General features: G+C 46.6%; 4 protein-coding genes and 2 long non-coding RNA genes across 10 annotated transcripts; 2 read left to right on the top strand and 4 right to left on the bottom strand.

Moving 5' to 3' along the window:
• Positions 1–55,058: 55,058 nt before the first annotated feature.
• Positions 55,059–56,094, bottom strand: LOC120396495. Its single transcript, XR_005593182.1, has 3 exons — positions 55,965–56,094; positions 55,314–55,520; positions 55,059–55,220 (listed from the first exon to the last, which is right to left on the bottom strand). It is a non-coding gene; the product is annotated as an uncharacterized LOC120396495 (long non-coding RNA).
• Positions 56,095–76,074: 19,980 nt separating this feature from the next.
• Positions 76,075–157,774, bottom strand: KAT6A (lysine acetyltransferase 6A). Of its 2 annotated transcripts, none has more exons than XM_039524300.1 (18): positions 157,684–157,774; positions 155,977–156,025; positions 155,092–155,861; positions 120,650–120,758; positions 118,051–118,166; positions 117,767–117,848; positions 116,786–116,921; positions 113,164–113,480; positions 110,865–110,983; positions 102,641–102,756; positions 101,038–101,179; positions 100,414–100,575; positions 99,233–99,326; positions 96,956–97,187; positions 94,362–94,557; positions 92,542–93,231; positions 91,117–91,417; positions 76,075–81,246 (listed from the first exon to the last, which is right to left on the bottom strand). In XM_039524300.1, the coding sequence occupies exons 3-18, from the start codon at positions 155,692–155,694 to the stop codon at positions 78,647–78,649; spliced, it is 6,015 nt and encodes a 2,004-aa protein (XP_039380234.1). In that variant the 5' UTR covers positions 155,695–155,861; positions 155,977–156,025; positions 157,684–157,774; the 3' UTR covers positions 76,075–78,646. The 2 variants fall into 2 exon arrangements, with proteins under 2 accessions (XP_039380234.1, XP_039380235.1); XM_039524301.1 differs by lacking the exon at positions 157,684–157,774 and adding an exon at positions 156,695–156,773.
• A 16,544-nt stretch (positions 157,775–174,318) lies between these two features.
• LOC120397301 (paraneoplastic antigen Ma1 homolog) lies at positions 174,319–175,782 on the bottom strand. Its single transcript, XM_039523000.1, has one exon. It carries the CDS (start codon positions 175,780–175,782, stop codon positions 174,319–174,321), a length of 1,464 nt encoding a protein of 487 aa, XP_039378934.1.
• A 1,760-nt stretch (positions 175,783–177,542) lies between these two features.
• On the top strand, positions 177,543–179,509 carry LOC120397805. Its single transcript, XR_005594013.1, has 3 exons — positions 177,543–177,589; positions 178,041–178,118; positions 179,399–179,509. It is a non-coding gene; the product is annotated as an uncharacterized LOC120397805 (long non-coding RNA).
• Positions 179,510–193,488: 13,979 nt separating this feature from the next.
• On the top strand, positions 193,489–210,145 carry AP3M2 (adaptor related protein complex 3 subunit mu 2). 3 transcript variants are annotated; one of them, XM_039524325.1, is made up of 9 exons: positions 193,489–193,682; positions 194,659–195,007; positions 200,144–200,315; positions 200,854–200,991; positions 201,617–201,702; positions 202,640–202,773; positions 203,672–203,879; positions 205,192–205,336; positions 205,828–207,587. In XM_039524325.1, the coding sequence occupies exons 2-9, from the start codon at positions 194,735–194,737 to the stop codon at positions 205,926–205,928; spliced, it is 1,257 nt and encodes a 418-aa protein (XP_039380259.1). In that variant the 5' UTR covers positions 193,489–193,682; positions 194,659–194,734; the 3' UTR covers positions 205,929–207,587. The 3 variants fall into 3 exon arrangements, with proteins under 3 accessions (XP_039380259.1, XP_039380258.1, XP_039380257.1); XM_039524324.1 differs by lacking the exon at positions 193,489–193,682 and adding an exon at positions 209,953–210,145 and having other exon boundaries at positions 205,828–205,944; XM_039524323.1 differs by lacking the exon at positions 193,489–193,682 and having other exon boundaries at positions 205,828–205,944; positions 206,999–207,587.
• A 5,756-nt stretch (positions 210,146–215,901) lies between these two features.
• PLAT (plasminogen activator, tissue type) lies at positions 215,902–236,935 on the bottom strand. 2 transcript variants are annotated; one of them, XM_039522457.1, is made up of 14 exons: positions 236,802–236,935; positions 229,094–229,184; positions 228,048–228,087; positions 227,475–227,606; positions 224,776–224,889; positions 224,195–224,369; positions 222,759–222,850; positions 222,312–222,483; positions 221,856–221,941; positions 221,269–221,464; positions 220,096–220,232; positions 219,880–220,020; positions 217,957–218,102; positions 215,902–217,084 (listed from the first exon to the last, which is right to left on the bottom strand). In XM_039522457.1, exons 2-14 carry the CDS (start codon positions 229,154–229,156, stop codon positions 216,926–216,928), a joined length of 1,653 nt encoding a protein of 550 aa, XP_039378391.1. In that variant the 5' UTR covers positions 229,157–229,184; positions 236,802–236,935; the 3' UTR covers positions 215,902–216,925. The 2 variants fall into 2 exon arrangements, with proteins under 2 accessions (XP_039378391.1, XP_039378392.1); XM_039522458.1 differs by lacking the exon at positions 227,475–227,606.
• Between the last annotated feature and the right edge of the window lie 428 nt (positions 236,936–237,363).

Genomic DNA, 237,363 nt, shown 5'->3' on the forward strand with positions numbered 1-237,363 from the left:
AACTCACTTCTACTCACAGGGCAGATCCAGCTCCAGCCTTCCCCCCTGGAGATCCCTGCATGCAGGGAGATGGGGAGTGAGCCCGAAGCCATTTGGAGCAGGGTCTCTCCACCTGCTCTACTGGGAAGTCACAACAGCTCATGAGAACAGACCCCTTGGAAACAGCCCCTCCAGACGGTCTGTGCTCCAATACCATGACAACGGGTGCACTATGAATACTGACAGGGGAGCGTTTACTTGGCACTCCAGGCTGGAAGACCAGATTCTGCTCTCCATTAAAGGGTGCCAGTGGCTTTGTTCACCCTGCTCAGGTGCCCAGTGATTAATTAGCTGGTGTTTGCAAAGCGAATGCAGGACAGCGCAGTGCTCCATTTCTGTTTTTAGCTCCCATTCATCAGGAACCCATGTGCTGACTGCAGACCTGTGGTGATCTGGATGCCTTGGGGCCATGCCAGCAGATGCCTCAGAACCTGAGGTGACTACACATGGGCAGGTCATCGAGCACAAATGTGACTATGGGGTGCTCACACAGCAATGGCTGAGCCAGCTGCACCCACCTGGATGCTTGCAAGTCAGTTAAGCACATCCCTGGGAAAGCACTCATTGCAGCAAGTGCTCTGGGATGTGCTCAGATGCAGGCATGAAAAATGGAGCCTGCCAAATGCTTTACATGATAGAGAGATGCGTGTTGACCCCAGCAGGGGCTGTGCTCCAAGTTACAGCAGTGGCAGCAAAGCTGAGGCCTTATCAGAAAAAGTTCCTTGAAAAAAAAAATCCCCTTTGCACATGTGCATGTGCCTGCTGCGCCCGCAAGGCCCTGATGGAAACACTGGCAGAGCCTTCACTCTAGCAGTAGGTGCCTGTAACGGGTCGGACTCACCCCTGCGGCGCCTCCTGCTGGTGACTCCGGGGAATTAGCTCAGTTTCCAGCACGGAGCACCCTCTGCAGGCCAGTGATCCGCCTGTTCCCTGGCCCCGAGTCCCTCCCTGGACCCCGGTGCCCTTTTACATGGGGTGCTGCCCCCTGGCAGTAACCCCTTTCTCTCAGGGTCTCCCCTCTCAGGGAACCCCCACTCTCTATCCCCACCTTGCCTCAGTGTGTGGCCACTGCCAGTCATTGTCTAGCCCCACATCCTGGGGCAGACTGCAGTATCAGCCTACTCATCACTGGCAAGGAGGGTTTGGACCTGCTGCTTTGGCCTACCCCTGGGCTGCCCTCTGCAACCCCCAGTACCTGTTAGCCCTTCACTAGGCCGCAGCCTGGGGTTTTCCAGGCCGGAGCTCCCCAGCTCCTCTGCCTTTCCCCAGCCCTGCTCCACTCAGGTACCCGGTCTAGCTCCCTGCAGCCAGGCCCATCTCCCTCTAAATGCAGAGAGAGACTGTCTAGCTTCTGGCTTCCCTGGCCTTCTTATAAGGCCCTGTGGTTCAGTTCGGGGCATGGCCCCAGCTGCAGCCACTTCCCCAATCAGCCCAGCCTAAAGGCTGCTTTCTCCAGCCTCAGCCCCTTCCCAGGGCTGTTTTTAACCCCTTCAGGGCAGAAGCGGGGACCACCCTGTTACAGTGCCACAATGCAGCACACAGATTCCTAGAGCCAGAGTGCAATTCTCAGGCAGCTTGTGCATGTGCCACCCTGGTGTAGGTATGCAGTCGGCTCAGGAGCTCCAGTTCCTCCACAGTAGTTGGGTTTATTCCCTTCCCCTCTTCTGCTTTGAGCTGCAAACTCAGCTGATGGGAGGGGGAGAGTAAACAAGACTTATTTTCATTGGAGGGGGAGCGTAAACAACAAGGTATTTTGTCCTCTTTAATGTCCCACTCTAGTCTGTCTGGTGTTGAGGGGCCTTCTTTGTGGGGCAGGACAGAGCACCATCTGTTGAGAGACCAGCATTTCACACTCCTTAATCCCTCTCTCCTGCCCAGTGATTTACACAGCTACCAAGGCTCGCAATGCAAATGCTCAGATATTACCATACAATGTGAGATACAGATGCTATGAGATCTATGCAGGCAGCTACTCACCAGCATTTCATAAAGTGTAAACACTAAACACATTCTTATAATCCTAACACCTATCATAACAATCCCAACGTGCAAGTGAGCCAGACTTGTTCCATCAATGGATTTGTCAGTGTTCAGCTGGGGCACGGGGACCTTGGCTTGAGCTGGCACCTGGCCTGCCAGCATCACATCATCTTCTGTGTTCTTGTCTAGCCAGAACAGATGCCACAGTGCTTGAAATGCTGACTCGTGGACCATCTTCATCCAGCCGCCCTGCATCAGTAACACCAGTGGAAATGAACTGTTGCTAGCAAGGGCAGGACATGTTTGCACGGTTTTCCTGGTGCCGAATATCTCCCTGTTTTGGGCCCCCTTTCAGATTTTTATTCCTCTCTTCATTCACAGCTAATCCTGCTCCACTGACCAGTTCCAATTTCTCCAGAGATTAGCCAGGAGTCCTTTGCAGACACTGTACAGACTCTGGCAGGAGCATGCTGTTTGCAGACTCTCGTGTAGACAGAGAGGAGAGAGACAGAAAGGGCTATAAAAACCCTTTGTGTTCATTAACTTTCCAGCGTCAAATGAGCAGAAGACATTGCCCAGCTCTGCTACCCAGGAGAGGTTATTGGGTGGAAGATGCTCTGCCAGACGCTGGCCTGGGGACAGGGGAAATGCATGAGAACCAGCAAGCAAACCTTCAGGGAATGCGGTTCTAGGGAGCCTGTTGTGCTCTGGGAGGCCAGAACGAGGGACCTGAAATTAAACCACTTGCCTGCTCCATAACAGAACACACTTGCAGCTCTGAATCACAGTCCTGCGGAGTCCCTTCTGATGCACAGCACTGTCACCTTCACCACACAGCTGCCGACACCAGTGCAGGCTGGTGACCCTAATCCCTTCCATGGCGTCTAGTGTCCTACATCCCATGTCAATCAGTTCAGTGACAATCCCCACACTGTGACAAAAGTGCAGGAATGTCTACTGTGTGTGAATGGGCCTGTCCCTCAGAACCAAGCCTTCCCTGGTATTCCATTCACATTCCTTTTCTTCCATGAATGATTGGAGTACATTGATCCTGCACTGACAGGTGCTGCTAGCTAGCTAGCCATCCAGCTGTTACTGAACTGTGGATCTGTGCAGAGTCCTGTCCAAGCATTCAGGGTCAGCCCTTTTCCCCCCCAAAGGTCCTTCACCTGCATTTCTGAGTTGTTTGGTGGGAGGAAAAGCAAGAGAGAGTATAAAGAGCAAAGGGAGAGGCGACTGAGCATTCAGGACAGGCTTGGTGGGGGAGTCCAGCTTTATCGGTGGCCACTGGCTCTTCTGTCTACACATAGAACTTTGTAGGGTACAGATTCCTTCGAATACATAACTAGGTGCTGCTCCATGCTACACCAACCCCATAGTGGCCACTCCAACGGAGATTGAAGCATGTTCTCAATTATCGATGCACAGTGTGTAATTTCTGAGCTGACCGGTTGTGTGCAATGAGCGTTAGAAGAGCAGAGGAAACGATGGGATGCAGAGTGCCAGGAAGAGCGCTGCAGTCATAGCACGCTCCCAGCCCCAGGTGATGCATTGTCTTGTAAGTTAATGTTGGGCTGCTGAAAGGTGTTTGCTAGAAAGCCTAGGAGCTGAAGACCACTACGTATGCCGGGACAGATACAGAGCAGGCAGCAACATCATGGGCTTCACCCCCTCCTGCAACAGCCTCCCCCCGGGCCTGAGCCAACCACCTCTGGGGGGCGAGGCAGTTTGGGCTCTGTGCTCACTCTGCCAATAGGGATAATGGCAGTGCGGTCAGCTGTCCACTAGGCGCTAGAGCAGGCTCACCAAACTCTTTAGACAGACAACTAACTGCACAGGGGACTGAACGGTCACTGCACACACACCAGACTGTAACTGGGAGCTGAGGGGAGCGGCTCCGCCCCCCCCCCCAAGCCAGGCACTCTCTCTCAGGCCATGCATTTCTTTTTAATGGGAAACACATGCACCCAGCTATCATTGTTCATTCTATTTGTGGGTTCTCCCTCTCCCCCACCCTGGTCTGCCCGGTCCATCGTGACTGTCAGCTCTTCGGGGCAGTGACAGCTGCTGCTCAGTGTCTACACAGTGCTGGCACGAGTGGGGGGGCCTTGCTGCTGGTTGGCCCTAAGCCCCTACCCTAACAAACCTTTACATTACGGCAGGTGCCAAAGGCCCTGGCAGACCCCGGGCTCCATGGCAGTGGGTACTAAGAGGGGAGAGGCAGCAGGAGGCAGGCTGGAGCTGGGAGGCACTCCCCATGCTCACTTCAGAGAGGAGTGCGGAGCCTAGAGATAGGTGCAGGGCACAATACCCTCCCTAGGAGCCTGCAATCTCTCTGGAGTTTGTTCCTAGCACACTTGGCCACCTGCTTTAAAATGCTAGAGAAGTTGAATGTATCCCGTTCATTTTCAAACTCTGGAAAGTCCATGGTTCCTGCCTGGCGGTAGATGCTGCTGCTCCTAAGCTAGGGAGCAGTATCACCAGTTTATGCAATGCTGCATTTTTTTCTGCATAACTGCATGTCATGAATGTAGATCAGAGTCTGAAGGCTGGTGGCATCTGGGAGAGATATGGGGCCACTCCAAAACACCGAGAGCAGCCCCATGCAGACCACCCTTCCACAAGGCCAGGGCTATGGCCGAATGTGGCTAGCTCTGTGGGCAAGCACAGGGGGTGAATGGCAATGAACCTAAGAAACCTGCCACTAGCAGCCTTTCTCCACACAGACCAGTTAAAAGCTCACTTTTAAACCAAGTCACTTTTAAACCACTGCTGAAAGGGCCCCAGAGACAGGCACATACACACAGCTGGGGCTAACCCACCTGCCTCTAAGGAACACACCGCCAGCCATGCAAACATATCACCTCACACCATCCCTTTTAGCCTGCTTATTGCCTGGCCACTACCCCTGCATGCTGGATCCTCTCCTCTTCCCCTTTGCTGTGCCCTTTGAGAACATGAGCTCCTCAGGGCTGGGGCCAGGCCTTTATCTGGGGTTGGTACAGCACCTGGCATATTATGGCTGCCACCAGAAACCACTAACGAGAGTCAGAAGAGCAACTTTTCTGGTGCTGCAGAGAGGCCCACAGAGGACAGGCCATCTCTTGGGTGTGATTTCCTTGGTGAGGGAACTCATTCCTTAGCAGGGCACCAGCTAGAGACTGGGTCACCAGAATGGGAGCCTGGGTTTTTCTGCTCGCCCAGGAAGTCATTTGCTGCATGATAAAGCACCGTGGCTGTACTGGGCAGAGTCACTGCTGCCTGCAGTTCCTTCAGGCCCAGTGAGCAGCCCGAAGCAGGGAACACCCAGCCTGCATAACACAGACTCCTCTCAGAATCCTTCATCCCTTCGGAATTCTCTTAAAGGCCCACAGCTAGGGCACAGCAGTGAACGGGACGCTCTGGGCCCTGACCAGAAAATAGCTGCGGTGACTGTGTGGTATCTTAATGGCGACAAGCGGATGGATTTGTAGTAGTCTCTGGAGCAAGCTGTGGGCATGAGCGCAGTGAGGGTCACTGCCGCTTAGCACCACCAGCCCACAAGAGCTTTCCTTGGGCTGCAAAAATGGGAAAGCAGCACAAATTGGGTCCTTCACAGGGCCACTGGCAGGCTGGAACTTCCCTGAGAAAGCCAAGTGCTTCACCCCCTGGCTCCACGCCCACTGGGGCTTGGTGCAGGATTGGGAGGCAACTCGAATTCCGTCATTTAAATCTTTCATCCACCCCATTAAGAACTGAACTTCTGCCCAGAGCCAGTGCCACGTAACCTCCCACCTAGCCATCCCCAGAACCAGCCCCGTTCAGCCTCGCACCCTGTCCACCTTGGAGTGTGCCCCAGAACCAACCCCAGGCAGCTTGGAACCCGTCCTGCCTCCGCTTTTATGTGCAGTGATTGGAGGAGACATTTGCAGACTCCTAGGGCCAAATCCTGCCATCAGCTGTACTCCTGCCATCCTGTGAAAATCACTAGGCACCTAGTGGTAACGGGTGATAGGCTCTGTCATTTTGCACCCTCCCGGCTCTCTCTTCTCACCAGTCAGCTCTGTGGTTCAGCACATTTAATAAATTAATCCCTAATTGTTTTTGTTGCTATTTGTAGATGAAGCAGGCTCTCAGCTCCCAGTGGAACCGTTCTCCTTGCTACATTAATTGCATTCCCATTTTCATCACGCTTCCTAAGACTTCCCATTGATCCCTCATCCCTGTATTACACCTCACCTCACCTCACTCACTAGCATGGGAGCTGCAACAAGCTCCATCTCTGCACTCCTTCCTGCCCTCACCGCAGATGGGCTACGGCTGCATGTGGCTATCTCTGTGGGCAAGCACAAGGGGTGAATGGCAATGAGCCTTAGAAACCTTCCATCAGCAGCTTCTCTCCACAGAGAAAAGTAAAAACTCCAGTGCTGTGGGTTCTGGGGAAGGCTACCGTCTGCACAGGAGAGCAATCCCATCCAGGGAGCCAGGTCTGAGAAGGGTTTAAATCTTTCACAATAGGAGTGTCCCAATAAAGCTGGGGGTCTGAGCCTGGAAAGCAGTCCCCATTCCCTTCAACCACCCAACAAAGTCAGTGCTGGTGGGAGGGAGTTTCTCGTCAGGGGATTCACTAACACTGAGGGCCTGTCTACACTGCAGTGAGACCCCTGCGGGCGGCTGGCCCTGGCCAGCTGACTCGCGCTAAGGGGCTGTTTAATTGCAGTATAGATGTTTGGGCTCTGGCTGCAGTCTGAGCTATGGGACCCTCCCCCCACACAGGACCCTAGAGCCTGGGCTCCAGCCTTCTACACAGCAATTAATCAGCCCCTTAGCCTGAGTCAGCTGGCCTGGGCCAACCGCAGGCTTTTACTTGCAGTGTAGACATGTCCTAAGAGGCCTCATCTGTCTACTTCCAGACTCTAAACCCCATGGGTGTGGGTGTGTGAATCTTTCACTAAGCTTCTATACCATGCCTCTATCTCTGGTGACTGAGCATCTGGAGTTCTCCTTACAGAGCCCCTCGAGGAGCGTTCACAAAGGAAAGCCATTTACAATGCACACAACAAGATGTCCTTTATGGAAGGTCAAACTTGTGGCAGGAAACAGAAGTTCAAGTATCAGAGGGGTAGCCGTGTTAGTCTGGATCTGTAAAAGCAACAAAGAATCCTGTGGCACCTTATAGACTAACAGACGTTTTGCAGCATGAGCTTTCGTGGGTGAATACCCACTTCTTCGGATGCAAGTGGTGGAAATTTCCAGGGGCAGGTTTATATATGCAAGCAAGAAGCAAGCTAGAGATAACGAGGTTAGTTCAATCAGGGAGGATGAGGCCCTGTTCTAGCAGTTGAGGTGTGAAAACCAAGGGAGGAGAAACTGGTTCTGTAATTGGCAAGCCATTCACAGTCTTTGTTTAATCCTGAGCTGATGGTGTCAAATTTGCAGATGAACTGGAGCTCAGCAGTTTCTCTTTGAAGTTCAAGAAAACTCACAAGTAGTACCAGTTATCATTTCCGGTTTACACTGTCCCCTCTGCCCCCAGGGGCCTCCAGACACTCCGCAAACTAGGATCCAAATCTGGGCTAGAAAAACATGCAGTTCCCTTAATTCAGCCATGGTCATCTGATGCTAGGATATGGCCATATTACACACACACGGGCCATACAACTTCCCACAAATTAATTTCTTCCCCCACTGAAATGCAGACACATCTGGGCTGGAACACTGCAGTCGTTCTGCCACCATTATACCGTACTACAGTTTTAGGTAGGAAGTGAGAAGAATACTGTATTCCAATTGCAACTGCAGGGGGAATATAGGGCAGTAGAAAGCAGTTACCAGGTTAGGATTTGGTCAGGACCCCAGCAATCAGAGCCTGGCTTTTGTGACAGGAGCGAGAAGGAAAAGGTGACCTGCAAAGATAACTTTTTCTTTAGCTACAAAGAGTTTTTTAAAGCTGCAAAGTTCTGTCCCTGAGTTTCTCTTCAGAGACTTTGAAGAAAACCTTCAACGGTGCTCAGATATAGTCCTGAAAGAATGCAAGGCTCCTTCCTCTGACCACGCTGTTATCATCTGTGTACTGTAACTAGAGCAGAGAAATCTGGGCACCAGTCGCTTTACTGTTTGTTGCCTGGTGCCAATATTCAAGACACCATCCTCAGCTGTTCTTTTTCTTTCACTTAAGGGAATGGGGAGGCCATGCGGCAAAGAGCTCTTAAACACACTGCCTTGGGGAAGAGTAAATGCCTTCCTTTAACAGCTTGCTATGGTATTTAGGGGAAGCCATGTGTTTTGCTGCACTGACGGGAACTGGTACGATAATGCAGCAGCTTTCTGTATTTACATAAGAACATAAGAATGGCCCTAATGGGTCAGACCAAAGGTCCATCTAGCCCAGTAGCCTGTCTGCCGACAGTGGCCAGTGCCAGGTGCCCCAGAGGGAATGAACAGAACAGGGAATCATCCAGTGATCCATCCCCTGTCGCCCATTCCCAGCTTCTGGCAGACAGAGGCTAGGGACACCATTCCTGCCCATCCTTGCTAATAGCCATTGATGGACCTATCCTCCATGAACTTATCTAGGTCTTTTTTGAACCCTGTTATGCTCTTGGTGCAACCACAGCTGTGCAGATCTGAATCTCTCGGAAGGTGATTGCACTTTTCCCATCAGGCATTTGCAATGGATCCTGGGTGTTGGGTAAGTTTGTGTCAGGTGACTGCAATGTGAGTGTATTCACCATGCCCCGGTACATCAACAGCTAATTGTTCCCTGCACTGTATTACCTCTTTAATCCTGTCTGGTGATAATCCCTGTTTTCCATTCACCCGCCTGTGGCTTCAGGGAGCAGCCGGCACCTCAGGTTTTGGCCACCAGGCTGTTACTGTTACTGTAAGAAACACGCATATTGTTTTAAAGCTGAGTCAGTAGCTGAAGCTGAATAATTTAAATCCTTAGCAATTCCATTACTGCTGCCTAGCCCTGGATACAGAAAAGTACTCGGCTTGGGGTGCAGAGGGAGCTGGGATGGAAAACAGTGCAGCAGTCATGCAGGCAGGGATGAGAAGATCAGCAATACCCTGCAGTGCTGCATACAGCCCCTTAAAACAGAGCAGGAGGCAGGTCCTCTGCAGTTTGGAATAAGGTTCTGCAAGCCTTGTCTAGCCACCTGCTTTGCTGCTGCATTGGTTAGTTGTGGGAGGTGCTGAGACCCCATAGCTCCAAGGGACCTCAATGGGTGTGGCCGCAGCTCTGCCCTTCTGACAACCAGCCCCTCCGCTTTCAAAGAGCCACCCAAGGCAGACTGCTCACAACGCGCACGGGACACCTGGCCTGGTCCATGTCGGTCGGTTAGCTCTGCGTTAGAGCAGGCAGGCCAGTAGTCTGACGAACACACACACACAGGTGAGGCTATAGCTCTTACTACCCACCCTTCTGGTCTCTCTCCTTTATGGAGAGAAAGCACCATGCAACAAGTGCCTCGGCCAAACCAGGCCAATTTCCAGCTCCCAGAAACATGGGGCAGACCCCACCTTCCTGGAAAAAGCCTGAGCCAATTTTACTCACCCCAGCAAGTGAGGGGCACTTTCCTCCAGGACCTGGAAACCTCTCCCCCTCTCCCTTTACCTAACAAACCCTTCTGCTGCTTTTGCTCCTGAGGGCATTCTGTGCCAACAAATTACAAATTCTGTGCACAATATTTTAAAATTCTGCAAAATTCTGAAAGTTTTGTCAATACATAAGTGCAGAGGTTCCAGCATGGCAGTGGGGAGCACAGGCCACGGGCTGCATGAAGGTGGGAGATCACCCTGTAGCCTCCCCAGTATCCTCATCCCCTACCCTGGGAACACGGACTCAGTGGTGAGGCTGCACCAGACCCTGACACAGCACAAGGCCTGGGCCTGCCCCAGAAACACCCTAGGGCCCTGCCGCTCTCTGCCAGTCACACCAGGTGTGGGGCAGGCAGGCTCAACAAGGCAGGATCCAAGTGTGGAGGATCCAAGTGTGGAGGGGCTCAGTGTGGGGGGACCTAGGTGTGGGGTGAGAGGATTCTGTGTGGGACAATCTGGGTGCAGGCAGCTCAGTGAGGGGTCTAGGTGTGGGGGGATCTGGAGGCACAGAGGCTTGTTGGAGGGGTGTTCCAAGTGCAGGGGCAACTGGACTCTGCAGGGGCTTCCAGGTGAAAGTGGTTGGGGCTCAGCAGAGGGGCCTGGGGGGCCTCACCAGGGGGTGCTGAGTGACTGGGGCTTGGGTGTCCGGTTTGGTCTCTACGCAAAAGAATTAATGGACACAAGTCTGACATCAGGAATCACAACATTCAAAAACCAGTAGGAGAACACTTTAACCTTTCTGGTCATTCAATGACAGACCTGCAGGTGGCAATTTTGCAATAGAAAAGCTTAAAAAACAGACTCCAACGAGAAACTGCTGAGCTGGAATTGATATGCAAACTAGATACAAATTCATTTCAGCATGAGCTTTCGTGAGCTACAGCTCACTTCTTCGGATGCTGTAGCTCACGGAAGCTCACGCTGAAATAAATTTGTTAGTCTCTAAGGTGCCACAAGTTCTCCTGTTCTTTTTGTGGATACAGACTAACACGGCTGCTACTCTGAAACTAGATACAATCACCTTAGGTTTAAATAGGGACTGGGAATGGCTGAGCCATTACAAACATTGAATCTATCTCCCCTTGTAAGTATTCTCACACTTCTTATCCAACTGTCTGTACTGGGCTATCTTGATTATCACGTCAAAAGTTGTTGTTTTTTCCCTTACTTAATTGGCCTCTCAGAGTTGGTAGGGCAACTCCCACCTTTTCATGCTCTCTGTATGTGTATATAGATCTCCTCACTATATGTTCCACTCCAGGCGTCCGATGAAGTGGGCTGTAGCCCACGAAAGCTCATGCTCAAATAAATGTGTTAGTCTCTAAGGTGCCACAAGTACTCCTGTTCTTTTAGCTAGAAAGTTGCCTCCCTCAGGCTGAACACTCTCATTACAGCAGAGCTGGCCCAGTGCAAAGCAGAGGGTAAAAGACCTAGCATGGCACAGCGAGATCTGGGGCTCACCATTCACCAGGAGTTAGCTCAGAGTGGAACTGCAGGGTTACCAGTTTCCTGCTGTATTTGGAATAGCAGAGAGCCACGGTAACTGTACAGTCATTATCAGCAAATGCTGCCCTAATGGCTCTTACCGTACCAGATCTGACTATGCTGTGAAGAGTTCCCCAACTGGATATTTTTTCTTTACAGCAGTGGGAGTAGAGAAGGCCTCTCTGTGAGAATAAGGCAGGGGAAAAGGTAGAAACAGCCCTTCCTAGAAATGGGCCAACCAGGTGCTTTGGGACTTCGGAGCTGATAGCAATTAGCTGGGACAATGCACAAGCAGCTGGGAGAGACATGCTGCACAGACAGAGGCATAACGAGATTGTGACATGAACTCACATGGGTCTGCACTGACTGATGTCCTGCAGCTAGACATAAAGAGCATCCCTCAGCTACTCAGTGGCAGGGACAGCCATGGAAAGACAAGAGAAATTTGAACAAAGTTTGAGAAATCAATCAGCTTGCACTCAGGTTTACAGCAAACTCTGTATGCAGTAACACAGCCTTAGAACATGAAAGCCAGACTTTTCAACTGTACATATAATGAGTCACCAGATCACACTTGAAAGCCAGAAACACATTACAAAACCATACAGTAGATAAAGCTATTAAAGAGCAGTAACAACTGAGAAACTTAAAACTGCAGGGCCAGAGAGTCTGAGCCAATTGCAAAAACCTTTCCAAATCAATCAATTCCAACACTGGCAGAAGTTTTCAGTTACACAAACAGGAGAGTTCCCTGTCCTTCCTCTTGGCAAGGATCCCAACAGGGAAAAATCCAGAGACGCGGAACCCCCTAGCCCCTGAATAGATTTCTTCTATCATTCAAATCTAACTAGAAGGTGCCTCACAGGCAATATTTAGATTATAAAGCCTCCAGATGCCTACTTTGTGGGGGTACAGCACCCAGCTCAAGGGGTTGTGTTCTGGGTTGGGGTCCCAAGGCTCTATCATAACACACACAACACTAATGCACATGAACCGATGGAATTACATGACATTTGACAGAGCTGAACGTGGAGCAATTTCAGTGATAAATTGAATCCTTGCCATTCACAAACCCTTCCTTACAGCAAGCACCAAGAGAATAATGTCCCCTCAGGTACAAGAAAGATCTAGGGCCTGACCCTGCAAATCACTGTTCACTCAAGCATCACTGATTCACACAAACAGTCCCACTGACTGCAGTGAGTAAGAGCTGCCCTTACTTCCAGGAGTAAGGGTTTGAAGGGGCAAAGAGGTGACATCTCTCCAAGCCAAAGGCTAACATGTAACCATCTCCCATTCTCTGCTGCTGCTGTTTTCTCTCCCTCCACTGGCTTGGAGAGCAGTCACCTCCTTAACTCCTCTAAAATCTCAGTACATTAGTAAATGATGTATAATAAAAAAGAACTGCAATAAATCAGACAGACGTACAGACAACTACATTTCCATGTCTATGGACAACATGCTACTAGGAGGGAACGTGCCTAGCACAATGTACTCCTGATCTTAGGTAAGTCTCCAGGCACTCCTGTAATACACACAATACATGAATGATGATAATGAAACACAAACACCACTTGGCCGGGCTAAGCAAAGAGGAGATTCATGCCTTTTAAATAGCTTTAAATGCTACCGTGATATCAAGGATTTCTCCAGAACTTGACTGGAGTGAGAGAGGCCATCATCTCACCCCACTTGTGTGCCCCGGAGAGTGTCTAGGATGGTTAAAAATAATCCCAGCTGAAATACATATGATGGTATTCTTGCAGAGCCAGTCAGGAGCAGCTGGGGCTTTAGGTAGGGTGACCAGACAGCAAATGTGAAAAATTGGGACAGGGATAGGGGGTAATAGGAGCCTATATAAGAAAAAGACCCAAAAATCGGGACATCTGGTCACCCTAGCTTTAGGAGAGGGAATGTGGTGAGGCCAGTCCCCATTAGAGTCTGGCTGACAAAGTCTATAGAAAAGGGACAGGCCTCAGTGTGAAATTGACTGATACCAAATACACATGGATTGGGGGCCTGAAGTTTGAATTGTTTTTTAATTATTATTTTTTAAATCTTTTGACCTGTATGTTTGGCTTCATTTGGGGACAGTGGGCTCCTCACCAGCACCTGGCTGCTAATCCATCATGGCACGTTATACCAATTGGATTGGCTCATATCTCCAGGGACAAAGGAGTTCTCCTAGAACTGAGCAAATAATTCACAACACCCTACTTCCCAGCACATCGCTCCTTTTTGTGCCTGTTCATGAACCAATCACAAGCAGATGGTGAAGTTTTCAAACACATGAAATATTCTATGTTCTCTGTGAATTTCTCTAGCGGATAGTTCTTGGTCTCGGAATTGTACGTACACAGCACATTGAGAATAAGCGCTGCATTGGCTTGTTTGCTATTCTTTTCATTCCCTGACTGGATGACTTAGCTAATGAAAACTGTCAATTTTACCACTGCACATACCATCTGGGTCACATGCATTTTGTGCAAGTAAAGCTCAAGCACTCACATGTTCACAGAATGTAAACACAAAAGGGGCGCAAACCCAGCTGCTGCTGAGTTGAATGAATATTCACGGATAAGCATTTATGCTGCTAGCTAGCTCTAGATTCGCCCCTGAATGGAGAAGGCAATTTTTGTACTTGTAGAGGAGTGCCCATTGGATTACTCCATTCCCCTCTTCCATCCCCCCAGGGCAGGGGGCAGCCCACCCCCAGGTTTAACACCCACTGTTGTTTCCCGGCTAGAGGCCAGGCTGGTCAGAGAGCCGAGTGGCACCTGTCTCAGTCTGAGTCTCTTCTGAAAAATCCCAGCTCTGGGAACTTGCAGAGCTTGGCACTGTGCCCAGCAGCATGGGCCAAGGGCAAACTGCTTCTTAATTACTGCTTACAGTGCAGGTTTATGCTTTCACTTGGGCAGCCACCGGTCTGAGAGACATGCTGAGCCCCTCATCAGCCTGCAGTTAATCGATCCCAGCTATTGATCCTGGTTGGATCCATTGGTCCTGTTGTAACTGGAGAGATTGCAGCTGCACCTGGGTGCTCAGGCAGCACGCCTGCCTGGGGAGCTCAAGATGAACGGAAGGCCGGCACCTTGCTCTTGGTGGCCAGGAATGCTGTATGCCGGTGTGCAGAGCAGACTGGGAATCCTGAGGGTGCAGAAGGAACACGAGACGCCACCGGCTCCTGCTCCTCGCGCACTCCTGCAGGAAGGAGAGTGGGAACTCTCCACAGGAGCAATGGGAGAACCAGGGTTCAGGACTAGTCCCACAGGTGGGCTCAAGCCCTTCCTAATATGCCCTTTACTCTCCGCACAGCCTCCTGGATTCTCTAGGCCTAAAACATGCCAGGATGGCAGGCCCTTTATTGGGTCACATGGGCTCAGACAGCTGGAGAGAAGCCATCTTTATAAATTTGGTTCTGCTTTGCATTTTGTCAAACCCTTTCCCACCTAGGCCTGCGTCAGGGAGCAGGCTGTCAAAGACCGATCCTCTCCACAGGGCTTTGCCACCTGGGCTGGCCAATCCCCACCCACAGAGGGAAATACTTTCTCACACGGCCTATAATTTAGCAAGCAGAAATCACTGCCACCAGATAACTCAGGGCAAGATTCACCAGGCTTGAGACTGTACATGTACATGGATAACAGAAACACCCGGAGTTGTGACAGTAAATATTAAATGGATAAATGCTTTCAGTGTAAAATATTCCAGGATTCTTTTGCCTTTATTATGCAATGCTATTCTAATTTTTACAACATTGTCAGAGGCCACAAAACCAGGTGACAGTGAGGGGGCATCAGCTGCTCCTCTGTGACATTTTTCACATGAGCTCCCAGGGCGAGTGTTTAGAAAGGGCTACAAACCCTCTTATGGCAAGGTATGCACCCCCTCTACGCACTGGAGATTAGGGAAGAAATGGCCACTGAGGGCAGGTTAGCCCATCACTGCCCCTGCTGCAGTTAGTGCTGGTCACTGTCAGACACAGGCTAAGTGGAGCCCTGGTCTGATCCCCTCCAGAAACTTCTATGCTCCTATTGAGTTCAGGGGGTGAAATCTACTCCACTCCCATCCTGCAAAGCCCCAGAGTCGGGCACTGGGTATGTGGATTGCTCAACATGGAGTCAGTGAGCAGGGCTGCTGTGCAGCCCCCTCCTCTGCTATTCCAGGCTATTAGCTGGAAAGAGGCTGCAGCTGCTCCAAGCTAGCCGTATCCCCATCATGTCCTTCCAGGACAGCCCATGCAGGGCTGCTGCGGAGACCCTCTCCACTGTGCACAGCCCCCCGAGTTCCTCCCATGGCAGTGATGCAGAAGCCTAGCCAGGGTCTCAATCATGAACCCAGGCTAAAATCACTCTCTCCCCCTACCCACCCGAATGCCTTCCTCTTGCTACCACCCTTCTGTCCCGCCTGCTCCTCAGTCCTCTTCCCTCCAACCATCCGTGCGTGCCAAGGCTCTGTCACTGGGAAGCGGGATTAGCTCTGTTGGGTAAAGCTGCTCCCTGGAGGAGCGTTGTGGCGTGGTCCCTCCTGAGACCATAGCTCTGCCTTTCCACCGCTCGCAGCCACAGAGAACAGCGTTCAAAGAAAGCCAGAGTTCGCATTTCCTGCAGGAGTACAGAGGGGTGCCACACTTGCTCTCTGCTATAGGAATTGTTTAATGTCTGAGGAAGGGCTCAGATATCAATATCAGGGCAGGAACGTTCACACCAGAAATTCAATTAATTCTAATCTATATTCAAACCACGACATCTGCTGCAGCTTATTCAGCTCTTCACTTCTCTGAACGGATGTGACAAGTGGCTGGGCAGACGTAAGAAAATGATGATCTGCAGGAAACATTCTGGAATTGCACGAGCCGCCCAGCCCTTCGGAGGCAGTGCTGTCAAGTGGCTGGAGCGCCGTGCTGCGCTGGGCATTGGAGGGCAGCTGACCACAGAATTTCCATTCTAGTAAAACTTTGAGGAAAATAGTCATAAGGAATTTCCATTTTCTGATTAGCTGTAGTTGACCCGCCCCTCAGGCAGTCCCTGAGGCCATCTGCACACAGCAATACAAACTGGGTGAATGCCACTAACATCAGAGGAGAACAAATTCCACAACAAACACTGCCCGGGATAGCCACCAAAACAATGAAGTGCCAGGGAAATCCATTTCTCACTGAGACACGCTCCTTGGGGCTTTATTCAAGGAGACTCCTGGAGATCATTATGTAATATTTATACTGCAGTCACTCACAGAGCAGGACAGGGCCCTATTGTTCTCGGTGAGACACAAGCAAAGAGACAGCCCCTGCACCTAAGAGTTCCCAGTCTTGCCTTCTCTTACACCAGTCTCCCTCCACTCATTAAAGACCAACTCCACACACCACCCAAAACCCCTCATCTTACACCCAAAGGGGCATGTTTGAGGGACTGCATGCCAACAAGCCGGCACATACATGCAGCGCCGCTGGCACAAGCATCAGTGCTTTGTAACTAATCATAGGTTCTGTTGTCTAGATTGAAAGTCTAGTATCTCCTGCCCAGTGCTGTGCTGCAATATGGCCAAATGTAAAGTCATACACCTAGGAACAGAGTCTGTAGGCCCTGCTTATAGGATGGAGGACTCTACCCAGGGACTCTGAAAGAGATTTGGGGGATTGTGGTGGATAATCAGCTGAACATGAGCTCCCAGGGCGACACCGTAGCAAAAGGACTAATGTGATCCTTGATGTATAAACAGGGGAATATTGAGCAGGAGTAGATAGTTATGTTATGTCTGTATTTGGCACTGGTGCAACTGCTACTGGAATACTGTGTCCAGTTCTGGTGTCCTCAGTTCAGGAAGGATGTTGATAAACAGGAAAGGGTTCAAAAAAGAGCCACGAGAATGATTAAGGGGTTGGGAAATATACCTTACAGTGATAGGCTCAAGCTCAATCTCTTTAGTTTACAAAGAGAAAGTTAAAGGGTGACTTGATCATAGTCTATAAATACCTACATGGAGAGCACAACTTTGAAAAGCATTTCTAGTGCTTCAGCTTAACAGACAAAGTTATAGCAAGATCCCATGCCTGGAAGTTGAAGCTAGACGAATTCAGACTAGAAAGAAGATGCAAATTTTTAACAGTTAAGGTAATTTATCACTGGAACGATTCACTAAGGGTCATGGTGGAGCCTCCATCGCTTGCAGTTTTAAAATCAAAATTGGATGTTTTTTCAAAAAGCTCTGCTCAAGTTCAAATGGAAATGAATTCACGGCAGTCTTATGGTCCATGTTATACAAGAAGTCTGGCTAGATGATCACAGTGATCTCATCTGGCTTTATAATCTGTGTCTATTCATCCCTTCCTTGGCAGCTACATCCAAAAAGAAGGGCAGTCACTGGAGAAGATGTTTCCACGTCAAACAACTGGATTCTTGTGCTGGGTCACACCTGCAGCAGTGGAGCAATGAAGGGGTATGGGCTGGGCTCAGGCTTGTGATTGAGGTGAATGGCCTGCTCCACTTCAGGAAAAGACCAAGTGCCATGTTTAAAATGACATTGTCTAGGTAGGATGACTGAAGAGCCATTTTCATCTCACACATACGAGGGGTCCATTCCTCCAACCACAGAGTTAGCGAGACATGCAGGTGCTGGTTCTCCCCTGCCTTGCATCTTATGGTATCACACACCCCTGTGCAACACCATTGCCTTCAAATGCTGCCCTTCATTACACCGGTGTCACCCCCGCACCTACAAGTAGCTCAGCCCAGAATTAGACTCTGCAACTGGAACTCAGTCAGCATTTCGGCCAATGATGCAACCCCTCTGCAGTTGTATGGTGTGGACAATACTACCAGGAGACATGGGCTGTTTAGCAGACAGGCCACTGCAGATGTTGCACAGGGCAGCTCGGAGTAGGGCGGTGTTATTGCTACAGTCGCTCTGCAGTGGAGAACCAAACTTACAAATTAAAAACAAAAAAGGGCAAAACAAGGTAATTACTATAGATGGAAAACTGAAGGCCTGTTGACTGAAGCTTAGAGTAGAAACCTACATCTCGGTAGGGTTCTTGTGGGAGCACAAAAGCCAGACCCCGTCACCCCATGGTCTTTAGAGAGAAATTCCTACCTGAACTGCCATTCCTTCAATACCACGGAAGACTCTGTTTCTATCAATTAGATACAAAAGGAGTATGTGAAAAAATTTATGGTTACGAAGTCAAGCACTGAAAAGTAACAAATTGCCAGAATGAAGGTTGCCCATGCAACCACCTTGTGTGTGCGCATTATGAAATAATACTGTCTTTAATTACATGATCACACACTTCACCCCCTCCACCCCCCTGCAGTCCACACAGGATCCCGGTGCTCACTGAATGGATAGCTATTCAGTATTTCTTTTTATCCTCCTCACTCAGCGTGCAGTCCTAGGCCTTATTTCCAGTACCATCCAAACCCTGCACCGACTACCAATTTATTAACTTCGTTGTGGGCTTTCCATGGCGCTCTCACCAGAGAATCTGAGTATTCACAAACATTAACAGATGTATCTTCACAATACCTCTGTGGGGTTAGAGGGCATTATCACCATTTTATAGGCAGGGAACTGAGACCCAGAGAGATTATGGCCAAAATTGTCAGAAGTGTCAGATAATTTTGGGTGCCTAACGTGAAACACCTGGAACATCAGGCCCTAGAGAACTTAGCACTTTATATCGTCAAAACCAGGGGCGGATGGAACAATTTGCATAGTGTGCGTGCTGAGAGCCATTGATCCCAACAGTAAACCCTGTGTATGATGAAACCCCTTCAAGCCTGGGGGTGTGGCAGCACCTCCAGCTCCAGCACCTATTTTCAAAGCCCAGCTCCCCTTTCCCTCCATTGTAGTTGTGAGTTCACCGCAATTCTGCAAATCTGGCACCAGGTGTCTCTAGACAGATAACCAGAAAACAAGGCCTATGCAATTAGTGGCCAGTTACAAACATTTTGGTTTAACTCTGTGGCAGAGGCAGGGATGGAATCCAGGTCCCCAGGACAGCTTTCAGCTGCCGTAGCCACGATACCACCCTTATTCTTCCTGCAATCTCCTGCCTCATTCACAACATGCTTCCATCCTTCTGAAACAACCAAGACAGGGCTTCTGGGATGACAGCCTCCTTTACCACCAGGGGCGGCTCCAGGCACCAGCACGCCAAGCGCATGCTTGGGGCAGCAAGCCACGGGGGGCGCTCTGCCGGCGCCGCGAGGGCGGCAGGCAGGCTGCCTTCGGCGGCATGCCTGCAGAGGGTCCGCTGGTCCCACAGCTTCGGCGGGCCTCCCACAGGCTGCCGCCGAATTCGCGGGACCGGGGACCTCCTGCAGGCAAGCCGCCGAAGGCAGCCTGCCTGCCATGCTTGGGGCGGCAAAATACCTAGAGCCGCCCCTGTTTACCACACAACCCAGAGACAGCATGGGGAGCACTGAGAACACTCCTGGCATTTCAGTGCCCAACATCCCAGCAGTGCCTGCCAGGAGGAGAAACAATTGCAGAGAAAGTCCCGATCAGCTCCTGTACCCTCTCAATGGTGCATGCTCACTGCCTCTATGGGGATGGCATATACTCTGTCTGCTTCGTAGGAGCTGGGTGGGGATGGAGCATGCTCAAGGCAGAAAGATGCTTTGCAGAATAATGCTGCCAGCCTCACAAACCTCTATAAAGCATGTGTGAATTGCAGTTCTGCAGAGGCTTGTAATTGGGTACATTTTCATGGGGGTGGCAAAAGGCAAATTCCTGACACAAGGGCAAAACCTGTCCTATGTCGAGTCCCTTCTCCAAAGCATGAAGATGCTAGAGCTCCTCAATGAAATGGCTGAGAGAATGTTTTTAAAACATGGGCAAAACAATGTATTTTCCCCAATTCTCATTCTTGGAAACGGCCAAACTTTTAGTTAAAATGAAAAAAAAAAATTAAAAAATCAGCCTGAGGCAGACAGGCAGAGTGGGACGTTTCAGCCCAGACCGTTAACATTGGACATATATATGCAACAGAACACACGACTCCTAGAGGGCCCCTCGGAAGATGGCAGCTGAGTGACACGGGGAGCAAAAGGCTCACTTCCCCTGTGAGGACTCCTCCTCGGCAAAGGACAGAGCCAACCTCATTAACTAAGCAGAACTGATCTCGCGCCTAGTGTCAATGGTTTGACAGCCTCACTCTATCCAGCCGTGCAGAAGAGAAGAGACAGGCAAACACCTGCATTTTCTGGGACAATCTGTGGAGCACCGGGCAGAGAAGGTGCAGGCTCGGACTCCTAAGCAGAGCCTCAGCCTCCGGACTTCGACGGACGAAAGCATGCTCTGACCTTTCCTTTTGCTGTCATTCTGGCTCTGACTATTCTGAGGCTGCGTTATTTAGCAGGAGCATCCCCAGATTTGCTCTTTGGATGGTTGTTTTTACTCTGAGATGTATTGAAATTTAGGCACAATGCAGCCCAACCTGAGGAAACCTACCGGGGGGGCAGGGTACAAAACCATTCTGTTTTCTCATGCTCTCCCATGTATCATTACACCACTTACTACGCAAGTAACTGAGCTTTGAGGCCTGGGCTCTGGGGTGCCATGGGATGTTACAGCTGGTGGGATTTTAGGATCAATCCCACAGATCTGTTGAATTAGATGCTTTGCAATCTGCAGGAGCAGGTCTCCCCTGTGCCCTTACAGACAATGCAGCAAGCCTCTGTGGAAGGAGTGTCCCATGTGCTGGAGTGTTTTGTATTGCAAAGGGTGAAGCTGCTGAAGGATTAGAGCACCTGGCTTTAGGCACCTCTCTGCTAAGAAACTGACGTGACAAATGCTGGTTCCCAGGCAGGCCTGACCTGTAACTGGGTAGCCAGTGGCTGTGCCATCCCTCACAGCACAGCACACACAGGTGCACAAGAGCAGGTGCTTTCTTATTTTGGTAACATAAACCCAAAGGAGATGGTGCTGTTCCCAGTTAGTAAATGTCAGCTTTGGGACAATTCTCTGGCCTCTCGGTTCTGCACAGGCCTCACTCCTATAAGGCCTGATCCAAAACACACTGAGGAAGGAAGATTCCCACTTGCTGCCCTGTGGTAGCTGCAGAATAGAACTTAGCAAAGAGCAGCCACCTGTCTCCAGGAGTGGGGAAACCTGTCCGAAATCCCGAGTGCACATGTGTACACAGGGAGACGAATGCTTCCTCCTAGAAGCAGATCCACCCCAAGCACTGATGGTTGTGCACAGCTTCCAGGCTGAATTAACTTTCCCATTGAATGCTGATTTTCCTTTAGCCAGCTCTCCTACCCCTGGCCTGTGTATCACATGGTATAAACATTACAGCAAGAGCCCAGCCCTGTGTTACCAAATTCCACTTCAGTAGACACTAACCTGAGCCCTTCTCCCATTACTGCAATGTTCTGGAGGAAAAAGTAGCTCTGATATGGAGAAAATCTACTTTAGAACTGATTAAATCCTACGCGTTCCAAGGCAGGGTAATTAATGAATGATCTGAGAGAGATGTGCACATTTCTGCTGTATGCCCACAGTCCTGCTCTCACTGAGCAGCATTTAGGATGATTTCATCTTGTGGTAGCTTTTCCTAAGATCTAATTCAATTACTTAAGATGCCTCCGGATGTGAGCAGCAGAGTCCCAGAAACACTCGCTCAGACTCTACTTTGGGAAGTGAGCACAAAGCTCTGCTGACCCAGCTGAGCTAATGGAAGCCTCACTATTGTTCTAAAATGGAAGGAGATCGACTATTTTATTTCACCCTAGCTGACAACTTTTCACTGAGCACCTGCAGCACCAGTGCTCTTCTCTGGCCTCAGGAACAAGACTAGAATGCATTCACTCTGGAACCAGAGCCTCTTCTGGAACTTGCCCCGTAACACACTACCAGCTACTGAGCAAGGGGGCAGGGGGCCATGTACTGCAAGAAATGGAACCTGACACTGCCCACTGCAAAATGCCACCCCCAACTGCTCCCATGCCACATGCAACCACTATCCGAACTGGCATGAAATGGACAGAGGCTAGACTGAAATCTCTCCTTTGAAGCTGCCGCTTACGCACCCAGATTTTAGCATTTCTGGTTTAAAAAGGAGTGGCACTCCCCCACTGCCATCCCCATGCTGTGCTGTGAGCTGACAGGCACCTCGGTTAGGGACTTGTGCCAGGCAGCACCTGTGCCACTTCCCTGCACGACTCTTGCAGCTCAACTGCCAGTTAGTCACATGTTAACTCTTGCTCAGACCCTTGAAAACAAAGCTCTTGGACTCTCAGCCAGAGGGTTTTTTTCCTGCTGCACTCTGAACGAGTGCCCGGCTGCAGCAGCAGGAAGACATCAGTGGAACAGCAGGGGCAGCGATCGCACTTTGCTTCTTTATCTCCCCAGGCCAAAAACAAATGGTGAATTTAGGGTAAGGGGCAAAGGTCAGAGGCGCACCGATGGAGGAGGAACCCCTAACAGGCCCAGAGCAGCCCCAGGAGAAGAAGCGTGTTCCTGGAGGCAGGGGTCCTGAGTGCATTCTGGCAAGGACCAGAGTTCACAGAAAGGCATCAAGGCCGCGGAGCTCAGAGCTGTGATAGGAGCAAAAGAGGGAAGACGTCCAACCAGCCATGTGCTTATCCAGTCCCCAGCCCTGTGTCACACACAACACCCTTTAAAAACCATCATTCCCTGCACCTCAGTAAACAAACAGACCCTCTCGGAGCCCAGCCCCCTGAGGCTCCTAGCCCCCTGAGGCTCAGAACCATTGCGTCCAGCTCATCTGGAAGTCAATGATGCCTTGTAAAGGGAAGCATTTCTCTCCCCATTTTTATTCTGGACTCAGTTTAGGGCAAACCAGGGGTACACAAAGGTCTTCCAGGGGGTACATCAACTCATCTAGATATTTGCCTAGTTTTACAACAGGCTGCATAAAAGGCACTAGCGCAGTCAGTACAAACTATAATTTCCTATAGACAAAAGGAGAAAGTAAGCCATTTCTCAGTAATAGTGTACATTGACACGTCGGTATTTTTATGTCTGATTTTGTAAACAAGTAGTTTTTAAGTGAAGTGAAACTTGGGGGCCATAAGACAAAGCAGACTCCTGAAAGGGGTACTAATGTGGAAAGGTTGAGAACCACTGGGTTAGGGGAGTGGACAGGCCAGGCACTGTACTTAATATTCACTAGTCTGTGCATTTCACAGATGGGAAAACTGAAGGGCACCAAGGAAAAGAGACTGGCCCAGCAGAAAGTCAGAGGCGGAACTGGGACTAGAGGCCAGGCGTCCTGACCCCCTGCCTCCTGCTCTAACCTCTAAAGAAGGCTTGAACAGAACGCTGGTAAAGATTAGAATAGAAGCTGTCTCCCTCGTCTATTCTTGCTTCAGTGCAGGGGCAGGGTTGGTGTGTAGCAGGAACAAATGAGGCTTCCAGCAGAGAGCAATGAAGGACCCAGCAGGGCTCTGATTAAGTCACATTGCATACAGTGGCTGGGTTCTGGTCTCCTCTGTGTCTCAAGCAACTCCATTGCTACTAAAACCAGTTTGTGCACTGTCACCATTGGGACTACATGGGAGTAAAGGAGGAGCGAGATTTGGACCACTGATTTCAAACCAAAACCTTCCATCCCTGCCTACTGCCTCGCTTGCTATGTCTCTGACGTGCACTGCGTCTGCGTCTCCTGCCCTCCTGCCCTGCACCATCTGGCCCAAGTCTGTGAGGTGAAAAATGTTCTGTTTTCCAAGCAAATGCTGCAATATGCTGCAGCCTGGATTTGCCGAGAACTTGACTTTCCCAGAAGCTGGAGGTTATTGAACCTGCAGGATTGGGCCTTTCACAGGAGACTCCGCTGTTGAAAAACATCCTCAATAGCATAGAAAGGTCTGCAGCCCAGGCTGCTGTGGGGACTGCTCCAGCTGTTGTGGACTCCAAGACCTTCTTGATGTTAGGTACCAGGCCAGGCACATTCCCAGAGGCAGGCACTGTAGGCACCCTGAGTCATTGCTGTAGGTAACACCGCACTGCTGCTTCCAGGGGCAATCTGCGTCTCTCTGTGCCATTATAGAGCTCTGTGTGCCCCTGGCTGAGCCTCACCCTGGAGAGAGAAGAGCACAAGGGGGAACTAGAGAAGCAGAACCAGTAAGTGAAACGCCTCTGCAGCCCCAGAACAGGCTCAGCAGAGACTGAGCAGCTACAGCTCAGAAAGGGCTGGCAGGGCAGGAAGAGAACGTAAATGTCAAGCGAAGGCTCTTCAGGGAAACTGGGCTGCAGGTGAAAAGCAGAGCAGCTGCAACCAGGGGCCAGACCCCCAAACAACAGAAAGGGAGGGGCATCCCCATGGGAGCAGGGAACCAGAAAAATTCCTTACAGGCATAGAAGCCCCAGGAAGGTGAACATGAATGTGTAGAGGACTAGAGGCACCCAGCTAGGGCAATGGGGTGGATGGTTCCCATCACCCCTCCAGAAAGCTTTCGCTGGACCACACACCAGCTGGTGAGGCTGTTCTGAGCAACTCAGTGTTGCACTGAGACATGCCAGCGAGAGCCAGAAGCACCAGGGATGTTCCCTTACGCAGCATGGGAGAGGAGGCAAGCGACACACCGAGACCATCACTCCACACTGGGAGGCTTGTATGGAGCAGCGTCCAGAGGTAGTGACGGCAGTCTCCATGGGAGATGTCCTGTGGGCTCAGCGGGGACCTGCGGTCAGAGGAGGGAGCTCTGCTCCCCAACTCGGAGCTAACTCCTGCCGGAGTCTGGGAAAGGCAGAAGGAAGGAGGGGAAAGAGCTGATCGGCAGGTGTGAAAACGTGGACAAGGAGAAGCAGCCCGCGGAAAGGCCTGTGCCCCGAGAGCTGCAATCAGCAGCCAGGCTCAAGCATGTCTCTTGCTGTGTAGAAAACACAGCAAGAGACATGTCTACAAGCAAAACCCAGGGGCATATCTACACTGTGGGCACCAGAGCAGCACCATGCAGCTATGGTGCTGTAGCACCAGAGCGTAGATGCTTCCTGCAGCGATGGAAGGGGTTTTCCAACTCCCCGAGCGGCTGGTCTCAAAATGCCCCGATTAGGTCTCCTGGCCCTCTCTCCGCTCATGCCAACCTATCCCAGTGAGAAGCCCCAGACCAGGCTCATGGCACTAGGTTCCATGCAGCCAGCACCACAGATTAGGCATGTAATTCAGCATCAGAATCCACAATATTTCTGGGTACCCACCACTGGCAGCAATAGCAGGAGCCCTAGTATAGAGAGAACTCCAGGGGGCGCTGGGATTTTACACACACTGTTGTCCAGGTCTTCATGACACAGTGGTTAATATTCCAGCAGCTGCCGACACCTTCTCTCTACTACCGCTTCCTCCATTATGAACCTTAGTGTAGACCAGACCAAAGAGAAACTCCAGAAGAGGCAGAGAGGAGAATAACGCTGCAAAAACAAGAGGGGAGCTGAGAAGGGAAGAAGAGGGCCAGGGAAAAGAGAGACATAGCCAGTCCCCTCTGGGGAAATGGAAAAAGGCAACAGTCTATATCTGCTAAGGCTGGGAGTTTCAGAGGAGCTGACAGAGTAAGGCACAGAAGTTGGTTTTGTAAATGAGCACCTAAATGCTTCCTCATCCTTTGCAATTCCAGTCTGCAGGAAGCCAGAAATCAAGTTATTTGATTTTTGATAATTTTTAAATGGATATTTGAGTAAACTAAGAATTTGTGCCTCCTGTTTAATATTGATCTGGTCAGTACAGGACCCAGGCGGGCAAAAAGTCTTTATTTGTCTGAATTGAATGCCTGGTCTCTATAAAATAAAGTTTTATATGAATTTGGACCCAGAAATACTTCTCTACAGAAGCAGGGGAAGTTAGTATCTTGTGCACACAGTGTCAGTGACGAGCCAGAGCAGATGGGTTTGTAATTAATTCAAGTTATTTACAGAAACTTCTATCATGGTAACTACCCCGTAACTCCTGTGAACAACAGTAAGACACACGGTACCTGGTGGTACTGCTGTATCTCCCGACAGCCATAAATGATTTCTGACACCAACCGGCCAACAGATGTAACTGACGGCTGATTACAAGAAACACAGGGAAACAGGAGCTGAACAAGCAGCACACCAGTGCTCTCCCAAAGAGCGCATCCCACTCAGACTCAGGGGGCCGCTAAGCAGCTCACCACAGCTATCCCAGGGGAAAGGTGGACAGGGTTTCTGATTAGGTCAGGTCTGTGTGCATATTCCCATATCCCCTTGGAGGTGATTAGCTATGGGTGCCAGGAGCACCCACAAGATTTCTTGCTAGGGCATATTGAACTCCCAGTGGCAGTTACAACAGAGAAGAGTGAGGGTCTGGAGTTGGTCCAAGCAAACACAGAGTTTCAACTAGCTGGAGGTAACAGTAACATCCGTATTGCCAGGAACAGGCATATCGGTATCTCTGCTGTAGTAATGCTAACGTATGGCATGTGCACAGCACCTGTCGCCCCAGGACCTCAAAGGGCTTCACACAGAAAGCAATTAAAGGCTCTGTCCTTGCATAGGGTGCCCTGCCCCCAGGTGGGAGCAGCCATGGGAGGAGGGGGAGCCCCAGAGCACATCTCATGATGACAGAGCTCTCCATGCACCAGACACTGTTGAGTGTGCAGTGCCTACCGGCAGAAGGCACCATTGCAACACAGCATAGCAGGGATGCTGGCAAAGGGGTTGCGTGGGGAAGGCGGCCACCCTGCCCCAAGGAGCCAGGCCTACAAAATCCTGCTTGAGAAATATGAAAGTCCTGGGATCTGCTGTCGCTGCCATGGCAACACCAGAGTGGGGATTTGCCAGCCTTTGATGTGATGATCCGTTTAAAGCGTGTCAAATGGCACTGAAGGCTGGCAGCCATGAGGATGCACCTGCCCTTCCGGCTGACAGGGGTGGTCCCCCACAGCAGCAAATACCTACCCATAGGCAGGCCCCTCCCTGCCTACCCGAGCAGGCTGTTGCACAGAGCACTCTGGGGCCTGCACTCCAGCGCACCCCCCGGCGGGTTAATATGGAACACCTGACAAGCTGGGCTTGCAGGCTAACTGGGGTTATTACTAACAAATCTCCCATTACGTGATTCAGAAATGATGAAATGGCGTTACTTCAAATTCACACTGCGACCACTGTGCCGCCCCGGGAGTGGGGCTCCACCAGGGCACCTGCTCCAGAGGAGTCAATGCAAGCCAAGCGGGGCACCAGCGCAGGCAGTGGAAATGCCAGCAATGCCAGGCAGCACGTGGTGTGGACCTGCCTCCGTCTCCCATTGCAGCAGGGAGGAGGAGGAAGGATCCCAAGTGACAAAGAGGCTCTGAGAGCCCCAGGAAAAGCAGGCAGTTTGATCTCTCCAAAGAGCGAGAGAGCTCTAGAGAGAGCCCCTGTGCTATGTGAACACCTTCGAGCTTAAAAGGCCTGCACAACTGCCTGCCTTCAAAGCCAAATTTTCATGTAGCGTTTAACTCCAGGATTCCCCAAGGCTCTGTGTGAAACTGAAGCTGTCAGCACCAAGAAACAATAGCAGACATTGATCCATGCACCACTCCCACCCCTCCCCACTCTAACAGGCTGGGTTAGGCTGGAACGATCCATACAGCCTGTGTCAGGGGGGCAAGGAGGGGAAATTATTTATTTATTTCAATTTTTAAAATGTTCCTAAGCAAGATCTTTATTCTAAATGCAGCCAAAATTAGCTTCAGAACATGAGCCACGGAAACCTGAAATGCAGCAAGAGAAAACTCACATGTACTAACCTCTGCCATGTCTATCGCCACGTTCATCCACACAGTCCAAAGACTCAGCCCCCTTACAAAGCACGCGCTAAGGATCATTTACCCCGTGCTTGAACTAAAGCAGCCACCTCTGGGCTAAGAAGAAATAGCCTTCAAACAGCCCACAGAAACACCACACAGCAATTCAATAAGCCAGTCTCCAGTGAAAACTCCAGAGGGAATGAAGGAGGCAGAGTACAATTACCTGAGGTGGAGTTTGGGCAAAGCAGCAGAGTTAAAAGAGGAAAGCATCACAGGAGCTCTGATAACCCCATGGGCAGGGCTTTGCTTTCAAAGCTCATCCACGCAGCCATAAATCACATTTTAAGCCAAACCTTTTGAGTGTGTCTTTCAATGTTTCTGAACAGGAAGGTAATGCCCTTTAACTGAGGACAGGGAAGGGACTGAGCAGCCTTGTGATGCAATAAAGGCCGTGGATGTTTATACCTGCTAATAGAATTAACTTACCAATCGAACCCAGTCACTCAACCTTTGCATTCCTCTGAATTCCCTTTAAAGGAAAAGGGGAAGCCAATTGCTCAGCTCAGGGCTGGGAAGCACATCTCACTAGGATGTGCACATTGAGAAGCGGAGAGGGAAATAACAAGTTTAGTTACTACTGGCATTACTGAGCCTTCTGCTGATCGTGCTTCATGCTTTGAAACAAGACACTACTGGGAATGCTTCTGCAAAGGAAAGGAGACTAAGGGCTTGTCTATGCCTACAGCATTACAGCGGCACCGGTGCAACAGCAGCACTTATTGAAGACACCACCAACACTGATGGCAGAGCTTCTCGCTTCGGCTACAGTGGGGATTGGGTCAGTAGAACTATGTCGCTGAGCGATGTTGCTATACCTACATAAGTTGGTAGTGGAGACCAAGCCTGGGTCTTCTGCTGCTATGTCATAGGGTTCAGAATCCGAACATCTTGCGGTTTGCAGACACACCTCTTCAGTTATCACAGAATTCATTTCCCAAATGTTTGATCAGGTTTGCAGTAGTGGTGTAATGAATACATAGGTTATGGCTGGACAGACAGTCTTGTAACCCTGGTTCTCCAAGTTGTAATGTTATAGCATGTGTGAAATATACTCACTGAACAGTGAACCTTGGATAAGCCATAATCTGAGCACCCTTACAGGGAGAGTTTTACACATCCAGGCTCCTGCAAACACTTCAAACATTTTAATGTATTCTACATTTTCCACAGTCCTAAATGATACCAGTTATGAGGATCTGAGCCCTTCCATTCAGAACCTGCTCCACAGTTAAAATATGACCATGTGCTCAGTGTCGATTTCCCTTTCTTTAATTTCTTCCCTTTACCCCGTGATAGCCCTTAGGATAAACCTAAATAATTCCTATCCCTCCTCTCTATACCTTCCAGTACACAGCCTCCATAAACGTACACATAAACTGCATATACATGAGTATATAGTTTACACAGCCTTCATAAACACACAAGTTTATATTATATATACACATTTCGGACACCTGTTTTTGAAAATCTTGACCAAAAGTACACATCCATACTTAGGCATGTACCTAACTGCTCTAAAGTTCTGCAGTGACCCAGCAGCTCCCATTGACATCAATGGTTTTCATATCTACTGTATCCATGTTTTCATTTAAGCATAAACATGCCGGATGGATATGTTTTGGGAATTTTTGTTTCCCGTGTAATCACTAAGCAAACAGAATTATATCCCAATAACCCTCTGCTGGCTAGGAGTGATGATGTGCAGGAAGCAGCCGCTGGCTAGAAAGGGGCAGGGAGTTAATGGCAGTGGCTATAGCTGTAAGCAAGAGGACAAAAAGCACATTACCCACTTCAGGCTTCTCCCATGTCTGCACAGGAGCATTACATTGAAAACTCAGGAAGGAGCCTTGAAGCGCTCTCCTCCACCAGATATCCCCCCTTTTCCCTGTATGATCTATCAGGAGTGGCTAGTTTAACAAACTATAGACTTATGCCTTAGTACAGGGCACCCAAACTTTGCCCAACCCAGGGCAACATCATCAATTTATTGACAGCCCATGACCTGCACAGAATTTCCAGATTGCATCTGACCACCTTGGAAACACCGCTGAGGTTCAGGGAGATTAGAGCTCCATCCTAGCACACGATGCTCCTTGCTGAGCTAGAGACCCAGCCCTGCCAGACGACGAGCTCCTTCACTGACTTCCGTGAGAACGCTCAGTGCCTCCCACCAGGCACTGGGCAGTTTTCAGGCTCAGGCACTGACCCCGTCAGTGTCATATACAGAGAGCAGTGCGCCACACGTGGCCTACTCTATGTGGAACTCCTGGCCCAGGCCTGCTGCAAAACTCCCATTGATCTCGCCATGGCCGCAGGATGTTTGTGGTAAAGCACCAGCCCTTCTCTCTGCACACTCGACAGTGCACAGACTGCTGGGAGCAGCATGAGACACGTGTGGAACCAGGCAGCTGCCAGCCCCAGGTGGCAAGAGGAGAGCGAGTCTGCTCCGAAGGAACGTGCATTGCACGTGTCTAGTGCCTCCAGCATAAGGCAAAGGGAATGTCAATTACACTGGCAGCTTCTGAGCACTCCGCAGCTGCCCTCAGACTGGCATCGCCCAGGTCTGGACTCAGGTGCTTGGAGCAATGCTAGATTGTGGCTGCCCAGAGCATGACTCTGCTTTGACCGAGATTCTGTCTCTCTGATTCACATGCTTGAGCTGCCTTACCCTGTTCTCTTTTAGAGGTAGGTTATTTTGCTGTCATAGCTGCTGCTCAAGCTAGCTTGTCCCTTCAGCTCCTGTCCAGTCCTCTCTCTCCAGGATGAGTGTAGTGCTAGCAAACAATACCAAGCATCCTCCCTGAAATCCTCTATTACCCATAGAACAGGTAGCAGCACAGGGAGTAGCAGAATCAGTTCCCTCACTCTGTCCCATGTACTTCTGACCTAAGATCCCTTGGCAGGTGCTGGTAGAAAGATGGTGAGAACACCTGCCACCATGTTGCTGTGCTAACAGCACTCGCTGGGGGGAATCCTTGTTCATTCCATGTTCCAGGAATGGAAAAAAAGCAGGTAACCATATTAAAGTCAAACGTCTTGGCAATAAGGTGGGTTGCTCCCTTGCTTACATGCCTTTGAACTTGCCCTTCCCTATCAAGTCGCTGCTGTCTTGAAGGCACTGATTTGGTACATTTGAGAAGCGTACTCTTGCTGTTCATGGGGATAAGTCCCAGGTGTATCTGGGTACCAGTGCCCAGCAGGCATTTTACACCTTCCCTCATCCTGCGATACTGCAGCTGCTCTTCCTGCAATCTCAGTGCTGCAGAAGTCTGAAAGTGGTGGTAACAATCTGCATTTTCCACCAGCCCACACAGAAAACAGCTCACTCTGTTGACCACCACGTTGTTGCTTTATGGGAATGCTGTGTTATGGGCCAGCCTGGAGAGGAGTCCAATCAGCTTGTGGAGAAAGCAGCCACACCGGGCATCAGTGAGAAGTTATGGCTTGAACCACCAAGCCAGTGTCACCGCTGGCCGGACTGAGCCTACCAGGAAGAATCTGAAAGGCGTGCTTAGGGGATTATGGTCCATGAGCCAAATCCAGTCCTGATGCAGGCAGCATGACTCCTACTTGTTCTCTTGAGCCACTTACTCCAGAGCTACATTAAGACCCACATCAAAGATGCTAACACAGAGACAGCTCAGTATGGAGGGCTGGGAAGCAGAGCACAGTCTGGCCAATATCTCCACTGGATCTAAGCAAAGGCCTGCTTACATTGGGCATTTGGGCTACCCCTCATCAGCTACACAGGATGACCTTCCAGCATCAGCAGCACGGAAAGGCAGGAGCTCAGACTAGTGCTTGCTGCAGCTCCTGTTCTGCAAGGATACCCTCTACGGAACCAGGAGAGTTCAGTCTCTGTGGCCAATGAAGCATCTGGCCTATGTGTGGCAATTAGTGCCAGTTGTTTGGATGCTGGTGCCGTGGTCACTGGTACGAGGCAGGAGAGGGGATTCTTGTCTGTGCGACAGCCTACATGGAGCCCCTCTTCCTTATGGTCTGGCAGGTTGGGCAGTGACGCTGCAGTTCACTCACTTATTTCTCTTTAACACATCCCCATCTGTAAGAACATCTCTCCATGATTTTGACAGGCTTCGTAGCCATCCAAACTCTGCAGCCCACCCGTACAGCCCCAAACTTACCTATCCACTATAGAAAACATTCCTCTAACCCCCTTTGTCTCCGAGGGAAATCCTGGGAAGATGAGCCTTGCAAAAGAGACTGATGGGCAGAAAGACTAGCTCTGTCACTTGGGAGCTCTCTCTAGAGTGGCACTAAGGTGACCAGACAGCAAGTGTGAAAAATCGGGACGGGGGTGGGGGGTAATAGGCGCCTATAAAAGAGAGAGACTCAAATATCAGGATTGTCCTTATAAAATCGGGACATCTGGTCACTCTAAGTGGCACCCTGCCACTGGCCCCACCCAGTTAAACTGGAGTACTTTGCCTTACCATGAGGTTAATCAGGCAGAGACAAGAATGAGCAGACGGGGAGAAACTGAATGACGGAGTTCTGCAAGCTCAGCTAACAGTACTGTTCAAGTTTTGCACCCCAACTAAATCCATGGAACTCACTGCAGAAGGATATTACTGAGGTAAATAATATAGCATGAACCTAGAAAGGGCTTAGATGTGTATAAGCACAAGACTCTGCAATGCCCTTAGCCTGAATACAGCCAGAGCTCTCAGTCACCAGGCGGCAGGCACCACTGATCCCCAGCGAGGCTGAGAAAGTACACTCCCCATACACTCATAAATAGATGGGTTATAGGGTTTCCCAGCTCTCTTCAGAAGCATCTGACAAAAACTACTGATAGAAGCACGACACGGCCCAGGCCAGCCCATTAGTCTGCCCCATCATTGTAATCCCCATGTCAGATCTGCAAGAGGAAGCGCATCTCAGTTGTAGGAATTTGCCTCATGTTGGAAGCTGTTCTCACTGTCTTAGCCTGGTGGCAAATTGTGTTTCTAAACATCATTTCCCCCAACCAGTTTAGTCTCTCTCAGGTGTCCAAAAGACTAGTCATTTCTGAGACTTTGGATCTTGAGTAATTCAGAAACAGCTTCATTTGACACACTGTTGTAAAGGACAACAGGACCAAATGGGAACTAGCGCATTTTCAGGGCTCTGCATTTTAAACGTCTGTGTGATGCTGGCAGAGCAGGTGCCAGCTCATGACAAGGCCCCTAGGCCTCACTGAACACTGACACATGCATAGCTGGAAGCCAGTCTGGCTCACGTGTGTGTTAGTATTGTTAAAATAGGGATCACAGTTAGAGAGATGTGTTCACTATTTGGACTTTAGGAAATCTTTGAGAGTCGCTGCTGGCATCACTCACGCTTATAATTTCTGTGCTCCATGTGATAAAGTGTTTAAGTGTTTGCGATGAAACTGGCAATCCCCACAGTCAGGAGAGAAGCATTGCCAAGTTTGGAATCCTACTTTACCACAAGAGCTGTCATTTCCTGCCCAACAAAAGAAGGCCTATAGACTGCTGACAAACCATTGTGCAACATAAATGGACAAAAGACTTTGCTGATTGTTTTCCCCACGCCCCGAAGATGCTCGTCCATCACAGCTTGAACTCTGGGGGAAAGGAATAAAAATCCCTGTCAAGAAGAAATTGTCATCACTATGCTGCTTGGAATCTGGAGAGGGAAGTACTTCTAAGCATAAGCAAGGGATCCCCAGACGCTTAACTTGGGTTAGCCCTAAAGACACATACAGCTTGCTCATCACAGCAGCTTCTGTTGTTGTTTAGAACCTTAGACTGTCACTCACTGGTGTGTGTACGTTTACTTGCTTTAACCTTGTAAATAACTGGTTTCCTTTTCTTAGTTAGGGAATCTTTAGTTATTACAGGATTGGCTACAAACACTGTCTTTGGTGTGTGATCTGAATGAAGTGCGATTGACCTGGGGTAAGTGACTGGTTCTTTGGGAGTTACCGGAACAGCACGGTGATTTTGGTGTAACGGACCATCTGTCAAAAAGGCAGGCTCACCTGGGTGGAAAGAGAGTGCCCAAGGGGCCTGTCTGTAACGCCATGTTAAGGCTGTTCTAGTGCGCGAGGAGTTCACACTTGACTGGTGAAATCTAATTAAAGAACAACAGCCAGTTTGAAGTTTGTGCCCTTGTTTGTAACAGTCTGCCCTGACGCTGGCACCCATGTGCATGAGCCACACCAGACAGCCTGGCAAGCTGAGTCAGTCAAGTTTTATATGTGGCCACAGCAGCCCTCCAAGAACGTATTTCTATGTAAACACCAATATTGCCATAAGAACAGGCCATGCTGCAGAGCAATAGGCTGCCTGTTCCAGTAGCACGGCCAAGGGTTAGCTCGGAAAGCAGTAACACAGTCACTCCAAGAGTGCCTCACTAGAGCTTTACTTGATCGTTCAGAAGGAGCCAGCATCATCTCGCAGGTGAACAACACACTTTAAAAACTGTCCAGCGCCCCCTGCGTTAGCACAATGGACTCCAAGGGCTCCATCCTACCAGGCAAATAACAGGACTCAGAGCCACACACTAGCAAGGGAAGGACCCAGTGCACCTCATGAACCACCAATCCTCCTTCCCCTCCCTTCCCCTTCCCAGCACAGCACACTGGCTCGAGGCCATCACTGGACAGACTGCAGCACTTCTGAAGAAGGACAGCTTGCTGCAGGCTGTTTGTTTTAAATGGCAATGCATGTGGGCTCAGACTATTATCCTCAACCTCTGAAGAGCGCACTGCTATTAGCAGAGCCCTCCAGGTCTGCCTCTTCTAGGCCAAGATGTCAGGAGTCCTAGTGTGGTGATAGGAGGTGTCAGCCAGTCTGGGAGCTAGGGCGACCCACAGGGCCTGCGTGTCTACACAACTTCCCTGAAGTGAGAATGCAGAGGGGACCCCACCCTAGTGAATCACCTAGATAGCTGGCCATGCCTGGGGCCACATCCCATAGAAGGACACATTGAATCCAGGCATCTGTTCTGCTGGGCTGAAGGCCTCAAATACCATGGAACACCCAGATACCATGGGATAAATGTGGTATAAGAACCTAGAGATACTAATCACAAACCTCTCTGATGTCCAGAGCCATTAGTGACACGTGCATGGCAGAGGGAAGCTGTGCTGCCTCACAGCATGTATGTCACACAAAGTTCTTAGGGAAGAACGATATATTTTCTTTATAGATCTCCACCATGTCCTTAGCTCACCCCACCATGCCTGCTGACAGATTTGCACTGGAATTTATCCTATTCTTCATTGCTTATTCTAATCTGCAGGTGCTAAGAAAGATGCATTGTGCTCCTACCCAGACGCAGCTGCATGAAAGAAATAAAATGACCCCTGGATACACAAATTATCTGAAAAACACCTCAGGGTCCCATTCTTCTGGATGAGAGCCACTGAATAGATGCAAGATTATTTCTTCTTATTATTATATTGTAAGAACTGCAGAGCAGTGGGCAACCTAACACAGCCCATACAGCAATATGCAAGCACAGGAGGTTTCAGCCTTCTGCACTCTGCATTTCCCGGCTAGCATGCTTGTGCAACCCCTCCCCCGCCAGGTCCTGTGCAAGGCCTGTCACCACACTGCAGCAAAGGACAGAACCTGCATGCCCACTCACTGCCTTGCTGCAGTACCTTTCTGCTGAAACAGGAGCCTTTTCAATGACCTGGACACATGCGTGCGCACACACACGCTCACTCTCTCTCTCTCCCCCCCACCCCAATCTCTCTGTATAAATATAGAAACCTTGGCTGTCTAAAGGTTCCCCTGCTGCTATGTTCTCTCCCTCCACCTCCCCAGACTCTTTGCTCAATACCTGGTGTTTTGGTTCATTGTCGATTGTATTTCACTAACAATCCCAGGAACTGGACTGTTCGGAAACCCCAAATTTACTAGGCCGTTCCCCTACTCTCCCAGCCTCTGCATATTTATGCCACTCAGCATAAATGGGTCTTGCGTGCATATTTCTGCCACTCAGCAAAATCCACCAGCATCCTGGCCCCTGAATGGAAAGGGAGTTAGAATTCTGCTGCTCCCAGCTGCATTATGGCTGAAAACACTATGTGGCTTAGCGGCAGAACAGGAGCGTGAATCTGCACAAGGTTCTGGAGCTTTGTGCAGTCCCATTATACTGAGGTGTTTGTCAGACACTCCCCAGGCCCCAGGATGCCGTGAGCTCCATGGCGAGCACTGAAGCGCTGCAGCTCTGTGCCCACGTGAGCTTCTCACATCAATGATCTTACCCAGGGCAGGACGTTATGAGGGTCTTGTCAAGAGCTGCAGGCAAGGGCTGCTGCCTAGATGTAAATGGGGCAGTGAGCCCAGAAGCCTGTCTAATAACTGACCCATTCCAGCACCAAGCTCTCTGTGGGGCTCCAGGCTGGCAGAGCGGGTCGGTTTCTGAAGAACCTTGACATACTTAGGCAATTAAACCAAAGTAGCATAATTCAAACAAAACTTCTAATTTTAGCATTCTGTAAATGCTTCCTCTGAGCTGTACTCCGGCTGCCGTGTCTCTGCAGCAGCAGCAGTGTCCTGCAGCCAGCTTTCTATGGCAAACGCAGAGCCCTGCACACGCACACATGGGTCCTTCAGAGCACAGCATTTCCCTTTGTCCTCCTTGCAGCATGAGACACCAGGGTCTGCAGGTAGGGCTGAGCCGATATCCTGGCCCTGCTGACTGGTGTGCAGGATAGGGGCAAGCACCTGGCTGGGACGGGTGCTGCCCAGGGACCAGGAGTTACTCCGCAATCAGATTCCTGAACTCTGCAAGGTTTTAGACATTTCCCCCTTCGCTGTCCAATCCCCTCATCTCTGGCAGGCTCACCAGGCGCATACTGGAGCCCAGTATTACCTGAATAATTGAACAGCCTGCATAGCAGCACTGCAGATTGGCATCACTACCCCTCCTTGGGCCCCCTCCTCCCAAACACTGGCTAAGTCCCGCAGGGTGGGGGTCAGATGTGAGCCAACATCCCTCCCAGCCAGACCACCTAGTTTCTGCTCTGGCTTTACCCACCAGCAGGTTCCTCTCTCCCCTCACACCATCCTGTGCACTCTGGCTCACTGCTGACTGGAAATGTTAGGATGAAAAGGACAAAGGAGCAGGCTCCTAGTTCGTTACTGCTCTCAAATGCCTGGCGAGCGAAGCACGGGACAAGCTGCTCTCCACTCAGAACAGACCTCAGCATTTGCAGACAACTGGTTACAAGGAGAGAGACTGTTGGGGACTTTAACCCCGACAGCGAAATTCGTTGTCAGTCAGGTTGGCATAACTGGTTTTGTGCTACATCTTTATTCAGGCCTAACAAGACCGAGCTCCTGAGTAAAACAGCCCTTATACATGTAGTTTGTATTGTGAGAGAGGTGATGGCTCCAGTGGGCACTTCCCAGGCACCACCCGTGCTCTGAAAAGCAGGGAAAGGATGGAGGAGAAAGCAGGCAAACAGCAGTGAGGTTTTTGCTACTACAGAATTGTCCAGAAGCTGTGTTAATCTTCTGAACAAACGGAGTCTCTGAAAGGGGCCAGTGTCCCATGCGCAGTGCAATATTCACAGCACCACGCACGTGTCCTGAATACCTACGAGCCTCCTTAACCAACGGCTGCTGAGGAGGACCGAGCGTGGTCTAGTTTCTGCACTGCTCTCCCGTCCTGCAATCCCGTTCTTGGCCATCCACCCCCCACCCCCGTACTTAACGCAGTCACTGGATATAATAAAGACCTTGGGAGCACAGATGCTTCCATTATAACCAGCATTGCCGCCTAATGGAAATGGCCAGAGGGTGACTGTGAACAGCAGTGTGTGAAATCGGACAAAGAGTTTAGCTGAGGGTGAGTTTGAATGAGTCTCCTCCTGCAAGCCCTGCGTGCCAGAGAGAGAGCTGGAGACCAGCTGGCTTGGGGAAGCAGGGACCCTTTATAGGCCCCAGCCTGCAGTGGAAGGTAATAAAACCGGGCACCGATGCTAGCTTTACTTCTGACAGAGTCTCCATTTGTACAGGACTCGGCAGATAAACTGCATCACGGCAAGTCGTCATTCCCCACAGAACACAGAGCCCCTTCGCGCCCCAGCCCAGCCTGAAACGCAGACTACATATTTACTGAGCCTCCCCAGTCAGAGGGGCTGACTCTTCCTGCTGTGCACCAGCCTACGTCATCCTCAGGAACCCTGATGGGACTCGCTTCATCCGGCAGTGTGAGAGAGGAGCCTGGAGTGTTACCATCACCTTGCATTACTCCTTTGCGTGCCCTGTCCACCTGAGACAAGGGCTCACTTCTCCCCGCAGCCCCTCCACCTCGGTGTAGCAGCAAGCTCATCCCGCTGCAGCACACTCATACACATGCACTACGGCTCACACCCCCTCACCCCTGTTCACCAACACTCCCGTGGTTGAAGTGACAGTCAGTCACCTACAGCCAAGTGCTCACCATTCCAGGGACGGCGTGGTGCTAGCAGCAGGTTGCACTGCTTGGTGCTGGTGCTCACACCTAGGTTAGCCAGAGATGATTAAGGATTTCTTAACACAGCCCCTTAGTTCGCAAAGTCCTTTTGAGAATCCAGCTAATGCCTGCGCTCTATCCAAGCTTACCCATGATCCCTACTCTGCACAGGGTCTGAGCAGGATCTGGTCTGGCAGGTTTTGGACTCTGTGCTAGCCCGTGCTGCATCTCCCCCAGCCCCGCCTCTCCACAGCAGGGTCGTGGCAGACACCTCATCCTGCCCTCAGAGGTTACCAGGTCCCTCTGTGATACAGAGCTTGCCACGTCCCCGACACTCATCACGTCGCATTCACACAGAGCTGACACCAGGAGCCTTTCTGGGAATGCACCAAGCCCAGAGCACCCAGCTCAGTCCCCTCTTCGCATCACACTAGCAGGTGCCCATCACAGAACTACCCCTTTCCACAGCCATGGCCGCTGGTGCTGCCTCAGAAGTTATGGTATCAACCCCGCCCTGAGCCTAGGCTGCACCTAGCACCTCCCAGGCCCATGCCTAGCTCTCACTGAGGTTGTCTTAAGAAGCAGCCCCCAGCCCTGCCCTCCCTGGGGCAGCCAGCTGGTCCCTCTCCCCTTCCAGCTTGCTCTCAGAAGCCAGGCTGCTCTCAAGTGCATGCCAGGAAGGCCTCAACCTCAGCTGCAGGCACATGCTGATCCTTGTGCCAAAGGAGGCAGCCGAACCCAAGAGCCAAGGTGGGGAGAACCAGCAAAGGGGAGGTGAAGTGCTGGGCCTTGGTGCAGCCCTTGACCCACTGCCTTCTCCAGCACCTTATCCTCCTGGGTGCTTGCTAGTTTCTAATTCCTAAGGAAACAAGGACTGTAGCCCTTAGTCTTGTATTTGCTGCCAGCAGAGCAATCACGGGAGCAGTGCTGCTCCCCAGGTGGAAATCACTTTCCTCCAGGGATGGAGGCAGAAGCTGCTTAATTCACCAGGTAACCGTAGACCAGGGCCAAGAACAGCCGTACTAGGTCTTTGTCTGGAGCATCTGCAGCTGAGCAGCCACACAGTAGTGAGTGAATGCCATCGGTGCCCCAGAGTGGCTGAATACTGAGCCACATCCACTCCCTCCTCACGCCACTGCTTATCCCACTTGGCTCCTGCTCGCCTAGGCTTGGATCACTCCATGTGCCCTGCTTTGCCCCCCCCCCCAATACTGTAGTTTAAACCCTTTAAAAAGAAATGCTACTTAAAACAAACCCACGACTCTTGCAGTTACCTGCCAGGACCGGAACGTTCACTCTGCTGCAGGTGACTGGCCTCACTAGCACCTGCAGCACAAAGACACCTTGACCTGTTTGGGAAACATCGTGCCACAGCACTGCCACGGGTGGAGCAAAGTCTAGTGCCTCCTGGGCACCGGCTGCTTCCAGATGGAGAAATACAGAGCCCTGAGCACAGGTCTCGGCAGGGAAAAGCCTTTTCACAGCAACCGTCAGAGAAGGAAGGATGAAGCAAAAAGTAAATATCCAGCCAGTCGGTTACTTCCACCCTCCACAAAGGCAGCTTAGGGAACAGTGGCTCCTTCGTTCACTGGCTGCCACAGTGCTTCTTGCACTGTCTTCTGATGCCTCCACTACAGACACAAGTCAGAGCGAGGAGACTGGGAAGACAGGCCACTGTTTGGATCCAGTGTGGCAGCTCCTGTTCACCTGAGGAACATACAGCCCTTGTCAGGTCGTAGACATGTCAAGAACCTGCAACCCCGGCAGCAGCCGGAGACTGACCTGGGCGATGCTCAGTCCGCTGAGGCCTGCAGAGCCTGGGGCAGGTCGTCCTTCCTGTCCCCGGCTCAGAGTCAGGCTGATTGTTCTCCTATGGGGCCGAGCACGGAGGAGTTTGACTGGCAGCTGGACCGAGGGGAAGGGCAGGGTGGGAGGAAACAGGAGAAAGTGTAAGAAGTTCAGTTCTTTGGACTATATGCTGTGCATGTCACTCTTGTCTAACCTCAAGTGGCGGGGCACATCCTGTCCTCTGTGCCTGTACAGCGCCTAGCACACAGGAGCCTGTAATACAATGAATGACAACAATACCGCTACACTCCCCTCTGCCCTCCCGAGTGCCCTCTGCCTCCGGTGGGGCATTTCACAGAGAACAGAAAATCTCTCCTACCTCTCCAGTGCATAAGCAGAGTTAAACGCCAGAGTTGGCATCTGTCCTCACAGCCACCATGCAGCTGCAGTTCACAAGAAAGAGGCCCTGTGCATGGAGGGAGTGTTGTGGTTTTGCAGGGCCAGGCACAGGGACTACAGAGCTGGGTCCCAGTCTGAGCCCTGGCTCTGCACTGGGGGAGTGCTCCTGAATAGTATGTTTGTTGTGTGGTGGTGGTGGGGGTTGCTGGCAGGAAACCCAGGGCCCTGGCACACTGCTACATTATCATCTCAGAGAAGCCTCTCCTGACCTCACCTGCCTCACCATCTGCAGCATTCGATGGTGTCCCATTGGTGCCAGGCCAGAACGAGTGCAGGAAGGAGTTTAGCTGATGGGAATCTGCAGATCTCAGCCATGGCCCCATGGCAGGAGCAGAGGAGAAGGAAGCAAAGCAGCTGCACTCTCTGAAACACCAGGGAATGCAGCCCCGCCAACCATCACAGCCCCAAACCTGCGAATAAGGTCTCCTTCATGGCAGGATCTGCTGCCACTCAGCGCAAGAACCCAGCCCAGGGGCCGTCTTCACTAGGCCCAACATCCACTGAGGGACACGTAAACTGTCGAAGGCCCAGCCGCGCTCTGGGACAGCAGGGTGTGTTCTGAGCAGGCTGCAGCCCCAGCTTGGCCATTCCCTCCGGCTTTGGCCACTGCAGTTGTTTCCTCCACGGCTTTCTCAGCCCCAGCACACGCTGACTGGGAGATGTCAATCCAGGCACACACAGGAACAGGTCCAATGTCATTTTATTGGCAGAGCTCCAGCTGCCAGCTTCACGCTCCAGCAGCTCGTGCACTCATCAAGTGATCCTGTCGGGGTGTCTGGCTTCTCCTTCAGGCTGTCCGATGGCCTGAAAGCACACCCCCCTCTGCAGCTTCTTACTTATGCAAAGAATGAGCACCTCTCTGCCTCCCCCGTGGCCTCACAGCTCTGAACTACTGCCTACACCCCTGGCCTCGCCCCAACTTATCTCTCACACCGTTTGACCCCACGGGGCTTTAACAGCGACACTACACAAGAGGAAAACCATCAGCCCCGTCTCTCTCCCCTCTGCCCTTTTCACTTCATTCATCGAAGACTGGGCTCTGTGTGACGAACTGGGACTGTTCTTAATGTGGTCTTTGAATGCTGAGTGGGGAGTGTTGGCCTGGGAGGACAGTCTGCATTGGGAGATGGGAGACTGGCCTTGAGGGAGGATACCTGAGCATGTAACGTGAGAACCCAGGAAGGGGTTAGAGGCCAGGTGACACCTTTGCCCGGGAAACTGAACAAAGGCTGAGTGGGAGGCTGGGGGGAGATTTCAGCTTGGAAGCTGGCTGAGGAAATGGAGGGGAGCCCCAACAGGGCTCAGGCCTCTCAATGGGGCTGTGGCCTCTCTGGGGCCCCAGATGGACCTAACTAAAGGGGGTCCTGTTGTCTGTACCGGCAAGACCTGTTTTGGACTGTTCTCCTGTCATCTAAATAATCCTCTGTTTTACTGGCTGGCTAAGAGTCATGTCTGACTGCGAAGTGGCGGTGCAGGACCCAGTGGCTTCCCCAGGACCCCACCTGGGCGGACTTGCTGTGGGAAGCCCACGGAGGGGCACATGCTGAACGCTCCAAGGAGAGACCCAGGAGGTGAAGCCATGTGAGCTTCTTGCCCTGAAGACAGTCTGCTCTGAGGGAGAGGAGGTTCCCCAAAGTCCTGACTGGCTTTGTGGGGAGCAGTTCCAGAGCATCACCCAGGGACTCCGTGACACTCTGTTCCTTCCCATAGTCTCATCTTTGGTTGTCGAAGAGGCTTCTCCTGCCACATGGAACAGACTCTCTCTCTCTGCCAATTTCAGATCCCAGCTGATAATCTCTCGTCCCCCTTTTCTGCTGCGTCCCTCTTTGTTTCTCCTGCTGTGATTTCTTCCAGGCTGTAACTGCATCAGCCAGCTCTTGAGAGCATTTATTGCTGCAGCCTGGACAAAAGACATGACACAAAAATATGGGGGCCAGCGTAGTGTGTGCTCAGAAGGCGGCCGCAGGCCCCCAAGCTGCACTGCTTGTCTCCAGGAAAAAGAAAAGTAGGAGCATGGGTGCTGTAGAATTTTGGGCAGTGAGCTTCTTTGGGGGCTTTATTAGTAGTAGCTTGACCTTTGCATCTAGAGCCACACTGAGACCCCATTGGACTGGGGGCTGTACAAATCCCTGGTCACAGAGAGACTCTCCCTGCACTGAAGAATTTACCATCTAAGTAGATAAGACAAAGGGCTTGGCTACACTTGAGAGTTACAGCGCTGGTGGTGGCTTTACAGCGCTGTAACTTACTCCCTGTCCACACTGGCAAGGCACATACAGCGCTGTATCTCCCTGGCTACAGCGCTGGCTGTACTCCACCTCGGCCTGGGGAATAATGACTATAGCGCTGCTCTTGCTGCGCTGGGGTGCCAGTGTAAACAGTGATTAATCTTACTATGCTGTAACTGACCTACAGAACCTTCCCATAATGCTTTTTAAGTAAAGATAACACTCTTTGTTTTGTTGTCAACTCGGGGCTCCCGGAGCTGCTTATCTAAAAAACAAACACAGCTACTGTTTGCTCCAGCAGAGGCAGGGAGGGGGGATCCCCTAGTGTTTGCTTGAGGAGAGAAGCAGCCCTGAATGGGGGGGGTCGTTTTGGAGCAGCTGCTTATCTGGTCTGAAGGCTATTTGCATTTAGTGAATGAGAGAGGGGTGAGGGAAGGGGTTGAAACTTTTAAAATGATTGAAGGTTGGTGCTGTGTATCTTAAAGCCTTAGAACTTTTTTTTTTTTTTTTTGCTTTACAGCATCATTTTATTTTGCTATTGCAAACAGCTACAGAACAGGGTTATGAAAGAATAAATAAGTTAAAGCACTGACTTGCAAGGCAGGGAGCTGACACAGTGTAAGCTCCAAAAATCCACTCTCTCTCTCCCCCACGCTCCCTGTCACACTCCACCCCACCCCCCTCTTTTGAAAAGCACATTGCAGCCACTTGAATGCTGGGATAGCTGCCCATAATGCACCACTCCCAACACCGCTGCAAATGCTGCAAATGTGGCCACACTGCAGCACTGGTAGCTGTCAGTGTGGCCACACTGCAGCGCTTTCCCTACACAGCTGTACAAAGACAGCTGTAACTCCCAGCGCTGTACAGCTGCAAGTGTAGCCAAACCCAAAGAGCGGGAGGAGAAACAGAGGCAGAGAGGAGAAGTGACTGGCCCAAGGTCACACAGCAGGGTAGTGGCCAATGGAGGAACAGAACCCAGGACAATGTCCTATCCATTGGCCCATGCTGCCTCCCTTTATGTTCTAAGGGTGGTGTATCTAGCAGCGATTCCTGGGAATTGCCCGTTTCAAAACAGGCAGAAGAATCTCAGATACAAAGGAGGAATCGTTTGTGTTAACTATCAACTCCTCACTAACTGGGGGCAAACTTGAAAGCAAACGGGAGAGACGGGGCTGAGGGAATTGCAGGGACAGGATCTTAAACAGAAACTAGGCCAAGCAGGGCAAAATGCAGCCAGATGTTACTGAAGTTCCACGGACTTCAAGAGAGCTGTGGGTGCTCAGCACCTCTAAAAAGCAGTCCACTTAGTTTTAGGCACCCACATTGTTAAGCCTCTCTCTAGTTGGAAAAGAAGGTGGGTTGTGTTGCAGAAAGACTCACAGAGGAACAGGTGATAAAATCAGGGTTTGTATAAGGAGTAAATGACAAAATTCCTTTCTGGAGCCCTTGGTCAGGAGCATATTTTACTGCCTGGTATCAGAGTGTATGCAGCATACTGGCCAGTAATGGCTAACCAAATCTTTGTTTCCCACTTTAAGAAAAAAAATTGAGTCAGTTCCACGTTCGGAGAGATTTCAGAATTCCCTCAGCTCCCTCTGCTTGACCTCAATAACCTTGTTGAGCACTTACTGTTACTTTACTGGTAAAGAAAGGCTCACAAGGGGGACCTAGGAGTCAAAAAGGATCGCTCTTAAATATAGTGATTAAAACAATAATATTTTCTTTGATCTTGTACATTTTATGTAGACACTTTGATCAGAATTTTTGTCTCTGAGGGTGTCATTTCTTTTTCTAGCTACATTTTCTGTGGCTACTGAGCAGAAAGTCATCTTTGAAACATTTTGGCAGCACTAAATTCTCTGTAGACTTATTTTAACATAGTAAGGGGAATAGATATGGTAACATGTCAACTTCAAACAAATAAAAATTCACTCTGAACATACTGGGTGAATGAAGAAGGTCTTTTACGGTCACCTCCTAATAATGGAGATCATTTAAATGTTGATAAAGATTCTCTGGGAAATTCTGTTTTTCCTGATTTCTCTTAGTACAGGGGTTTTCTGCACGTTATTGCCATTGCTGCCCATACTTTGAAGTGCTATGATTATTATTTATTTTATAACACTCAGACCGGCACCAGGTGCTTCACGGAAACTGCATCAAGGGCAGGTTCCTGCCCCAAGGAGCTTACAGGCCCAGCAGCACAATTACTCTCTGTCTTCAGACAAAGCCGCTTCTTTTTGCTCTTTGGATTGAGGCCTCGGCTCCCTCCCCTCAGCAATATGGGACTCTGGTGCCAGCAGCATCAGGAACTTTTAATGGGGAGAACAATTTGTTGAAAATATATATGGAATATTTTAAAAACGAGTCTCAGTCCAAGAAACCCAGAACCATTTATCCATCGGCATGAGGTGCAGGCGAAGCTGGCCCTCCGCCTCCCTGTCATGTGTTTGATCACATCACAGCTCATTCACAGAGACACACGGTAGATAAAGGGCTGACATGCACATCTGGGTCCCAATCTGATTGGAAGAGTTAGTGCAGGAGTCATATTACATCATTTGTACCTTTTCACGCACCTAGTTTGCTGAGCACCACATCACCTCTGGGGTGCGCTTGAAAAGGGGGCCTGCTCCATTTGTTCTCTTTTTGACATACAGCCACAATAATAAGCCATGCTTGATAACAGTCTGTCGGTACTACGGGTATGGACTCAACCCACAGAGATACCAGACTCTGACTCACCAACCATCTCAAAACATTACGTCGATTCCACTCTTACAAATGGGTGATTTAAAACGGGCTGCCTTTGGGTCGTGAGCTATCTCCCACGAGTCACTGGCAGAGGCAGGAGATCTACAAGAGCTATCCCGTATCTCCTAAATGCTGTGGTGATTCCATATTTAGAGCTGTTTACCTCTCACGGCATCTCTCCCCGCTGGACACAGTGAAAATGCAATGAAGGGAAGGGGTCTTTCCATTCACCTCTATCATGGCCCACTCAGAACCCTTGAAAATCACCTGTAGAACCGAGTGCATAGCTGAGAACACAAATCTGCCTGTTAACCCCTTGCCCCATGGCGATAGCTGCCCAAATTCAGAGAACACCCACACGGCCCAGCCACCAGAATCTGACAGACATTTATCTCGATATTCCAGCCCTCCCAATGAGTTTTTCAAATACAGAATTGTCGGAATTCTGGAGCTGGGGTACAATGACAGGAGCAACAGAAAGCTGTCCCAGCGCGCCTGATCAATCAGTGCTTGGTGACTTCTCCAATGGCGATTGATATTTAACTGGTATCTTCCCTTGCTCACAGTCTCTCTCTGTCACACCTGTCTGTCAGCAAAGCTGGCAGAAAAGCCACTGGCACATTGGCTGGACATCAGCATGCCTTGTGGTTCAACACGTCAGCTAAATGTGTGAATGGAACAGGGTGCTTGGAAATCCAGCTCCTCAGAGCCATACTCAGACTCCCAGGAAGATACCAACCTAAATCCCAAGTCACCAGCTCTGGAATCACCCTCTCAGAGCAGCCCAGCTGTTTAGCAGACAGCTCAGCTAAAACCTCTGCTCAGTGCACAGCTGTGGTCAGGGTGTATACAGAATGGGACAGAGAATAATAGTGAGAATGTTAGAATGCCATTGTATAAATCCCTGGTACACCCTCCACAGGAATCACATGCTCAGAAATAGTCACCCTAACTCCAAAAGGATGTGCGAGGAGAGGAGAGGAGAGGAGGGAGGTAATCCAGGCGGGGTGACAACATTATTAGAGTTCTGGAGAGACTTTGGCATGAGAAGAAATTGAAAACATTGGTGGGGCTTTTGGCTTATTGAGGAGATGAATGAGGGCGTGACACAAGAGAGGTACCCAAAATGATGAATGGGATAGAGCAGATCAGTTGGGCACGCCTAGTCGCCCTCTCTCATAATACAAAAAGCAAGGAGATAGACAATGAAACTGAAAGGAAACAAATGTACTGAGAAAAGGAAAAGCTTTTTTCAGACAATGCATGATTGGCTTGTGGAACTCATTGCCACTGGATATCAGTGAGGCCAAGACCTTAGCAGGATTCAAACAGGATTAGACACTCATATGGCTAATGAAAATATTCACCAATACATCAGAGAAGGTAAAGAAATTCTAAAGGATTTAAAACCCTCCTGGCTCCAGAGCTTAAAGTAACTTCTGAGAGGGGCTCGGAAGAAACTTCTCCATGGGACATCTGCACCTTCCTCTGAAGTATCAGATGCTTGTCGCTGTCAGAACAAGATACTGAAATAGACAAACTATCGGTCTGCTCCACTTTGTCCATTCCTGTGTTTCCAGTTTGGCCTCTCAATCACTAATGCTAACATTAATAACCATCAAAGAATCCTGTGGCACCTTATAGACTAACAGACGTTTTGCAGCATGAGCTTTCGTGGGTGAATACCCACTTCTTCGGATGCAAAAGTGGACGAAGTGGGTATTCACCCACGAAAGCTCATGTTGCAAAACGTCTGTTAGTCTATGAGGTGCCACAGGATTCTTTGCTGCTTTTACAGATCCAGACTAACACGGCTACCCCTCTGACAATTAATAACCATGTGTGTATCGGGTAGCCAGAGACTAAGGCACCACTGCTAGGCCCTGTACAAACACAGAACAAGACAATCCCCACCCCAAAGAGCTTATAACGCCAGAGACAAGTGGATACAGAGACGAGTGAGCAAAAGGACTTCAAGAGATGATACTGGTCAGCATAACTGGCCCTGGTCACAGGACATCCAGTTGTCAACTGTTTTGTAGGCAAGGCTGCAGAAGTGAGTTTGAAGGAGGGCAATGAGGTGGCCTTGCAGAGAGATAGGCTGGAATCCAAGACTCCCAGAAAGCCCAGTACAGACTCAAAAGGCAGGAACCTGACACCCAGACAGACACTGAGAAAACCCCAAGCACAAACCAGAAACCCAGAATGACCCCAGGAGCCTCCAGCCCAGCTCCACTGGGCTGGAACAGGACCTGTGTCTCTGTTCACACTGCTGCTACAAGAGGCACAGTCCTAGTGATGGGGCTGATGGAGGTTGTAACAACTGTTATATCAGAATCACTTGGCTCCAATTCTCATTTGCACCAAGGCCCCTCTCACAGCCCTCCGGCAACATAAACTGCACTGCCATCATGCCATAGAGACCTTGCTGTAAATGAGACTCAGGCCTCCTGTCTATGCACCAAGCAGTTATCACTTAAAAGGGCACAGTACCAGGGAGACACCTCCCCACCAACCATAGGGCCCTTGGGTCTCCAGACTGCAAAGATCACGTCTGCTATAAAAGCCTCCATTGACCTCCTAAAAGCTAAGTGCTCCCAGCAGAGAGACAGCTGCCCAGGGCTGCCATTCACTGCTTGGCAGATGGACTTGCATTAAGTCCTGCACAGAGAACATCCTTGCACCTGGCCTGGTCTCCAAGGAGACCTAGTGAAGGTAACCAGGGAAGCCATTCAGAGGCCTAGCACAGGACTGTAATCACAGATCCGCAGGCCAAGCAGTTCCCACCTGCCCGACAGGCATGCACTAGAACTACTGCCTACGGAGGGGTACCTGGAGAGCCCTTTAGCTGCCTGGGCAATGCCAGCTGCTGCAGGGAGCCTCTCCCATGATGCTCCAGTACCAGGACTCTGCTGCTTACTCAGAGGGGACCCTGCTTGCTGCTTCCCGGGCTGCTCAGGTCTCAAGCAGCCCATTACAAGGCTCTTTTGGAGCCATAGGATCTGGCTTGCCCATGGAGCAGAGCTCCTCTGCCTACACCTTGCTTGTGTTTATCTAGCAACCTGCTCCAGCTCCTCACCCCACTCCCACAGCCTCTCCCTGCAGCCGGGGAGCTCGTCTCTCTCACAGGGAACTAACGACAAGGGTGCTTTGCCCTCGGCTAGCACCTGAGGAGCCGCAGGCATTTTACCGACCTGAGCAGCCCCTGCTGAAACCGTCAGGCAGGGCCAAGCAACTTGCCCCATTACAATGGGCAGTGCACGGGGGAAGCGCACCGTTTGCCCAAAGCCACAAGTGAGTCAGTGGCAGATGCAGAAGCAGAACCCAGGAGTCCCAATTCCCAGCTCCCTGCGCTAGCCCCTAGGCAACACCATGCTGGTCATACAGAGTGGGATGGAGGCTGCCCAGCTGGGAGGCCTTTGAAGTCAAGCAGCAGCGCAGCGGAGAGCAGGTTAGCCCAGGCTGCCCCTTTCATCTCAGCAGGATAACGGTCAGGAACTGTTGCCTTTCTGGGAGCAGCTATTGACAAGCTGCCAGCTGTGGCTCCTCACAAGGGGGGCACAGGGACGTCTCTGAGCCCCGACCTCACACGGCACAGGAACTCTTCCTGGGATTCCCCGCCTCGGTTTACCTCTCTCCTCACTGCTGCTTTCTGCGGTTGTGCAGTGCGGCCACCCCAAGGCCCTGCTTTAAAAGCCCTGTGCGGCCCCCGAAGTATCCCATTTAAATACACTTCCAAGGGGCAGCACAGTGCTCGGGCCACATTCCCTCTCCCGCAAGAGGCAGGCAGCAAGCAGATTCAAACAGGCAACTTTTCAAAGAGAAGCTGCATCCAGGCACATCTCCAGGGCTCCTGGGAGTGCCTGGTGGAGGCAAAGCTTAGATAGTCTGCACTGATCTATGGCCCCATACACCCCATTGTGCCTGAGGCCAGCGGGTGATGGACTCTTGGTGTGGGATTCCCCCTCCCTCCCCTCGGGTGATGCAAGAAGGAACCCAGCCATACGTGTCACCATCCCTCTCCATCCTTTTCTCCTGGTTTTAGCCATGGGCCCCTTTTGTTTCTGTCTGCTTGCAGAATGCTGGCAGGTTATACATACGTCTCCAACCCTCTCTGTTCTGCCAACAGACAGCAGTTTTCAGGCGCCTGCATGAAGCTACAAGCCAGAGTTTCTGCCCTGGAGAGCAAATCTATCACTGGCAGATCATGAAAGCCTTGACTTGGAATGAGACTGAGTGTAAACCCCCTGAATTCTCAGGGCAAACAGCAAATACCTGCCCTTGAAAGTTGTCAGCAGCCAAGACACAGAGCAACACAGGGATCTGTGCAGAGAGCTGCCTACCCCAGCCCCACTCACCTTTTTCTTCCGATCCCGGGAGCGATTCCTGCGCTTGCGGTTGGATTCTTCCTTCTCCTTTTGCTCCTGCAGAGCCTGAGCCTCGATATCTTTAATCTTCTTCAGCTGCTTGGCTGCCTGAGCCATGGTGGGTCACGGCTGGAATCCTCCCCAGCGCTCACACCGGCCCTTCCTGCCGGACACCCTCCACTCCCGGACAGAGAAAGTCCCTTCACCTGGCTGGAATGCTGACGACCCAGATGAGAGCAGCACCAGTAATGACGGGAAGGTGAAGAGCAGACTGCAAGCCCCAAAGGGCAGCTGATGCCTCCAGCTAGTTGCTAGATGAAGTCCAGGGCACCTTTATGAAGCATTAATAATCCTAAATCCAGCTGTTCCAGAGGTTCTGTGCACCATTGCAGCAGAGCCTGACTGTACTGGTACATCATTCAGAGTCCTTCTTGTGGGACAGGAAACCTGGCTGGTGCTGTGCTCTCTCCCCCTCACTGTCTCTCCTGCAGCACAAGGGGAGATGCAGACAGCTGGCTACAGGAAAGAAAATAACTCTCGGCAATTAATGCATGATGACAATAGAAAGGCAGTGAGAAGAGGAGGCTGGTGCGTTTCATCTTGACTCCTCGGCTCCCTGGAGCAGTGCATTGCGAGCACTAACATGCATATAGCCAGTCGATGGCTTTACCACTGCAATGCTGCTGATGCAGGCACATTTTCCCATCTCTCCCATTCTCTCCCTCTCAGTCACTCTCTGTGCAGCAGCAGCATTGCTCACTCTCTAGGTTAGATTCTAGCTCTTTTCAAGGAGAGTGATGGGGAAATCACTGCACACACTCAGGAGACAGGCAGCATCTCTGCCTGGAAAACAGAGGAGTCTGCAAGGAACGTGCCAAGTACCGGAGCAGAGTGCGGCTCAGCAGCATCCTTGAGCGGCAAGGGGAGGGGAGGGATCTTGGCAGTGAATGGAAGAGAGAAACCATGGTTTCTATCTGCCTTTGGTTACACAGCCTCAGAAAAGTAAACCACAGTCCCCGGCTGGCTCCTGCCCTGCCAGGTGCCACCCAGCAGAGCATGAGCCCTGGCAATGAGTGCCGCTGGGAACTTTCCAGGATCCCCAGTGAGCACCAAATGGGTCAGCCCCCTTCACACCATTCATTGATTCCAAGGCCAGGAAGGACCATTGTGACCAGCGAGTTTGACCTCCCGCACAACGCAGGCCAGAGAACTGCCCCATAATAATTCCTGCAGCAGACCTTTGAGATAAACATCCACTCGTGACTTCAAAATGATCAGTGAGGGAGAATCCACCGCAGCTCTTGGGAAAATGTTCCGTGTGAAAGTTTCACCTCTGTTCGCCTGCCAAAGCTCACAGCTGCGAGCATCCCCATGCAGGGAGCTGGGTCCCCAAACCAATCAGCTCCAGGGCTGCCCAGAGGGGGGGGGCAAGTGGGGCAATTTGCTCCAGGCCCCGCAGGGGCCCCCACAAGAGTTTTTCGGGGCCCCTGGAGTGGGGTCCTTCAGTCACTCCAGGGGCCCCGGAAAATTCTCGTGGGGCCTGGGCCCCCAGAGCTGCTTCTGCTCCAGGTCTTCAGCGGCAGAGGGTCCTTCCGCCCCGGGGCAGAAGGACCCCCCGCTGCCGAATTATCGCTAAAGCGGGACCCGCCGCTGAAAAGCTGGGTCTTCGGCAGTAATTTGGCAGCTGGGGGCCCCTGCCGCGGGTCTTCGGGGCACTTCGGCGGTGGGTCCCGGAGCGGAAGGACCCCCCGCCGTCGAATTACCGCCGAAGCGGGGGCCCCCCGCTGCCGAAGACCCCAGGCCCCCTGAATCCTCTGGGTGGCCCCGATCAGCCCCAGGACCTGGGAGCCCCTTAACTCAAGGCCTTGTAAACTCTTCCACAGTCTGGACTCACTTCTTAACAGAGAAAGTGTCTCACGGACACCTCTGCTCCCAGTCACCTGTCACTCCTCCACTCAAAGCTTCCCCATCAGCTCCCCCTTGCTTCTCTACCGGTTCCACCATTGCCAGCTCCCCCTTCCTCTATCTCCCCATCCACCATGTGCCACCCACCCTACTTCTGGCCTCTGCACCCCACCGCCTGGCCCCCCCCACTACCACCTCTCCTCCTGTTCCCGTCTGCCTGCCTGCCCTCTGTTTGCTATCACGCGGGTCATGGAAGAGTTGATGGAATGGAAAGATGCATAGCTAGTTTTCCAGATGGTCTCTGCACTGCATGGGTATCTAGAGTGCACCCACTGACCTCCCAAAGTCCTGCCCCAGCCTGCACAAGGATCAGTGTAAAGCCTGGGACAGACCTTTTGGGGCAGCCTCTTGGGTTAGGAACATGGCGGCGACCTTGCGATTAAACCGGGGGCCAGCTTCTATCTTCGTCCATCCAGTAGAGGCTTTTCAGGGACCCTGCTCATTAACCAAGGTAAAAGTGACAAATTAACCCTTCCTGGAACAGATCCTTCGCTGCAACTCCTGGACTCGAGTCCCTTTATCCAGTAGGCCTGGGCTGCACTCTTCAGAAGCAGCTCCCCATCCTGGCTGCTCCCCATGCAGTTGATGCCTGTTTGCATGCCCCCTCCCCATGCTCTGGGATGCAGAGGGGCACAGTGGAATGCTCCGAGCCACTGGGTCTGCATGTACTGCGCTGAGAGAGGAGGGATCAGGCCCTGCAGTCCCTGCACCTGTCTCCTCATTACACTTGGGCACTTCACAGACAAATGACAGGCCCCAGCCCAACCAGGAAACCTCATCCCTGGAGTCCACTGCCACCAGAGCCAGGGAAAATCCACTGTTCCCCAGGCTAACCCTCCCTCCAACCTGGGTGCTGCCTGGCTCCTTTCCCTACCGTCAGGGCACGGGTCACGTGTCCGCAACCTCACAGCCACTGCCCCTGGAATAGGGTTACCAGATAGCAACTGTGAACAAATGGGACGGGGGTGGGGGGTAATAGGCGCCTATGTAAGAAAAAGCCCCCAAAACAGGACTGTCCCTTTAAAAACAGGAAATCTGGTCACCCTACCCTGGTGCAGTCCTGGCCTCTGCAAGCCAGGAACCCATTCACCAAGGTGGGTAGAGTGGAGCCTTCATAGCACCAGTGAAATCACCGTGCAGAGCTCAAGCTCAGAAAGGGGAAGCATCTGCATGTGACTGTAGCTACTAGCAGCTGCAAGAGCAGGATGCTGCAAAGGATGATTTAGGAGCCTTCTGAAGAAGGCAAAGCAGAGCTGATCAATCCCAGACTGATTCACAGCCTCCGTGTGTGCTGCAAATGGGCTCTGGCACTGTCCTTGCAATAGCAGCGGCCGCTTCCTGATAACTGTTTTAATGAGAGAGAAAGTGAAATTGCCGCTGCAACAGTCACCATCCCCTAGGCCCTGCAGTGTGAAGCTGGAGCAGCAGCTGCACCATTTAGCTGCATTCTCACTTGCTCCCATCTCCTGCAGCAGCTGCCGTTAGCCTATACAGAGCCCAGGACAGGACTCCCTGAGCAGCCAGATGTTAGCAGCGTGGCTGCAAGAGGACAAATGGCCCCAGTGAGGCACCTGCAAAGCTGAATTCCACAGTCCCTCTCCCCATCAAACGCAAACTGCAATTCGGAGGGTTGCATTGGTTACAGAACAATCCCACAATGCATCATTCCACAACAACAGAAAGAGAAAGTCACCGGAGGCCAGTTCAGGTGAAAAACCTCTGAATGCCGGCACTGGGAGCTGGGCTCTTTGCACGTTCAGAGGTGGCCGGGTGACTCGGAGCAGTGGGGGGTTGTGACTGGACAAGGACAGAAATAGAATTCTGGAGACTCAGCAGGCGTCAGGGCTCAAACTGCTGAGGTCAGAAGCCTGAAACTCAAGATTTGTTCTCTGTAGCGCTTGCCCTAGGTTTTTCCTTAACTGGCAAATAGCCAGCGAATGATGAACGAGGCAGCAGCAGGCAGGCCGCACACACTCATGGCCTCTCCTGGGGCTGGCTCATTATGCACACTCATCACATCCCAACAGCTGCAGAACTGGCTCCCCTGTCTTGTGATGTGCTCCCTGGGCTGCTCCAGAGGAAACGCCCAATGAAGAAGAGCGCCCTTGCCCCTTAACTTGGGACAGAATGGGAAGGAGGCCCCCAGCTCCAGACATGGGCTGCAGGCTCTGTACAATCGTGAGAATGGGATCAAAGCAAAGCCGGGCTCAGCTTGATGCTCCTGCCACAGCGAGATGGCCGAGCCACAGAGAAAGTTGCAGCAGGAGAGCTGAGAACAACCCTGGTCACAAGCCGTTTGCTGAGACTGAAAATGTCCCGAAACACTTTTTATGTTTGCGTTTTGTAAGTCTGCTGGCCCCTGGCTGGCTCTTGCACCTCGTCCCTGGGGCACCAGAACTGTCTTGCTCCCTCAGTCTGTGTCACAAGAGATGTTTGTATGGGAAAGCCACCCTGCTCCTCAGCCAGTCCACTGCTCTGCTCCCCGCTCAGCAGTCACACCACGCTCGCTGCAGGATCCAGAACACTCACGGCATTGCAATTAGTGCTATAGCAACCCAGCATGACCCGAGAGGTGCTGAGCACCTGGAGCTCCCTTACACCTTCCCAGCCCTAGGGCTCAGCTCCGGTAAACCTGCCTCTCTTCTCTGTCCCACCAGAACTCCAGCTCTTGACTCCCTGCCCCTTCATATTGCCCCCATCCCACCACCCACCTGCCTCTCTGCCAATTGGCCTGTTAGAGACAGCTCTTAGCCTCCCTCTCTTCCTGTTCTTGGCATCCTACTGCCTGCCTAAGGTGCCAGCCACCTTCTCCCAGCACAGCCCACAGCTTCTTCTCCAGCCCTGTTCTTCCCACTCCCCCTGCTGCATTCAGTGCTGACAGGTCTCCTCCCCAATTCCCATGACTCCAGGAGCTCCTGATTCTCACCCCCACCATGCTGTCTTCTTCCTGAGGGGCTCCCCACCTCCACTCACTCAGAGCTCCTTCCCTCTTCACTCTCTGCCCTGGCAGCTTTATGCATGCCTCGGGCACCAGCAACTGGCTCCGTGTAGCGAACATCAAACCCTGCCTCTCAGACCAGCCTGAGACGAGTGGGGCTGTTCGGTGCATCGATGTGACAGAGGTACAGAGAATAGGCACTGGGCTAGGGAAGATCTCATGATAGACAAACAACAGGGACAACGCTAATGCACTTAACACTGAACTTCAAAGGTAACACATTTAAAACAGATTAAAGGAAGCATTTTAAACTCAGCAGTTACTCTGTGGAACTCATTGCCACAAAATACCATGGAGGCCCAGAGCTCTCTGTAGGTTCAAGAGCCAATTGGATGTTCATATGGACAATGCGATCACCCTGGGGGGACATAACAGGATATTTTATAGAACAGGTTAAAAAGCCTCTTGCTTCAGAGCAGGATTAAATCGCGTAGTGACATGGGCTACTGACCGTATGGGCAGGTTCCACCAGCATTCAGAGTGTGGGGCATCTTGCACCTGCTCCTGTCCACGGTTAGAGACAAGACCGGCCTGGATGCATCCCTGGTCTGACTGGGATAGCAGCTCCTATATTTGTGTGCACCTCTGCCCTTCTTCCAGTTTTTCACTTGCAGAGGCTGCCGGCCACCTCTTCCTTCGAGGCTCAGCTTCCATCACACTGTCCAAAGGAGAATAAAACATTAACCAAAACAGAAAACAGGAAAGAATTAAACAAATTAAAAGAGAGTTAAAATAGAGCCAGGCAAGGGGAGCCCCCCCCACACACACACATAAGGGGCTAACACACGGGTACACATGGGATGAGCCTATAAGCTAATATGAGATAACGTACTGAAAGGCAAAGGATAATAAAAATAAATGGGAAAAACAGGCATGAAAAGGGGAGAAAGAAGCACTGGAGCAGCTGGAAGCCTGACTGAGGAGGTACAGGAATACAGCCGCAGCTCGCAGGGCACCACCCCGCACCCTGGCAGCTGAGCAAGAGGCACAGGTTAGGGAGCTGTCCCCTGACCAGCAGTGTCATCAGAACCCTGCCTACTTCTGTCAATGGGCTGAAGCCTTGGGCACGCCCAAGCATGTGACTGCACAAACCACTGCGTACATCTACACTGCAGAAAGAAGGGTGCTCATAACTTGGGTCATAAATGGCAGTGAAGACACAGCAGCTCAGCTTTTACTTTGGGTTAGCCCCTTGAGTTCAACCCCAGGCCCCAGTAGGCCTTAACTGGAGCCCCTAACTCAAGTCAAAAGCTGAGCTGCTGTGTCTTCCTTGATACCTTAACCTGAGATAGCTAAGCTGAGTTGGGAACACACCTTTTTTTGCAGGGAGACATATCCACGGCAGGGTTTCCATCCACTGTGCATTTCAACCATGCTGTCCTTGCCTTTGTCCTGGGGTCAGCCATGTTGCAGCCAGTGCCCTCCCCCAGCTGCAGTGGTAGGGTGCACTTGGATCAGCGATTACCACCGGCCAAGCCATTGCTAGCAAAAGAGTGAAGCAGCTAGAGCATCTCATTAGCTCCCTGTCTGGATCCTGATAGTCCCTGCTGGGAAGGAGAAAGAGACTCAGGGGCCCTGCTGGGAGCTTTTCAACAGCACTGATTAACCTGAATATGAAAGAGGAGGTGCCACATGTGAGGAAGCATTATAGAAATCTTCCTGGGTGTGTACCATGGGGACAGGCCTGGTGTTAGAGGAAGCATGTGGGGGAGAGTTAGAATGCTGGAGCAGAAGTTGTGAGATCAGGTTTCTCGGCTCTTGACTGCGCTGTGTGATCTGGGCTAACTCACTTTCCCCGTTCTGTGCCTCAGTTTCCCATCTGTGAACTGGTAACAGCACTGGTCCACCCCACAGAGGTGGCAGGGAGAGGGGGATTGGAAACATATTTATTAGATGTTTGTAAAGTGCTTTGGGCTTGCTCCTCACAGGGGCAAGGTTAGCAAAGAGTGACGTAGTTATGGTTAATTATTGTCCCAGAAGGACCCCTTGAGGCTGCTGAGCTCACGCGGATTACTCTAATGCAAGGCGGATGACCACTGGCTGTGAGAGGAGTCTTGTTTCTTACCAGCCCCAAGATCTCTGACACCCAAAGCCCCAACCAGGAACATCATCAACTAATTTGAGGGGAGGAAAATCAATCTGTCCAGATTCACCTCAGCAAACCAGGCACAAGCAAGAGAGGGCAGATTCCTCTGGTGGCACTTGACTGTAAAAGCCATTAGCATTGCACGGTTCCTTATGAAGGTCTGTGTGACCCACACTAGGAAACCAGGGGCTTGCACACTACAGCAGCCAGCCATTTGCTTATGAGCATTCAGAGATGTGGCCTGCAGGGTGACGCTGGATCAGCCGAGCGCCTGTCATTTCCCATAGGAGAGAGACCAGGTGGGTGAGGCAATATCATGCATTGCACCCACCTCTGCTGGTGGGCGAGAGGAGCTTTCGCACTGCACAGCGCTTTCCTTCAGACGCCTACTCCCCTGGGGGAGCCAGAGAGAGAGCAGTCGAACCAGCCGCCGGAGGAGCCCATGCTCTCAGAACCATGATGTCAGTGGAACTGTTAACTGCACCCAACAGCGACCTAGCCTGGGGGATTGGGAGCAGCAGCCTGGGCACATGCGGTGCGGAAGAGAGAGGTAACAGGGATCAACATGCTCGCTGGTGCTGATGGAATGAGGGAGGGGGGCAGGGCACAAGGGGGCATGTGAGGTCAGTTGCTAAGATCTGACCTTGCAGATGTGCCGTCTGTCTGGCCAGCATATTTAAATTGTAGGTTCCTCCAGGCTGGAGCCATGTCTCCCTGTGCATTAGTGCCATGTGGTGCCTGATTGAGCCTGCTGGAATAAAAATGACAAACCACCCCTGCTCCCGGCCTGCCCCAAAAGCAGGTGTCAAGACTCCTATGGAGCCAAGCCTGGGCTGGCATCTAGTGAGGCCCCAGGTAGAGACAGAGAGTGCACCCGCCGATGGCAGTGCACAGACTCTGGCACTGGCCCTGCCCTATTGGGGGATTCTGAGAAGGTGCAGCTGGCTCTCCCTGATCTGGCTGGCTCTACAGGCCATGGTGCCTCCTGCGCCTTGGGCAGACTCACCTCATGAGCCCCAGGAGGCTTCACTCCCTGGGCACAGAGACAGCTGTTGTGCCTGGTCCTTGTGTGGCATGCGCAAAATGTGAGCGAGGGGGGCTTCTCATGCTCCTGCAAAGACCTCCTGCCCCTGGGGCCTGGCCCAGTTGGGCCCCTCCCCCAAAGGATTCCCCCCACCTCCACCTAGCCCAGTCAGGCTCCTCCCCAAAGAGACCCACTCTGCAGCTGAGCCCAGGACCAGACTCAAACCCTTCCCCCCCAGAGTCCCCACAGGGGGGCACAGACCCAGTCAGGCCCTTCACTGTTAAATTAAGAGGAGAAATATCTCAAGGCCCAGCGTCCCCCTTGCATGCTGGTTTGTCAGCGCTGAGGACAGAATATTGACCTCATACCCCTGCTGGATCGCAGCTGTAGGTATAGGGACTATGGGGCCATCTAGGCAGCCTGTCTCCCTCCCTGAGCCTCACCTGCTCTGGGGGCAGGGACCGTGTCCTTCCCTTGTGCGACGTGCCCGGCCTTGCATGCGAGAGCAGAGACACTGTCCCAACAGTGCAGCACTGGCTTCGTTCCTCCCTCCACGTTCTCTGTGATCCTAAGCATTCCCCGACACAAGCACAAGCCCCTGGGGGGGGGGGCGCTCACTGTGGTAACCTGCTCACCTCGGGGCACAGGATCCGTGGTCCCACACAGCCACGAGACCTCCTTGCCAACCCCCTCCTGGCGCTGGCTAAGGTGGCCGGCCATTGCGCAGGAGAGAGGCTGGACATGGAGGTGCTCTGCGACTGTGGGCCCATTTCGCTGCTCCCTTTGCTCACGTGTCTGGGCCGAGCGCCTCTAGGCCACGGCCACTGGCTCCCTAGACACCTTGCAGCAGCAGTGGGCGCAGCCGGGGTTCTCTGCTCACTGTCCCCATCGGGGACCTGACCTCATGCCCGTCCCTCTTCTTCCTCTGTTGTCCCTTGAACTCGCTTGAGCTGTGGGTCCAGTAGCTCCTCCTGTTTAGCTGGGGGAGGGGCCCTGAGATGTGGGCGGGCTTGTGCCCCCCCACCCCGCCCCCAGATGTCAATGGGGCCTTGCTCAGTGTCAGAAAACATACTGTGAAGCTAAGAGGCTGCAAAGTGGCAGGCAACAGGTGACGGGCGACACTTTCTGTCCCACCTGCCCTGTTCTCCTGTGGCCAGACAGTCCTGCTCCCACGGGGAGTAGCTGGGCTTGGAAACGGGCCATCAGGTGTTCCCTCACACAAGCCCCAGAAGGAAAGCGAGGCTCAGCCCACACTAGAGATGCCTGTATCCACCGGCGAAGCCACTGTGGCTTGGAACAGCCATTCTGCTGGGGAACCGGCCCCTTGCGGGCACAGTGGCCTGGAGCTCCAGGTGAGGAATTCGGCCGCGTGTTCACAGCTTAGCCCCTCTCAGGTAGAGCTGAGCAGGGTTTCAAGTATGCACACCTGCAGCGCTCTGGGGCCAACGGGCCCACGCACGCACCCCGCCCCTCCCAGCGCTCTGAGTCCAACGGGCCATGCATGCCCCCTCCGCCTCCCCAACGCTCTGGGTCCACACATGCGACCCTGCCCCGGTGCTCCGAATCCCAACAGGCCTGCACACCCCCCCACCCAGCGCTACAGGTCCAACGGGCCTGTGTATGTGCGCATCTCCACAATACTCTGGGTCCAACGGGCCCACGCACATGCCCCCCCAATGCTCCAGGTCCAGCAGGCCTGTGCACACACGTGCCTGCAGTGCTCCAGGTCCAACGGCCCACACATGCATGTCCCCACAGCACTCTGGGCCCACACACAGTCCCTCAGGGCTCCAGGTTCGACAAGCCCATGCATGTACCCCCACAGTGCTCTGGGTCCAACCGACCTGTGCTGTAGATCTTGGAGGCCAGTGATACATTTGCTGATGGCTCTTTTGGGTCACAGACACTGAAGTGTGTTTCTGGAACATCAGGTTTGCATTTTCACACCAAGACTCAAGTGTTTGTTGTTAGGTGTATCTCTCCATGTCACTGGACAGGGCATTTCCAGACTCTGATGTTGAGGGTTTATGAAATGCAACACCCCAGACACAAAGTAGTGGATAACTGAAATTGGGTTTCTTTTGTGCTCCGGCCTTCTGGTCTAGGAGAAGTGGGCCACAGGGGCTGCTGTATATGAGGGAAAAGAAACCTCCGCAGACCTTACTTCAACAGCATGGCAAGGATTGAGGAGTGAAAGGGGGTAGGACTTGCAAAGTGTGCTTCCTAGGAGTTCTGTTTGTCAGTCAGCTCACCCTCCTCTGCCCTGCCCTGCCCCAGTGATTCCTCTGCTCAGAAGGTATTTAGACCGATGAAAAGCAGGGTGGAGAAAGAACTTAGGCAGTGGATGGCTCATAGCTTTTTGCTGCTTGCTGTGACACAGAGACCCTTGGCAAAGGACCCTGTTCTTTACAAACAACTCTCACCTCATAAAGAATACCATGTAAGTATATCTACTGAAAGCTAATCACTTGTCAAGCTTGACAATCATTGTGAGATGTATGTACAGGTAATATCTCAGGAATAATGTATTTACACTGAGAGTACGCTACATGGATTTGGAAGTAAAAGTAAAGATTAGTCAGCAGGAGGTCTCAATAATGGGACATTCAGGCAACGGGAGTTGTCACTCGGCCCTGTCAGGCCTGTGATGCAGAGCAGGGCACAGTTGTTTGGCCTGGGACACTACAAAAACTTTGAATGGGAAACCAACAGAGGCAACAACATACAGTCAAAACCACATAAAGTAAAAAATAAACTGTACAACAGGACAGTTGTTTGTCTCATCTATAATCAAAACCAAAGACTGTTTTCAGGGTAACACTGTGGGGAATGATGCTGCGCCCAGTCACAGAGGAGACCCTGGCAAGAGCAGGGGAGCATTCATGAATGCTTGGATCCTAGTTAGTCTGAACCCAGCCAGCTCTTCAAGAGACTGAACTTGTGGTGAAAAAGATCTTCTCCATTAGACAAGAAAAGTAACCATCAATAAGTGTCCACCCAGGTTTGCATGTTAGATTTTCTTTTGTATAATAACCATTTGCTTCCACCACTCTCACTCTTCTAGTCAGTCATTTTTCTTTCTTAAATAACCCTATTTTTGCTGTATCATAAGTGCTCACAGAGTGCTGTGGAGTTTACGGTAGAATTGGTAAGTTGGGGTACACTGCACTTTTGGGTGCAGAGGATCTGGAAATGTTGTGAGCAGCAGTGCCAGGGGTTGGATACCACAGGCAGGGAGCTCAAGGATCAGGACGCACCTACTGTTAACCTACAAGGCATAAGAGGAGATTGTTTCAGTGGCCAAAGGGCTGGCAGTGTCTGGAAGTTGGTACCCAGCCAGTACAAGAATGAATCTCTCTTGCTGGAGATAGGAGGTAACAGTTCTCACCATCCTGGGTACCCTGAGACCCATCACACCTGTTTCCTAGTGAGCAGAGGTAAGAGCAGGCTAAAGTGCAGGCTGGAGGGAGGGGAATTTAGAGAAATGAGGCAAATGGGCTTCTCTCCCTGGCCCAAACACACAGTGTGCAAAAATAGCAACCTGTGGGTGGCAGTAGGAAATTGTTATTTTACAGGAACATTTTGGGCTCTAATTCAGAATAAAAAACTTTTAACGTTTCCCCCCCAAAATACAAAGTTTTAGGATTTGTATTGCAGTGGCACCTAGGGACCCTTATCAGAGGTCACCAGGATCTCAGTGTGCCAGGCCCGGGACAAAGACAAGACAATGGTGTAAGCAGCTCCACTCACTGCTGTAGCACTTCTGTGCCCTATGCTAAACCTCTCTCTAGCTACATCTTCTGTGGCCCAGCCCTTCATCCAGGTCTCCCTTTTTGTTCAGTCCCCTTTTGGAGTAACGATTCCAACTAAGTATCAGAGGGGTAGCTAATGCTCCAAAACGTCTGTTAGTCTATAAGGTGCCACAAGACTCTTTGCTGATTCCAACTAAAGAATCCACACCAACGTCCAAACAGATCCTTCTGCCCCTGGGAGCTACATGGAAAGTCCCTGCTCTTCATCACTACTCCCAGGGTCTGTAGCATTCCTTCTTTGCTCCTTCTGCTCAGCACTCCCTCCATGCTTCTGACAGCCTCTATCCCAGAGCCTCCCACAGGAGCCTAACCTACTCCCTGTGGTTCTCTCCAGCCTGCCTCAGCACCGGCCCTTCTCAGAGAACAGAAACTCACCTTGTCCTACCCTCCTGGGTCTCCCCCTCACAGAGTTCTCGCCTCTCTATGTAGTTCTTTCTGACCCTTTCACAGCTGGGATCTGTAACTGTAACTGAGTGCAAATCAGGATCAACAGGGTTTAGCTGCAGGGTCACAGGCAAGGCTGAGCGCATCTCCCCTTAAAGAGCCAGCCAGCCTGGGATGGATGGCCTCGAATAGATACAGTCAGACAAGGGAGTACAAAGAAACACAGACAAAAATGAGAAAGCCCAACGTGTGCTGCCACATACACTGATCTCTTCTGTGGACAAGAGCTCCTCTATTGGAAGAGGGAGAGGAGGAGGAAATTGTGCTTTGTGTGTTCAAGGTGCTGTGCAAATATTTAATTATTTTTTCAACTTGTGAGAGGGAAGCTGTAGCCTTAGCCCTGCCCTACCCGGGAGGGAGCTAGCTCATCCAATTAAATTGTTAGGGTGCCCTGTGTCAGGGCAAGAGGCTTTTACAGTCTACAGCTCAATTTCAAGCTGTTATTTTTAGCCTAAATTATTCTGGCTGACATGTTCTGAAGATAAAAGATGCTGCAGGCCAAACCTTAGCTGCTGTAGGCTTAGCCGGCCTCGATCTGTCTGCATTGCCCAATTACTGCAGTGGCAGGACCTTGGTGAGGAGCTCTCTCCCTGAGTTGGGAACCTAATTAAGATGGTTCTATTCTTTTTAGCCTTTCCATAATTATCTCACTGATGAGATTTGAGAGCTGTCAGCCCCCTTTAAGATCAATCTTCCTTTCTATTAGCCTCTTTCAGAGCCACACTATTGATATCCTGGGTGGAAGTTCATACATTGCTGCAGGGTTGCACTGCAGCTCCTCCCTGCATATTGAAAGAGTTGGGTGGTGATGGTTTTGGTCCATGTACCAACGTGATTGAGAGAAAACCTGCTGACATCAAAGACCACCCACAGAGTGCACGTTTTAAACGCTCAGCAATACATAGACTGCAGTGGCAGCTGATCAGGCCAATGCTGCAAGATACTTACAGTCTTTTACTTTACAGAGTAAAGACTTTACAGAGTCTTTTACAGAGTCCCCACAGGGGGGCACAGACCCAGTCAGGCCCTTCACTGTTAAATTAAGAGGAGAAATATCTCAAGGCCCAGCGTCCCCCTTGCATGCTGGTTTGTCAGCGCTGAGGACAGAATATTGACCTCATACCCCTGCTGGATCGCAGCTGTAGGTATAGGGACTATGGGGCCATCTAGGCAGCCTGTCTCCCTCCCTGAGCCTCACCTGCTCTGGGGGCAGGGACCGTGTCCTTCCCTTGTGCGACGTGCCCGGCCTTGCATGCGAGAGCAGAGACACTGTCCCAACAGTGCAGCACTGGCTTCGTTCCTCCCTCCACGTTCTCTGTGATCCTAAGCATTCCCCGACACAAGCACAAGCCCCTGGGGGGGGGGGCGCTCACTGTGGTAACCTGCTCACCTCGGGGCACAGGATCCGTGGTCCCACACAGCCACGAGACCTCCTTGCCAACCCCCTCCTGGCGCTGGCTAAGGTGGCCGGCCATTGCGCAGGAGAGAGGCTGGACATGGAGGTGCTCTGCGACTGTGGGCCCATTTCGCTGCTCCCTTTGCTCACGTGTCTGGGCCGAGCGCCTCTAGGCCACGGCCACTGGCTCCCTAGACACCTTGCAGCAGCAGTGGGCGCAGCCGGGGTTCTCTGCTCACTGTCCCCATCGGGGACCTGACCTCATGCCCGTCCCTCTTCTTCCTCTGTTGTCCCTTGAACTCGCTTGAGCTGTGGGTCCAGTAGCTCCTCCTGTTTAGCTGGGGGAGGGGCCCTGAGATGTGGGCGGGCTTGTGCCCCCCCACCCCGCCCCCAGATGTCAATGGGGCCTTGCTCAGTGTCAGAAAACATACTGTGAAGCTAAGAGGCTGCAAAGTGGCAGGCAACAGGTGACGGGCGACACTTTCTGTCCCACCTGCCCTGTTCTCCTGCGGCCAGACAGTCCTGCTCCCACGGGGAGTAGCTGGGCTTGGAAACGTTCCCTCACACAAGCCCCAGAAGGAAAGCGAGGCTCAGCCCACACTAGAGATGCCTGTATCCACCGGCGAAGCCACTGTGGCTTGGAACAGCCATTCTGCTGGGGAACCGGCCCCTTGCGGGCACAGTGGCCTGGAGCTCCAGGTGAGGAATTCGGCCGCGTGTTCACAGCTTAGCCCCTCTCAGGTAGAGCTGAGCAGGGTTTCAAGTATGCACACCTGCAGCGCTCTGGGGCCAACGGGCCCACGCACGCACCCCGCCCCTCCCAGCGCTCTGAGTCCAACGGGCCATGCATGCCCCCTCCGCCTCCCCAACGCGCGGGGGCCACACGAGCGACCCTGCCCCGGTGCTCCGAATCCCAACAGGCCTGCACACCCCCCCACCCAGCGCTACAGGTCCAACGGGCCTGTGTATGTGCGCATCTCCACAATACTCTGGGTCCAACGGGCCCACGCACATGCCCCCCCAATGCTCCAGGTCCAGCAGGCCTGTGCACACACGTGCCTGCAGTGCTCCAGGTCCAACGGCCCACACATGCATGTCCCCACAGCACTCTGGGCCCACACACAGTCCCTCAGGGCTCCAGGTTCGACAAGCCCATGCATGTACCCCCACAGTGCTCTGGGTCCAACCGACCTGTGCTGTAGATCTTGGAGGCCAGTGATACATTTGCTGATGGCTCTTTTGGGTCACAGACACTGAAGTGTGTTTCTGGAACATCAGGTTTGCATTTTCACACCAAGACTCAAGTGTTTGTTGTTAGGTGTATCTCTCCATGTCACTGGACAGGGCATTTCCAGACTCTGATGTTGAGGGTTTATGAAATGCAACACCCCAGACACAAAGTAGTGGATAACTGAAATTGGGTTTCTTTTGTGCTCCGGCCTTCTGGTCTAGGAGAAGTGGGCCACAGGGGCTGCTGTATATGAGGGAAAAGAAACCTCCGCAGACCTTACTTCAACAGCATGGCAAGGATTGAGGAGTGAAAGGGGGTAGGACTTGCAAAGTGTGCTTCCTAGGAGTTCTGTTTGTCAGTCAGCTCACCCTCCTCTGCCCTGCCCTGCCCCAGTGATTCCTCTGCTCAGAAGGTATTTAGACCGATGAAAAGCAGGGTGGAGAAAGAACTTAGGCAGTGGATGGCTCATAGCTTTTTGCTGCTTGCTGTGACACAGAGACCCCTTGGCAAAGGACCCCCTGTTCTTTACAAACAACTCTCACCTCATAAAGAATACCATGTAAGTATATCTACTGAAAGCTAATCACTTGTCAAGCTTGACAATCATTGTGAGATGTATGTACAGGTAATATCTCAGGAATAATGTATTTACACTGAGAGTACGCTACATGGATTTGGAAGTAAAAAGTAAAGATTAGTCAGCAGGAGGTCTCAATAATGGGACATTCAGGCAACGGGAGTTGTCACTCGGCCCTGTCAGGCCTGTGATGCAGAGCAGGGCACAGTTGTTTGGCCTGGGACACTACAAAAACTTTGAATGGGAAACCAACAGAGGCAACAACATACAGTCAAAACCACATAAAGTAAAAAATAAACTGTACAACAGGACAGTTGTTTGTCTCATCTATAATCAAAACCAAAGACTGTTTTCAGGGTAACACTGTGGGGAATGATGCTGCGCCCAGTCACAGAGGAGACCCTGGCAAGAGCAGGGGAGCATTCATGAATGCTTGGATCCTAGTTAGTCTGAACCCAGCCAGCTCTTCAAGAGACTGAACTTGTGGTGAAAAAGATCTTCTCCATTAGACAAGAAAAGTAACCATCAATAAGTGTCCACCCAGGTTTGCATGTTAGATTTTCTTTTGTATAATAACCATTTGCTTCCACCACTCTCACTCTTCTAGTCAGTCATTTTTCTTTCTTAAATAACCCTATTTTTGCTGTATCATAAGTGCTCACAGAGTGCTGTGGAGTTTACGGTAGAATTGGTAAGTTGGGGTACACTGCACTTTTGGGTGCAGAGGATCTGGAAATGTTGTGAGCAGCAGTGCCGGGGTTGGATACCACAGGCAGGGAGCTCAAGGATCAGGATGCACCTACTGTTAACCTACAAGGCATAAGAGGAGATTGTTTCAGTGGCCAAAGGGCTGGCAGTGTCTGGAAGTTGGTACCCAGCCAGTACAAGAATGAATCTCTCTTGCTGGAGATAGGAGGTAACAGTTCTCACCATCCTGGGTACCCTGAGACCCATCACACCTGTTTCCTAGTGAGCAGAGGTAAGAGCAGGCTAAAGTGCAGGCTGGAGGGAGGGCAATTTAGAGAAATGAGGCAAATGGGCTTCTCTCCCTGGCCCAAACACACAGTGTGCAAAAATAGCAACCTGTGGGTGGCAGTAGGAAATTGTTATTTTACAGGAACATTTTGGGCTCTAATTCAGAATAAAAAACTTTTAACGTTTCCCCCCCCAAAATACAAAGTTTTAGGATTTGTATTGCAGTGGCACCTAGGGACCCTTATCAGAGGTCACCAGGATCTCAGTGTGCCAGGCCCGGAACAAAGACAAGACAATGGTGTAAGCAGCTCCACTCACTGCTGTAGCACTTCTGTGCCCTATGCTAAACCTCTCTCTAGCTACATCTTCTGTGGCCCAGCCCTTCATCCAGGTCTCCCTTTTTGTTCAGTCCCCTTTTGGAGTAACGATTCCAACTAAGTATCAGAGGGGTAGCTAATGCTCCAAAACGTCTGTTAGTCTATAAGGTGCCACAAGACTCTTTGCTGATTCCAACTAAAGAATCCACACCAACGTCCAAACAGATCCTTCTGCCCCTGGGGAGCTACATGGAAATTCCCTGCTCTTCATCACTACTCCCAGGGACTGTAGCATTCCTTCTTTGCTCCTTCTGCTCAGCACTGCCTCCATGCTTCTGACAGCCTCTATCCCAGAGCCTCCCACAGGAGCCTAACCTACTCCCTGTGGTTCTCTCCAGCCTGCCTCAGCACCGGCCCTTCTCAGAGAACAGAAACTCACCTTGTCCTACCCTCCTGGGTCTCCCCCTCACAGAGTTCTCGCCCCTCTCTATGTAGTTCTTTCTGACCCTTTCACAGCTGGGATCTGTAACTGTAACTGAGTGCAAATCAGGATCAACAGGGTTTAGCTGCAGGGTCACAGGCAAGGCTGAGCGCATCTCCCCTTAAAGAGCCAGCCAGCCTGGGATGGATGGCCTCGAATAGATACAGTCAGACAAGGGAGTACAAAGAAACACAGACAAAAATGAGAAAGCCCAACGTGTGCTGCCACATACACTGATCTCTTCTGTGGACAAGAGCTCCTCTATTGGAAGAGGGAGAGGAGGAGGAAATTGTGCTTTGTGTGTTCAAGGTGCTGTGCAAATATTTAATTATTTTTTCAACTTGTGAGAGGGAAGCTGTAGCCTTAGCCCTGCCCTACCCGGGAGGGAGCTAGCTCATCCAATTAAATTGTTAGGGTGCCCTGTGTCAGGGCAAGAGGCTTTTACAGTCTACAGCTCAATTTCAAGCTGTTATTTTTAGCCTAAATTATTCTGGCTGACATGTTCTGAAGATAAAAGATGCTGCAGGCCAAACCTTAGCTGCTGTAGGCTTAGCCGGCCTCGATCTGTCTGCATTGCCCAATTACTGCAGTGGCAGGACCTTGGTGAGGAGCTCTCTCCCTGAGTTGGGAACCTAATTAAGATGGTTCTATTCTTTTTAGCCTTTCCATAATTATCTCACTGATGAGATTTGAGAGCTGTCAGCCCCCTTTAAGATCATTCTTCCTTTCTATTAGCCTCTTTCAGAGCCACACTATTGATATCCTGGGTGGAAGTTCATACATTGCTGCAGGATTGCACTGCAGCTCCTCCCTGCATATTGAAAGAGTTGGGTGGTGATGGTTTTGGTCCATGTATCAACGTGATTGAGAGAAAACCTGCTGACATCAAAGACCACCCACAGAGTGCACGTTTTAAACGCTCAGCAATACATAGACTGCAGTGGCAGCTGATCAGGCCAATGCTGCAAGATACTTACAGTCTTTTACTTTATTGCTGTCCAGTTTCAGCTCCAGTGCAGCTCTGGGTCCTGTGTGCAGTTCTGAAAAGCCTCCTTGATCTTCCTCTCACTGAAAGGTTTGATAATAGTTTGTACAATAAGATTCTATGATAGAATCATAGAAATGTGGGATTGGAAGGTACCTCAGTAGGTCATCTAGGCCAGTCCCCTGCACTGAGGCAGGACTAAGTGTTATCTAGACCATCCCTGACAGGTGTTTGTCTAACCTGCTCTTAAAAATCCCCAATGATGGAAATTCCACAGCATCCCTACAACACAGCAATTTGTTCCAGTGCTTAGCCACCCTGTTAGTTAGGAAGTTTTTCCTAACGTCTCACCTAAATCTCCCTAGCTGCAATTTAAGCCCATTGCTTCTTGTCCTGTGCTCAGAGATTAGAGATCAATTAATTACTCTCCTCTCTGTAACAATCTTTTATGTACTTGAAGACTTATCATGTTCTCCCCTTAGTCTTCTCTCCTTCAAACTAAACAAACCCCGTTTTTTCAATCTTTCCACATAGGTCATTTTCTAGACCTTTAATAATGTTTGTTGCTTTCCTGTTGACATTCTCCAATTTGTCCACATCTTTCCTGAAGTATGGTGCCCAGAACTGGACACAATACTCCAGCTGAGGCCTCATCAGTGCTGTGTCGAGTGGAAGAATTATTTCTCATGTCTTGCTTCCAACATTCCTGCCAATACATCCCAGAATGATGTTCGCTTTTTTTGCAGCAGGTTTATATTGTTGATTCATATTTAGTTTGTGATTCACTAGACCCTCACATCCCTTGATGCAGTACGCCTTCCTAGACAGTCATTTCCCATTTTGTATTTGTGCAGCTGATTATTCCTTCCCAAGTGTAGTATTTTGCATTTGTCCTTATTGAATTTCCTCCTGTTTATTTCAGACCAGTTCTCCAGTTTAAGATAATTTTGAATTCTAATCCTGTCCTCCAAAGGCTTGCAACCCCTCCCAGTTTGATATTGTCCACACACTTTATAGGTGTAATCTCTATGCCATTATCCAAATAACGTATGAAGATATTGAATAAAATTGGACCCAGGCCAGATCCTTGTGGGACCCATTCACTATGCCCTTCCAGCTTGACTGTGAACCATTGGTAACTACTCTATGAATATGGTTTTCCAACCTACTTTATAGTAGGTTCATCTAGGGTATATTTCCCTAGTTTGCTTATGAGGTCCTGTTAGACTAGATAATACTTAGGCCTGCCATGAGTGCAGGGGACTGGACTAGATGATCTCTCGAGGTTTCTTCCAGTCCTACGATATGATAGGATTCCATTAAGACAATATCAAAAGCCTTGGGAAGCCTCCAGTCCTTGCTCCCAGGATCACCCACTCCCATGCCCCTGAATGTGGTAATCATCAAGTTAACAAGAAGCAGCCCCCTCAACTGAGGGTCCATTATAACAACAGATTGACAGAGTCAGAAGGGTACCCAGAAATCACCTACTACAGGACAGGCCCAACAAAGAAAGTAACAGAACGTCACTAGCCGTCACCTACAGCCCCCAACTAAAACCTCTCCAGCACATCATCAAGGATCTACAACCTATCCTGAAGGACGATCCCTCACTCTCACAGACCTTGGGAGACAGGTCAGTCCTTGCTTACAGACAGGCCCCCAACCTGAAGCAAATACTCACCAGCAACTACACACCATACAACAAAAACACCAACCCAGGAACCAAACCCTGGTGCCAACTCTGTTCGCATATCTATTCAAGGGGCACCATCATAGGACCTAACCACATCAGCCACACCATCAGGGGCTCGTTCACCTGCACATCTACCAATGCGATATATGCCATCATGTGCTGGCAATGCCCCTCTGCCATGTACATTGGCCAAACTGGACAGTCTCTACGCAAAAGAATAAATGGACACAAATCTGACATCAGGAATCATAACATTAAAAAACCAGTAGAACACCACTTTGGTCTCCCTGGTCACTCAATAACAGACCTAAAAGTGGCAATTCTTCAACAAAAAAACTTCAAAAACAGACTCCAACATGAAACTGCAGAACTGAAATTAATTTGCAAACTGGATACCATCAAATTAGGCCTAAATAAAGACTGGGAGTGGATGGGTCATTACGAAACCTAATTTCCGTCATACTAATTTCCTCCTACTGTTACTCACACCTTCTTGTCAACTGTTTGAAATGGGCCACTCTCATTACCACTACAAAAGTGATTTTTCCTCTCTTGGTATCCTACTGTTAACTGAATTATCTCATTAGACTGACCTCACACTTGGTAAGGTAACTCCCATCTTTTTGTGTATTTATACCTGCTCCTGTATTTTCCACTCCATGCATCTGATGAAGTAGGCTGTAGCCAGTGGTGAGCTGCAGCCAGTTCGCACCGGTTCGCGCGAACCGGTTATTAAATTTAGAAGCCCCTTTAGAACCGGTTGTTCCTGGAGGAACAACTAGTTCCAAAAGGGCTTTTAAATTTAACTAAAGCCCTAGGAGCTCCCTACCCTTCCCCCCCTGGCCCCAGCTCACCTCATTCCACCTCCTCTTCTGAAGTTCCTCCGGCTTCTCCTCCCCCTCCCCAGCTTCCCGCGAATCAGCTATTCGCGCGGGAAGCCTGGGAGGGCTGAGAAGGAAGCAGCAGCTTCCACAAGGTGAGCTGGGGCCGGGGATGCCAGCGGGAGAAGGGCTCCAGGCGCCGCGCCGCCCGGTGAGGTCGCGGCTGGACTCTGGGGCTGGGCGGCGCAGCTCCTGCCCCCCGGGTCCAGCTGCGACCTCGCCGGGTGGCGCAGCTCGGCTCCTGCCTGGCCCCTGGGTCCGGCCCCGACCTCGGCCAGGCGGTGCGGCTCCTGCCCGGCCCCGGATCCGGCCCCGACTTCGGCCGGGCGGGGTGGCGCGGCTCGGCTCCTGCCCCAGCCCTCGGTCTGGCCGCGATCGCTGCCGGGCGGCGCGGCTCGGCTCCTGCCCCGGCCCCCGGGTCCGGCCGGGTGGTGCGGCTCGGCTCCTGCCCGGCCCCGGGTCCGGCCGGGCGACGCGGCTCGGCTCCTGCCCCAGGTCCCAGCCCCAGCCCAGCTGGGCCCCCACCTCCAGGCAGCATGGTAAGGGAGCAGGGAGGGCGTGTTGGATAGAGGGCAGAGGAGTTGGGGGGGTGGATTAGTGTCGGAGCGGTCAGAGGGCAGGGAACAGGGGGATTGAATGGGGGCAAGGGTCCCGGGGGGGCAGTCAGAAAGGAGCAGGGGTTGGATGGGGAGGTGGGGGGCAGTTAGGGGTAAGGATTCCAGGGACAGTCAGGGGACAGAGAGAAGGGGTGGTTGGATGGGGTAAGGGTCCCCGGGTGTCATCAGGAATGAGAGAAGGGGTTGGATGGGGTGGCAAGGGGCAGTCAGGGGACAGGGAAGGGGGGTGGATAGGACATGGGTCCCGGGGTGGGGGCTGTCAAGGAACATGGGGGGGTTGGATGGGGCAGGAGTCCCTGGGGGGGCATGACCCCTCATGGGGTGAGGAGGAGGGAACCGGTTGTTAATATTTTGGCAGCTCATCACTGGCTGTAGCCCATAAAAGCTTATGCCCAAATAAATTTGTTAGTCTCTAAGGTGCCACAAGGACTCCTCATTGTTTTTATTATAACAACTGACACTGCTGTTTATAGAAAGAAGCCACTGCAGCCTATTGGAGCAAAGAATGCCCTTTTAAAACATTTCGAAGTAGGAGTTATTGTTATCAGCTCATTAACTCTGGAAATACAAATTTCTATAATCCAATACAAAGATATCTATAAACACTTATTTTTGTATTGGGGGGCCACAAAGCTGGAGGGGAAGTTGTTACAAACTATTATGTCAAATACAGAGATTTGCTTTTCTTTTTAGAATTGATTGAACCACCTGGAGAACTGGGAAAATACAGAAGCAGCTGAATTTAAATTCACCATTAGCAGTGACTCTACTCATTCCTGACCTGTTTCTGATTAAGTACTGAACGGATCTCATAAAATGAGGTGAGAGGTGTTATGTACCAGTGCATGTAGTAATACACCTAGACACAAGGAAAGTAGGGAAGGACTTGGAATGTCTTTACGCTTATTGTTTTTTGTTACAAACTTGTTACTTAAAAGTAACTGCACATCTGACTTGCAAAAAGTGATGACTTTACAAAGGAGACGCCAATCTTGGCGATTTTAATTTAAAATACCCACAGCAATTGGACCATGTTTTGGCTTAATCACTCATCATATTTAATTATTATAGGAAAAGCCATTGAGAGTCGCTGGAGGGCAGATAAGTGTCCTCAATGGATAATTATTTTATTTTTACATTTTACATTGTAAAATGAATTTAAAATGAATGATGGCTTTGAAAATTGATAAATAAAAGAGCTCCCAGGCAGAGTTATTTGCAAACAACCGTTCAACCCAAAGCACATTTTAATGGTCAAATTATAAACCCTGTGAATTCACATGATGCTTGGTACACAGTGCAAAAACATGCAACCAAATAAACAAACATTTTTTAAAACAGTCTTATGTGCTTCTCTCAAAAGGTCCTGAACCAGTTTTGTTTAAAAAATGGGGCTGAGACAAAGACCAAGAAGTTTTCTATAAGGAATATTTTTTGAGAAAGTGATGAAAGACAGAAAAGATTGCTTTATAATATAATGGCTTTTTCAACCTGAACGCTTGGGACACTAAATATATAGCTGTATAGGCGCACACACAGTATCAGTAGAAATCCTGACAGCCATTAGCGATTACATTACTGGAGCACCTTGATAAGTACAAGCAGTTACTGAAAGCTGCAATGAGAACCTTTAACTCAGGTTACCCTGTTTCTCTCAAATCTACTTCATGTTTGACTAACCTAAAAACAGTCGGAAAAAAATTGGACAAATCTGTGTCCTGTAAGATTAATTTTTAATCTAGGTCTTTATTAATTTGTATTTTACAATCATTGTAACAAGTTTAAGGAGACAATCTGTGACTTCAGGGGCTAGCAACAATGCCCCACCCTATGTAATTCAGTGTTTGTTCTTATCAGATCTTCGCAGATACTGGAAAGTTTTATTTGAACAGTTTGAATAAAACTCACAAAATCACTTTACTGACCCTCCAAGTCCTTTTTGTTAATGTTCCACAAATATTCACAGAAGGTTTGTTTTGTTTTGTTTTGGGTTGTGGAAAAATCATTCAAATACTTCTGCAAATGTGTCTGTGGAAAGGTTGGGGGTGGAAGTGTCTGAACTTTCAGATTTCCCTACTTCCTATTTATGAAAAATTGGCATCCAATTAGGGCACAGAATCCATAAATCATGCCATACGTGACCAATCACACAAGTAATTAATAGCAGAGCACTGCAGTACTGTAAATAGCAACAACTCATCAGAAATCTGTTCACATAGGATGCTCCAACAATTTGGAGTAATGAATAAAAAGTTTGTGGATAAAATTAACAAACATAAAAAGAGGCCTAAATTAATAAAATTATTATCTACAAAATTTGCACCTGGGTGAAATTTTCATTATAATCACAAAGACAGTTATTGATACTTTGCCTCCATCTAGAGCAGGGGTCTCAAACTCAGTTTATCTTAGGGCCAGTACCAGTCCTCAAATCCTCCCAGCGGGCCAATAATGTCACTCATGCTACCCAGAACCCGCTCCCACCTGCCTAAGTCTCTGGGAGGGAGTTGGGTGGTGGAGGAGGTCTGGGGTAGGGGATTGTAGTGCAGGCTCTGGGAGGGAGTTTGGATGCAGAAGGGTTGAGAGGTTGGGCTCTGGGAGGGAGTTTGGGTTTGGATGCAGAAGGGGTGAGAGGTTGGGCTCTGGGAGGGAGTTTGGGTTGGAGAGGGGGTCTGGTGTGCAGGCTCTGGGAGGGAGTTTGGGTGCTGGGTGCAGGCTCTGGGCTGGGGCAGAAGGTGGGGGTGCAGAAGGGGGTGGGGTTGCAGGCTTTGGGAGGGAGTTTGGGGGTGGGAGGGGATGTGGGTGAAGAGGAAGGGGATGCAGGCTCTGGGAGGGAGTTTGGGGCTGGGGTGTGTGGGGATGGGGTTGGGGCTCTGGGAGGTGGGGGCAGGAGTTTGGGGGTGGGAAGGGATATGTGGGGAGGATGGGGTGCAGTCTCTGGGAGGGGGTTGGGGGGTGAGGTGCTTGCCTGGGGCTCCAAGGCAGGCCGGGGGACCTCCATGCACTTCTGCCCCCAAGCACACACCCCCCTGCAGCTTCCCATTGGACGCAGGGACCCTCAGGGTGGGGGCAGCATGCAGAGGCACAGCCCCGCCCCAGGGCCGCAGGGAGGGGCCGGCAGCCACTTTAGCGAGCAAGCAGGAAGCCACTCAGCTCTGCTGCACTGCCAGTGGTGGGTGGGGCCCCGGGCCATTTTAAATCACCTGGGGGATGCGTGGGGGAGGGGAACACCTGGGGGGTGGCAGGCAGGGCCAAGGGAGAGACCCGGCCCCAAAATTGCTGGAGCCCCACGGGCCACATTGGGGAGGCTACCAGGCCGCAGATAGCCCCTGAGCTGGGCATTTGAGACCCCTGATATAGTGCTTTAAAAGCTCCTTAGGTCTGCAGGATGCTCATGCCCAGAGCTCTTCTTATATGGCCAACAAATCTAGTAATAGGCAAGCAGGGACAGACACTTGTTGAAGGCTCAGCACTCTTGGACTGATCTAATTCTGTCTTAATGTTTTAGGGTCTTTGTGCACAGCATATATACAGTGCCAGTGATTGCTTGGACAGGATTTCTGGTTTTCATATTCAAATTATGGTCTGTTTTTAATCACCAAAGGAAACTTGGAACTTAATGAAAAGCTTGGATCACAGGTATTAAATTATTTCTCTCTATACTGAGACTATTTTTCTTTTTTCCTCTTTTCTTTAAGCACAAACACCTCAAGATAATTTTACCATTGAAAACTGATTCTTGACCTCATTTTTAAACCCATTATATGCAAGCTTGTTTGCATCCTCAACAAAATCTGCTTGTTCTTACAAAACCCCAGCAAAGCTCTGAGTTTAAAATCAACAGTACCCAGGGAGCTGAGAGGGGAGAGTCAGTCAAGAACCAGGGACTATTACCAGTAATTGAATGTTGCAGTTACGAGCCAGCTCAGGCCAGAAACTAGGTTCCTACTGATAAAAATTAGTGTAACTTGTTAACTTTTAGTAATGGTCTGAAAATCCCAGAGCCACCATTATAGTGGAGGTACCTTCCCCATCTTTCCAGAGTTTACCAAGGTCTCACGGCAGTGCTGACCAGAGACAGAAAGCATTTCCCAAGCTGTAAAAAGGTCTAAACACAAAGTACAAAAACTGGCAAAGTGTCAGTCAAGAGGTTGTTCTCTCCAGATAACCTTCCTAAAGAGGGAGCACGAGGTCCGGTCTGCACAAGAGTCATATTAAATACACTTGTAAAAACACGGTCAAGTGGCAGGAGTATGGTCTTGTGGGTAAGACACCGTAGGGTGATCAGAGAGCTAGTGTGAAAAATTGGGACATTCAGAGCTCTGTCTTATATAGGCACCGATTACTCCCCACCCCTCTCCTGATTTTTCATGGTCACCCTACTCCAAATCATCCCTTCGGGCAGGAAGAAAGAAGCTGACGATTTAGTCAAATGATTTTCTAGAGCAGGCCTTACACTCTTGAGAGAAAGGTTCAGTTTTCTTTGGTGTGCAGCTTCTACTCAGAGGAGGTAACATTATGGGCAGAGATTGTTCTTGGATTTAGGTGCACAGTCTCCCTAAGGTACTGTACCTCTTCGGATCAACATACAAGAGGGAATTAAATCTACAGACCCCTGGCAACAGTTAAAGGATTACCGTAAATTCTCAAATGCTCTGGAGGAAGAAAAATTGCACATGCACAACAGACATCCAAAATGGCTCAACATAATTTATTTTTTTATGTTAAAATGTACAGAGTTCTTTTGAAAGTACTTGCTAGAAAGGGAAAAAAAAGTGATATTACATACAAGGAGAGGAAGGGAGGCCAGCCGGCCAGGAGCGCATGACATGGAGAATTACAAAGGCATCTAGGCCCCCCTTCCCCTTAGCTTACAAGTCACCATGAACAAAGTACAAAGAGGTTACAAAACAGGAAAAGCAAATATAAACAGACAGGAATAGACTTAGCTTCATTTGTACATGCGGCTTTTAGAGGCATCTGGAGCTCTATTCACACACTCTAGAGATCTCTTTAAAGAGAATTTTTATCTTTCTTAAAATAGTTTTTAATATTCTACAACAAAGATAAAAAATTTTAAAGATGGAATGAAATGAAAAAGCTCTTATTTTAAAAGGCATCAAAGTCACTAACAGTGATTTTTTTAAATTTCTTTTAGAAGATTACCCAAGTTATCTTGCTAAAAATACATTTTTTTTTAAACAGAAGTGAAAAAATGGTAGGTACCAATATTACTTGTGTTGGATAATTTCTTTTTATAATATAGAAAAGAACTTTTTTTTTCTACAATAGTTCTACAGTCACAAAGGCTTGTGGAAAAGGGAGCTGCCCAATTGATTAAAAAAACATACAAAAACCAAACCAAACATAACAGCAAACAAACTAAATTCACAGCCCTCATTTCAACAGTTTCTCCTCCTGTCTTTATCCCTCTCTCTCCCTGCTCCCCCGCCCTCCCTCCCGCAACCACGAAGCAATGACACAGCTGAAGATCTAGGAAGGAGAGGGCAGCACAGTGCGCTTTCTACATGGATGAGTTAAAACCGGAATAGTATATACAGAGAAACGGGATTCTACACAGCCTTGCACATGCTCAAAACAAAGAAATAAGGAGTGGAAGTCCTTGGAATTCTGCCTTTTTATATTTGGCAGTTATTGAAGAAAGGTCCGTTTTAGTGCATCTGAAGAAACCTCAAATCTTCATTTGGATGTTTTTTTGTTTTGTTTACAACTAATTGTTTTTATTATTGTCTGTATGTCTACAGAATATACAATAAAAGAGAGAGTTTTACACTAAAGGGTAAATAATGGCCCTTCTTTGTATATTTGCTGGCATGCCAACAGGTGCAGTCACTCTCTTTTATGATACACAGTTGAGTAGCAGAAAGAGAATAGGAAGTGGGAATAGTGTGGAACAAGCACACTACAAAATCCTGCTGACTAGGTCCCACTGCTGTTGCTGACTGTCCCACTCCCATTTCCTTCCTTGAGAGGAGCTGAAATTCCCTTCACTTCCCACACACAGACTCAAAGGTGATGAATTTCTTAGGCAATGATCTCAAAAGAAACTGGGAAAGCAGGAATGTGCCTGTTTTAACACCATGACTCCACTGGAAGAAGGACACACCCAGCAGTTTCCCCCCACATGCAGAGGAATGGAATAGTGACAAAGACTCTGTAGGTTTCTTGTCAAGTCACTTAAACGTACGCTTCATCTTCCAAGATTATGTGAGTAAAGGAACATAGAGGCAGATCACTGGCAATGGCTGCTCTTGAGCTCAGTCAGACTCCAAGGCTCAGAACCAAGACCCTTAGCATTTCAAAGCAGATACTAAAAACGAGTTTGGGATCTCAGAGTTATGGCTGATTTGCAGGTTGTCAAAACAAGACCCTGTAGCCATTTTCTTCTCTTTCTGATGCACAGTAACCATCTCTTATCCTTCTAGTGGTTGCGTTAGGGTTCCATACAGTTCCCCTTTGAGATGCTAATGCTAGTTCAAACTGACAGTGTGTGTGTGCTGGAGAACATTTTAAAGTGACATTATACTTTGAGAATGAAACATACAGACTGTATTTCAATTAATTAATCTATGAAGACATCAGCGTGAGAAGAATTTATGTTTACATATAATTCCAAATTGTACTGAGGGGTGAGAGGGTCAGAAAGGGTTAAGAGGAGAAATTTTCCTGCCTCATTGGAATAGAGTTAGTTTGTCCTCCATGTCCTGTTCTGAGTCTCCCATAAGTGCCTCCTGCTGGACTTAAGTAGGAAATGCAAGGTGGGGACTAGAGGGATGGGTTTTGTTGCTCTTTGAGATGTCTGACATTTTAATGACTGCAGCATTGGGAGCTGCACACAGAGGGACATACGGGAGGAAGAGGAAGGGGTGGGGAACATACACTTGAAAGAAAATTTAAAAAGATGATTCACTGTTAAAGATATTCTGTCTGTGTGGTCAGCAAAGTAAGGCTCTTTTTAAATTATGAAAAGATTTTTGTGCACGTTTTCCCCCTAAAACCATTTTAAAACGACTTCAGCTGTAAAATGTTTCAGGATTCTGAAGGAAACAAAAACCCAAAATGAACGAACGAAAAAAGAATAAAGACCAGGCTTCCTAAAAAATAAAATAAACCAAAGAAAAACCCTCTAAATCTACAGCAATATTTTTAACTGGAAAAAGGTCCATTTTCTCTGGTTCGTCAGTATAAAAGGTTCCTTTATTTATATATATTTAAGTTTTTAGGTTGCAAGTTCATCTCGCTCATCTTCTCATGTACGGTCCGTTGAGCGACTGCTTGGGCACCCCAGCAGCATTCATGTAACTGTGATGGGAGGGGCCAGTATACATCATGTTTCCATGAGGGTTTGGCTGCATAGGCTGCTGGGTATAGGCCTGGCTCCCCATCATTCCCATCTGCATCTGCATAGGATACTGTGCTGTCTGGTTCATGTACGCAGGATTACTATGGTAACTGCTGTTCATCATGGGCTGTGTCATTCTGTAGCTGTTCATGGCATTCAGGGTGTTCATATTCATGGAATTGACATTGTAGGGGGGAGTTGGCATCAAGTTAACCCCCATGTTCATACCTCGCTGAACAGCTAGTGCACGAGGGCCAGCCTGCATGGCAACTGCCGGTGGGCTGCGGCCATAGAGCTGCTGCTGGTGTGCAGTTGCAGAGGGCAGTGGTGCTGATTTAGAACGAATGGAAATATGCCCCTTAACGGGCATTTGCCCCTGCAACCTTTGTGTGTGGGGGATACCAATGTTGGTAGCAGACATGTTACACTGAAGCAGAGGTGATGTGAGGTTCATGGTGGTGGATGCCAAGTTTGGTGGGGGTGTCATGGTGGCTTGTGCTTGCGGTGTCCCAGCTAATGGATGAGATGGAGCTAGCTGAGCCAATCCTGTGTTGGACAGAGAAACACTGGTTGCATAGGACGTCACAGCAGGAGAATGGCTATAAGGCATGGCATGAGGGTCCATAATGGTGTTTGTCAGCTGCTGCAACTTGGCTAAACTGAATGTGGCTGATGGCTGAGAGTAGCTCCCAGCACCAAAATCTCCTGGAATCCTCTCATAGATACTTATGTTGCCAGTGCCTCCTGATTCAGGTATTTCCATGATCATAGGTGCTGGGGTGAAACTATTATTCATGCTACACTGAGACAGTGGAGGTTGCTGCTGGGGTGGAGGTGGGGGTTGAGGCTGCTGTGACTGAGGCTGCTGCTGTTGCTGCTGCTGCGGCTGTGTTGCTGGTTGCTGGTTGCTTGGAGGCCTTTCTACCACACAGCTCTGAGGGGACTTAATGTTGCAGTTTGCAGCAGGCTGGACAGTGCTCTGTTGCATCATGCTGCAGCTGTTGCCAATGTTTGCCATTTGCTGAGTGACAACACAACTGTTCTGAGTTAGGCTACTAGAGGAGGACAATCCCCCATAAGAGCAGCTGCTCTGGGAAGAGTTATTTCCACAAATGCTGCCTCCCATAGTGGAGTCATAACTGCTGGGGTTTTCGTAGTTCTCTGTGGTGCTCTCAATGCTGCCAAGGTCACTGAAGCCACTATCCACCACCTGCTGAGAGTGGTCTGATACAGAAGGCACATCCATCATGGGGCTGGTCTCCATGTTCTGCATAGAAGGTGCGGACAGGGATCCTTGTTCAGGGCTTATCTGGGTGTAACCACTCTCCAGAGCAGGCACGTTGGGACTGCTGACAGAACGCACAGATTGGCTAGGATGGGACTGAACAGAGGATATTGGACTGTTGTGTTCTGAGGCATGGCAATCTTCAACCATTGATATTTGAGGGTCCTCATCAGCTTGAGTGTAACTCTGCAGAGTCTGACAAGCTGCAAGAGTTTCCTCACAGTCCTGGTATGCTACATCATGTTCATTACTTTCCTCCTGCGTCAAGGACTGGACTGCTTGAACAGTTTCTAGATCTAGTTCACTATGAGGAATCTCTTCCTCTTCTTTTAATTCAATTAACCTTTCTTTAGTATTTTGCTCTTCTTCATGATCGTCTTCAGAGCCAGGGACATGTTCTGAGCCCACTGATGTCTCATGGGAAGCCTGCTCTTCCTCAGAATCTGCCTCTGCTTCATTTTTGCCCTTTACTTCTTCTCTACTGCTCTGTATACTTGTTTCTAAAAAAGACTCCTGAACATCAGGCTCCTCCTTTACTTCTTCTCTAATTGGCAGTTCATCCAATTCTTTCTTCTTTGCAGATTCCAGATGACCATCATCTTCATCATCTGCATCATGGTCTTCATTTTGGTTTATAACTACTGCAACCTCATCCTCTTCTTCCTCGTGGTCATGCTCAGGTTCTTCTAATTCTTGCTGTTCTTCTTCTGATTGCCTTTGCTCTTCTAATACCCGTGGCTTCTCCTCTACTTCTTCCTCTACCTCAGGCTCCTTAACATCTACTGCTGGACTGCTGCTGCTGTCCATAGGAGAAACTGCTCTCACTTCACTGCTGGTTGTATCTTCCTCTTCTCCCTCTCCCACCTCCTCTGTTTCCATTTGCACATCTTCCTCCTTCTTTTCCTCAGCGAGGGGCTGCTCTTCTTTCTTCTCAAGAGGCTCTTCTTTCTCCTGCATTTTGGGTTTACGCCCTGGTTTTGAATTAGTTACCATGGCATCAACTCCCTCATCCTGAGCAGATACTGGCACCTTTTCCCGGTTCAGTTTAAACCCTGGTTTTCTACCAGGTCTTTTCTTCCAGTGGATTGGTTTGCGACTTTTGCCTTTTGGCCATCCCTTTTTCTTTTTCATGGGTGTGGAAGTATCTGGCTCAAATGGAGAAACCTTTGCTTCACATTTTCTGAGCACAGATACTGGCTTCAAGGTAGGGGTGCCTGGAAACACAAAACAAAAATATCGCTTAAACTTTTCATAATTACTTGAATGTTTCCTTCTCCCTGCCTTCAAAGGAATCCTCCGCCCATTTCAAAGTCCCAAGCATTCCACCCCATTTATTAATTCAATGTTTATGAACAATAAAACGGAACAGATAATTTTTAACCCTTTCCCTCATTGCAATATTTGCTCATTAATAACACATGAAATGAACTGCATTTGCAAAGAACATATTTTTACAGTTTTGAGCCTTTAATATATAATCCAAATTCAGTGACATACTATACGTTGGAAGAACTAGAAAGGACCACCATAACTTTGCAAGTACAATTAATGTAATGTGTTTTAATAGGAAAATATTCCACTTAAGCAAGATACTTCCCACACCTATGAACATACATTGCACATGTGTTTACATTTGGTTCTGTTATTCAGAAGAGATCTAAGATCCAGAACTATTTCCCTTTCCAGTCATTGCTGAAATTGATTAAAAATCAAAGTAATTATATAGATCCAGTAGAACACCAGAGTTACGAATTCACCAGTCAACCACACACCTCATTTGGAACCGGAAGTCAGCAATCAGGCAGCAGAGACAAAAAAAGCAAATACTATACCGTACAGTACCGTGTTAAACATAAAGTACTAAAAAAAAATAAAGGGAAAATCTAAAAAAAAAGATTTGACAAGGTAAGGAAATTGTTTCTGTGCTTGTTTTATTTAAATTAAGATGGTTAAAAAAAGCAGCATTTTTCTTCTGCAAAATAAAATGTAAAAGCTGTATTAAGTCAATGTTCAGTTGTAAACTTTTGAAAAAACAACCATAACATTTTTTCTGAGTTACAAACAACCTCCATTCCCAAGGTGTTCATAACTCTGAGATTCTACTGTAATTTAATTTGGCAGCTGAAGAACACTTAGTTTCTGCATAAATAATAAAAGGAAGCCACATTTTTCTCTCTTTTGTCTATTTTTTGATGGATCAATTTTCACATTTAAGCTACTTTCCAAATGTTATTATAGATTCATAGATATAAGGCCAGAAAGGACCATTGTGATCATCTAGTCTGACCACTGGTATAGCACAGGCCCTAGGACTTCCTTGAATTAATTCCTGTTTGAACTAGAGCATTTCTCTTACAAAAATATCCAATCCTGATTTAAAGTTTTGAGTGATGAAGAATCCAACACAGCCCTTGATAAATTGTTCCAACAGTTACAAATTTGCACCTTATTTCTAGTTTGAATGTATCAAGCTTCAACTTCCAGCTCCTGGATCGCATTATACCTTTCTCTGCTAGACTGAAGAGCCCTCTATTTCTGCTCCCCATGTTGGTACTTATAAATTGTGATCAAGTCACTCTTAACCTTCTCTTTATTAACTTAAACAGACTAAGCTCCTTGAATCTCACTATGAGGCATGTTTTCCAATCCTTTAATAATTCTTGTCTAACCAATCACCGTATTTGAGGTCGGGAAGGAATTTTTCCCCAGGTCAGATTGGCGGAGACCTTGGGGTTTTTTTGCCTGCCTCTGCAGCATGGGGCACGAGTCACTTGAAGGTTTTAACTAGAGTAAATGGTGAATTATCTGTAACTTTAAGTCTTTAAACCATGATTTGAGGACTTCAGTAACTCAGCCAGAGGTTAGGGGTCTAATACAGGAGTGGGTGGGTGAGGTTCTGTGGCCTGCAATGTGCAGGTAGTCACACTAGATGATCACGATGATCCCTTCTGACATTAAAGTCTATAAATCTTGTGGACATCAGACCTGGACATAATACACCAGTAGTGGTTGCAGTACCAAATACAGAGGTAATGTAACCTGCCTACTCCTACTCAAGACTCCCCTGTCTATACATACCAGGATCACATTAGCTCTTTTCGCCACAGCATCACACTGGGAGCTCATGTTCAGGTGCTTATCTACCATGAGCCCGAAGTACTTTTCAGTCACTGCTTTCCACGACAGACTTCCTCATGCTGGAAGTATGGCCTACATTTTTTGTTCCTAGAGTGTAATTTTGGCTGTATTAGCACACATATTGTTAGCTTAAATCCAGCTAACCCAGAGATCTAGATTGCTCTGTATCAGTAGCCTGTACTCTTCATCGTTTATCACAGACATTCTTGCTCTTTATGGGCCTGTTCCTACAAGATGCTGAGCACTGTCAAGTAGAGTTTGTGAAGTCAAGGGGAAGTTGGAAGTTTTTGATACTTCTCTTAGTCTCTCAGCACCGTGTAGGACTCAGTCCAACCCGCAGTAAATCATTGAAAAATTATTAGTTCCTATATGTTTTCATACTTTGAGTTTAAACCAATGGAGTCACCCTAAACAATTTCTCTCTCTCTCTTTAGTGTTAAATACTTCAAAATTATTTGAAAGGTGTTGTCCTACTTCCCATTCAATTGACATTTAGTCATGCTGCCCCATTTGGTTCTTTAAAAAACCAGTTACTAACCTTCCATAACTGTTGTTCTTCGAGATGTGTTGTTCATGTCCATTCCATGTTAGGTGTGTGTGCTTGCCACATGCACTGGTGCCAGAAGTTTTACCTGTAGTGGTATCCATAGGGGACTGGCTCCGATGCCCTCAGGAATGGCGTGCATATGTGCCGACTGAAGGGGCGCCGCTGGCTCCCCCCTTTCTCAGTTCCTTCTTGCCGAAACTCCGACAGAGGGGAAGGAGGGCGGGTCATGGAATGGACATGAGCAACACATCTCGAAGAACAACAGTCACAGTGATGAGTAACTGTTTTTTCTTCTTCAAGTGCTTGCTCATGTCCATTCCATGTTAAGTGACTCCAAAGCAGTATCTGTGGAGGTGGGTAGGAGTTCATAGATGTGTTGATTGCAACACAGCTCTGCCAAAGCCAGTGTCATCTCTGGCCTGCTGGGTGATGGTGTAGTGGGTTGTGAAGGTGTGCACCAAATACTACGTTGAGGCCCTGCAGATATCCTTGATAGGGACTTATGCTAGGAAGGCTGCTGACGATGCCTGAGCTCTCACTGAATGTGCCGTCACTATCGATGGAGGTACAACCTGCGCCAAATTGTAGCAAGTACAGATGCAGGTAGTAATCCAAGACGAAAGCCTTTAAGACGACACTGGGAGGCCTTTCATCCTGCCAGCCACCGTGACAGAGTTGAGTTGATCTATGGAAGGGGTTGGTATGCTCTAAGTAGAAAGTCAGAGCCTGCCTGACATCTAGAGCATGCAAACGCCTCTCCTCGTTGGACGTGTGAGGCTTTGGGCAGAACATCGGGAGGAAAATGTCCTGGTTAACATGAAAAGGCAACACCACCTTTGGAAGGAAAGTAGGATGGGGACCCAACTGAACCTTGTTCTTGTAGAACACCGTGTATAGGGGCTCTGAGGTGAGGGCTTTAATCTCGGAGACTCACCTCGCTGAAGTGATAGCCACAAGGAAAGCAATCTTCCACGGCAGATGTGCAAGAGAACAGGAGGCTAGAGGTTCGAAGAGAGGGCCAGTGAGCATAGAAAGGACTAGGTTGAGGTCCCATTGGTGCACCAGGTCCTGGACTGGTGGAAAAAGCCTTTCAAGGCCCTTAAGAAACCTGATCGTCATTTCATGTGAGAATACCGATCTGCCCCAGATGTGGGGATGGAAAGCCGAAATGGCTGCCAGGTGCACCTTGACCGAGGAGAAGGCCTTGATGTTTTAGGTGAAGCAGATAGTTCAGAATGGACTGCAGAGAAGACTGGGTCAGGGAGATCCTTTGCTCCGATGCCCAGCAGGAGAAGCACTTCCACTTTACCAGGTAAGTCACTCTAGTGAAGAGTTTTCTACTCTCCAACAGAATGTACTGGACTTGACTAGAGCAGGCCTGCTCCTTTGGGTTCAGCCACACAGCATCCACACTGTGAGGTGGAGAGAGGCAAGGTTCGGATGCAGCAACCTCCCGTGATCCTAACAGTAGGTCTGAGCAGTTGGGAAGCATTCATGGGGACTATGTTGCCAAATCCATGAGCATGCTGAACCAATGCTGGGGCGATCATGATGACTTTGGCCCGGTCCCTCTTGATTGTCAGGAGGGTCCTGCTGAGAAGCGGGATTGGTGGGAAGGTGTACATCAGGTCAGGAGGAAAGCGTCTGAGAGCGATCTGCTGTCAAGCCCTTGAAGGGAGCAGAACTGGTGGGACTTCCTGTTCCACCTGGTGGCAAACAGGTCCACTTGGGGAGTTCCCCAGCTCTGTAAGATCATTCTAATGACCTCCGAGTGGAGGGACCACTCATGGTGAGAAAAAAACAACATGCTAAGGTGACCAGCCAGCATGTTTCGGACACCAGGAGATGTAGAGCCTTGATTTATATGGGGTGCCAGATACAGAAATCCCACAGCAGGAGGGCTTCTTGACAGAGGACCGAGCTCCTCCTTGCCTGTTGACATAAAACATGGAGGCTATATTGTTCATCAACACCTGTACCACCTGATGGGATAACTGCGGAAGGAACAATTTGCAAGTCAAACGGATGGCCCTGAACTCCCTGACACTGATGTGCAATACCAGCTCTTCCTGGGATCACAGCCTCTGGGTCTTTAGTGATCCAAATTGGCTTCCCACGTGTCCAACACTAGCACCATTGTGGGTTTTGGGGTCACGAAGGGTACTCCTTCGGGCATGTTTACTGGATTGGACCACCATTCCAGAGCAGTAAGTACTCATTGTGGAACTGTGAGGACTCTGTCCAGGTGGTGCCTGGCTGGGGTGTAAACTGACACCAGCCACATCTGGAGGGGTCTGAGATGTAGTCATGCATGTCGAATTAAATACATGCATGCCACTGTGTGCCCTAGCAACCTGATGCATACCCTGGCCATGGTGATTGTGTGATTGGTGAGCTGGGTGATTAGGCCTGATATTGCCTTGAATCTGGGTTCCAGGAGAAAGGCCCTGGCTCAGATAGAGTCCAGAACTGCCCCAATGAAATCTATTCTCTGCACTGGAACCAATGTGGATTTTTGTTCGTTTATCAATAGACCCAATGCTCAGCAAGTGACTTGGATCAACTCGATGCTGCGATGAACTTGTACCCTCGAACGACTCTTGATGAGCCAACTGTCGAGGTAAGGGTAGATTTGAATGCCCTGGTGCCTCAGATAAGCTGCGACCACCCATGCATTTTGTGACCACCATTGGCGCTGTAGCCAGGCCAAATGGAAACACTACAAACTGGTAGCGAGTTCGCCCCACTACAAACCGCAGGAACCTTCTGTGTCCATGGAAAACTGAAATATGAAAATACGCGTCCTTCAAGTCGAGGGCAGTGTATCAGTCTCCAGGATCCACAGAGGGGATAATGGAGGCCAAGGAGACCATACAGAAGTTCAACTTTTTGAGGTATTTGTTGAGGCCTTGCAGGTCCAATATGGGACACAGACCCCTTTTGGCCTTCGGTATCAGAAAGTACTAAAAGTAGAAACTTTTCCCTCTTAGATGCATGGGGTCTTCCTCTACAGCCCCTACTCGCAGGAGGGCTTGCACCTCTTGAGTGAAAAGTTGCTTGTGAGAAGAGTCCCTGAAGAGGGATGAGGTTGCCGTTAGGCGCACCTGCAAAATACCCGCTTGCTTCCAGGCTGGTAGTGGGGCAGAGCCCAAGTGGGAGGAAGGAGCTAATTGTTGGCCTTGATGGCGCTTGTAGCCCTTGCCCTTCTTACAGTAGGGCTCTGGTCAGGCCTGACCACTTGGTCTTTGAGGCTGCTGCGGTTTAAGCCTCTTTCTAGCAGAGGCCGGTGTATAGAGACCAAGGGAACGTAGAGTAGACCATGAATCCTTAAGCCCATGTAACCATGTCTGTTTGTTCTGCAAATAGGGCTAGGCCATCGAAAGGGAGGTCCTGAATTGATTGTTGAGCCTCCGTCGACAGCTGTAGTGATGGACCTGGCCGCTGAGTTCACAGTGTCAGAGGGGGCCTGAAGGGAGGACTTTGCCACATTTCTCCCTTCATCTAAAATGGCCAGGAACTCCTGCTTGGAGTCCTCTGCAGTGAGTCTGTGAAGTTGGCCACAGGCTACCACACATCAAAATCATATCTACTAAGGCCTGATGGTTTGCCACTCGTAATAGAGGCTGGCAGATGAATAAACTTTTCTGCCAAATAAGTCTAGCCTCTTGCCATCTTTGTTTTTGGGAGTTGCCCCAGGTTGTCCCTGCCTGTCTCTCTCGTTGGCCGCAGAGACCACTAGAGTGTTCGGATCCGGGTGGGAATATAAATACTCAAAGCCCTTCGCAAGGACTTAATACTTCCTCTCTGCCCGTTTGGAGATAGGCGGGAGAGAGGACAGGGTCTGCCATAAAGCTTTCACCAGCTTTACTACTCCTTTGTGGATTGGGAATTCAACCCTAGACAGGGCCACCAGGGCCAAAATCTCAAATAAAGTATCAGAGGGTTCTGCCAGCTCCAATGCTTCCCATCCCAGGTTTGCGACCACCTGCTTTAGCAGCTCCTGGTGTGCTTTGGCATTGTCCTGTGGCACTGTTTGGGACGGTCCTGCCACTGCCTTGTCGGCGAGGGTGGGAGGAGGGGCTGGCTCAGCGTCCCCCGCACTGCATGGGTGGCCTCCACCAAGGTCAGAGGATGCTCCTGGGCACCTTGCTCAGACCCTTCTTCTGAGTCCGGAGGGGGGGTGGGAGACTGCCGCTGACCTCCTCTCTGGATGCCCCCAACACTGAACGCTGCATCTGGGTTTAAATAAATAAATATATGGAGATATTCCTATCTCATAGAGCTAGAAGGGACCTTGAAAGATCATTGAGTCCAGTTCCCTGCCTTCACTAGCAGGACCAAGTACTGTCCCTGACAGATTCCATCCCTCCCATCCCTAACTGGCCCCCTCAAGGATTGAACTCACAACCCTGGGTTTAGCAGGCCAATGCTCATACTACTGAGCTATTCCTCCCCCACAATGCCACAGGTTCCAAAAGTGCCATGAGGTAGGCCACTGGCCCTGGGGCCATGCACTGGCTGGTAGCCCTGGTGGAACCCTCCCAGATATGGCTGGGTGTGCCTGGCTTGAGGAACCTGCCATCTCTTCAGCCTCCGAGCCTGAGGAAGAAAGTTCCTCCCTTGGGGACCACGGTGGCACTGATGCCACGTCCATGTCCCCTCCGCACCTACCATCCCGGCGTCTGCGGCTGGGGGAGAAGTGCTGGGGCTCAGGGTCCCAGTGCTGCCTGTTCAGGGACCGGTGGCGGAGCTCGGCGGATCGGCAACGGTACACCAGTGATCGACGCCTAGTGCTCTGGGAACGACACCAGGAGTCTGGCTATCGACAACTGGGCAACAGAAAACGAAGTCTCGACTCCGGAGATTGGTGCAGCAAGTCTGGTGATCTGCGTCTCAGCTCCAAGGACCACTCACGTGGTTCTGGGGATTGGCGTTGTGGTCCTGATGATCTCCGTTGCCCCGAGGAGCAGGTGGGACCGGTGCCATGATCCTGGGGACCAGTGGCATGCTTCGGCTCTGCATCGACTGTTCGGCGAGTGATGCCACACCTCGGGGGACCAATGCCAATAGTCCGGCAAATGGTGCCACGTTATGGGCAGGTTGGAAGAGCATCCCCGGGAATTGCTGCTTCGACGCCGATGGAGACCGTTGGCCAGGCCTCAATGCCAGCTTCCCTCTGGAGATGACGACGTTTTGACAGGGCATTGGTGGCACCAGCAAAGACATGATGTCTTTTGCAGCCTGAAAGGCTTCTGGCCTCAATAGAATCTCCTGGTGGCGGGGACATCTGCCACTACCTGGGGTGGCTGGTGGGTCCCTAGGAAGGCTGGATAGCCTGGCCAGCGATGCAGGTGCCTGGCTGAGCTCCAGAGATGTGCTGCCCCGCATGGGCCTATGCTCCTCTCCGGACTTTCCCTTCCCAGTACAGGAAGTTGAGGAGCGCCATCTCCTGGGGTGCTTTCTCTGCTTTTTGGCAGGTACCGGGGACTGGCGCCGGCAGCGCACTTCGCACGAATGCCACGGTGCTTGGTGAGGAGTCCAATCTTGGCGGCTCAGAGACCAGTGTGAGGGCCAACTCCATGAGGAGCGCTCTTAGTCTTATGTTCCACTCCATTTTAGTTCTTGGCTTGAAACTTTTGCTGATGCGACACTTTTTGCTAATGTGAGTTTCCCCCAAACGCATCAAACAGCTTTGATGAGGGTCATTGACCAGCACAGGCTTTTTGCAGTGATCACAAGGCTTGAAGCCCGGGGACCAGGGCATGTCCCATCCCTGAGCTAAGTCCCTTAGGGGATTATCTAACTTATCTACAGTATTATTTAGCTAACTATTAAGAGAACAATGAAAACTACTTATCTAAGAATTATTTACACAATGAGTGATAGGAAAAAAAAAACACTTCCCAAAGCAAGGAGACCCTCCAGCACCATCACTGGTGGTAAGAAGGAGCTGAGGGAGGGGGGAGCCGCGGCACCCCTCATACTGGCGCATATGCGCACCACTCCAGAAGGCGCCAGAGCCAGTCCCCTACAGATAACACTGAGGGAAAAACTTCTTGCACCGGTGCAAGTGATGAGCACACACCCCTAACATGGAATGGACATGAGCAACTGCTCTAAGAAGAACTTAAATTTTCCATAACTAGGAGACATGCTAAAATTGAGAGAAGAAAAAGGTAGGTCAAACTTCAGGGAAAACCTGGAAATGTTATGTATTAGTTTATATAATAGTTTCCCAGGGAAAGTACTGGAAGTCTCATAGCTTAAAATGGACCAGATAGATCTTTTCTCATCTCTAATTTCTACCATCACAAAACAATGTTCAAGCTGTAAAATGAATTCCCTAAAACATATGTGATGTGCAACATGCTCAAGTTATTTTTTTCAATCTTAACTATTGCACATTATGACATTTTGTTATTCTTTCTGCCCAATCCATGTTTCATTAACACTTTTTTCGCATTTAATTTTAATGTAAGTGGGGATTAACACCATAGGAACACAATGGTGATTGGTGCTATATAAATAGCAAAGATAGACAGAATTACATCATTACCTCTTCAGCATTTAAGTACCTTTAGGAATGATTCTCCTCAGCTAATGAGAAGCCAGTTGAGTACTATGAATTACTTAGGAAGTTCCAGTAAGAATCATTGAAGGTGGCATGAGAACAGCAAACATCTCTTTCTTATGGTCCTTTATTTTTATTTGGCTGTTTGCCCTCATACAATGTAGGCAATCAAAGAGTCCCCACAGGGTATATGCAATGTATTAGGCAATAATGGAGCATATAACGACTGTGAATTAGGTTATTAGTGAAATACTTGAATGAGAGATGCTATGTCTATAGTGTTACAGCACACTAAATGCCACAGTTCAGACCAAATTTATTTTTCTTGTCTGTATTAAAGGTTTAGGACCAGAGCACTTTGGGGAAGGATTAGAAATTGAGGGCAAGTATACCCAATATAAATGAGGAATAGATCCCCAATAAACCCTTTACTGTCCATTCCTCCCACTTTATTTAGTCACTGTAAGGGGATGCTGAGTAAGACGTCCCTGGGATTTGCTTTGCTTTTATTTCTCTAAGTAACACCTTTGCGTAACCATTACTGCAGCCACATATATTTCCTTCACTAAGGAACTGGAACAGATGAAATGTGAAGATGACCTGTTATCCTCTTCACATACTGAGATGATACTTAAATATAAAAATAAATTTTTCATATGAGTTATAAATATCAGAGGTTGGTTTGATTGGTAATCTGTGCCTAGTTAGATATTTTGTCTGGAAATTACAGGGCAGTGTATACCACTTCCTGAGGGATTAAGGCTATCACTCACTCAACACCCTTAATTATATCAAGGTGCCAATTCACAGCTTGCTCATGAAACATACCGTTAGTGTCATCAGACTCCTCTTCATCTTTGGACTTCCTCTTAGAGGAGGGTCTGCGCCTGAGGGTATCCTGGGGGGGTAAGTGGCGAAAGTAGCCCCGGGTGAACAGTTCACTCTCATCCTCTTCCTCTTCCTCCTCGATCTCAAAGGTAGGCTCTAATCGGGGCATTGGTCTCTCAGAGTCCGAGTCCTCAAAAGGTTCATCCAGTACCTCTGTGGTCTCAGAGATTGTTTCAGTGACAACACTGCTGTTGTGGTGCTTGCGCTTACGGACTCGCCTCTTCCGATGGAGAATTGGTTTCTGGGTGAAGGGGGGGAAAAGGCATTTGATCACATACAGCAAAAATAAACCACTGAAAAATGGAAAAAACAAACTTCTGAATTCAACAGTCTGCATGGGCTCAGGATAGCCTCCCCTCCAGAATCTAGACACTACTGAAACCATGGCCCAGATTCTGCCCTCAGTGATTCAGGTGAACATACAGAGGAATACTACTACTGCCCTGCTCTTGTATAGCAATTTTGTCAGTAGATCTCAAAGCACTTTGCAAAAGAGATCAGAGTCATTATCATCATTTTACAGATGGGGAAACTGAGGCACAGAGCAGTGATATTAGTTGCCCAAGCTTACCCTATAGGCTAGTGGCAGAAATGGGGCTAGAACCCAGCTATTCTGAGTTCCAGTCCAGTGTTTTATTCACTCGGCCACACTTCTATGAAGGTAACTGGATTTACACCAGTGTAACAGTTTGTAAGAGCTGAGGATCAACAATCCATCCATGACCTGCTATATAACTGTTCGGCAGGTTTAGTGTCCAACAGGATCACAGCTAACTAACATCATTTCAGCACATATGTATGTGAATTAAAACCAGCTACACAGATCATGCAGAAAAGAGGATTTCTACTTTTTGTTTGCAGCATCCTGCCACTAAACACAAGGTTTTCTTGGTCATGTTTATAGAATTCGTATCTCCAAAGTCAGGCATGGTGAAGCCCTCACACTGCAATTTATTTTAAACTTGCTGATTAGTTAACATTGTTTTGTGAAGCTTCTTTTCCAATGAATGCTATTTCCATGTTTACTGCATTGTATATGACATGACATAGATGTATTTTATAACAGAAGGGAGTGAAAAATAAAAAGCCTAGGGGAACATGGGAAAGCTTAACTTCGTGATACAGTAGAAAGTGTCTACTAAAAGAGTTGGCAAAAGTGTTCTCCACACATTGCCTTCTCTACACATTCGAGAAACAAGGACAGTCCCTCAGATTATTTGAAAAGAGGCAGATCTGTTGCTATATTGTAACTTGTGTAGCTTTAAACCAAGTCTCTTCAGCAATGGACCCCAATATGATACCAGTCCAGGGAGAACACGTACTGCAGCATGCAGCCAGAGATGAAGGAGCACAAGAAGCACGTACCTTTCGTTTTAATGTTGGCTTGGTGAGAACAGGTGGAGAGTTTGAACGAGGACTCACAGGCTCATCCTCCTCCTCTTCGCTACTCTCACTAAAGCACCTCAGGAGAGTCCTATCCCCATCACTATAGCGCCGGGGTAATCTGTCACACTCCTCTGTGAATCTGCATTTCAGGGGCTCAGTGCTGTTCTTTAGCTGTCCCCTCCACATTTCCATGCCTTCGCTATATCGCCTCCGGGGGGCTGATGACTTTTCAGCTTTGCTATACTGTCCCTGAGGGACTGCAGACTTTTCCTCATCTTCACCATAGCGCCCCCGTATGGCTGGAGATTTCTCCTCACATTCTCCACATCGCCCCTGAGAGACTGCTGACTTCTCCTCGCATTCACCACATCGCCCCCGCGAGGCTGCTGACTTCTCCTCGCATTCACTACATCGCCCACTGGGGACTGCTGACTTCTCCTCCATGAGCAGTTTCTGTTCCTTCTCACTAAAGGGCTCCTGCAGCTTTTTGCCTTTTCGGCTCCATCGGCCTCTCCGTGATGTCTGGCTGTTTGCAGGAAGACTATCCAGGGGAAGAACTTGTTTATTTGGCCGTGTAGAATTGTCTGGAATTATGTTTGGCTTTTTTTCACTCCCTGTAGGAGAATAAGGCTCTTGTTCCTTCTTCTCCCACAATACAGATTTTACTACCTGAATTAAATAAAAACAAATAAATTTCACATATTTTATTTAAATTATGTTTCCATCCTGAACCCCATCCTAAAAAAGCTCTTGACAAGACAAAGCACAGTACTGGAAACTGAAGGACTCAGAACAAAGTATCAGGGATGACTCCTGGGAACTGCAGAATGGCAAATGGATAGCTCTCAAAGGGCAGCAAAGGGGTTCCAAAATCCCACTTTGATAATGTTCTCCCACAAGCAGCCTGACAGCTTATTTCTACCACCAGTGGCCATTAATTTACTGATACCTGCTGGAATGAAAATATAATAATCTTACACCAAAGCCAAGTATCTGTTAAACCTTGGAGGAAGTGGGATGTAAAAGCCCTTTTTCCAGCTATTTGCATATGGTCAAAGACAACAGAAGTAATTTTCTATAGCAATGTAGAGTCAAGTGCATTTCACGGTTTAAATGCTATAGCAGTGTGCAATCAGCTTGTCAACAAGAGTAAGGTAATCTACTTGGGTCACTCCTCAATGCTGTTACTGACGTGACAAAGTGCATTGCTTGAGGATATGATAGCCTCCTAGTTTCCCATTGCTTTATGGGCAATGATATAAGGGCAGAGTTACACTGCTTTGGTGCTCTTCACTGTGTATTTTCATACTGCTAACGTCTTCTGCATTTTTAAGTGTAAACTTAACTTTGAATATCTAGGTTCTCTAATGTTTTTGAAAAACCAAATATTATTTAAGGAAAAAAAAATCCATAGGAAAATTTCTAAATTACAACAACCTTGGTTCCATTTTTACAGGGTGTGGTCTGGGCATTTCTGTAGGTTAAAAAAATTAGTAATTGTTTAGTGACAGCAGTCCCTTTGTAATTTCCAACCACACTGCACCAGGATGGGCTCTACTTCCCTCCAGACTATGCCCCCTTTGGATTTCACTTTTCTGGTTTCTGATCTGAAAATAGACAAGCAACCTAACCAAAATTCTGATGTCTTCTACCATTAAATAAAACCCCATAGCTTCCCATTTAAACTTCTAGACTGGAAACAAAACACCTGTATTGTCTGGGGAAGTACAAGAGCTGACTGAGTAGGACTGAAATGGCTATGGTCTATATAAAGAGAAGAGATTCACTCTTACACTGACCTCTCTTTCCTTCTGCTGCTGCTCTTCATTTTCTCCTTCCTCAGTCTCTTCCTCTTCATCCTCAGAGACAACAGTGTTGGAAACTATAACAGGTGTCCAACGCAGACATTCTGGATCTACATCTACAGGCCGGAGATTCACCTGGAGCTTTGCCATATGATCCTGGATAAGTTTCTCCCGACGAACAATAACAAATCTGGGAATAGAGAAAAATCCTTCAGTCTGCCATAGGAGTGGTGCACACTGTAGACACAGAGAAACTGATGCAAAGCAAGATATGATAGAAGGACTCTCTACCCTCAATCAATGCCCATCATGTCAGGAGTCAGGAAGGAAAGGTAGCAGAGGACAGTCTGACAGGACAATATTCTATCATCTGAGATATCCTAAGACTGGGAGGGAGGGCACCTTCAGTCTTTAGAGCAGTGGTTCTCAACTTATTTATCGTTGTGGGCCGCTATGCTGAGAACCACAGTGCCCCCCAGCTAACTCCCCTGCCCACCTAACACCCTATGCTCAGAGCCCTCTGCCCAGAGACCCCTCCACAGAGTAGGGCCAAGAGTGGAGAGCTGGTCGTGCGGCAGCAACCCTGACCCCAGACCCTGCTGCGTGGGGCCAGGGGGCAGTTGGCTGCCTAGACCCCAGAGCCCACCCCGCGGCAGGATTGCCTGGAGTTCATCTTGCAGTAGGGTTGCCCAGAGCCCGCCCTGAGGCAGGGCAGCATGGAACATGGACCTCGCTGCACAGCAGGGCAGCTGGGAGCTGGCAGCCCGGAGTATTTAGCACACACCTGAGTTGGGCTGCAGCTATGTGCTAATTGGGCCACACGTTCAGAACTGCTGCTTTAGAGAGACAGCACGCATGTCTTTCCATTCCTTGCCACTGGTAACAAGCATATTGTTAGCTACAGAGCAAACTGCAAGTTGAACATTACAACCTCATTTGATTTTAGGGGTAAATAGTGAGGTGGCAAAGTTTGCAGATGATACAAAATTACTCAAAATAGTCAAGTCCAAAGCTGACTGCAAAGAGTTACAAAGGGATCTCACAAAATTGGGTGACTGGACAACAAAATGGCAGGTGAAATTCAATGGTGATAAGTACAAAGGAATTCACTTTAGAAAACATAATCCCAACTATACACACAAAATTATGGGGGTCTAAGTTAGCTGTTTCCACTCAGGAAAGAGATCTTGGAGTCACAGATAGTCCTCTGAAAACATCTGCTCAATGTGCAGCAACAAAAAGAAAAGCTAACAAAATGTTAGGAACCATTAGGAAAGGGATAGATAATAAGACACAAAATATCATATGATATTATATAAATCCATGGTATGCCCACACCTTGAATACTACTTGCAGTTCTTGTTGCCCCATCTCAAAAAATATATATTATAATTGGAAAAAGTAAAGAGAAGGGCAACAATGATTAGGAATATGGAACAGCATCCATAGGAAGAGAGACTAAGATGACTTGGACTGTTAATCTTAGAAAAGAGACAACTGAGCTAAGATATGATAGAGGTCTGTAAAATCATGAATGGTGAGGAAAAAGTAAATAAGGAAGTGCTATTTATCCCTTCACTTAACACAAAAAGCAGGGGTCATCCAATGAAATTAATAGTCAGCAGGTTTAAAACAAAGAAAAGGATGTACATCACACAACGCACAGTCAACCTATGGAACTTGTTGCCAGGGGATGTTGTGAAGGCTAAAAAAAAAAAAATTAGATAAGTTTATGGAAGATAGGTGCATCAATGGCTATTAGCCAAGATGGTCAGGGATGCAACTCCATGCTCTGGGTGTCCCAAAGCCTCTGACTGCCAGAAGTTGGAACTGGATGACTAGATGGATCACTTGATAATTGCCCTGTTCTGTTCATTACCTCTAAAGCATCTGACACTGGCCACTGTTGGAAGACAGGATACTGGGCTAGATGGACCATTGGTCTGACCCAGTATAACCATTCTTATGTTCTTAGATGAGGGTATTAAGACTGTGGGATTGGGTGTATGTAAACTGGGGGAGAGGCAGCCTAAAATGAAGGGAAGGAAAGGTTAAGAGAGAGAGACACTCTTTACTTAGGGTACATATCAAAGACTTAATGCTACTCAAGAACACAGTCAAAAGGCTAAGTCCCAACGACAAAAATATGCTTTAACTGTGTTCAGGGACATCAGTGTTATAACCTGAGCAGCTGACCTGGTCACTTTTATAATGTAAACAAGACCTTTGTTGCAGGACAAAGAGTACCTTTGCTCATGTGATTTTGAATGACACTATACCATACCACCTCCCCAAAGAAATAGGAAAAGTAAAAAAAAACACCACATCACTGCTACTGTGTAAGAGCTGATGGTATTTTACTTGGCTTTGATGTTCAGATTATATATTTGCCCTTCTCAACATTCACCCTGATTATTGGCATATTACTGTGTGATATGTCCTGCTAGTGCTGTCTGAGCAGTCAGAGCTGGCCCCTGGGGAGCAGGAGAGATGTTACACCACCCAAGTCTATGAATGTGATCCCTCCCCCAACTCTATACAGCTCTATCTGGATCCCAGCTGGGAAGCAGTGGGATTGCTATACTCACTGGTCCTTGCGGAAGTCAAGCATTCGCAGGTGATGCAGAGTGGAAGTGATGTCTTGAGGGCAGATTCCAGTGAGTTTGCTTAATTTTTTGATGCTGATTTGCTTGTCATTTTGATGATAAAGGCACTCCAATATTACACTTTTCCAATAAGCCATGTACGAGAGACGGCCCAGATCAGACAATGGCTTCTCCGGGGACCCTGCTTGGCCCTCACGCTTTGATAGCAGATAGCCTAAGGAAACACAAAGCAACTTCTCACAAATACTGGCATACATAGATACCAACTATTACATCCTACCCCAGTGCCAACATTATAGAGAAGTTTGTACAGTGGCATTATTCCAAAAAAGACATGGAAAGTGTTTGAAAACCAAGACTATATCCTGCATCTACAGGAGACACCGAATAATCTGTCAGATCTCTTCCATCTCTAACCTCCATTATTCTATAATGCATTCAGAGTTTTATAAACTGCATCCTGCTTTGATTACAGATTAGGGGAGGGAGATAGCTCAGTGGTTTGAGCACTGGCCTGCTAAACCCAGGGTTGTGAGTTCAATCCTTGAGGGGGCCACTTAGGGATCTGGGGCAAAATCAGTACTTGGTCCTGCTAGTGAAGGCAGGGGGCTGGACTTGATGAGCTTTCAGGGTCCCTTCCAGTTCTATGAGATAGGTGTATCTCCATATATTTATTTATGAGCTATTACCACTAGATGGCACAATCTGCCTATTTTGAACCTAAAGAGACAATATGGGTGTTATCTTTTATTGGACTAACTTCTGTTGGTGAGAGACACAAGCTTTTGAGCTTACATTGAACTCTTCTTCAGATCAAGAAGAAGAATATAATGAGAAAGTGCCTTGGAACTGGTCTCTGGATATTGAGCATGCAGTTAAAGTGCAGAAAGCCTTCTAAATATCCTTTTCAAATTTATTTTATAGTACACTAATATAGTAATTACAAAACAGTGAACTGTTACTCTACTGTTTTTAATCATTAATGAAAGACAAGAGGGAAAAGAAATATTTCATAACTGACTTCAGCCTAAAACAGTAGCAACCTTCTCCTCAGAGCACACCCAAATATTTTTGTGCTTGTGAAATTGAATATTCAGGCACAAAACTTGATTAAAATGATGACTGAGGATTTCAAGGGGAAGCACGTATTCCCACCACTTGGCTGAACTAAAAAAACCCAAACCTTTTCTTAAAAATATTATGTTGGGAAACTTCAGTTAGAGCCCTGAGCGTCTCATATTCTGGTACTGACCTAGAGAGCTCTAATGGGCCTACGACTGCCTGTCTTCCTGTGATATACTGCCATAGTTGTGATCAGAGGAGGCGAGGATGCTAGATATAACAAAGGCAAGTCATTCCCTACAGAGCCAGGGGCTCCCACTCCTAGTCTGAAATAACCCAGATTTGTTGACTTTCAGGGCATTTTGTATGGCCCATGTGTTTCACCTGGTCCTTGAAGAGACTTAGCACTGGTCTACTCAGGGAAATTTATTGGCAGAACTATTCCAGTATAGTTGTACAACTATAACAACCTGTGCGGACACTAATTCCAGAACAAGAGTGTCGATACAGGGAGTTAGCTCAGTAGAACTAGAGTGGTATAACTATACCAGTATCATCGTGCTGGTAAGTGCAGACAAGCTGACAGTGGAGACTGAGGTACTGACCAATGTAATGGGATGTTATTGTTTGTATTTAGAGACGCTGGTCAGTAAGAGGAGCTGACTGAAATTTGTTTTTGAGTTCATAATTTTCTATAATTGACAGAATGCTCAGAGCCTGTGTGTAGGTGGGTTTGATTACTCTAAATCAAAAGATAAAATAAACTATTATTAGCACCTGCTTGAGAAACTATAAGTCACTTAGTTTAGCTGCTGACAATTTCCACAAGCAATGTAGTTTTAGGGTTTACTTTATTTCGGAAAAAACTACTAAAGTAGGGTAAGCTTTTGCCAGAAATTCTGAACTGAGCATCTCTACAGCTTTTGGCATAAGGCACTTATGTGGTAAACATGGGAATCAGAGGGAGAATGATGTATTTGTTTTCAGCATTTAGCTTTCCACCAGTTTAAAGAGCAGATCCCAGAAGCCTGAATGTTTTTTGTGTTCTCAGAACAGAGCTAATTCTGGAGAAGGTATTTCACCCAAGAAAGTTCCTGGATACCTGTACATCTTCCCCATCTAGTCCCGTCTAAAAATATGAAAGGCCAGACAAATATGAAAAGGTGAAAAAAACATGAATGTGAAAGTGATCCTTACTGAAGTCAATGAGGAATCTGCCATAGCCCTTACGCTGGTACTGGGGAAGAATCATTATACAGGAAACATTGTACTTCTGTTGGCAGTGCTTCTCCTGATAGAGAAAAGAGAAAGAAACTTGAAAAACAATGGTTTAGTGAGATAGAAAAGAAGCTGCTGTGTGAGAGCTAGTAATTAATCCTGAACTAAAGACTAAGAATGAAAGCCCCAGTCACAGCTCCTTGGGGACAGCAATGCGCATCAGCAAAGCACAGTCCCCAATGAGTTAAGATGGAACAGTACCAAGTCATTGTCATTACTACTGAAACAACCACCCCAGGAGGGTGAAAAGACTGAGACAGTGACATCTGCTACCTTCTTCAACTTAGAAACAAAGATAAAAATGACGGTCAGTGTAGGAATTTAAGTCCCCACCAGTCACTCAAAAGCACCAAAATGGAGGTGCTAAACACATTGAGATAGATTCTAACATCCAAGTAACATTGGTGTAAATCTAGAGTAACCCAAGATTCACACCACTGTAACTGAAATCAAAATCCAAGTCACTGTGTGCTGGTCTAGAAGTTGAAAGATGACCATTGATTACAGCCACTGGGGTTTTTTTGTTTGGTTTTTGCTTTGTTGCTCTGAAGGCTAGGATTGCAAGCAAAACAACTACTGCTGGGACAAAGAGACTTGAAAATGTAGCTATTTGAAATCTTATGTTTGGCTTCCTATGCTTGGCTTCTATATGGGGAACACTAAGATATTTTCAGCATCAGTGGAGTCTCCGCATTCCCAGCATACAAAATAAAAAATTTGAAATGAGGTTCAAATTGCAGACCAAGAAAAGACTTTATCTGCCGAGGAAGAGCTTAGATAGCTGTATGTGGGTAACAATGTTTACTTCACAAGCCGTTCTACCTATCACCATCAAGGGAATAGGAAGTCATTTAAAAACTTCTCCCTTTGAGCTGCTAAGTGCTGTACTAGTTCCTTTGAGGATATGCTCTGTTCAACAATATTAAGAGGAAATTTGGCTTTATTAGTTGCTACATGTCCCTGAATTCTTCATACAAAGTCTAAGGCCAGGACTGCCACAACTAACGAAAGATGCTTTGACAACACTATATCTCAAACTGACCCAGAACAGGTCCAGCTCCAAGTCCGAATCCAAAATTACTCCATGCTAAAATACTTACTTTTGAGAAATAGCCTACAAGGTGACAGCCCTTGACATCATTCTGTGTCAGCACATAGAAAAGAAATGGCTCCACATCATAATAGAGTGTCTTATGGTCCAGGAAGAGTTTTGCCAGCAAGCACAGGTTCTGGCAGTAAATGGTACTGACATTGCCATCAACCTTACAGAAATAGAGAACAAATGAAGTCATTACACTTATCACCATACAATTATCTGATTCTGTTGGATATCTCGATTTATTCTAACCCTCAAACATTAAAGAAAGGATTTCCAGATAATGCATAGTGGCTCAGATGATTCTCAAAGTGGTAGGGTACACTTTGGGGGCACTGATCACTCTGTTATATTAATATATCAGCTTGAAGGATAAATTAAACCCCATTTATGGTTTTTAACATATTTTGAGGTTACTGATCTACTCATGAACTTAGCACTATGACACTCAGGGCTATCACTCACTTCTTCATTCTTTATAGAGCTGAATGATTTAAGGACAAAGAGAGGGCAAGATTTTTAAGGGAATATGAAACCCACATGATCTATATGAATGTTTTAAAGGCATCAGTGTCACATTTTAAATGACACAGGAAAGCAGCAGTTATCACTCATTTTCCTAACTTACCTCAAAGACTGAAATATTGTTCTTTCTGTAAATTTCATTGGCTGGAGGATGAAACCAGCCACATTTCTTCATGTGCTGCTGAAGGATAGTTCTACTTTTCATATACTTTAGACAGAATTCACAAAGGTACAATTTAGGCAGCCTGTAAGTAAAGGTAAAGAAAATCAAAATCTATAAATACACTGTATGCTTTTGCTTATTAACTATAACAAAAGTACTAAATTCCTCAGTCCTGCTAATACAGAACTTGAGGGAAAATAAAATGATAAAAGCAGTCTCACTAACCGAACAACTTAACCAAATATCTGTTTCAGCCAAAAATATAAAATATACCTCAAGCCACCCCATTTCCTTATTCTATAATGAATACACATTTTACATATATTCAGTGTTCCACATACTGAAAGTATGAAACAGTATCCAATAGAAGTGGTGAAGGTCCCATTGTGTGTGTCAGCTAAAACTCTGGAGAAATACTGTACTATAAGTTCAGCATCAGGGGGTGGGTGGGTGGGTGAGGAGTGCTAGATGAGGGCTTTGTAATTTTCTTTCCTTTCAATCTCTAATTTCTATGAAGCCTTTCTCTGGTCAAGTCATTCACTTTGGTGGGGTCGATGGTGAGCCTGCTATTATTGACTTGACTCCAATTACTCTCTCCAGCTACAGTGTTAATTACAGTTATTTTAACTAATCCCACAGCATTTGGAAGATTAAGAATGATTTTTTATAGTGATCCCCGAGCCGTATGACTGGGTGAGAGAGGGTGTTTTGTGGTTTCAATCTTTCCCCTCTACGGTCCTATTTAAAGCTGGTCCACATTCTGAACTGACTTTTTTTCTGAAGGTTGGACAGCTTGTGGTTTAGACAGTTTGCAAAGTTTTCACCGAATAGAAAACAATATAAAAGCAACCAAATAAATTTTACTGTCTCCTACATGGTAGTCTCCTTGGTCAGGAAACAGAGAGATTTACCATATTTGTGTTTGATAAATGTGAGGTATTATGCTGATAACTGTAAATAAATATCTGGAAACAAAAATAATTTAGCTACAGTTCATACAGTGTAATTTTAAACAAATTATTCTTAACAACTTTTCTGCTTATTTCTTTTCCATCTCCTTCAAGAATACATACTGCTATTTCGCAGCTCTAAATCAGATTATTTCAAAGTTCACCTCAGCACAAACTTTAACAGTTTATATTGTAATGTATGCTAAAACTAAAGAACTGATGAGACCTCAAACTCAGCTTCTCCAGTCATCTACATGTTTAGTAACAATGTATTGTCAGATCACTTAGCTTGGGAGTGCTCTCTCCCCTGGGAACACAGCATCTCAACTCTCTGCATATCCATCTTGTGATACCTTTCAAAAGCATTTCTAATACTTGCAGTATATAGGGATGTGAGAGAATTTCTCAATTTTTTGATTAAGCCTAAACAGACCCCAAGACACTCATTTCATTATTTATCATAAACCTCATAAATTTAAATACTCTTTATGTGCTAAAATTCCAGTTCACCAGCCTGGGATTTCTGCACCTGCCAGAGTAACTATCACACAATTTGTAAACACCAATGACGGTGAAGAGTTTGCACACTGTACCTTGAGTATTCCTGTGGGTATGGGGAGGAGTACCAGGTGTGGATTTCATACTTCCCAAACTCGATAACCGAAGGGCAGCGGACTTGTGGATCGGGGGGCCCTGTCACCCCTACTTTCTGTTCAAGAAAAAATATTTTTGTAAATTAGCAAATCAAATACTTATCAGTTTCAGGAATACTGTGGTGATGGGGGAGGGGAGAAATATGTTTATATCCATCTAGTCTGTCTTCCTCTACATGGCTCCATAGAGAAACAGGAAGATGCTGACATCCGCTTTTAAAGCCAGCAGCAATACCACTTACTCTTTATGTATGGCACCCAATCCAGAGACGGGAGAGCTAGCAAACATCTTCATGCCAATCAGATGCATTTAATATTACCCACATTTGCTGCAGGTCACAGCCCCAGATATAGCCAGCACCCAACAAACACTCTTATAAATCACTCAATCTAATCTTCTTTCAGTCTAGGTGCTCCTGTGTCCCCATCACCGCAATATCTAAGCAGAGAAATAGATAACTGCTGATGGTGTTCGGACATACACATACATATATCCAGTGATAATGTATACCCACCAGGGCCGGCTCCAGGCACCAGCCGAGCAAGCTGGTGCTTGGGGCGGCAGATTCCAAGGGGCAGCATTCTGTCCAATCTTTTTTTTTTTTTTTTGCGCTTCGCCGCTTCCGCTGCCCCTGCAGGTTTTTTTCTTTTTGGTTTGCTGCTCCTGCCGCCCTGTAGGGGGCGGCGGTGCGGAGGAGGGGAGCTGCTGGGAGTGGTGCCAGGTCTCCAGCAAGCTCAGCACGGCAGCCCGCCCACCGGAGCGGCGTGGAGCCCTCCCAGCAGGCGGCGCGGCAGGAGGGGCCGCATGGCGAGCGCCCCGCTTAAGGAAGCCCTGGCCGCCCCCTTCTCTCTCCACCGCCCCCGCCACTAGCTGGGGTGTGCACACTGCTGCCCGGGGTCTGCAGGGCTGGGAGTCCCCCTGCACCCGCGCGCCCGTTGCCCCGCAGGTATTTTTTTTCTTTTTGTTTTTCCTTCCCTTTGCTGTTCCGGCTGGCTGGCAGGCAGGTTTGTTTCGTGCCCCGCCCCCCTTCACTGCTCCAGCCGGCAGGCAGATTTCCTGGAATTCCCACCCCTCGCTTTGCTGCTCCGGCCAGGCAGCAGGTTGGTTTCCCTCCCAGCCCCCCGCCCCCTTTGCTGCTCCAGCCAGACGGCAGGTTGGTTTCCTGCCCCCTCACCCCCTTTGCTGGTCCAGCCGGGCGGCAGGTTGGTTCCCCCCCCAGGTTGCTGCGCCAGCCAGGCGGCAGGTTGGTTCCCCCCACCCCTTTGCTGTTCCGGCTGCTGTGCAGGTTTTGTTTTTTTTTTTTTTGCTTGGGGTGGCAAAAAAGCCAGAGCCGGCCCTGATACCCACACACGCCACATGAACTGCTGAGAGTTACAACAGTGGCAAACAAATCTCTATTTAGGGTGTGGTCACTGGTTTAGGATGTTACCCAAACTCCTATTCACTGTTCCTTGTGTGAGTTTGCTGGCAAACATTCTCCAGGATATAAGCCTTGGAATCCGGGAATTGCACACCCTCTCAATTTTTTTCAACTTGTCAGTCCATGGCCACATTACTTCAAAAGGCTCCAACACTCACATGGTTAAAATCCAAAGGTTTTCAGTGACTTTGCATTGTCACATGTCTCAGCCTGGACTGCACAGCTATTAATAAATGAGACCTCTTACCAGTAGGTTGTCAGATATTAATGTGAAGAGTGTCAGTGAAATGCCTATAAATAAATGTCTTCCAGTAGAATGAAATAGCTAAAAAGATCCTTGGCAATTGGGTTATGGCATGAGATGCTACCATCCCAAATCCAGATTTTTCCATTTAGTATAACTCTATCTGTTAAGGACTAATGCAGAAGGAGGGAAGCTCAGATTATTATTCATTCAGCTCCCCTAGGCATACACATTTGAACAAAATACCTCAAGATACAGAAAAGAGCAAAAGCCTCCTGTCCTAGAGTTTTATCTAAAAGAACCACATGGGTTAATCAGTAATGGAGGTACTCGGTTCATATTTCCTTCCATTCTTACCGAGGCTAAGTTTTTTTAGAGGCTGACCAAAAAAATTTCAAAAATTATAGTTTAGTATCTGTGTATGTCAAAAGTTCCACTACTTGAAAAAAATGCCTTTTCCCCTCAGCTTATTGATTCCATAGGCCCTTCCCTTTTAGGAAAAGCCCTGGGGGGTTGTCCCTAATAGGAAGGGAGCTAAATGAAGGAGTGACTTTACCTTCCTTTGGACAGTAAAAAGATTTTACTGAAAGACAAAAAAACCTGCGCTAGCTGGATTAAAACAACCTTTGGTGCTAAAAGCTAACACTAGTGCTAGGCTAGTATTTGGATCCCATGGTGAAATGAAAGTGCAATCACCCAACACATTTCAGAATGGGCTATATGCAACATGAGAATTACACCTGTTGACAAAAGCTAATTTATGAAGAAAGGAATAGGGAGCTTTTTATATCTATGTAAATCCAGTGAAGAATCTCCAACACTATTCTGATAAGAATCTCTATTCTTGCCTAGTCAAACACTACTGCATACTCTTCCTTCATTGCTCCTGAGAGCAACAATGCAGAGTTGGCAGTCAGTCCCAACACAATCATCCCAGGCATCGCCAGGCAGATTACAAGGAAGAAGAACAAAGAGTAATGTGCACCTGTGGCAATGTCTCCTGCGTCTGTGCCCTCGCATCAGCAATCAACCTCTCCTCCAAATGAATGCCCAGTGTAAATGTGGAGACCCAGCTCCAGTACAGCTGCTTGCACATTGCAGTAGTCAGGAGAAAGCTCCCACCAAGAGACGTACTGAACAACTCGCAGGCTTGCTGTGGTCTGCCCCTACACTACTTCCGACTCACACACTTACAGATTCAGTCTCTTCCCTGTGCTATTTTATTCAGCTTCTGCATTTCCGTTTGCTCAGGTGCAACATTTAGCTCAGCTCTACACAGGCACTTGCATCAACTGTATCTCAACCACTGTTTAACCCAATCCCTGCCAAAACCAATACACAAGCTACTTCACTTTAAAATTACATTTGCCTTCACCAGATTATTTGCAATATCAAATACATTACATCTAGTTTGTTTTTCCAAAACTTGTTCCTTTTCTGGCCAGCAACTGTTTGACAATGGCATCTATTTACTAAATTTCTGTCCAAACTCCTGGAAGATTAGTTTCAGATTTTCATTTACTTTTCTAAGTCAAAATTCTCTAACTGAAAAAGCTAGTCATTATGGCACTTTATTATGGGGTTGGATTTTTTGTTGTTTTTTTTTAAATCACCCATGTAATAGTATCAGAAACAAGCAATTCTGTACAGTGCTGCTGCATTTGTGCTGGGATCTGAAGGGTTAATGGCTCTCATATTAGTTTGGTTTATCTCACTGCTGTGGTTTAGTGCAGACTTATCACAACTCATTATTCATTAACGCTCTTTGTATATAGTGACTATATTTAGGTTGGGTTCATTCCAATTACTATGGAATAACAGAAGATAAACAAACAGAAGCCCAAATATCTGGAGTAAGAGGAACAACCTGCATAGGGATAGTTATACTTAAGGAAAGAGCAAAACTTGTAGTTTTAGAAGGAACAGATCATTCAAGACTGTGAAAACTATAAAAATGGACAGAATAACACAGAGGCTCACAGCCAGATGGTGATTTTATATAGGCTAATGCAATTTTTATATAGGAAAACAGAGTTCGGAGAGCTGGCAATTTGTCAAGGAGATAATATTGCAAGCACAAGTACAAACTATCCCCATGCAAAGGAAAGCTAGAAAGAATAGTAAGAAGCCAATATGGCTCCATTAGGAGCTTTTTAATGACCTGAAAATCAAAAGGGAATCCTACAAAAAGTAGAAACATGGATGAACTGTGAAGGAAGAGCACAAAAGAATAACAAAAGTATGTAGAGACAAAATCAGAAAGATTAAAGCACAAAATGAGTTATACCTAAACAAGAGAGATAAAAGGCAATATGAAGAGGTTCTTTAAATACATTAAGATCAGGAGAAAGACAAAGGAAAGTACAGATCCTCTGCTTAACAGGGAAGGAGAGCTAATAACCTATGACATTAGGAAGGCTGAGGTGTTTACTGTCTATTTTGCTTCAGTCTTCACTAAAAACGTGAATGATGACCACATACTTAACACAATCAATATTAACAACAGCGGGAAGGAACAAAAGCCAAAGTAGGAAAACAACAGGTTAAATAATATTTAGATAAGATAGATATATTCAAGTCGGTAGGGCCTGATAAAATTCATCATAGGATACTTAAGGAACTAGCTGAAGCAACTTTAGAACTGTTCAAGAATCCATGGAGGATGGCTAAGAGGATGGGAGAAGGGAAAACATAGTACGTATCTTTAAAAAGGGGAACAAAGAGGACCCAGGGAATTATATAACAGTCAGCATAACTTTGATAACTGGAAAGATACTGGAACAAATTATTAAACAATCAATTTGTAAGCACCTGGAGGATAACAAGGTTATAAGGAATAGCCAGCATAGACTTGGCTAGAGCAAATTATGTCAAATCAACTTAATTTCCTTCTTTGACAAGGTTACTGGCCCACTGAATAGCAGGGAAAGCAGTAGATGTGATACATCTTGATTTTAGTAAGGTTTTTGACACAGTCCTACGTGACATTCTCATAAGCAAACTAGGGAAATGTAGTCTAGATGAAATTACTATAAAGTGGGTACACAACTGGTTTAAAGACTGTACTGAAAAAGTAGTTAACTATTCACTGTCAAACTGGGAGGGTGTATTTAGTGGAGTCCCACCACAAGGGTAAGTCCTGGGTCCAGTATTATTCAATCTATTAATTAATTACTGGGATAATGGAATGGAGAGTATGCTTATAACATTTTCAGATAAGATGGGAGGGGTTGCAAGCAGTTTGAAAGATAGGATTAGAATTCAAAACAACCTTGACAAATTGGAGAATTGATTTGAAATCAACAGGATGAAATTCAATACAGACAAGTTCGAAGTACTTCACTTAGGAAGGAAAAATCATATGCACAACTACAAAATGGGGAATAACTGGCATGACAGTACTACTGAAAAGGATCAGGGGGTTACAGTGAATATAAGTTAATGTGATGCAGTTGTGAAAAAGGCTAATATTTTGGGAAGCATTAACAGGAATAAACATAAGACACAGGAGGTAATTGTCCTGCTCTATTTGGCACTGGTGGGGGCTCAGTTGGAGTACTGGGTCCAATACCAGGCACCACACTTTAGGAAAGATATGGACAAACTGGAGAGAGTCCAGAGGAGAGCAACAAAAGCTATAAAAGGCTTAGAAAACCTGACCTATAAGGAAAGGTTAAAAAATATTAGGCATATTTATTCTTGAGAAAAGACGACTGAGGTGGACCTGATAACAGTCTATGGGTACGTTAAGGGCTGTTATAAGAGAGTGGGGATCAATTGTTCTCCATGTCCACTGAAGGTAGGGCAAGAACTAATGGGCTGAATCTGCAGCGAGGGTGATTTAGGTTAGATATTAGGCAAAACTTTCTAACTGTAAGGGTAGTTAATCTCTGGAACAGGTTTCCAAAAAAGGTTGCAGAATCCCCATCACTGGAGGGTTTTTAAGAACAAGTTGGACAAACACCTGTCAGGGATGGTGTAGGTGTACTTGGCTCTGCCTCAGTGCAAGGGCCTAGATTTGTTGACTTCTCAAGGTCCCTTTCGGCCCTACAGTTCTATGATTCTATCATCACTCTGGGCCAGAAATAGAGGAGTTACTTAAAGAATACCATTCTAAGTAGGCTAGAGGCTCCATACAATACACTTCCTACTATTTAGGCTCCGAATTGCTACTATTTAGGCAGTCCAAATATACAACAGCTCCTATCAGCCAATCCTGCTCTACTCTGACCCTTCTAATGCAACACCCTTCAAGGCTCTCCACAGCTCTATTGTTACCTACTGCTCATCTTGTTCTCCAGTATTCTTATGTTCTTGTCCTATGATCTGTCAATTCAGTGCATTTTTAGTTCCCTCAAACATGAAACAAAAAATATAAACATCAAGAGATGTATGTATCAAAAGCATTTTATAATCTTTTACTGCAGCTCTCACCTTTCCTATTTTGTTTGCTGCCTCCATCTGACCTTTGTCTAACAGACTGTAAGCTACTCGTGGCAAGGATCTGTCCTTTCAGTTTACCTGTAAAATGCTATGCATGCCTAATGATTAAGGCTGTGAGTCTGTCACGGAGGTCACAGATTCCGTGATTTTCTGGGACCTCCAGGACTGCTGCAGCAGCCGGTGTGGCTTGGGCAGCCCCTGGGCCAGATGCACAGCCACTGCTGGGGCAGTCTCGGGCCATGATCCCTGAGCAACAGCAGGAGTTTGGCTGTGGGAGGGGGCTCAGGGCTGGGTCAGTGGATTGGGGCACAGGAGGGGATGAGGGCTCCAGGCAGCGCTTACGTCGGGGGGGTTCCCCAGAAGCTGTGACATGTCCCTCGGCTCCTAGGCAGAGGGGCGGCACCTTGTGCTGCCTCCGCCCACAGGTGCCATCCCCGCAGCACTCCCAGGAACCATGGCCAATGGGAGCTGTGGAGCCGGCACTCAGGGCGGGGGCAATGTGCTGAGGCCCCCGGCCATGCCTCCACCTCAGAGCCAAGGGGCATGTCGCCGCTTCCAGGAAGCCGTGCGGAGCCAGGTAGGGAGCCTGCCCTCCCTGCCAACCCTTCTCCATCCCTCCCCCCCCCAATAGCAGTACCCCGGGCCGCTCCCCCCAAGAGTACTTAAGATTTAGTCAGGGGTATATAGTACTACTCATGGACAGGTCACGGGCTATAAATTTTTGTTTACTGCCCGTGACCTGTCCATGACTTTTACTAAAAATACCCATGACTAAAACATAGCCTTACTAATGATGCTATAGGAATAACTGCACTACATTCAGTTACGGACAAACTGCATATATGGACAGAGATACTGAACTAATCAGATGGGGCAGGGCAGTGCCAGACAGATACAACCCCCCAAAGCACTTAAGTACAAATTTTGTATTTCCTTAGGCCCAGATCTCTGAAACTTTGCGAAGAATGATTAAGGGGACATGCAGGAAAAAAATACAACTAAAATGTTCACAGATATTCCACACAAAGATAGTTTTACAGAATAAAACAGACATTGCTTATATTTTTTATCAGTTTCTCACTCACTCTGCATGGGATCTTTCTCAGTTTGACCAAAAATACCTAAAAATATAATTGGAGAGACAAGGTGGGTGAGGTAATATCTTTTATTGGACCAACTTCTGTTGGTGAGAGGAACAAGCTTTTGAGCTTACACAAACTTTTTTTCAGAAGCTCTAAGCACGAAAGCGTGGCTCTCTCACTAACAAAAGTCGGTCCAATAAAAGACATTATCTCATCCACCTTGTCTCTCTCATATCCTGAGACCAACATGGCTACAACTACACTACAACAATAAAAATGTAATGATTTTTAAGTCCAATATCTCAAAATCTTCCAAAGACAGAAGCTATGATGATCTCTCCTTTTCAATGCCAAAATATTTCAGATTCCTGCACTGCAAGATCTGAAATATCAGATTTTATCAAAAATGTGGTCACTGGACTACAGCTGAATCCTGATCATGTTGGGCTTCAGGCAGAGACTTTTTTGTTTTGTTTTGTTTTCTGTGGGTGGTTTTTTTTTTATTTGTTTGTTTTGGGGGGAGTGTTTGAGTGGAAGGGAGGGTTTCCTTCTTTGGGGAAGAGAACATTTACCTTGCAGGTGATCGTTGGGTTTGTTTTTTGTTTTTGTTTTTTTAAATGATTGCTGGATCTTAGAATTTTAGAATAAGTCTCAAGGGATGTGCATTAGTGACTGGACAGAGGGCATGTAAGATGGTGAAAGGTGAATGATAAACAATAGTATAACTATAACATACATTATTTTAGAACATAAACCTCTTCTTCTCATGAATTTTTTGTGGTTTGTGAAGCTAATCAGCCACAGCTTTCATCCTCCTTGAATCAACTACTCATTACTATACATTCTCTCAGAAAGGGGGATGGGGGCAATTAGCTGCTCTGACAGACTGATTCAGCAGTAGGAGTTCTTTTTCTCTCTGTTTTTATTTGTAGCACAGGTTTAAGATTTCCCAGACACTAATAATTTGACTTTACCTGCAGCGCTTGCTCCTGAATATCTCGAAACAACTCCATATCTTTTTCGGTCATGACATCCTGGCCCCCAAGAAGCCGCTCCTCATTTTCCTGTTTTCCATCCCAGCCATCCTGATTGTCTGTGAATAAGAGAGAAATTTCTCACTGATCATTAGCAAAGCTATAAGTGCATTCTTTTCCTCTAGTAAGAAGAGACTCAACTGCATTTAGGCTATGTCTACACTAGCACTTTTGTCAGTAAAACTTATGTCGCTCAGGGGTGTGAAAAAAAGACACCCCTGACCAACATAAGTTACACTGACAGAAGCACTGACGTGGACAGAGCTAAGTTGGCAGGAAACGCTCTCCCGCTGATATAGTTACCGCCGCTCGTTGGGGGTGGTTTAATTATGCAGACCAAAGAGCTCTCTCCGGTTGGCTTAGGGCGGCTACATGGGAGACCTTACAGTGGCACAGCTGCAGCGGTACAGCTGTGCTGCTGTACAGCTGTGCTGCTGTAAGGTTTCTAGTGTAGACATAGCCTTAGTGTCTTTGCCATGTTTCTGATGGGTATGTTTTTGTTTGAGACCATACTTCCCCCCCCATGACTGTTCTGTGAATTTTGCTTAAATTTACTTTGACAAAAATGTATCCATATTAATAATTATTACTAAAGAGAGATTTCCTGCATGGCATTGCTGAATATTATCTACTGGTTGTACAAGGGTAGTTAAAGTAATCAATGACTAAGTGATTAATCATCTTATTGGTTTCTGGTGCTTTGGAAAAGGGGATATTACTTGACATATAATACAGGAAATTACACAAGACTGAAAAGAGCATAAAAACTGTCACTTGATTTGCAATCCAGACTGCATTCTTTAGCTGAAAAAAGTGCTTGAAACTTGGAGACAGAGTGAGGGGAGTTAATGTCCTCCACAGTGCCATCTAGTGGCATGTAATAATGTATCCAGGACTGCTCAAAGCAGGATCTCACATTCCAGAACAGTACAGACCTTCTACAGGTGGCCTATGCCACACAAAAGAAACTCACAAGGGTTCTTTCTATCATACAGGTTTGTTTTTAGTTGCTCCATTTCATACTTCCACCTTCCTATTTATAAGAAAACTTCTATTAAGTTAGTCCCTGCCTCCGAATCACTCACTCTTCCCAAACAATATTTGACATTACTTTACAGATTTCTCAGGCCACCCTTAGCCCCTTCCTTTTGGACTGGAACTGTATCTATCTATTTAAATACTTCTTTGCTTATATATATAGGAAGCCAAGGTCTCCAGCTCACTTCCATTCTCCAGCCTGCTGTTCTATCATGACATCTACACAGTGTTGTTGTAGCTGTGTTGGCCCCAGGATATTAGAGACAGAAGGCGGGTAAGGTAATATATTTTATTGGACCAACCCCTGTGGGTGAGAGAGGCAAGCTTTCAAGCTTATACAGAGCTCTTCTTTAGGTTTGGGAAATGTACTCGGTGTCACAGCTAAATACAAGGTGGAACAGATTGTTTAGCATAAGCAAGTATCAGGGGGGTAGCCGTGTTAGTCTGTATCCACAAAAACAACAAGGAGTCCGGTGGCACCTTAAAGACTAACAGATAATCTGTTAGTCTTTAAGGTGCCACCGGACTCCTTGTTGTTTTTTTAGCATAAGCAGTTAACAAACACACCACAGGACCATACAAGGTGAAGTGGCCCATTAATACCTCTCCAATCATAGGAGGGAAAGGAAAACAAAAACAAAAAGCAAACAAAAAAACTCGGGGAACCCGCGTAACACCTTCAAAAGACAAGCCTGGGAGCTTAAATTCATAACATTGCTAGATACTAAAAATAATGGACTGAACAGAGACACTGGGTTTATGGTTTACTACAACAATGTATAATCCACTTAACCCCCGCTCCCCACTTCCTCCCCGTCCCCTCTATGACTGGAAAGGTGTTAACTGGTGACTTTGCCTTGAACAGTCCCTTGAAATACGTCTTAACTACTTATGCTAAATCATCTGTTCCAGCTTGTATTTAGCTGAGACACGGAGTACATTTCCCAAACCTGAAGAAGAGCTCTGTGAAAGCTCAAAAGCTGTCTCTCACCAACAGAAACTGGTCCAATAAAAGATATTACCTCACCCACCTTGTCACTCTATTATGACGTTTAATTGATTTTTGCACATGAATCTGTTACTCTCTAGATCAAATTTCCACCATCTACCAGCTCTTATCTGTTCAATATCTTCGACCTCAGCGAACCCTTTCCTGACTTAAAAGAGGCTGCCTTCACTGGCAAGGGGACAGATCCTTTACCTGTGGGCCAGTCTGAAGTGCTAGATCTTCTGGTGCCCTTTTTCCTGATCCTATATTGCTGAGAATAGTCCACCATTTCCCCGCGAGCTTTCCGCCCATCAGGGGAGGGGGTGAAGAATTTGGTAAGGCCATCAATGAGCCCTTTGGTTTTCTTGTTAAATTTCAAGGTGGTGCTGCCGTCTCTGCAGAAGTCCAGGGCATCTATCCGTTCCAGGTATCCTCCTTCTGCTGACGACGTTGACTGGCTGGATAGAGTGATCTTGCGCTTCCGGCCCCGACCAGGGCCAGTTCGAACTTTACTGAAGGGGCCTTTCGATCTAAAGAACCAGTAGGCGAAAAAAGGGCTGGTCAGTAGATGTGGCAGAGAGAAAGAGATTTAGGTAAGGTAATAAACTGGTTTAACATCTATGTACCATGCCAATCACCATGGTATATAGACATCAACTGCACAATTCAATAAGTGGTAATCACAGCCCTCTTTACTGCATGACAGTCTGGGCCTAAGTTCCACAGCAAAATTCCTAGACTATTCCTGCTTACTGGAAATTCTCTAGCAGATTCATTTAAATATAAAAATGTAGGTTTTTACTGAATGAAAAATGAAATTGAATTATACAATCTGTACAGCAGCCACAGTATTAGTAATGTTCATGTTAAAGTCAGTTTATTTATGCTGTCCCCACAGCTTCATTTTTTGATATGCCAAAGATTTTATACTGCCAGCACAACTGCATTGTAGAAACCATCAGGAAGAAGCTGAAGGCTTTGACAGCTGAGCAAACAATTAAGGACTGTGGGATATGCACATTCGCTGGCTGCAGGGCCGGCTCTAGGTTTTTTGCAGTCCCAAGCAAAATAAAATTTGGCTGCCCTCACCCCAGCCCTGGGCTCCCCCCCACACCCTCCTGCTGCCCCAGCCCTGGGCTCTCCCCCCCCACCTGCACCCCCTGGCACCCCAGGCCTGGGCTCACACACACCCCATGCTGCACCAGCTCTGGGCCTCCCCTTCCCCCACCAGTGCCCCCGCCCCTGCCGCCCCAGCCCTGGGCTCTTCCCCCCTCTGCACCCTCCTTCCGCCCCAGCCCTGGGTCAGTGGTGACTTGCTCCCAGGGCGGGTCATTCAGCAGGAATTTTGGATGTGCACAAAACACAGACAGGATTGGTTCCCATATGGTTACAGAACTGCAGTAAAGTGGAACAATTTTCAGCTTGTGTGATTGGAGGATATCTGGATGCATATTATAAGACTGTCCTCCATAAATGAGGAAAAGTCAAGGTGCCTTTACTATTCTTTTGTTCCACTCTTTGTTTCTATGGGGAATTTGCCAATGCAATATCACTGTCTTCCTTTTAAACAACTAAAAAAAAAACAAAAAACCACCCCGCAATGGCTGTTGAAAATAGCAATTCCAGTCCTAAAAACCACTGGGAAGCATTTCTTGCTCAATTTTATCTACTTTTTCTACAGTAAATTACAGTGGATCAGTATATTTGATTTAGGAGAAATGAAGTAACAGCTGCCCAAATTGAGCTTGAGCACTCCTGAATTTCGAGGTGTTCAAATCTGGAAGGCAGGTGGCTAGATTCCCTTTCTGAATATTAGCTAAATCTGGAAAGGAAAAGTCAATTTTTGCTTCCATGGCTCGGAAGTGGAAATCCTCCTAAGTGCCTGGTACTGTATCTAAAGCTGCCCAGGTCCAGTAGAGCCTCCCCTCCCCCGCTTACTTTTCATTTTAAATTCTAGTTTGATCCACGTACCTCCCTTGCTAGGCTTCAGATAGAGAGGGGCACTGTCCATTTAGTCCACCCAATTCCTTCTTTGGGGGCTGCAAGGTGAGGTCACACCAGTAAACCTAATCCAGTCTGGGAATGTCTTCTGAAGGGGATATCTGGGCCAAAACCTTCTACTCCTTGGGCACATCTGTTCCCCATTCACAGTGCCATCCCGCTCTAGCAGTGAGCTCAAGCTGCAGCATGAGGTTTCAGCTACCATACTCCCTCCACCCCTTTCCTGTTGGTAGTGGCCAAGGAAATGCTGGGAAATGTAGTTCTTTCCCTGCTCCAGGGCTGGCTCTATAGGCAGGGAGCTAACCAAGGAACTACAGCTCCCAGGGCCCCCTGTTGGTTCTCAGCTTCCATGCTCGATCCCTGCTAGCTGCCGCCCCTGCAAATGGGCTGCCCCAAGCAGCTGCTTGCTTTGCTGGTGCCTAGAGCCGCCCCTGGCTGGCTGTTTCTGCTAAAACAATCACCAGTGAAAAAATTAAGAGTGTTGAGATTTAAACTGTCATCTTTTAGGTTTTAGACTTAAAAACCCATTGAAATGGATAAGGCAGTTCATGCTTCTCAGAGCTATTGCTTCAGAATGTCTGTTGACTCAGGCAGACATCAATGAAACAACTGCTATTTTCTTCATAGGTTTACTTTGCAACCTATCGTTATGTCTACACAGCAAAGAAAAACTCGTGGCTGGCCTGTGCCAGCCAACTCAGGCTCACGGGACTCTGGCTGCAGGGCTATTTCATTACCCCCTTCCCCGTTCTGACCCCTCCTCCAAGGTCCCAGAACCTGGGTTCCAGCCCAAGCCTGGAAGCCTACACAGCTATGAAACATCCCCACAGCCCAAGCCAGAGGTGGCTGGCATGGGTCAGCCACACGTTTTTCTTTGCTGTGTGGACATACCCATAGGGACTAGAAACATGCTTTTTTAAATGCAAGCTTGATATCTGAATTTTGCAGCTAAGTCTGCAGTCATGAAATTATGAAATACACATGACCTGCCTTTCTTGTACTCTATTAGGTTTTAGAGTAGTCTCATCTAAGCCCATTATGTTGTAGGACTCCCCACTACAATGAAGGAACAAAAGAGAATGCTCCCTCCACTGACCTAAGCATCAGTGCCCCTTTAAGACCCTCACAAAATATCACCTCGATGGGTTGCTCATATTCAGCCGCTTCAGTTTCAGATTTCTCATTAATTGTGGCAATATATGTAACCTACAACTTTTCAAACTCCCAGCAATATTTCCAGAGGACTGTAGAGTGCAGCTAGTCTACGTTGACAGGAGCAGTGCCATGCTGCAATAGAGTCCTGCTGTAAACCAGCAAAGCTAGTCTGAAGTAACAATCTAAATACTTTAAATCTAAACATCTAGTTATGGCAAAGGGAGAAAGAACTGAACAAATGCCCCAACACTCCTTGACTGTACACAGTAGTCTGAGAAATTAAATTCTATGCAAAACAGTTAATATTAGAATTGGAAAAATTATGTACTAAGGATATGCCTACACTTAAAATGTTACCGTGGCACAACTGCTTCAGTGTAGACACTACCTACATGGATGGGAGGGATTCTCCTGTCAATGTAGGTAGGTGAGAGGTTGTAGCTAGTTTAACAGAAGAATTCTTCCATCAATTTAGCGCAGGGGTTAGGTTGGAATAACTACATCTCTCAGGGGTATGGATTTTTCACACCCCTGAGACATAGCTATACCAATGTACGTTCCTAGTGTAGACCAGGGCTAAAAGATAGTCACCCTAGGTAGGACACTAAGCCCCCCACAGAAGGCCCATTTATTCCCCCTCTCCTGCCCTCACTTTCCTTTTCTCCTTAAAGCAACTTACGTTGTGTTTTGGTTCTTTAACCTGTTTTTGGGACGTCCTATTGGGTTGGCATAGCGTCGTTTTATCTGTGCTGCCTTCTTGTGTAGAAGTTTTCTTCCTTTCTTCCGTGGCCGGCATATCTGACATATCCACATACCTGTAAGACACAAAGCCTCATCACAGGATGGAGGAAAAAATAGAGGCAAGAAAGAGTACAGGTCCCTTCCAGCTGGAGTGAAGAACCATCTGACAGACCCCCATTACTATAAGATTGTAAGAAATCTACCTTTCTGTCCTAGCAACTAAACTCAAATCCTGCCTTGGTGGAAGCACTCACTCCAGAAAGGCTCTATAGGTAAGTTTTTAAGCATGCTTCCTGCAAGTATAGAGGAGCCCAGGCATCAGATTATCAGAAGAATAGTACAGAAGGACATCCATTTAATGAGTTTCTACTGTACTTAAGGATAGTGCCTCCAAACCAGGTGGAGACATCACCACACCACATGGGAAGACTTCGACATAGACTTCCCTTATACATGGCTTTTGAGGTATGAGAAGAACAGAATAAATTGAGCTTATGCTCCAGGAGCTACTAACTACACAAACAGAAATATTTGCTGCCACTTCAAGGACTGCATATCAGTTTCTTTCTTCTACACAAAGCTACTCACTCACCCAAAGAAGTTGATAATGATAATCTGCTACCATAACCTCCATCCCCTCAGACCTCTGAAAACTTTTAAACCAGGAATTTAACATTTTGATTCTTTCTATTGAAAGCAGGAGAGGAAGAGAATAAAGGATTCTCATCTGCAGGTTACATGAAGTACAGGCTCTCCTCACGCTATGGCTTTTAATACCTGAAAAGTGGTGCAATGAGTGAGATAAAGATGGATAAGGAGGAGAGGGGAATTCTCTTATTTTCTGATATGCCAATACTTTCAATTCACCTCTTCCCCAACATCTCTTTTAATTCCCCCATTTGTTACACAGAGTCCTTACCTTTCGGCATCCTGGTGAGAGGTGGGTCACAGCACTCCATGTGAAAACCTCGGTCACATGAGTCACAAAATAGCATATTATCCTGTGGAAGAGACAGACAGCTCTGGTTAGCTTCACACCAAAGGACTGCACCAGGTCCAGCTCTCAGTTACCACTGATCCCAGACAGGCTATGTCAAGTTCCCAACCATACCTGTACACAGTACTGGTTAGTTCGGAGTCTCACTAGGTAACCAAAGATAAGCCAAGCAGAAGCTGTAAATGTTTGGTTCCAGAAGTACTCACTGCATTTTTGCCCTGATCTCGACAGGAGCTGCAAGTTTTGCACTCAATGCACTGCCATCGTAAGGCCTTCACTCGAACTGTTAGCTCTGGAGAGAACTTCAAACAGGACGGATGACCTATGAAAAAAGGATAGATAACCCCAAGGAAGCAATTCTGCTATTGTCACTGCTCTGGGACATACATAGAGGAGGTCTAATTAGTCATATCTTTCACATACAGTTTCAGATACCCAGAAGCTCCTTCTGTTTCAACACAGATCTCACCAGGACTTGGTACTTCAGCTCATACTTACTTACAGCTCAAAATCAGATACATTGCATGAAGTCTGGCAGCCCCATTCCTAGTTGAATACATTTGGACTTAACTGAAGAAATTTTTGTGCACTGATTTACTCTCTCTCATACAGACAAATAAAGATCTTTTTTAAAGCTAAATTGTCCTTTGTATATCATTTTGAACACATGAGCAGATGACTCTCATGTGAGGTTTCTGTCTAAAGTGAACTTCTAACTTGATATTTTTTGTAGTCGTTTGTAACTAATTTTAGATCAGAGCCAGACTGCAGGCACTTTATAACTACATAACAAAAAACGCCAACAATTTACAATCTAAGTACAGGACAAGGTACAACAGATGCATACAAAGACAGAGGGAGCACAAGGAAACAATGAGACAGTAATGGTTGCTAAGTTAAGCAGTGGTCACAGTACATCAGCTACCTAGCCACTGTCAAGTTTTTTGCAGGCATCATGGCAGAACAGTTTTAAGGAGGGATTGGCAAGGGGACAATGAGGTGGCTTTGTAGATGTTTATTGGGAAGTTCTCCCAGGCATATGGTGCAGCATGAAAGAAAAAATTTCAAATAAGCATATCTGGTTTTAACAAATGGACAGTGAATGCTGGCATCACTGATGGTAGAGGAGATAGATTATAGGCGGTGAAGTAAAGATAAGTAGTTTGCATTTGATGTGGTATAGAGAAGAAATAGCAGTGAATCTGAAAATTGATGTTTGCAGCAAGTGTTCTGAATGGATATATATAAGGCAAGATAGGATTAGTCAAACTCAGAGAGGAGGAGGTTGCAATAGACAAGATACGAGATGAGGAGAACTTGGATAAGAACTTTTACTGCGTAGATGGAAAGGAAAGGCTGGATCTTAAAGAAGTTATGCAAGAAAAAGTGGCAAGATTTAGAGTGGCCATTATGGTCAATGAGAGAGCTGATCCAGTGCTGCGGGTAAAAAGAGGTGAGGGCAAGGAGATGAGCAGCTAAAGGATCAAGTGAGTCATCAACATGGAACAAAGGCACAGAGGATGACTGTGGGATACTAAGATGAGAGACAGATTTTGGAGAAGTCCTACAGCATGTGTTATACAGGAGGTTGGACCAGATGATCACAATGGTCCCTTCTGGTCCTGGAATCGATGAAGAGACCACTGTGATCATTTAGGCAGACTTCCTGTGTAACACTGGCCACAGAACTTCCCCAAAATAATTCCCAGAGCAGATCTTTTAAAAATATATCCAGGTCTTGATTTAAAAATTGCCAGTGATGGAGAATCCACCATGAGTCTTGGTAAATTGTTCCACTAGTTAATTATTCTCATCGTTAAAAATTTACACCTTCAGGAGGTCTTCGATAAGTGTGGTATAAATGCCTCAGTTAGCAAAGCACTTAAGTACCTACTTAAATGCCTAAGTGCTTTGCTGAACTGGGGTCAAAGAGATGACAAAATTGACCATACAGAAGACAGCTTTCTAAAAAGTTTACTAAGGGCTTACTGAACTAGTTATGTGGCAGTTGAATGCAACTGCCCCCCATACTGAAGGAGCATAAAGATCAGCTAGCCAAACCCTATTGTTCCCCATCCAGGACAGTTATGTGGGGACATCATACTAGATTAGAGGCTCTCAGGACAAAATTTTTGGTGGCCTCAGAATACGGCCACCAACTCTTGCTGGTGGCCGCTCTCACACTTTTTCCTAAAATACTTAATTAGCTTTAGGAAAACCAAATAAATATGCACAAATTATAATGATCTGGATGTGTATATATTTATTGATAGCTAATAAGTCTGTTGTGAAAAGTGATCTTAACAAACATACAGGTATCACTTTTCACAGCAGACTTACTCAGCCCTGGCAAGCCTGGAGACAAATTAATCGCTGGATGGGAAGGTGGGGGGAGGCAGTGGGGGCCAGGGGAGATGGGAGTTGAGAGAGGTAGCAGGGGGCTGGAGCCTGAAGCCCCATGTCCAGAGCCTGCCACCGTGCCACCCCAAGGCTGAAGCCCAAAGTCTGAGCCCCAACACCCCTGGGAACACGGGGAACTCATTGGCTGCCTGCTTCTATAGCGTTGTGCCCCAGGTGACTCCAGAGGGGGGCAGGGCCCAATCCCTACTGGTAGCCCCAGCAATCAACAGCAAGGTGGTGCATCCAGGAGCAACAGGGAGGGGAAGGGGGTGCGACTTTGCCCTCCCTTCCTCCCACCCCCATCTCCCCATCACAGCCCAGGAGGTTGTGGTCGCAAGAAAGGCCCCTGGTGGCCGCATTTGAGAGATACAGTTGTTTCCAGGAGCACTACAAGTGGTCACCTACCACTGTTGCCACAATCAGCACACGAGATGAGCTCCTCAGGTTTTTTCTCACGATTCTGTTCTTTTGTACCAAGGCAGAAACTGCAGATTGGGATTGGTTCAGCAACCGGCTGTGAGGGAAAAACAGAGATCAAAGTGCTCAATAACTGATCAATCTATAACCCGTTGAACAAATTTTCAACTAATTATACAACTTACATAGCATGCAGAGGAAAAATTACATAGAATTATATTCAACTTAGTGCTAACCCCATGATACAACATACATTGTATGGATGTGTCTGGGAATTGTAGCTTTAAGAGCAAATTAACATACACATAAAAACCATTAAAAAACTGTATCAAGAGAACACTAAGGTTGCAGGTTAAGCACTCAACCTTAATTTTGGCATGTCCCGAGTTTAATTCTGTACTTTCAGTATGCCCCCCTTTGTACATCTGCATCATGATACAGTTTTTAATTACACAATAACACACTAAGTGCTCCAATATATTATACAATCTTAGATGTTCATCACATCTACTACTGGATGCAACTCTATGTCAGAAAGAGATGCACAGATCTCATTTATATACAAGATGCTTCAATGTGGCTGGACCAATCCAACAGTGGTCTTATTGCAAGCAAAAGACTGATTTTATGTAGCAGTAATACAACCTGGAGGATTCAGTTGCTACGTCACTTCTCTCTACCAGTGCAGACTTCAGTGCACACCACACACCAGACAGAGATGGAGCTGTGTTTTCCACAGTGTCCACAAGATGGAAGCACTCAAGACAAATGTTGTAGAAAATTACTACAGTGTGTATCTTGGGGCTAGATGCTAACTGCAAAGCAGGACCTGGAAAGGAATGACTACTTGGGGAAAAAAACAACAAAAAAAGTATGGATAAGATCAGAAGTTTTAACCTGCACCCTCAGGTTAAGGAGATTTTAAGAATAATCTACTGATAAATCTCCAAGTGCCTATCCCACTGGTTCTGTATCTAATTATATCCCTGGGATGAATTAGCTAAGGGATTCCCTTCCATTTCCAGTTAGAATTCTGGCTAAGAGACCAAACAACACAAGAATAGATGGACACAACACACAGACACTTTCTTCTCTTGTTTGAAGGAAGAAACTAGGCAGGATCTGACATGTTTCTTGTTGGAAGGGAAAACCAGGTAGGATGAGCCAGGTGTAAACATCTCCCTCCACAGTTAGGATGGTGATGTGCATGGATCCCTTGTCTTCATTTAAAATTGGGAGAGGAGAGGATAATACTAGGCACCCACAAACCTTATCTTTTCATTCCTGATTAGGCTTAGGAACCAGACAGTTAGTTGTTCAAGGTTAGTTCTGGGAACTATGTGATCTGCTGGTGCATTGATATTATGTTATGTGAATTGAGATATTTTAGGAAATTGCCTTTACTCTCTTCCTTTTGTATTCTCCTGTCAGGTGTTTTTATCCCACTTCCTCTCCTTAGCTGCAGTGTCCTCTTTCTATGCAGCACTTATTCCTCTAAGTGCAAATTACCTTATTATTAAACAAACATGATCTCTGCCATAACATTACCACCTCTCTCTTACATAGCTATTTTCATCAGAAGATCTCATAGCACTTTACAGAGGAGGCAAAATATCATTATCTGCATTTTACAAATGGGGATACATAGGCACAGAGAGATGAAGTGACTTGCTCAAGGTCACCGAGCAGGCCAGTGGCAGAGCTAGAAACAGACCCCACATCCCTCCAGTCCTAGTCTTGTACTCTATCCTCTGGGCTACTGCAGCTCCTACTCAATAAGAATCCCAACAAGAACAGCTGTCCTCCTCTTTCAAAGCAATGGTACATGCAGTACAATCGTTTTAGGGTTTAAACTCAAACTCAAAACAACCATTACTGACATTTTAAATTCATTATTTATAATCAGTGATAGATTAGATCAATCATTAACATTTTTTTAATCAGAAAATATTTCTCATTCATGAACTTCTTTTAAACCTAGTATGTTAATTTGTTTTGAATTCTACCAGCAACCTGCTCACTAAATAAGACCATCTCACATCCTGGATTTCATTGTGCCCCTTCTCTCATCTCCCCTCCAAAGCGAGATTTTGTTTCAGACTGAAGTCCTATAGTCCATTTGCAAAATGAATCTGAACTATATCAGAATAATCTTTCAGACACAAGTTAGTATATGAAACAATAAATGCTGTTGCTAACAGAAAATTATTTTACATAACTGACCATTAGACAATAAATAATGATATCTTTACGCCAACATCTGAAATTGTATAGATTTCCAATTCAGTCAGAATTAAGGGCTAACATGATGTTAATGTTCCTTTGGTTAAGTTCTATTTGACAGAAGCAATTTAACCAGAAGAGAGCTCTACAATGACATCCAAGTTGTGCTTTTATATTATGCTACCTTGTTTCAAAGGTGGCAAAACACCACCAACTCAGAAAGCAGAATTTAAGCAATTAAGGGTACTTACATATTTGCTTTGAACATAAAAGCTCTGTTCCGTTCTAACAGAATAACTCAATATAAACAATAAACTTAATTGTTTTAAGACTGAATTCTGTGTCAGATCCTAATCTCAGTCACTCACATATCTCAAGGAAAACTTTATAGGCTACTGTTTAGTGAAGCCTCATCATCTTTAAAGGACGGTAGGATGATAAAATTACTCCATACATTCAAATAAGCCTGAAGGATTTCTGATCTACTCTTCAAAGCCACATGAGTGTTCACGTCTCACACTAAGCTGTCATCTGGAAATATGAATTGCTAATGCAAATTACATAGAAAGAAGTCACCACTACATATACAACGTCAAAAGAATGCAGAGCTGTAATTAAACTACTAGCAGCCTGCTCTCCCACTCGTATGTATATGTGCGTCACAGAGGCACCAAAAGACTGCAGGTACATACATCACACCAGTATCCAGCACACACAAGATAAAGAAACAGGAAATCACAACTGGAACACTGTGCACAGTTCTGGTGATTACTGTAAAAATCCATGTACTTCCCCTGACATTCAAGAGTTACATCAGGGATGTATTTGGCTCAGGCTCTAAAGCGGTGATCTAATGGACTAAACACATGGCTGAGAGTTAGAAGACCTGTGTTGTATTCCCATCTTTGCTACCAACCCATCGTATGACCTCAAACAAGTCATTTAACCTGTTGGTATATTAGTTAGCCCATCTGTACAATTGGGATGCCAACACTCACTTTTAGAAAGAACTAAAGATAATAAAGGTAATAATTGGAGATATGCCAATCTCCTAGAACTGGAAGGAACCTTGAAAGGTCATTGAGTCCAGCCCCCTGCCTTCCCTAGCAGGACCAATTTTTGCCCCAGATCCCTAAGTGGCCCCCTCAAGAATTGAACTCACAACCCTGGGTTTAGCAGGCCAATGCTCAAACCACTGAGCTATCCGTCCCCTCTGAGATCTATAAATTTAAAGAACTATACTCACAATATATTGTTAAAGCAATATCCACAAAGTTTCACTAGTAATAATCATCTTATTTTCTCCTCGGTTCTAACTTGTCCTATTTCCATAAATGTACAATGGAATGATTCAATCACTTTGATCAGAGAGATAAATTATATTATACAACTGGAATATTAGCTTTGAATTCGTATGTATATACAATAGTTTGAGATAGGTATTTTTACAAATAATACAGCACCAAGAGTGCTAAGTGATTTATAGACAAAAGAGAGAATTCCAGCCTAAAGAAATGACTCTCTAAAGAGACAACATAGACAAGGGAACAGAAGCAACAAACAGGTGATGGAGCAACACATCATGCCACAGCTATGATATCAGATACACCAGCATGAACCCCTGCATATGTGCAATGCCTCACTCAGGTCAAATCAGGCTTAGCATAAGAACAAAGGTCCAGGTACACAAATCTAATTGCAGAACTGAGATCTATGTTAGTTCACTCTTTCCCATGTACTACAACACTATGCACAGAAGTGGACTAAAAATTTACTGCTATTGCTTCATTGTACTGATGACCGGTTGCAAAACCGCTTCAAATAAAGACCTCTGCTGCTTTCATACACAAAAAACTTCTTAACACTCCTTGTAACCTTGAATCAAATGTTCTGTACTTGATCTCTGCCTCAAACTGCACTTTTTTGCTGCTGAAGGTTTGAGCAATATCCCTTCAAACTTTCACCATGAAAAAAAAAATCCCATTTAAAAAAAAATTCTCATCACACTAAAGATAGGTCTTCAGCCAAACAGCTAAATTTGAAACATGAAACTAAGGAGATAATCCTCAATGAAAACCAGCAATCTGGATTGATTTTGTTTTAATCAAGGTATGGCTATTTGAAAACTACAAACTCAGCCTGTACAGCAGAAAACTACCGTAAACCTACATGTGCACATTTAAACAGATCCACTGCACATGCACAACTAGTTAAGTGCACATATGTTAGTTTCAAGAATTTTCAAGCACCTCTGGTGAAGCTCAAAGAGAATGTAAGCAGTGGTGAGCTGAAGCCGGTTCGCACGAACCGGTTGTTAAATTTAGAAGCCCTTTCAGAACTGGTTGTCCCATGTGGGACACCGGTTCTAAAAGGGCCTCTAAATTTAACAACCGGTAAGTTGAAGTGACAGGAGCGTAGCTAGGAGGGGAGCAGGGGAAGCAGCTGCTCCCCCAGGGCCGCCCAGAGGGTTCAGGGGGCCTGGGGCAAAGCAATTACAGGGGCCCCTTCCATAAAACAAGTTGCAATACTATAGAATACTATATTCTCATGGGGGGCCCCTGCGGGGCCCGGGGCAAATTGCCCCACTTGCTGCCCCCTGGGTGGCCCTGTACTCCCTCTGCTCCCCCCCTAGCTATGCTACCCCACCCCTAGGAGCCACAGGGACCTGCCGGATGCTTTCCGGGAGCCGCCCCAGGTAAGCACCGCTGGGACTCCCCACCTCGCCCCCCGGGAAGGTCCTTCTGGCTCTTAGGGGTGGGGTGGGTGGGCACCCACTACAGTGGCCCATGAGACCCTTCTGCCCGGCCCCTGAGCTCCAGGCCGGGGAGGCTAGTCCCCAGCTGTTCCCCCTCCCCCGCAGCTTCAGCTCACCCCGCTGAAGTTAAATGTAAGTTAAATGCACCTATGATGCAACTCCACTGTAACCCATAATTTCAGTAGCTAGGGCACTCACCTGAGAGGTAGGAAACCCCTGTTCAAATCCCTTCTCCTCATCATGCAGAGGAACTGAATCAGGGTACCCACATCCTGGATGTGTTCCCTAACTACTGGGCTAAAGATTATAGGGAGTCTGCTTTCTCCTTCCCCCTGCCATTTTTTTAATTTAGTTCTCCTTTGTTTTTGGTCAAATTGCCCAAAATTGAAACAAAAAATTTTGAGTTGGGTCACCTTCCTCTGCAGCATGTGGGTATGGGTCACTTGTCAAGATTATCTGGGTGGGTATATCTCACTTAATTTCCCTGCCATTGCAGGGCCTTGAGCACTTTTCATCGTAGTCCCTCCTATTCTCTGCCTGTGGCACATAATAGCTAGACAAGAGGAAGAACAGTCCCCGCCTTTCTCACTTCACCCCATTCTAGAGCCTCCTGGTGGGAGGCTAGTGTACATTACATGTCATTGCTACAATACTTCTCCAAAGGGAACAGCTCCAGGGTCAGTCTCTGCTGCTGCTCAATTTTCTCAAGCTACACAAGTTTTGAAACTGACTTCATTCTTGTCAGTTTCCATACCGGCTACTTAGAAACCTGTAGGTGACAGTGATACTGGCATGATTAGGTCAGTTTACCCTCTACTGCACCTTGGAAACTCAAAAATAGCACAGGCGCTGGGGGCTAGTTTACACTGGCAAGGCTAAAGTGCTACTACAGCAGCGCTTTAATGTGCCTTGTGTGGTCACGGCACAGTGCTGGGAGAGAGCTCTCCCAGAGCTCTAAAAAAAACCCACCTCAATGAGGGGCATGGCTTCCAGCCCTGGGCCACTGTTTACACTGGCACTTTAAAGCACTGCAACTTGCTGCGCTTAGGGGGGTGTTTTTTCACACCTCTAAGCAAGACAGTTGCAGTGCTGTTAATTGCCAGTGTAGACAAGCCCTGAGTAAGTTTGTCTACAGATTTAGGAAGACAGCACTGCACTAGTTTATATTCTGTTTGTATTGGAAAGATTACCTCCACCTCTAGATATGGCTCCCACAACAGCTCATCAATGGTGGTCTTTCATACAGCCAAAGGGCAACATGAAGCACTCAAGCCTAATCTTTGATATGTTGCCTCTAAAGTACCAGACCAATTTCCTTCCATTTTTGTCCTCCCTTCCACCTTGTGATCCTATCTGATGTGGACCCCACAGTGAAGGATCAACCCATGCCAGCAGGAATGGCAGAGGGAAACTGATGAGAATCATCAGTTTTATAGGGTTGCTGCTAGCAACACTGGGGAAATGCTATGTGTAACAGCAGCACACAACCTCCTGTAGGTTTCTCCTGCTTGCTTTAAGTTATTTTCAGTTCTAAAACACTGTTTAATCATGGTATCTGGTCTCTTTTTTCCCCCCTATATGTCTTGTTTGTATATGGGTTGCTCACCAACAGAAGCATAGCTCTCCTACCAGTTCTCTTCAACAGGCTCCTGTTAGAAGGACCAGATTCTGCAGAGCAAGTGAGCCTGCTCTTCCACTGGAAAAAAACTGAACTAAAGAGACATCTTGCAATTTGCTCTTAACATGGTAAGATAGGCTCAGAGCTGGATATGCAGCCCATCTAGATCACAAAAGATCAGTGTGATACATTCAGTTGATTGTATTGATTAGTATGCAGTGTTGTAGCTGTGTTGGTCCCAGGAAATGAGAGAGAAAAGGTAGGTTAGGTAATATTGTTTATTGGTCCAATAAAAGATATCACCAGACCCACCTTTCATTGTATCGGTTAGTGAGCATGCTGCATGAGCTTTAACGTTTGGGAGACCTTTAAGACCAGCCTCTGGTATGATATGTCACAACAGTAAGAGACTAGATACTGTGGTGAAAAGTCCTTTAGGAAAGCTCTCAGGTAGACAATACATTCTGGAGGTGACAGAAGCTTATCATGATGGCTACCACCTCATTTAACTAAGGCTACATCTACGCTTTAAATGCTACAGTGGCACAGCTGCAGCTGCTCGGCTGTAGCACTTCAGTGTAGACACTCACTACAGCAATGGGAGTGGCTGTCCTATCACTGTAGTTGATCCACTCCCTAAGAGATGGTAACTAGGTCCATGGAAGAATTCTTCTATTGACCTAGCACCGTCTACAGCCGGGGTTAGGTCAGTGTAGCTTCTTCACTCAGGGGTGTGGATTTATCACATCCCTGAGAGACACAGCTATGTAAGTTTTCAGTGTAGACCATCCCTAAGAAGTTCTCAATTTTGAGGGTGAGGGGAGCATTTTTGGCTGCCACTCTCAGGGATTCAAGGAGTGAAGATTATGCAAGAAAAATCATCTTTGAATTGAATACCTGAAGTATGATGACCCTATCTACTAAATTAGTAATAAACAAACTTGACCCTGGAGTCCAATCTTGTTTATGTATCGGGTAGAGGGGAGGCAGACAGATTTCATTTAGCAGTGCAAAGACAGAAGGACAAAAAACTTTGTGGGCCAGGAATCGCATGATTCTAAACTACATGGAAAAGGAGCTCGTGGCAATTGCAATGAGTTTCACACTCTTAATATGTAGATATCTCCCAAACACAAGAATACTATTTCACTCTCTGATGAAGATAACAGATTCTGAACGCACTCGTGGATCATGTAAGTTCTGCTACAAGCAAGTTTAATAGTCACTGGAGAATAAATGCCAATTTGCTAGAAACAATGACTCTTTCTGGCAGGAAAAGCTTGTAGCAAGGGAATCTTCAGCTTTCCATTCTTTCTAAAGCAATCAGCTCTAACTAAAATAACAAGGGGGAGTTGAATGTACGTTTGTGAAATAGCCTAGATCACTGGTGTCAAACACCAACCCCACAGGCCAGATCCAACCTTTAATTTTAAAATTAAAAAATCATTTTAATACCAAATTTATTTAAAAAATAATAAGGTATATTTCTAGCTTTTCTTGTTGCAGTTTGAACCTTCCAAAAATGAATGTGACCAATGTAAAACCAACACAGAGTTGTCCTCCAAAGCCCACAGAAAATCTGAAAAGAGAGCTGAAAGGTATGAACTTTTATTGTCTTGTTGTTTCTCTCTATTTCCTTCTCTGTTTATTTCATTAACCTTTATTTTATCTTATATTCAAATTCTCTGGCAGAAGGGACTATCTTGGTGTTAAGCGTTTGTGGGGACCTGAGCTGGCACCCTGGATACTACTGTCATACAAATAATAAAATAATAAGCATTAATAAATGAACTTCCTCCATTCATCTCAAGAGGGTGTTAAATCTTAAGGTTAATGATGACACTTAAAAAGCCAGACTTTCCAATAATTTAGGTGTGCATTTAAGCACCTAATTTACACTGTTACCACAGCTGTGCCCCTAAAATAAGTAACTGCAAATCCCAGTAAAAAGTGTCTTAAAGATTTTTTGCATCATCTTCCCACTAAGTAATACACAATGCAACAGTAATTTACCTAAAAGTTTAGTTATCACATAAGGGCCATATTGTAATGCAAAGTGGAAAATCCACCACAGGCCAAGGGTGGTATATATGCTTTATATTTGTAGCCCACAGAAAATAATTTAAAATGTAATTTGATGTATCTGAAGAACAAGTTTGACACCACTGGTCTAGGCTGAACTGTCATCTCTCTTAAATGTGTGATATTGCATAATGGAGCCCACCGTTCTGCAGATGTCATGACAGTGGCATTCTCTTAGAGGAACTTAAATGGCAGAGCTCACAACACTGTACATGTAGGGAGCCCAGACAGCCTGAGCTAAGGACAGAGGAACTGCTATGTGGAAAGGTATGTAACCTAAATATGCCCCCCTCTGCTAGCAGTAGCAGATGTAGCCGAAGGTCCTCTACATACATGCTATCTCTGAGTCATCTGGAGGCTAAATAGTTTTCTTTTAAAAAAGAAAAATTCCTTTGTTAAAATAAAAATCTCTATAGAAGCCATCAGTAGATATCTGGAATTGGGATTTCCCAAACTGTATTCTGTATTCTAAGTGAAAATTTAGTATGGTGGAACATTGAAAAGCGTCCTCTTAATTCAGCCATGTGAATCGAATCACACCAAACCCACAGGAACAAGGATGTTAAAAGAACATTAACATACTCTGCAAATAGATTAACTGAAAATGACAGTCCCCTGCATAGGATAAGGCATTTTTTTATTTAAGTCCAAACACATATATGTAATCATTTGGCAAAAAATGGAGTTAGTCTGCAAGAGTAAAGCTAAACAGAAAGGAGTTCAATTAGGAACACAAGGAATTAAGTTAGTGAATCAGACCCATAACCCATTTAGTCCAAAATCTTGTCACTGACAGCAGCCAGTACCAGTTACTACAGAGGAAGGTGCAGGAGCTCTGAAGTGGGGTAGTTATGGGACAATCTGACACCAGGAGTTTCCTTCTAATCCACAACAGCTAGAGGTTGGTGCATGCCCTGAAACAGGAGGGTTTATAACCCTTTTAAACAGTTCCCTGCTCCCCTCCCCCCAATAACTTTAAGGGTGTGTGTGTGTGTGTATACGTACATACGTACGTACGTACACTCCTTTTTTTAATTCTGCTAAGATCTTGGTCTCAGTGATATTTTAATGGCCAGGAATTCCACAGGCTAATAGAGTGTTGTGTGAAGAAGAGTTTCCCTTTATCAGTCTTGGATTTGTAACCTTACAATTTCATTGAATGTCTCTTTGTTTTTGTATTATGGGATTTGGTGAAGAGAAGATCCCAACTGGCATTCTCTATACCATTCATTATTTTGTATATTTTTATCATGTCCCCTCTTATTTGTCTCCTCTCCAAGGTAAACAGTTCCAACCTTTTCAATCTCCCTTAATATAAGAGTATTCCCATGATCCTAACCATTCTTGTTGTCAGACTCTGAACCCTCTCTAATTCTGTTATCTCCTTTTTTGAGATGCGATGACCGGAATAGGGATGTAAATATCGTTTTAAAAGTTAACAGTTTAAACAATTAAAATTATATAGTTTAAATGGTTAACTGATTAAAAGGAGAGGGACTGGGGCCACTCCCACTGGCCGGGCTGGGGTTGGCCAGCGCAGGGCCACTGGAGTTGGCCAGCTGGCCTCAGGGTTAACTGGTTAGACTAATGCTTATCGGCTAACATTTTACATCCCTAGACCAGAACTGAACAATTAATTTAGAACCCAGTAGGGTGTATGAGAAGTTCAAATAATTCCCTCCAATATGTATGATTTTGCATTTATCCATACTGACTTTCGTATGTCATTGTGCAACCATTTTACTTAGCTTAGTTAGATCTTTTTTGAAGTTCTTCAGTCTTCTCCGGTCTTAATTAACCTCAATAACTTGTGTCACCTGCACATTTTGCCACCTGACAGCTCATCTCCCTTTTCATATCATCAATAAATATATTTAACATCACGCCACTATTAACTTTCTGTCCTGGTGAAAACTAAACATTTAGTCCTAATTTTTGTTTTTTGTCTCAGTCAAGTTTCTGATCCATACAGTACTTTGCCTCTTACCTGACCGCTTAGTTTCTTTAGGAATCCCTTGTAAAAGGCTTTTTCCGTGGTCATTTCAGAATCTAAATAAATGTCAACTAGTTCCCATCTATCCACCAATATCTTGACACATTCAAAGAATTCTAGTAGATTAGTGAGGCATGATTTTACACTGCAGAATCTGTGCTGGTTAGACCCTATCATATCATGATTTAAGTACTTTATAATTCTATTTTTAATTGTAAATTCAACTGGTTTATCAGGTACAGCAGTAAGATTTACTTGTATAATCCCTGGGTCACCCCTACTGCCTTTTTTAAATATAGATACAACAGCTGCTACTCTTCAATCCTTCAGTATTGTAGCTGATTTTAATGAGATTGGCTATTTTAGCTGGCAGCTTTACCACTTCATACCAAAGGGATGTGTGTATTTCCTGCTCCTTTATTTCTCTGTCCTCTCACCTCCCACAAAAACATGCTGACACCCAGGAAGAGAGCCAAAGCATAAAGAAAATGCAAAAAGCACACACTATTTTTTTAAGTTGAGATTAAAGCCTTGTTTTAAATAAAAATCCCTCACATACTTTAATACAAGAAGTCAGCAGCAGTGCATTCTAAAACACATCCCTGCAAGAGGTCTGCCAGAACCCAAAACAGGTAAGCAAAACAACAGAATAAAGAGTGATTCTCTTTAACGGTAAGTGCTTGAATCCCTAGAGTACACTCCCAGAAGGCATGCACCGTTTTTCTGGAACAGAAAGTGAATTCCCTCCTACTTACTAATAGGAAAGACGGCAAGTAATTTCACTAGTCTCTGGTTCAGTTTATTAATACATAAAATGGGGATAACACTTACCTGCCCCATAAAAATTTGCAGCATTCTTCAGCAATGGTCCAGACTCACAGTGTTACGACATTTTAGATTAGAGTAGTGTGTAAGCTCGAAAGCTTGTCTCTCTCACCAACAGAAGTTGAGCCATAAAAGATATTACCCACCTTGTGTGTCTATCTTTTTGATTGCTAAATATGACACTTTTATGATATAAAGAATACAAGGTCCAGATTTTTAGAAAAGCTGAGCATCTAGTACTCCAACTAAAGGCAACATGAGCTACAGGCACTGAAAATCAAACACCTCTGAAAACCAAGCCCACAGTTACTAGGATGATGGATGCCTCAGACATGCATGTAATTCAGTGCGGGTAATTCACAAAACTAGGTGACTCTGACAAAACTGGGTGACAAGGCAACAAAATGACAGCTCAAATTCAATGCTGATAAATGCAAAGTAATGCATATTGGGAAACAATCCCAATTACATGTACAAGATGATGGGGTCTAAATTAGCTGTTACCACTTGAAGATGTTGGTGTCATTGTGAAGAGGTGTCTGCAAAAATCTGCTCAATGTGCAGTGGCAGTCAAAAAAGCTAACACAGTGTTAGGAACTATTAGGAAAGGGGTAGATAATAAGACAGTAAATATCATAATGCCATTATATAAATCCATGGTAGGCCCACAGTTTGAATACTTTGTCAGGTTTCAGAGTAGCAGCCGTGTTAGTCTGTATCCGCAAAAAGAACAGGAGTACTTGTGGCACCTTAGAGACTAACAAATTTATTTCAGCATGAGCTTTCGTGAGCTACAGCTCACTTCTTCGGATGCATGTGAGCTGTAGCTCACGAAAGCTCATGCCGAAATAAATTTGTTAGTCTCTAAGGTGCCACAAGTACTCCTAGCTTGAATACTGTGCGCAGTTCTGGTCACCCCATCTCAAAAAACATACATTAGAAATGGAAAAGGTACAGAGAAGGGCAACAAAAATTATTAAGGATATGGAACAGCTTCCGTGTAAGGAGAGATTAAAAAGACAGACTGTTCAACTTGGAAAACAAACAACTAAGGTGAGATATGATAGAGGTCTATAAAATCATGAATAGTGTGAAGAAACTGAAAAAGGAAGTGTTATTTACTCCTTCACATAGCACAAGAACCAGAGGTCGCCCAATTAAATTAATATGTATCAGATTTAAGACAAACAAAAGGAAGTACTATTCACACAATGCACAATCTGTGGAACACGTTGCCAGTGGATGTTGTGAAAGCCAAAACTATAGCTGGGCTCAAAAAAGATTTAGATAAGTTCATGGATGGTAGATCCATCAGTAGTTATTAGCCAAGAAGGTCAGGGATGCAACCATGCTCTGGGTGTCCCTAAGCCTATGACTGCTAGATGCTGGGACTGGATCACTTGATAACTGGCATGTTCTATTCATTCCCTTAGAAGCATCTGAAAAGTTCTCCTTTTCCAACAATTTTTGTTGTTGTTGTCGTAAATTTCCATGGATAAGTGGCCTCTCCCCATTCAACATTTATGTATTAACGATAATACAGTATTCCAAAACTCCTGTGATGTATATTACATTAACACCATTCAGATGCTGTGCCTTATACCTCCTTACACAGTGGGATGACTAATATCCAACACAACATGGAAAATATTTCCTTGTCAAGGGCCCTATGCCCAATAGTATTTTCATTCACAGAATTACATTTCCACCTCATAACTCTTGTTTTATTTAGGTATGAAAAATGTTACCTTAAAATTTCACATTATGCATATTGCTTTTTTCGTAAGGCATTTGGGGAGGCAATATTTAAAATCAGCAAGGGCCTGTGGAAGCCCTACCTTTCTGTAATTTTAAAATCCTACATAGGAGAGAACTGTACTCATTCTTCTGCAACACAGTGAAATAGACATGATCCTTGCTAGAATCAATTATTTGCCAAAGAACTGTGCTCTAGAATCACAGGCAGTGGGTACTGAAGGCAGGGGAAGGCTGAGCCTCCCCAAACAGCCTTGCGTGGCCCTGCCCATGCTCCACTCCCAAACCCCTTTCTGCTTCCTGTCTCTGTGTTATGTGGGGCTCTTCCTCCTGGGGCCCCAGGCTGGGGCTAATGGGAGCTGGCCTGCGCTCTGGGGCTGAGGGGAGGAGGAGACGCACACCCCCTGGCCACCCGGTGCTCTGAGGCTGGGGCCCACACCGCCTGCCCACCCGGCGCTCTGGGGATGGGGGCTGCGGGCTGCACCGCCTACCCACCGGGTGCTCCAGGGCTGGAGGACAGGGGCCACACCGCCCAGCCAGCGTACTGGGGGTGGGACGTTCTCAAGCGGCCCAGGGCTGGGGGGTGGGGGTGGCTGGTGGCCGCGTGGGGAAGGGGGTACCCCTGGGCTTCAGTGGGAGGAGAGGGGCCTTGGGCAGAAGGGGCAAGCTGGACCAGGGGGCAAGCCTCCCCGAGCCCAGGGTTCACCCGCCACCCATGTCTAGAATCTAAATTTTTGTAGCCTTTATGGTTGAGACAAAAGACTAAAATCTGAATCTCTGACCTAAGGCAACATTTCTTTTCTAAGGGCTCTACCCATACAGTGCATCTGGTGAAGACATTCTATCCCAATGGGAGAGTTCTCTTGTTGGCATAATAAAACCACCTCCATGAGAGGCAGTAGCTATGTCGGCAGGAGAGGCTCTCTCACTGACATAGCACTACTCACACCAGGGCGTTTATGTTGGTGTAACTTATGTCACTCTGGGGGGGGTGTGCTTTACTCACACCCCTGCATGACATAAGTTCTGCTGAACTGTAGATATAGTCTAAGTATGCAAACAGTCCATCTGAAGCAATCACTGACAGGTGAAATGTGCCAATTCATTTCAGTATAGTTTTTATGCTGAAACCTATTGACAGTTTAAAGGCCATCATTGCTATTTCACAGTTCAATCATTTTAGCAGAAACAAGCAGTTAATGTTTATCCACCATTGCTGAATGGAATAGTGGCATGGGGATAGTTGGTTTATGCCAAGGGTTTCAGGGGCAGATAGCTCAAGCCACCACTCAAGTTTCTAGTCCTCTATGCTCCTACTGCAGGGCAAGGAAAGATGGATATGCATGTCCTCTCCACTGTAAGAAGCTCAAGCACATTCTAAGTGCTAAAATCCCAAGCCACTTCTCCCCATGTCCCCAACTAGCCCTTTATCCAGTAGCCAAAAGCTACATCTTTCATCTGACAAATTCCTGTGTTTCTTGACTGCTTTCCCTTACCAGGAACGTTGCCAATACAAGTCCAGTGGCACAGCATCAAATGAATATTGAGGGCAGCGGTGGAAACATTCATAAAGACATTATAAAAACTGATCTGAGATTAATTTAACATTAAAATAAACATATGGAATACTAAATTGATTGTAGTATTTGTTTTCATTTTAAATAAAAACCTGTTTCTGAATTGACTTGAAGTTGTCAAAATGTCATGATATCTAGTGCAGTTGACCATAAGAAATTGAGGGTGGTTACTGCAGAATTTAGATCCAGCAGGCTACACTATGGCACTCAGCAAGCATGAGCAAACAAGATAGGTACAATCTAATGAGCAAGGGTCCAATTAACTAACAGGTGGGTGTGAGAGGCATGTTGCAGTGAGTGTACTTCATTACATTGTTTATTCCAGCATCCTCCTCCCAAGGAACTAACTTCCAAGATCACCTCCACAGAAGAGAACTTTCACTTTACATGTGCTTTTCTCATACTTTACCCATCTACAGAGATCACTTCTCAGTGATTGGTAACCCTGCCTTTATCTCTGCCATGGAAGCCACTTTGTTTTAAAATATTTCAGAATACTAAAGTTTTGGGGTGAAATCCTGCCCCTACTGCAGTCAACGGGAGTTTTGCCATTGACCTCAATGGGGATTTCATCCATGGATGAAATATAGTTGAAACTTCCTGTCAGAGAGCCAGAGACAACGGGAGTTTCCTGAGAAGCTGAAAAGGGCCAAACCTCATGTAGAGGACAAACTTTTCTCCTACAGGATCTTGCTATCCCCTATATTACAACTGAATCTAAAACCACTCATTAACATTAATATGTGCATATGCAACATGCTTCTGTTTATCTCCTACAAGAACTCTCAGACAGATGAAACATAGTGTAAGGTGACAGCCTGAAGCAACAAAGCATGTTATTAAAGATGAACTGCAAAACTAAAATAAAAATTGAATCCCAGATGTGTACTAAATACAACTAATCAGGTTTTAAGGGGCATTCCACAATAACTAACCTATAATATTAACTAAATTTTCATTTAGTTTTGCAGTTCACTTTTGAATGGTTTCAGACAGTCTCATTAACAATTTCTGTTTCATATTGAAATATTCATGTCAGATTTCCAGCTATTCTATTCAAGTTCTTATACTATGCCTATCAAAGGGGTATCTGCATGCTTTCCAGTGGTGCATGAAGTGACATGAAGCTTCTGTCACATGTGTTTTTCTCTTTCCTTCTCTCTCTTCCTCTCCCCAGGGGGAAAAATGTATGTGGCTGCATGTTTGGGACAGGGCAGGGAGGACATCTGGCAAGGCTTAAGAGTTGGTTGCACTAACTAGCTTGCAAATTGTTGGGTGGTTTTTGTCCTTAAATACAATTTTTTTTTTTGCAGTCTGAAGTGGAGGAACTAAGTGTATATCCCTCCACTGAAAACAAGTTCACTCAGGATAGTTGTGCTCAACCAGCAGCCACTGCCCTTTGTGGATAATCCAATTTGGCAACCACGCCATGCTATTTATTAAAGCAACCCACTAGTACAGCAGGCGAAAGTGTTATGGTACCTCCTTTGGGAATAAGCATTGTCTATTTCATGCAGCTGATGCCTGCAGTGAGTTCACATAGAACTCACTTATCCTATGAGAATTTTAAGAAGTCTCAGTACAATTAAAAATCTTTCTTGATCTTCTGTGCTGTTCTTATCACTGATTCTTTCACTTTCTTGTGCAGTCTTGTAAAGTAAGGGATTTTGTAAATGTAGCACTCTTTCAAAGAGAACAGAAAGAAAAATCTTTTCCTTCACAACTAGAAGACTTCCTGTTTTCATCAATTCTGAGACTCAAACAAGACACTAAAAGCAAACACTTTTACATGTCCAATCAGCTCCAATTTTTGTATTTAATATCCCACCCTATAAAACATTTTTATTATTAGGATAATTACAGTAAGGCTGAATGGTGATGGGAGCCCCAGGAGAGAATCCCTGTATCAGAGAAAGCAAAATTGTAAGAATGGAGAGATCTCACTGCTAGTCTGTTTGCTCAGCAAAGAAAATCCTGGCATGTGAAGAATACAAGCACACAATAAGAGATCCGGGAAAACAAGATGAGAAGCAGCCAGCTTAGTGCTGCAGATTTTTGGCAGACATTCAACTCCTTCTGCTGTTTTTCTTGCTAGCACATCTATCTGTGTAATGTCATCAGATCCAGGGAGGGAGGGAGGGAGGCAGAGAGAGAGAGAGACAGTGTTTTATAGGCTGCCAACCTCTCAGCACATGCTGTTACTATACAAAGGATGTCTAGAAAATCAATGTGCTGTACAGATTCAGACACTGCACCCTCTCCTAAAACATCTGCAGGAAGAGAACTGCCTATGGAAAGGAGAAAAGCCCTTAATTAAAAAGACTGATTTCAGCCAGTGAGACAAGGTGGGCAAGGTAACATCTTTTATTGGAACAACTTCTGTTGGTGATAGAGACAAGCTTTCGAGCTTACACAGAGCTCTTCTCCAGACCTGAAGAAGGTGTTACCTCCCCCACTTTGTTTCTCTAATATCCTGGGACCAATACAACTACAAAAACACTGCATTCTGCCAGTTGCTCAGTTTTGCAACTCGCATAATTCTTGGAGAAAAAAAAAATCTATCTTCTAACCCCACAGAAAAACCTCCTGGGTTACATCATAAGATCAGTGCAAGTCATGGTCAACAACTTGAATGTGCTATGCTTCCTACAGATATTTCAGTGTTGTCAGATGTTCATCAGATATCAGCACCACCTCTACTGCATATATGTTCACATACACCAAAAGGTTTAGAACACAATCCTGCTTTGGGGAAGAAGGACCTACATAGTCATGTGGTTGGGAAATAGAAGTACTGAAACCGTGACGGCACAGAATTAAAATCACATTGTACAAACATACATTTAGGTGTTTACGTTGCTCTTGTAAGATAATGTATAATCTACCACACAGTGACTATTAAGAGAACTGCAACAGCTATAGTATATTAAATTTACCAGATAGGAATAAGCCACAACCCATTTATTCTGGTTCAAAATACTCAAAAGTTATTTCAAAAGGTACTTGCTGCTCAAATTGACCCAAAATCTGCCTCATGTGACAGCAAGTGCAAGAAGAGGGGAAAGACTGGAACCAGAGAAGTAAATTCATGATTCCTGCTATTTAAATCTGAAATTTCACAGTGCTGTAATTGTAGGGGTCCTGACCCAAAAAGGAGTTTTTTTGGGGGGGGGAGGGTTTGCAGTACTGCTATCCTTATTTCTGCGCTGCTGTTGGCGGTGGGGCTGTCTTCAGAGCTGGGGAGCTGGAAAGTAGCGGCTGCTGGCGGGGAGCCGAGCTCTGAAGGCAGAGCCAATGCCAGCAGCAGTGCAGAAGGAAGGGTGGTAATACCATACCATGCCACCCTTACCTTCTGCACTGCTGCCTGTGGAGCTGGGCCCTCAGTCAGAAGCTGCCACTCTCTGACCGGCCAGCTCTGAAGGCAGCAGTGCAGAAGTAAGTGTGGCATGGTATGATATTGTCACCCTTACTTCTGCGCTGCTGCTGGCAGGGTGCCGTCTTCAGAGCTGGGTGCCCGGCCAACAGCCGCTGCTCTCCAGACACTCAACTCTGAAGGCAGTGGAGAAAGCTGGCAATACCACTACCCCACTGCAACTCCCTTTTGGGTCAGGACCCCTAATTTGAGAAACGCTGGTCTCCCCCGTGAAATCTGTATAGTATAGGGTAAAAGCACACAAAAGACCAGATTTCATGGGAGGAAACCAGTTTTCACGGTCCGTGACATGTTTTTCATGGCCATGAATTTGATAGGGCCCTAGTGATGTCACAGCCTAGTCACCTGAGCACAGACCTAGGGTCCTAGGGTATTGGGCAGGCTTGCATTCAGGCGGCTAGCCCATGCTACAACATCTGTGCTGCTGCTTTTAGTATACTAACTTGAGCAGAGCTAGCACATATATGTCTACGTGGCCTGGGAAGCACTCTCCCAGCTGCAGCGCAGACACTCTTATAGAGGACAAATTATTACACTGTACTACAAAGAAGATAAACAAAAATACATTTATCTTTATGGCATTATACAAATTGAAAACACATCCTGCCCTTGAATACAGTGGTCACTTCATTTCAACAAGTTTGGTCACTTCATCTCAAGAATTACATCAGAAAAAGTAGAGGTCCAAAGAAGGACAACAAAAATAATTTAGAGGCAGGAAGCGAGGACAGGGATTACATACAAGAAAAAAGAGAGATGACAATAGAAAAATAAAATAATGGTCACACAAGCTCTTTTAATTTATCCCTTCTCATAATGGAAATGTAAGAGGCATCTGAAGCTAAAAGGCAAAACAATACAAATACCTGCTCTTTTTATTTTTATGAAGGGGGGCTTATGTCACACTGGAGGGGACACCTGAAAGAGTGCCACATTTGTGGGACTGAGGTGCATGGGGAAGTTAATTGCTCAGATTTTAGCACAGTACATCGAGGCTGAACTCATGGCAGCTATGTCATCATGTGAAAAGCCAACTGAAAAAATGGTGAAAAAGGTGTTGGGATGAAATTTCAAACATATAACAAAGAGAAACAAATTTTTATTTTGAAATAAAAAATGTATTGGATAGTCATCACAAAGGAACTTTATAGCATGAAAGATATTCAGATGCTATAATGATGGGGACAAAATAAATATCTAAGTAAATAGAAAATCTTTTTTCATTTGCAATTCACCTTTGAAACCCACCAATTCTAAACCCACGACATGAGGCAGAGGTGCTTGGAGTGCTTGTTAATACTGGGCCTTTGTCTCATATGACTGAGACTCTTCAATTACCATCAGCACTATATAGCTCTGGATACATCTCTTGAACCATTCCAGAACCAATAAAACATCTGCTCAAATGCTGACTATCTTGTAGACTAGTATGCCTAATAGAGGAGACAATCCCAGGCTCACGCAAGTACAACTTTTCCGAGGACCAGCATGTCCTTGATTCAGTTCTGAGAATTGAGCACTTTGTTTGCAGAGGTCAGATTCACCTGGGAGAATTTTCCATCTCCAAGTTACCAGCCAATGAAGTATGGAGTTGGGTTCCAATTCCCCAATCTGCAGATCATATTTGGCCCTTTGATTCAGGACTCTAACAATACTAGTTATTGTTAGATATTACTGATAATGATATGAAGTTTTTCTCTACCCAAAGCAGCATTCTGCAAATATCCCCTGCCTTGCTCTTGTTGCAGGTACTTCCCCAATTTTTCAGGAAAGCTATGGTGTCATCTTTATGTGCGAGGAGTCTGAAAATTGTAGCTGGTCATAACACTCCTTTTCAGATAGTGAGATTTTTCTCCAAGAGTCCATAGCCTTATACAACAATGGTAGAGAAATACACCAACCAAACCAGCAGAATTATGTTGGTTCCAAATCCCAATCCCTGCTAAACACCAGTAAATAAATGTCTTTTTATCGTTTCTAACAAGAAGTTTTTTTCTGGTTATTATACAAATAATTTCCACAAGCAAAGTGACTCTTTCTAGCTTTGGGTACTATTACAGCTTCACACCGTGATTAGTCATTCCTGTCACAGGTAAGAAACACCACCTTGATCAGAGTCTGAATCTGAACTGCCATTAACACAGGAGCATCCCATATGATACAGAGCCCTACACAAAAACACTGCCTGACATAAAGACAGAGTGGTTATAAAGGGATTAAAAAGACATTCGAATTCACTGCCTGGTGAAAAATTTGAACTCAAGAATTCTATTTCCAATTTACTCAGCCCTACCACACAGGTGAAACTATGTGATCCAGCCTCACAACTATAGTTAAGCTCTGTTTATCTAATTATGCAATGCTATGAACTAACTCTGCATATACCCCTTCTCTACCAAAAGCCACTACAAACAGCTTTCTAAGGCCTCCTTTCACAGCAAGATTTAACAAAGTCTCATGTCCTTGAGCCATAGTCCTCATTAATATGTCCAACACAGGAAAAAAAGAAAAAAATCCCACAACAAACAAGTTCACAACCCTCAACAGTGGGTACTGTGCAAAAGACTTGAGACTTTTAAAACCAGACTAGACCAAACACTAGAAAGCAAGGGCAAAGAGTTAGAATGGGTGACCCTTCCTATGATTTGTAGCACCTCTGTAATTTCAGCAATATCCATTTTATAGATAAGTAAACAGAGTGGTGGATTAAATTGCCCAGGGCTCAGTAAGGGAACTAACAAGTCAGGGGAGTCCAAATTCCCAGTCCCACATTTAAGTAACAATACTCTATATACATAGCAGTACGGTGAGATATGGAATTTGTTCTGTCCAATTAATTCTTAAAAATGTGCTGAACTGATAAGGGAGTATGGACAGTTAAGAAAGCATAGGTGATTCAGAAGAATTCCAACATGTGTAGTACACATCTAACACCGCCTACACTACCTACAGTGAAACTTCTTAAGCAGTCTACAGGCTTTATGGAGGTAGGGGTCCCTAAATACTGCTGGATCTCTGGATAATGAACAGGCTTTAAACTAACACCATTCCTACAGTATCCCACCTGATATGGGAAGCAGTACCGGCATCTGCTCCACAGAAAGGTGTTCACATTTCCTGCAAGATCCCTTAGGAGATAAGGATTCTCACTGTAGTCCTCAGATTTGGAAAATAAAGGGACAAAGCACTCTGCTAAATAAAACAGAATGGAGATTAACACTACTTATAACAGCTCTCCAGGTCAAATTTAGTTCATGATCCTTTGGAAATGCAAACAGCAATATACACCCACCTACTGTCTCTGCAAAGAGAGCAGAGGTCAAAGGAATCAGCAGTCTTCTGTCACACACAGGATTTGTATTGCCAGATTTTCTATTGCTAGCATATCAAGTATTTCTTTTTAATAGGAATTCACAATTTTCCTTTGGCTAGTAGGCAATTATTTTATCCAAAGTTTAAACCATTCTTAACCAGCTATTTCAACCACAGCAGCGATATTCAGGGAGTGGAAAAACAAAAGCAGTGCACCAACTCAGCCAGGAAACTGGAGGAGAGTCAGTGACCTGCTGTCATTCTCAGTGCTGTTTGTTCTCCTTACATAACAGAGCTTTAACACTAGAATCAAGCTCTTGTGTACTTAGCAATGTACTCCAGCATGTACCCTCCCAGTCTGTCCATATTTTAAAGCTCTCTGTGATAAATAAGGTTCCTTTATTAACTGCACTTCAGGGATGTGTCATTCCACATCCGCCAACAGTCTCCTGGACAGAAAGTACTAACACTAGGGTTCCAGCCAACATGCTGGGCCAATTTCATTTCATTAAAGGCCGGTATCCTGTATTCAACTCCTATTGAAATTGTGTCAGAATATTCTGTTTAGAACCCAATTTTTCTAACGTGCACAGCTGAGACAACCATATCACCACAACACTCCAATGTCTTTCCACAGGCTCACCAACTTTTGGATTTTTTTTTCAGTACCAATATTCTACTCTACCTACTTCCTTTGACAAAGTCTCACACAGACTGTGCTGCCCTCATAGTGCATTGTCTCCTGTTACCAGTGGTGAGCTGCAGCCGGTTCGCACCGGATCGCGCGAACCGGTTGTTAAATTTAGAAGCCCCCTTTAGAACCGGTTGTTCCTGGAGGGACAACTAGTTCCAAAAGGGCTTTTAAATTTAACTAAAACTCTAGCAGCTCCCTGCCCTTCCCCCAGCCCCAGCTCACCTCACTCCGCGCCTCTTCTGAAGCTCCTCCGGCTTCTCCTCCCCCTCCCCAGCTTCACGCGAATCAGCTGTTCGCACAGGAAGCCTGGGAGGGCTGAGAAGAAGCAGCGCTTCCACCAGGTGAGCTGGGGTACCAGCGGGAGGAGGGCTCCAGGTGGCGCGCTGCTAGGCAAGGTCCCGGCGAGACTCTGGGGTCGGGTGGCAGGGCTCCTGCCCCCAGGGTCCAGCTGCGACCTCGGCCGGCGGCGGGGTTCCTGCCTGGCGCCGCCGGCTCCGGGGTCCGGGCGGGCGGGCGGCGCGGCTCCTGCCGCCGGCTCCGGGGTCCGGGCGGGCGGGCGGCGCGGCTCCTGCCGCCGGCTCCGGGGTCCGGGCGGGCGGGCGGCGCGGCTCCTGCCGCCGGCTCCGGGGTCCGGGCGGGCGGGCGGCGCGGCTCCTACCCAATTCCCGGGTCTGGCCCCCGGGTCCCGCCGGGCGGCGCGGCTGTTGCCCAGCCCCCAGGTCTGGCCCTGACCTCAGCCGGGCGGCGCGGCTCCTGCCTGGCCCGACCTTGACCGGGTGGTTCCGGTCCCAGCCCTAGCCCAGCTGGGCCCCCACCTCCAGGTAGCATGGTAAGGGAGCAGGGAGGGGGTGTTGGAAGAGGGCAGGGGAGTTGGGGGGGTGGATTAGTGTCGGGGCAGTCAGAGGGCAGGGAACGGGGGAAATCGAACGGGGGCAAGGTTCCCAGGGTGGCAGTCAGGAAGGAGCAGGGGTTGGATGGGCGGTGGGGGGCACTTAGGGGTAGGGATTCCAGGGACAGTCAGGGGACAGAGAGAAGGGGTGGTTGGATGGTGCAGGGGTCCCTGGGTGCCATTAGGAATGAGAGAAGGGGTTGGATGGGGTGGCAAGGGGCAGTCAGAGGACAGGGAAGGGGGGTGGATACGGCACGGGTCCGGGGGGGGGCTGTCAAGGAACATGGGAGGGTTGGATGGGGCAGGATTCCCTCGGGGGGGGGGGCATGACCCCTCATGGGGTGAGGAGGAGGGAACCAGTTGTTAGTATTTTGGCAGCTCATCACTGCCTGTTACTATCAAGGAAACCCAAAAACGGAGTCCATTACTGACACATTTGCTATTAGAAACTGCTTCACCTGTTCATTAAATCAAGCAAATCAAGTTCAGAGTAATTTTATGACACTTGGGTTTCCAGAGTTACACACAGTGCAGATGGAGGCCATCTGTTAGAAGCCATGACTTTTCTGTCAGAGGAGAACAGTCTCCCTTTTCCAAGGAACAAGCTGGAACAGAGCAAATCCTAATACTGCTCCAGCTGGGAGCCAATGCCAGCACAACTAGACTCTGAGTCTAATTACATCACTCTAGCTGCTGCAGATCCTTTGTGCAGTCTCCAGCAGAAAACCAATCCACAAACAACTTTACTTACTAGCAATGGACTTGTGCCTCAAGACCCAGAATAGGCATTTATTTTAAAAGGTTCTACAGTACAGCAAGGGCAATATTAGTTATCATGTGAATAAAGTCCCCTCTCCCCTCAAGACCATCCACCGTGCATATCTGCCTTTGACAAGTAAATTTTCTTCTTGGATAAATGAAGTTTAGCTTCAACTTTGACAATCATAGTACAGTGGCTTTGAAGTGCAAGTGTGGTCGCGGCGCCAGCGCTGCAGGTACTCCACCTCCCCGTGGGGATTAGCTTACAGCGCTGGGAGCCACGCTCCGAGCACTGGGGCACTATTTACACTGGCGCTTTACAACGCTGTAACTTGCTGCGCTCAGGGGGGTGTTTTTTCACACCCCTGAGCAAGAAAGTTGCAGCGCTGTAAAGCGCCAGTGTAGCCAAGGCCTCTGTGCTGTTTGCGATGGGGCAGGAGAGCCCCACAAGAACAAGACCTTAAGGATGCTGTGTCCATTATATTCTCCAATCAAGTGACAGTCCTATAGTGCAATAAATATAGACAGATACAAATAGCAGCTAGTTTGCACACTAATTTTGCACAGACGTATCAGCTATGTTCCTTATGGCAAACAGATAACTACTACACTAAAGTAAACACTTCTTCCATGACACTATTCAGTGATAGAAACTCTCCTACTCTTCAGCGCCAGAATTGCTTCTGCATAGTTCTGTGATTATAGGGCGACCTCCTGCAAATATTTAAACACTGTCCTGCAGAACACAGCCCTCTCTCTACTTTTAACTGACATAATAAAAATTCCAAGGAAAGTAGAAATGGGAATCAATTAACACAAAGGGTACAGATCCTTCCAGAATATTTTAAAAAGACTGTCCTACTCTCATTCATGATGGAAATGCCAAGCTTTCTCACTAATATGTTGATAAATTCAAAGTAATACATATTGGGAAACAATCCCAATTACACAAACACAATTATGGGGTCTAAATTAGCTGTTACCACTCAAGAAAGAGATGTTGGAGTCATTGTGAATAAGTCTCTGCAAACATCTGCTCAATGTGCAGTGGCAGTCAAAAAAGCTAACATGATGTTAGGAACCATTAGGAAAGGGGTAGATAATAAGACAGTAAATATCATAATGCCACTATATAAATCCATGGTATGCTCACACTTTGAATACTGTGTGCAGTTCTCGTCACTCCATCTCAAAAACATATATTAGAAATGGAAGAGATACAGAGAATGGCAACAAAAATGATTAAAGGTATGGAACAGCTTCCATATAACTGGGACTGTTCAGCTTGGAAAACACACAACTAAGGTGGGATATGATAGAGGTCTATAAAATCATGAATGGCGTGGAGAAAGTGAATAAGGAAGTGCTATCTACCCCTTCACATAACACAAGAACCAGAAGTTGCCCAATGCAAACAACATGCAGCAGGTTTGTAAGACAAACAAAAGGAAGTACCTCTTTACACAACACACAGTCAACCTGTGGAACACATTGCCAGGAGATGTTGTGAAGGCCAGAACTATAACTGGACTCAAAAAAGATTTAGATAAGTTAATGGAGGATAGGTCCATCAATAGCTATTAGTCAAGATGGTCAGGGATGTAACTGCATACTCTGGGTGCCCCTAAGCCTATGACTGCCAGATGCTGGGACTGGAAGACAGCGGATGAATCACTTGATAATTGTCCTTTTCTGTTCCCTTTGAAGCATCTGGCATTGGCCACTGTTGGAAGACAGGATACTATGCTAGATGGACCATTGGTCTGATCCAGTATGGCCATTATTACATTCTAACTGCTCATAAGAACATAAGAACAGCCATACTGGGTCAGACCTTTCTAACTATAAGACAAAACTTTCTAACTATAAAGACAATTGGACAATACTGTCAGGAATAGTCTAGGTCAGGGGTCGGCAACCTTTCAGAAGCGGTGTGCCGAGTCTTCATTTATTCACTCTAATTTATGGTTTCGGGTGCCGGTAATACATTTTAATGTTTTTAGAAGGTCTCTCTCTATAAGTCTATACATTATATAACTAAACTTGTGTTGTATTGTACAATAAACAAGGTTTTAAAAATGTTTAAGAAGCTTCATTTAAAATTAAATTTAAATATTGATCTTACGCTGCCGGCCCACTGAGCCCACTGCTAGTCTGGGGTTCTGTTCACCTAGGCCGGCAGCGGGCTGAGCGAGGCCTGTGGCCGAGACCCCGGCTGGCAAGGGTCTGTCAGCCAGAACCCAAGACCAGCAGCAGGCTGTGCAGGGCTGGGACCCAGAGGGCTGGAGGCTGGGTATGTGGGGGAATGTAGGTGTCAGGGCAGAGGGGGGCCTGGGTATGGGTGGGGGTGCCAGTGTCAAGGCTAGGGTTGGGAGGGGGATGAAGGAGTCAAGCAGAGGGCTGGGTGTGTATGAGGGAGGTACAGGGCTCAGGGCAGGGGCCTGATGTGTGGGCAGGGCTCAGGGCAGAGAGCGTGGTGTATGTGTGGGGGTCAGGGCTCAGGGGAGAGGGCTGGGTGACTGCCCCCCTAAGAACTCCCAACCCCGCTGCTCCTTGTCCCCTGACTACCCCGTCCTGGGACCCCTGACCCCAACTGCCCCCCAGGACCCCACCCCCTATCTAAGCCTCACTGTTCCTTGTCCTCGGACTGGACCCTGTCCCCTACCTGTCCCCTGACTGCCCTGACCCTTATCCACACCCCCATCCCCTGCCAGACCCCCAGGACTCCCATGCCTATCCAACCACTCCCCGCCCCCTGACAGGACCCCCAGAACTCCCAACCCATCCAACCTCCCCGACTCCCTGCCTGCGCCAACCCCTCTCCACACTCCTGCCTCCTGACAGGCCCCCCAGAACTCCCAACTCATACAACCCCCGCAGCTCCTTGTCCCCTGACTACTCCCTGCAGAGACCCCCCCACCCTAACTGCCCCCCCCCAGGACCCTCCTTGCTCCCGATCCCGACTGCCCTGACCCCTATCCATCCCCTGCCCCCTCACAAACCCCAGGACTCCAATGCCCCATCCAACCCCCCCTGCTCCCTGACTGCCCCCTCCAGAGACCCCCGCCCCTAACCTCCCCTGGGACCCCACCTCCCCATCCAACCCACCCTGCTCCCTGTCCCTTGACTACCCCCACCCCTTATCCAACCCCCCCCCCCCAGCCCTGGGCCCTTTACCTTGAGGCTACACGCAGAGCCAGACACGCTGCCCCACCAGAGAGCACAGCCCCAGCCCTCAGAGCGCTGCGCGCGGAGGCGGCAGAGCTCCAGTTGAGCAGGGAGCATGTCTGCCTCCCCGGGGAGCTAAACGCTGCCCCGCGGGAGCGCACAGCCCCGATCCCCCAGAGCGCTGCACGCGGTGGCAGGGCTCCCGGGGAGGAGCCGGCAGCTTGCTGCGCTCGGCCCAGCGCTCCGGCCCCAGAGCGCAGACCCCGCGGCATGCCGTGCCGGGAGAGTGGGGCCATTTGCCCACCCCATGCGCACCCCATTTGCCCGCCCCGCAGTGGGAGCAGAGGGCAGAGAGCGGACGAGGCTGGGCAGGATTTTTAATGGCATGCTGGAGTCCGGACAGGCTCCAGCGTGCCATTAAAAATTGGCTCGCGTGCCGTCTTTGGCACGCGTGCCATAGGTTGCCGACCCCTGGTCTAGGTTTTCTCGGTCCTACAATAACACAAGAGGCTGGACTTGATGACTTCAAGGTCCCTTCCACCCTTACATTTCTATGATTCTGTGATTTCATAGTACAGTTTAATTCCTGAACACAGGCCATCAGGACAGGGGACACACTCTCTCCACTAAGCAATATCATTCATCAGGACAAATTAAAAGTTAACTTTGAAAACATTATTCAGTCAAGTCAAATAGCAATGCCGGTTGAAAATAAGGCAGCCTGAGATTTCTTTATGACTTTTGGAGAATCCTGAATTTTGGGATTCAGGACTTCGGGGTTCTATAGGAACTTTGCCACTAATGTGCAGTGTAATCCTGGGCATCAGTTCACCTGTCTATAAAACAGGGATAACACCTACTGGATCATAAAGAGACTTACAGTAACAGTCCACTGCACCACCTACAATTGTATTGCAACCTTTTGCACTATTAGGGTAGAATATTGTATCTTATTAATGAAAAAAAACTACATTAATGGAATCTTAAAGTTACAGTTAAAATCAGGGTCATACAGCAAAAATAACTGACATGTTGCATGTGAGATGAGTACATTTGATTCCTGTTGCTTGTTAAATATTTCTGTTCTGTTTAGTAAACACAATAAAAATATGCAACATCTGCTATGTGGCCAACTCATAGTTGCTGTAATAAGATTATCTTCTGCATTTGACTTTTTTTAAACTATGCAACCTTAACACGACATTAATAAAGTAATGCAATATACAGTATACTGTTCTCCCCTCATGCTTATTAGCTTCTGACTGCAGTCTTGTGCAGACCAGGTACTGTGTTTGAGCTATAGTTCAATTATTCCCTCTAGCTCAGTAGTTTTCAACCTGTGGCCCACGGACCCTAGTGGTCCACAGACTGTGTCTAAGATTTCCAAAAGGGTCCGCAACGCCATTTGAAATTTTTTAGGGGTCTGCAAATGAAAAAAGGTTGAAAACCAATGCACTAGTTCAACCTCCATCCTTACTCCCAAATCCCTCAATCACACACTAGGCAACTTACAGATCGTACCAAACAGCCCTCAGAGAGGCCTAGGCTTCACTTTCTGTTAGGCTCAATCATGATAGTATATGTCTGTTGTATGTTTTGATATCTTGGAACTATGGATGTAGCGTTTTGATCCCACTGTTGCTAGGACAGAGTAGTGTCTATCAGCTGTGACTAGGTAGCTAGTGTGCTGTGAAGGATGCTTATAGAAGATCACACAGATCAGAACAATCTTACTGCTACCTTGTGCTTCCCCCCATATTTGTTGTAACCACCTGTTCTATACTTAAATTGTAAGCTTTTTGGAGAAGGGAACTCATTTGTGTGTTTTTACAGTGCCTAGCACAGTGAGTCTTGGGCCTGCAGGAGCTACCACACTATAAGTAATTAATAATAAGCAGGTCTCCTGTGACAAATGTTATCAGTTGATGAAGGGCCTTTAAACCAGAAACCTGTAGTCAGATGTGCAGATTTAACAGGTTTTTAGAATACAATGCAGTACCTTGGCAAGAAAAATTAGAAATCCATGCTTTTTGATACAAAGTTGCTTATTATGAGATTTTTCAATACCCAGGGAAGACTTTCTTTTGAAATACTGCAATTCCCTCTTCAAACATCCAAAAGCCAGTGCATCTCTAGGAAATTTCCCAGAATTAAACACGGTACATAACACATACTTCATATATGCAAACTTACTGAGAGATGAATTACTGTTTACGTTTCACAATTCAATCAAATAAACCAAGAGCTCAAACACAAGTAATCTTATGAGATTGCTTGCTACACAATTGCAAACTTTTGTACCTGAAGTTAAGCAACGGGGAGGTATAACTCAGTGGTTTGAGCATTGCCCTGCTAAACCCAGGGTTGTGAGCTCAGTCCTTGAGGGGGCCATTTAGGGATTCGGGCAAAAATCTGTCTGGGATTGGTCCTGCTTTGAGCAGGGGGTTGGACTAGATCAGGGGTAGGCAACCTATGGCACGCGTTCCGAAGGTGGCACGTGAGCTGATTTTCAGTGGCACTCACACTGCCCGGGTCCTGGCCACTGATCCGGGGGACTCTGCATTTTAGTTTAATTTTAAATGAAGCTTCTTAAACATTTTAAAAACCTTATTTACGTTACATACAACAATAGTTTAATTATATATTATAGACTTATAGAAAGAGACCTTCTAAAAAACATTAAAATGTATTACTGGCATGCAAAACCTTAAATCAGAGTGAATAAATGAAGACTCAGCACACCACTTCTGAAAGGTTGCCGAACCCTGGACTAGATGATCTCTTGAGGTCCCTTCCAACCCTGATATTCTATGATTCTAAATAAAAGTATTACTGCACAGATATGAGGTAAACAAATAGCAGGTAGGACAGAAACTCATAAGGTAATAACTAAAACAATCTTAAAACTGCCATGTCAACCAAGCCCCAGTTATCCCAGAATATTTCAGCCTGTTGCTCTCCAAATTCCTTTCTCTGCACTTTACCATACAAGCCTACCCCAACAGAAAATAGGGCCAACAGAAGCTACAGATTAAAACATAGAGAAGTGAAGAACAATAACAAAAAAGACAATTCTTTCCACCTACCAGAGAACAGAAATGAGGGCAAGCACAGCACTTTAGAACTTAAAGGTGTCTATCATTAACTATCATCGTATACAGATAACCAAACCTCAATGCTGAAGTCTGCACCGAAAACCCATTTCAAAATCTAGATAATGTTTCTGGGAGACTTCAGACTTTAATGCAATAGAAACACCCTTCCAACTGCTAATCTCTGAAGCCAAAGTTTATGTTTTGGATTTTTCCTTGCCTTGAATGCTGTCATGTGGTATTAAAAGTACACACTGCTAAAATTTGGCATAAAAATTATATTTTATAAAAAGAGGTTTTCTTTACATGTCAATAGAAATATTTTTAAATAAACATTCCCCTAGAGTGTTCGCCAGCCAAACATAACTGTGCACTTAACATGAGAACCTGAACGTGAAATTGACTAGAAACTAGTTATAGACAATTGATACTTGGTTTTCAGTTTCATTGTTCAAGCTAAGAGAAACTGCACATACTAAATTGCATAAGATGTAAATTAGATTTGTCAAGTGTTCTGTTTCTAACTTAAAGCATTATCAATAGTATAGCAAAGAAGTTAATTGAAAAATTCCTGGGTAAAATTTTCTAAATCAAGTGCCCACACTTGGCTCCTAAATCCACATTTAAGCAACTAAATAAGTATGGCACATTCATCAAAGATGCTGAGTACCTGCAGCGTTTACTGACTTCAGAGGAAGCTCTTATTGCTTAGCATCTCTGGAAGTCAGGCCTGCGTTATTTAGATGACTAAACATTACTTTAGGATCCTAAATTTGAACCATAGGATTCTTTAAACTGGAAACATCTCTTTAACAGTTATTTAAATACAATGAACGGTTAAGAGAAAGTGGCAGTGGGGAAACCCAAATTCTCTCTCTTTTATTCATAGTTTTTCTAGACTGACTGAGGTTCATCTGTTGCAAATAAATGTTAGAATTATACAATTATCACTCTTCTAAAAACATAGGTGGGATGAACAGCTCAGGGGATTGATTATAGTATATTGAGCCTTTCACATCTGGATTGCTATTTCAAATCCAGCCCAGAACAGTAGTGGGTGAAAGTTATCACCAACTAATGGCTATTCCACACATGGTCTACAAAGGAAATAAACTGTGTCTCAGGTCATTTCCTACTAGACAGTTCTTCACACTCAAAGGGTATGATTACACTGAAATTAAACACCCACGGCTGGCCCATGTCAGTTGACTCAGGCTCGGGCTATGGAGCCATTTAATTGCAGCGTAGATATTCAGGCTCGGGTTGGAACCTGGGCCCTGAGCCCATGCTCCCTCGCAGGACCCCTGAGCTCGGGCTCCAGCCTGAGCCCAAACGTCTACACACAAATAAATGGCCCCAGCGTCCAAGTCCAAGTCAGCTGACACGGGTCAGCCGTGGGTTTTTAATTGCAGTGTTGACACACCCAGTTATGGTCTTTGGGTAATTAACTACCTTGTTGATAGTTTCAGCAGCAAATCCATGCCCTGAATTGAGTATGGAGACTGAGCTCTTCTCAATCTGAGTGGTCTCACTATGTCAAAGTTAAAGGCTATAAGGTGAATGCTGCACTACCATTACTCGTACTGTATTTGTTCTGTGGATAAAGGAACTAAAGTCTCCAGTGATGACAATAAACATCATATTAATTAAAACAAAAGGGCAACAGAAACAAAGAATATCTTTCTCAACCTTTAACATTCAAATAAATTTATTTAAGGTTTGCCATGCTGGCATGTATTGTAACTGTTACTATACAAGACAAGAAGTTGGATGTCCTGCCTTTGTCACATCACAAGTACATCCCTCCCAGTTACCCAAATGCCTGTGTCTTTAACTATGTCATGACCATGACCTGCAGACCAATTAGAACTGGCAGAACTTTGAAGACATGCTAACAAGACAACACACCCTGACAGGCAGTAATGACCCTAGTGAAGCTAGTTAGAAACTCAGCATGGGTTATGCAGTGTACGCCAAGAGTATTTGAAGAGAAACATTGTGGAGTTCAAGAAGGAGCATGGTTAAAGTCAGCAGGATTAGTCATTATAGTTTTCTTCAGTACATGGCCAGATGAACTTTCTGTCATAGCTCCAATGCAAAGGTTACAGGAGAAATCCCAGATCTGAGCAGTTACAAGGAAGTGCATGGGTTTGTAATTCTAGAGGGGGTTGGACATTTTTAAACATCTTTATTGAACTTTTCATTAACATTTTACTGGGGGATATACTTGGGGGACAAAAAAAAAAAAAAAAAAAAAAGACACAGGATTTGTGGTATTCCATATTTTCCTTCACTGCATTTAGACAACCTCATTTTAAGACACTGCCATGGAATAATCCCACTGAAGGATAATATTGATGCCACAATATTAACACACAACCAGCTCCAGAGCCTAGACGTTCTCTCTCAGACAGCTGACACTAAGGCTTTGGCTACACTTACACTTCAAAGCGCTGCCGCGGCAGCGCTTTGAAGCGCTAAGTGTAGTCAAAGCGCCAGCGCTGGGAGAAAGCTCTCCCAGCGCTGTCCGTACTCCACCTCCGTGTGGGGAATAACGTACAGCGCTGGGAGCCGCGCTGGGAGTATACTTTGACCACACTGGCGCTTTGCAGAGCCGCAATTTGCAGCGCTGGAGAGGGTGTGTTTTCACACCCTGCTGCAGCGCTGCAAATTTGTAAGTGTAGCCAAGCCCTAAGATGTGCTACAGTTTCCCACTGTTACTACTATCGGTTCAGCTGCTACTGGTTTTACTGCTTGTGTATACACAGTTTCCATACTGCTGAAACTATTTTGGTTTAGTAACCGATATTGTTAAAGTAGTACAAAAAATTGTAGACCAGTCTTTACTAGTAGTAAGAACATTAGCTTAGACTAGAGTAGACAGAGCTCCAGGAAGCCACAGGGATTAAGTATACTGTTCTCTAATTCTATTCAGTGCAGGTCAATGTCCCACAGTGCTGAAAGTAACAGTGCTCTGTTTACAATAGTGCTCTCACCTGTACAGTCATTGATGGATTTTTACTAGTGGTAGCAGTAGTTGGAAATTTTAGAAAAGAAACTTCCTAATGCCATTAAGGCCTCAAAGCTTGTAAAGATGATAGGAAAGAACCCTGTCTGGAGTGTGAAGCTGATTAGAGAGGCATTGAGATCTCATCAGTAACAAAAGGATGTCAGCAACAAGATCCCCCCCCCCCCCAGTTGAAAATAATTTAGCCAGTAGGGTGGATGGGACAAAGTCACTTTCAGCACTGTTGCAGAAGGCATTAGAGACTTGCAGCGCAAAGGGATCCTTTGTTGGCAACTCTTGTCTTTACTTGAAAACAAACTCATTGACATAACATCCCCAGTGGTAAAACAGGGGCAAGAAAGAACTGAACCGGGTGTCAATTTCACACTGCCAACTTGATCTTGAAGTTGGAGAGGTCAAAAATCTTATACAGGGAGAGGGATAGAAAGAAACAGGCCAAAAATATGCACAGAATAGGAGACACTAAAACATAGAATATAAGTGTTTCATTTTACGAGTCTATACCTGAGTTTCTTTATGATACAATATAAATCATTTGATTTCATTAAGATACATTAAAAGTGTTCATTCCACTATTACTTTCTCTGTCCTCCATCCCTTCCCCGATTTGCTCTATCCATCTGTTGACTTTTCAGAAGCTAAAACTTAATTATTTGAGGCAAGAATCGTCATTCATTACGTGCGTGCGGTGAGAGCACTTAGCACAATAGGGCTCAGATAGCTGATTAGGGCTTCTAGATGCTATCAGAATACAAATAAATAATAAAATAATAGGTCCGAAATAGTGAATTGGGCTGGTAGCTAAATGAAAAAAATAAAATTGATTTTTTTTCTTTTTTATAATCCATCCAATTTGAATGCATGTGAGGATAATTCCCTGCTTTTCCTATTGATGTAAATGGAGTTAAACATATCAGACAAACATAACCTTGTATTCTGGAGAGTCTCCAACCAACCCTTTGATTCAACACCATGAATATTGGGGAGGGAAGTTTGTCATTTGCAGTTTCCAAGCGGCAGGCACAAATTACCAACCATGAGGTTTTCTCTGCTCATGCTCAGAAACTGGGAAGAAACAGAACTATTCATTTGCTGCAGAGTTCTCAAAGTCTCCTGCCCATTTTCAACTTACCAGTTACATATTAAAGAGAGTGACCTCAAATTTTGAGCCTGTATCACCATGTTTCATCAGCTCCAAGGAAATGTTGGTGTATACTTGGCTCTTACCTTATCCTTTTCATGAGGAAGGAGCGACACTGGAGGCAGACAGGAAAGAGACTCACAACTCTCTTTCCCATCAGCATTGATGGCTGCTTTAGTGTTGAGTTGGTACAAAGGTCCATCTTTAAGGAGTCTGCCATGGCCAACAGCACGCTTGACAGCCAGTCGCAATTGCTGGTGAAAGATGGAAGTGCCACTACCTCCAAACAATGCAGACACATCCTTCTGACCTTTCAAAAAGCGTTCAATATTCTTCAAGGATGAACCACTGGACTCTGCCAAGCCCTCAATTGCCCGTTTGATCAGTTTATTCCAGTCCACGTTTGGTTTACCATCCAATTTTCCATGGTTTCGAGGTTTAGGAAGTGCTATTCTCCCAGGATTATCAGGATCCTTGTAGGAATTGAGACCTTTGTTGGAGACTTTTAATATAGTTCCATCTTTAACACTCAATTCTAGTTGTTCCAGAACAGTTTTACGGTCCAAACCATGGGATGAAGACACTGCATTGCATATCCTCTCCTCTGAAGGGCGTTGTTTTTGCTTCTTCACCTTTTTGATCGCCTCCAAAATCCACTCCGTATACAGCGGGTTAGCGAGTTTTACCATGGTGAAGAATTCTGTATATCCATAGAGTCGTTATCCTTTATCCCGATGCTGAATAAGCTTCACACCATGGGAAAACGGATTTTTGGAGGATGGGAACCAGTTAACCATAGCATACACGTTTTTGGGGCTGAATTACTCTCTGTTTCTCAAACATTAATATTTTTAAACTGAAAGCAGAAAAATGATATATTCTGTTAGGAATTTCTTCATGCTTTCAATAAATCCATCAACAGCTCCAGAGCAAGGTTTTCACACAGTTGTAAAGAACTCAGCACATCTCACCTCAACTTTGGATTTCCAATCTCACATCAGGAAACCTGGAACATTAAATCTGAAAGAAAATGAGAAAATAGTCACGCCCACAAAGAAAGTCACAAGTGTCCCATTCTAGTTTGTACAGTCACAAATATACAAGAATATTGTAAAAGCAACAAAGAATCCTGTGGCACCTTATAGACTAACAGACGTTTTGCAGCACATTATTAGAAGAACTTACAAGAATATTGTAAGTTCTTCTAATCTATCACTGAAGTTTTGAAGCACATTTTGTAACAATGCTGAAGTAACACTTAGGCTATGTCTTCACTTTAAAACAAAGTTTGGATTTTACATCAAGACAGCTAACAATGTAAAATCCTACTGGAGACAAAGCACTGTAGTTTCTGCCTGGATGTAGCTAGTCAACGTAACTCCCAGGTGGGAGATATAGGGTTGACCTCAGTTAGCTACATCAAGGTAAAAACTACCTGGTGCCTTATCTCCATTACAATTTTACATCATGACAGCTATCCTGATGCAATAAACATACCTAATTTTGCTGTGAAGACATAGCCTTAGCTTGAAACTTCAATACAAAGTAACTAAAGGATTCCGACTGCCACAGGCAGATGGTACGTTTTGTCTCTTGCATTGACATTCAAGGAGCTGTAAACAGTTTATTGAAAGCTTCACCGTTTTTATAGGAGAGGTTTTATAAGTTCCAAGTTAGTCAACATAATACCTCTAGCTCTTCCATCCGGTATCCCACTTTCTAATAACTGTTAGAGAATCTGCCAATAACAAAGGATTTTCAAACATGAAAATTAGATCATCTACACTGTCCCCCACATACAGGTTTAAGTGTAATAACTAGGTAGAAGTTTAGAACCTCTGCTTAAAACAAAATCTACACAGAAGGAAAACAGTATTTAAACAGGGGTTGTATGACCACTATAACAGACATAAGGGTAGGTATGACCACACATACATCTGGCTGCACCTTTCTATTTAAACTGTAACTGACAGGGGATGCCTCTGAGTCACCCCACACCTGGACCCCGGGGGAAAGGGACCCTGCAGTCTCCCATCAGGACATTCTCAACAGCGAGGCCAGGCTGAGGCTGGTGTCACACTGGGGTGATGGCCCCTCACTCATTCTCCAGCTGCATGACAAGTACCCCTGCACCTGTCACAGCCGCTCCCCACCCGTGCTATAGGATAGCCCACAGCACTGAAGAGCCCGTGGGATGGCGCCCCCGGCCGGACCCCCTGGACCCTGCTCGGGCGCAGGGACTCCGCTCCCGGGGAATCAGGGCGCCGGCCCCAGCGGCAGAGGGCACCCCAGGGGGCACCGCGCTGCCTCTCCCGAGAATAGGCAGCCCAGCCCGGACCGGTGTTCCCGCATCGCCGGGCCCGCCTGAGCCGCGCTACCAGGAGCCGCAGTCGGAGGCCGACTCAGCCCGAGCGCCGCGGCCCGCGCCGCCGGCCTCATCCGCGGCCTCCCGTGGGCGCCGCCGCCTCGGTTGCTGGGCTCGAGCGCGCTGCGGGGGCGCGGGGCGGCCGGGCCCGGGCTTGGCGCAGAGCGGCGGCGGGGCCGGAACAGGCCGCGGGGCCTGGAGCACCCAACGGGCCTCCCGCTCCCTGGGGCGGCAGGGCCCGGCCAGCCGCCTGCCCTCGGCCCCCGCGGCGCCGGGCACCGGAGCCAAGCGCGCCCGAGACGACGCCACTTACCGGGGCCTGCGAGAGACGCAAACCGCGAGCCGGAGGCCGGACGGCGGCGAAGCCCCAAACTGACACGGCGGCCATCTTGGGTCCGGAGCGCTGCGGCGGGGGGAGGGGGCGATGGAGGGGAATAGCCTGCGGCGGGAGGGGGATTCGCCGAGAGAATAGCCCGGCTACGAGGGGTCGGGGCGCCGCGCCGAGAGCAGCGCGCCTGAGGGGACCGAGAGGGCCGCCAGAGGAGGGAAGGAGTTGGGGGAGGGGTTGTGAGGGGCTGGGGAGTGGTCGGGGGTAGAGGGGTTTGGGGAGGGGCACAGGGGTTAGGGGAGAAGGGTCTAGGGGAGGATAGAGGAGGATGGGGAGGGCGGGGTGTTTGGAGGGACTTTGGGGAGGGGGTTATTTATGGGGGATAGAAGGGTTGGGGAGGGGGTTATTTATGGGGGAATGGAGGAGGTTGGGGAGAGGGTTGTGGGAGGGATGGAAAGGCTTGGGTGGGGGTTGGAGGGATGGAAGAGTTTGGGGAGAGGATGAACAAGCAGGAGGAGTTATAGGGGTGGATTGGGTTTGGGGAAGCATTGGCAGGAATGGGGCAGGGGATAATTGGAGGGAAGGATGGGGGGTTACAGGGAGAGGGGATGAGAAATAATGTGTGATCAGATCATTAGCAGGACTAGAGGAACCCCGCAATGATCTAGACCCAGTACTAGGCAGGGATGGTAAAATGGACAAGTGTTCAATAAATATTTCTGTCCGGTATTTGTAAAGAAGCGGCATGGCATATTCTTGTCTTACAATATTAAAGAAACACTTTAAGTATTAAGTAAAGAAGTAACTGTGGAGGATGATAAACAGCATCCGCTAAACTTAGAGCTCGTCTACACTTGAAACGCTACAGTGGCACAGCTGCAGCGCTTCTGCAACAGGAGAGGTTCTCCCATCACTATAGTTAATCCATTTCCCCCAGGAGATGGTTGCCAGGTCAATGGAAGAATCTTTCAGTTGACTTAGCACTGGTCTACTCCGGGGGTTAGGTCCGCTTAACTGCATCACTCAGGGGTGTGGACGTAGCTGGGATGACTTAACTTTGTGTAGACCTGACCTTAAACTTTTTAAATATGTAGGAGTGGGGCCATGTTTACACTATGAACTTTGATCGACACAAGTGATGTTGGCATAAAACTGCCACAGTTAGTATAGCTCTTGTACTCATGCATACTTGGCTTCTTGTGTCAGTGCTGCACATACTCACCAGGAGTGCTTGTGTCAATGCACAGTGCAGTGCACCATAGGTCGGTATCCCAGTGTGCAACCTGACACCATCCAGCACACTGTCTTTTGGAAAGTTTTGGCAATGCATTGTGGGGCAGAAAGGGGTTGTGCAGGAGTGACTGGGAGCGAGGGGTCAACCTCCCAGCATGCAACTGCCTCCATCCCATAATGTCACCTATACCCCATACTTTTCAGACCTTTTTTAAAAATCTCACTAACCCACACAGCCATCCTCCCTGTCAGTCATCTCTGAGGCCTGGTCTACGCTATGCGTTTAAACCGAATTTAGCAGCGTTAAACCGATTTAACCCTGCACCCGTCCACACAATGAGGCCCTTTATATCGATATAAAGGGCTCTTAAAACTGATATCTGTACTCCTCCCCGACGAGGGGAGTAGCGCTCAAATCGGTATTGCCATGTCGGATTACGGTTAGTGTGGCCGCAAATCGACGGTATTGGCCTCCGGGGGCTATCCCACAGTGCACCATTGTGACCGCTCTGGAAAGCCATCTGAACTCGGATGCACTGGCCAGGTAGACAGGAAAAGCCCCGCGAACTTTTGAATTTAATTTCCTGTTTGGCCAGCGTGGAGAGCTCACCAGCACAGGTGACCACGCAGAGCTCATCAGCACAGGTAACAATGCAGTCTCCTGAGAATCGAAAAAGAGCTCCAGCATGGACCGCACGGGAGGTACTGGATCTGATCGCTGTATGGGGAGAGGATTCCGTGCTAACAGAACTCCGTTCCAAAAGACGAAATGAAAAAACATTTGAAAAAATTTCCAAGGCCATGATGCAGAGAGGCCACACCAGGGACTCAGTACATGCCGTGTGAAAGTTAAGGAGCTCAGACAAGCCTACCAGAAAACCAAAGAAGCAAACGGAAAGTCCGGGGCAGGGCCAAAAACATACCGCTTCTATGCTGAGCTGCATGCAATTCTAGGGGGGTCCGCCACCACTACCCCACCCCGTCTGTGGATTCCGATGTGGGGGTGGTAATCGCAGCCATGGCTGAGGATTCTGCGGATTGGGAAGATGAGGAGGACCAAGAGGAGGACGAGCATGTGAAGAGCACACTGCACTCCGTTCTCCCCAACAGCCAGGAGCTTTTTCTCACCCTGACGGAATTACCCTCCCAGCCCTCCCAAGCAACTATCCCAGACAATGAAGCCATGGAAGGGACCTCTAGTGAGTGTATCTTGTAAATATAAGACATGGTTTAAAAGCAAGCGTTTTTTAATTATTAATTTGCCCTGAGGACTTGGGATGCATTCGCGGCCAGTACAGTTACTGGAAAAGTCTGTTAACATGTCTGGGGATGGAGCGGAAATCCTCCAGGGACATCTCCATGAACCTCTCCTGGAGGTACTCCAAAAGCCTTTGCAGAAGGTTTCTGGGCAGCGCTGCTTTACTCCGTCCTCCATGGTAGGACACTTGACCACGCCATGCATGTAGCAAGTAATCTGGTATCATTGCATGACAAAGCCTAGCTGCGTATGGTCCCGGTGATTGCTGGCATTCAAGCAACATCCGTTCTTTATCTCGCTGTGTTATCCTCAGGAGAGTGATATCGTTCATGGTAACCTGGTTGAAATTCAGGAATTTAAGTAAGGGAACAGAAATGGCCATTCCTACTGGGCTGTTTGCCTGTGGCTTAAAAGAAATCCTTCCCTGAAGGTAGCAAAGCGGGGGAAGGGGGGGGGCGGGATTGGCGCTGAGCTTGTCCGTGTTTGGCTAGCAGGGATCTTTCCTGCTACCAGCCATGCGGTTGGAGGGGAGGGGGAAAGGGTGGTGTTTAGCAGTGATCTTCTATGATATCAGCCACGGGGTGGTTTCTGCTGCTGCATGTTAACAGGAAAGAAGCAGCACTCAACGGGCTTTGCTTGCTATTTGGGAAAGGAGGGCGCTGGATAGATGAAGGCTGCAGAAGACAAAAGACAATGGCTTACCATGGCCGCATGCAAGCCGAATTCTGATGCCTGGACCTGCGTCTGTGATCTGTAACACCAAAGCCGCAGGCACTCAATATTAAGATGCAAAATGCGACCTTGTACTGAAAACACATGTGCTATGTAAGGTGAATAGTGTTGTTCACCATGAAAGAGTATGACCATTGTTCTCTAAAATGTATTTTTTTAAATACTTCTCTCCCTTTTTTCCCTCCCTCATGCAGCTGCAAATTTTTCAAGCCTCCCTACTCCGTCCCGAAGGCTATCTCAGAGAAGGCGGAGGGAAAAAAAGACGCGAGAAGAAATGTTTTCGGAAATCATGGAAGTGACCCGCAATGAAAGAGCTCATCTGAATGAGTGGAAGGACATGGTAGCAAAGTACAGGAAAGATGCCAGTGACCGTGAGGACAGGAGGGACCAACGTGAGGACAGGAGGGACCAACGTGAGGACAGGAGAGGCGCTCGAGATGAGAGGAGAGATGCTCGAGATGAGAGGTGGTGGCAGGAAGATCAGCGGTGGCGGGATGCAACTCTAGGGCTGCTGTGTGATCAAACTGACATGCTCCGGCGTATGGTGGAGCTTCAGGAACGGCAGCAGGATCACAGAGTGCCGCTGCAGCCCCTGTGTAACCACCCTCCCCCATCACCATCTTCCTTAGCCTCCTCACCCGGCAGACTAGTAAGAACTCGTGGGGGTAGGCTCCGTGCACCCGCCCACTCCACCCCAGTGGACAGCCCAACCAAAAGGCTCTCATTATTATGAAATTTTTTTAGTGGCCTTTTCCTTCCCTACTATTCTCCTCCCAAACCCCACCCGGCCTACCTTGTCAGTTCTCTCCCTCTTTTTATAATTAAGTAATAAAGAATACATGATTTTTAAACAAGAGTGGCTTTATTTCCTTAGAAAGCAAGCTGTGATCAAAGGGGGGGTGGGGGGGTGGCTTACAGGGAATGAGTCAATCAAGTGCGGGGGTGGTCATCAAGGAGAAACAAACACAACAGTCAGACTGTACCCTGGCCGGTGATGAAACTGGTTTTCAAAGCTTCTCTAATGCGCACCGCTTCCTGGTGTGCTCTTCTAATCGCCCTGGTGTCTGGCTGTGCATAATCAGTGGCCAGGTGATTTGCCTCAGCCTCCCACCCTGCCATAAAGATCTCCCCCTTACTCTCACAGAGACATTGGTTTGGCTGAGGTCTGAGCGAGTCAGTAATGTGCACCAGCAAACGGACAAATGCACATTCTATCACCATTCTGCACTTGCTCAGCCTGTAGTTGAACAGCTCCTGACTACTATCCAGGCTGCCTGTGTATGGCTTCATAAGCCATGGCATCAAGGGGTAGGCTGGGTCCCCCAGGATAACGACAGGCATTTCAACATCCCCAACTGTTAATTTCTGGTCTGGGAAGTAATTCCCTTACTGCATCCGTTTAAACAGAGTAGTGTTCCTGAAGACGCGAGTGTCATGAACCCTTCCCGGCCATCCCACGTGGATGTTGGTGAAATGTCCCTTGTGATCCACCAGTGCTTGCAGCACCATGGAAAAGTACCCCTTGCGGTTTATGTATTGGGTGCCCTGGTGCTCCAGTGCCAAGATAGGGATATGGGTTCCATCTATCGCCCCACCACAGTTAGGGAATCCCATTGCAGCAAAGCCATCCACTATGACCTGCACATTTCCCAGAGTCACTACCTTTCGTAGCAGCAGCTTAGTGATTGCTTTGGCTACTTGCATCACAACAGCTGCCACAGTAGATTTGCCCACTCCAAATTGATTCCCAACTGACCAGTAGCTGTCTGGCGTTGCAAGCTTCCAGAGGGCTATTGCCACTCGCTTCTCAACTGTGAGGGCTGTTCTCATCTTGGTATTCTGGTGCTTCAGGGCAGGGGAAACAAGTCACAAAGTTCCATGAAAGTGCCCTTACGCATGCGAAAGTTTCGCAGCCACTGGGAATTGTCCCACACCTGCAACACAATGCGGTCCCACCAGTCTGTGCTTGTTTCCCGGGCCCAAAATCGGCGTTCAATGGCTAGAACCTGCCCCATTACCAGCAGGATCTCCAAAGCGCAGGGGCCCGCAGTTTGACAGAATTCTGTGTCCATGTCCTCATTACTCTCGTCGCCGTGCTGCCGTAGCCGCCGCCTCCTTGCCTGGCTTTGCAGGTCCCGGTTCAGCATTGACTGCACGAGAATGCGCAAGGTGTTTAAAACGTCCATGATTGTTGTCTTGAGCTCAGCAGGGTCCATGCTTGCCGTGGAATGGCGTCTGCGCAGTTCACCCAGGAAAAAAGGCGCAAAATGGTTGGCTGCTGCTGCTTTCATGGAGGGAGGGGTGAGGCTGTACCCAGAAGCACCAGCAGCAATGTTTTTTGCCCCATCAGGCACTGGGATCTGAACCCAGAATTCCAATGGGTGGGAGAGACTGCGAGAACTATGAGATAGCTATGGGATAGCTACCCACAATGCAACACTCCGGAAATCGACGCTAGCCTCGGTACATGGACGCACACCGCCGAATTAATGTGCTTAGTGTGGCCGCGTACACCCGACTTTATACAATCTGTTTTACACAACCGGTTTATGTAAAATCGGAATAATCCCGTAGTGTAGACGTACACTGACAGTTGCATGGAGCTCTCCACTATTGTCATAAGCATTACAAGCACAGGACATGCATTCCTCCAGTATTGGCAGAGCTGTAAGAAGAACTGAATGAGCAGGGAACATGATGAGTTATCGGAGGACAAATTGCTGAGGGACATAGAAAGAAACAATTCAAGGTTGTTAATGGCATTCACAGAGCAGCTGCTGATGGTGGAGCATTGTATCTGCATGGGATTGCATCGTAATACAGGCTTGGGATGAGGAGCATTGGCTGTAGAACTTTCAAATGTACAAGGTCCCATTTCTGGATGTGTGTGCCAAGCGTGCCCCAGACCTCCAGTGCAGGGACACCAAAATGAGAGTTGCAGTGGCAGTAGAGAAGCTAGTGGCAATTGCACTGTGGAAATTCGCAGAGCCGGATTGCTACCAATCATTGGGAAGTCATTTTGGAGATGGAAAATCCACTGTGGGGTCTGTTGTCATGCAAGTGTGCAGGGCCATTAATCATCTCTTGCTATGCAGGACTGTGACACTCAGCAATGTGCAGGACATAGTGGATGGATTTTCAGCAGTGGGGTTCCCAAACTGCCGTGGAGCAATAGACAGCACACACATCCCTATTTTGGTACCAGACCACCTTGCCACAGAGTATATCAACAGAAGGGGCTATTTTTTTATGGTTATTCAAGCATTGGTGGATTGCTGGGGATGCTTCACTGACATCAATTTTAGCCGGTCATGGAAGGTCAATGATGCTTGCATCTTTAAGAACACAGGACTGTTCAGAAAGCTACAAACAGAGACTTTCTTGCCCAACTGGCAAATTAGCTATGGTGATGTTGAATTGCCAATAGTGATCCTGGAGGACCCAGCCTACCCCTTATCCCCAGCTCATGAAGCTGTAAACCAGCCACCTCAATAGCACCAAGGAAAGAGTCGACTACCAGCTCAGGAGGTGTAGAATGACAGTTGAATGTGCTTTTGGTGGATTGAAGGGACACTGACGTTGTTTACTCACAAGAATGGATCTCAGTTAAAAAAAAATCCCAATGGTTATAGCTTCCTGCTGTGTCCTGCATATTTGTGAAGCAAAGGGGATAAAGTTGCCACCAGGGTGGATGGTTGAGGTAGAGCGGCTCACTGCTGAGTTTGAACAGCCAGACACAAGGGCTATTAGAAAAGCTCAACTCAGATCTATACGGCTCAGGGAGGCTTTGAAAGAGCTCTTTAATGGTAAGCCATAGTAATGTATTGTGTTGTACTGTGCTCTACCTGGCCCTGCTGTTTTGGGGCCTGTTAGGAATTATGTGGAGTACGCTTATGAATATAGTGCTGTTAATTCACCTATGAATTTTTCGATGCTTGCTGTACATTTAGGATTTTTACACTGTTACTGGTCATATGGGTTGTGTCATACCTGTAAAGTAACAAGGGGGTGCTTTCAGAACTGCTCGGCACTCCGCACCATATGCTGTGAACTAATAAAGATTAATTTCCAAATAATAGAATTTTATTCAGTAACAATACCCGTGCAAAGAAAACTTTGTGCAGTTTAAAAACAAATACATTAAAAACTTAATACATTAATGGAACGGACCTTAACAAAGGAAAAAAACATTTATGCCATTTTACCTACACATATAGCAACCATGGCTTTCACAGGTCAGTGCCTGTGAAGCTGTGATTGTCCTTAATGTCCCATGGGGTGGAATGGTAGGGGTAGAGATGTGGCCCCTGATATCACGATTAATGTTGAGGGCGCTTTAGGGAGATGATGTAATATTCTCCATGGACTGCTATGGGAGGCGAGCCTATAACTGTTGAACATGTAGGTCCACAAGAGTCTGCAGCATCTGTGTTTGCTGCCGGAGAAGCCCCATAACATCCTGGTGCATCTCCCTCTCCTTTTACTGCTGAAATTCCTAGTCCTTCTGTTTGCTCTTTCCTTCTCCAGGCTGTTTGCAGTGTTCACCCTCCAGGCCCTGTGCTCACAGTCTGATGCAGCACCGGCTTGCAGGATCGCACTGAACATGTCATCCTGAGTCATCTTCTTTTTTCTCCTTATCTGACTCCCCTTCCCATAGGTGTGGAAAAGGAACCCCTTAAGGCCGCAACAGCAGCAGCTGCAGGTAAAACACACAGAGGTAGCATTTTTGCTCCCCTAAAGATTTAAATAAGACATGCTTATTGACACTTCTGCTTCAGAGTGCTTGTGCATGGCCCCACTCACAGCACCAGTCGTGGTGAATATAGCCTACCAGGAGTAAGAGAGATGAGGAGGGAATTGCTCAGTTGCATGCAACTATGAGTACTGAGCAATGGTACTGAATACTGGCACCATTTTCCACAGGCAGTGGTCATTTTAGCTGATATCTCACTCCTGAGTGTCACAAAGGCATAGAGAACACAGCTGCTGCTGGCATCCCGAAGCTGCCTAGGCCCATATACTGCTAGCCTGTGTACTATAATGGTGCCTGCCGAAGTTACAGCTGACTAACATGGGAAAGTGTCCTACCCTTGAGGAAGAAATAATGCTGCCATCCCTAGAAACCTTCAGGAGAGGACTGCAGAGTACCTCCATGAATGTTTCATCAAAATCTCTCAGGAGGATTCAAGGAACCACCCCTATGTACACAGGCAAGAGTGGGCCATGCAGAGCAGTTTGTTTGAACGAATGAATGAAAATGAAACACAGATAATGCTACATCTCTTTGTTGTACTACTACCTCTTCTAGTACAAGTAAATTAATGAAAAGTCGATAGCTGTGTCCTGTTTTGGGCAGGGCAGCGGGCATCAAAGTCAGGGGAAGGCTCAGCCTACCCAAACTGCCTGCATGGCCCCACCCACACTCCACCCCCCGGGCTCCCTCCTGCTTCCCACTGCAGTCTGCTGCAGATCTTCCTTCCCCTGTGGCTGGGGCCCCGGGCCAGTGGTGCCAGAACTAGCAGGTCATAGCCCTCCTACTTGTTGAAAGTGGACAGACCTGGCCCTCCCACTTTTCGCCCGGGCAGACCCCACTCCCTTCCCCTCCTCTTCCTCTCGAGGCCCCACCCCATGGCCAAACCAGTGTGGAGCCTAGCCAGGGAGCCCGGGCAGCTGTGGGGAGCCGCGGTGGACCCTCCACCTGCTCAGGGAGTGGGGGGCTGAAAGCAATCGCCGGCCCATGTCCCCACTCTCCAGCCACCCGGTGCAGGAGGAGGGTCCGCGACTCCACACTGGTTCCCCACAGCTGCCCGCGCAGCTCTCCTCAACCTGGCTCCGGACATGGGGGAGGGCCTTGGAGCTGCAGCCTGGCCATGGTAAGAGCTGCGTGGGCAGCTGTGAGGAGCCATGGAGTCGCGGACCCTCCATATGCCCCGGGCGGGCGGGGAGCCCTGGGAGCAGGGACACGGGCCAGGGACGGCTCGGGCCTCTTGCACCACAGGCAGGTAGAGAGTCTGCCGTGGCTCCCCACACGTGCCTGCCTGGCTTTTATCCTCTCATCTCTTATGAGGAGGAGTAATATTGCTCAGAACTGGAAGCCATGGGAGTGGAGTTGGACGCAGGGTTCCGGGGATGATACGCATGGCAGCATGTAACTGCATATCCACCAGTTTGGTGTGTGATGATCGACTCCAAACTGGTGCACAGTACTCCACAACCGATTACAAAGTGGCAAGAGCTGACGTCTGCAAAGTTGGAGCACGAGCACCTCATGATGAACCTGCAGTTTGCTAAGAAGATTGTAACTTTAGCTGCTGTCTTCTTCAGGTGGACATGGTAACTCAGTGTGCCGTCTAAGGTCACACCTAGATAGACCAGTTCTACTTCATGCTTCACCTTCTGACCATTCAGATAAACATTCAGTTTGCAGGTTGTGCTGGCATGATGAAGATGGAACAAACTGGAGACTGTTTTTACCTCCCTGAGCAGTGGTAACTAGGTTGACGAAAGCATTCTTCCGTTGCCCTAGCTGCATCTACACCAGGGGTCCACTCTGCATAGCTACGGTGCTCAGAAGTGTGGATTTTTCAGACCCTGAGCAGCCTTGCTGTGCCAGCCTAAGTTTTAAGTGCAGCCCAGGCCTCAGTCTTTTGTTGCAGAGGGTATAAAAGAGTAAGGCCTGATCTACTGTTAACTTTTAAGTCGACACAGGTAGGACACTCAGAGGTGTGAAAAATTCACACCCTTAGCATCATGGTTAAGCTCATCTACCCACCAATGTAGACATGGCTAGATCGACAGAAAAATTTCTCTATCAATCTAGCTACCACTGCCCTGGGAAGTGAATTACCTACATTGATGGAAAAACCCTTTGCATTGCTGTAGGAAGCAGCTACACTATGGCACTACAGTGGTATAGTTGCAGCACTGTAGCACCCATAGTGTAGACATGGCCTAAGAGTCACAATAGGGAATGTTTTGGGGATGCTCTCTAGCTCAAATATTTTGGGACTCTAATTTGTTTTGAGTTTCTGACATCACATCATCCTTTTATTTTTTTTCCCTGAAAAGGTAATACATTACAAGCTGATGTGTGTTACCAGAAAGACAAGATCTGAGGAAAATCTCATTTTCCAGGATTAAGGACATTCACTCTAGATAATGTTGTTTGCCTTTGCAAGTTTGATTTGCTTTTTTGTTTTGCGTTGCATGTACTGTATGCTTTCATTCCCTGTGTTATTCACAGTTCCTTAGAAACTTTAGGTTTCAGAATAGCAGTCATGTTAGTCTGTATCCGTAAAAAGAACAGGAGTACTTGTGGCACCTTAGAGACTAACAAATTTATTTGAGCATAAGCTTTCGTGGGCTACAGCATCCGATGAAGTGGGCTGTAGCCCACGAAAGCTTATGCTTGTAAATTGCCACGGACACGCAGGGGTGAAAGAAAATGCAGGCCTGTTATTTACCAGGCTGCACGTGGCAATAGACTATATTGGTAAGGAATGCAAGGAGAGTATGGGTCACGATGCAAACTGCAGATACACACACACTAAAATTAATCAATTTAAAGTTTTATTGGGGATAATTACAAGGGGTAAGGGAGCAGCGTATGATTAGCTAATAGAGTTAATGAAACTTAAAACACATGTAACCCCTCTGCCAGGCTGAAACAATAGCAGCAAGGGCCAGGTTCAATACCTAGGGGTCCCTTCCCCACAGCGTAATGCAGACCAGCTCGAGCCCCCACCCAGTGACCTGGGAAAATCTTACACACACCCCTGGGTGCCTCAAGGAGGCAATACTTCCCCTCTCGCAAGCACAGACTCTTGGTGTAGCAGAAAAGGTTTAATTACATAGGATCAACAACAACAAGCATGAAATTTGGAAAATACCTCAACTAGAGTTCATAGGTCAAACCGTGAGCAAAGACCCACCCCAGCAACTTGGGCCGTGTCCTTCTCTCTGGGCCCTTGAGTCCAGCAACCCCCCAAATCACCCACAGTCCCAAAAGTCCCACAATTCAAAAGTCTCTGTCCCGGGTTAGGCAGCCCAGAGTTCAAGAGTCTCTTTGCAGAGGTCCCCCTCCCCAGCCTAGGTAGAAAGGGGCACCTTACGTGGTTCGGGGCCAACTGCCCTGCCTCTTCGTGGGGTTCTGCTTCCACTAGTCGTCCCCGCAAACAGCTCAGCTCCGCTTACTCTGTGGGCTGCTCCACTCTGCCAGCTGCTCTGGTCCACCAGCTGTCCTGTGATCCGCTCCAGCCGTCCTCACGAGCTGCTCAGCTCCACTCACCCAGTGGCTGCATAAACTGCTCCACTCCGCTCTGCCAGTATTGCTTCAGACTCCCCTACTCATTAGCACAGTGCTCTCAGCTCAGCAAGTCCAGCTCAGCAAGTCCAGCTCTTCAGTGATTTCACAGTGCTCTCAGCTCAGCAAGTCCAGCTCAGCAAGTCCAGCTCTTCAGTGATTTCAGCTCCACTCATTAGCACAGTGCTCTCAGCTCAGTAACCTGCATCTAGATTCTTAAGGGAATCAAAAATTAACTCTGACATTCCACAGTGGATAGAAGCATAGGTGGAACTGGTGCTTCTGGCTCACACAAGGAGCCTGCACCACCAAGTACAGATACCTGTCCCCAGCCTCTTTTTTCAATGGGTTTTGGAACCCATGTGCCCCATCTAGCAAGCGCTATCCAGCTGACAATGAAACCCCCCATCACAAGACAATTTTGTAGTTCCCCATTTACCCAATCAGGGTGACAACATTTCATTCCTCCTGCCCCAATAACAACGAAATTGGGGCTCCCACAGCTGTGAAAATAACCATCCCATGCTGCTTTGCGGTATGCTAAGTGGGGTGGGAGTGCCCATGCAAATAACCGAAATACCAATGCAACACTTTCCGCACTCCCCATAATTTACCACCAGATGTCAGGGTGGGGCTCATCCTGACTCTGCTTACATCCTCCCCCCAGCCGAGAATTTGTCGTCCCGATAAATCACATTCCCTACTGTACCAACTTATTGGCCCCCATCAAACGGCCTCAGATAGCCCACTTTAGCTTCCACAAGCCTGTGTGCTAAATGTATTGGCTCCTCACTAGTCACCCCAGGTGCATCATAAGTTAACCGTTTCACTGGTCTTATTACCCTGTCTCGCCTATTGAGAATCTCTGTTGCTGTGGCAGGGGGGACATCCTCTTGAGTAACGGATGGGGAAGTTTCCTGTGAGTCCCCCTCAGATACTGCCATAGGCCCCTGCATTTCCAGTTCTAACAGTGGAGGGTTGATGGTGCTCAGGACATCCTCCACCTGTATGTCTCCGCTGTCCAATAACCCGGGCGTGACATCACATGGGGGTCCCACCAGTGGCTCAGGGGTATCAGGAATAGGCCTAAATACTTCTGCCATGGGGTTTAGGGTGGAAGAGGAGGTGCTCTCATTTGAGTCAGCTGATCGAGACTGAAATCTTGTCTTCATCCCAGGATACACCATGGTTGTGTCTTCCTCCTCAGACTCACTCTCAGATGTGCTGAGTAGGGGTAGGTTAGCTGCAGGGGGCCGCCTGTCCATGTTGGAAGGTGGCTTTGGTACAGCACCTTCATTCTGCCCACTTGCCCTGTTGTGGCCCATCTCATAAGGGCTGCCCACCAATTCCCCCACAGGGAGCAAAAGGTTTCTATGCACAGTCTTTGCCTGCCCTGGACCCTCTTCAGGTTTGATCTTGTAGACCGGCAGGTCTCCTAGCTTTTCCATCACCAAGTAAGGTATTGCCTTCCATCTGTCAGCTATCTTGTGTTTGCCAGCAATACCCAAATTTCGCAGCAAGACTCTGTCCCCTGGCTGGAGCTCTTGCAGACGTACCCTAGCATCATATCGATGTTTGTTGCGGTCTGCGTTCTTCCAAGCTGCAGATGCCGCTAAGTGATAAGCATCCCGCAGCTTTTCTCGTAGTCGGGATACATATTGCTGATGAATTTCATAGCCATCTCCATCCTCGGATACACCAAAGCACAGGTCTATGGGTAATCTTGGTTCTCGCCCAAACATCAAAAGATACGGGTGAATCCGTGGCGTCGTTCTTTAATGGCGTTGTAGGCGTGCACCAGAAATGCAACATGTTGGCTCCAGGTTGCTTTCTGTTCTGGCCGCAAAGTCCCCAACATATCTAATAGGGTTCGGTTGAACCTCTCTGGCTGAGGATCACCTTGCGGGTGATAAGGCGTTGTCCTCGACTTTTTAATTCCTGCTATCCTTAGCACCTCCTTTAGAAGGTGACTTTCAAAGTCCCGCCCCTGATCTGAGTGTATCCGGGCTGGGAATCCATAAACTGAGAAGTATTTTTCCCACAGTACTCGAGCGACAGTGGTGGCCTTCTGATCACGTGTGGGATATGCCTGCGCATATCGCGTATAATGGTCGGTCACGACTAGAATGTTCCCAATATTCCTCTTGTCTACTTCTAAGGACAAGAAATCAATGCAAACCAGCTCCAGAGGTTTGTTGCTGGTGATGTTTTTCAGATATGCAGCCCTTGTGGGCAGAGTTTTCCTTTGAACACATCGAGAGCAGGTTTCACATTTTCTGCGAACATCTTCAGCCATCCGGGGCCAATAGAACCTACTGCGAATAAGTTCCAGGGTCCTCTCCATTCCTAAATGTCCAAAGTCATCATGCAGGGCCCTCATGGCCAGGCCTCTGTACTCTTTCGGCAGCACTAGTTGGGTCCGTTGTTTTTGTAAAGGATCTGTGGTCACGCGGTGTAGCACTCCCTGAATCAGTTTTAGTTTGGTCCATTCTCTCAATAGCAGCTTACCTTCTGGGTTGGGCGGGACAACTGCAGCTGGGCTTCGCCCCTCCCTTTTGGCAAGTAGTGTATCACGGATGTCCGTATCTTGCAGCTGGGCTTCCTGCCAGTCAGCCGCATTGAGCACGGGCAAGGGAGATTGGTCCAATGCAATATAGTTCACTGAAGCAGAAGGCACGCATTCAGGGGGAAGGCCCAAAGCTTCAGCAACACATCCATGAAGGCTCTCATGGGCCTCTGGCTCTCTGCGACTCACGCTGCAAATAGCTCTCACTCCATCTGTGGGTATCACAGCAACTTCAGGTGTCTGCGGACGTCTGGACAATGCATCTGCATCTACATTGCTTCTCCCGGATCGGTATTGAATGCTGAACTCATAGCTAGCCAAGGCGGCCACCCATCTCTGCCCTGTAGCATCCAACTTAGCACTTGTTAGCACATAAGTCAGGGGGTTGTTGTCTGTCCACACCTGGAACTGAGCACCATACAAGTAGTCTCGAAATTTCTCAGTGATGGCCCATTTCAAAGCCAAGAACTCCAGCTTGTGGATGGGATATCGAGTTTCACTGTCAGACAGTCCTCGGCTGGCAAAGGCTACAGGTTTGTGGTGGCCTTCCTCTTCCTGATACAGTACTGCTCCCAGACCTTCCAAACTGGCATCAGTATGCAGGATAAATGGTTTGCTTGGATCGGCAAAGACTAGGATGGGAGCATGAGTTAGGCGAGTAATGATTTCCCGAAAAGCCCTCTCACATCTCTCATCCCACCGTGGCCCAAATGGTTCGAAGGGGACAATAGTGTCTCTGCACAGGAGGCTTTGGAGGCCTCCTCTTATTCCGGGTCTTAGATTTGCACTTGTTGCACTGGTATCCCCGGGTAAGATCATTCAGAGGTTTTACAATTGTGGCATAGTTCTTCACAAATCTGCGGTAGTAGCCACTAAATCCAAGAAAAGTCTTGAGTTCCCTGTAGTTAGTGGGACGTGGCCAGGTAGTGAGTGCTTCTATTTTATCGGGATCAGTACTCACGCCCTCTTGGGACACGATGTGACCGACATACTTTACTGAGGTTTGGCAGAACTGGCATTTGTCAATTGAAAGCTTCAAACCATATGCCTCCAACCTATCGAGCACTTTAAGAAGTCTTTCTTCATGTTCCTCCAAGGTTCTTCCAAACACAATCAGATCATCCAAGTAAACTAACACTTGCAGTAAATTCATGTCTCCCACAACTTTCTCCATAAGTTGTTGAAATGTGGCAGGGGCCCCAGATATCCCTTGGGGCATGCGTTCAAACTGGTAGAACCCTAACGGGCAGATGAAGGCTGTCTTCTCCTTATCCTCTTCTCCCAGAGGGATCTGGTAGTATCCACTCCGAAGATCCAACACAGAGAACCACTGGCTACCTAGCAAACAGTCCAAGGCATCTTGTACTCGAGGCATGGTGTATTGATCAACTGTAGTGCGCCTGTTTAGGGTGCGATAGTCAATACACATCCGGATTTTTCCACTCTTTTTACGAACAACCACAATGGGTGAAGCATAGGGGCTTCGGGACTCTGTAATGATACCAGCTGCGATCAGCTCTTGAAGATGATGGCGCACGTCTTCCATCTCAGAGAGGGCAATCCTCCTAGACCTCTCCCTGAAGGGTCGGGGATCTTGTAGCCTGATGTGGTGTTCCACTCCTTTGGCACATCCCACGTCCCACTCATGTAGTGAGAACACCTTGGATCTCTCACAAAGCTTTTTCCTCAGGCGATCTTTCCACTCCTCGGACAGTGGTGAGTTCCCGAAGTCAAACTTCGCAGGATCTATCATTGGAACTTCAGCTTCACACTGCGGTCTCACAATGCTTTCAGGCTCAAAGATGTCTGCAATCTTCTGCCCTGGTTTTACAAACACATCACGGCGTGTTTCATTAGCAACCAGGATAGTCACCTCCTCCTGGGCTTCAGCAGGTAGGGTTATGACTCCACTGAGAACCAGCACTCCTTCTGGGAGCCCTCCCTCGGTTGGCTGCTCTGCCACAGCTAATGTTCCCTTACTACCTTTTAGGCAGGTACTCCTGACAATCACCTCCTTTTCTGACATTGCAGGCACCACCAAAGGGACCGGGCCCGCATACCTCAGTGCTCCTACTGGCAAATCAGGCATCACTTTTCTTGTGTCCTCAATTTTCCTGTAGGCCGCGGCACAGTGTGTGTGTATCACCAAGGTATTCAGATATTGGTCTCCTGCTTGCTGTCTGCAGTAATCGGCAAGTATCCTAAAGAGGCTGGAGTTGGTCCCTATTAGCACTGACACATCAGAGGCTCCTTTGGGGTCAGGGCATATTAAAGCAGCAGTGTCCACCTCCTGTCTTACCCCAGCAATCTCTTCTGGGAATTCCAGGTGTACTATGACATAGCCCTGATAGGGGTATTCATCCATGCTAAGGCCACACAGGCCAAGTCCTGTCAGGGGCTGTATAGGCAGATGCCCAAGCATCTGCTGGTAGAAAGACTGGAATATGATGGTCACCTGGGATCCCGTGTCAAGTACTGCTCTACATTCTGTTCCTTCAATCTTTACAGTGACCTCCGCTCGGGGTCCTATCAATCCTGGGGGGATTTGGGCCGCATGGTTCCTTCCAGGGGAGCCTCCACATCCTGCAGGCCTAGGCGGCTCCCTTCCCAGGCCCTGGGGCCGTTTCCCAACTTTCCCCAGGTGGTCCTCAGCTTTTGATATACTAACATGGGATTCTCTGCATTCTGACACCTTGCAGCAATGTGCCCACCCTGGCCACACCGGTAGCAGAAGAAGGATTGTCCTTTCCCTTGCTGACGGGGTGGTGCAGAGGTTCTAAACGTAGTCCTCTGGACCATGGTACCAGAGGGTTCCTTGCACCTCGAAGTCTTTGCTGAATCAAAGGTATTCTCTAGTTCAGTCACTTTCTGTGTCAGGGCCTGCACTTGCTGGATAAGTTCCTCTTGAGGATTCACCATTAGTGCCTTGGGCATCCGCATGGATGTTGTGCCAGTTGCCTGGTGTTGCTGCACCTCCCAAACCTCGCCAGCTGCCTGCCTCTCTTCTTCCTCTCGGACCTCTTTTATCAGGCGAGAGTAACTTGGTGGATTATCTTGCCGTTCCCTTAATCGAAGGTGGAGAAGGATTGGGTTCTGATACTGAATTCCTCTCACAACCTGAGCCAATCTAGTCCGGTCCATTTGCTCAACTGCTACTGCCCCCCTCATGATGGCTCTCTGTAATAACTTCTCCAACCTCTGGATATAGGCAGAACCCTTCTCTCCCTTTTGTTGCCTTGCATTGAGGAACTTGCAATAAGCATCCTCTGAACCCTCAGTTCTCCCAAAGGCGTGATCCAGGGCCTCCAGGCAGTCCTTCACCTTGACCCCTGGGTTACCGAGCTTTAGGGTGCGAATCACATCTAGGGCTGGCCCCCTGAGACACTCTACTAGTCGCCTTCTCTTTTCAGCATCAGGCACCGCCCACTCCTGCAGCATCTCAGTGGTGTGCTCCAGCCAGGGCTCAAATGCTTCCTCCCCAGGTATTGGGGTGGGACCCCCAGAAAACAACCTCAGCTTACGATAGGGGCTTGACTCAGGGTGGGGTGGCATAACTTTCTCTAATGCTCGCCCCAAAGCCTTCACCCACTCATCAGGTGAAGGAGCAGGCTCCTGTTGTGGGGCTTCCGGCTTGAGGCCCAACAGACCCGCCATATCAGCCAAAGTTTTTCCCTCTTTCCCTAAAAAGGCCGACATTTTCTTTAAAAACTCTACATCAGGGGTAGGGGCTGGTGAGGGCTGGCTCCCAGTGGTTATTACCTTCCACTCACCATCTTCCACTGCTATCGAGCCTGGAACCTGTAGAGGGTCCACAGCCGAGGGCAGCTCACACAGTACAGCAAAAGCCCCCTCCTCCCTCACAAACATGCGCCCATGCATTTTGCACTTACGCAGGTACTCAGTGGATGACCTTAAGGTAGGTTCTATTGAGCCCTCATCAACTGCCTCCAGCACCCCCGTTACCAGAAGACAGTTCCTGGGGTCAATATTCATCCCCTTGCACCAGTCCTCTAACAAGAGTAGGGCCATTATACAAACTCTAATCTGTTCCAAATACAACAGGTCAAAACAACAAGGTAATTTGCAGTTTTCCCAATTCAATGGATCACTCAAGATGTGCTTGCGAGGGGTACTGACCCAGGATCCCGGACGAGCCCCCAAAAATGTAACCCCTCTGCCAGGCTGAAACAATAGCAGCAAGGGCCAGGTTCAATACCTAGGGGTCCCTTCCCCACAGCGTAATGCAGACCAGCTCGAGCCCCCACCCAGTGACCTGGGAAAATCTTACACACACCCCTGGGTGCCTAAAGGAGGCAATACTTCCCCTCTCGCAAGCACAGACTCTTGGTGTAGCAGAAAAGGTTTAATTACATAGGATCAACAACAACAAGCATGAAATTTGGAAAATACCTCAACTAGAGTTCATAGGTCAAACCGTGAGCAAAGACCCACCCCAGCAACTTGGGCCGTGTCCTTCTCTCTGGGCCCTTGAGTCCAGCAACCCCCCAAATCACCCACAGTCCCAAAAGTCCCACAATTCAAAAGTCTCTGTCCCGGGTTAGGCAGCCCAGAGTTCAAGAGTCTCTTTGCAGAGATCCCCCTCCCCAGCCTAGGTAGAAAGGGGCACCTTACGTGGTTCGGGGCCAACTGCCCTGCCTCTTCGTGGGGTTCTGCTTCCACTAGTCGTCCCCGCAAACAGCTCAGCTCCGCTTACTCTGTGGGCTGCTCCACTCTGCCAGCTGCTCTGGTCCTGTGTCCTGTGATCCGCTCCAGCCGTCCTCACGAGCTGCTCAGCTCCACTCACCCAGTGGCTGCACAAACTGCTCCACTCCGCTCTGCCAGTATTGCTTCAGGCTCCCCCACTCATTAGCACAGTGCTCTCAGCTCAGCAAGTCCAGCTCAGCAAGTCCAGCTCTTCAGTGATTTCAGCTCCACTCATTAGCACAGTGCTCTCAGCTCAGTAACCTGCATCTAGATTCTTAAGGGAATCAAAAATTAACTCTGACATTCCACAGTGGATAGAAGCATAGGTGGAACTGGTGCTTCTGGCTCACACAAGGAGCCTGCACCACCAAGTACAGATACCTGTCCCCAGCCTCTTTTTTCAATGGGTTTTGGAACCCATGTGCCCCATCTAGCAAGCGCTATCCAGCTGACAATGAAACCCCCCATCACAAGACAATTTTGTAGTTCCCCATTTACCCAATCAGGGTGACAACATTTCATTCCTCCTGCCCCAATAACAACGAAATTGGGGCTCCCACAGCTGTGAAAATAACCATCCCATGCTGCTTTGCGGTATGCTAAGTGGGGTGGGAGTGCCCATGCAAATAACCGAAATACCAATGCAACACTTTCCGCACTCCCCATAATTTACCACCAGATGTCAGGGTGGGGCTCATCCTGACTCTGCTTACACACACAATGACTAAAATATCTACTAACAATATTTATAAACAAAGATGAAGCATTTAGTAATAACCGATACTTACAAATACAAACCAACGCATAACGACCGGCAAACGTAGAAACTCTGTTTGAAACACGTGAGCTGAGAGAGAGGCTTCGAGGTGATCAGGCTCGGTTACGGGTGTACACAGGATACACAGGATTCATTTTTCTTTCTCCTCTCCCTGCCTGCACATGGCAGGCAGGCCTATAAAGTACCAACTATGACATCATAGAAGTGTCATAGGGGACGGGGCCCAAAACCTGTTTGTGTTCGTTTCTGATTGGAACAAGCAAAGTTTACACCAAGTAGGGGAGCAGGTGCCTTAAAGTCTGGCTTCACCCCCAAAAGGTGAGGAAATGGATATTGTTTTAGAATGCGTTCAACACTGAATGACAAAAGAAGAGGCCAGGGCAATACCGGTATGGGTAAATTTTACAGGATGCAGACAGGAACTCATCTCAACAATGCTCAAATAAATTTGTAGTCTCTAAGGTGCCACAAGTACTCCTGTTCTTTTTAGAAAGTTTAGTTTGCTTTAGATCTGATTTTTGATTTGCATATTCATGGAAGCACAATTTTATCTATACAGTGTTATGGGCAGTTTTATGATTTTGACCAATAACTTGCAGGACAGGGGTCTTCTGTAGTTTTGGATGGACCTTCTTGTATTTAAATATATATTTTAATAAAAGCAAGAATAGGTTTGTCCTATTATTGTAAGCTGTTTTGAGACAGGGAATTAGTAAAGTAAACTTTTGGCTTTTTCTAATTTTCTTTCCATTTAATGTCTTGAATTCAGAAACTTCTCTTTTGGGGCAAGAGGAACTTGTTTAACACTAACAACAATAATTTATCCAAGTTAAAAGGGATTGTTTGGGTGAGTAAACTGTTTATTATTTGCATTATGATACTGTCTGGGGAGCAACCGAGAACAAGGTCCCAATGTGCTAGGCACTGTACAGAGTAATAGACAGTCCCTGCCCTGAAGGGTTTTCAGTTTAAATTGACAGCACAGGCAAAGGTTAGGGGAAAAGACAGAACACACAAGCAGAATGATGGTTTGCAAATGTCATGCTGGTGTCAAGATTGTTTTGTGGGGATCTGATGGGTTGTTGTTTAATTCTTTGGGGGAATTGTTATGGGATTAGCTAAACGGAAACACAGTGGGCAGGCAAAGGCAGGGAGGGGAGCATTCAGGGCAGGCGGAAGAGACAGAAGGGGGGCAGAAGTTGTTGGAGTAAGCAGCTGAAGGGCAGAGTCCGAAAGCAGAAAGGATTCTGACATCCGTATCCACAAGTCCCTGTTCCAGCGCCTTCTGCATCTGCTCTTGCAGGCTTAAGAATTTCTTGGCCTCCTCCCTTTCCTCTCCCCACCTCTCTCCAAGCTGGCTCTTTCCTGTGGTGTCTTTTCCCTCCAAGCCCACATGACTCAGGTGTGGGGGTGCTGCACAGGTCCTGTCGTCCCAGAGCTGTGGTGCTGAATGTGAGAAAGATAATGAAGAGGTGAGGATAATTTCTGGGAGTTGAAGGTAAGGAAAGTGAAACTGAGAGGATTGAACACACAAACGTGAAACTAAATGATGCCTTTCTCTTATTACATTAGGTTGGATTTATTATATCAAATTATAAAATGTTCAAAGTGATACAGTTAAAATAAAGAATTTTTTCAGAAGTCAAATACTGCTTGTTCTCCCCCTCACCCTGCTTTCCATTTTCACAGCACAAACTGACAATTACACCAGCAAGATCATTGCATATGGCATGCTGCAGATAATAAAAAGTTGTTTTACCCATCAAGATAATGTACACTTTGGCAACATCATTTCTCAAATACCCAGTCCTTTGGCTGTGGCTGCACTCATCTTTCACTGGGATATGCACTTCTTAACTCAGCTCTGGCTTTTTGCTGACCTTTGATTCTTCAGGCTCTTCCTATACTAACCAACAACACTCTGAATTCAGCGCTGGAAGCATCTTTCACTGGACTCTTCTCCTTTTAGTTTCCCCTTTAGGTTTATAGTAAAATCCCCAGCAATTCTGGGAAGAGCATTTATTTAGTTTAGAATGAAATATGGTCTCCACTTTGACAGCTCAGAAGCAGACAAGCTGCAATTCTGCAGCAGTAAACAGTTGTGTAACTGCAAATTGCTCTCCGCAGGTACTAGCAGGACACCAGAACATTCTTGGAAAAGTTTGAATTTCAGAGCAGTGTTCCAAGTGATCCAGGTGTCTCTCAAAGGCCAGAAGAGCCCACAGGATCTTGTCAAGGTATCTTACATAATAATTTTATGATTATTTTTCCATAACTCCTTGGAAACTTGAAATGGAAATCTATTTCCTTGACAAAAACTGTTTTGTTGTGTGCTCATTAATTTACTGTAGGGTTGCTCATGAGTTGGCATGAGAACTTTTGCAGATAAAAGATGTACAATTATTTGGGTTTTTTTGAAAAATGCGAAAAGAATAGCAAGATTTTGGAAATAGGGTGACCAGACAGCAAATGTGACAAATCGAGACGGGGGTGGGGGCGGTAATAGGAGCCTATATAAGAAAAGACCCCAAAATTGGGACTGTCCCTATAAAATCGGGACATCTGGTCACCCTAGAAATAGATTAATAGAAAATAGTAATACTAACGTTGCTTTTCTTTGCCTGGTCAGGGCTTTTTAATTATTTTATTGTTTAAAATAAAGTTACCTAGGGAAAGAAGTGTCCATGATTTTTCATGACAAAGTTATAGAGAAGAAAGACCTGTACAGAACTCTTTACAGAGTTTACTGCTGTATCTTCTGTTTGGCACAGCTCTGTAGCAGGCTTAGCCAATGCAGGAAAACTTGTTTCTTTTAAAAAGGGAAAAGTATTGTGATGATAAATCCCCATTTGTTTAGGGGTTTACCCGAAACCAAACAAATGGTATTTATTTAATAGTAATTTTGATAATAATAATATGTATGGCATCATTAATGCCACAAATATTATGGTGATTAAAAATAGCATGCATTACTATCCATTCCTTGCTGTTCTGTAGCCATTTTCACCTGGTAATAATGTTGCTTTTATTCACATAGATCCTTATGTTGAATATCAAATGTTTACGGTTTCTCCCTCAAATGAAATCTACTAGTATAAACATATTATCCATTAGGATCAGTTAACATCTAACTCTCTCAAAATCCATGTAAAGGTGAGATCTGTGCAGACATAGAGTTCTCAACCCATTGACCCAGAGCTGTGCTATATTAGAGGCATAATGATGATTTGGCATTTAAATTGGCTCTTTCTTCTTCTTACCCCTGAGAGCTCTTTTCAGCCAAGGATCCCAAATAGTTTACAAACTTAAACAGATACACAAGCTCTACTCAAGGATCACTTCACCCAAAACTGACGTGCATCTGCTTTGAGGTCAAAGGCAGCAGCTGTCTGACAGTACACACTAACACTGCATAACAGTTTTGGAGAGGGAGTGAAGAGGAATCCTATATCTAACTGCAGAGGGAGCATTTAGGAAGGCAGGATATAGTTCATTCATTCATTCATTCATATTTGGCCAGGACATCTGGGTTAATATCCATAATGTTATGAAAAGCATCACAGGATCTTTACTGTTCATGAGTGGTCAGGACCTTAATGTATAATGGAAAATATAAATATACTATAATAAATAATACATCTTTATTTTAAATCTCTCCTTGCTGAAGGATTCTGGCTGTTGTACAATGAATAAACTAAGAGCAATTAATAAACTTTAGGACACTGGCTAATCTTCATTGCTTCCAGACTGGCCAATTCCTTAGGGGTTGGGGAGGCCTGTGTGGTCTTTGTACTAGGAAAGGGATGGGGGAGAACAGTTCATTTTGGTTCTCCTGGGCAAGGTTAGTTAGGTTACTATGAAAATGTCAAAGTCTGGAAGGAAAGACTGAAACTTCTGACCATGCTAGGGATGAAAAACCACTGCAGAAAAGATGACCTTCTGCATTCAGCTCACAATCACAAAGTCTGTAGATCAACTCATAATATTTGGGGCAGACTTCATCAATACAGATAAGACCCTTTCAAATTGCAGGGACTCTCAATTTTATCCAATAGAGAGCAGAAGATAAAAGCCCTAACGATCCCAAAAGACACTGATTTAATTATGTTTGTGAAAAATCATGGACTTTTTACAGTTTGTTACAATGCGGTTATGTGGCCATGTCTGTGACATTTCATGCTTTATTCTAGAGTTCATTTACCTTTTGGCCTTTTATCATAGCAATGCCTCGGTATTCCCAAATGCCCAGCACTGCTGTTGACTTGTGCAGAAAATAGGGAATGGTTATAGCTACCAAGTTTTGTGCAGTTCCATGTGAGATGTTTGGTGCAAATGATTTAATTAGCTAATTTGTATACAACCTTTGGCTTTAAAAAATTGTGTAGATTTAGTGCTGGTGAAAGGCGTTGGCTTCTGTTAAGCTAAAGCAGAACAGCAGGGCAAGCTTTCCACAAACACTCACCATCCAGTATGCCTCACCCCTGATCTTGGGAAAGGGGAAAGGACTTTCCTGCAGAGATAGTAGAGATAGTTCTTAAAAGGGAGTCATATATGTATTCTCAGACAAAATAAAACCTACATGAAGGTGGAACTGAGTTTGAGAATACATATTAGTAAATTAAGGGTAAAAATATAACTAATAGGGATATTATAATTATCCCCAAATGAAGCATAATAAATCCACAAAATTCCTAGTTAAGGTTACACTTGAAAGAAATCCAAAGATGTCAAGATAAGAAATGTTGTGTGCAGTGTAGTTGTAGTTGTAGCCATGTCAGTCCCAGGATATTAGAGAGACAAACAAGAAAGTGTGAGGTCATATCTTTTATTGGACCAGATTCTCTCCCCAACAGAAGTTGGTCCAATAAAATATATTACCTCACTCACCTTGCCTCTCTCGGGTAAAAAATGCACAATTAAGGCCTGGTCTACATTAGGAATTTACAACGGTATAGCTATGTTTCTCAGGGAAATCCATACCCCTGAGAGACATCGCTATACCGACCTAACCCTGGTGTAGACCAGCACTAGGTCAATGGAAGAATTCCTCTATCAACCTAGCTACTGCCTCTTGGGGAGGCCTACAGGGATGGGAGGACTTCTCCCATCAGCATAGGTAGTATTTATACTGAAGTGCTACAGCTGCAGCAGTGCCCCTGCAGCATTTTAAGTGTAGACAAGCCCTCAGGAACTCAACCAGCATTAATTGTCAGACACATAGATGAACATAATTTGTTGGGGAAACGACAACATGGGTTTTGTAAAGGGAAATCATGCCTCACCGATCTACTAGAATTCTTTGAGGGGGTCAACAAGCATGGACAGGGAGGATCCAGTGGACACAGTGTACTTAGATTTTCAGAAAGCCTTTGACAAGGTCCATCACCAAAGGCGCTTAAGCAAACTAAGCTGTCATGGGATAAGAGGGAAGGTCCTCTCATGGATTGGTAACTCGTTAAAAGATAGTAAACAGAGGGTAGGAATAAATGGTTAGTTTTCAGAATGGAGAGAGGTAAGTAGTGGTGTTCCCCAGGGGTCTGTACTGGGACCAGTCCTATTCAACATATTCATAAATTATCTGGAAGAAGGGGTAAACAGTGAGGTGGCAAAATTTGCAGATGATACAAAACTACTCAAGATAGTTAAGTCCCAATCAGACTGCAAAGAGGTAGAAAAGGATCTCACAAAACTGAGTGACTGGGGAACAAAATGGCAGATGAAATTAAAAGTTGATAAATGCAAACTAATGCACATTGGAAAACATAATCCCAGCTATATATATAAAATGATGGTGTCTAAATTAGCTGTTACCATTCAAGAAAGAGATCTTGGAATCATTGTGAATAATTCTCTGAAGCCATCCACTCAATGTGCAGCGAAGGTCAAAAAAGCGAACAGAATGTTGGGAATCATTAAGAAAGGCGTAGATAATAAGATAGAAAATATCATATTGCCTCTATATAAATCCATGGTATGCCCACATCTTGAATACTGTGTGCAGATGTGATCACCCCATCTCAAAAAAGATATATTGGAATTGGAAAAGGTTTAGAAAAGGGCAACAAAAATTATTAGTGGTATGGAACGACTTCTATATAAGGAGAGATTAATAAGACTGGGACTTTTCAGCTTGGAAAAGAGATGACTAAGGGGGGGATATGATAGAGGTCTATAAAATCATGACTGGTGTGGAGAAAGTAAATAAGGAAGTGTTATTTACTCCTCAGAATATGAGAGCTAGGAGTCACTAAATTAAATTAATAGGCAGCAGGTTTAAAACATACAAAAGGAAGTATTTTTTCACACAACACACAGTCAACTTGTGGAACTCCTTGCCAGAGGATGTTGTGAAGGCCAAGACTATACCAGGGTTCAAAAAAGAACTAGATAAGTTCATGGAGGATAGGTCCATCAATGGCTATTAGTCAGGATGGGCTGGGATGGTGTCCCTAGCTTCTGTTTGCCAGAAGCTGGGAATGGATGACAGGGGATGGATCATGTGGCATCATGTAGAGCTGTCAGAAAGTGGCCATAAAACTACTGTAAATACCTCCCAATGGGTGTAGAGTTCCTATATCCTAGCTTTCAGACTCAGAGGTCCATGTTTCTGCCATGTATACCTGGAATACACCTCTCATTAAGGAAGCCGCTGGGCATGTTGTTTAAATTTATTTTGCAAGTTATTTGGAATGTATTTAAGGCTGAGTTAGGACACTGGTGATAAAACAGCGGTATAATAATGAGAAGCTTTTGTATAATAGCACTATAATGATGAGAAGCTGCTCCTCAGGGCAGAGGCACATATTATCTACTGATCAGCTCCATGTACATCTTTGATGCTATATTAAGGATAATTAAATGTTGTTGTGATACAATAACAACTCCTTTCATTGATATAGTGCTCCAATAGCTCACCATGTGTGCATGTTGCATTGACAGAGGGTAACAGTCACTGAACTAATTTAGAAGGCTCATTAATAAAGGGTGATTTATATACTGGATTTACAAAGGAAAAGAAAGAAATATTCCTGGCATCGCCAACTCTAGAGCCGAGATGGAAAAAAAAGCAGATGACGTCACCATAAGGAGAGAGAAATGATCTTCAGATGGACAGGTAACAAAGGGCTGTTTATGTATAATTAACTGGCCTGCACAGTGAAGCAGGTAGGTGTTACTCTGCTGCATATATTGCATGTATGCAGCTCATTCAGGAGGCCAGAAAGGGTGCCCTTCTTAAACCAGTATGTTGTAAGAGAAAGACAGTACTCAGGGATTTCCAAAAGTGAAGGCATGTTTAACACACTTGATTAATTGCTTTTGGAAAGTGACAATGAGAACAGACAGTAGTGAAGCAGCAAAATAAAAGGCTATCTAATATTAGCAACTGAAATCCTCAATTGCATAACAATTGACTTAGTAACAGAGATGAGAGAATTATAGTAAATGGTTATAGATCAGGTAGCAGAGGTATGACAAGTAAAATGTTGCAGGCATTTCTGTTGGGCCCAGTTTTGCTCACAATATATCAATGACACAGAAAAGGGAATATGCAAGATGTGCAAATTTGTTGAAGACATAACTAGGAAGACCAGCTGGTACCATAGAGCAGGGCATTGGATTGAAAGGCACAGAACTGAATGGAGGCTGGAGCCGACAAGGGACTTTTGTGTTTTAATGTACAAAAATATAATAAAATAATAGAGGTAGGACTGAAAAGGATAAAGTGGATTCTGCCCTAAATTATCCCCATCAGCAAGGCACTGATTAGAAGAAAGGTCTGGCAAACAATGATAACAGAAAACTAAATTTACCAGCTCAGCCAACAAGAAATCAAAGAGCAAAAAGGAGGTAGTGATAGAGGGATAAAGAAGGAATGAGAAGGGGTCACAGGGGCAATGAGACCAAACCTGGAGTGCTGGACACAGTTCAGGGTTTTGTGTAGCAAAAAGGATATTGAAGATTACTCTTGTTTCCAGTAGTGCTCACACTATGCTAGGCACATCCCAAAAAGGCACCAAAGAGGGCAATGAGGGTGCTAAAACTCTCAGAGGGTACATACATAAGCCAAGGTTATAGGAAAGAATGCATTTGCCAGGGTAACAGGCAGAGAAAGAAAAGGGCATAAACTGAAGCTAAGAAATGTGTGAGTACGAGTTGCCAAAATCTATTTAATGAGCAGTAAAATGATGTGTTCCTTTCTGCTACTTGTCTCTGACTGAGAACTGATTAATTCAACACATATTTAAACATAGTATAATCAAATCATAGAAGAAAACACTTGAATCATCATTTACATTTCATCCATACCCCTTTTTCTATATTTCTGTTGTGTTGCCTGTACTAGAAACCCAATTGCTAATCTAGGGTCATTCAGATTTCACCATCAAGGGCCACATTACCAATTTGCCAGGAGCATGAGAGAGGCAGGTAATTTACATCTATATACTTTTGCAACTAAAAAGTAAATGTACTCCAGTATTTGTTTGTGTTTTTATCTTCCTCGGTACATTAACAGAAATTTCTTTCTGGCTGAGTTTACCTGCAATAGAAAAACAAAACAGTTCTTAGAAGGGAAAAGCAGAAATGAGATTTTGCCTAATAGAATTTGTAGTGTCCATGAATGTACCTCCAGGTTCCTTTATTGCAACTCGTATCTAGGAATGAAGCTTCACACCTGGAAAATCATCAATCAATAAAAATGCAGTTGTCTTCTTAGTGGACACATCACCCCAGTGTTCCTTCCTCTGTATTTAGTCCTCACTGAATACAGAGTCTATTTCAAGATATCGGTTCAGATATTCAAAACCCTCCATGCAAATGGCCCTGGCTACCCAAGAAATCGTCTCTGTGTCCACAGTGATGACCTCCCACAACAGTTGCTTTCCCCAAAAACAATGAAACTGTTGACCAATAGTAGGAGGCTCATGAGTGTGAGGGACAGAACTTTCACAGGAGCCAGACCTACACTTTGAAACTTACTTCTGCAAGAGATGAGTGATACCAAGCCTCACCCTATTCAGAACTAAGATCTTGTCTACAAGAAAGTTGTATCAATGTAATTAAGTTGGTTTCTAAATGTAAATCTCATCTCTTCAATTTAGTTTCCCTTCAATAATTTCTTCACACACAAATGGATACCCAACACACCCACTCACTCACACAAACTGCCTATAAACTAATCAAATTATTTCTCTTACAGGCTGGGAAGGAAGAGAGATTATTATTATTCTTTCAGATTGGGAGGCAACAGATGCTAAGGTAATGGGGGTTAGAAAGTACCTAAATAGAAAGGTAGATCTCCCAATCCAAGTGTGCATCCACACTAGGAAGAAAAGGTGTTTTACCATCTATTAGCTAACATATGCTAACATTCTAGTATGGACAGGGCAGTTTTAGTTTTCACATGTTAGCAGGTTGAGGTAAACACTAACTAGGGGGAAGCCTAAAACTAATAGGTGGCAAAATACTCCTTTTTCCTAGTGAAGACAAGGCCTAAGATGAATTAAACTGGAGGGTGGCCAACGCTGCGCTTACTCCACAGTCTCCACATTTAGCCATTAGAGCACTCTTTTGGGACTCTTCTTCTAGCCTCTCTTCACCATAAATTGCTTTCTGTCTGTCCTGGTTGTCAGCTTTTGGTAATGGAGCAGGTTGGAAGATTATTTGTATTTAGAGTTTTTAACAGCTGAAGTCCAACCTAAGCCTGTCAGTTCAAGCCTTTACTGAATTTGAAAAGGGGAAGTAAAATCCTCCTCCAAAAGTTCCTTGAACATTGATAGGGAACATGAAAACTTATAAATAACCAATTGCTTGTTACTAAGTCCATGGATGATCCCAGTAAGGACAGATGCTATGGTTACAGATTTATGGCTGTGAAGGACTTAAGAACAGTCCCAATGTCAATGGAGCTTCAGACATGCTAATAGTAGCTCTTTGCTGCTTGCTGCCCAGAAGCTGCTTGGCAACGTCTCATTTCACATTACTTAATTTTCATCTGAAAATTGTGTTTTCTGGCTGAAATTGATGGTTATAATTATTATTCCTTTGAATTATTTCTAATATGAAATTCAGCAACTGTTCAATAGTTCACAGAAACAGTACACAGCAGTTTTAGACCAGAATCAAAGGAAAAGCAGGCAGAGGACTTTAAGGCGGTGGATATCTTGATTCTCATTGTTTATTACATTACATGTTTTAATCTTGTCTTTAGTCCTTGAATTTGTACTTGTGTTATTGTAGACCACCCGTGATACACTAGCTGAAGGTTTTGTGGAGATAACATTTTGAGGTATGTATTGGTTTTTCAATTACTTTTCAAACCAAGTCAGAGACAGGACCTCATTCACCAGGATTAGCACCTTACATTTGAAATATATATTGGTACATTTGTGTAAACATTACATGGGATACACAAGAAGAATTGGAGTCTTGCCATTTTTAAGCCACAGTGAAAGACTCGTCTTTTTGTGCAAACCTGTTCACAAAAACAAAGGTCTACAATGATCTGTATGTTCTCCAGGTGAGGATTTAGCCTTTTTAAGGTTCTGGATAAATCAAGGGAGGAGTGGAGAGTTTAGGCCAATATAAGGAGAACCGATGTGAATCTAATTTTTGTTACATGACACCTAGAGAGGTAGGGGAATTAGAAGTACACCTCTACCTCGATATAATGCTGTCCTCGGGAGCCAAAAAATCTTACCGCGTTATAGGTGAAACCGCATTATATTGAATTTGCTTTGTTCCAACGGAGTGCGCAGCCCCCCTTCCCCCCCCGGAGCACTGCTTTACCGCGTTATATCCGAATTCGTGTTATATCAGGAGGCATTATATTGAGGTAGAGATGTATAGACAGCAGACTTTCAGTGTCCTGCATGCAAATCTCAACGGTGCCCCCTGCTGGTTTGGGTTGCTTTCAAAAGGTTTTGTTTAAGGCATCTTATATCTAGAGCTGGGTAAATTATTTATTTTTTGGTTCAACCTGCAAACCGAAAAATCAGAAACAATAGATTCTGAAAATTTGTCAGCAAATATGTGTGTGACTTCTAGTGGTTAAGGCACTTGCTTGGGAAGGAGAAGACCAAGGTTTGAATCCACACACTGGCTCAGGGATTCAACTCAGAGCTGTACCCTCCTAGATGAGCATTCTAATCACCAGGCTAGTGTAGACAATTCTGAGATGAGTCACTCTCAGGCTCTCCTGTGAAAGGTGTTCTACTTTGTATAAATACTTAAATATTCATTGGGCCAAAAAGAGAGAGTTAGTGAAAATGACAGTTCTCTGGTGAAAGCAGCAAAGAGTCCTGTGGCACCTTATAGACTAACAGACGTTTTGGAGCATGAGCTTTCGTGGGTGAATATCCACTTCGTCGGATGCATGTAGTGGAAATCTGGTTCTCTGGTGATTAAGCCTCTCACTGGGAGGTAGGAGTTGTGTATTCAAATCCCTCCTCTAAAACAGGCAGACAGAAGATTTGAATCCACATCTCCCACATCCCAGGTAAGTGCTCTAACTGCTAGGCTGATAGATGGACAGACATGCTGTCTCTCACTTCTCTGAAGCTGGCCCAAACTAACTTGGTCAAATTTATGAATAGTTTCAGCTCAGTCAAAAGTGTATTTTTGCCACATAACATATTTGTTGAAAAAATTTCATCCTACTTCACTCTGATGGAGGAAGGTGGGTTGCCCAGCGTGGCTGTCAAAAGACCAAGGATTGTTAATGCCTTCAGTGCTGCATTAGAACGAGGGAGACTACAAGGACTCAAACTGTTGTTGCCTTCATTGCCATATATTCTGTGTTGTGGTGTACAGCATATTCAGTTATTTACAGTAAGGGTACCAAATTAATTCTGTTGAGAAGACAAATTGCTGTTTAAAATTATTTGGTTTTTTGTGCACGCAATTAACTGATTTGTTGACAAAGTGGTAACCATGCAAGTTACATGCTCAGTCATGTACCTTTATTATTGTAAAATATGGCTCATGACATGATTCAAGAGTTGCATCCCAATTAGATGACTAGTTCACATCTCTTAGAGCTGTTATTTCAGGCTGTGTACAGATTCAGGAAAACCACGCTGCCTCAGTTATGTATAGGCTACACGTTTCATATTTTTAAGATTTTCTTTACTATAGTAAGAGCTAGAGACAGGCTTCTTTTAATGAAAACTTGCATTCTGCAAAATCTGAATCTGTCATATAGGCTGAATAAATAACAGAAACAGACCATATCTGTCTCCTGGATCCTATGTTTAAACCCTGTTTGAGTGTCTTTTCACAGACCTATGTTACTAAAAGCTTTAAATTCAGAATAAATTAATAGTGTGAGAATGTGTCTTAGTAATGAAACTAACTAAATAATAAGTAGATGACTGTTGCATTTAACAGTGATGTCATGGTGTCATGTGTGTTCTTATGTGGCTGTATAGTCCAATCTGTGAAGAGCAAGATCATAAACAGATATCACACAGGAATGTGCAGGCTCCCTCTTGATATTTGGCTGGCTTTTTGATTGATTTTTCACATCTGTCTTCCTCAAAGTATTTACAAGCTTTATGTATAGTTGCTTTCCATTCAGATCTGTCTGTGGCTCTGTCTTCATAGTTATCAGTAGTTATGCTGCATGAGGTGAGATTCTGCTGAAGTGTGAAGGGCTTTCATTGACTACCCCTCTTGCATTTTCTGAGTTTCAGCTCACTATAGAAACGTTTTGTTGGGAGTCTATCATCGCCCATTCTTATACTATGACCTGTCTGTTTAAGCAGAGCTTTGATTACATTGCCTTGTTTCTGCTTGTTTTTGCTTTTTCAAGGACTTTAATGTTTGAGACTTTGTCTCATCATTTTCAGAGTGGTACCCGTGTTAGTCTGTACCAGCAAAAACAACGAGGAGTACTTGTGGCACTTTAGAGACTAACAAATGTATTTGGGCATAAGCTTTCGTGAGCTAAAACCCACTTCATCAGATGCATGGAGTGGAAAATACAGTAGACAGGTATATATATACACAGTACATGAAAAGATGGGAGTTGCCTTACCAAGTGGGGGAGTCAGTGCTAACGAGACAATTCAATTAAAGTGGAAGTGGGCTATTCTCAACAGTAGAATAACAAGGGAAGAAAAATCACTTTTGTCGTGGTAATGAGGGCAATGTAATCAGGGTGGCCCATTTCAAACAGTTGACAAGAAGGTGTGAGTAACAGTAGGGGGAAATTAGTATGGAGAAATTAGCTTTTGTAGTGACCCATCCACTCCCAGTCTTTATTCAGGCCTAATTTGATGGTGTCCAGTTTGCAAATTAATTCTAGTTCTGCAGTTTCTTGTTGGAGTCTGTTTTTGAAATTTTTTTGTTGAAGAATTGCCACTTTTAAGTCTATTATTGAGTGTCCAGAGCTTTAGAATAGAACAGATATAGCACACATGAAATTTTACAAGATACTTAATGTGTTTGCAGTAAACTGTCCATGTTTCACAGGCTTATAAATGGGGTGCTATCGCTGTGAATTGTATATCATAGATTCATAGACTCCAAGGCCAGTAGAGAGCACTGTGATCATAAAATCTGATCTCCTGTATAACACATGCCATTGAAACTCCCCCCCACACCCTGCCCAAATTATTAGAGATCATTTTTTAGAAAAACATCCAAGCTTGATTTAAAAATAGTCAGTGACTGGAGAATTACTCGGGTTGTCCCATTTATTCTTTTTAAAAACTGTTTCAACTTTAGCTTTCTTCCAGTCTTTCTTCCAGTCTTCTGTGCTCCAAGACTTATTGAAAATCAATATTAACGGTCCAGTGAACTCCCCCGCCAGCTCTTCTAAAACTCTTGAATGCAAGTTATTTAGACCTGCTGATTTTAAAATGTCTAACTTGAGTAGCTTCTTTTTAATATCTTCCAGAGATATTAGTGGAATGGAAAGAAAGTTATCATCTCATAGGATGAGACTATGTCATCTGTTTTTCCCCAAATACAGAACAGAAATATTTATTGAACATGTCTGCCTTTTCTAATTATTATTTAAATTTCTACTATTTCCATCTTTAATGGACCAATACCATTGTCAGGATTCTTTTTGTTTTGATCCCCGCAGCTCCCTGCCTCTGTGGAGAGGCGGGGGACCCCAGCAGCTCCACGCCACCACCGGCAGAAGGGGGACTCCAGCAGCTCCCCACCGCCACTGGCGGCAGGGGGACCCTGCAGTTCTGAGCAGCAGTTGGAGGGGGACCCTGGAGCTTCGACCCCCATGGGTGGTGGGGGCCCCCAGAGCTCCCAGCCGCCCCACAGCTGCCCAGCCCTTCCCATTTTATCATGAATATATTTAGTAAAAGTCAGGGACAGGTCACAGGCTTCCGTGAATTTTTCTTTATTGCCCATGGCCTGTCCCTGACTTTTACTAAAAATATCCATGACAAAATCTTAGCCTTAATCATGACTGCAGAAAGCTTATATTAAGAAAAAACTATATTTGTGGTGAGATATTTCAGAATATGGATGGGAGGAAACACTGACACTGGAAATAATGGGGGTGCTTTTATTTTAGCTTTTGGTAGACATGAAGGAACAGAGATGTGCTGCTAAAATTGGAGCAACAGGACATCCTGTCTGAAAGCAACAGCATGTTTCTCTTCCCAGACCTGAGTGTTATTAGAAAGGATTTGAAGGAGGAACAACAGATGTTCTTGTAAGTGTTAATGGGACGGTATCTGCCATATTCCATGTGCAGGAGGAAACACATTTTGGGGAGCGCTCTCCAGATCCAAGCACTACAGGAGAAAACAAGGCCTACACAATGTGGAACTAGAAGAGATATAGAATGGGAGTGGTGGGAACAACCAGCTGGCCAGCCAGACACCCACGGAGAGAAATGGGGGTGAGAGGAAGGGAGTCAGTTAGTTTGTTTGTTCCACTATGAGTTTGTTACTGGGTTTCTTTCTCATTGTGCTGCTCTTATATCTGAGCTGTCCACCCCCACCGGAGAGACAGACTGATAACCAGAATAAGGTGAGGTTACTTCTGTTCAGCCTCTCCAGCTGTTGCATCTTTTCACTAACCAAGACTGTAAGCTTTTTGGGGCTGGGGCTGGGGCTGTTACTTACTATGTATGATTATTAGAGAGACAAGGTGGGTGAGGTAATATCTTTTATTGGACCAACTTCTGTTAATGAGAGATGCAAGCTTTTGAGCTACACAGTGCTCTTCTTCAGGTGATTATAGCACCCAGAACCATAGGGCTAGGATACATGACTGAGCCCTTTGGGTACTATAGTAAATTCCATTGTTACTGACGCTTGTGATAGTTTTTCTTAAAACCCCATCTGTTGGAGGGCTGTGACTATATGAGAATCTTGGTTTTCGTTTACCTCTAGAAAAAAATTGAAGTTTCCAGCCCTCCTGCTTGCAGAGAGAAATCTGAAACCATGAGCTGAGCACAGAAATGAGAAAGAGCACGGACAGGCTCAGAAATGAAGTGAAGAAAAAGCACCCATTTTAAAAAATGGTTTGAACGTGGGGGTTGACTTTTGACTGTTGTCCATACTGGGTGATGCTGAATGTAGGGTGATCAGATAATACGGGTGAAAAATCAGGACGGGGCTGTGGGGTAATAGGTGTCTATATAAGACAAAGCCCTGAATATTGTGATTGCCCCCATAAAATCAGGACATCTGGTCACCCTTGCTGAATGCCTGTTCATCTCTGGCTGTGTGAGCTGGCCTTGCATGGCACTCTGGTCCAGAGACCTGATCAGGTTGTGGTTCCAGGTGCTATACCTGCCCTTGGCTCAGTGCTCCCCTGGGAAGAGCTGGCCTATGCCCCCCACAGCAAGGAGGGAGGTACTCTGCTGGGAGGTGTTGCCTAGCAGTGGGGGCAGAGCTCTGCTTTCAGCAGGGAGGGCGCAGCCCAAGCAGAAAGGCAAGAAAGGGCGAGTGAGCTCAGCTGGTGCCCGCAATGTGCCCAGGACCGGTAGGGGGCGCGGTCAGGTTGGGACGGCGGCGGTCCGGGGAAAGGCGCTCTTTGTGCAGCAGGGGCCGGAGCACGCGGTCGCTGGCTCGCGCACGGGCCCTCTGTCCGTCGGGCGGACTCCCGTCACGCTGAGCCGGGGGTGGGGCGTTGCGGGGGCGGGAGTCCTAGAGTTTGCGCCAATCATAGCGCACTGCTGTGGGGATACGCCAATCAGAGGCCAGCGCACCAATGTCGTTCTTGTCGCAAGCCATTTGCCTTTTCGCAACCGGTCCGTCGTAAATTGGGGCGCAAGTCACCCAATCAGAATCCTCGGGGCGTCACCGAGCCAGGCGCGTCGGGCACGGACCAGTCCTCGCCGCGGCCATTCGCCGGGGCTGGGGGCGGCTGCTCTGCTGAGGGGGGCGAGGGGAGCGTCCGGAACGCGGTGCGAGCCGGGCAGGCCTGGGAGGTGAGTGGCGCCCTGCGGCCTCCTGGTCCCCTAGCGCCCTCCCCCCCCCTCGGAGGCTGGAGGGGGCTGGTTCCGTGACCCCCGTCAGAGCGGTAACGCCACAGCCCCGCCCGCCCTGCGGCCACAGCCCCCACTCCCCCGGCTGTCACAGGTGTAACGCCACAGCCCCGCCCTGCGGCCACAGCCCCCTCCCCGCTGTCACAGCAGTAACACCACAGCCCCCCCCCATTCGTGTGGCCCCCACGCAGGGCTGCCTGTAGCTTAGCTGCAGTGAGTGATGGTACCACATAGGGCAGGAGGGGGCTCCGGGAGGGTATTATGACTTTAGAAAAAAACCACCATGGCCCCAGACAGCCACTCTCTGTGACTTGGTATTGGCCAAACAGGAGGAGGCTACACAGGGAATGCACAGGCTTGTAGGGAATCTCTACATCCAGGACCACAAAGTGTTTTACAGTGTCAGGGGGTGGTGTCATTATCTCTGTCTTAAAGCTGGGGAAACGGAGGTATAGAGGGAAAGTAACTTTCTCAGTATCACCCAACAAGTCAGTGGAACAATTAGGCCAATTCTCTGGTATGAAGTTTTGTTGGTTAGGGGTGTGAAAAAAATACACACGACCAGCATAGCTGTGCTGGCAAAACTCCAATATTGATGCAGATATGCCAATAGAAGAGTGCTCCTGTCAGCATAGTTAACATCATTCAAGGAGGTGGTGGGATTATGCTGACAAACAAATTCCTGGTAGCATATGTGGCATATACATTAGGGGGTTCTGCCGATATAGTTATCCTGGCAAAACATTTGTAGTGTAGACAAGGCCTCGGTAGCAGAATCTAGGTCTCCTGACTCCTTTAGACACAAGACTATACTCCTTCCACACAGTCTGATTACAAAATTCAAGCGTGTGCATGTTACTTTCTGTAAAATTAAATAGCGTCAAAGATCAACTTTTGAATGGGCCATTTTGTTTTCTAGGATTGAACTACTGCAGAACAGGGACCTGTTGGGTAGGCAAAGTGTTTCCAGCACTTGTACTCCCTTGGGTTCAACCATGATTCACAGCCTCTTCCTGATTAACTCCTCAGGGGATATTTTTCTGGAGAAGCACTGGAAAAGTGTTGTCAGCCGCTCTGTTTGTGACTACTTTTTTGAAGCACAGGAGAGGGCTACAGAGGCAGAAAATGTACCTCCTGTGATCCCCACGCCTCATCACTACCTTCTGAATGTTTATCGTCATAAGATTTTTTTTGTGGCAGTGATTCAGACAGAAGTGCCACCCCTCTTTGTCATTGAATTCTTACATCGGGTTGTGGACACTTTCCAGGTGAGAAAAGCAGGACATTATGTTTCTTATTTATCTATCACTGGTGCATTCACCGTCTTATAATAATAGTAAAGATCGCCTTACAGCAATACTATGTTGCTCAGTAGGAACTGCCACAGTGAGCTTTTTCGCAGCAGTGTCCTTTCTCTGCATGGCATGCTTTGCTTGGCTGGTGTAGACCAACAAAAGTGGATTTATAAATTAGGTCTCTACCATATAGTTGTTTAATGTGCTCAACTACAATTCCTTGAATTCACATACACAATTTAACACAACAGATCATTTTTTTCAGCAAGAACTCAGACAAAGGTAAAGCTCTTTCAGTGCAATTGCACCCCACTTCATGGTCTTGCCAAGTCAAAAGTCTGTAAAAAGAGATGGGTTTCACACAATGGCTGAAAAATCAACAAGCTTGAGCTCTTTCAAATCCAAAGCCTGCCTATGAGAACATCCTGTCACCTGACATGTAAAACTGGGGACTGTTAGCTCAAATACACTAGCTGATACTAACTTTGGAGATTCAGAGCAGAGCATGGATGATGCTTCACTTAGTCAACACCCAGCCATTTAGTGCTTATACAGTAAATCAAAGTAAACAACTTGAATTGTACCTGCAAACAAATAGACGTTTGAGATCATATAAAACAAATTTCTATTAATTTAACAAAATAACCCTAACATGATAATTAACAACTTTGGGGTTTGCAGGGTCTTCTGCAGGGTGGGAAAGGGTATAAGATAGTGCTGAGAGTTAACTCAATAGCCTTTCACCTTTGCAGATCGGGGACTTAAATCCTACCTTGGATCATAAAGAAGCTGACTTTGTCAGTTTCTGAGTGTGGAGGACTGAAACACACAAAAGTTCTGAAAGATTGTGATTTTTATGGTTATATTTAATTTAAAAAAAAAAGCCAAAGTGAGGAAAAAAAGGAACTCTGTTAAGTTACCAGTAACTTACTTCCTCTTTTGTCTGTGTCCCATAATTGTCACTCTGCTCATGAGAAGACCAGGACTGGATCGGCAGCGAGGTGATTCCCAGTCAAGATGCAGCTGTGTTCATAACTAGAAAAACAGGACATCAGGATCAACTTATATTTGCAAGGGTTATGGCATTGTATGGGCTGTTACCTTACCGTATGTTTATCCCAAAGTGGAGCTGCTTCCTGTGGGATTTTTTTAATCTAATTTTGTTCTAACTGGACTTTTCTCCCTCAGAAAGAATTTGGGCGACTAACTGTATTTCTTTCAGATAATGGAGTGTTATCTTTGGATTTGGTTTCTCTGAGTTTCCTGCTGTGAATTTAAAGTACAAATCTTGTTTCACAGAAAGATGAGTCACATTAGGGTTGCCCCAGGGCGTTAATAATATTCAGAGTACAGTGGTAGTGGGATCCTCGGGCAATGTGGGGAAGGAAGGCAGACGACATGTTCTGCCTGCAAAGCTCTGAATGCTGTGGTCAGGATTTGAGGTGTCGCATGACCAGAGTTGCAGCAGAAGAGAGAAAATAGGAGCCTTTAGTAAAACTTCTTTATCATGTGTACTTTGCTTCTGAGCACTATAGTCAGACACATGAATTCAGACGTGGGAGGTGTGAGTAGGGAATGGGATCAGAAATTAGGTAGATTCAGGGATCAGACTGATAGGTGGAGCATGAAACTTGATGGTACTCTTCCAAGCCTTTCCCAGAGGAGATATTGATAAATTGGAGAGGGCTTGGAGAAGAGCCACGAGAAAGACAAGATAAGAAAAGATGCCTTATAATTAGGGTGACCAGATATCCCGTTCTTATAAGGACAGTCCCGTTTTTTGGGACTTTTGCTTATATAGGCGCCTATTACCCCTCCACCCCCTGTCCTGTTTTTTCACAGTTGATATCTGGTCACCCCACTTATAATAATGATAGACTCAGAGAGCTCAGTCTACTTAGGTTAACAAAGAAAAGGTTACAGATGACTTGATTACAGTTTTTAATTATTTTAATGGGGAACAAATATTTGGTAATGGGCTCTTCAGTGTGTCAGAGAAAGGTACAACATAATCCAATGGCTGGAAATTGAAGCTAGACAAATTCAGACTGGAAATAAGGTGTACATTTTTAACAGTGTAATTCACCATTGGAACAATTTACCGAGGGTCGTGGTGGATTCTCCCTCACTGACAATTTTTAAATCAAGATTAGATGTTTATCTAAAAGATCTGCTCTGGGAATTATTTTTGGGAAGTTCTGTGGCCTATGTTGCACAGGAGGTCAGACTACATGATTGTGGCTGTCCCTTCTGCCTGTAGAGTCTGAATCTGGAGCTATTCGCAGTAGATTGTGCAGGTTGTTCAGAATATGATTGCTCATGCTTGTTGGGCTTGTGCTGGGCTCCCCCTCAGACAGAGAATGCACCCATGGGTTCTTCTAGGTTCTTCATGTTTGGCTTCCCATTCATGAGGCTCATGTGCCCCAGGAGGCTGCTTGAGCTTGGCTCTCTTCTGGGAGCTCCGCTAGATTCTTTGGATTTGGCTCCTTCTTGGGTGTGGGGGCTGGAGAGAAGTGGCAGTGTTGTTCAGACTCACTCACAGCAGTGCCAAAATGAGCTGTCACTCTCAGTACATTATTCAGATGGTCATTCTATGATTCTCCCCCTCCCCTCCTTCCTTACAGGCTTTGATGAGCAGTGAAATAGTTAATATTTCAAGTATCAAAAAGTTATCATTGGCTGTCTGAGTTAGTCAGATGAATGAGGCAGTTCACACCTCTCAAGGGTACCTCTACACAGCCTGCAGCAGCACCTTCCAGCCCAGGTTGAGAGACTTGCACTGGACTTGTACTGTCTACAAAAAATAGCTGTGCTGACAGCACTTTGAAATTGAGGCTGGGCTCTGAAGACTACTACCCTCCCTAAGCTTCAGAGCCCAACCTCCAGCCTGAACTACAATGTCTACAACATCTATTTTTAGCACAGTAGTGCAAGCCCATGTCTGACAACCTGGGTTGGGAGGCTTGCTGCCACAGATTGTGTAAGTATATTCAGAGCTGTTGCACTAGTTACTCAAGTTGCATTCTCAAGACTGTCTCAACAACCATAGTATCTAGACACTGACTTTTTTTTTAAGTGAAAACTTAGAATCTGGAGAATGAGAAAAGAACAAGAAAGAGGTGCAGGTGCACTTCACTGCATACTAGCTGTCTAAGAGCCCTGGATATAGACACACATATCACCAGGGCAAATATATTGTTACAGTATTTTTACATTTTGTAGTACCTTTCATTACAAAGGATCCCAGAGTGCTTCACAAACTTCACAGATGCAAATACTTGGCATTTGCATCATCCTTTTGTGTTTAAAGCGTTGCCAATGTATAGATAAAATAAATATGCATGAGCATATATAATGGCTTAACCCCTACTGACATGCAACCATCTCTTGGATGGTACGTGGTAGCTGCTTAACATCACACAGGTACTAAGTGACAGTTGAGGATAGGAAAAGAAGAATAATCTCTTTAGTTGATATATGGGGGTGGGGTGGGGTAGAATTAGGTAGGCAGGATGTAGTTACATACATCAGAATTTTGGCAAAATAGCATAGTAACACTCTTGCTTTTATGAAAAAATGCATCGGCTTTCTAATAAGCATGCATGGTCAGGAGCTTGGTTTTACTGAAAGATGACTTCTTAAGCCACACACAGCCCCTACCATCAAGCTGTGGCATTGATTTATGCTCAATCAAAGGGAGCTGCTGAATCACCAACACTACTTCCTTCTTCGAGATTTCCCATCCCAGTTGCTAAACTGGTAAGATTTGATGGGCTCACAGCCTGACTTGTTGTGCTCTGACCAGAAATTGTAATACTGTTAAATACATGTGGGGGGTGGGAAGTGAGAAACAATGAAGGAAGCATAGCCAAGTTGTACCAACTGTCATTGAGAGTCCAAGTGACTGAAGCAGATGCTGGGCTGGGGATCTTCTATTATTCATGTTACAGGTTTCTCTTTTTACCCACTTCTCAAGATTGCATGCTGGGTTTCTGCCTTTCAGAAGGAGAGAATTTCTTCTCAGGCTCTTCAACAGATTGTGGAATACCAGACTTTTGCTCTCAGGACCTAGTGTTAGCAGACCATTCAAGTTACCTTGGGCTTTGTTGGCAGTATATAAGAATTGGAAAGGGCATCGGGGAGAAAAGACCGAGAGCAATGTGGGAGGGAGGCACTTTAGAAATGTCAGTTGGTGAATGCGTTTCCCTGTAAAACAAGACCAGATAGAAAGGAACAGCATCAAAATCAGCTTGCTGTAGTTTTCCAGCTCTCCCCCAGCCTACCCCCATACAAGAGATGGATGTTGCATAAATAACTTACAACTTTCTTTAAAAACTGAAGTGACTTACATCAGTATAATAATAAAGGTAAGGTAATAATTGGAGATATACCAATCTCCTAGAACTGGAAGGGACCTTGAAAGGTCATTGAGTCCAGCCCCCTGCCTTCACTAGCAGGACCAATTTTTGCCCCAAATCCCTAAGTGGCCCCCTCAAGGATTGAACTCTCAACCCTGGGTTTAGCAGGCCAATGCTCAAACCACTGAGCTATCCCCCCCCTATGTGTTTTGCAATGTGAGTAACAAAACTAAGTGGAATAGCTGTGTGTCAAGAGGGGATTGTTCCCCTCAAGCAGCGGGACTACAGAGTCCTGCAGGTGAAGATTAGGATGTGTGAGAGAAGCAGCATAGCTAAGGCCTGGTCTGCACTAAAAAGTTAGGTCAACCTAGCTATGTTGCTCAAGTGTGTGAAAAATCCACATCCCTGAGTGACGTAGTTAATTCGACTTGACTCCCGGTATAGACAGTACTAGGTCAATGAAATAATTCTTCCATCGACCTAGCTACCGCCTCTGGGGAAGGTGAATTACCTACAGTGATGAGAGAACCCCTCCTGTTGGTGTAGGTAGTGTCTACACTGAAGAGTAAAGTGGCACAACTGTAGTGGGTGCAGCTGTGCTGCTGTAGCATTTCAAGTGTAGACAAGCTCTAATACTTGGCTCTAATGATCAGACCCATTGATCTCTCACTTTTAGCAGCATTAAAATTCACAATTGTTCTTGTGAAAATGCTTAGTGGGGAAGGTGGGTAATTGTGTCTGTTTCACACAGGATTATTTTGGTGTCTGCTCGGAAGTTGTAATCAAGGACAATGTGGTGGTGGTTTATGAGGTGCTGGAGGAGATGCTGGACAATGGATTCCCATTGGCTACTGAGTCCAATATCCTGAAGGAGCTGATAAAACCCCCCACCATATTGCGAACTGTTGTCAACACCATTACAGGTACAGGGGAGTGCGGAGTGGGAAAGGGGTTGAGTCATTGTGATGATCCTTCTGCTGAAGTGATTCCAAATGCTGGGGAGGGAGGAGGAGAAGTTGATATTCTGACCATATCCTCCTAACCTCCAGTGTAGCTGTTGCTGTAAGGGAGCCCACGTTAGCATATTGGCATTGGGGTAGTCCAGTTTCTAGCATTAGACATAGGATCTCCTTTATCTAAAACGTCATCTGCCCACAATGGGTTGTCCTGCACTCTAGTCGGATCCATGAAATGACTTTATGGCCAGGGTTGGTTTCCTATGAGGACTGTTCCTCCTCCTCTCATATGAGGGGTTAGTGGGAGGGGTGGCAGGAGAGGTAATGCTTGGTGAATTCATACTATGAGTCATTGGAGAATGACTTTACTGGAGTGACTGTGCTGTTATTTAATGAGATTGAGGACTTCAGGAACAAATCAATATTCTATATGGGTGAGGTCAGGGGCTGCTTCTGGGGCTTTGCTAGCTGCTTGTGTTCATCCTGCTCTCCTTAACTCTTCCAGGAAGCACCAATGTAGGTGACCAGCTCCCTACAGGACAACTATCAGTGGTGCCATGGCGACGGACCGGTGTGAAATACACCAATAATGAGGCATATTTTGATGTAATTGAGGAGATAGATGCAATCATTGACAAATCAGGTATGAGCGTTCCTTCCAGGTAAGGCTGAGATATCCTGCTCTGAGAGTACCTAGAGGGAGAAGATGTGTATTTTTCTTAGAGGAGGGAGGAGTGTTGGAAGCTCTTGGAAACTGTTCTCATTCTGACCTCTTGGCAGCTTAGATGTGCTGTTTAGTCTTAAGTTTCTGTAAAGTGTCAGTGGATCCAAGCTGTAAGGTCTGAATAGGGTTTGTCTTGGGCACTGAGTAGTCTTGTCATCTTGCTCTGCTCCCTTATGAAACCTTTATTACCAACTCTACATCTGAAAATAGAAGGTGAGAGGAAACCTTTGTTCTTGAAATTACTTCCTTAATCTTAGTGCATCTTCCCATAGGTTCACTGGAGGTGAAGGCTGTCACTGTCAGCTGTAAAGTAGATGAGAGCCCATATTAGCAGTTCTCGTTACTCTGGTATTGTCTCTAGATGACATTAGGAATAGGTAGGCTAGTGTACTGAGCAAGCTAGAGGCTCCAGAATTTTATGTAGGGTTTGGTTTTTACTCTGGTTGTTGGTTCTGTGTTGCAGTCTTCCCCACTTGTCCAGTTGAATTTCAGTCAGGTCCACAGTTGCCTTCCATAACCTGTTTTGTTTTACTTCCTATTATAGGTTCCACAATTACAGCTGAAATCCAAGGGGTGATTGATGCTTGTGTTAAATTGACTGGAATGCCAGACCTCACCCTCTCTTTCATGGTAAAGTTCAAGAAAAGGGGTGATAGGTCCTCTTGATACTGTATAGAGGAAGTGCAGGATTCTTTAATCAAATAGCCTTCACTGGGCTCCTAGGTGCCTTTAGCTATGACAGATTCCAGGAATATCAAGTAGAGAAGGGAAGAAGGAATGCATACGATGAAAAATCTCTATAAACATCTACCATTTTGAGTGTGTGTGTGTGGGGGGCGGGGGTGTTGTTTGTTAGAAGTCGCCTACAGCAGTGTGTAGGCTCACTAAGCTCCAAGATGTAGTACTGCCTAAGGCAGCTTTCTCCCAGGACTCATCAGTAATGAGTTCACATCAGGGTAGTTATTTGACATGACTAAGTAGATAGGCTTCTTATACGCTAGGATAGAATTACCACCACCATAGATACACCTGTTACACAAATATTAAACAGCTTAACACTGCTACAGAACAGAAGGGGAGACACAGTTGCCAACTTTCACGCGGTAAATAAGCACCCTGATTTTCACAATAAGCCAAAAATCAAGCTAATCCCATTTCAAAACAAGCCAATCCCTAAGAACCCCAACACTCTGTGTGACTAGATCCTCCTGGTTTGCAGTCTGGGACTATGGTGGGCCCGCTGTGCACCCCTGACTCTCTCCCCCTGCTTGCCGGGAACCGATGGGGGGGAAAAAAAAAACAACAAAAAACAAGCAACAAGCTAACAACAAGCTACAAGCCAAAAACAAACCAACAAGCAACTCACAAGCCAATTAAGCCAAAAGCAAGTCAAATTTCTGCGTTTTTTCCCACGGGTTTGGCATGTCTGATGGGAGAATGTATTGTGTGCCATGTGGCAGATGCTTGAGATGGGACACAGGAAAGGAACAAGAGGAAAGAGCATAGAAAGATTCCTTTTCACAAATTTTGTTGGTTTCTTGGACTTCTTGACTCAGTCTTATTTCAGAACCCCCGGTTACTTGATGATGTCAGCTTCCATCCATGTGTCCGTTTCAAGCGCTGGGAATCAGAGCGGATCCTCTCTTTCATCCCACCAGATGGAAATTTCCGATTGCTCTCCTATCATGTCAGCGCTCAGAAGTAAGTGGGAAATTTAGAACTGAGGGTTTTCAAAATCTGGACTTTTGTCTTTTCCTGCCCATTGCTAAATAGAGTCTCTAGAGAAGGATCACTTGCTTCCTTTGCTGAGTGAGGAGCTGGGAAAACTAGTGCTCTTTTTTAATTTAAAGTCTTTACTCTTTGAGGCAATAATCTTGCAATTTCAGTTCTGCAAGCCAACTCTGTCCACGTTCCAGTGGCAGGTGTATAATCTACGGTTGGGACAAAGTAGGCAGTAGTGTCTGCCGTCTATTTTAATTCATTACACTAACAAGGCTCCTTAAAATAAAGTAAAATAATAGCATAATCCAATGATGTTGGTGTCTGTTTTAATGGAACTGGTAGTTTTTATTCCAGCAGTTTGGGTTTCACCATGAAAAGATGCACGTCTTGGCTCTAGACGCTGAAGCCATTTATTAGACTTGGTTGAGCAAAGTGCATCTTGAAATCTGCACTATATAGAAAAGAGCAGAAATGATGGTGTCAGGCTGCAAACACACTTACATAGTCCAAGGCAGTGCTGCTGCCTTTGCTTAGAGCAACTTGCCGACATGGTCCCATTTTGCACGAAAAACCAGCATCCTTCACCCCCCAAAGCATGTTCCAAACAATAATTAATCTTTGACACACCAGCAATGTGAGGAAGTGGGAGACTGAGGTACAGAAAGATTGTGACCTACCAAAGGATATGGTTAACAGAGCTGAGATGGCATCCTGACTTCCTGGTCTGGGCTTTAGCTATGATACAACACTCAATTTCCTCCTCCATGTGCAGAAGGAATGTCTTATAGTGTTGGCTATGCAGGGCGTGGGTGATGATTGTGGAATAGAAAGTGGTGAGGGGTAGGTTATAATAGCAGTGACTTGTCCTTTGTTTCAGCTTGGTGGCAATTCCTGTCTATGTTAAACACAACATCAGTTTCCGTGACAGCAGCTCATTGGGACGCTTTGAGATCACTGTGGGACCCAAACAGACTATGGGAAAGACTGTAGAGGGGGTGATGGTCACCAGCCAGATGCCAAAAGGGGTCTTGAACATGAGCCTCACCCCCTCACAGGGAATGCACACCTTTGATCCAGTTACAAAGGTGAGAGAAAAGGATGCAGTGGGACTTTTCTTGTAGCCTGATGTATATGGGTCACTCGCTTGGTAAGAACATAACATAAGACCAAAAGTCCATCTAGCCCAGTTTCCTGTCTTCCAACAGTGTCCAAACTTCATACACTGCTTTCTATGGGTTTTGGCCTAAGATCTGGAGCAGAGCTCCTTGTCTCAAGAAATGTCTCCACTTGTTTGGCCCTGAGCATCACTCCCAGCAGAGCCTTCCCTACCTGGAGAGAACCCCCTGCTCTGTACTGAGAGGAATTCTTATATAGTGGGCCAAAACCAGTCACTTCTGCCCATTGTGATGCAGACTGATCAGCTCAGGCCCCTGAGCAAAAGCCAACCCCCTCTGAATTGGGATGGCCAATACCATGGAAGTGGAGATGGGGATTATCTCCTGTAGTAAAACACCTGATTTTCGGTCACTCACTCCTGGGTGGTGATGGGAACAGAGTTACAAGGATTGTAATGCTCCACAAGAAGGATTTATTGCTACATGGTCGGACTATGGGTCTGTGTAAAGGAGTGTGCCTCTTGAACTATAATTACAAATTTCCTTGCCATAAGGTCTTATTAAAGGAGATATACTTATTTTTATTAGTTTGTTTATTTTGGGTCCATTTGCCCAGATTCCTTTACAGGGAACATTTGATGCCCCAACTGGGTGAAAGTGAGGTGGAGTCTCACTGGCAGTGCCAATCCTGGCCACTGGGGGGCACACTCCTTTAATCAGACCCACAGTTTCACCATGCAGCATTAAATCCTCTTCATGGCTTGAATGCAAAGAACCAAATACTGGGATGGGCTGAAAGCATCATTAGTCAAAACCATCAATGGGATGGTCCTTTACAGTAGTGCTTCTCAACCAGTGGTACGTGTACCCCGGGGGTGAGCAGAGGTCTTCTGGGGGTACATCAGTTCATCTACAGGCTACATAAAAAGCACTAGCAAAGTCAGTACAAACTAGAATTTCATAGAGACAATGACTTGTTCATATTGCTCTATATACCATACTCTGAAATGTAAATACAATATTTAGATTCCAATTCATTTATAATTATATGGTAAAAATGAGAGAGAGAGCAGTTTTTCAGTAATAGTATGCCGTAACACTTTTGTATTTTTATGTCTGATTTTGTAAGCAAGTTGTTTTTAAGTGAGATGAAACTTGGGGGTATGCAAAACAAATCAGACTCCCAAAATGGGTACAGTAGTCTGGAACGGTTGAGGCACTGCTTTACAGGGTGTCATCATTACATCCATCTGTCTCAATACCTTCTTTCTGTCCTTTGAAGTTGCTCTCATGGGATGTAGGGAAAATAAACCCCCAGAAGCTGCCGAATCTGAAGGGGACTATGAGCCTTCAAGCTGGCACATCCAAACCCGATGAGAATCCCACTATCAACCTTCAGTTTAAAATTCAGCAGCTGGCTATCTCTGGTAAGTGACTGTCAGCCTGGAGCCTGCACAGTCCTATTCTACTTCATGCACTGGGTGAGCATATGTCTGACATACAGAATGTGCTTCTGGATGCATGTGGGGCCATGTGAGTGTCATAACTGGGTTTTTCATCTGAGATAGTCTCTGTAGTTGGACTACACACTGATGTATGCTTAGGGGATTGTTCATACAGTCTCTCCTGACTGCTGTGTGGAACAGCCTGTCTGTGCCCCCCTTAATTCCTCTGCCCCCTCTAGAGCTCTGTAAAGCATTTTAGGGAAGTGTACAACGTGTGTGAACAATGTTGTTAACAAAGTTGAGGCAGGTGGTGACCAGCAGCCTATGTCCCTTTGCCTACCTTCTGTTTTCCAGTATTGCCTGCATGTTGTTTCTAGCTTTTGTGCTCTCTCAAGGCCTCTCCCCATCATCTGTGACAGTATTGCAGCTCTCCTCCAACCCCCAAAGTTTCACTGTCTTTTCAATTTTTTTAGGGCTGAAGGTGAATCGCCTGGACATGTATGGGGAGAAGTACAAACCGTTCAAGGGCATTAAATACATGACCAAGGCTGGCAAGTTCCAAGTCCGAACTTAGAGAGCCCAAGAGTGAGGCAAGAACCACAAGCACTTTCTTATTTCCTATGTACCCAGTTGTTGGATCCAGCCTCTGCCCGCTATCAACCCCTTGGGGCTGCTCCCTTGCCTTTTTCTAGTTCCTCCAGGGATGCCAGTACCCAGCGGATTGGGAATGGCATATACAGGGAAGAGCAGGACTGACCTGAAACCATCTCAGCTTTAGCTGAGTCTTAAGTTCTCAGGTGGGGTCAAAGGAAAATAGGAGAAATGTTCCAGTCCCTTGGGGCTGTGGGCTCAGATATGTCAACTCAGTTCTTACCATCTTCAACCTGCTTGGCAAAGGACACTCTGGAGGCCTACTCCCCTTGTGAGCCCCCTACCAGGCATTGCTAGGTTGGCTAGCATTTCTATGCAGATCGAACAAGGTTCAGTTAAAGAAGCTGGACTCAAAGTTTAATGGTTTAGAATTTGCTCCTTTCCCTAACTGGCGATTCCTGTTAGAACTGGAAGGAGAGAGAGGATTAGTCATGTGAGAAGGGGTCAGTTGGAGAGGCAAAGGGAGATGGAGGCATCTCCTTTCCAGAAGTGGGAAGGAGGGAGCAGGAGCCTGTTCAGAAGGTGCACAAGGAGAGTAGGGAGGAAGTTGGAAGAGTGAATCTGGTTATCTCTTGCTACACAGAGCTCTCTTGATCATTACATATCTTGAGCCTCTGAGAATAGACTGGAAATTCCCAACTAAACCTAGCCTTATGCCCTGCCAAGAGCTGACTGGAGCAGGGATTACCTTGTGATGTCTGAAGGATGGGGCTATCTGAACATGCTTATTGTCATGAGACCCTGCTTCTGTTCTCTAGTCAGTATTTTGGGGCGGGGGGGTTCTCTTGGTTCCCTTGTTGTGGGTGGGGGGACAGTTGTGTATATAATTATTTAAGCATCTGTATGAAGTGATGTCTGATGGCAATCCTAACTGCTGCTGAATGAAGAGGATAGGCTCTGTCCTGGCAAAGTGTGGGGTGAGAGCAATGCCTCTCTCCCTATCTGTAACAATGGCTATGGTGGTTCTGCTGCTCACTGACGTGTTTGTTTAAGGTCCTGTGTCCTGGTATCTGTATGATGTTCCTGGCAGTATTACCTGATTCCACTCCCTGCCTTGTTCTGCTGCTGTGCTGGTAGACTCTAGCCTCTGTTGTCATTCCTCTGGGGCCATCTGTCCTACGAGAGACTATGCCGCATTTGTTCCCATTCCAGCCTGTGCTGCATCTCGCTGCACAGAGTAAAGTATACATGGACGGTGTGTATATAGCTCCAGGTTGCCCATCATGTGCTCTTTGGCCACTGAAAGCCATATGTGCTCTTACGGAGCAACAGAACTTACCTGTGGACTACTGTGTATATGACTACATAACCCGGAAAGCTTCCTTGGCTGTGCAGTCAAGCACACATAACCTGTGTGTGTGTGTGAGACCAAGAGGAGTGACACCTGCTGTGGGATAACCTACATTCTGCTCTGATCTGTGTGTGATGGATGTTTGTAATGGGTGAGTGGTACCTCATTTTCGAATTACAGATTCCTGTGCAACTAATATGAATGCTACTGCAAGGTGGCCTAGGATCTGAGCATGCTGAGTGCAAATGTAACAGTTGTACCAGGGTATCAATAAAGGTCAATTTTACCTGTTGTCTGTGTTCAGTGTTTTGTCTGGGGTTCAAAAGGGATGCAGAAGGTGTGCATGGTTCAAGCTAGATCATGCTAACTGGGTCTTGGATGATGGGGACCCCAGTGAGATGATCACTGTATCAATCATCTGAATTTTTCCCAAGTCAGCTAGCTACCATGCTGAAATTAATTGGTTTATTGGAAATACCATTTCTGAAGGCACCGAAAGATGTACTTATGTGCCTCCCAAAACAGAAGACATGGTACCTCATTATAAAAGACAGGATGTGGCTGATAGCTTATTCTCTGTGAGGCTCTGAGACTCTAGATCTTATTCACCTTCCTTGGTCTAACGTATCTTGAATTTGGTGACCTCTCTACAAAAACCCTATCAGATCGGTCTTTTGCAGCCTGCCTGGACTGTCCAGGTATGCTGCAAAAGATACCTGTTCAATATGTTTTTTGGAGAGGGCTGAGCGTGCTTCCCAAAATGATGAAGGAATAGGAAGGAGTTCTGTAGGTTTCTTGTCTGGCTATGTTCCTGTTGAAATAATTACTTGAATGCAGTTGGGATTTCATTGTATTGTATGGTTAAATGGTTTTGTTAGGATGCCTAGAGCCTTGGATAGGCATTTTTTGTTGTTCATAATCTAAATAAATAAATACCTGCATGAGGAGATTACAAGCTAATATAGAATATAGGGCCAAACAAGGCACCAAGTAGAGGGGAGGGAAACAATGAGTTTACTCTGATGGCTAGGATGTGACTTCGTGGAGGAAAGGAAGGTGGGGTTTTAGGCGGCTTTGGGGTGTATTTTAATTAGAATAAATGTCTAGCTGGCAAACTTTTGGTAGGCATTGGGCTGGAAGTTCTTGAGGAGTTTGGATGAGATGTGGGTCTTGGCTTTGTAGACCTGTTAGTGAAGGGTGAGCTGTACATCAGAGGAAATAGCAGAGTGGTAAGAGAGCTGAAAGGAGAAGCAGAACAAATGACATTGAGGCTGGCATCAGTAATGAGGCAAGGGAATGATGCAATGAGAAATAAGGTCTGTTAAGTGCTAGAGGGCACAGTAATAGAAGATCTTGAAGGTGAGATAAATTAAGTTGAATACGATGTGGTCAGTGACAGGTCAGGGAAATGCTCTTGCCAATGGTAGGTTGTCTTTTAATAAACTAAAGATGGCACCATGGGCTTCAAGGAGACTGGAGAGGAAGTACCCAAGATAAGAGAAGGGCCAGAATGAGAGTGCTACATATAGAAGTTGAGTCTTGAAGCTGTTGTGGAGGAATAAGTGGTAGTATTTGGACACAATCTGGTTGAGGGAAAGGAAGGTGTCAAGGTTCCCCCTCTCTCCTCAGGCTAGAGGCCTGAGTGACAAACAGTGGAGGAGACAGTGATTTTGGGAAGGAAGATGGGGAGTTCACTCTCTTGTCCTTATTAAACTGACCACGAGCCATCCAAGAGATGTATGTAACAGATTGATATGCTGGATTGAATGGAAGGATCCCTTAATTCCAAGGTCAGAAGGGACCATTGTGATAATCTAGTGTGATCACCTGTGTAATAAGCGATAGAAGCTCCCAAAAATAATTCCTAAAGCAGATCTTTGGTTAAAAAAGTTGCCAGTGATGGAGAATCCACCATGACCCTTGGTGAATTGTTCTAATGGTTAATTACCATCCCTGTTAAAAATGTATGCCTTATTTCTAGTCTGAATTTGTCTACAATCCAGCCATGGGATTGTGTTATGCCTTTTTCTGCTAGATTGAAGAGCCCATTATCAAATGTTTGTTCCTCATGTAGGTACTTATAAACTGTGATCAAGTTGTCCCTTAACCTTCTCTTTGTTGAGCTAAATAGTTTCAGCTTCTCGATTCTGTCACGTAAGGCATATTTTCTTATCCTTTAATTATTTTCATGGGTCTTCTCTGAACCCTCTCCAATTTTATCAACATACTTCAACTATGGACACAAGAAATTGACAGCTGTAGTCACACCAAACACAGTGCCAAATACAGAAGTAAAATAGCCTCTCTACTCCTACTGGAGATTCCCCTGTGTATTTATCCAAGGATCATACTAAATCTTAACCACAGTCGCCCTGGGCGCTTACGTTCATTCAGCTGATTATCCACCACAACCTCCAAATCCTTTTCAAGTCATTTCCCAGGCTAGAGTCCCCCAACTTGTAAGTATGGCCTACATTCTTTGCTCCTAGATGTATACATTTACATTTAGCTGTATTATTATTATTGCTTGCTCCCAGTTTACCAAATAATCCAGATCACTCTGTCAGAATGACCTCTCCCCTTCATTATTTACCATGCCTCCAATTTCTGTGTCCTCTGCAAACTTTATCAGTGATGATTTTATGTTTTCTTCCAGGTCATTGATAAAAATGTTAAATAGCATAGGCCCAAGAGTCAATCCCTTTGGAATCCCACTGGAAGCACACCTGCTTGATGATGATTCCCCATTTACAATTACCTTTTGAGACTTATCAACCAGCTTTTAATCTATTTAATGTGTGCCATGTTAATTCTGTATCGTTCTGTTTTTAATAAAATGTCATGCAATACAAGTCAACACCTTACAGAAATAAAAATATTACATCAACAGAATTGCCTGTATCAACCAAATTTGTAATCTCATCAAAAAAGATACCAAGTTAGTTTGACAAGATCCATTTTCCATAAACCCATGTTGGTTGGCATTAATTATATATTGCCCTCTTTTAATTCTGTATTAATCGAGTCTCATATCAGCCACTCCATTATCTTTCCAGGCCAGGCGTGGATGTGAGTTGTCAACATAGAGATGGTTGCCAAAGCTGGCTGCCTTAGTGAAACTTACAGCGTTGCCTCTGCCCCTCGGCTATCTCAGGTAATCCTCCAGTGAGTAGCTTGTCAAACGTAGAGTTAGAGTTGGAAATGCGTATGATGCCAAACCCTTTATCTGAGGCTTCCACCTGCTTTCTGTGATTTGCATCTCTGTGGTGTTCCATTGTATTTCTTTCCTGTGCCAAGTAGGTGGTGTCCTAACTCAAATAATGAACTAATTTTTTACTGAATAGAACAGTGGTCCCCAATCTTTTTCGTCTGGCAGGTGCCAGACAACGAGCCACCGCAGACCGTGGCCGGTGGACGTGCATCTGCCGAAATGCTGCCTAGAAGCAGCAACATCAATAGGGGCGGCATCATTCAGAGGTGTTGCTGCTAAATGCTGCCGATTTTCGGCGGTGACGCCTCTGGATGACGCTGCTTGTCAGTGGCATTTCGGCGGCTGCTCGTCCGCCGGCCAGTACACGGGCGCACATACATGTCCTGGCGGGCGCCATGTTGGGGACCCCGGGAATAGAACATGGGACCAAAGTCACTGTTCTATACATGGGACCAAAGTCACTGTCCTATACATGCTCATGTCTTGCACTGGAATGGTGTAGTATGTTTTTGCATCTGGTGGAGGCTGATGGACTTGCACATGCTAAGAAAACTGAGGCTCAGCAGGTTTGGTGATGATTTTAGGGGAAGATGGAAATGGAGCTGTCTCCTCTTCTCTAAGAGTAATATTTATAAAAGGCAACTAGATAACTGTGGAGAAAGCATGAACTTGTTCATAAATATCCTGTGCATTGCAGAGGGGACTGTAGGGGTACTTATACTGTGGGAATGGGGCTAACTTACATTGAGGTTAGTTTGAGGGGTTTACTCTGGATGACTTTCCCTACAGGGGCCTGTTTACAAGCAGGTGGCTGGAAAGACACGGTTGCTTTCTACAGGGAATTCACTTCACCCAAGGCCAGAGTGGAAGGGATGGGCCTTTCTGAATATTCTAATCTCAGAATGCCATCTGTTCCATAGGCCTCTGTCTTTGGTGGAAGAGCATGGTGGTGGATCACCAGAGTTTTTTTCAAAGCTGTGGTATATCACTAACCAACAGAAATGTTTTCTAATGTACTCACCTTGACCAAATAAGGAAAGCTGGCCTTGTGGGTTAGGCAGTCCTGGGAGAGCTGAGATTAGTCCCCAGCTCTGCCACAGACTCTCTATCTGGCCTTGAGCAAATCACTTAATATCTCTGTCTCAGTTTATACTTCTGTAAAACAGGGATAATACTTACTTTGTCCTACCCTTGTCTCTCATCTATTTGGATCATAAACTGTCTCTATGTGAATGTACCGCACTTAGCTCAATGAGACCCTGATCTTGGTTGAGGCATCTATGCATTGCTATAATGCAAATAAATAATGGTTTAAGTTTTATAGACTGTCTTGGTATATGGTACCAGGGTTTAGCCTATGCTGTTTCCTGTCAAGAGATGTTCCTATCTGGATATAATTTGAAATTATCTCAACCTCTTCAACATTTAAATGGTAGGTTGTGCTATAAACCAAAGGTCTGGTGCAGGGGAAGCCTGTGTGCCATCACATCAGATGACAATTGAAGGAAATGTTAACTTAAAAGATACTTTCTGACCAATAAAACAGGCTTCTTACAAGCTACTGCTGTTGTGGATCAGGACTCAGCTTTGATGTCTGGGAAGGAATGTTTGTCTTCCTTACCGTTAGCAGATTTTGTTACAGAGATCTATAAACTTGCACCCCCGCATCCAAGGAAAGAAAACTTCACTCCAGAGCCCTGCTAATCCTCTTGGGAACAGAACACTTCTCTTTTTTTGTAGTAAGTCTGTTAAAGTATCTCTCTTTGATAAACTCTGCTGTTTTGTTTCAATTAAATCTCTAAAATCTTCCATATTTTCACCACTGCAGGCTGAGAACCTTGCTAAAAATGCACTGGAACCTGACCAGGACTTTGCAAACAACCCTGGTGCTCAAGCCTGCTCTGCTGCTGAGTCAGCAACCTCTGCACTGAGGCATTGTCTCTACAGTCTCTGGTTTCCATTACCCAGTCTGAGAGAGGCTGCTGTCTTGTCACTTTTCATCTTCAAACTAGGAGGCCAAATAGCTCTGGTTAATTAAATTTAAAATGATTCCTGTTTGAACATGCCCGGGCAGCCCCAGTGGGATGCAGCCAAATTCCTCCTTTTGTTTGCCCTGAAACTATTATTTTTCAAATAATAATACTGTATTACTTGATGATCCAGAGTAAGCCTCTCTGTGAGGAGAGGAAAGTTGTGTGTATCTTAGGAATTTGGATGCATAAAGATCTAAAATCAAAATCTGTGACTCAGGCACATGTGTTCAGCACAGGCTTAATGGCTACTGGGTGCTATTATACCTTCTCAGTAGTAACTCTTACTAAACTGTGCCAGCAAATTTCATTGAGAACTCCTTGACCCAGGGAAAAGTCAAACAACCCTGTTTCTGGAAAAGGAGCTGCCCTAAACAGTTCTGGCATTAAGCACAGGTACAACAAAGGCCACTCACAAATATTGCCTCTATATAAATTAATGGTACACTCACACCTTGAATACTGTGTGCAGATGTGGTCGCTCCATCTCAAAAAAGATATATTGGAATTGGAAAAGGTTCAGAAAAGGGCAACAAAAATGATTAGGGATATAGAACGGCTTCTGTATGAGGAGAGATTAATAAGACTGGGACTTTTCAGCTTGGAAAGAGGCGACTAAGGGGGGATATGATAGAGGTCTATAAAATCATGAGCGGTATAGAACAAGTAAATAAGGAAGTGTTATTCACTCCTCATAATACAAGAATAAGGGGCCACCAAATTAAATTAATAGGTAGCAGGTTTAAAACAAACACAAGAAAGTATTTTTTTCACGCAATGCACTGTCAGCCTCTGGAACTCCTTGCCAGAGGGTGTTGTGAAGGTCAGTCCTATAACGGGGTTCAAAAGGGAGCTAGATAGATTCATGGAAGATAGGTCCATCAACGGCTATTAGCCAGGATGGGCACCAATGGCGTCCCTAGCCTCTGTTTGACAGAAGCTGGGATTGGGTGACAGGGCATGGATCACTTGATGATAACCTGTCTGTTCATTCCCTGTGGGGCACCTGCCATTGGCCACTGTCAGAGGACAGGATATTGGGCTTGATGGACCTTTGGTCTGACCCAGTATGTCCGTTCTTATGTTCACTCTATACTGAATCCTATTTCTCGTCCCTATGCATCCTGCAGTCAGTGGGACTGGGAGCCCATCCAGGTGAAACATGACTAGAAACACCCAGACATTACTGTAGAGGGCTTGCCACACCAGTGAGTACTGAGTAGCAGGACACAATACTAGTGAGAGGCAAATGCCATATGTGTATATAGCTCTTGACAGTGATAAGAAAAGTCTGTGCCCTGAAGGGCTTATGAGCCAAGAGCTTGACCCTGCCAGCGTTGCTTGTGCTGAGTGGTGTTTTACTCTGAGAGCAATCCCATTGATTTCTGTGGAATTGCTTGAGGAGTGTGATACTAATCAATGTGAGTAAGGGTAGCAGAACCGAGTAGTACAATAAGAAAAGCTGTAGACAAATTATGTATGTGCAAGAGGTAAGTGTGACACATAATGCATTGTGGATGGTTTAGATTACAGGTTTCTGTGTTGTAATGGCTTAAATGTCAGAGTGACATTTGGGAGTGAAAGAGGAGGGGTAAAAAATTTGAATTTTTAGGAGGGTCTTCAGTGACAATCTTGAGTATATAGGGCAGGGAGGCTATTCCAGGCATCAAGGGTGACATACAAAAGGCTTACATTTTTTTCCTGCTGACAGCTCCATCATTACTTATTTGACCTTTTTCTTGTCTAAGTGTTCAGCTGTCTGTCAGAAGGAAAGCAAATGGAAGAGTAGCTGGTGTATTATCAGCTACTCCTCAAAATGCAGGAGTGGAAGGAATCTTGATAGGTCATCTAGTCTAGTCCCCTGTACTGAGGCAAGGTTAAGCATTATCTAGGCCATCCCTGACAGGTGTTTGTCTAACCTGTTCTTAAAAACCTCCAGTGATGGAGATTATACAACCTCTTTAGGAAAAACTTTCTGACTGTAGGATAATTAAGCACTGGAAGAAATTACCTAATGTCTAACCTGAATCTCCCTTGCTGCAACTTAAACCCATTAGTCAAGTGTATCCCTTGTCCTGTGTTTATTCATACATTTTGGACTCTAGCACTGCTATGAAGCAGTTGAGCTGAGCAACCCATGTATTTTGCTTTGCTGCTCATACCAGAGCCAATCTCAAACAGTTCAAGTTACCAAAGCAAATGGGGCCAGGACAGAGCTTATATTCATTGCATTGTTAGCTCATAGTATAACTTGCATTTTGTCCCTAATGCCCTAAGCTCTAGCTCAAACTAAATGGTACTTTAAACTCAAGCTAGCTGGCCCATCTGGTGGGATAGGATGAAGCTTGAGTGCTGCTGGAGCTAGTAATGAAGTACAGATGCATTATAATGAATCATAGAATATCAGATTTGGAAGGGACCTCAGGAGGTCATTTAGTCCAACCCCCTGCTCAAAGCAGGACCAATCCCCAGACAGATTTTTGCCCCAAATCCCTAAATGGCCCCCTCAAGGATTGAACTCACAACCCTGGGTTTAGCAACTCATCAGTTTTGTACTAACTCAAACCAGCTGCTGCAATGAAAATAAACCCTTAATCTCATGAGGAATCTCTCTCAGATTGGCAGCCATATCAAAGTCATAGAGAAATGGGTCTAGAAGGGCTCTCATCCTATTGGGATCCAGGCAGTGGGTGGGCAGAGCCTGCCCACTGCTAAAGGATCTCCCCTCAGCCTAAGGGGGGAGGATCCACAGGACCTGGAAGCCAATTGATTCCGGGGGAATAGAAGGGCTCTCATGATATAGGTTTACTTAATCCTGCCTCTGAGATTAAGTAAACCTTATACCATCCCTGACAGGTGTTGGTGTAACCTGTTCTTAAACCTCCAAAGAGGGGGATTCCACAACCTCTTTGGTAACCTGTTCTAGTGCTTAACTATCCTTATAGTAAGAGTTTTTCCTAATATCTAATCTACAGCTCCCTTGCTACAAACAAGCCAATTCCTTCTTGTCTGACCCCTTTGTGAACAATCAATTACCATCTTCTTTACATATTTGATAAACCCAGTTCTTTCAACCTTTCTTCACAGGTCATGTTTATTAAAACTCTTAGCATTTTTATTGGCTCTCCTCTGGACTCTAATCAGCACTGAGGCCACAGCTGGAGTACTGGGCATCACATGTTGGGCATCACATGTTAACAAAGATGTGAAATTAGAGTGGTACAATTACTTCCTGTGCCTTACATATTGCACTCCTGTTAATACATCCCAGAATGATGTTTGCCCTTTTTTGCAATGTAAATCAGTCTTTATTACCTCCAAAGTCATTATTAATATAAAGTCTGTCAATGAAAACAAACCTAAATTCAGAAGGCCAATATAGTTTAATATTCTTAGAGATAAGCCTAGGCTTGCCAGAAAGTCAGTATAGTGGTAGGAATTATACTGTCATACAAAAAAAACAAAACCGACAAATACAGGAAAGTTTAAATATCTGCATAGTATAAAAATAATCTTTAAAAATGCTGCAGGAGATAAGTGTCACATTAGAAGATTGTTCTGAGCAAGTGGATGCCTGAGCAATATGTTTGTGCCTACGAGTGAACTGAGATCAGGCAAAGTGCTCACTTATTCTAGGAATCCCACTGCATGGAACCAGGGTAGTGGTAGAACATGCTCTTATCCTATGCTTTTCAGTGTATGTTCACCTTCATCAGTGTATGCTTCACCTGAGATCACCAAACTTGGTTTCTCTCTTTGCATCCTAAACTATGATCTTCTTTCACTGTGTCTGCCCCCTCTCGATTTTCAAGGGCACCTTGGGGAGGTGAGGCTAGTGCCAAATAATCTCAGTATTTTTATTTTAAGAAAATATGGAGGTGGGAGTGGATTTAAGCAGCAGCCCATACCCTGAGATGGAAATGGGACATGGTCCAAGCTCTACAGTGCAGTTACAGTCATGTTTCTCTATACATACTTTGGAGTATATTGCAAGTGTCATAACCTTTTCCTCTAAAAGAGAGAGAGAGAGAAGATGGCTTCCAGAGTTTAGACTTGTGCCCTTTTTGCCTTCTATACACTCTCACTACTGCTGTGGGATGCATAGACTCTGCTGTCAGTCCTTGTGGGGGTAGAACTTACTTTTTATTGTGCCTATATGACCTGGTGCGCAAACAGAAAACCCATGACTTCTAATACTCTCTAAAGAGAGAGAAAGTACCTAAAAAAGTGTATGCCCCTCCCTCCACTCTGCTGCACACCTGCACCCTACAGGTGAGTGATCATAAGGCATCTGTGTAAACAGCAGCTCCTGTCAGCATCCTTCGTACCTCCTGTAAGGAAGGGATGGGAGCATGACTGCAAGGCCTTGAGTGGTTCATTTTCCTCCTTCAGGGTTTCATGTTGTCCTGAATCCAGTCAAGGTAACGAGTCACATTTGTATAGATGCCTGGTGTGTCTTTCCGTCCACAGCCTATTCCCCAGCTGATGATCCCAATCAGATGCATACGATTATCCTTCATACAGACCAGAGGCCCTCCGGAGTCACCCTACAAGGAGAAAGCAGGTTAGTAAGAGGTTCATTTGCTTTCTTGACTTGCTGACTGGATGCTAAGCCTTCCCATATTAGATTCCCCATAGATACTTCCTCTGCACTGCCAAGCTTAGGCTTTGTATAAGGCCTGATCTTCAAAGGTGCCATGTTTCAAGTACAGTCGGTGAAAGCCCCTCTGAAAAATTACGATCTGTGTTTAGTAGGATAGCATCCTACACCCCTTCTGCTATACCAAGGAAAAAGTGAGATCCTAAAACACTTCCCAGCATCATCCCTTTAAAAATCAGAGTCAAACTCACATGAGGAATCTTTAAAGTACAATAATCCTAGAAGAATCTTGGTCAGGTTCCCCTCTCCCCAAACTGTAAACTGGTGACACTGTATACTGCTGTGGTATGTAGAGAACATACTCATTAGGAAATTACGGATGCTGATATGTGGGGCTTTGCTTCAGGAACTTTAACTATTTGTGCCCCCCAATTCTGATGCTACTCTCCCCTTTGCCTGTTAGTCCATTCCCATTTCTGTTGGGCAGACCCCCCTGATGAGCACCTCATGTTCTGTTTCTGTAAAGGAAAGTTACAGGAAACCCTGCACCAGGTGGGGTTTCCTGCCCAGCTATTGGTAACATTTCCTGCAGTTTGGGTTTTCAATGCCCATTGTCCTAAGTTTATTTTGGTTAAATGTGGCCTCTTTTCCTAGCTGCTGCGAAGCTTGCAGCATCAGCAAAGGCCAGTCTTGCTCCAGAGCCCACCCTAGGCTGATGCAGGGCTGCATTTGCTCTGATTTATTGGAGCATAGTGCTTTGTTAGCAACTATTTTCTGAAGGAAGCTAGAGGGAACAGGTAGGGACAGAGATAGGTTTACCTTGCAGGCATCATCCAGTTGCCGGGTGTCCCCTGCACACAGCATGTTTTCAGTGACTGTCTTGTTCAGGTGCTGAGATGTGCAGCGACTAGCTGGAAACAGTCTGACATGACCTTCCTTCAGCCGTTCTGAGTAGAAAGGAGAAACTGCAAGAGAAATGGATGTATTTGGTTGGAGGGGGGAAGCAGAAGTTCCTTGTAAATGGATAGGTGAAGGGATAGGAAGGGGACTCGGGAGGTACTGAGACTTAGTGAGGTGGAGCGGGGCAACAGCTGGTTTCTGGCTGGAAGGAGGATCCTGGGGGTTCACATATCTGCTCCCAGGCCCATTCCAATCCCTCCAGATCCCACTCCCTGTCAGCTGCTCCAGTCCCTGTGGGTCCTGCTGTCACCACCCCACACACATGAGTTTATGCAGGGGCAGAGCCCACACAGTTTCTATTTCTGGAGCACTACCCCACCTGTCCCCAGATACCTCTGGGGTTTTGCAAGTCTCCTTCCCTCTCCCCATTCCAGAACTATCATCAGGGAGAGCAAAGTTTCTAAGGTAGGTACAGAAAAATCTCAACTCTTATCTACTTGAGTCACTTTTAAAATCCATCGGTTTTGTTTTGGCACTGGGAAACTGCTTCGGACCTAGGTGGGACAAGATATGGCTTCTCTCAGCTGGCTGTAGTGTCCTAAATTGCATCGACTAAAAGCCTTCCATTTCAGCCAAAGCTTTTGTTTGGTAAAATGGTTTGTTAATTATGTAAAGTTAGGGAGTGGGGATGGGGCGAAAGAGGTTGGGGAGCGTATTGTGAGCTCTCTGAAAGAGGTTATGGGTTTAGGGGATTTCCATTGCTTTAATGGAAACCAGATGTCCTATCTGTGTACATGCAGACTTGAGCCTATGTAACTCTGTAACTAGATAGGAATGCATTATGGCTCTACTGAACTCAGAAGGGACAAAGCTTTTGTTTTGGGAGGTTAATATCTTGGCCATTTTAAGCTTTATTGGGCTGAAACTTGGGTGAATAGTTATCTGTCAAGTGATTTTTCAGAAACATAAAACTTGATTTCAAATGAGGTTTCACCAAAGGATGCTTTTCAAGGATTAGCTTCCTTTAACACTTTGTCACTTAACCATCTGTTTGTCTTAAAAGTATGCTGATATACACTTGGAGACATAACTACAGCAGCAGGGAGAGGCCCCAGTCAGAATCTGGGCTCCACTATGCTGGATCCTGCATAAACAGTCAGCCCTTACTTTGAAGGACATGCAATTTATTAAGAGAAAAGATGCAAGAGTAGGGATAACAGGCAATAGGAAGGAGCCTGGGGAGAGAGGAAGAAGATGGCCGTAAGAAGACTTATTTTCATCAGACAGCTATTTGCATATCTAGATAGATAAACACTTAAAGCCAACTAGAAATAATCTAGGTGTGGTTTAGTTGGCTTCAAAACATCTGTTCTTCTTGCTATTTCTCTTGTTCCTGTTCTCTTACTCCGCATCATACAGATAGCGTGCCTTACTAGAATATAGTGGTGCTATCTGCAACTGTGCAATAATCCTTGACAGGAGAATTATTTCCGGCTGAATGAGAGTGAGAGAATCTTTCTACATATTAATTGAGGAGAAGATGAAATGCAGAGGTAAGGCTGCCACGTTCCACCTATCTCATTTGTTGTGCTGGAGTCTTGCACCTCCCAAGATATTTCCAACTGTCTGTAGGTTTCAGACAAGGGATGGTTGTAGCCCACGTGAGCAGAGCTCACTAGGGTGCAACGGGTATAAGTCCGGGCAGAACTGAGGTGTACAGTCACTGTAATGCTAACTCCAGTAGTAGTGATTCCAGGGACCACTTAGTTCTTTTTAAATATGAAGGTGAGGGACAGGAGCCCTGTGGAAGAATCCCTTTCTTAGGGTACATCATCTCCTTACATTCCTCATGCTTGCCGTAGCCAGAGATCTCACATTCCGTCCATTCAGGCAGCCGAAGTCCTGGCTCTGGGAGGCAGACAGTGCGGACAGCGTCCGTTTCAATAGCACACTCTTCTGACTCAGACTTCAGCTGTAACAGAACTGAAAAGAAAATGTATAAGAACAGGCTTTGGCTGGTGGTGCTGTTTCTGAACGCGTGGCTAGGAAAGTTCTTACCAATATCGTTGTCATAAGTTTCTGGGTCAAATTTGCTATGCAGGATGTATTTCTCCACTTGGAATTGCTGCTCGTTCTCCTCAGGGATCATTCGATAGGTCCTACCCAGTACAATCTTTAGACGGTCGACACTAAACCTGGACATGAAAGAGTTTTGAGCGTCTCCCAGCTTCAACTCCAGAGACCCATCCTTTGAAGGTGTCAGCTGCCCAGCAGGAGCTCATGTAGAATTGTTACTCCTTACATACCCAGTCAGTCTGGATTTATATTCAGGGCATCCTCATCTCCCTCATAGCACCGACTATTGCATACAGTGGAAAAGCTCATCTGCTCTCCCCTTCTCTCCCCCCACCCTGTCATGTCTCATGCTGCTCCAGGTTCTATTCTCATTGCCCTGTATAACAGATTTATTCTTAGTCTCCTTGAGGTATCTTATGTCCCACAGCTTGTTTGCCTCTCAATCTCCTTTTTTGATGCTGGCCATGTTCACCTTGATCATCTCTTTAATGTAGGACTTCTGATAACTCCAGATGCTTCCTTTTGTATTGTCTCTCAGAAAAAAAAAAAAGCTAGTCTTTTCTTAAACTCAGTAACTAGAGTAGCGTGCAGGGTTCCAGATGGGGTCTCGATGGAGCCATGCACAGTGGGATAGGGGTCTCCATGACTGTAGTTAATTTTCCGTAGAAATCAGTCACTGCAACATCTCTCCCATTCCTAAGCAGATGCAGGGTTAACTCACAGAGAATGACCTTGTCAGTCAGTTGCGAAGGTTAAACCCCACTATTCCTACACTATAGTTCTTAAGTACAGTAGGCCTACCCAGAGACCATAGCCTCACCTTCCTTCACTGTGCTACTGCTGCAGGAGAGTGCCTTCCTAACTGCAGCAGTGAGGGAGGTGATGAGGGAACCTTTGTATCTATTTCAGCTGTCCTACATCTCCAAGGGTGGTGGCGGGGAGGAGGATCTTATTCCATAGCTGGGAAAGTAATGTAGAGAGTAAGAGGTTCCGAAGGGCACAGTTACTCGGACTCCCTCTGCATGCAGCAGCTGCCACCGTGGCTCAGTGTCTCAGTAGTCAGGGCACTGGGATCTCTTTCTCTCACTACTGCAATAGGGGGACCCAGTATCGCTAGTCCCTGTGTCAGAGGTGCTAACTGGATTCTTCTCTCACCTCTCCTGGAAACAATGGGCAGCTGACAGGACCCAGCAGGAGTTGATCAGGATTCCTCCACACAGGAAATGCTCCCCAGTCACTCGCCGATACCTGGCAAAAATGGCAGCCTGCCACGGGTGGGAGGTGATGTCTGCATAGAGGCCGCCTTTAATTCGGAACTGGGCCACTTTGTGCTGCCGTAGGCCACACGTGGCTGTGGATGACAAACACAGAAATAGGCTGTGGCCCTTATTCTGCTCTCCCCTCTCTCATGTGCTAAAAAGCCTCCATGTGCTTAGCATCTGCTGAAGCAGCACTGAACACAATGCTCTTGATGACCTGGTTTCTCTTACCCCCTGGAAACCTGGCACATGGGCAGGAAAGAGAGCAAGGAAGCCCTGCCTGTGCCCCCCATTCTGCTGCCTTCCTTGCAAGTCTGGAAGAGACACCTGTGTGGAGCCACAGACTCCCCTGCTGCTCTGCCACAGCTGTAATCCAGCTCCTATTTACTGAAAGGAGCTTGTGTGTGACAGTGGCAAGAAGCAGAGCAGTGGGGATTCAAAGGAAGAGAAGACGGGGAGAGCAAGTGTGGGGATGTCTCTTACAGCAGACAGGCACGTCGCAGTATTCCCACTTTGTCTGGCCCGCCTCCAGCACGTGGCACCATGGCCTGGAGTCATTGTCAGGGTTTCTGGAACACAAAAAGTGGGCAGATGTTTCAGCTGCTCACACTCCCATTGGACCTGTAAAGAGCCTGGTGGGGGAGGGGACAATGGAGAAAAGCATTGTTTTCCAAAAACTGTATCCTTCGAGTGTAACTTAGGGACAAGGCCACCTTGTGAGCTTTCACTGGAGGATACCAGAGCTGTGCCTAGTAGTATCTGCAGAAAACTGCATCCATGGAGTGACATCACATAATCACTCTATGGCCAGGCTGCATATTCCCTGCAGTACTGTGTATCCCTTACGTCCTAATTCACGTGACAGGTCAGAGCTGCACCTTTGGGTGAATGGGGCAAGGGAGGTTCCTTTTAAAAATTGTGAATTAACTCCCTACCTACCGGCAGAAATTGTGGCTCCCGAGACCCAGCTGTTGGGCATTGACCCGCCAAGCTGTGTAGAATTTGTTGGCAATGATTTTGGAGTCCCATCTCAGACAGGTGGCACCGGAGCTGGTAGTGCTGTGGCTGCCCCGGTACTCTATGCCCTTCCCAGAAAAACAGTCCTTCTCTCCTGCAACAAGAAATCTGCAGATTAACTGATTAGTACCAGCTGCTAACTGTTCTCAGCATCACCACCTCAGCTGTTTATATAGTGCATCAGCTAATAATCACCACTACATCAGTAAGACTGCTGAAATCTGTGCTTTTTCAGCCAGAAAGGTTAGATGCTTAAATGTAGTTTAAAGTGCTCAATTCTGCAGCCTATGGAAATGTCTGTGGGCCCAGGGAACCCTTAAAAAAAAATCTAGTCTCCACAGCAGGTATCCCCTCTGCCCCTGCACATACCTTTAAAGCAAGCAGGTGTGCTGCAGTATTCCCAGGTATACTGCCCCCCTTTGTAGACATGGCACCAGGGTTTGGAGTCCTCATCTGGGTTCCTGAGAGAGATGGTAACATAGTGTATACAACTCCATACCAATGCACAGTCCAGCCCTTGCAGTCTGAGTAACTTGAGGAATGTTGATTGTTACATGGAAGGCAGGACTGTTGTTTGTAGCTTGCATGTGTGCAATGCTGAAGCAGAGAGCACTAGGGATTGGGTTATTTAAGGAGGGTTTGGAGAGGCAGGTTGCGGCTAGGTAGACTGGCTCAGGAATGGGGTTTCAGGTACAGAGGCAAGGGTGCGAGAAAGGAACGAAGGGGGTGATTAGATATGCAGCTTGAAGCAGAGTGAAATCCCCTGTGGGAGAGCCAGAATGTAGGGCCCAGGAAGGAAGTAGCTTCCTGGCCCCTTTCCACATACAGTCCCCACTTTGTCATGGTACTGTTACAGGGAAACCCTGTCATGGGCAACCTCAGCAGATCAGGTGTGACCTTCCTTAGTTTCCCTTTCATCTGCTCATGCAAAGAATGATTGTCTTTTTCAGTACCAAATTCAAACTCTTTTATTCACATGAAGTGCCACAGTCCACAGACCCCTTATGCTAAGCACAGTTCCTTCCAAAACCCTAAAGCAAAACAAGGTTACAGCAGCTCTTCAGTCACATGCCAAGGTCACCATGCCCAGGTCACCCACCCAAGAACCATTAGCCACTCTGTTCCAGTTCATTGTGAGCCTGCTTCGGGGCCCCTCTCCAAGCCACCACCCTGAGAGTTCCAAGACCCACTTCTGTCCCATCAGAGTTCTCCAGTAGCCCCCAAGTCAGGTCACCCATGAGAGGGCCTCCCCACAGTGTTATACTTCCTCACACTTCATCACCAGTGAGTCCTACCCCTGCTCCTGTGGACCAGCCGCAGCCTCTTGCTTCTGAGCCCAACTTACACTGACTAAGCTGGTTCTTCTCATTCCTAGGGGTTTCTTCACAAAACTTCCTGCAACTTGGCAGGGTTCCCAAGCAATAGTTAGTCCTCCCAACAGCTTACCTCAGCACTTATTGCTGGCAACTCACAATTACTGCTCTGCTTCATCTCTTCTCCTCAGGCAACTCTCTGCTGCTCCATCTGTCTCCCTTCTATTCTCAGGCAACTCTCACCTGCCCCTTTATAGGCCTAGATGCCTTTTCTTAAACCCAGTTGGGAGGCAGCTAACCAGTCAGGTGCACTGGACCCTGCTTTCTCTTAAAGGGGCCAGTCACCCTGTGACAGGTCCCTTACACTGCATACAGTCTTCCTGCACCCCATGCTATACATAGCACTGTGATCCTCCCCGCTGCACATACACACAGCACCACACATTGTATACCCCATCACTACAATGGCAGTTCCTTTCCCCTGCCTCTCACCTGCAGTAGTTGTGATTGCCAAGTCCCAGTTGAACAGCATCTGCTCTCCGCCCATTGTACTTTTTCTGAGCCAAGGCACTGATATTCCAGTTTAAGCACTCGCTCCCACTCTCCGTCACACTCCATGTCCCCCTGTATGTTACTCCCAAGTCTTTGTAACATGTGACTTCGGTATCTAAGCAACAGGGAAGCAAAATGGTAGCTTCAAACTGGTCCCACATGGACTCTGCTTCCCTCCCGTGAGCTTCTGAGAGCTGTTCCCTTATGGAGGGACCCTAGGTACTACAGTCACTAGCCCAGCATAAATGCCTCAACAATCCAGACCCCACATGTAGCAGAGGGTCTTTAGCCCTGAGGCTAGAAAGTATTTATCTATGGTCAGGCCACAGCACAGGTATCCTTCCCCCAGATGCAGCCTAAGATCTCCTGTAATATTAGCTCTGAAATAAATAGAGACAGCATAGCTCAGGGCCTGTTACACTGCAGCAACCCCTGGGTAGCTCTTCCCACAGCTCTGGGTAGCCAAACCCTTCCCCATTCCCCCAGCCATATGTAGCTGTACTTACTGCACATGCACTCACCTATCTCACAGTGCTTCCCAGAGAAGCCTCGACGGCACTGGCAGATGAAGTGCAGAGGGGAGTATAATGCCTGCTTGCACTGACCCCCATTGTAGCATTTCTTGTCAGCACATCCTGTCAAACACAAGCCAGGAAACCTCATTAGATTTCACATCCTCAGGCAGCCATGAATATCTCCCCATCTGAGAAACTGGTATGGCCCAAAAATTAAATGAATACTTTGCTTTAGTTTTAAATAAGGATGATAATATGGAACATGTGAATAAATGCAGTACACCTGTTGGAAATGAGTGTCTAGAAATGAAAATTACCACATCTGAGGTGGAAGGAAAACTTAAAGATGTTAATGTGCTCAAATGGGGGGGGGGGCAGGTAATTTCCATTCCAAATATGGAAAGAACTGGCACATGAGACTGCTAGTTGAGTAGCAAGGATTTTGAATAAATCTTTCTCTTTGGGGCTAATACCATATAATGGAGAATACTTAACATCATGCCTATATTTAAGAAAGGTGCGGGGAGGGGGAAGTGATTGGGTAATTACAGACCTGTTAGTCTGATCTCAGTAGTATGCAAGGCTTTAGAATAAATTGTGAAGGAAAGAATAATTAAATGCATGGATGTAATGGTAAAGGCGATGTAATGCAACACGGGTTTACCAAAGATAGGTTGTGCCAGACTAACCTGATTTCCTTCTTTGAGAAAATAACTGATTTTTTAAATAAGGGAAGTGCGGTAAATTTAATATACCTGGACTTCAGTAAATCATTTGACATGGTACCGTATGGGAAACTGTTAGTTAAATCAGGGAAGATGGGGATCAGTACAAGCATTGTAAGGTGGATAAGGAACTGGCTAAAGGGGAGAAGGCAGTGGGTTGTGCTGAAAGGTGAGTTATCGGACTGGAGGAAGTTACCAGATGAGTTCCTCAGGGATTGGTCTTGAGACTAATCTTATTCAATATTTTTATTAATGACCTTGGCACAAAACTTGGGCATGTGCTAATGAAATTTGCTGCTGATATAGAGTTGGGAGGCATCTTGAGGAGGACTGGAATATTATACAGGAAGATCTGAATGATCTCGAAGACTGGAGTGACAGAAATAGAATGAAATTCAACCGTACAAAGTACAAGGGTCTAATAAGAAGATTTTCAGCTACAAGTTGGGAGCTCATCATTTGGAAGTGACAGATGAGGAGTGAGACCTGGTTTTGGGGATCCCTCACAGGATGACTATGATCTACCAGTGTGGTGCAGCTGTGAAAAAGGCAAATTCAATCCTAGGATGTATCAGACAAGTCATTTCCAGTAGAGATAGAGAAGATCTATTGCCATTGTACAAGGTATCCTTGTAAGACCTCATTTGGAATACTGGGTACAATGCTGGTCACCCATGATGCAGAGAAGAGCTACTAGGATGATCAGGGGAACAGAGGGCCTGTCTTAGGAAAGGAGATGCGAAGGACTTGGCTTGCTTAGTCTAGCAAAAAGAAGGCTGAGAGGGGCTCGGATTACTCTGTATAAAAACATCAAAAAGGGGGTAATTACCAGGGAGGATGAAGAGCTATTTAAACTAAAGGACAATGTGGGGGCACAAACAAATGGATATAAACTGGCCATGAACAAATTTGGGCTGGAAAAAAGACTGTTCCCAGTAGGAGTTATCGGGGCAAACAACTTAGTTTTAACTGAGGGTTGGACAAATTTATGAGTGATGGTATGATGGAGTCGCTTGTGATGGTAGGGGCAAGACTCAGCAGTCTGAGCGTTCATTTCCAGTTTGTCTTACGTTCCTAAAAGCTCATGCCTCTGAGTTTCAGCTGGCAACTGGCAGGTGTCAGAAAGGGACTCCCCCCCACCATGTTGTGGGGTTTTTTTTGTTGTTTTTTTTAAATTCCCTTCCTCTGAAGCATCAGGCCTGGCCACAGCTAGAAAAGGGACATTGGGCAGAGTGATTCAGGGCTCTGAGGTGGCACCTCTGTATCTGGTGCTTGACTGGCTGGTTCCTGCGCACATGATCTGGGTATCACTGACCCCATATGTGGGGCTGGGAAGGAATTTTCCCAAGTCAGTTTGGCAGAAAGCTTGGGTTTTTTCGCTTTCCTCTGTGGGCCCAGGTCACTTGCCAGGATTATTTGGGTGTATCTCACTTAATCATTTCTCTGCCACTGCAGGGGCCTGAGACATTGGTGAATTTTTATCCCTCCTATTCTCTCCCTGTGGCACACAGTAGTGTATTCTCTTGTGGGCTGTATAATTTTTGCTCTAACTGCGGGTGCTGGGTGGTGTTGCTAGGAGGTCAGACTAGATGATCTGTTGATCCCTTTTGGCCATAAACTATGATCTGTGACCCCTCCTGTCGGCCTCCTTACTGCCTCTTTCTCTCTGGCATGTTGCCAGACATACCTTGTTTCCTGCCGCTGGTCAGCTTGTACTCACCTCCACCCCTTTCCTCCATCTTCCCCACTCACCGTGGCACATGCTTTGGCTTTTATCTCCACTTACCCCTCTGGCCCAGCCTACACTCTTACTCCTGCTTCAATGAGTAGGCACATCCTAGTGCATCCATGAAAACCCCAGATTATATGTGCTCAATCATCATTCCCTCCAGAGCAGAGTTCCCCCTTCTGTCTAACAGGGCTGAATGCTGGAAATGCAGACGCTCTCCTTTCCCTTCCCAGCTCCTGCTTTATACTCACTTCTGACAGGCACGCTGTGGCAACGACTCCAACCGTTCTCACACACACAATATTCTACTCTGCCTCCTGCGAATCGTAGCCAGGTCTCTCTCTGCTGGTAAATCTGTCTGGATGAACGGTCAGTGCAAGTGGCTGCAAATGGAGACAGGAAACCCTCCTTAGGAAAAGGCAAATGGGGCTGTCTGACCATAGAGGCTCTGCTCCACTCCCTTCCCTGGACAGCAGAATGGTCCCCTCTGTTAACAGAGCTCTCTTCCCTTCCCAGGCCAGAGCTGCTTTGTCCCTCTCCCTGCTGTGCTGTTGGATGTAGAATTCTGTGCTCAACCAGCTTCTTTTTGTGCGTGTAGGAGAGGGGAATGATCTTCCTTGTCTTTTGAATTGTATAAGAGATTACAGCATGCTGGGTATGTTCTCCATATCTTCCATGGCCAAATTTCTGTCAGTACAGCCTATGAGAATGGGCATAGTTGGAGCATGAGCCTGGCCCTGGTTTCACTTCCTCAGCACCAGCCTGCTTTGCCTTGGGCACATCTGCTTAGCCCAAGTGAAATGGGTTTCCTCTCTCCTCCTTACCTTGAGATCTGGCTCCCCGTTTGAGGCGCACAAGGAACTCCTGCAAGCAGAGAAAGAGGAAGCCTGAGTGGCTGCTGTCTTAGAGATTCATTTACCAAGTGCTCTCAAAATCTGGACTCCTTTCCCAGGCCCTGCAAACCTGGAGAGCTCTGAGACACGCTCCCACCCTCCCCAATGTGGCATTCCTGGTATTGGGGGGGAGTGCCTTAGACACACCTATAATAGTCCAGGATAGCAGGGACCAAGCACAAATTGGCTCATGTTCCTGGGGTTGCGCATTAAGGATCCTTCCAGTTGCACACAATTTACATGTGCTAACCACCATGCACTATTTCTGTGTAAATGCCAGACATGAGAATTTAGGCAACAGCCCTTCCCCAGGCCCAGAGGTAGAGGGAAAATCAAGTGGAGCCATTCAGGTATATGAAATAGAAATACTTTCACAAAGAACATCTCTTTAATCTGTTCCCAAGTAACACAAAGCAGCACAAATGACTGGAGGGCGGAGTGGCTTGCTAATGAGGAAAGATTAAGAACTAAGAAAGTTAGAATTCGTCTGGATCTACGGTTTTGAGGCCACACAATGTCTGAGGCTAGGGGATATGGGAACCTTCTGCATAAATTCAAAGGGTCAAGTGTAATTGAGGATGATAGGATGGTGTAAGTAAGACTGATGTGGGGAAATCAAGCAAAGGCTGACCATGATGGAGCCTTTTCTAACAGTCAGGGGTATCTGGCTGTGGACAGTCACCCAAATAGAGCGACGGAAGGTGCATTGCTTGATACAATTAAAAACTGCCCTGGATAATTCACTACAGGGAATGATCGCAGCCTGGACCCGGGGCTGAACTTTGGGACCCTCTTACGGCTTTTCTGTCTCTGACTTCTATAACTGTGTAACTCTGCCCCTTCTCCTGACCAGCAGAGACCAATAGAGGCTCCGGCAAGAAGAGATGAGAGTGCTGCCAGGCCAGGGCTAGGGTGCCAAGGGGTGCCAGGACCCTCCAGGGATCTCCCAGAGTGGCACTGGCATGTTGACCTCTTACTTGGCACTGCAGAGTGGTGATTGCTGCCATCAGCAGGTAGAGACACAGGAGTTTCCCTTCCATCCTCTGTGTTTTCTTCAAATCTCAGAGTCTAAAACAACAAACAGAAAAGGTGAGCAAGGAGCCTCCAGTGTGAGCAGAGGCTGATATTGTCAAAGCAAACAAGGGCTTTTACCCACACAGCTCCCAGTGATTTCCAAAGGGAAGGAGGCTTGCAGGGAGTGGCTAAATCCCTGAGTTGGCTTTGCAATTTGAGAGCCTGGGAGCCTTGGTGTAACTTGGAAGGGCTCCTGACAGTCTGGAACCAGACCCACCTCCCACTGCTTAAAGTGGCAAGGGGCGGGGGAGGGAGGGGTTGCAGACCTAGGAGTGGGGAAAATAATAAAATAAAAGTTGAGCTGCGTCATTGAAGGCTGCACTTCATTGTTACCAAAGTTGCTGCTCCCAGGTTATGATAGACCCCCTGCTTTTTTCAGACCACTTTAAAGCACTGCCACCTCCCATAGGTAAATGGCAGAAACCACGTTCCTAGGCTCTGGCACTAAGCAGTGCCTATCTGGCACTACTTGGGATGACATTGGCAAGAGACAAGACCAGTTCACTTCTCCGCAGGCTGTGGGATTCCAAGGGTGCTGAGTGGCAGCCGAGAACTCTAGACTCGCACAAAAGAAATGGTGACTCCCATATTTGTCTAATAAAACAGACTACAGTGTCTCAAGAGAAGCCAAAACAAGGTGTCTGAAAGAGTAGGAGTGTCTAGGTTGGGGTGTCAGCTCTCGGGGGCCCAAGAGACACCTGTGCTGAGCAAGAACTTCCTGGTTCCAGTCTAGATCACAAGTCTGTGTGAGAGGGTTTGCAGATGGAATTAGTAATTTTTTTGCATAGAATCAGAACCCTGACGACTCCCATCCTTACCCCCCTACACACACATGCTGTCAAAGGATAATGCTGCCTGCTGATGGATTGGTTAGCACTGGGTGAGGGAAAAGGCTGAAGGGCCAATGGGGTGTCTGACAGGGGTGTGGACAGCACTAATCAATTTAAAGCACTAGATCTGTTTTTCAGTATTTTAACCTCCACGCCCTGTATGGTCTGGACTTTATTTCCACTATCATCCTGCCCCTCTTGCAGGCAGTTGAAAGTAGGTTAGTTGGCTGGGATGCTAGCTTGTGGTCTGGCACTCCATCTCACTTATTCAAGCATGCATTTTTTTCCTTGACTCACTTCCCTGTAGTCACAACAGTTTCTCATTTCTCATTCTCTTTAATCTACCTCAGCAGCTGTCACTTCAGACAAAGCTCTATTCCAGCCCTTATGAGAAATCTTTACATCTTCTGTCCCCCACAACAGTAACCTTGGGGAACAATATGTTCCTGCACAGTTTATTAGCTCATCTGACGTTATTGAGAGGAAGAATGGACTTAGATCTCTGCCTGCATCCATCTCTTCCAATGAATACATTACTTTCCTTCTCTCCTTCCCCTGTCCTCTTTCTTACCTGGCTGCTTGGAGCTGCCCTGATCACTACTGATTACAGTGGGACAATCCAGGCTCTGAGGAGTTCAGTAGTCTTGTGTGTTCCCTGCCCCTTTACCGAGCAGCATTTTCAGCCTCCTTTGGTGATGGACTTAATGGCAGCAACATGAGCTCTGATCTCTATAGCTCAGCTCTGCAGTGGCGCCTCTGCCATCTCATTCTCTCCACTCCAGTATCCCCTCCCCCAGTCTGTTCACAAACAAAGGCAAGAGACAGGCAGTTTTCTTCACTATAGCAGTAGAGAATTACTTTGTGGTTTGGGGAAGTTGTTAGAGAGGAGAGAGCCTCATTGAGTACCTGGCGAAAAGCTTTTATCATACAACTTCAGTCCTGAGCAGATTAAAGCATTTTTATATATAAAATTCTCCAGTCCAGACTGCCCCTGTATGGAGCCAGGCATAGTTCTAATCCTAGCACAAGTAGAACACCCTGGAATAAGGGGCATAGGCATTGAGGGGCTCTTTGAGGAGGTGTGTTCCCCACAGGGGCAGTGCAGCTTTGCTCTGGTCTCATAGCACTACTTTAATCTCTGTGACCATTCCCTGCAAAGGCTTCCTTTTTCTTCAGTTAGCTCAGTGACCTCGTAGCAATAATAAAAGATTAGGGAAAGGAGGGTATATAAGCAATCTTCTGCAAATCCTGACCTTGAGAGCATGAGTTTAACAACGACAGGGGGAAGTTCATCATCTTTTTCAGAAATGTTACTGAATTCAAGAACTTGTAATAAACCTGACTGTCTAACTAGGAGTCACACTGGGATAATAAAGGGGCTCTATACTAATGTTAAGGGCATGTGGTACAGCAGAGGTTAGGTTACTGAGGAAGGTAGATTAGAATTAGTATACAGTTCATAGGGACTCCACTCTGGGAGCAAAATAGCACTAAAGGGCACTCCAACACTTTGTTTTTCCACATTTCTGAGCCACAGATGTTAAGGTCCTTCTGAGCCTGCATAACACAGGCCAGCAAATTTCACCAAGTGTTTCCTGGATCAAGCCTATAATTAAGTATCGGATATCTGGTTCCAGGTATCATATTTGCCTGGGTTAGATGGTAAATTCCTAGGTAGAGGGACAGTCAGTAAAGTGCCATATACTTGCACAGCTCCCTTCAAGTAAGTCATTCTCACCTAAAATCATACTGGAGACTTTTTTTTTCCAATTGAACAAGGTAGGATACACTGCCAGAGTGGGGAGACTTCTCATGAGATTGCTAGTGATGGCCCTCTGTACCCAGCATGTGCGATTTCAGAACCCCCAGTGTTACTGGTGCTGCAGGCAGAAACTGATTTTTTTTTTTTTGGTCCAACTGTCATGTAAGTAGATTCTCTTTACATTGTGACAAGAGCATCATAAAATTAAGGGATTTTGCTTCTGTCTTCCTCCAAGAGTGTACTGACTGCTGTAGATAGCAGGAAATAGGAGTAGCAGCAAGACAATTTTGTTTCCGTATCTTTTATCAGTTTCTAAATTCTAGGATTATTCTGCAGTCACAAACATTTCTGCCATATCATTCATCTGCTCTCTCTCCTTTTCTCATTTTTCTGTCTCCTCTGTTTACATCAGGCGTCCTTGAGTGAGCAGAAAGCTGGCCCAAGTATTTGAAAGAACTGATATTTCGTAAATCTGGTGTTCAGTCTCTGCTATTTAAATAAAGCCAGTAAGGGCAGCTGGAAAATGTCTAGCAGAATGCAAAGATGACAGATTAGTCAGTCATCAGGTCAGGAACAAAAGCAGAGAGAGAAAATAAAAAGAAGTCTTATTTTAAGAAATAGGGTTTGACTGACGCAAAAGCGAAAGACGCAAGTGAACTATTCCAGGCCCTGAATAAGAGGGAGCAGTGGTAACAGCAGAATGTAGGCTGCCATGTCTCATGATAGGTCTGTAAAAAGTGGGGGATTCAGGAGGGCATGTGAGAGGGTTACAGGCACTTTAAAAAAATCTCCAGATGTCAAATCTGGAGAAACAGTTTTGAGGATGCACATATATTTCCACATTTCAGTGGTAAAGTCCCTGATGTTCACAGAATCTCCCAAGAAAGACTCTCAGGGCCCTGGCTTTACAAAATGCCTTTTACAAATGAGTCCCTGCTGTATAGCAGGCCTTTTTTTAAAGTGCAGAAACATTTTCCAAACAGGCAATGATTCTCAGGAATATGGACATGAATCTGACATAAGCCTCTGAAGTCCCCAGGAGTGCTGTAGCAAACTAGCATCTTCGTCTTTGTTACCCTAAAGTCACAAGACTGTTGATCAAATCTAGTGCCAATTTATTACGCAGAAGTCCTCAGGCTGCTGCCTGAAATCAGAGCTATGCTATGACTTCTTTGAATTCTTGCAGATGCTGCAGTATAACCATAACTTGATGTAAATTAGCACCATAGGACCAATGTCACTCTTGCCAGCCAGAGGGAGGCTGCAATTCCTCCTCTTAAAGCAGCACATGAGAATGGAGGTTCTTAAACCTGATTAAGGGAAGTGAGACTTTATTCATCTGACAGGAAGAATCTCTGACCTAATCCTCCAGCAAGTATCTGTCTGTGGAAGTGTCTGAGCCATTTCTTCTGAGAAAATTTAGGATTCCCTGGAAATAAGCCAGTTGTGGCAAAGTCCGAATTTCCTGCAGTAGAACAAAGTATTGGCGCTAACCTGGGTAGTCACCTAGCAGGAGTCCGGCTATGTGGAATCAGGTGGAACCGGAGCTTGGATAGGAAAAAGAAGGAATCAGAGATGTTTTTATATCCAGAAAGGTTTTGTATTAAAATCTTGGAGACTGGTATGAGAGGAGAATCTTCCATTTAAAAAGCACCAGAGCTACTTAAAGGAAGAATTAAATATAAAACAAATTCTGTCCCAATTACACTTAGCTTGTTAGTCTACTGTACACTCTAGCAGTGCTGACCTGCAGCTCATATCCTTTAATTTTCTTTGTACCAGATAGTGCTTCCTGTATCTCATGGATGTCATCTGATTTGTTTGTTCCAATAACCCTTGCTATTCCTTCCAGCCAGCACCTCTCCAATACACAGAAATGAGTGCATAATCCCCTACAGGGGCGGCTCTAGACCCCAGCGCGCCAAGCAGGCGCTTGGGGCGGCCGTTTCCCGGGGGGGCGGCATTTGGCTCCGGTGGAGCTCCCGCCGGCATGCCTGCGGCAGGTCCACCGGAGCCCGGGACGAGCGGACCTGCCGCAGGCAAGACTGCGGCGGGTCCCCTCTTCCTGCGGCTCCGGTTGAGCTCCCGCAGGCGTGACTGCGGCAGGTCCGCTCATCCCGGGCTCCGGTGGACCTGCCGCAGGCACGTCGGCAGGAGCTCAACCGGAGCCGCGGGAAGAGGGGACCCGCCGCGGGACCGGGGAAGGGCGGCGCAGCGCTCCGCGCTGCTTGGGGCAGCGTGATCTCTAGAGCCGCCCCTGATCCCCTATCTGTAGCTGTAGGGCAGTTCTGATGTCCAGTGTGCTTGGAAGGCTGGTAACTGATGTTTGCCCGATGTATGTTGTTAGTCTTATCCCTGGCCTCGGCTGTGCCTTACCCAGTCAGAGTGTTCTGAATGATTAGTCCTATCTAGGAAAGCACATGGATTTCCGAAAATATGAGAATGTTTACATGGATAGAAGCAGAGACCTTTTAGCAATAATCTTTTTTTGCCTAGCTGCCTCTGGCCTAGTTATGCCTGTTGCTTTGATCCTTAATGCTTCGGCCCCTGTGACCAGCAAATAGATTCCAAGGCCAGAAGGGGCCATTGTGGTCATCTATCTAGTCTCACCTCCTTATATAAAGCAGGCTATAATTCCTAGAGAAAATCTTTTAGAAAAACAACCACTTGTGATTTAAAAATTGCCGGTGATGGAGAATCCACCATGACCCTTGGTAAATTAATCCAGTGATAAGATAGAAAGGGCTGGATTTACTGTGCTGACAGTTTCATTCTGTATAAAATACATTAAAGGTAATCCAGGTCATACTTTACTTTAATTGATGCTGTCACTTTAAATTTACTCTCTGGCTAGATTCTTATGGAACTCTAAACGGATTAGAATCTGCTTGATTTGTGCAGACCTGGGGCATTTAGGTAAATGGAGAAATGTGTTGTTTTGAATTAACTAGTTTCTTGTCTGAAGTTAAGAGAAACAAAGAGGAGGGAGGGGAAAATAGGATGGGGGGAGATGAAAGAGGAGATTTGGCTACGATAGGGTGTTTTTAAAATGTTTTGGATTGAGGTTTTAAAGGAATGTATTAAGTGGTGTGAAGCCCAGAAAGGGTGTGCACTCCAGGATCTCCAGGACCTGCTGTGCTCAGTCTGCACAAACACCTAAGGAGACCGACCCTTTCCCAAAGCATTTACAGTCTGACTAGAGCAAACACCCCCAGGCTGCCTTTTGTAGAGATCAATTAGGAGTCAGTGCAGAGGTTAATGGGCTGCACTTTTAGGGATGCCTACACTGCATCTGGAAGCAAGCCTCCCAGCCTGGATCCACAGACTTGTGGTAACAGGTTCATGCTGGCATTCTAAAAATAGCTTTGATGTTGCAGCTCAGGCTCTCAAGCTACCCTCTTCTCCCCACCACCAGGCTTCAGATTCCAAGCTCCAACCTGAGCTGTAGTGTCTACACAGCTATTTTTAATGGGCTAGCATGAATCTGTGGATCCAGACTGGGCGGCTTGCTCTCTCCCAGATACAGTGTAGTGCAGACATGCCCTTAGTGCAGCACCATCCCAAGAACAAAACTCTGCATAACACCAAGTGAGCTGGGTAGCATGTAACTAGTCTATCTGCCTCATGATGCTTTGCCACCCCCCCAGAACCACATACCTGGATCCTGGTGCACCTGCCTGATGATGTCATGATAACCTTGTGCTAAACAAAGCCGGGGAGCAGTTCTGGAGTTATTGCACCTAATGCACATGTTGTGTTAGTAGCACAAAACTCATTACCACTCTGGAATCAATACAGCGAAAGGATTCTGCATTCTACAGATATAGCTACATCTCTCCAGATGCCTCAGAAACAAGAATACTTTGAACGTCACATGTTCAGCGTTAATGATTAAGCATCACAACTCCCCTCAGTAATAGGTAAATAAATGTTACTCCCAATTTAAAGGTGGGGAAAGCAAGATCCATGGAGGTGAAGTGACTCACCCAAGGTCACATCGACAGTCTGAGGCAGAATAGAGATTAAAAGTCAGGAGTCCTGACTCCCAGTTCCATGCTCTTCTCATTAGAACCCATTGCCTTGACTCTGGATTTGGAATCAGTAGCTGTTTGCCATTTGTGCTGATACTTCTCTAAGCTGATTTAGCTGATCAGAGGGGCATAAAGTCCGGGCCTCACTGCCCCTCCTGTCTGCAGGGAGAAAGAGCCTTAGTGCCTTTCTCCCCTTTACTGCCTGCTGAGAGGAGTTGTAGTGCCCCAATCCTGTACTGAGCATTGTGGTGCCTAGTTTCTTATTATTTCTTCCTGTCTGCCACCTCCATAGCCAGGGCATTTATATTTATATCCTATCCCTTCAGTGTCTCTGAAATACACCATTCCCTTGACACCTGTGAAGTCTGATTTACCTTGGGAATTGTTCTGAAGATTTGCTGTAGCTCTGGTTGTGTTTGGGAAGAGGAAGAAGCCTATAGAGCCCACGGAGGCCCCTCTGTCATCCCTGCTTAGACAGGAATCCTGAAGAAAAATGTGCAGTCTGACCTCAGCCCCTCTCATAAATAGGGCAAATGATAATGTCACAGCTGGCATTTTGTCTTTTGTTGCTTTTGGAAGATTTGTTAATCTGTTCTATTTATTTATATTATTATTGTCTTCTTTATTTACACTATTCTTTTCTTTTTCTCTGTGCAGGGGGCTCCTACCCAAGTGCAGTTCAGTGCCAGAGGCTGTCAGTCCTTTAGCTGGTCCACTTTTCCCTGACTTGGGGGGGTAGCAAGGCTTTCCTGAGAGAACTGGAAAGCACCATCTATCCCCAGCTTCATAATTCTCCCCAGAGGCTGAAAAGAAACAGCTAAGTTAAATTCCACATTCTGAAGCACTGTACATCATGCTAATTAATTAAGAAGTAATAATTAATATCAGAAGTGTGACCTTATTTACCCCTGCTCTACTCTTAGTGTTGCAATAAGTCATAGGGGGAAAGGGAAAGACTCTGCAAAGACAGGTGCAGATTAACACATACCTTCACTTCTCTTCTGTATTCTGCTGATGGTTTCCTTTCAGTGCAGCCTGGATGTGCTTTGAATATGTCTAAGCTCTGATCTCTCTAAATAGCTCCAGTGTCCTTCTTAAAATGCCAGTCAAGGGGGTGGAGACTTTACAGGAGGGTGGGTGGGACTTTTTCACCCAGAGGAAAAGATACACAGTGGTAGGCTGTGGTGATGAGGTCAGGATGGGCTGGGTTAGTTTTTTCCAAAGATGAGGGGGAGGAAGTGCCTGATGAAGTCAGCAGAACGCATCCTGGCTCTCATCCAATCAGTATTATTCATGGTCCTGATCAGAAAGCAGTTAGTGACTCCACGGCGTCTCTTTTTGGTACATTCCCTTTTCTCTTGACTCCTTTTGAGAGCCAGGAACAGATCAGATCAGTGCCATTTACAAAGAGAACCTTCATCATGGTTCCAGGAATGAGGGGGAGAAAATTACCCACACAATGCCCCAAGATATACAAAAGTTCATTATTTCCTTTGGGCATCAGCTTAACTGGTGCTGTACAAACTATAGAGAAAGACCATGTCCCTCCT

The sequence above is a fragment of the Mauremys reevesii genome, linkage group 2, assembly GCF_016161935.1.
Source record: "Mauremys reevesii isolate NIE-2019 linkage group 2, ASM1616193v1, whole genome shotgun sequence".
In the NCBI taxonomy this organism is placed as follows: domain Eukaryota; kingdom Metazoa; phylum Chordata; order Testudines; family Geoemydidae; genus Mauremys; species Mauremys reevesii.

What these genes read in the sequence shown, in the direction of transcription:
- KAT6A (XM_039524300.1), bottom strand. Translation starts at nt 155,694, where the DNA reads ATGGTAAAACTCGCTAACCCGCTGTATACGGAGTGGATTTTGGAGGCG. An exon ending in ACAATATTTCAGTCTTTGAG is followed by an intron (nt 100,576 to 101,037) that starts GTAAGTTAGGAA and finishes TATTTCTGTAAG; the next exon opens with GTTGATGGCAATGTCAGTAC. An exon ending in TTGTAGGCTATTTCTCAAAA is followed by an intron (nt 99,327 to 100,413) that starts GTAAGTATTTTA and finishes TTTCTCTATCAG; the next exon opens with GAGAAGCACTGCCAACAGAA.
- LOC120397301 (XM_039523000.1), bottom strand. Translation starts at nt 175,782, where the DNA reads ATGAATATTGACCCCAGGAACTGTCTTCTGGTAACGGGGGTGCTGGAG.
- AP3M2 (XM_039524325.1), top strand. Translation starts at nt 194,735, where the DNA reads ATGATTCACAGCCTCTTCCTGATTAACTCCTCAGGGGATATTTTTCTG. An exon ending in TGCAATCATTGACAAATCAG is followed by an intron (nt 200,992 to 201,616) that starts GTATGAGCGTTC and finishes TTCCTATTATAG; the next exon opens with GTTCCACAATTACAGCTGAA. An exon ending in TATCATGTCAGCGCTCAGAA is followed by an intron (nt 202,774 to 203,671) that starts GTAAGTGGGAAA and finishes CCTTTGTTTCAG; the next exon opens with CTTGGTGGCAATTCCTGTCT.
- PLAT (XM_039522457.1), bottom strand. Translation starts at nt 229,156, where the DNA reads ATGGAAGGGAAACTCCTGTGTCTCTACCTGCTGATGGCAGCAATCACC. An exon ending in ACGGGGAGCCAGATCTCAAG is followed by an intron (nt 227,607 to 228,047) that starts GTAAGGAGGAGA and finishes CTCCATTTGCAG; the next exon opens with CCACTTGCACTGACCGTTCA. An exon ending in GGGAGCCACAATTTCTGCCG is followed by an intron (nt 221,942 to 222,311) that starts GTAGGTAGGGAG and finishes TTTGTGTTCCAG; the next exon opens with AAACCCTGACAATGACTCCA.